The following is a 288,358-nucleotide window of genomic DNA, read 5'->3' as shown; positions in this document are numbered from 1 at the left end:
TTTGAGAAGAACGCTGTGTTGTTGCTCTTTTTCTGCTGATCAGAGACATAAGTGACAGTATAGCTGGGTCCTCAGGTAGTCCTATGTGCAGTTTTCTAAGAAACCACCAGAATAATTTCTAGAGTGGTTGTACCAGTTTATAATCCAACCAAGATTGGAGGAATGTTCCTCTGTCTCCACAACCTTGCTAGCATCTGCTGCCACCTGAGTTTTTTATCTTAACCTTTTTGAATGGTATGAGGTGAATCTTAGGATTGTTTTGATTTGCATTTCTCTGATGACTAAAAAGGTTGAGCATTTAAGGTACTTCTTAGCCATTCGATATTCCTCGGTTGAGAATTCTTTGTTTAGCTCTGTACCCCATTTTTTCTCTCTTACTGTAAGGAAAAGATGACGGGGCACCAATGAAAGGAAAAGTCACTGAAAGGAAGAGTCACAGGGCACCAATGTTGTGATAGGATAACGATCTGAGTCACGGCACCAATGTTAGGGGAAGGATAAAGAGAGTGGGGGGCATATGGTCCATGGAGGTGTGGTGAGGCCTGGGGGCAAGGGAGATGCCTCTGGGGGGGTCCATGTTGGGAATCCCTTCCCTGAGGGACCAGCCACACAATGGTATAGTACAGAATAGAGTTTATTCAGGTCATGAGAGAGTTAAGAGGGTGGCAGAGGCAGAGAGAGAAAGAGAGAGAGAGAAGTAGAGGAGTAGAGGCCGGCCATGAGCACCTGGGGAGAGAGGGGGGAAGGGAAGGGGAAGAGGAGGGGTAGGGAGAGGTAGGGGTGGGAGAGCAAGGCTGCAAGAGCACAAGGGCAGGAGAGGCCAAGAGAGACAGGAGGGGGCAAGCAGCCCCTTTTATAGTGTCAGGTCACTGGGGCAGAGCACACCTGGCTACTGCCAGGTAATTGAGGGGTGGAGTATACCTGGCTGTTGCTAGGTAACTGAGGAGTGGTGTTTACAGAATCCCAACACTTACAGCTTTATTTTAAAAAAAGAGGAATACATATACAGATTTTTAATGCATTTTGGCATAACAATATATGAATATTTTTGTTAGTACTTAATTCTTTTAGAGGTTTGATAGCATGCATTGAAATCCCACTAGTTACCATAATCATAAAGTACATGTAGGACATAACATAACATGGAAACTTTTTTTTTTGTGAGTATAGATTAAGCATAATGATCTTTGAATACCAAAAATTGCCACAAGGCTATATTCTTAGCTCTTAGATTATTAGTGATTTACATATTCTTTGATTCTCAAGGATCCAACTTCTTCAGTTCTTTGTATATATTGGACACTAAACTTCTGTCAGATGTAAGATTGGTACAGATCTTTTCCATATCTGTTGGTTGCTGCCTTGTCCTTTTGACAGTGTCCTTGGTCTTACAGAAGGTTTGCAATTTCATGAGGTCCCATTTGTCAATTCTTGATCTTAGAGCATAAGCCACTGGTGTTCTGTTTTGGGAAATTTCCCCTGTGCCTATGTGTTCTAAGCTCTTCCCCACTTTCTCTTCTATTAGTTTCAGTGTAGCTAGTTTTATCTAGAGGCCATTGATTTATATGAACTTGAGCTTTGTACAAGAAGATAAGAAAGACATGATTTGCATTCTTCTGCATGCTAACTGCCAGTTGAACCAACACTATTTGTGGAAGAGGCTGTCCTTTTCTAACTGAATGTTTTTAGCTCTGTTGTCAAAAATCAAGTGACCATAGGTATGTGGGTTCATTTCTGGATCTTCTATTCTACGCCATTAATCTACCTGCCTGTCTCTGTATCACTACCATGCAATTTTTATCATGATTGATCTGTAATACAGCTTGAGGTCAGGGAGGACAATTCCCCTGGACAATTTTTTATTGTTGAGAATAGTTTTTGCTGCACTGGGTTTTTTATTATTCCAAATGATTTGGCAAATTGTTCTTTCTATCTCTATGAAGAATACGAGTTGGAATTTTGATTGGATTACCTTGACTCTGTAGATTTCCTTAGGCAAGATGGCCATTTTTACTATGTTGATCCTTCCAATGCATGCGCATAGGAGATCTTTCCAATTTCTGGGGTCTTCTTCAATTTCCTTCTTCAGAGACTTAAAATTTTTGTCATACAGATCCTCCACTTGCTTGGTTAGGGTCACAACAAGGTATTTTATATTCTCTATGTCTATTGTAAAGGGTGTCCATTCTCTAATTTCTTAATCAGCCTGTTTATCCTTTGAGAAGAGGATGGCTACTGAATTGTTCAAGTTAATTTTATATCCAACCACTTTGGTGAAGTTGTTTATTAGCTATAAAATTTCTCTGGTGAAATTTTTAGGTTCACTTAAGTATACTATTATATCATGTGCAAATAGTAAAATTTTGACTTCTTCCTTCCAATTTGTATCTTTTATACCTCTTTTGCTGTTTGATTGCTATGGCTAGTACTTCTAGTATGATATTGAATAGTAGGGAGAAAGTGGGCAGCCTTGTACAGTCCCTGATTTTAGTTGGGATTGCTTCAAGTTTCTCACCATTTACTCAGATGTTGTCTATGAGTTTGCTGTGTATTGCTTTTACTATGTTAAAATATGAACCTTGAATTCCTGATTTTTCCAAGACTTATACAAGGAGTATTGAATTTTGTCACATGCTTTCTCAGCATCTAAAGAGAAGATCTTGTGATTTTTTTCTTTGAGTTTGTTTATACAGCTTTATATATTGTTTATATTAATGGATTTCCATATATTGAACCATCCTTGCATCTCTGCAATGAAGCCTACTTGATCATGGTGAATAATTGTTTTGATGTGTTCCTGGATTCTGTTTGCAAGAATTTTATTGAGTATTTTTGCATCAATGTTCATAAGGAAAATTGGTCTGAAGTTTTCTTTCTTTGTAGAGTGTTTGTTCGGTTTAGGAATACAAATAATTGTGGCTTTGAAGAATGAGTTGGATAGTATTCCCTCTACTTCTATTTTGTGAAATAATTGGGAGAGTATTGGTATTAGGTCTTCTATAAAGGTGTGATAGAATTTGCACTAAACCCATCAGGTCGTGGGCTTTTTTTTCTGGTTAGGAGGCTTTTGATAACTGTTTCTATTTCTTTAGGTCTTATGGGACTGTTTAGATGGTTTATCCTATCCTGATTTAACTTTGGTACCTCGTATCTTTCTAGAAAATTATCCATTTCCTCTAGATTTTCCAGTGTTGTGAAATATAGGCTTTTGTAGTAGGATCTCATGAATTTTTGAATTTTCTCAGTTTCTGTTTTTATGTCTCCCTTTTCTTTTCTGACTTTGTTAATTTGGATACTCTCTCTGTGTCCTCTAGTTATTCTGGATAAGGGTTTTTTAATCTTGTTTATTTTCTCAAAGAACCAGATACTGGTTTGGTTGCATAGTTCTAGTTATTTCTATTTGGTTGATTTCTGCTCCGAGTTTGATTATTTCCTGCCATCTACTACTCTTCCATGTATATCCTTTTTGTTCTAGAGTTTTCAGGTGTGCTGTCAAGTGGTTAGTGTATGCTCTCTCCAAGTCTTTTGGAGAAACTCAGAGCTATGAGTTTTCCTCTTGTCATACGGTTGTATTGTTCTTTGGTGTCTAGCTTTTTGAGTTCTTTGTATACCTTGGATATTAGGGATCTATCTGATGTGGGGTTGGTAAAGATCTTTTCCACTCTGTTGGCTGCAGTTTTTTTTTTTTTCTTGACAGTGTCCTTAGCCTTACTGAAACTTTACAATCTCACTAAGTCCCATTTGTCAATCCTTGACCTTAGAGCATGAGCCATTGGTGTTGTGTTCAGGAAATTTTCTCCTGTGCCTATGACTTCTAAGGTTTTCCCTACTTTCTCATCTAATAGTTTCAGTGTACCTGGTTGAATGTGGAGATCTTTGATCCACTTACACTTGAGCTTTGTACAAGGAGATAAGAAAGGGTCTACTTTCATTCTTCTGCATGCTGAGTGCCACTTGGAACAACACCATTTGTTGAATAGGCTCTCCTTTTTCCATTGAATATTCACAGCTCCTTGGTCAAAAATCAGGTGACCATATACATGAGGGCTCATTTCTGGATCTTCTATTCTATTCCATTGATCCACATGCCTATTTCTGTACCAGTACTATACAGTTTTCAGCACAATTGCCTTGTAATATAGCTTGCGGTCGAGGATGGTGATTCCCGCCAATGTTTTCTTGTTGTTGAGGATGAATTTCACTATTCTAAGTCTTTTGTTATTCCAGATGAAATTGTACATTGCTCTTTCCAACTCAATAAAGAATTGGGTTGGAATTTTGATGGGGATTGCATTGAATCTGAAGATTGCTTTTGGTAAGATGGTCATTTTTAATATGTTGATCCTTCCAATCCATGAGCATAGGAGATCTTTCTATTTTCTGTGATCTTCCCCAATTTCCTTTTTTAGAGGTTTGAAGTTCTTGTCATACAGGTCCTTCACTTGCTTAAAGTCACACCAAGGTATTTCATAGTTCTTGTGACTATTATGAAGGGTATCTTTTCCCTAATTTCTTTCTCCAAAAGTATGTTCTTTGAATATAAGAAGGTTACTGATTTGTTTGAGTGAACTTTGTATCCAGCCACTTTGCTGAATTTGTTTATCAGCTGTAGGAGTTCTCTGGTGGAATTTTTGGGGTCACTTAAGTACACTATCATGTCATCTGCTAAGAGTGATGTTTTTACCTTTTCCTTTCCGATTTGTATCCCCTTGATCTCCTTTTACTGTCTAATTGCTCCAGCCAGGACTTCCAGTACTATGTTGAATAGGTAGGGGGAGAGTGGGCAGCCTTGTTGAGTCCCTGATTTTAATGAGATTGCTTAAGTTTCCCACTGTTAAGTTTGATGTTGGCTGTTGGTTTGCTGTATATTGCTTTTATTATGTTTAAGTATGGGCCTTGGATTTCTGTTCTTTACAAGAGTTTTACCTGAAGGGGTGTTGAATTTTATCAAATGCTTTCTCACAAACTAGTGAGGTGACTTTGTGGTTTTTTTTTTCTTTGAGTTCCTTTACATGGTGGATTACATTGATGGATTTCCATATGTTAAGCCATCCCTGCATCCCAGGGATGAAGCCTACTTGCTCATGGTGAATGATTGTTTTGATGTGTTCTTGGATGCAGTTTGCAAGGATTTTGTTGAGTATTTTTGCATCAATGTTAATAAGTGAGATTGGTCTGAAGTTCTCTGTCCTTGTAGGGCCTCTGTGTGGTTCAGGAATGAGGGTTATTGTAGCATCAAAAAATGAGTTGGGTACTCTTCCATCTGAATCTATTTTGTGGAATAGTTTGGAAAGTATGGGCATTATGTTGTCAATAAATGTCTGATAAAATTCTGCACTAAACACATCTGGGCCTGGGTTTTTGGTTTTTTGGTTTTTTTTTTTTTTTTTTTTTTTTTTTTCCTTTTTGGTTGGGAGGCTTTTGATGACTGCCTCTATTTTTTTAGGTGTTATGGAATTATTTAGATGGTTTACCTGGTCATGATTTGACTTTAGTATCTTGTATCTGTCTAGAAATTCATCCATTTTCTCCAGATTTTCCAGCATTGTTGAGTATAGGCTTTTGTTGTAGGATCTGATGCTTTCTTCAATTTCCTCAGTTTCAGTTGTTATGTCTCCACTTTTCTTTCGGATTTTGTTAATTTGGACACTCTCTATTTGCCCTCAGTTAGTCTGGCTAAGGGTTTATCAATCTTGTTAGTTTTCTCAAAGAACCAGCTCTTGGTTTTGTTGATTCTTTCAATGGTTCTTTTTGTTTCTATTTGGTCTATTTCTGCCCTAACTTTGATTATTTCTTGCTGTCAACTCCTCTTGGGTATATCTGCTTCCTTTTGTTCTAGAGCTTTCAGCTGTGCTGTCAAGTTGCTGATGTATGCTCTCTCCAGTTTCTTTTTGGAAGCACTCAGAGCTATGAGTTTTCCTCTCAGTACTGCTTTCATTGCATTCCATAGGTTTGGGTATGTTGTGTTTTTGTTTTCATTGAATTATAAAAAACCTCTAACTCCTTTCTTTATTTCTTCTTTGACCCTGCTATCATTTAATAGATCATTGTTTAGTTTCCATGTGTATGTGGGCTTTTTGTTGTCTTTGTGGTTATTAAAGACCAGCCTTAGACCATGGTGATCTGAAAGGATCATGGGAGTATTACAATCTTCTTATATATATATTGAGGCTCATTTTGTGACTGATTATGTGGTCAGTTTTCAAGAAGGTGCCGTGAGGTGCTGAGAAGAAAGTGTATTCTTTTGTTTTAGGATGGTATGTTCTGTAGATATCTATTAATTCCAGCTGATTCATAACCTCTGCTAGTTTTACAGTGTCCTTGTTCAGTTTTTGTTTCTATGATTTGTCCATTGGTGAGAGTGAGATATTAAGGTCTCCCACTATTATTTTGTGTGGCACAATGTATTTTTGGGCTTTAGTAGGATTTTTTTTATGTTTATCAGTGCTTAGTATTTGGAGCATATATGTTAAGGATTGAGAGTTCCCTAGACAAATTTCCCCTCTAATGAGTAAAAAGTGTCCTTCCTTATCTTTTTTGATAACTTTTGGTTGAAAATCTACTTCATTTGATATTAGAATAGCCACTCCAGCTTGCTTCTTGGGGCCATTTGCTTGGAAGGTTTTTTTCTCAACCTTTTACTCTGAGAGAGTGTCTCTGTCTCTGAGATGAGTTTGCATTATGCAGCAAATTGCTTGGTTTTTGTTTATGTATCCAGTCTGATAGTCTATGTCTTTTTTTTTTTTTTTGAAACGACTTTATTTTACAAAACAAAGATAAATGTACAGATTTTAAACATTTTTTGCTTAAAATTATACATTTTTGTCAGTAATGTTTTTTTGGACATTAAAATAATTTTTACATAAAACCATGTGAATATATTTTTTTCGTCAGAACTTGATTTTTTTCAAGGACTTGACAGTATGCATTGAAAACCTAATAGTTACAATAAGCGTAAAGTACATGCAAAACAAAACGGAACATGGAAATAGTCAAAGTCTTCTTGTTTTGTAAATATATGTATTTTTTTTTTTGTTTTCTTTATTTCTTGGATTTCATACAGTCTGTGAGTTGTTTCTGGGGGACTGCAAGCCTCTGGGGTTAGCATCCCACTATCAGTGACTGCATATTATGTCTGTTCTTTTGAGACTGGGTTATCTCACTCAGGATGATATTCTCTAGATGCAGCCATTTACTTAAGAATTTGGTTAAGTCATTGTTTCTGGTGGCTGAGTAGTATTCCATTGTGTATATGTACCACAATTTTTGTATCCATTCATCTTCTGAAGGACATCTAGGTTCCTTCCAGCTTCTGGCTATTATAAATAGAGCCCCTATGAACATTGTGGTGCATATATCTTTGTTGTGTATTGAAGTGTCTCTGGGGTATATGCCCAGAAGTGAAATAGCTGGATCTTCAGGTAGTACTATATCCAATTTTCTGAGGTATCGCCAGACAGACTTCCAGAGTGGTTGTATTAGCTTGCAACCCCACCAACAGTGGAGAAGTGTTCCTCTTTCTCCGCAGCCTCTCCAGCATCTGCTGTCATCTGAGTTTTGGATCTTGGCCAATCTGACTGGTGTGAGGTGGAATCTCAGGGTTGTTTTGATTTGCATTTCCCTGATGGCTAAGGATGTCGAGCACTTCCTCAGATGTTTCTCTGTTATTCGGTGTTCCTCAACTGAGAACGTTTGTTTAGCTCTGTACCCCATTTTTTAATAGGGTTATTTGATTCTCTGGTGTCTAGCTTTTTGAGTTCCTTGTATACCTTAGATATTAGGCCTCTATCTGATGTGGTGTTGGTAAAGATCTTTTCCCATTCTGTTGGTTGCCATTTTGTTTTCTTGACAATGTCCTTAGTCTTACAGAAACTTTGCAATCTCATTAAGTCTCATTTGTTAATCTTTGACCTTAGAGCTTGAGCCATTGGTGTTTTGTTCAGGAAATTTTCTCCTGTAACTATGTGTTCTAAGGTTTTCCCTACTTTCTCATCTAATAGTTTCAGTGTATCTGGTTTAATGTGGAGGTCTTTGATCCACTTACACTTGAGCTTTGTACAAGGAGATAAGAACGGGTCTATTTTCATTCTTTTGCATGCTGAGTGCCAGTTGGAGCATCACCATTTGTTGAATAGGCTGTCCTTTTTCTATTGAATGTTTACTGCTCCTTTGTCAAAGATCAGGTGACCATATACATAAGGGCTCATTTCTGGATCTTCTATTCTATTCCATTGATCCACATGCCTATTTTTGTACCAGTACCATGCAGTTTTCAGCACGATTGCCTTGTAATATAGTTTGAGGTCAGGGATAGTGATTCCCGCAGATGTTTTTTTGTTGTTGAGGATGGATTTCGCTATTCTAGGTCTTTTGTTATTCCATATGAAATTGCACATTGATCTTTCCAATTCCATGAAGAACTGGGTTGGAATTTTGATGGGGATTGCATTGAATCTGTAGATTGCTTTGGTAGGATGGCCATTTTTAAGATGTTGATTTTTCCAATCCATTAGCATGGGAGATCTTTCCATTTTCTGAGATCCTCCTCAATTTCTTTCTTTAGAGTTTTGAAGTTCTTGTCATACAGGTCTTTCACTTGCTTAGTTAGAGTCACACCGAGGTATTTCATAGTTTTTGTAACAATTGTGAAGGGTACGTTTTCCCTAAATTCTTTATCCACATGTTTGTCCTTTGAGTACAGGAAGGCTACTGATTTGTTTGAGTTAATTTTGTATCCAGCCACTTTGCTGAACTTGTTTATCAGCTGTAGGAGTTCTCTGGTGGAATTTTTGGTCACTCAAGTACACTATCATGTCATCGGCAAAGAGTGATGTTTTTATCTCTTCCTTTCCGATTTGTATCCCCTTTATCTCCTTTTGCTGTCTAATTGCTCCAGCCTGGACTTCCAGTACTATGTTGAATAGGTAGGGGGAGAGTGGGCAGCCTTGTCGAGTCCCTGATTTTAGTGGGATTGCTTCAAGTTTCTCGCCATTAAGTTTGATGTTGGCTGTTGGTTTGCTGTATATAGCTTTTATTATGCTTAAGTATGGGCCATGGATTCCTGTTCTTTCCAGTACTTTTAACATGAAGGGGTGTTGGATTTTTTTGAATGCTTTCTCAGCATCTAGTGAGATGACCATGTGATTTTGGTCTTTGAGTTTGTTTATATGTTGGATTACATTGATGGATTTCCTTATGCTAAACCATCCCTGCATCCCAGGGATGAAGCCTACTTGGTCATGATGAATGATCGTTTTGATGTGTTCTTGGATTCAGTTTTCAAGGATTTTGTTGAGTATTTTTGCATCAATGTTCATAAGTGAGATTGGTCTGAAGTTCTCTTTCCTTGTAGAGTCTTTGTGTGGTTTAGGTACGAGGGTTATTGTAGCCTCAAAAAATGAGTTGGGTAATATTCCATCTGATTCTATCTTTTGGCATAGTTTGGCGAGTATTGGTGTTATATCCTCAATAAAAGTCTGATAAAATTCTGCACTGAACCTGTCTGGACCTGGGCTTTTTTGGGTGGAAGGCTTTTGATGACTTCTTCTATTTCTTAAGGTGTTATAGGGTTATTTAGATGGTTTACTTGGTCTTGGTTTAACTTTGGGACCTTGTATCTGTCTAGGAATTCATCCATTTCCTCCAGATTTTCCAATTTTGTGGAGTATAAGTTTTTGTAGTAGGATCTGATGATTTGTTGAATTTCCTAAGTTTCAGTTGTTATGTCCCCTCTTTCCTTTCTGATTTTGTTAATTTGGATACTCTCTCTTTGCCCTCTAGTTAGTCTGGCTAGGGGTTTATCAATCTTGTTGATTTTCTCAAAGAACCAACTTTTGGTTTTGTTGATGTTTTCAATGGTTCTTTTTGTTTCTATTTGGTCTATTTCTGCCCTAATTTTGATTATTTCTTGCCGTCTACTCTTTTTGGGTATATGTGCTTCCTTTTGTTCTAGGGCTTTTAGCTGTGCTGTCAGGTTGCTGATGTGAGCTCTCTCCAGTTTCTTCTTGGAAGCACTTAGGGCTATGAGTTTTCCTCTCAATACTGCTTTCATTGCATCCCATAGGTTTGGGTATGTTGTGTTTTTGTTTTCGTTGAATTCTAGAAAATCCTTAATTTCTTTCTTTATTTCTTCTTTGACCCTGCTATCCTTTAACAGAGCGTTTTTTAGTTTCCATGTGTATGTGGGCTTTTTGTTGTCTTTGTTGTTGTTAAAGACCAGCCTTAGATGATGGTGATCTGAGAGGATGCATGGGAGTATTTCAATCTTCTTATATCGATGGAGGCTCCTTTTGTGTCCAAATATGTGGTCAATTTTCGAGAAGATGCCATGGGGTGGTGAGAAGAAGGTGTATTCTTTTACTTTGGGATAGTATGTTCTGTATATATCTATTAATTCTAGTTGGTTCAAAGTCTCTGCTAGTTTTGCAGTGTCCTTGTTCAGTTTCTGTTTCCCTGATCTGTCCATTGGTAAGAGTGGGATATTAAAGTCTCCCACTATTATTGTGTTGGGTGAAATGTATTTTTTGAGCTTTAGTAGGGTTTCTTTTATGAATGTGGATGATTTTTTATTTGGATCATATAAGTTAAGGATTGAGAGTTACTCCTAACAGATTTCCCCAGTAATGAGTAAAAAGTGTCCTTCCTTATCTTATTTGATAACTTTTGGTTGGAAATTTACTTTATTCGATATTAGAATAGCCACTCCAGCTTGCTTCTTGGAGCTGTTTGCTTGGAAGATTTTTTCCCACCCTTTTACTCTGAGATAGTGTCTGTCTTTGTCTCTGAGATGAGTTTCCTGTATGCAGCAAAAGGCTGAATTTTGTTTATGTATCCAGTCTGATAGTCTGTGTCTCTTTATTGGGGAGTCGAGACCATTTATGTTAATAGATATCAAGGAATAGTTGTTTCTGTTTCCTGCCATTATTGCTTTTTTGGGTTGAGTTGTGTCTGTGTTTTTTTCTTCTTTTAGTTTTCTTGTTTAGGAGTTTTCTTGTTCTTACTAGGCTGTATTTTCCCTCATTGTATTGGATTTTACACCTATAATTCGTTGTAGTACTGGGATTGTGGTCAGATATTGTGTGAATTTTGATTTGTCTTAAAATATCTTCGTCTCTCCATCGATGGTGATTGATAGTTTTGCTGGGTATAGCAGCTTGGGCTGGCCCTTGTGCTCTCTTAAGGAGTGCATGATGTCTGTCCAGGCTCTTCTAGCTTTCATAGTCTCTGTTGAGAAATCGGGTGTGAGTCTGATTGGTCTTCCTTTATATGTTACTTGACCTTTTTCCCTTACTGCTTTTAGTATTCTTTCTTTACTTTGGGCGCTTGATGTTTTTACTATTATGTGTCGGGAGGTATTTCTTTTCTGGTCCAACCTATTTGGAGTTCTGAAGGCTTCTTTTATGCTCATGGTCATCTCATTCTTGAGGGTAGGGAAGTTTTCTTCTAGGATTTTGTTGAAGATATTTACTGTGCCCCTTTTTTGATACTCTTCTCCCTCTTCTATTCCTATTATCCTTAGGTTCGGTCTTCTCATTGTTTCTTGGATTTTCTGGACATTTTGGGTTTGGAGCTTTTTGTTTTTTGCATCTTCTCTGGCTGTTTTGTCTATGTTTGCAATGTTGTCTTCTGCCCCCGAGATTCTCTCTTCGATCTCTTGTAATCTATTGGAAATTCTTGATTCTGTGACTCCTGATTTCTTTTATTGGTGTTCTGACTCTAGGGTTATCTCTTTTAGTGTTTTCTTTATTGTGTCAATCTCTGTTTTAATTTCCCTTTTCCATTCCTTTATTTCTTTGGTTCTGTTTTCCTCTTGTTCTTTGAGTTCTTTGAGTGTTTTTCTTGTTTCTTCTTTAAAAGCTTCTGAATCTTTTTGCTTTTCCTCCCTTTCTTGTTTAAGTAACTCTATCAGCGTCTTGAGGCATAATTTCAGGTCTGTGTCTTCTTTTTCTGGAGTGTTTGGAGTTCCGATGTTTGCTGTTATGGGAGAGCTGGGCTCTGGTGTGGCTAGATTGTCTTGGTTCCCTTGGGATATACTCTTTCTCTTTCCTCCTGCCATTTTGTTGTCAGTGATATGTTCTTGCCTTTCCCTTGTATCTGGTCTGTGACCCTGGTTCTCCACTGGTTGAGGTGTCAGATGGGTGGAGCCCTGTTTTATGCCTCAGAGTCGTTGGGTGTGAGCAGAAGTTCCAACGTTCTGTTTCTGTTTGCTTGATCAGGCACGGCAGGGCAGGGCAAGGCAGCGGGTGCACTTTCCTTGTGTACTCCACAGAGATCTTTCTGCTCCCCTGCGGTCTAAGTCTCCCACTCACCAGTTGCTCAGCCTCTATGAGCCGCCGTTCCACCTGGCAGGTAGGCCAGGCTCCGCTCTGCGTCTGGAAGTCGCCTCCGGGTGGAAATAGAAGTTCTAATTTTCTGTTCCCAATCGCAGTTGCTCAGCCTCTATGAGCTGCCGTTCTGCCTGGCAGGTAGGCCAGGCTCCGCTCTGCGTCTGGAAGTTGCCTCCGGGTGGGAACAGAAGTTCTAATTTTTCGTTCCCAATCACTGGATCGGGCAGGGCAGGGCAAAGCAAGGTACGGTGTGCACTTTCCGTGTGCACTCCGCAGAGATCTCTCTGCTCCCCTGCAGTCTTGGTCTCCCACTCACCAGTTGCTCAGCCTCTATGAGCCGCCGTTCTGCCTGGCAGATAGGCCAGGCTCTGCTCTGCCAGTCTATGTCTTTTTATTGGGGAACTGAGACCATTTATGTTAACAAATATCAAGGAATAGTGGTTGCTGTTTCCTGCTATTTTTGCTTTTGGAGGTTGAATTGTGCCTGTATGCCTTTCTTCTTTTGGTTTTCTTGCTTAGGAGTCTTATTGTTTTTATTAGGATGTAGTTCCCCCCATTTTATTGGATTTTCTTCCTATAATTCATTGTAGTGTTGTGTTTGTTGTCAGATATTGTGTAAATTTAGTTTTGTCTTGGAATATCTTAGTCTTTCCATCTATGGTTGTTGAGAATTTTGCTGGGTATGGCAACTTTGGCTGGCACCTGTGCTCTCTTAGGGTGTGTATGATGTCTGTCCAGGCTCTTCTAGTTTTCATAGTCTCTGTTGAGAAATCGGGTGTGATTCTGATTGGTCTGCCTTTATATGTTACATGACTTTTTGCCCTTACTGCTTTTAGTATTCTTTCTTTTCTTCGGGCTCTTGGTGTTTTGACTATTATGTGTCGGGAGGTATTTCTTTTCTGGTCCAACCTATTTGGAGTTCTGAAGGCTTCTTTTATGCTTGTGGTTATCTCATTCTTAAGGGTAGGAAAGTTTTCTTCTATGATTTTGTTGAAGATATTTACTGTGCCTCTTAGTTGATATTCTTCGCCTTCTTCTATTCCTATTATCCTTAGGTTTGGTCTTCTCATTGTGTCCCGGATATCCTGGACATTTTGGGTTAGGGGCTTTTTGGTTTTTGCATCTTCTCTGACTGTTTTGTCTATGTTTTCAATGTTGTCTTCGGCCACTGAGATTCTCTCTTCCATCTCTTGTAGTCTATTGGAAATGCTTGCATCCTTGACTCCTGATTTCTTTTTTGGGTTTTCTACCTCTAGGGTTGTCTCTTTTAGTGTTTTCTTTATTGTGTCAATTTCTGTTTTAAATTCCTTCTTCTATTCCTTCGTCTCTTTGGTTTTGTTTTCCTCTAGTTCTTTGAGTTCTTTGAGTATTTTTCTTGTTTCCTCTTTAAAAGCTTCTAATTCTTTATGCTTTTCCTCCCAGTCTTCTTTAAGGATCTCTATCATCATCTTGAGGTATGATTTTAGGTCTGTGTCTTCTTTTTCTGGAGTTTTACTCCTTCTGCTGTTTGCTATAATGGGAGAGCTGGGTACTGGTGTTGCCAGGTTGTCTTGGTTTTCCTGGAGTACGTTCTTTCCCTTTCCTCTTGCCTTCTTATTGTCTGTGATTATAAGTGGTCTTGATGTCAGTGATTGATTCTTGTCTCTCCCTTATACCTGGTCTGTGTCCCTGTATCTCCTGATCCCTGGCTAGTCGGAACACCTTCTCAACTAGGCCCTGCTGTTCCTGGTGGCAGATTGTCTGAGTGCTGATCATTCTTATTCAAACCACCATGCACTGGGTCTAGCTGGTCCTTGGGAAGCTCTATGTTTTGAAGATCTTCCCTATCCATCCTTTGTCATCTGTCCTCTCACCTCTCAGCACCGGAGTTTTTCATCTATTATCTTTTGTAGTGGTGCTTCTGTGCACAAATATTGTATAAATTTGGTCCTGTCCTGGAATATCTTGCTTCTCCATCTATATTAACTGAGAGTTTTGCTGGAAATGATAGCTTGGGATGGCATTTGTGGTCTCTTATGGTCTTATGATGTCAGTCCAGGATCTTCTATCTTTCATAGCCTCTGTTGAAAATTCTGGTGTAATTCTAATCACTCTGCCTTTATACATTACCTGTCCTTTTTCCCTTAGTGCATTTAGTATTCTTTTTTTATTTAAACTTTTTTTTTTTTTGCTTTGAATAGATATAACTTTATTTTTGTTTACATGAATTTTTAACTATTGGCTGAATGCATAAAAATAGACTATACTGTTCAAAACATTCAGATAAGGAAACACCAATCAGCATCAAAATAGTTTCCCCCACCTGAATTTTGTGTATAAACACTATCTGTCTACTTGACAGATCGTGGTAAGCCTTTGTTTGTTGGCTTTGGTTTTTGTTTTGTATATCTGATTTTTTTTTCCATGTGAATATATTTTTTAGTCAGTACTTGATTTTTTTCAAGGGCTTGACAGTATGCATTGAAAACCTAATAGTTACAATAAGCGTAAAGTACATGCAAAACAAAATGCAACATGGAAATAGTCAAAGTCTTCTTGTTTTGTAAATATATATATATATATATATTTGTTTTCTTTATTTCTTGGACTTCATACAGTCTGTGAGTTGTTTCTGGGGCAGTGCAAGCCTGTGGGGTTAGCATCCCACTATCAGTGACTGCATATTATGTCTGTTCTTTTGGGACTGGGTTATCTCACTCAGGATGATATTCTCTAGATGCAGCCATTTTCTTAAGAATTTGGTTAAGTCATTGTTTCTGGTGGCTGAGTAGTATTCCATTGTGTAAATGTACCACAATTTTTGTATCCATTCATCTTCTGAAGGACATCTGGGTTCTTTCCAGCTTCTGGCTATTATAAATAGAGCTGCTATGAACATTGTGGTGCATATATCTTTGTTGTGTATTAAAGTGTCTCTGGGGTATATGCCCAGAAGTGGAATAGCTGGGTCTTCAGGTAGTACTATATCCAATTTTCTGAGGTATCAGCAGACTGATTTCCAGAGTGGTTGTATTAGTTTGCAACCCCACCAACAGTAAAGAAGTTTTCCTCTTTCTCCGCAACCTCGCCAGCATCTGCTGTCATCTGAGTTTTGGATCATGGCCAATCTGACTGGTGTGAGGTGGAATCTCAGGGTTGTTTTGATTTGCATTTCCCTGATGGCTAAGGATGTTGAGCACTTCCTCAGATGTTTCTCGGTCATTCGGTGTTTGGAATGTTTTGAATATTATGTGTTGGGAACAATTTCTTTTATGGTCCAATCTAGTTGGGGTTCTGTAGGCTTCTTGTATGTTTATGGTCATCACATTTTTTCGGCTAGGGTAGTTTTCTTCTATAATTTTGTTGAAGATATTTACTGGGCTTTTTAGTTGTGAGTTTTAGCTTTCTTCTACACCTATTATTCTCATGTTTGGTCTTTCCATTGTGTCCTGGATTTCCTGGATGTTTGGGGTTAGAAGCTTTTTGACTTCTGCATTCTCTCGGACTGTTGTGCCAATGATTTCCATGGTATCTTCTGCTTCTGAGATTCTCTCCTCTATCTTTTGTGTTCTGTTGGTGATGCTTGCATCTATTACTACCAATGTCATTCCTAGGTTTTCCAGCTTCAGGGTTGTCTCCTTTTGTGATTTCTTCACTGTTTCTATTTCTATTTTCAGTTCCTTCCCCTGTTTGTTGGTGCTTTCTTTTAGCTCTTTAAGTGACTTCTGTGTTTCCTTTTTAAGAGCTTCAACCTGGTTGCATGTGTTCTGTACTTCTTTTTTTGGTATTTGATCATTTTATTTTACTGCTTTTACTGTAAATAATGTTATTTATATGTTGAAAACTTAAAATCATTCCTCTGATTTTAATTTATGCTTTTAACATATGAATATGTTCACTTACAAATAAGTATGAGTGGTAATTTTAGTTATTATTAAAATAAAAGTACAAATTATAAAAAGTCAAAACACTTGAAATAGAATTTTCTATTTTTTGTAATCATTTTTTTTTTCTTATAAGGACAACATTTAATTGGGCCTGGCTTACAGGTTCAGAGGTTCAGTCAGTTCTCATCAAGGCAGAAACATAGCAGCATCCAGGCAGGCATGGTACAGGAAGAGTTGAGAGTTCTACACCTTCATCTGAAGGCTGCTAGCAAAATGTGGCTTCTAGGCGGCTAGGATGAAGGTCTTAAAGCCCACACCCACAGTGACACACCTACTCCAAAAGGGACACACCTTCAAATAGTGCCACTCCCTGTGTCTTAAACCATCTTGGTGGTCAAACAACAGGTTCCCCAGGGCCAGAGCAAGGATTGAAAGAAAAAAGAGACAGTCAAAATGACTTTGGCCAGTCTTGAGGCTAAAGGAAAACTTTCTTTATTTTGTCCTCTTTTAAACCACTTTAATTACATGCAGAAAGATAACATCAGTTCTGAGCCAGGGAACAAGCAAGTTAATAATCAAAAATCCTGTAAACATCTGTCTGGAGGCCAGGTGTGAAGATCAGGGACAAAAGGAGGTCCCAAGAGGCAAAGAGACTACCACATCTATATTTGCTGAACCTTCCCTGAGATTCAAATGCAAATGTACTGCCTTGGGCTTCTAAGTGTTCTGACCTGAGCCTACTAATCCTTTACAGTATCACATATATGTAATTTAAATATGATTGAATCCATATTTTTACACAATAAGATGTAAAATAAATTTAACTTTAACCACTGTTCTTTATCGGTATAGTAATACACAGCAGGAAAATGAGGCTTAAAATTGCATAGCTTCAGAATCACATAAAAGTCTCCTGTATATATTTCTAGCAATTAAAACAGTTGTTAAATTATATGGACTATCAGAGAGATCATATAAATTTGAACTAGAAAAAGAAAAAGTTACAAGATTTGACTGAGTTTTACAAAATTATACTACTATAAACTTGTCCCACAGTAGAATGAGGCGATCTCTGAAGTTACAAGGCAGTGAATTCAGAACTATAAAAAGGAAATATTACTTCACAATCTTTAGTTAACCTGTAGCTGCAGTTCCATAGGAGGCCATAAAATCAAATTTCATGGTTGGATTTAAAAGCTGGATAATTTTATAGCCATTTATGAGATCAGGGTTCAGGCCCATCACCCTCAGTATCTGGAACAGAATGATCATACGAGCAGACTGTAATGTAAGAAGTTAGGTGGTATGAGGGGTGGCCTTAGAAGTTAACTACTGGTTCCCTGTAGTTAAATGACAGCTGCCACTTACATCTCCTTGAATAAGACGTACATAAAAGCAATAATGAAGAATAGATGCCCCAGGAAGCTGCCTTTGCAAGTCTGAAGTTAATAACTCTGTAAAATCTTCCCATCAATTTCCAGACCTACATGCACAGAAAGCCTGCACCTCGACAGATCATTCATAGCTGTCACATGGTTGCAGAATTTGCATTTCCCAGCTAGTTCATCCTAAATGAGCTTCCAGTTCTAAGTAGGAGTTTCACTGTTCCCAGTGCCTTCCATTTTCCTCTGAAAGGTGCTTTAGCTTATTACATTTCCTACATGTATCACATCTTTAAAAATAATACCTTCTCTATAAAAATATTTAAATTACTTTAAAAAGATTGCCCTCCCATCTTTAATATTTATAAATTGTCATTGTTTATATCTGTTCCTTTGTTCTTTCTGCCTTTCTGTATAGATCTATTCTGTGATCATCTTGCTTAGAAGGACCATTTTAATTCAAGTTTGTTTATTAAGTGATTTGTGTTGTTTTCAGACAAAAAAATAACAATTTAAGCCACCATCCCCACACATGCATTTCCATCCAAACATTATGTCAGTTTCTATTACTTACACAATTGTGAATTTTATGTAAATGTACTTGTCTTTTCTTTTGCTCAGTTCCCTTTTAGAATGAAATATCTCATAAAGAGGAGCTATCACTAGAGTGGTTTACCATATCTCTTTCAATATCCATGATGTGCAGATTTCTTGGCACCCACCTGTGGCATAAAGAAGCAACTGAACAAATGTGGTCTAATGTTCATATGGGAGCATACTATCTTGAGTGATTACTAAGAGTTTCCTTCTGGCACACATGTTACCAACATTTTAAATATAATTTCGATTTTTATATATTCTCAAGCTAACAATTGTTTTCTTACCTTTGAATTTTGCAATTCTTTTTTTCAATTTTATTTATTAATATTATTACTGATTAATGTGTAAAATGGTGGATTTCATTATAATGTTTTCATATACATTTTTCATATGTATATAAATATATATGAATATGAATTATTTTATTTCTTAAGCATAATCTGGACCTCACTGGAACAGATAGGTGCTGAGATCAACTAAAAGTTAATATATCTAAACCAAAACACAGGTTATGGCTTCGTGGGAGAATGCTCTGTTGTCTTACGCAGGCCCCTAAATTCAATCCCCAGAACTATACATAAACACAAATTAAATTTAAGATGTATAATTCTTAAAAATCATAAAAGAAAGTTTGACTCTAAAAATGCTGTTCTTGGCCCAGTGTTCGTATAAAAGACAAATACTGCAATAAAAGTAACCGAGAGGCTGCTGCTACCCTTATTTCAAACAGTCTTCTGGTTGTTTCTGGGCAGGGTTGACTGAAGCACCAACAATATCACTTTGTTAACCTGCTTCTTCCACCTAGTGGCAAAAAGCAGTAAGAAAACAATGTCTTTCAGAAACACAATGAACAAATAGTTCTAGGTGTCATTTCAGAAAATACTGATACTTACCATTCAGCATCTAATGTGTAAACTATAAATACCAAACAATTGTGGCATATTGACAGTGGTCAGCTAGTGAAAACTGTCAGTTGCTTAAGATCATGCCAATACTTGCATGTTTTCACAAAGGCATTCGGTAAAGATATAAAGTTCTATATCACTCGTGATTAAATTAGGATAGAATTGTTTGTGAACTTATAGTCAACATTTTGGAACAAGTTGTTGGCTAACTTTAGAATTCCATGAATACTTTTGCAAAGTTCTTTGTTATGATTTCCATGCAATAGAGAACATGAATACCTAAAACAGAATAGTCTCATTTTCTTTTCTCTTAAGATGTTTTGCATTAATAGGCAGTAAAATATTTGATGACCTGAGGAGAGGAGTCAATGGTAGAGGAAGGCAAAGGTCAAACAGGAAGAGAACCAGCTGCTGTGCCTCTTAGAGCTATGACAAAGAACCTAATGAGACATCATTTTCAATGTGAATGGCATGATTTTGCACTCTCATTGCCACCAGCTCACCCCTAACATATGAGACTTGACTGTCCCTCTAACACATCGCATTTGCCCAGGACTAATATGATTGATGTTGCAAAGTTTAATATAGGCTATGCAGAAATAGTAATAACATTATCTCAGATGGCAAAATTAATCCTTTCCCTTGTTTCAGTAAACCAGTCAGAAATGTATAATGATATTATAAGGTAAAAGCTTTCATAATTTCTAAATATGCTAAGATTATACAGCAATGGCTGGCGAGAAGGCTCACTGGTTAAAATCACTGATTGCTCTTCAAGAGGTCCTGGGCTCAATTCCCAGCAACCACATGGTGGCTCACAATCATCTGTAATGGGATTTGATACCCTCTTTTGGTGTGTCTGCACAGAGCTGTGGTGTACTTGTCTAAAAATAAATAAATAAACCTTTTTAAATAAAGATAACACAACAAAATAAATATTCATAGCTATAGCAATTATACCTAGCATAGTATATTTAGTGACAAAATAATAGTGTGTGTTCTTTTCTTTGTTTCTTAATTTTCAAGGAGAGAAATAAATGATCTACCTAAACAGCTTAAGTTTAGTAGAAATGTGTTGGTTCCCCAACTTCAAAAAAAAATTGCTCTGAATTTGGTAATTGGGAGGCAAGCAAGTGGCCTGGTGGTATAACTGAGAGGTTATGCAAAGAAATTGGGATCCTTGGCAACTCATCCTAAAATACAAAGGCTTCAGTGCTTCTAATGTCCTGGCTTCCATTTTCTTTCTGTTCTCTCTTCTTCCTTCCTTCCTTCTTTTCAATATTTTTAATATATTTATTTACTATAAATCCTACCCATCTATTCCTCTCCCCTGACCTCCATCCCCACCCTCCTCCTTTTCACCTCAAAGGCATCAACATTCCTCAACACATAGAGTTACAGTAGGACTAGGTGCATTGTATCCTACTGAGGATAGAAAAGACAGCCAATTTAGGATAAAGGGATCCAAAGGCAGGAAACAGAGTCAAAGGCAGCCCCTAATCCTATTGCCATATGAAGACCAAATTATGCATCTGTTACATATGTGCAGAGGATTTAGATGAATACTCTGCATTCTTCCTGGTGGTCCAGTCTCTGTACTTATGGGCCCAAGTTAGTTGATTCTATAGTGTTTCTTGTGGTGTCTTCACCTCTCTGGATCGTTCAATCCTTCCTTCTCTTCAACAAGACCCCCCTCCTCTGCCTTCCACCTAATGTTTGGCTGTGGAGCTCTGCATCTATTTCCATCAGTTGCTGGATTAAGCCTGAAGATGACAGTTATGCTAGGTACCTGACTACCAGTATAGTAGACTATCATTAAAGGGTCAGTAGATCCTTCCAGTTTCTGCCTGTGCCAGAGGTAGCCTTGTGCCACAGCTCTCTGTACTCAGATCCTGCAGTGAGAGAGCTGGTCTCCAAGAAGTGCTGAAACACCTGAAAACACAGGTAAGCCACCATTTCTGCACTGAGGGACCTGCCCAGAGCCTTCGGGACACGGGAATAAAGGAGCAGTCTAGGACAAGATTTTTCTGATTTTTCTCTGCATCCTGAGCTGACTTTGTGACACAGATCTCTGTAGCCAGATCACCATGGAAGAGAGCTGGTCTCCAGGAGTACTAACACACAGGCTTACGAAAGAGCCAAGCCACTGTCAGAGACAGCAAGACCAGCCAACACCAGAAAGAAGCAGATGTCAAGAGGCAAGAGAAAGAACCTAAGCAAAAGAAATCAAGACCACTTGTCACAATCAGAATCAAGTTCCCTCATTACAGCAAGCCATGGATATCCCAACATACCAGAAAAGCAAGATTTTGGTGTAAAATTGCAACTCATGATGATGTTAGAGTACTTTAAGAAGGACATAACTCTTTTACATTTAAGAAGGACTTAAAGAAATACAGGTCAACACAGGTAAATAGGTAGAAGATTTTAAAGAGCAAACACAAAGATCCCTTGGAGAATTACAGACAATACAACCAAGCAGATGAAGAAATTGAACAAACCATCCAGGATCCAAAAATAAAAATAGAAACAATAAGGAAATAACAAAGGAAGACAACCCTGGAGACAGAAAACCCAGGAAAGAGATCATCAGGCATAGATACAAGCATCACCAACAGAAAACAAGAGATGAAAGAAAGAATCTCAGGGGCAGAAGACACCATAGCAAACATTGACACAACAGTCAAAGAAAATGCAAAATGCAAAAAGCTCCTAACCCAAAACATTCAGGAAATCTAGGACACAGTGTGAAGACCAAACATAAAGATAATAGGCATAGAAGAGAGCAAAGATTATCAACTTAAAAGGCCAGTAAATATCTTCAACAAAATTATAGAAGAAAATTTCTCTAACCTAAAGAAAGAGAAGCCCATAGGAATAAAAGAAGCCTACACAACTCCAAATAGATTGGAACAGAAAATCCTCCTGTAACATAATAGTCAAAACACCAAAACACAAAAGAAAGAAAGAATATTAAGAGCAGTAAGGGAAAGGTCAAGTAACATATAATGGCAGACCTATTAGAATCACACCAAACTTCTCAAGAGAGACTATGAAAGCTAGAAGATCCTGGGCAGATGTCATCTAGACCCTAAACAAACACAAATGTCAGCCAAGGGTACTATATCCAGCAAAATCTCAATTAATGTAGATGGAAAAACCAAGACATTCCATGACAAAACCAAATTTGCACAATATCTTTCCACAAATCTAGTCCTACAAAGGTTAATAGATGGAAAACTCCAACACAAGGAGAGAAACTATACCCTAGAAAAAGCAAGAAAGTAAACTTCTTTCAACTAACCCAAAAATGATAACCACACAAACATAAATCTACCTCTAACAACAAAAAATAACAGGAAACAAAAAATGTGGTCCTTATTATCTCTCAACATCAATAGAATCAATTCCCCAATAGAAAAACAACATAGACACATAGACTGGTTACATAAAGAGGTCCCAACATTTTGCCACATAGAGGAAAAACGCACCTCAGTGATAAAGACAGACTTTTCTTAATCTGGAAAACAATTTTCCAAGGAAATGGTCTCAAGAAACAAGCTGGAGTAGCCATTCTAATATAGAAAAAAAATAACTTTCAACCAAAATTTTTCATAAAAGATAAGGAAGAACACTTCTTGCTCATTAAAGGAAAACATCCACCAAGATAAAATCTCAATTCTGAGTATCTATGTTACAAATGCAAAGGCACCTACATTCATAAAAGAAACCTTACTAAAGCTCAAAGCACACATTGCACCTCACACAATAATAGTGGGAGACTTCAACACCCGACTCACATCAATGGACAGATCATGGAAACAAAAACTGAACAGAGACACAGAGAAACTAGCAGAATTTATGAACTAAATGGACCTAACAGACATCTACAGAACATTTCATCCTAAAAAAACAAAAAAAGAATATGCCTTATTCTCAGCATGTCATGATACCTTCTCCAAAATTGATCGTGTAATCGGTCACAAAACAGGGCTCAACAGATACAAGAAGATTGAAATAATCCCATTCATCCTATCAAATCACTGTGGACTAAGTCTGGTCTTTAATAACAACAAAGACAACAAAAAGCCCACATATATATGGAAGCTGAACAATGCTTTACTCAATGATAACCAGGTTAAGGAAGAATTAAAGAAATAAGTTAAAGACTTTTTAGAATTTAATGAAAATGAAGGTACAATATAACAAATTTATGGGACACAATAAAAGCAGTGCTAAGAGGAAAACTCATAGCTCTGAGTGCCTCCCAAAAGAAACTGGAGAGATCATATACAAGCAGCTTGACTACACATCTAAAAGCTCTAGAATAAAAAGAAGCAAATAGACCCAAAAGGAATAGATGGCAGGAAATAAGCCAAGTCAGGGCTGAATTCAACCAAGTAGAAACAAGAAGACCTATACAAAGAATTAACAAAACTAGAAGCTGGTTCTTTGAGAAAATCAACAAGATAGATAATCCCACAGCCAGACTAACCAGAGGGCACAGAGGGAGTATCCAAATTAGCAAAATCAAAAATGAAAAGGGAAACATAACAACAGAAACTGAGGAAATTCAAGAAATAATGAGATCCTACTTCAAAAGCCTATATTCAACAAAAGTGGGAAATATAAAGGAAATGGACAATATTCTAGACAGATAGCAGGTACCAAAGTTAAATCAGAATCAAAGTAACCATCTAAACAGTCTCATAACCCCTAAAGGTATAGAAGCAGTCATCAAAAGTCTCCCAGGACCAGATGGGCTTAGTGGAGAATTCTATCAGACCTTCATAGAAGTTCTAATACCAATACTTTCCAAACTATTTCACAAAATAGAAACAGAAGGAACACTACCCAATTTCTTCAATGAAGCCACAGTTATTCTTATACCAAAACCACACAAAGACCCAATAAAGAAGGAAAGTTTCAGACCAGTTTCTATTACAAACATCGATGTGCTCTCCACTGTCTATCACAGGAGAAGCCACCCAGGACTGTCAAGGTGCAGGTAGCAGTGCTGCCTGGAAATAGACACTTCCTGCCCAAGGCCAGACCTGGCCCAGTTTCATCAAGACAGCCACAGGTTGCTGAGTACCTGGAAAAGCCACAGCTCACGCCTGAGCCCAGAGGTGGGAGATGGTGGTTGGGAGAGGGAGCACCTTCATGGAGGCAATGGGAGGAGGAGGAGAGATGGAGTTGGGGAAAGAGGATAACATCTGAAATGTAAATGCAGAGAATATTCAATAAAAAAGAATATGTATGGCAAATATATATTAAATATTATGCTCAATGGGGAAAAACTAAAAGCATTTCCAGTAAAATCAGGAATGAAGAAGAGTGTCTATATCCTCTACTGTTATTCAATATAGTGCTTAAAGTAATAAAATTAATACAAATAGGAACAAAGTCATATTGTCTGTACTTGGATGATATGATTCTATATGTAAGGTCTCTAAAGACTCCACTAGTACAAATGATAAACACTTTAAGCAAAGTAGTAATATACAAAGTCAACACATAAAACAAATAGCTTTATTTTATACTGACATTTTACATCCCAAGAAAGAAACCAGAAAAAGACAGTCACACCCACAATAACTTTGGCAATGTAAACTCTTTAGGAATAAGCCAGAAGAAGCAAAAGTCCTTTCTTATAAAAGATTGAAGACACTGAAGAAATAAATAGAAGACACTAGTAGGCTCTTATGAATTGACAAATTTAATATTGAAAACATGGCAATACTGCAGAAAAATTCAATGCATTTCCAATTAATGTTCTAATGCCATTTTCCCAGAAGTAGAAAAATGCTCTGAAGTTAATAAGAAAGTACACAAGACTGAATAGTCAAAGCAATTTTGAGGAAGAGCACCAATGGTGGAGGTATCACAATGTTTAAGTAGTACTACAGTGTCATCATAGGAAAGCCAGAATGTTGCTGGCACAAAACAGACATGTAGACCAATCGAGTGGAGGAACCAGAAATAAACACACAGTTTTAGGCATCTGTTCTTTTTTTATAAGCATGCTAAAAACATTCATCAAGAGAAAAGACTTAGTGCTGTGAAAATTGGATGTCCACATGCAGAATAATGAGAGTAGGACACTATTTCTCATTCTATACAAAAATAAAGAATACCTAGGATACAAGCCACAGACCATAAGAAGTGTAACTATCAGAAAGGCTCAAGTGAAGATACTTCAATGCTACTTAGAAGAGGAAGTATCACATGAGGCAGGGGAGGGAGGAACCTGTGAGGGAAAGGAGAAGGAGAGGGAAAAGGGGAATAAGATCAGGTATTGAAGGCAGTAGGAGTGAAACACTAAGGGCCAAAAGAATGAAGGGAAATAAGCATCCTTGGGGGGAGTGGTAAGGGGACCCTCCAGAAAGCACCAGAGACATAGGAGGTGAGAGACACTCAGGATTCAATGGCAGTTATCTTAGCCAAAATATCCAACAGTGCTGGGAGGGAACTCAAAGAGTCCACCTTGAGTAAATAGACAGGGCCTCAAGTGGAAGAACAGGATGACTAACCTACAGTCAAAATTTCTAAACACAAGTACTCCTGTCTAAAAGAACTGCAGAGACAAAAATGAAGAAGAGACTGAAGGGAAAGTGGTCTAATGACTGGCCCACCTTGGGATTCATCTTATGGGGGAGGAGCCCTCACCAAGGACAGATACTATTACTGTTGCTATGATGTGCTTACAGACAGGAGCCTGGCATGGCTAACCTCTAAGAGACCCTACCAGAAAATGGCTGAGACAGACACAGATACTAACATTGGACTGAAGTCAGGGACCCATATGGTTGCTATAAACATAGTGGAGCATGTGTCATTGTTAGATGTTAAAACATCTTTTGAGTATATATCCAGGAGTGGTATAACTGGGTACTGAGGTAGCACTATGTCTAATTTTCTGAGGAACCTCCAGAGAGATTTCCAGAGTGATTGTACCAGTCTGCAATACCACCAACAATAGAGGAGTATTCCACTTTCTCGACATCCTAGCCAAGTCAATATCTGCTATCACCTGAGTTTTTGAACTTAACCATTCTGACTGGTGTGAAGCGAAATCTCAGGATTGTTTTGAATTGCATTTCCCTGATGACTAAGAATGTTGAACATTTCTTTAGGTGCTTCTCAGCCATTAGATATTCCTTAATTGAGAATTCTTTGTTTAGCTTTGTACCCCATTTTTAATAGAGTTATTTTATTCTCTTAAGTCTAACTTCTTGAGTGTATATACATATAATATATATATATATATATATATATATATATATATATATATATAAGTTTTTATATATATATAAAAGTTCTCTATCAAACTATTCCATAAAACAGCAACAGAAGAAACAAACTGTATGGTATTGGTACAGAGACATATAGGTAGATCAATGGAGCAGACTTATAGATCCGTCAACATACTCCACTATGGATTTCTGTACATTGAATCATCCCTGCATCCCTGGGATGAAGCATACTTAATCATGTTGAATGATAATTTTGATGTGTTCTTGGATTTAGTTTTTGGAAATTTTATTTGGTATCTTTGCATTGATGTTCATAAGGAAAATTGGTCTGAAGTTCTCTTTCTTGGTTAGATCTGTTTGGTTTAGGTATAAGGGTACTTGTGGCTTCAAAAAACATATTGGGTAGTGTTCCTTCTGTTTCTGTTTTATGGAATAGTTTGAGAAGTATTGATATTAGGTATTCTTTGAAGGTCTGACAGAATTCTGCACTTAACCCATCTGGTCCTGGGCTTTGTTTTGGTTGGGATGATTGCTTCTATTTTTTAGGAGATATATGACCGTTTAGATGGTTTATCTGATCCTGACTTAATTTTGTACCTGGTATCTGTCTAGAAACTGTCCTTTTTTCCAGTGTTGCTGAGTATAGGCTTTTGTAGTAGAATATTATTTTTTTAATTTCCTCAGCTTCTGTTGTGTCTCCCTTTTTATTTCTGATTTTCTTAATTTGGTTACTCCCTCTGTGCCCTCTGCTGAGTCTGGCTATGGATTTATCCATCTTGTTAATTTTCTCAAAGAACCAGCTCCTGGTTTTGTTGATGTTTTATATAGTTCTTTTTGTTTCTACTTGATTGATTTCAGCTCTGAGTTTGATTATTTCCTGCTGTCTACTCCTCTTGGGTGTATTTCATTCTCTTTCTTCTAGAGCTTTTGGGTGCGCTGTCAAGCTGTTAGTATATGCTCTTTCCAGTTTCTTTTTGGAGGTTGGTGATGCTTGCATCTACGACTCCTGATCTCTTTACTAGGTTTTCTATCTCCAGGTTTGCCTCTCTTTGTGATTTCTTTATTGTTTCTATATTTCGAGTCTCGATGATTTTGTTCAATTCTTTCACTTCTTTGTATTTTCCTGTATTTCTTTAAGGATTTTTTGTGTTTCCTCTAGAAAGACTTCCTCTTGTTTACCCATGTTCTTTATTTCTTTAAGAGAGTTATTTATGTACTTCTTAAAGTCCTCTATCATAATCATGATATGTGATTTTAAATCTAAATCTTGCTTTTCTAGTGCATTGAGTTATCCAGGACTTGCTGTAGTGGAAGAATTTGTTTCTGATAATGCCAAGTAGTCTTGGTTTCTGTTGCTTAGGTTGTGCTTGCCTCTTGCCATCAGGGTTATCTCTGGTGTTAGTTGGTGTTGATGTCTCTGACTGGAGCTTGTTCCTCCTGTGGACCTGTGATCTTAGGAGTGAGAGCACTCCTGGGAGACCAGCTCTCTCCAGGTAGGACTTGTATACTGAAAGTTGCACAGGGTGCAGATGGAGACTGGAAGGATCTTGTCCTGAGCTGTTCTGCGGTTCTTGTGCCCTGTGTGTGCCTAGCCTATCCCTCTTTGGACAATTATTGGAGCAAAGTGAGGTCTCACCTGTGGTATTAGGAGTGAGAGCACACCTGGGAGTGAGTTTGATTATTACTTGTGTACAGAGGGCTGCAGGACAGCCTCAACTCCAGGGCACAAATCTCTATGGTATCTTCTACACCTGGAATTTCTCTTCTCTCTCCTGTATTCTGTTGGTGATGGTGTAATTCCTAATCTCTTTCCTAGGTTTTCCACCTCAAGAGTTGCCTTTTTTATGATTTATTATTTGTTTTTTACTTTTAAATCCTGGATGGTTTTGTTCAATTTCTTCACCCATTTGTGCTCTCCTGTATTTCTTTAAGGATGTTATATTTCCTCTTTAAGGGCATCTTCCTGTTTAATGTGTTCTCCTGTGTTACTTTAAGGTAGTTATGTCCTCCTTAAGATTTTTCTATCATCTTCATGACATGGGATTTTACATCAGAATCTTGATTTTCAGGAATGTTAAAGTATGCAAAGCTTGCTGTATTGGGAAAACTGGATTCTGATGGTGCCAAATTGGCTTCTGTTGCATATGTTCTTTCACTTGCCTCTCACCATCTTAGGTGTTAACTGGCCTTGCTGTCTCTGACTGGAGCCTGTATCTCCTGTGAGCCTGGTTATGATGGACCTCCTGGAGTCAAGCTGTCTCTGTATGTGCAGTTTTCATGTTTTAGTTATAAGTCATGAAAAATTTATTTTCCAATGATTATATCCTTATGCTTCCTGAACTTTGCTTTTTCTTTCTCTGAATTTTGCAATTTTTCTGCTATAATTTTATCAAGTATACATTTTCTGTGGCTTTACTTAATAGTTTCTCTCCTTCTGTATCCATGATTCAAAAAGTTAGTCTTTTAATAATGTCCCACAAATCCTTTTTGTATTAGACACGCTTTCTTACTATTCTATGTTATTGTCTGAATGTTCTAATCTATATTGTCTTCAAACTCTGGTAATCTTCCATTTGATCCCTCTCCCAACCACTCTCTCCACCTCAGTACCTTGGCATTTCCCTACACTGGGGAGACAAGCCTTCACTGGACTAAAGGCCTTTTCTTCCATTGATGTCAGACAATGCTATCTTCTGCTACATAGGCAACTGAAATCATGGGTCTCTCCATGTGTGCTTCATTAGTTGGTGTTTTAATAAACCTATATTTGTGTAAAACTCCAACAATTAGAATTATTCAATTTGTCTGTCTAATAAGACATTTTATTGCACCAATTTTATTATATAGGATAAAAATAAAAAGGTTAGCAGTGTGTGTGTGTGTGTGAGTGTGTGTGTGTGTGTATGAATAAGATTACAGGCTCAGAAGCATGTAAATGATTAGCTTGCTGAAAGGTTCTATATTTTTCTGACCAAAAGCCAACAGCAGAGGTTTAAAAACTTACAGGATTATGTATCAGAGTGAGCCATCTCCCACTCTTGTGAAAAATTTTTGGTAGAAAATATAGTCATTGATTGAATGGAAAGGAAATTGAAGAATGCTAAATATGAAGAGAAGAAATTAACTCTGAATTCAAGCTTAGACTCACCAAAGAGAAAATAACGTTCACAAAAAGACCATACAAACATGGTTGGTAGCTTTATGCAAAACAACCAGCAACTAGAATCAACCCAAATGTTTATCAACTGGTGAATCAATGAGTCTATGTCAGTCCATGTCTAGACAACTTATTACTACTGAAAAACAAAAAGAAACAGATCACAATGGGAAATGAGAAATGTGGATCAGGATCTAATGCATTATACCAGCCAGTGGCTTCTAGGTACAAAAACTAGAATAGCATGTATAGTTTTAACCAAATAATATTCTATTACAATAAAATGACAAAACAATAAGAAAAAAGATAAATTAGCATTGCTCAGTGTCAAGGCATAGAATACTGACTTTGAACAAACACAAGAAATATTTTACAGTAGTCAATTTGTACATTAAAATGGGTGCATTTTTATTTATGCAACTTTACTTCAATTACCTTGAGTTTTAAAAGTAGGTTGTAGCATGTGATATGATAATACAAACCTGTAGTTCCAACATTTGGGAGACAGAGGCAGGAGAAATACTGTAATACTAAGAACAACTTGTTCTACACAGCAAGTTCTAGGTCAACTGGGAAAACATAGTTTCTCTGTGGCGTGCTCCTCAACCAGCGAGGAAAGACGACCACCACCAGAGGATTCTTCTCAGATCACGCTTTATTGTGGGAGCCTCTTGGTTGAAGGGGAGAGCAGGAAGTGAGGGGGCCTGAACTACCCTAGCTGTCCGCTTATATAGGGAGAAGCACATATGGGCTTGCCATGATTGGTTGTCACCAGTCTGCTGACACCAGAGGCCTCGGGATTGGCCGGAGATAGGTTATGTACTGCACATGAGCAGGGTGCAGCGCCTTAGCTGACAAGAGCATTACTATATATGGAGTTGTTTACCTCAAACCGTGAGGGAGCCAGCGCCATCTTGTAATGGCGCCCGCATTCAGCTCCCCACAGTTCCCCCTTCTGTTTTAACTTGAGCACAAGCAACATCGGACTTACTCCTGTACAAGTCCCCACCTCATGATGTGTGGACTGCTCAAAGGAGGCCATGTCCAAGGCGCCCCTTCTCCCGTGCAATGGGAACTAGCCCAGGGAGGTACAAAGGCTATGCCAAAGACCGGGTTTTACACGCGCCTTCCCCAGTGCAATGAGACAACGTGGTCTCATGGGGGTGCAAAGGCCGCATGTGCAACCTAACTTAAGTGCTCTTTAAGGCTGAGAGCCAAATTTGGGGTGAGGCACCATCCCCCAATGCAGCGAATGCCTGGGTAATAGCAACCTTATCTCGCTGATTTTGGACGCGCAGCCGGCACACCAACCATAGACAAAGTATGCAACGTCTCAGACAGCCAGCTATAAACAACCCCACCCCCACCTGTAGGGAGCCGTTTGTGCCACACCCAAACATGGCGCCAGCTTCTCGCCGAGAACTCAGCAAACAGAGCTGCTGCCCAGCCAAGAGACTTAATGCGCATGCGCCACATATGTCATAGCCCGCTCTCAGGGCATACTATTGAGTTACTGGAGGGTGCACCAATCAGGTAGCGACACGAGTCTCCTAGGCATATATAGCAGTGCATTTTCTCCCACACATAAGGAGGAAGATAGTGGAGAGATTGCGGGAGACCCCACGTGGAGGGATGGCGGAGAGATACCACGTGGAGAGAGACTCGGTAAAAGAGATTGCGGGAGATCCCTCGTGGACAGAGACTGGACAGAGAGATCGCACGTGGGGGACTGCGCGTGAGAGGTTGCCTAGACAGTAGAACCCGGTAGGGAGTCCCCGGCTCAGAGAGAAGTTTCCTGCTCAAGAAGTCCCCTGCTCAAAGTGCTATACAATAAAGGTTATCCGCAGAAGAATCTGTTTGTTTGTTGCACGCCTGTTCCTATCGGCTGGAAGCGTGGGCACGTGACAAGTGGTGCCGAAAATCCCGGGAGTGCCAAGGGGAGTTTTCAGGCCGCTGAACTAGATTCAGAACTGCAGAAGAATTAAAAGGTAAGTTCTGAGAGACATGTCACTCTTTAGTTTTTACGGGGTGCCAAAAGAACATGCCAAAAACTTAGGCATGTCTCTTCTTGGATTTTCTCCGGCAATAGAAGGAGTATTGCTTGCATTTGTGGTAACTGTTATAACATTACTGTTGTGGAAGTTATCTAGATGGAAAGTTAGCAGGCAGCACCTAGAGAGTGGGTCAGAAACAGAACATGATAAAGAAAGAGACAAAGGAGGTAGTCTCCGAGAGACATGTTCAAAACAAGTCAGAAACGGAGAGATGCCAGAAAGAATTAAAGGAGATAGTCTCCAAGAGACATGTTCAAAACAAGTCAGAATCGGAGAGATGGCGGCGGAACCGCTGAAAAAAGATAGGATTGCGTCCAGGGAAACAGAGTACAAGTTTCCCAGAGAGAATGCATTGTATCAGTTAAAGGAACAAAAGGCCGCAGAGCTGGCAGAAAAAGGATCACAAACTGAATTTCAATATGAGGAAATTTTAGAAAAACAAGAGACAAAAGAATGTGAGGCAGAGCGGTTTCAGCCCGGACAGAGGACTCCTGTAACACAACCGGAAGCTCTTAAAGCAGCCACCTCTGCTCTTCTGCTTTACCCAGAGAAGAAGTGCGAGTTCTTTTGTACTCCGGAGACACGCCATACCATCAGGCAAATGTTTCCCATGTTCGAGGATGATCACCCCGAACACAAGCAAGTTAAAGAGTTGGCAGAGTCAGTCCGAACTTATAGAATCACTGCCAATTATACAAAAAACCTGGATAGGCTAATGCCACCTGGATTGCTGGTCACTGGCCTATTTCCCAGCCAAAGGGTAATTTGTTTATTCCAGCCCAACCTAAGTGGTCACATTTTTGTATAAGAAAAAGAGATTCAGCCCTGCATCCTTAGACTGGCTGTCAATCTCGGAGAGTACATTGGGCAGTTAAGGGCCTCTTTACCTTTTCTTCTAATATAAATACTGTTTATAATAATACCTTAGAGAATTGATCTGGTTCAAAAACGAATGGATATATTGTGGCAGGTCGCCCAGCAGGGCTGCCAATAAAAGTTCTCAGGATTATGTGTGACCACTATTCAGTATAAAAATTTTACTAAAGCTGCAAATTATTCTAAACCATTATCTCAGTATCTTTTACATGTGTCCATTGATACTTGTTCAAGAGTTATTTTTGCTTCTCCTTTATCAGGAAAAAAGGCTTCTCATGTTATTACTCATTGTCTTAAAGCATGGAGTGCATGGGGCATTCCTAAAGTGTTAAAAACGGACAATGCTCCTGCATATACCTCAGCAAAATTCAAGCAATTTTGCCATCACATGGGAGTTTCACTTCTGACAGGATTGCCTTATAATCCTCAGGGTCAAGGCATCATTGAACGTGCTCATCGAACCCTAAAGGTTTATTTAAACAAACAAAAGGGGGGAATTGAAGAGGTACCCCCTATGCCTAAAATGGCCATTTCTACTATACTTCTTACTTTAAATTTTTTAAATTTGGATGCTCATGGCCATTCAGCTGCCGAGCGCCATGGACAATGTCCTGTGCCACCTAAAGAGTTAGTAACATGGAAAGATGTCCTCAGTGATAATTGGAAAGGCCCGGATCCTATCTTAATACGATCCAGGGGAGCTATTTGTGTTTTTCCACAGGAAGAAAAAAACCCCGATTTGGATCCCAGAATGTCTAACACGTCGAGTGATACCCGGTGTTTCCAAAACCAATTCCAGTGGAACTTAGTCTTCCCTAAGTTTTTCACCACCGATATCAACTTGGGTGGGGGTGGGACTCTTTGGAGCAATCCTTTGCTGCGGACTTGCATTGCTTCTCTGGCTGGTTTGTAAGCTCAAGGCCCAAACAAAAAGAGACAAGGTGGTTATTGCCCAAGCGCTTGTCGCTCTAGAACATAGAGCATCAGCCGATATCTGGTTGTCTATGCTTAAGCAGTAGGTCGCCGGCCAGACAGCTCTTGCACTCCTAGAACTTCGATTCATTGCACAGGATTAGAGTGTCTGGTTTGAGCAGCCCATGAGGGATGCCGAGCAAAGCATCGCACTGAGAGCCCCTTGTCGTGGGGTATCTCTGGGAGGTATGTCATTTTGCATGAGGGTTGCCTGCCCCAGTGTCCCTCCCTCAGAAAAACGGCAGAGTGACAGGTCAAGAGTACTACGGGCTACAAAAAGTCTAGCAGTTACTCCTGTACATGGTCTTTATACACCTTAATGACGATTTGACTTCTATCTCTGCCCTCCTAATATGGGTGTCCTACTTTGCTTAAAGAATAAAAGATAGGGGGAGATGTGGGGCGCTGCCTGCACATTCTCCATTACAAGATGGCGCTGACATCCGGCTGGAGTTAGCAGTAAACAAGTCATGTGCGCACATGCTGGGTAACTTTCCACTCCTTGAGCTCTGCCTCTCCCGTGGCATCATAGGGCCTAATGAGTTTCAACCAATCAGGGGGCTCCATGTCCAAGGCAAGGACAGATTCCTATGTAAGGGGATGGGCTAGATAGTTTGGGGTGATGACAGCCCTGCTCCTGATGCTTTGGAACCAGAGAGTCAGAGGAGAGGCGAGATGGGCGATTCTGTCGGTGTTTCCAAAACTGATGCCCTTTTGCCTTAATGCAAAACTATTTTCTTGTTTGTTTGTCACCATTGTAACCTTTGATGTACTGTACTTGCCCTTAGACACAGAGATAGTAGGGTTATGGGGATTAGAACTCTTGCCTTATCAAGTAATTTTGGCATGCTTTTGTGCAGAGAGACTGTGTTTCTGCTCTAGATGATGTGCAAACTCCGTACTCAACAATATCGTGACAAAGTGGTCATAGCACAAGCTCTTGCTGCACTTGAAATGGGCACCTCTCCCTCTGTTTGTCTTAAAGGTCCAACAAGAGCCTGATGATTGATCGGCCATGTTTTTATTTAAGAAAGTAGGGGGAGATGTAGGGAGCCGTTTGTGCCACACCCAAACATGGCGCTGGCTTCCCGCCGAGAACTCAGCAAACAGAGCTGCTGCCCAGCCAAGAGACTTAATGCGCATGCGCCACATACGTCATAGCCCGCTCTCAGGGCATACTATTGAGTTACTGGAGGGAGCACCAATCAGCGACACGAGTCTCCTAGGCATACATAGCAGTGCATTTTCTCCCCCAAGTAGGGAGGAAGATAGTGGAGAGATTGCGGGAGATCCCTCGTGGACAGAGACTGGACAGAGAGATCGCACGTGGGGGACTGCGCATGAGAGGTCGCCTAGACAGTAGAACCCGGTAGGGAGTCCCTGGCTCAGAGAGAAGTTTCCTGCTCAAGAAGTCCCCTGCTCAAAGTGCTGTACAATAAAGGTTATCCGCAGAAGAATCTGTTTGTTTGTTGCACACCTGTTCCTATCGACAGGAAGCGTGCACGCTTGACACCCACCCATTCTTTAAAGTAGGACACAGCAGAGGAGAGCCAAGAGGTAAGTCCCACAGCAAATCCAGGATCTACGTGAGTAGCATTGATGGCAGTCACTGCTCTTCTTAGTTCATCAAGGTTGGCATTGAAATTTTCGGACCAATTTCGGGCTTGGGGAACGCTGATAATATTCCCCATCTCAGGTCCTCTGCGGTCTTGATCGCCATTGCTGTCAGTGACAGGAGCAGCAGGGACATCTTCTACCGAGGTCGACTCATTCTTGACGGGGCACGTCAGCTGGGCTGGGACCCAATGAAGTGTTTCCTTTCCCTGGGGGACAACACAAACAGCTCCCCTGGATCTCGATCTAACCAGATCCGGTCCATACCATTTATTATCTAGCACATCTTTCCACATAACTAGCCTCTCCTCATCCGGTGGTCTCTCGGAGGCATGCCTGTCTGAGGCTGATTTTCCATCATCATTTAGATGCAAAAAATTAAGGGTAAAGAGTGCAAGAGAGACTCTTTCCCAGGGGGCAGCTCCCTCTGCTATACCCCCTTTTTGTTTTTGTAAACATTCTTTAAGATTTTTATTGGCCCTTTCAACAATGCCTTGGCCCTGAGGATTATAGGGCAATCCTGTCAGAAGTGAAACTCCCATGTGATGGCAAAATTGCTTGAATTTTGCCGAAGTATAGGCGGGACCATTATCTGTTTTTAACACTTTAGGTATGCCCCATGCACTCCACGCTTCAAGACAATGAGTAATAATATGCGAGGCCTTTTCTCGGGATAAAGGAGAAGCAAAAATGACTCTTGAACAGGTATCAATGGACACATGTAAAAGATACTGAGATAATGGTTTAGAATAATTTGCAGCTTTAGTAAAATTTTTATACTGAATAGTGGTCACACATAATCCTGAGAACTTCTATTGGCAGCCCAGCTGGATAACCTGCCACAATATATCTATCTGTTCTTGAACCAGATCAGTTCTCTAAGGTATTATTATATACAGTTCCTATATTAGGAGAGAAATTAAAGAGGCCATTAACTGCCCAACGTACTCCCCGAGATTGACAGCCAGTCTAAGGATGTAGGGCTGAATCTCTTCTTCTTGTACAAAAGGTGACCCCTTAGGTTGGGCTGGAATAAACAAATTACCCTTTGGCTGGGAAATAGGCCAGCACCTGACAATCCAGGTGGCATTAGCCTATCCAGGTTTTTTGTATAATTAGCAGTGACTCTATAAGCTCGAACTGACTTTGCCAACTCTTTAACTTGCTTATGTTCAAGGCGGTGATCATCCTCGAACAAGGGAAACATTTGCCTGAGGGCATGGTGTGTCTCCAGTGTACAAAAGAACTCGAACTTCCTCTCTGGATAAAGCGGAAGAGCAGAGACGGCGGCTGCTTTAAGAGCTTCTGGTTTTGCTACAGGAGTCATCTCTGCCTCACATTCCTCTGCCTCCTCTAAATCTTCCTCTTCTGCCAGCTCTAAAGCTTTTTGCTCTTTTAGCGGATACAAAGTATCCTCTCCGGGAAACTTGTACTTCATTTCCCGGGGCACAATCGTCTCTTCTCCCGGCGGTCTTTCCGACTTTAAATTCGCTCCGTTTCTGACTTGTTTTGAACATGCCTCTCAGAGCCTACCTCTTTTACTTTTTGCTCCTAGCGTGCTCCCTATTTCATTATGCTCCATTTCTGACCCGCCCTCTTGGTGCTGCGTGATAACTTTCTGTCTAACTTCCACAACAGTAATGTTACAATAGTTACCACAAATGCAAGCAATAACCATTCTACTTCCGGAGAAAATCCAAGAAGAGACATGCCTCTGTTTTTGGCATCCTCTTTTGGCATCTCGTAAAATCCAAAGAGGGACATGTCTCTCGGTGCTTACCTATTTACCTTTTCGCAGTTCTGAATCCACTTTCGCGGACTGAAGATTCTGCTTGGCGCCACTGGTGTTCAAAGCTTCCCGGGATTCCGGCACCACTTGTAGCGTGCCCCACTTCCCACTGGCAGGAATAGTTGTGCAACAACAGGATTCTTCCGCGAACAACCTTTATTGTACAACACTCTGAGCTGGGGACCCACGTGGAAGAAAAATGCACTGCTTATATATGTCCAGGAGACTCGTGCCAATACCTGATTGGTGCACCCTCCAGTAACTCATTAGCATGCCCCGAGAGCGGGCTGTGACGTCTGTGGCACATGCGCGCTATGTCTCTTGGGCTCTGTTTGCCAAGTCATCGGCGGGAAGCCGGAGCCATGTTTGGGTGCGGCACAAATGGCTCTCTACAGTTTCTCAAACAAAGAGGTGAACAAAAATATATCATAAAGCAGATTCTAGCTGCTGAGTAGAGAATATACTTGGAGGAACAAGTCAGTGCAAGGGAAGATGTAGATGAACTACAGATTACTGAAGTTATTCAGGGTTGCAATGATCTTGGAAGAATAGCAATTTATGCTAGGGTAGCCTTAAGGTGGGAGTGTTTTTAATAAATAATAAACAGTGAGTTTTTTAATAAATTCAAAAGTAAAGCAGCTAGGTTTGTCAATGGGATGAAGTAGGTGGAGTGAAATTTTTTTGGTTTGAGCTGCAGGAAAACTTATCCTTCACTAAACGAAGAAAACTTACAGTGGGCAAGGTATTGGAATTAAGCATTTGACATTGGACATATTAGACATAAATATGTGTTATTCATTTAATAACTTAGTGATAATATCCAAAAGTTTTATGTTCTGGCACATATGAGGGAGATTAAGATACATAACTGGGAATCATTAGTATATGCAATGTACATTCAAGTACAATATTTTCTGTCTGAGGTAACCACAACGTTTAATATAAAGTAAAAGTCTGAGGATTGAGTCTTAAGCAATCCCATTGTTAACAGTATATCAAGAGAAGGAACTAGCCAAGGAGATTTAGTAGTGGAATAGTGACATACCAAACACATATGAGGAAATGTTTATAGCACTATGCTGCCACAAGTCCAATGCAAATAACTATGGTCTGAATCTCTTTTAAAGAAAGTCTTTCCTTCTTCTAAGCTACTACATATAACATATATTTTGTCATAGAACCAGAGAATGAATAAATACAATAGAATGGTAATCCATTTTCTTCTTTCATGTGTAAATATCCCAGGAAGAAAAAACCAATCAAGACATCTTTATAAGTCAGATTGCTACAAATATCTTGGCAAATGAGCTAATATTTGCTATAGGAAACCCCTTATCTATAGGTTGCTTTCAGCAGAATATAATTTGTTGATTTAAGATAATTTATGATAAAAATATAATAGTTAATTTTTTGGTTTTAAATTAATTTTTAATTTTTTTAAAAGTTAAATATTTTAAAAATTGGTACAAATGTATTATGATTTTCAATATAAAAGTGGACATGTGAGAAAGAAGATTCCTCAGTGGGTAAAATTTAAATCATAAACCTGATGACCTGAGTACAGTTTACAGAATCCATATTACAGCATTCATTTTTTTTTCAACTTTAAACAGAGATACATATACAGATTATTAAAAGCACTTTAGTGTAAATATATATAAATATATTATTCATAGTACTGAATTTTTTAAAGGTTTGATAATACACACTGAAATCTTACTATTTACAATGATCATAAAATATATATGGAAAACAAAATGTAACATGGAAATAGTCAAAGTTTTGGTATGTAAATATTAAACATAATAATTTTTAACTACCAGAAATTGCCACAAGGCTATCTTCTTAGCTCTTGAGTTATTAATGGTTTAAGTCTAGGTGTATCCCACTCTGAGAGGGTGCTATACACTTACAATTTTTTTCCTAAAGACTGAGGCTTCCACTTTTTGTTGTTTTGTTTTGTTTTGCTTTGCTTTGCTTTTGGGGGCTTCATATTGTCTGTGAGTTGTTTTCATGGGTAGTCAGAACTTTCTGAGGATAGTATCCAATTATCAGTGACTGCATATTGTGTCTGTTCCTTTGTGACTGGGTTATCTCACTCAGGATGATATTCTCTAAATACATCCATTTTCCTAGGAATTTAATAAAGTCATTGTTTCGATGAGCTGAGTAGTACTCCATTATATAAATATACCACAATTTCTGTATCTATTCATTTACTGAAGGACATCTGGGTTCTTTCCAGCTTCTGGATATTATAAATAAGGCTGCTATGAACATGATGGAGCATGGGAAGCATGTGTCCTTATTGTATGTTGGAGCATCTCTGGGGTATATGCCCAGAAGTGGAATAACTGGATCTTCAGTAGTACTATGTCCAATTTTCTGAGGAACCGCCAGACTGATTTCCAGAGTGCTTGTACCAGTTTACAACCCCACCAGCAGTGGAGGAGTGTTCCTCTTTCTCTACATCCTTGCCAGCATGTGCTGTCATCTGAGTTTTTTATCTTAGCCATTCTGACTGATGTGAAGTGGAATCTCAGAGTTGTTTTGATTTGTATTTCCATGATGACTAGGGATGTCGAGCATTTTCTTAGGTGCTTCTCATCCATTCGATGTTCCTCAATTGAAAATTCTTTGTTTAGCTCTGTACCCCATTTTTAAATAGAATTGTTAGAGTCTCTGGAGTCTCACTTCTTGAATTCTTTGTATATATTGGATATTAGTTCTCTATCAGATGTGGGATTGGTAAAGATCTTTTCCCAATCTGTTGGCTGTCATTTTATTTTCTTAACAGTGTCCTTAGCCTTACAGAAACTTTGCAATCTCATTAAGTCTCATTTATTGATTCTTGATCTTAGAGCATAAGTCATTGGTGTTCTGTTCAGAAAAACTTCATTTGTGCCTATGTGTTCTAAGGTTTTCCCCACTTTCTCTTCTAATAGTTTCAGTGTAGCTGGTTTAATGTGGAGATCTTTGATCTGCTTGCACTTGAGCTTTGTACAAGGAGATAAAAAAGAATCTATTTTCATTCTTCTGTAGGCTGAGTGCCAGTTGAACCAACACCATTTGTTGAAGAGGCTGTCTTTTTTCCATTGAATATTTTTACCTCCTTTGTCAAAAATCAAGTGGCCATATGTGTGAGAGTTTATTTCTGGATCTTCTATTCTATTCCATTGATCTACCTGCCTATCTCTGTACCAGTACCATGCAGTTTTTAACACAATTGCCTTGTAATATAGCTTGAGGTCAGGGATGGTGATTCCCACAGAAGCTTTCTTGTTGTTGAGAATAGATTTCAATATTCTAGGTTTTTTGTTATTTCAGATGAATTTGCAAATTGCTCTTTCCAACTCTATGAAGAATTGGGTTGGAATTTTGATGGGGATTGCATTGAATCTGTAGATTGTTTTTGGTAAGATAGGCCATTTTGACAATGTTGATCCTTCCAATCCATGAGCATGGGAGATCTTTCCATCTTCTGAGATCTTCTTCAATTTCCTTCTTCAGAGATTTGAAGTTCTTATCATACAGGTCCTTCACTTGCTTAGTTAGAGTCACAACAAGGTTTTTTATATTGTTTGTAACTATTGTGAAGGGTATCTTTTCCCTAATTTCTTTCTCAGCATGTTTGTCCTTTGAGTAGAGGAAGGCTACTGATTTGTTTGAGTTAATTTTATATTCAGCCACTTTGCTGAACTTGTTTATCAGCTGTAAAAGTTCTCTGGTGGAATTTTTAGGGTCACTTAAGTATAGTGTCATGTCATCACATCACAGCATCCTATCTGGAGATGTGAAGTGGAAATAGAAAAACTGGCTAGATGCTCATACTCCATCTTTTAGAATCTTGATATTTGTCACAGCATATATGCATCCTTTCATATTTATACACACATACACACACACACAAGATTAAGTACATATGTGTACTGAGTAAAATACCTCTTTGGAACTGAGTTCTGTGGTTGAAAATGGATTAAATTATTGTCTTTATAAAGGATGTTGGTTAAGCCGACTCTTCACTCCATTTTAATTGGTTATAATAAATGAGACATTTTGGAATTTCATGAGTCACTGAGTAATAGTGAACTTTATCATTGAGTAATACTGAACTCTATGAGGGCAACCATAGATCATTGTTCTAATTAAGAAAACCACAGAGGGAGGTTTGATTCCCAACAACTCTCTTCTTAATCACTCATCTAGCTACCACATAATCTAGGTAGTTACTAAAAATATACAAGACTGCCTAGGTCCAAATAAGGTGGCTTCCTCTGGTTGCCTCAGGAGTACATATTATGAAGAAGACTATAGGGAGTGAAAAAGGCAAAGAAGGCCTCATGCTTCCTTGAATGGGAAAGTGCCTTCTTTACAAACTCTATCTCAGTGTCCAGGCACAGTATTTATAGTATAAAATCAGGGTAAATTCACTGTTAGCACAGAAATCTGTTTAAATTTTATGGCATGTTGCCATGGTCTAGTAAGTGAATCTCTTGACCTTAAAAAGCCCTCGAGAGAATTTAGAGCACTATTAACACTAACAAGCCAAGTGTATCCTTAGAAAGGGATCAAGAGAAGTTAAGGACTACGATAACAACCAAGGTTCATATATGTCTCAATATGCTATTCTTTTAGCTTTGGGTAATGAGTCATTTCTTCCCAAAGACCTGCAAACAAGTATAAAGCTCACAGATAACACTGCTATTTGAGTTTTTACAAAATCTTATTACTTCTAAAAAACAATCAGTTTGTGCTTTTTCACAAGGTCATTTGAAATCCTTGGGAGATAAAAAGCACTGGTACAGAAAGTCCCAACATGCCTTTGTGACCCAGTGGCTCATATGGCACTAGAGTGTATGCAGATTGAAAGGCTGAGGGAACAATCAAGTGGGACTTACCTAGCAAAGCTCTTAAACGTTTGGAATTTGAAAACTATCTAAATACTAAAAAGTCATTCTTTGCAGTCCATGAAAGATAGCTGATCCAATATTACTGGGAGTTGGTTAAACTGTCTCTACCATCACATCGACTGATTCTGAGAAATATGTCATTCTTACCTTGAATAATGTTAGAGGCATTAAGTAGGGACAGAGCAGATTAGCAAAGCCACCTGATAATGAGAGATGCTACATGGAGCAGTGAAGAAAGGTGCAGCATTGGGGGAATCATTTCTATAAAAGTTGGCTATACCACAGCTCCTCCATCTATGACTCAGGGAACATTTCTGAAGAAGAGACAGAAAGATTGTAAGAGCCAGAGTCCTATGAAAACTGCTATGAACCTGTCTTACCTAAAATGAGTTGTATAAACAAGACCAGAAAAATGCAATATTAATAGACCTGTTAATGTGGAACAGAGAAAATGTTTCTTCTACCTACTGTTGGGGAGTTGGAAGAGCTTAGGGTGTAATAAAGGTTGGAAGGGTGGTATGTATTGGAAACCGGTAGACAAAATATTGTCCCTATACTCAGGTTCATATTACAGCAGCATTTTTTTTCAGATAGACAAAATATTCAATAAATAAACAAGAGTCAAACTACCTTTCACTAACAGTAATGACTGTTAAATGGATAAATGCAAACTCAATGAAACCTTGACATATGTAAGTCTGACTGTCTGGTTTATTTTGCTCAAAGTAAGTTTCTGAGTTTTATCTAAGATGCTCCATGTTTCCACAGTCTTTTATTCTTTATTTTCTATTTCTAAAGGCATATTACCATTTGAATCTTAAATGTCCCCACAATGATGTATGTGTTGAATGAAGGATTGTTACCAGATATTTAGGGGGTGGGACCAGTGGAGGGCAGTAAAGCCACTGGGCACATCACCTTAAACTTTAGGGTTTTATGGAGCACTGAGAACTAGATACCTCCTCTCTGTGACATGCTGCCCACAATATTCTGACTCTTCACAAGCTCAAAGGCAATGCAATCAAGTGATCTTGGACTGAATCCTCTGAAACTGAACCAAAATAAACCTTCCTGTCCTTAGGCGACCTTTCATTTTGCCACAGTAATAGAAAGCTGACACATCCATTACCCCAATCATGTAAGTCTGCATTCTCTTGTGGATGGAAAATTGATTGTGTACAACTCTGATGTTCGGAATAAAAATTCTCCAAACATGATTTCTCTTGGATATATAGCAAATAATAAAGTGACTCGACAAGTGGCAAGATATATATTTGTTGGCAGCCTTACCAAACTAATATTCTTTCCTTTCTTCATATAGATTGTTCAAGAGTAATTACATTGTTCCTGAAATGCAACATGTTGATAGGAAACAATACTTAAATCAGCTCAGGCCATAGTTAAGCCTCTGACCATCCTAAACAAGAGGGCAGAAACATTTCACTCCAGTAATTCATATGCTTTTGAAATATAATGCCCAGAGCAGAAAGCACTGAAAGAAAAAGGCCCATACAGAAGGAGACATCAGCTTCAAGCAGCATTCCTGAGCCTTGAGGGACTACCCTGCAATAAATCCTAGACTTCTATTGTCCCTTGTTACCTAAGAAATGAACCTGTTTCAGGTAAAACATGTGTGTCAGGTGTTTTGTTTCAGCAGACTTAAACTAACAAACCAGTAATACACCCTGATTCTGCTTATGGTTCTATCAGTCAGCAACATTTTTAAAGCTTTAGCCTCTTTTCATTTTTGTTTTATGATAGCTTGTGGTTTTAGGTCATATTTCTTTGATAGTGACTGTGCTGGTTTAAATAAAAATGCCCTCCCCTCAAGGTTAACATATTTAAATGCCTAGGAAGTGGCGTTTATTTAATTTAAATGATTAGGAGGTATGGCTGGCCAGCATGGTTTTGGCTCATCTGTCTGTATTTCTTTCCTCACAGACAGAAATGTTGGGATTACAGATGTGTGCCACTGCAATCAATTTTTATTTTTAAAGTGTGTGTGTGTGTGTGTGTGTGTGTGTGTGTGTGTGTGTACAAGTGCCTGCAGAGGCAAACTGTCAGATCCCCAGAAGCTGGAGTCAAAAGTGGTTTTGAACTGTTCAATATGAGCACTGAGAATGAAACTTGAATGGGGTGTTCTGCAAGAACAGAAATACTCTTAACCACTAGACTATCTCACTAGTCTGTCCCTAGTCTTAAAAACCAATTTGTGTTCTGAGGATTGAATTCAGGTCAGCAGTCTTGTGCAACAAATACTTTTAAATGAGAAATCTCTCTCTGGTCCATCAAGTTTAATTTTGATGAAGTCCAATTTATCTTCTTGTAGTTGTATAGTGATTTCTGTGTACTGTTTTTGGGGAAAACAAGTCCATTCTGATCTATAAAGATTTTACTTTTTATCTCAATTGTCAAATTCACATTAATTCTTCAATATAATGTTTAAAGAGGAAACAAAGTTCATTTTCCCTATGCATTTGTGGTATATTATATTTGTTGAAATATCCTCTCCTTCAACTAGCTACCTGAATGTATATGTATATATGGGTGTGTGTGTATTAGAAATTGCATTTGACTAAGTAGAATAGAAACATTCATTCATTTTAGATTTTTGAGCAAATTAGGGAGTGTTTTCTCAGAACATGTCCAATGGTAGACAGTCTGGCTATGATATGCAATACTACTGTGCTTCCTCATTCTAACTAAGCCTACGCTCCCTCCGCTGACTCCATGGTGTCATACGTGCTGTGTAAATTCATAGGCAAGCATTTGAAGGGCAAAGCATAAAAAGTAGAGTTACCTTTTATGGAAACTTCCTTCTTTCAACATTTTTTCATCATTTTGGAAATTGAAATGAGGGTCTTGCACATACTAGCTGTACACTCCAACTGAGGTATACTCTTAGATTAAAACAACTTTCTTGAAGCCAAACCTAAGACCAAATACAGCCTCAGGTCACTTAATAGCATTGGCATCCTCTCAGAGACACATGTATATTTGATTTTTTGTCTCAGCTCATGTTCATAGTAAACATTTATGAAAATCTAGATAATGTCACTTGATGTGACCTATTAAGGCTATCACAAAATACCCTAAAAAGTGAGCTTCTTAATATTTTTGGTAGCATAATAAAAAATGCTATTTTACCATAAAAATGTAATCAGAAATATGCTTCAGGATGATAAAAGTACAGTGTATTAAATGCATAAACAAGTCACACATACTCACTGCCAAGCATTTTGTGCTGTGTACGATTCTATTATACTTTGATACTGCAGGTGCCAGCAGATGTGGAAAAAGAACAATCCTCCATTGTTGATAGGACTGTAAGCTGGTACAACCACTCTAACAGTCTGGCGGTTCCTCAGAAAATTGGACATATGAGGACACAGCTATACCACTCCTGGGCATATACCCAAAAGACATTCCAACATATAACAAGGACACATGCTCCACCAAGTTCACAGCAGCCTTATTTATAATAGCCAGAAGCTGGAAAGAACCCAGAGGTCCTTCAGCGGAGGAATAGATACAGAAACTGTGGTACATATACACAATGGAGTACTGCTCAGCTATTAAAAACAATGACTTCATGAGATTCCTAGGCAAATAGATGGAACTTGAAGCTATCATCCTGAGTGAGGGAACCCAGTCACAAAAGAACACTCATGGTATGTACTCACTTATAGGTGAATACTAGCCCAAAAAGCTTGGAATACCCAAGAAACAATCCACAGAACTTATGAAGCTCAAAGAGAAGAAAGGGCAGCAAGCGAATGCCTCAGTCTTTTTAAGAACTAAGAACAAAATTTTCATGGGAGGAAACAAGTGACAAATAGAGGAGCAGGGATTGGAAAAAAGATCACCCAGAGACTGTCTCACATGTGGATACACCACATATGCACCCAATCAACCCAAACACTATTGCTGATGCCAAGTAGTGCTTTCTGTCAAGAACCTGATCTGGATGCCTCCTCAGAGGCTCTGCCATAGCCATACTGACACAGAGGAGGATACTTGCAGCTAACCATCAGGCTGAACACGAGGACCCTAATGAAGAAGGTAGTGAAAGGACTGAAGAAGCTGAAAGGGTCTGAAACTCCATGGGAAGAGCAAAATGATCAACTAAGGAAACCTACCACAGCCCCTAGGGACTAAAACGCCAACCAATGAGTTCCCAAGGAGGGAGCCATGGCCCCATTTGCATATTCCATTTGCATATATATGCAGCAGAGGATAGCATTTTATGCCATTAATGGCAGGAGAGACCTTTAGTCCAGGGAAGGCTTGTTTTCCATTGTAGGGGAATGCCAATGTGCTGAGGTGGGAGAAGATGGTTTGGAGATGTAAAATCAAAGAATATCCAATTAAAAAAGAAAGATGTCTGGGGTTCTCAGGTAGAATGATAGAATGTCCATGTCGGTGTTTGCTATGGAGCAACTCTTACTTCCAGCAGTGCTAAACTCTTCTCTTCGTAAATTCCATCTACAAACCAAACAGACTCTGCACTGTGCTGTGCTGCCATCAGATGGGAACCTCGTCAAGGTTTAAGCAGTTTAGCATGTTATGGAACGTTGAGCATTTCAGAAAGGGTTGACAGCCGCATGACATAGTCATATAGCATCTGGATGCCTAACACTTTATGTTGTATGATATTGTTAAAAACTTTTGTTAAATATTTATTTACTTATTATATCTACATACACTGTGGCTGTGTTCAGACACACCAGAAGAGGACATCAGCTTTTATTACAGACGGTTATGAGCCACCATATGGTTGCTGGGATTTGAACTCAGGACCTCTGGAAGAGCAGTCGGTGCTCTTAACCACTGAGTCATCTCTCTAGCTCAAGACATTTTTAAACATCTATATGTCTAACACCTGTATTTTTCATGATATTTTTGTTTTGTTTTTGTACATAACCTTTACACATAAGAAGAATTTTATAAGATATGAATTTCTTTTAAGGATTTTCATATTCTGAATGCTAGAATTTAGAAAAATGTTTTGTTCTCATGTATTTTATTCTATACATTTCTTTTGACATTTGATGTTTCTAAACCATATGAAAAAACATCTTGAATTTTTTACTTTCCACATTAATATTACTTTGACAGTTTGAATTTTTAAAGGTGTAACAGCTTTTCTGAAATTTGCAGGTTGCTATAGGAATGCCTTTGATCATGTTAGAACACTAAAAAGAACACAATCTGTTAATGAAGAAAAAAGATTCAGCATAATACATTAAAATTATTCCAAGGTTTTTCTGAGCGAATGTATCTCAGTGACAGACACAATTTAAAAATGTTTAAGAGTAAAAGAACACTCCTCGTACTGAATGTATGGAGCTTCAAACAAAACACTCACAGGAGGTAATACAGGGACAAATAGAGGAGCAGGAATTGAAGAAAAGATCATTCAGAGACTGCCTTACCTGGGGATCCACGCCGTATGCAGCCACCAAACCAAGCACTATTGCTGATGCCAAGAAGTGCTTACTGGCAGGAGTCTGATATGGATGCCTCCTCAGAGGCTCAGCCAGAGCCATACTGATACAGATGAAGATACTTGCAGCTAATCATCAGACTGAACACAAGGACCCCAATGAATGAGCTAGAGAAAAGACTGAAGGAGCTGAAATGGTCTGCAACCCCATGGGATGAACAACATTATCAACCAACCAACCAACCCCTCTAGCTCCCAGGGATGAAAACACCAAGCAGCTCACATGGAGAGACCCATGGCCCCAGCTGCACATGTAGCAGAGGATGGCATTGTCTGGCATCAAAGGGAGAAGAGGCCTTTTGTCCAGTGAAGGCTCATTTTCCTAGTGTAGGGAAATGCCAAGGTCTTAGTTGGAGAGGGTGGTTGGGAGTGGTAGCACCTTTATGGAAGCAAGGGGATGGGGAGGGGGAATGAGAGTGGGAGAAAAAGGGGCAACATTTGAAATGTAAATATATATAATACCAAATAAATGGATAAATTAAATTAAAAAATACTTTGATACCACTGGTAGTACATTTGGTTTTTCATACAAACATCACCACAAACATATAATACATTGCGCCATCACAGTCTGGTGGCTGTGCCATCACTAGAAAAGATCACATTTCAGCTCAATTAGAACGTGATGGAAGCATCACCAGCAGTCTGCCACTGATCAAAATGTTATGCTACACACGACTCTTTACATCTCATCGACCCAAAACATTCCATGGTCATTTCTATCTGCAAAAGGAGCTGGAGAAATGCTGGTTTGTGTTTGCTTTGTTTTGGTTTTCTATTTTAGAGTGTGTAAATATAATTCCTAAGAAGATCCTCTAAAAATTTAATTTATGTTATTAAAGAAGAGGGAAGAGGCTGGAGAGATGAAAAAGTGGTTAAGAACACTTACTATTCTTGAAGAGAACTCAAGTTCAATTGTCAACACCCATGTCATTAGGCAGCTTATAACTATCCACACCTCCAGCTCTGGGGAGTTACAAAGGCATCTTCTTGCCTCCTGGTCTTCTGCATACATGTAAAGAACACACACACACACACACACACACACACACACCTTTTCTAAAAAGCAAAAGAAATAGAAAACTATACTGTTGAGTAGGCAAGAATGTGTCTGTTTAAGCAATAAACTACCTTCTGTGAGCTTGCTGGCCTCTGAACTAATGATGTTGAGAAGGACCAAGGATGATGCAGAAGTTCACATATCTACTGGAAGGCAAGCTTTGAAACACAACACAAAATTTGACACTTTTAGACCAGAAACTTTTATGTATTTCCATATTGATTTCCACAGTTGACAATACTAATAGATAGAGCTTTCGCCTCCTTAACCTCACCAACATTTGTTACTCTCTTGATGACAGCCGTTTTTACTAAGATAAAGATGAAAACTCAAAGCAGTTTTAATTATACAGAATAGTAAATTTTTCATTGGCAGATACATCCATGGACCAAAGATCCTCTGGACATCTTTTTACTCCCTACTCTCTTTTCGCCCTCTCTCCTATCTCCTCAATACTCTTCCACTTCTCTAATAGTCTCCTCTTTATATTCAGGTGTTTTGTTTTCTTTAACTTTCATTCAGGAGAAAAAAAATGTTTCAGAGACTGACTTACTTAACACAGTATTTAGTCCCATCCATTTTCCTGATGGAGTCATAATTTTGTTCTTTTTGCCATTTCTCCCCGTCTGTCTCATGTGCATGTGTATGTGTCCTTTATCCATTCATCAGTAGGCAGACACCCAGACTGATGCCATAGCTTGAATAATGTGATGAACACAGCTACGCTGATTCAGATTCCCTTGGGGGACGTACTCACATTGGTAGGGCTCTATTTTCAGTATATCTCCACACAGCTTTTTCCTTACCCTCACAGCATTTGTTCCTTTCTTCAGGATCGTTATTTTTACTGGGATGAAATGAAATCTCAGTGCAGTTTTAACTTGTATTATCCTAATACCTAAAGACACTAAGTTTTTAATAATCAAATACCTGCACACATTCTTGTGAGAACTATATAGATGATCTGTCCACTTATTGATTGCACTTTGCCCTGCCTTGCTGTGGTGTTGTTTTTCTGAGTTCTTTGAATATGCTGAATTTTAAGCCTCTGATGGAAGAGGAGCTAGCAAATATTTTTCTCCCCTGCTGTATAGTTTACCTCTTTACTTCATTAATTATCCACTTTCCTGTGCAGCTTTTTAATTTGATAAAATCCATTTTGTTGATTCTTTCATTTCCAGAGTCAATGGAGTTATATTCCTGAAGTCGCTGCCTGCATTTACATCTTGAAATATTTTCTTATGTCTTCTTTTGGTTTCAGTGTTTCTGATCTTACATTCAGGTCTCGGGCTGATTTATGTAGAGTGGGGGATGGGTACTTAACTCTAGTGTACCATATGAATATATTATTTTCCAGCATCAATGGTTGAGGAAACTTTTTATCATGAGAGTTTTTTTATTCCTTAGTCAAAATTTACGTTATCTATGGCTATGTAGGATAATTTTTGGACCCTCTGCTCTAGTTCATTGGTTTACTGCTTGTTTTGATACTGGTCCCATCTATTACTACAACTCTGTAGTGTAACTTGAAATCAAATATTGGAACTTCTTGTAATATTCTTGGTACTCAGGACATCTTTGCCTATTACAGGTCTTTTCTGCTTGCAAGCACATTTTAGGATACTGTTCTAGTTATGTGAAGAATGTCATTTAAATTTTGAAGGTGATCATAAAAACTTCTAAATAACTCAGTTTCTTATGCCCATTTCCCCAATCCTACATCTGCTGATCTAAGAACATGGAATGCCTTTTCATCTTCTAGTGTCTTCCTCAATTTCTTTCTCTAAAGTTCTGTAACCTTTACTGTAGAAGACTTTCACCACTTCAGCAAGATATGATGACTAATCTCACCTTCAGCTTAAGTGGAGTTAGAAAAACCTAGAAACTGTACTCATTATGTCTGTGTGAGTGTTTTCAAAAGGTTTGAGAATGGAAAGCAAACCCAGAATCAGGCCTGCGTCATCCCATGGGATGGGATCCAAGGCTGAATGGGAATGAGAAAGTGAGCTAAGCACACACCATTCATTCATCTCTGTTTTTTAACTGTAGATGCATGTGACCAACCACCTCACATTCCTATTGCCATGTTTTCCTCATTGTGATGGAGTGTATCCAACACTCTGAGCCAAAATAAAACCTTCCTTCACAAGCTTGCTTTTAATTACAATGAGAAAACTAATTAACACACAGGCTTGTTCCTAAATATTCTTTTTGCTGAGAATGGGATTGCTTTCCTGATTTCTCAGCAGGGTGGTTAGTGGGGTTTGGAAAATCTATTATTTTTGCACGTATTCTAACTGTGTTGTGTGCCACTTGGCTGAATTTGTTTGTCAGATCTAAAAGTCTTTTGGTATAAATAAACTCAAGTAGCTAAAGCTATCTGAATTGCAACGAGTGTTTTACTGGTCTTATTCTGAACATGTTCGATAAGCCTCTGAAATAGAGTTCATTTGCAGCTGTTGGAGGAACACTCTGCAGCTGTGTCTAGTTGTTCTGTGGTACAGTTTCACGCTTAGACTTCTTTTGTTCAGTTTTTGTCTGCATGATCTGCTTATGTGAGAGAGAGGTACTGATTTAATATATTAGAAACTATCTTCAACCAGGATTGTTTGATACTTTAAAAGTAAATGAAGGTTTCTGACATTTTTTTAGCAACATTAAAAAATATATAAATTATCTGTAAGTAAAATTATCAACTCCATTTTCCTTAATTTAAGACTATTTCTTATCTTCCTACACAGTAAAAATATCTAGTTAGAAAACTCTTCTATCTTGATGCCTTAGCAAATATAGATGGTCTCACCAACTAAAATAGAGTATTGTTTTGTACTGATTTCAAGGGTGGAGAGGATATTTAAGTAAGAATTACTTTATGTTAGAGTTTCTATTTCTTTGTTCACCACATACAATGTGCCACAGAGATACTACATTTCAGTGATCTCTGTTAAAATGTTTGTTGTTGAAATGTGTTTATGTATCTTCTTAGATTACCTTAAAAGATACAGAGGAGAAATGACTGACACTTTGGGTATACCCCTATACATCGGGTTTCTCGGTCAGCCACAGGTCTGATTCTGGCTGCTGCCATTCTTCTCCAAGCAGTGTGTTAAAACTGAAAGGCTTGAAATATTCTAGACGATGGCTAAAAGGAAAGAGAGGAAGAAATGGAACTGAACTATGCCTTTGTGAAACAGTGGTCCTATAAAGCTATTTATTTTCTCACACTGGTGGTCGTACAACATTCTATTTTAAGAAATAACAAATGCTAAGTGTAATTTTCTATGTACAGTTTTCTCACTGAAGCTATCAAATACTCAGTTCTGAAAACATTCATCCATATTTCAAAGCAGTCTCCTTCAGTTCTGCACAAAGTTCCCTCACAGCTCAAGGGAAAAATAAATATCAGCTCTCAAGGAATTCAGTAAAGTGTCTGCTAAGGAAACATGAGGACCTGAATTCAATCCGCACAGCACGCATAAAAATACCAGGGTACACAGTTGTAATCCCAGTACAGGGAACACCAAGACAGAATGAGACCCATCACTCCCTGGCCAGCCAGACTACTCTTGTTGGTAAGCTCCAAGCCAATGACAGTAATGAGATGGTCTATCCTGGTCAAAAGTTGAGGCTTATGAGGGAACATAAAGCTCTTATTACGTACTTTAATGAATGCCATCACTGAGTACTAAGTGTGACTGCTGCCATACCAAGAACTCAGTTCCCAAACTGTAGTTAGAACATACCTGCGCTTATTTTCTACTTACAAGTCAGGCTTCTGTCCTTGTTGCAGCTCATGCTGTGGCACAGGGTAAAGCGCTTCATAAACTCTTCTATCATTCGATCCATGGATTGCAAATGAGTTGAATCGTGTCACATTTGATGGGAAATAACTCCAAGGAAGATAAGCTTCACCTTCCCAGTGTGTCTCTCCTCTGGACACTTTGAATGATAACGCAAGCTCCTTCTGTTAGAGATACAAAAGGAAAGTTCAAACATATTATAGATGCACACGTAGCACATTAAATTATTTTTCATATGTGTATTTACTCACTTTCCAAATATTTCTTCTTCCAGAGAGTAAAAGAACTAAATGCTGTCCATGTCTGTTAAAATTAAGATTCCTCATGAGTGTCAGAGAAAAACATTGTCTTTTAACCTTCTATTCTATGTAGAATGTGTGTCTTTTAGGTACATTTCCAAACAACTAAAAGGTGCAATACAATACTGGGTAACTACAGGGAGAACAAGCATGTCACATTACTTAGAAATGGCGACTATGAAATCACCATTTCACAAACCGCTGCTGCCACCACACCGCTTCGTTGGCCATCGCCACTTGCCGTATTCTTAACCCACTGGCGATTTCACTGCCCTGTCTTTTCACAGTCTTTAGAGAGGGAATTATACAAAACAGTTCATTTGGTCAGAAAACACAACGCATGGAGAAAGGAACAGAGTGATAATCATAATACTTGCAGTTTAAATAAAACCAGCTGCAAAACTAAAGCAGCACAAGGGAAGCTAGAGGTCATTTCCAAATCTTGATCTGACAGCTTAACCAAAGGTTCTTTCTGTAAACAAAGCTTCCTTGGGGCTCAGCAGTAAGGGAGGAAATGTAAAATGCAGGTTGACCAAAGCTAGTCAACAAGGCACAGACTTTAAATTGTCACTAGTGTTTCCACACTGCCTTCCTTGAGCAGTCTGCCACTCCAGCCTTCTACCATTTCTTCAGACAAAGACAACACATCTCAAGAGGCATTCTAATGGGAATGAATAAGTGGGATTATCTGACTCAGTAAGAAGCAAAGGATTGTGTGTATTTGCATGAAGTAAATTTTCTGCCTCTGGAAGTCTATCAAACGTTTCTACCCAGATGGTCCTTTGTGAGCTTTTTGAGGAAGGATTTTCTCCAGTAAAGTACTCTAAGAAGACAAGTAATCCTTTCCATTTAACAATCCTCTGATTAATTTGATTGTTTTTATAGAGCTTTAGGAAGACAGTAGGGTGTGTAAAACTTCCTGCAAATTAAAACAGTGTTCTTACTGCTTTCCTAGCTGTTAATGAGCCAGTATAAGAATTGACTGCCTGAGGCAAAAAATGATTCTTGATTATTAACTATCCTGATGTATGTGAAATAAAACCACCCTGTGGATCTTAATTTTTAAAACTTTTATACACAATGGCTACCATGTAGTTTCTTAAGGAAAAACTTGTTTCTTTTTCTATGTATCCAATGTTAAGATTGTTACTTCATGAAAATAAACTGATATTACCTCATAAAAGAAAATGACAGAGGCCAGTGAAATGGCTTAGCAGGTAGAGAAGCTTGCTGCTAAGCCTTATATCCTAGGTTCAATTCCTTGAACCCACATGGTAGAAAGAGAGAATTTACTCCTGAAAATTGTCCTCCGATCTCCACATGTGAGCCACGGCACACATAAGCACACAAACATGAATAAGTGCTTTTGTAATATTAATAAAAACAAATAAAAAAGAAACCTATAGCTTAAACTTGGGAGTTTTGGCAAATCCAAGTTCTTTGCTCTTTTAGTCAAATTAGAAATGTTTGTCTTAGCTTTCTCAACAGTAAGGTGAGAGCAAATAGTTAAAATGTTCCTACTTTTCATGAATGTTTGTAAGAACTAATCATAATTTTAAATAAAATACTGTATCAGGATAGGTGAAAAATAACATTAAAACATATCTAATTCTGATTTTAAAAAGTAATTGCAGGTCTGGTGTGGTGAGCATCTTTAGTCTGAGCACTTAGGAGGCAGAGGTGGGTGATCTCTGTGTACTTTAGGCTAACCAAGGCTGCGTAGTGAGACCCTGTCACTCACATACACACACACACACACACACACACACACACACACAAAACCATAAAAAATTGTAAATAACTTCACTTTCCATGTTAGAGTTAGCATAAAACAAACAATTAATACCTAACAGATGGGAAAAGACATCTAAAGTTTCATATGGATTAACTGGGGCTCTCTTGTCAGTTTAAAAAGGAACAAAAGCTACTGGGAAACATTGAAGTGAGATCTAAAATAAATGACAGTCATATATAGAGAAGTCTCATGTACCAAAAGCATGCTACAATTCAGATAACAGGTGAGTCTAAGTTTCCTTTTTTACAACTACACAGGAAAAATGTTAGTCACTACATAAAGAAAGTTACCAAGTAAATACTGAATCTCAAAGAGATTCCAAGACAGCTGGGAATAATGGCTTACACCTTTAACCTCCATGAATTCCAAACTGGTCAGAGCTATAGAGTAAGACCTTGTCTCAAAAACAAACAAGAAGTTCAAGAGTAATATTTTTAATGTGAGTCCTGGAAACTTTAGGTGTGGTTTAGATTATATTCTTAGCATTTACTGAAAAAAAAGCATATTAAATGCTAAAAAAGTATGATAGCTAAATGAAAAAATAAATATAAAATTTTGAAATACATAAAGCTTAATCATTCAAGATCCTAGAAGAAACATTTCTGTGAGGTAGTAATTCATTGTATCTTTATGTCTCTTTTTCATTGAAAATAAATGTTTTCATACTATATATTCTGATCGCAGTTTCCTCTCTATCTCCTGCCATTTCCTCCCCATTCCTCACCCATCTAACTTCACACCCTCTTTCTCTTTTTTCAGAAAACAAACAGGCAAATAAAGACCTGGCTAATATAAACATGTGTGTACATACTCACACACACACATACACACACACTAGGAAAAAACATAAGAAATACAACATACACATTCAAACAAAAATAAAAACACAAACTTAGAAACCATAACATACAAACAAAAGGCTGGTAAGATTTTTGAAAAGCCAAAAGAGAAAATAATAAGTGAATGAATGAATGGATAAACAAACAAACAAAGAAATAAGCACATTAGTTATAAGTGCAATATATCGACGTACACTCCACAGATCCAAAGAAGCTCAACAGGAAGGAAGGCCCAAGCAAGGATGCTTGGATCTCACTGAGAAGGGGGAATAAAATAGACCTAGGAGGCAGATGGAGGAAGGGAACTGGGTGAGAGAGGGAATGGGAACAGGAATGAGGGGTTTAGTCAGGATCAGGTGTGGGAAGATACAGGCAAGGGGCCAGGGGGCCAGGAGAATGAATGGAAATCTATAGCTGCCTGGGGTAAGGGCCGTGGGGGAAGTCTCTAGAAAGTGTCAGAGATGGGGGAGGCAATAAATGTCAATTCAGGTGACCTTACATGAGATGTATAGCTATGGGGACATGGAACATGAAGAGGCCACCTCCTGTAGCCAGGCAGGGCTCCCAGTGGAGGAATCAACCCACCCACACAACTTTCGACCCAAAATAGGTCCTGTCTAAAAGAAATGCAGGGACAAAAATGGAGTCAAGACTGAGAGAATGGTTAACCAATAACTGACCAACTTGAGACCCATCCATGGGCAAATACCAATCCCTGACACTATTAATGATACTCTGTTATGCTTGCAGACGGGAGTCTAGCATAACTTATCCTTTGAGAAGCTACAGCCAGCAGCTGACTGAAACAGATGCAAAGACCCACAGCTTTTGGGACTTTTATAAAAGAGTTGGGGAAAGAATTGAAGACTTTGAAGATGATAGGAACTCCACAGGAAGACCGACACAGTAAACTAATCTGAACCTTTGGGGGTTCTCAAAGACTGAGCCACCAACGAAAGAATATACATGGGCTGGACTAAGGCCCTAGCACATACATATAGCAGACATGCAGCTCAGTCTCATGGTGGGTCCCCTAACAACTGGAGCAGGAGCTGTCCCTAAGGCTGTTGCCTGTCTGTGAAATCCATTCCCAAACTGGGCTGCCTTGTCTATAGTTCTCAGTGGGAGAAGATGCACCTAACCCTGGTGCGCCAGGGTGGTACCCAGGAGGTACCTCATCCTCACAGAGGAGAAGGGGATGGGGAACAGGGAAGGGACTCTGTGAGGGGAGAACTGAGAGGGGATAGCAGCAATCAGGATATAAAATGAATAAATTAATGAATAAAAAGCCCAAAAGAAAAAATAAGTAAAAATAAATAAATATCTACCAAAATACCACTGAATTTATTTTGTGTCAGCCATCTATTGCTGGGCATGGGCCTCACATTAAGTATGGTTTGTGTACCCAGTGTTGTTCCATTGAAGAAAACCATTTCTCCTTTGCAAGTAGTTATGAACTGGACATACTGATTTGGTTAGGGATGGGAGCTCTCCCTTTACTTCTAAATAGTTAATGTATTAATAGTGCAAATATAAAAAGTAATGATTTATTTATAATGATCTTTCACTTTGTAAAAAAGCCTTCATTACTACAAAATCATTTATACCAATAAATCAAAAATCACATCAATACAACACACTCAAACATGTAGGATATACATATATATAATATATATATACATACATATGTATATTCTAATCATAAATTCTAAATGTATACATTGTATAAAAAATTGTATTGCATTAAAATTTTGTATTAAAATTGATGCCAGTTAATATGACCTCTACTTAACTGAACTTAGTAAGCTTTACTACAATCATACAACTTATAACTAGAAAGCAAGTGTGTTTAAATCATGTAATAATGATTAAGAAAAACAAATGATACTTACGGACAAAGTTCGACTTCTAAATACTGCCTGGTTGTATCATTCAAGAAAAATGCTTCCACAACTTATGAAAACAGACAAGATATAGGAAATTTCATTTTGATTAAGCAGTAAATAATTTATTCTTTTTGAGTAAAAAGTGAATTGCTAAGTTTTGTAAACCATCAAACTGTCCCCCATTAGGAAATACATAGAGTCTAGAAGAAGAACATAGGATATAAATTAACCTCTATTTCTCACATAGAAGTCTGTCATGAGTTAAAAGGAAATATGAAGCCTAGTGATGGTGAGGCCATAGGAAAATCAACATTTCTGCACAGATGGACTCTGGGCCAGTCATCTTCATCTTGGAACTTATCCCAAGTACACAAATTAGAAAACTAGAAAAAGAAATTACATAGAATTCTGCCCAACAGAGTATGACTCAAAAAACTAGAAATAATGATGTAACCATCTATTTCTTCTTATATACAATTATCTCATGTACATAAAGAAATCACCTACTATTCACCAAAACTGATGAAGTTAAATAAGGCATACATTCTATGTAAAAGAACACTGTTGCAGTAAATATTAAAAAATTAAAAATGGTCTATCTCTGTATCGGCCCTGAGGTCTCACTCCTCAGGCCCGAACCTGATATGGAGCCTCGCGCACCTCTGGCGCCAGGTCCAAGCCGCCCTCATGGCCCAACTTGTCTGTGCAACTCCCTTCCCTGGCGGTTTTCTACTGCCTGTTCTCTGCCTCTGTCCCGGGTGTTTCTCTACCCCAAAATCCCCTATAAATACAACTCTGCAGCTTTTCATACAGGTTTATATATTCAACTCTTAATCCACAAACCTTCTACACAACAAGATTACACCAAATAGACCAAGATACAAACTGCCTTTCTATATGGGATATTAGACCTATAAAATCCTTCATGTTCATAGCTCTATAATTCCAATCAATATCACCTGGGTCTAGCTGATCCTTGGGAACCTCCATCTTGCCATGACCTCCACCCTCCATCCTCTGACCTCCTCAGACCTCTCAGCCCTCTCCACCTCCCTCGTCCTGCCCAATCACTGGCTTTTCTTTATTTTACTAATTAAAATGGGAAGGTTCAGTTGGAGTCATATGACTAGGCAGCCCTTTTTGGGGAAGTGGAATTGGCATTAAAATACAAACAGTTTCAGGACAATCTACAGAACACAATGGTGCTGTTAAAATCATAGACAGTAAAATATGTATTGGCATAACAAGACTTCCATATTTACAGGTTGTTCATAGAGCAGCAACTAAATATATGAGCCATGAACCAAATGTACATAGATTTAAATATGCATATGTATATCATGTGTGTGCCAGGGACTACCTGTCTATAACGTGAACACAACAAAATACAAAGAGTGGTGGGGCTCATGTGGTGCCCAGAAGATAAACTACTTGCCACCAAGCCTATGGCTAGCATGTCAAATGGCCTGTGTTAGAGCCCCAGAATCTACATGGTGGGAAGAGATAACTCATCCCCCAAGTTGTCCCCTCACCTCCACAAGCATGAAAATGTTTTTTCAAACTAATTTTTAAAAAGTGGTTATTTAAAATTGGTGGTCTTTTTATTATAATTTCAGGAAGGTTCTGAGCATTAGTAGCTTTAAAAATTAGTTAGTTGTGAATGTAGTGCATCTTTCTTATAAGTAATTACAACAGCATTAAAAATACAAAATGAAAATCCAAGTCTTTTTCTTTCTATTTCGCTCTAAAACTTGCCAGATCTTGTCTAGACTTCTACAAACAATTTTTAGAGATAAATATGAAATCATACTTGAGTATAATTTCTTTTTTGCAGTAAAGAAAACTTTTAGCTAAAGAGTAAATTAACATTTACATTTAGAGAGGTAGACAGTTCATTCTGGCCTTAAAGTGAAAAAAAAAAAAAAATAGACTTAGGAAAAAATAACTTGGAAGAAGGGCTCTGTATTAATCAAGCAAATAAAATTCTAAATATACGTGGTAAGAGATCTTGGGGAAAATTCTTAATTTCTATGTAATGTAGCATTTTATATCTACAGGAGTGGCATCACCAACAGTATCTCGGAAGGAATCCTGCAGCTTGATAAGGATGCAGTACAAGAGGGTAAGAGAACAAACCTGAAACCATTTCATTTCCTGCTACGTCCTCTGGCCTTAATTTGATAAGTGAGATTACCTGACAGCAGAAAGTAAATATTAAATCTCACACTGACAGTATTTCTCCAGTAAGTAGCATACTCCACAATTCCTACACAGGAGGCTCTTACGGTAAAGATGGCAATTTAAAGATTCTTAAAGGACAAAATGGGGAATATGAACTTTTTTTTATTGCAGTTGACATACATAAAGAAAGGAAATGTGGCAGCAACACAAACATCTGTATTTGGGCCTGCCATTTTTCTCTGCTCTGCTTGTATATTGGAGCCCCATGGGTAATGGGAGGAAAGTCAGAATGACAGATGGTTAGGCAAGATCAGTAACTGCGTCAGTTGTTCAGAAGCATATTACTTCCTAACAGCAAGATAAAATAATAGTTCTCTGAGAGGTTATTAGAAAAAGATTTATGTTTGTAATAAAATACAATACTTCTACTTACCTTCATAATTCCACAGTTCACTGAAAGGCTTTCCTGGTTCTCCAAGAGGGGCTGGAGGATCATTGAAAAATGGAGCACTGACCTCCATCTTCACTCCCTTGTCACATGGATTCAGCCCGACACGCACTGGCTCATGCCCCACTGGAAAACTATCCCAAGTGTATTCAATTTTAAAATCCATCTAAAAGAAAATTCAAACAAATTTGTTAACAACATATAACTGTTCCCTTTACGTAACAATGAAATGAAAACTGAAACAAGAAAGTACAAGATCCTAGGAGTCAAAAGGCTGTCGGTGCCATAGAAAATTATGAACTGTGAATTCTACTCCAAAATACAATTGGGGCCCAAAAGCTTCATGACTTTTAGTCCTGATGCAGCTGCTTCTTTGTGTATGAAAAATCACTGTAAATGTTATAACTAAGTCCACTGCAAAAATTGTAAATGTACTTAACTATATGAGTTTATGTTTTTTCACATTTAGCCAAGATTTAATCCTTCATGTAAAAAATAAACATATCCATATCATTAGTATACTACTTTGTTTTGTTTCTGACAGATGGTAATATAACATTACATGTACATACATATATAAATTCATTATTAGTAGGTGTTTTTCCATTTTTCTTAGCATTTATTAATTATACAAAATGATGGGCTCTCCTATGACACTGCACACATATATATAAAATACTCTGATCATCTTCATTCCTTATTGCTATATCATGTTCATATTCCCCCCAATGTCCCCCTCCTACTTTCTCACATATTGTCTCTATTGATTTCTTTTTCTTTAATAATTGACACATTCATGCATACATGTAAATATATAAATACGACTTGCTGAATGCATGTAGTGTTGTTCATATATTCATACACGTTTTAAGATCTGACTACTTGGTATTGGATAACCAACCAATATTAGGGGGCTCATAGTGTACAACTAAATCTCTTATCAACTCCCTTAGTCAATTTCTGAGGCTTGACTGACCTCAGTTTCAGTTTCTTTGCACGAAGGCTGATAAAATAGAGACGTCTAAATTACCCTTGGCCTTCCTCACCTGGAGTAACCTTCCCTACCATCCTCTATAATTGTTACACCGATTCACACAATTTATACTGCATTATATATAGAGAGAAATTTTCAGTCTGTGCAATATGGCTGGAATACAGACATGCCCTAGTATCTTTAATCCCTAACAATGTAGGTAAAACGTAGAAGAAAGTAGCCATGTTGGAAAGTGACACTTAATTGAAGGGCAGACAAAGTGACAAATCAAAGAAATACTTGACAGAATAAGCCAGAGATAGAATACACCCAACTCTCACAAGAACAGGAAAGAGAGGTGATTTAACAGACACACACACACACACACATACACACACACACACACACACACAGGGAGTGGGGAGAGGAGGCAGCTTTATGGGTCTGTTTTACAGAGACAGTTTGCAGGTGAAGACAAACTAAGCCAGAAAATGAGAAGGAACCAGAAGATTAGAACAGATTGCCAGAGTTAAATTTGAGGCCAAGCAGAACAATCCAATGAGAAGTTAAGAGAAGACAGTTTGAACCAATCAGCTTAGAGAAGAATTTTGTTCCAGAACAGCTAAGTTGAACCAGCCAGCCAGAGTTCAGAAAAAACTATAAATCAATATTATTCAGCAGTAAGCCTTTGAGATGATAATTACATCTGTTGAATAAAAGTTACTTTTATAGACACGTGGATTATCTCTCAGCCTAAGCTATAATGCTTGAACTAGGAGCTATTTATCTGTCAAGTGAATACCATTCTAATGTCTACAACTAAAATTCTGAGTGTATGGTTTTAAACAGAAGAGATTTGCTGTGTCAGTAGCTTCAGCGTCCTGTTTAAAGGTATGTATTAATACAATGATACATCTAAATCACAGCTTCTTCTAAGGCTTGGGGACATGAAGAAAGAAGGGAAGAAAGATCGCAGGAGCCAGAGATCATGGAGAACAGGGGCAAAATAGTTTGTTCTGGACATGACAGGATGGTTGTACTCTTTAATTCATAGTAGCTGTGTGCAGTCACATTTTAGCACAAAGGAGAAAGGGAGTCAAATGTCTCCAACCCCTAACTGATGAACAACTGACAGTTGATGGCTTCTGGGGAAAGGAGAGTTAGTTTTCTTTAGGGATGTGGCCCCTGATTCATCAACTTAGATCCAAAGAATGGTCCCTTATGGATGAATATATTAACAGTACAAACTGGGTGCAGTGATTATTTGGAAACAAACAAACAAATAAGACATGAAGCTAGGAGGAGCAAAGATTAAAGCAGGACTCTGGAAAGAGTTAGGGGAGAAGTATGACCAAAATCATTGTATGCATATATGAAATTCTGAAAGAATAAAAATATGCTATGTAGTATATATGCATATATACAAATGTTACATATTACATTATAGACATGCATATATTTATGCATGTGTATATATATGTGCGTATATATACATATATATACACACAATGTTATATATAAACATGTGAACAGACTTTAATGTATACATGTACATATGGAAATAGCTTCAAGTGTGGGTATAGTGTAACATTCAGAATCCTAAGTGATGAGGAAAGACAGTACAGACAAAGGACTCTAGTCGTGAAGAGGATGTAAACTAATTGCTTTTCTAGCCTTATCTCTGTCATAGGTTTATGGGGAGTGGGGGAGGGTTTTTTGCTTGTTTTATGGTGGAGAAGTACAGTGAAAGGGTAAAGCCCTGAATGAAGGCCTGTGGCTTCAGAGAGGCCACTCTGAGAGTACTGAAGGTCCTGCACAGCAATGCTGAGCGTTTGGGAGTATGTGACTGCTTGTTTGGGAGGCTCCCTTAAATCAGTTATGTGATTTTATTCGTGACCTCATTACAATAAAAATCATGAATGAATAGGGTGAAAATATTTTCAAGCCTTAGGCCTCGTAAACAGCACAGAGATGAAGCATCACAGTCAGAATTACTACACCACGGTGATCAGTATTCTATTACAGTTTTGCCAGCAGCTTTCTTAAAACAACATTGTTAACCTGTCGTCTTCACTTTCAGCTTACCTTCATCTTAACTTTAAGAAGAGGTAAAACTTGAATTGTTTTAATTTCTATGTAAGGAAAACAAAAGAGAGACACACTTCTGGAGCATTCGCTTGGGAAACCAAGTTTTTAAAAAATGTCAAAGAATTTTTCTCAATAAAATAATTTTTAAAGAAAATTTCCAAGTTCATTTACAAGAGAAACCCCCCCCCCCTTTTTTACAGTACATACTGCTTTTTAGTTTGCATGTGGCACTGCACCACACAATTCTAAAAGAAAAAGAGGAAGGAGGAAATAAAGTCAGAGGAACCTGCCAACTGGAGGTTGGACCATCAAATGTTTTCAGTCCAAGACAGAATTTAAAGAGAAGTTCAAAGGACATACCGAAAAACACAAACCTGGAAGCTCTTAGTTTGGTGCTAGCTGTGGTCTCTGGCCCAGGACTGAGCAGTGGTTCCCTCTTAGGCTTTGCCCAGTTGCTCCTGCATTCTATAGTGAGTGACCAGGAATTCTGAAACAGACAAACCTGATTTTTCAGTGAAAATTTTGAGAGGACACACAAAGGAACATCTGAAGGCTTTTAATCTCACCATTTGAATCCTGGGTTTTTATTTCTTTATTTAATTGTTTCAAGAAAGAAGGATAATTCTGTAACACAAACATTATAGAACCATTTGAAAATAAACTGTAAATCAGAGATTATAATAAAATATATAAAGTAGCCATTCGCTTATTGAAATGAGAGGCTAATTATAAACATTAAACATTAGGCATAATTTATGTCACGTGGTGGTTAAAGACTGTGACATTGAAACCATATTTTCTGGGCTCAAATCCTTGCTGTGATTAGCTAGCTTTCAAACTTGTTTACTTACATTACAACTATGTATATTCTGAAGGTTTGTTAGACAGGAGCTTAGCATGTTTAGTGCCAGTTTATTAAAATTGCTAGTGAAACTGGTCATTAGTTTTCAATGTATGAAACTTCAAGTGGTTTATGCTTATTTTGACCATGATCATATAAAAGCAAGCACTTTAAGTGTAAAACATAAAAGTTATTTTACTCCTCAGTTTAGATAAAACTATTGATAATTTTAATATAGAAGTCACACTTTGCTTTCTCCACACTAATATATTCTATCAATGCTGACTGCAAATATTAAGTTTCTGGCTACTTATTCAACGCCAGCTTCCAGCACAACAATGTAGGGTTCAGATGTAGGAAAGTCTCTTTGAGGTGAGCCAATAGAAAAAGTTCATCAGATCATATCCTATACTGAGGAACTGAAAAGGAAGTGGGATTTGCACTATCAGTGTCAGGCTTTTTGTTGTTAAGTTTATGGCCACTAAAAACCAGAGTTTGAATCTTCACTGATTCAAAACTAAATTCAACCTTGGTGTGCCTAGTACCAACACATACATACTGTTAACAGCAACTCCTCCTAGAGGAATAAGGCTAACATTGTTAATGCTGTTTTATGAGTACAGGATTATAAGATGTCTTAAACGGCTAAAAAGGAAGCCCAATTTCATCCAGGGCATACACACACCTTTTGTTTTGCTTTTGTGTGTGCATGTGGGGCAGCGGGTCTAACCTGTGCCTGTACTGGGGTTGAGGCAGAGTATCAGTGGGGTATCATTCTCAAACACTGGTCACCTTTTTTTTTTTTTAACCTTAGTAAAACCTTAGTTTATTTTCACCAGATATTTTTGAACAGGAAAAAAAAAGCTTATTAAGATGTCTGATCTTACTTGTTGAGACAATGACTCACTGGACTAATTTGTCTAGGCAGCTGGATAGGGAGCACCCCTTTCCCCTCATCCTGTCTGCTCCTCTCCAGCGCTAGTATTAAAGGCACATAGAGATCTAACTAGCTTTTTATGTGGGTGGTGGGAAATCCCAGGCAAGCAGTTCATAACCAAGCTATCTCAGGTCCAGGGCATATTTAGAGAAACTTTATTTCAATTCATAAAAATATAATCAATTAAAGGGGCTCTAAAGCTGGTGATAAACTTCAAGAGAGCATTTTTTTATTGCTAAAGTATTTTTCCCCAATTTTTGTATGCTTTATATTTTAAGCTTTACAGCTCAAATACTCATAACATTACTTCGTAAAATTGTGAATGGTAGTTTATGCCCTAGTACAAATTTTATTTTATTTTTGCAAAACTTTATCTTTCCTTAAGTACGAAGAAACATCTCTGAAATATCTGCTGGATTTGCTGGCTTTCCTGGCTCCTGACCAGGTGCCTTCTTGAAGCCACAGGATTAAATACTGGACAACAGCTCTCTTTTCTAAGCACAAGAGAGTCACCAGTTTCTGACCTAGAAGCGACAGCTCTAAACTGGGGGGGACTCGAGTCACCTCAGCCCGAGGACTCATATAGCCCGCACTGCACAGACGTCCACATACTCTTAGTGTCTGCGAAACCAAGACTCGGAGGGGGGCAATGAAAATCCCTATCTAGTGCCTACTCTTATCACAGTTTCCATTTTTCTTGCAATAATAAAATTAAATTTAAAATGCGCCACACTACCTCAGACAGACACTCGCTGCGCCACTGCGGAAGGCGCCAAGCAATCCACTCAGTCCCCAGCTCAGCCTCAGGGACCCGCCCACCGCCTTACAGGTAACCAATCACCTGTAGGGACCGGAGACAACGCGATGACGCATGCCGACGCACGCGTGATGACGGACATGGCGTCACCGTCTCCAAGGAACGGTCCGGGGCACCGCTTTCAAAGTCGCAGGGCGGGCCGAGTGGACTCCGTGGCCATCTGTGCTTCCGCGGTGTCCTGGCGTCTCCCCTCAGCCCAGCGGGGACGCCACCGCCGGGCCAGGCGCGCTTCAGGGTCGTCCTCCCGCGCGGTCTGACGGGTACTCGGCGCCCTCCGGCCGCGCGCCGCCCTGCGGCCCTTTCCGTCCGTCTGGGTCCGGCCGAGCGCGGAGCGGAGTCTGACGCGCGTCGCCTGGGTTCGGCCGAGCGGCGGGCCGGGCTGCGCCGCCGCGTGAGTGGGATGCTGATGCCTCCGCGCCAGGGCTGGCTGCCCCTGCGACCCCTTAGCTTTTTGTTTGCCCTCACAGCGGGAGGCTGCCTTTTTGTTTGCTTGTTTTAAAAATACCTTCTTCCCCGCTGCGAGGAATCGATAAACGTGATGAAAACTCCAAACTAAAATATCGAAATGGCCACAGAAATCGACTTACTGAGAGACCAAAGTAAGCGCGTCCTATTCCCCCGATAGAGAATTCGTCTGTAAGGTGCAGTGTCGCTGTCGTTGACCTACTAATGTGTTAGTGAATGCTGGTGGGGTCCCAGCGTGAAAATGTTAAAAACTTAAAGAGAAGTCCGTTGGCACAAAATGCTAGGTGATGTACGTGAGACTATCTATGTATGTACTTACGAAGCAGAGCCGCTGGTGATACTTGTAGAATATTCCTTAAGCGTGTATAGGAGTCACCTAGACACGAAATAGATTTGCTATGCGTCTCTTGTGCTTGAAGAAACTCGAGGGCTGATGGCCAGGAAGAGTTTCTAAGCCTGCAGCTTAGGACCTTCAGGCTCTCGTTAGTTTAAATGATATTTGTTGACCTACTGTTTTATTACGTGTCAGGTGCTATATATGTAGTCGATGTAAGGATGAGATTGAAATATTGTTCTCCAAGCCTGTAATTGGCGGAAGGACAGACATAAATACCAAAAATACACTGAAGCAGCAACAGCTGCTGACTCGTTTGCATCAGTTTTACCAAGTAGATGATGGAATTATTGAGTAAATATTGAAATGTATAGAATAGCATCAACTAACACGGTGCTAGACAAATGTTGACTAGCATGCAATTATTTAAACTATGGCCAGTGGAGATGTCATTTGGGCAGAAACTTGACCTGTCAATATGTGTTTACTGATAAGAAAGGTTTAGGTGTCCATATTATTTGCAACATTGAAGGAATTGGAAGTATGCTTTGTTTAAAAACAGCACAGTTGCCTCGAACGCTATGTTGAGGTTTGTGGAGGAGTACAGTAACATGATGTCTTAAGAAAACGAGTAGGAAGAGCCTCCCTCACTCCAGAGATGAGTAACTGGCCACAGTCTGAGTGATCTGCAAGAATGAGTTTTGCTTGGTGGAGAGATACCTGAATTTTAGATGAGTTTAAGAAGAATAAAGCAACCATGATTTTCAAATAAAAATTGAATCCCAAATATGAGCAAACCCAAGTAAGAGGATTGATTTTAACTGAAAACCGCATCTTAAGTCAGTAAGACAAGCAGAGAAGAGATTCCCAAACAGAAACAGCAACACCTCAAGGGTTGACCTTTGCCTACACAGGAAATGGGAGCATGGAATGTTAAGGTTTGTATGAAGAGATAGGAATGGGTGTTAGGGATCTGTGAGCTCTTTCTGTTACTAGACCTCGTATGCCAGTTAAAGATGGGGTTGTCCTGTTAGGCATAGCACCTACCTACTGCTGAAGTGAAGACTGTGTCCATCTTCCCATTTGCCTCTCATATTCTCTACACTGTCTTTCCAGGGCATGGTTTCCATGTTCTGAACCTGGATTCTTAGATCAAGATGGCCTTGAACTCTGCTCCCTCTGCCTCAAGAATGTTGGGATTAAAGGCATGTGCCAACACACCTAGCCTTTCTACATTGACTTGTGTAGATCTTAATTTCTTCTCACTGGCTCCGTTTGTTTTTCTTGTTTATTTTGTTTTGAGGCGACCTAGTCTTAGATTCTGTGTAGCCTGGGTTGGCATCAAACTAATAACACATAAAATAAAGTAAATCTTTAATATTTTCAAAAGCCCATAAGAATATGTCTATGTTTTCAGGGTACAGGAGGATTTTCTTCGTAGATTTGACTTTTATTAAAAGAAAGATAAGTTAATAAACTTGAGTAGTGCATGATACTACCAATGTCTCTAAAATTTACATAAGCAACTGGTTAATGCATTTGCATATTTATGTGTGTTTATTTATAACATAAGTCTAAAAACACAAATAAGCATCATAGCAAAGTGAAACATTTTTGTAATATATACAATTCAAGTCCAGAAATGAGAATGGCTAGAACTCAAAAAAATTATAATCCCTCCCTCTTTTCAAACATAGTGAAAGATAACCTGTTTAATTTTATACTTTAATTTAGTTTTTTCAGTATTTTAGTTTTAAAAAGTAAGATTTTAAAAAAGTAAGATCATGAACCATTTATTTCTCTGTGCTCCATCATTTATGATATTTTGAAAATTTATCCTTATCACATATAAATAGGATTAGTTCATTTTAATTCATTTAACTGATTAGTTCATCTTAATTGATAGGTTTTAATTAATCTCATATCTATTATTATGATGGATATCTGAGTTACTCCCAGATAGTGGGTCACTGTTACTTCTTTTGGTCATGGTTCTTGTGCTTGGCTAGTTGATTATAGTGCCAAGAATTGTGTTTACCTTTAGTCTTAAAGTTTGGTGATTTTTAAACTCTCATCAGCAATGTATAGGAAGGAGTTCAGCTTGTTCCACATACTCACCAGTTCTCTTGGTCGCAGCCTGAGTGCTTTTGGAGGCCAGAGAAAAAGGCTCAGGCTTTGAGCATTATTTTCTTACCTATCTTTCCTTTCTTCCTTCTTTCTTTTTGTCACTTGCTTTCCTTTTTCTTTTTTCTCTTTATCCTTTTCTTCCTTTCCTTCTCCTCCCCTCTTTTTCCCTTCCCTCCCTTCTTTTTTTCTCCTTCCTTTTTTCCTTCCTTCCTTGAAACTGATCCTCTGACTGGACTAGAACTTGCAGAATAGCCTAGGCTGATTGGCTAGGAAGCCCAGTGACCTCCCCACCCCCTCCACCTCTGCAATTCTGAAATTCCGAGGCTCTTTCACCACAGCCTGCTTTTCTTATGTGAACTCTGGGAATTAAATTCAAGTCTTCAAGCCTAAAAAGCATGAACTTTACCAACTAAGCCGTCTCCCTAGCCAGAGCCTATTTTCACCAGTCTTGAATATCAATTTATAATCATTTTAATTTATCATTTCCCTGATGTCTACTGAGCATGAACTTTCTGTTAATTGGTCTCGTAAGAATACTTTTTGTATACTGAACCATTTTTTTCTGTTTCTCAACTGATTGGAAGATTGTTTTAGATACACTATATCATTGACAATTATAGTTCTTAGAAATATTTGTCTATAGTTTGTGTTTTTACTTATTGGTTTTGTTTTGTTTGTATGAGCATAAGTTTTTAATTATGATGTCCATTTTGTTGGTATTTACTTTAAATATCGTTTAATTACTTTCATATTTGCTGTGATATAACACCGTGACCAAGGCAGCTTAGATAAGAAATGGGGTACAGGGGTTCATGGTTTCAGTAGGGAATGTGACAACAAGCAGGCATGGTGCTGGAGTAGTAGCTAAGAGTGTACTTTTTTATTCACAAGTAGGAGACACAGAGAGAGCCAACTGGGATTGACTCTGGCTTTTGAAACCTCAGAGCCCACCCCAGTGACACAACTCCAACTAGGCTGCACCTCCTAATCCTTCCCAAACAGTGAGCCTGTGGAGGCCATTCTCATTCAAATTATCACAAATGTTTCCTTCTCTTTTTGTTTTAATTTAAAAAGTCTTATTCTATCCTAAGGTGATTCTTTAATGCAAATAAAAAGATTACCTACCTACCCCAGTTCTAGAGAGCCCCTTGGATCATCAGTTATGTTGTGTAAGTGTGTATTTCTGAACTCTAAATACTTTTTAATTGGCAAATTTCCTTTAGTCCTAATATGGTTTGACTCTTAAATACTTCCCAAAGGCCATATGATAAAGGTTTGGTCTCTTTTAAATGATGCTTTTGGGAAGTGGAGGAAATTCCGAGAAATTGGGGTCTAATGGGAGGAAGTAGATGCCTCTGAATTTTGTTCCTATCCCTTGGCTCTTTCTCTCTGCTTCCTAACTACAACTGATTGCTTTTCTTTACCCCAATCCCTGCTAAGATATATAGTATTCTGTTTTACCACCCCCCCCCCCCCCCGTAATGATTGAGCCTAGCAAGCATGAGTCAAAATAATCTTTTCTCTGTCCAGGTATGTTTCTGGGCTTTTTATCATGAGAGTGGAACACTAACATTTTCTTTTTTCACTATCATGCTATGGAAATGAGAGCCTAAACACGTGCTGCTGTTTGGCAGAGCTAGCATGATCCTAGTGCTCTTTTTGTAAAATTGTCTTTGTTCCCATCCCATGTCCTTTCAGAATCATTCTTTTAATTTCTATAGCAGTATTTTTGAGTGCCGATTGGAATTTCATTAGATATGTAGACATTATGGGGAAAACTGACCTTAGGAGGCAGACCTCTTTGTTTTCTTTTCCCTTCTGTAGGTCTTGCATTTCTACTGCTTAATTTATCAAACACAAAAAAATTTTGAATAGGAATTTTATATTTCTTTTGTGAGATTTATTTTGATGATACTAGAAAGTACTATCTTTTGTTATTTAAAAATCTTGTGTTGTCAGTATATACAAATGTGATTAATTTTTGCATTTTGGCCTTGTAACTATTAAATTTACTTCCTGATTTTAAGAGTATGTGCTCTTTGGAGTAGTTAACAGGTATGTAGATGAGTTTGTTCTTTGAATCTTCATATCCCTTGTTTATTTAACTGCTTGCAGTGCCACATTAACTTGAGCTTCCACTAGAGTGTTGTTTAAATGTCATGAGAATGTGTTTTGTGTTAACAACAAGGAAAAGATTTCAACATCTTTCCTATTAGGTATGATGTTTACAGTGGTTTTCATTGCTGTTGTTTTGCTTTTTGTATTTATTATACTTATACCTTGAATCTTATCAAATGTTTGTTAAAATAAAATAGGAAATGGTTATACTTTTAATCCCCTTGTTTGTGAGTTTATTCATTAGGTTCACTTCCATTATTTCCTTCATGTAACTCTTTTGAGTTTTTATTGCTGTTCTTCTAACTTTTTGCAATAGATTTGATACTTCAAACTTTTTTTTTCTACCTAATTTGAAAATCCAAATTCCAAAATAATATAAAATCTGAAGCCTTTAAGTGCTGATGTGTTTATAGACTTTTATGGTAATTTGAATCTAGGATTTACAGATTTAAAGTACTCAACAGAAGTCTATACAATATTTAAAAGTATAAAAAAATTTCTAAATTTGAAGAACAAAGTCTATTTAAATTAATTCTGAATTAAAGTTATAAAACTTTTCTATTATTAAGTTATGACATATCACATTTAAACTATTATCCTGTTCAAAATGCTTACATATTTTGGTAATTTTTCCTGAGATCCAGTGGTAATATAAAAGCAAATTTTGTTTTTGTTTTTCAATTTTCGTATATCTCAAGTCTCTTCCTGTTGACTGCTTTCTGTTTTGGTTATTGACTCTAGTTAGTTTGGTTTTTTGTTTTATTTTTGTCTTGTTTATTTCTGAGAGTTGTTGAGCTTTGTTCTGTTCTTGTAAATCTTAAAAGAGTGAGTATTTGTTGGGTAATATCTTATGTATGTTTTATGTATGTTTTTCATTTTCTTTATTTTTTAATCTTCTTTAATTAAAAAAATGAGTGGTTGTCTTGCCAGCATGAATGTTTATTTATCAAATGCTAATGGAGACCAAAAGGGAGTGTCGGATTCCCTAAGAGGGGTAGTATTGTTGTGAGCTAAGGTGTGAGTGCTGCAATTAGCTAGTACTGTGTCTGCCAAGCCATTTCTCTAGCCTCTTAAAATTTTTCATTAGTATTTGTGTGTGTGTGTGTTCGTGCGCGCCCCCCCCCCTCCACTTGCATACATTAGATACATATAGAAGCCAGAGTTCAACATGAGGATGTGGTTCTGTCCTTCTACCTTGTTAGTTCTAGAGATTGAACACCTGTCAATCTCCTGGGCATGACAGGTACCTTTATATGCTGGGCCATCTTGCCTTCCCTGTTTGTGTTCTGGTGTGTATATAGATGTGGCATGTTAGTGAGAACTCTCAGTTTTACTCTGGACCATCTTTTTCATGGTTTCATGGCACTCCTGCTGAATTTAGATTCCATGTCCTAGAATTTGTCCTCAGTGTAGAATGGGTAATCTTTTCAGTCAACTTTAAGAATTCTAAAGCATTTGTGTACAGCTGAGTGTTGCCTCTAATTATAGCACCAAGAAAGCAAAGACAGTAAGATTCAAGTAAGTCAGGCCAGCCTGGGTTACATATGAGTTTTAGGTCAGCCCGAATGATGACCTGTCTTCAAAAAAGAAAGAAAAGAAGGGGGAAAGAAGGGAAGAATATGGTGTGTATCTTCCCAATTCTTTCATTGAAGAAGTGGAAACAAAAAGACAATGGAGAATGTTTCCACTTCTGCCTGATAATTCATATTTAGGAAGTAAGAAAGATTGTTGTAGCTATCCTGTGTTCATTCCATTTGGGAATCATTATTTAGCTTATGAATGTAACAAAACCTTATTTTACATTCTGAAATGATATGCTACTATTGGTGATTCATCTTATGAAAAGCAATCTTACATACAGATTAGAAATCTTTCATTGAGTATATCAAATAGTGGCTGCTGTTTTTCTAGTTTTACAAAATAGACTGTTACTCAAATTGGTTTTTGTTTGTTTGTTTCAGATGATAAACTAAATGATATTCTTAGGCAGCATCAAATTGGACATATTTACAGAGACCCAACTATGCAGGTATGTGAAATGATTAAGTATAAAAAACTAGATTGAAGTTTGATTGTAAATATATCTACATCCTTATGAATTATTGATTACAGTCAATACAAATCCTCAATGTAAATTCTACATAGAATTATTCACATTTGAAGTTACCTATAACCTTTGAAATTTTGCTTAAGGCTTTTTGATTCTTGTAAGGGAGAATTTGGTTTTGCTCTCTGGAAGTAAGCTGTTTGTCTATAGAAATTGCTTTAATATTTTTCTAACTTTGGAGCTAAAGTGATACATCTTAAAGTAGCTGAAATCCGAAGTGGGAATTCATTTAAGTTTTAAAACATACTAAAGTGATTTCTCAAGATGTGGCTACCTGTACAACTATTTCAGTTATATAATCATGGCATTATGACAAATGAATGCTTAAGTGTCCTTCATGTGTAAGGCCCTGAGTTTGACTCCAGTCTCCCCTATTAAAAAACCCACAAATTATGAATAAAACATAAACTAACACAAGTAATAATAATATATGTATTGTCGTTTAATGTTTTTTTACCCCCCTGGGGTACTTTTTGGGTTTTTGTTTTTGTCTTTGTTTTGCTTCAATTTTAGATTTTATCAACAAGGTATACATAGCTGGTAAATATCTTAAAGCATAGGTCTGAATGCTTGATTAAGCAGTAACAGCAACAAAAGACAGGTTTTTGAAGCTCCAGAGCTCTCTGGACATTGTAGCACATCTGCCAGAAGCTATAGCTGGCTTGCTCATGAAAGTGTGTTTTATCAGCAACACAGCAAAAGATGCAAGACCACTATCAGAGGTGTCTGTTATGCATTGTGGTTATAATTATTGTAAACTTCAGCAACAAACCACTCAGGGACACATCTTTCCTTACCATTATACTTGTTTTCATTCTTAGCAGGTGTAGGTTGTTTTCCAAATGTATGGTATTGGAACAAACACAGTAGAGGTAGATCAGTGGAATAGAATTGAAGACCCAGAAATGAACCCACACAACTATAGTCACTTGATCTTTGACAAAGGAGCTAAAACCATCCAGTGGAAAAAAGACAGCCTTTTCAACAAATGGTGCTGGTTCAACTGGAGGTCAGCATGTAGAAGAATGCACATCCATCCATTCTTATCTCTTTATATAAAGCTCAAGTCCAAGTAGATTAACGACATCCACATAAAGCCAGTTACACTGAATTTAATAGGAAAGAAAGTAGGGAAGAGCCTTGAACAAACATGTGGGCACAGGGAAGAATTTCCTGAACAGAACACCAGTGTCTTATGCTCTAAGATCAAGAATCAACAAATGGGACCTCATTAAATTTCAAAGCTTCTGTAATGCAAAGGACACTGACAGTAAGACAAAATAGCAACCAACAGATTGGAAAAAGATCTTTACCAATCCTGTATCTGATAGAGGAATATTATCCAGTATATCCAAAGAACTCGAGAATCAAATAATGCTATTACAAAATGGGGTACGGAGCTACACAGAGACTTCTCAAATGAGGAATATCGAATGGCTGAGAAGCACCTAAAGAAATTCTCAACATCCCTAGTCATCAGGGAAATGCAAATCAGAACAACCCTAAGATTCCATCTTACACTAGTCAGAATGGCTAAGATCAAAAAACTCAGGTGACAGCAGATGCTGGCAAGGATGTGGAGAAAGAATACTCCTCCATTGTTGGTGGTATAAGCTGGTACAACCACTCTGGAAATCACTCTGGAGGTTCCTCAGAAAATTGGACATAGTGCTACCTGAGGACCCAGCTTTACCACTCCTGGGCATGTACCCAAAAGATCCTCCAACATATAACAAGGACACATGTTCCACTATGCTCATAGCAGCCTTATTTATAATAGCCAGAAGCTGGAAAAAATCCAGAGGTCCTTCAACAGAGGAGTTGATACAGAAAATGTGGTATATTTACACAATGGAGTACTACTCAGCTATTAAAAACAATGACTTCATGAAATTTTTAGACAAATGGATGGAGCTAGAAAATACCATCTGAGTGAGATAACCAAGTCACAAAAGAACACACACGGTATGCAATTACCCAAGATACAATTCACAGACCACATGAAGCTCAAGTAGAAGAAGAACAACCAAACTGAGGACGCTTCAGTCCTTCTTAGAGGAATAAAATACCTACTGGAGACAAAATTTAGAGCTGAGACTGAAGGGAAAGGTCATCTAGAGACTGCCCCACCTGGGGATCTATCTCATAGAAATCACCAAACCCAAACAGTATTGCAGGTGTCAAGAAGTGCATTCTGAAAGGATCCTGATATAGCTGTATCATGAGAAGCTCTGCCAAAGCCTGACAAATACAGTGGCGAATGCTTGCAGTCACCATTTGGGTTGAGAACAGTGTCCCCAATGGAGGAGAGGACTGAAGGTGCTGAAGGGGTTTACAACCCCATAGGAAGAACAATATCAACCAACCAGAACTCCCAGGGACTAAACTACTAACTAAAGACCCATGGTTCCAGCTTCTTCTATAGCAGAGGATGACCTTATCAGGCATCAAAGGGAGGAGAGACCCTTGGTGTCCTGTGAAGGCTTGATGCCCCAGTGTGGGGGAATGCCAGGGAGGGGAGGCGAGAATGAGTGTGTGTGTAGATGGGGGAACACCCTAGTGGAGGCAGGGGAAGGGAAACCAGGAAAGGGGATAATAACATTTGAAATGTAAATAAAGAACGGTGAGATAATTAGGCCTCCTTCAGACAGTATACAACGTCTGAAATTCTGTTGTAATGGAAATGGGCTAATGCAACCATGCATTTTTGGTGGGAGTTTGTAATTGCTATAGCCATTCTGGAAAATCATTCAGTAACTTAAACAGAACCCATTCAGCTGATTTAGACTCAGCATTTTTCCTCCTGGATGTGCGCACGGGTGCTTGCACATGTGCACACACCACACACGCACACATACACACACATTTACTTTTATACCAGCTTTACTCATAATACAGAGACCTTTTGTATGAGAGTGGAGCTTAAACCTATAATCTAGCATTCAGAAAGTTGAGTTAGAGGCTTTGTGATTTTGGAAGCTGCCTCGGCTACAGAGTAAAGTGTGCCAAACATCCAAGGTATTCTACTGAAGGGAAAAAAGCCAACCCCAAGTGATTATATTTATGTCAACAGCCCTAAAATGAAAAAAAAATGTACATACATACAAATGCACAAACACAGACATACACATACATATATATGTCTATATCTGACTAGTGGTCGCCTAGACCTGATTATAAAGAAGCACAGTGGAAAGGTAGTGTGACTAAAGTACTGAATGATCCTGGGCTCGTGAAAGCTTTATGTTCATATTTGGTCTGTTGCTATCATAGTTATGACATGGTACTGCAGAAGGTCCTCATCTACAGTGGTTTGACAATTTTTCAGCTTTGTGATATGAAGGTGATGCTCATTCAGATCTTTTCTTGAGTGAATAATATATGGTAAGATGCTCTCCCATGGTGATGGGCAGCAGCAGTGAGCCCAGCCTCTCAACCAGCTATAAAGTCGTAAGTGTGAACATTCTCTGCAGGCTCTATGTTGCTGTGCCACCATGTTTCATAGGGCAGTGTGTTAAGTGCATTTTGAGTTTATATCATTCTCGACCTCAGATGAGACTGTCATCCATCTTAAGTTAAAGATTATCTGTATGTTACATTGTGTCTTAACAAAATGTTTGCACTGGGGAACATTGCCCAAAACTGCCTGACATTATTTTCTATAGTTTCATGTAGTTGTATAGTTTTCTCAAAAACAAAGAAACAAAAACCCAACAAGATTAATACTTCTTAAACCCCTTCATTAGAACTGAAGTAGCATTTAAAAGGAAATGTACTTCCCTATCTGTATGCATTTAATGTAGAAAATAAGGAGCAAGAAGAAATTAAGTTCAACAAAAGAAAGTAGAACTTAAGTAATGAACTGTCAATGTAAACATTAGGGAAAAATTACAAAAGTAAGAGGATTGATCAAAAAACAAAGTGCACAAGTCACTTTCAAGGAAGATAAAGGAAAAATGAATATCAATGTTTGAAGAAACTACTGAATTTTGTTTTTAGTGTGATCTCCTATCTACGACTTAATTTAGTCTTTTTATCCGAACATTTATTGTATTATGTGTGAATGTATGTAGGTAATGATCCAATGATTTGTATATGATGATTGTGTCACAGATTGCTCTTTAAACCTTATGGCCTTTGACCCTTCCTTATATCATGTCGACCAGACAGGAAAGTCAGCCTTGTACTGTTACTGTACTTATTGTAAGCATCCCTTGCGTCACCACAAATAATGATAATTAGTGTTAATAGAAGATTCTTCATAGTTTCTAGTTAGCCAACTTTTTATCATGCATGGTTAAGTTTACCAAAGGGATTTCAGTATTAGCTTTTTTCTTTCTTCCTTTTGGATTACATTTGATAGATTTTATAAAGTTATAAAAACTTTAATGACAATTTAAGCCAGTTTCTATTTTAACTAGACTGATGTAAGAAAATATTTTAATAGCGTGGTTTTTTGTAATTATATACATGTTTTTATATTTTTTCTTATAGAACAGCATGTCCAAAGGAGGCAGAGGTGACACACCAGTAAACTCAGTAAATGACCAAAGGTAAAATATTACTAAATAAATATTTTTCAATAATTTGATCATTGAAAGTTTCTTAGTTTATGAATGCTTATTGTATGGTCTGCTGTAATTAAACATAAATGACTTGCTATTGAGTTGATCAAAACATTGATGGAATTATAAGAGTGAATTATAATGAGAATGATCTTGCCTGTTCCCCAACATACTTGGTACTATCTGAGAGCATCTTTGATTTGTTACAAGGAAATTACATGGAAACTTTACTAGGTGGAAGCCAGAGAAGCAAATTGTTATCTTTCAGAGCTCAAGGCTTCTTTCCTGCTCCTTCCACATGATCAAGAAGTTTTCAGTCCAAAATATTACTTGTGTTAAGGGTTTTTAAAAAAGGGCAAGTACTGATTCTTATTAGACACAAATTTTCATTTTGAGATTTATTTTACTTGTTATATGCTTAAAGTAAATGGAACTGAATATTCAGTCTTTTAATTCTGTGCTTTCCTTTAGTTCTTTACCACCTCTCATTGCTGAGTATGAGAAACATCTGGAAGATCTAAACAGACAACTGACCTATTACCAGGTAAGAAGTCATAATCAACTTACCTTTTGTAAGGTTTTAGCATGAGAAGAAAATGTGAAAGTCTCACTCATCTGTAAATGTATATTTATAAACATTCGCTTCAGTTTTCTTTTAAATCCACTATTCTCTTGTTCTTGCTCTCTGGCAGAGGCATCCTGATGGCATTAGTAATTGTTCATATCTGTGTGCTCTGAGTCATCTGAGAGCCCTTCAAACCTGCTCTCATTCTTCCCACATGTGTCATTCATTACTTGCAGAATGGTTTTCCCGAATCTTTAGATGCTATTTCTGTTACATGCCTTTATATCTTATAGATAAGATATTATTATCCTACTTCCGATATACTATTGGGTCCTAGCAGATTTTATTTTGATTTCTAGTGGAAGTTTATTTTAAGAATAATGGAAATAAACGTAAGACACTGTCTATGTAGACAGATCATAGTCTCAGGGCTTCTGAATTAGGCTCATGAAAAACTAAAGCATACTATAAGGTTGTTACATGCTTAAACTAACCACGGTTTTAGAGTACAACCAATATTTATAATGTGTTTCTTTGACTTGAGATTTTTTTTATATTTCTTCCCAAATATCTTCCTGATACCAGGAGAACAATATAAATATTTCATTTTTAAAAAGATTTTTTACTTTTAAGATTGGCTTGCAGAGCAATGGGTTTCCCTATGGGGTTTCCCTATATGCCTTGTTTTTATTGATCCCTCCTAGCTCCACCCCTGTGGACTTGCACTTTTCCTTCACTCTGTTCCCAGCCGTACCCTTTGTCTTCCCCACTTTCAGCCTTCTCTGAAAGCTGCTGCTGCTGTTTTCTTTTGTCTGAATGTATAAAGAGTTGTAAGAACTAAATACTAAAACACAAAGCTGCTGGTCAATTAATGGACAGTTAACAGAAAAAAAAACAAAAAACAAAAACACAAACAAACCCAGCAGATAAATATTTAGAAGTATTTCTTAATCGGAATTTCTGTGTCTTGGGCTAAGTCTACCAGCTGACAAATACTGTTGTTAGAAATTGAATACACTAATGATTGTATTAGACCTAGATACCAAACCCTAGATCAGTTCCCTAACTGTAAAGAAAACATGGTTCATCCAGTGCAGTTGTGAGGAAGATAATGGCCCAGTATAAAAATAACCCCCTCCTGGTGATATGGGAGTGGCAGGCTCTAAGTCCATTGTCTTCTTCTTTTCTGAGACAAAGTTTTGGTTTGGTTTGGTTTGGTTTGGTTTGGTTTGGTTTGGTTTGGTTTGGTTTGGTTTTTGGTTCATTCCATTCTGTTTTTTGTAGCTCTGACTGTCTGGGAACTCTCTTTAGATCAGGCTGCCTCTGCCTCCAGAGTGCTGGGGTTAAAGTTTATGCCACCACCACCCAGCTATCTTTTCTCTTACTGCATAGACATAAACAGGCAACAGCTTTTGGGATAGTCCCCATTCTAGTTATTCTGGAACCACATGAAAAAGAAGCTACACATCTGTTACATATGTGAAGGGATGCCTAGGTCCAGCTTGTGTATATATATAATATACATATATATATTTAATATATATATATATATATATATATATAATAATAATAGTATTCCATTATGTAGGTGTACCACATTTTCTTTATTCTTCAGTTGAGGGACATCTAGGTTGCTTCTAAACTTCTGGCTATTACAAATGAAGCTGCTGTGGACAAATTGAGCAAGTGTTCTTGTGGGATGGTGGAGCATCTTTCTAGTGTATGCCCAGGAATGGTATAGCTGGGTCTTGAAGTAGAACTATTCCATTTTTGAAGAAAGCATCAAATTGATTTCCACAGTGGTTGTACAAGTTTGCACTCCCATCAGTAGTGAACAAGGGTTCCCCTTACTCACACATCCTCAACAACATGTGCTGTCTCTTGATTTTTGGATCTTAGCCTTTCTGATGGGTGTAAGATGGAACCTCAGAGTTGTTTTGATTTGCATTTCCCTGATGACTAAGGACTTTGAACATTTCTTAAGTGCTTCTTAACCATTCAGAATCCTCTGTTGAGAATTCTCTATTTGGTATAGACAATTCTCAATTTATTTCTCATTCTTCATGATGGGATTTTTTAGTCTTTGGCCATATAAGCGTAAGTCAACCACGAGAATTATCTTTTTTTCCCTTCTGATAGGCAATTAAACAGCAAAGTTTTTGTGTGTGTGTGAATGATGTAATCTTTAGTTTTAGGAGTAGCAAATGTAAAGTCTGCTGAATTTACTCTATGAATTGAATGATGGTATATTTTGTGTACTTCAGTTGTTATTCTAGAATACCTAGTTGCCTGGAAACTAAACTTTCCTTAAACCTCTTGTAGTCACTCTGATTCCTGTGTCTCTTTAATGAGCTATTTTGCTGAAGTGCTTGGATTCAGTTTCTCATTTGATGTTTTTACTACCTCTGGGTGACTACTGAATTAGTAATAGGAAGAAGCTACACGTAGGAAACCCAAGAGTCTTTTCTAATAGTAATTGTTGCATTTGTTTGAGAGGAGAGAAAGAAGATGTTGATATCTACTTCTAAGAATAATCTCTTCATACTCACAGGCATATAATTAATAAAGAGCACGAATTTTTAAGAATTTCAGATGTACCTGAGTATAGTGTCCTGTGACTTTAGTCACAGCATTCAGGAGGGAGATTTCTGTAAGTTAGAGGCCAGCCTGAGCTACATAGAGAGTTTCAAGACAGCCAGGGTAATATAGAGACTTTCTCTCATAAAAACACCAACCAAAAAAAAATCTAACGCATTTAAAAAATTACTTGATTTTAGTGGGATTGCTCACCGTTTAGTTTGATGTTGGTTACTGGTTTGATGTATATAGCTTTTACTATGTGTAAGTATGAGCCTGGAGTTCCTGACCATTCTAAGACTTAACATGAAGGGGTCTTGAATTTTGGCAGATGCTTTCTCAGCATCTAGAAAGATAATCAAGTGTTTGTTTGTTTGGTTTTTTGAGTTTGTTTATATAATGGATGACATGAATGGGTTTTTGTATATTGAGCCATTCTTGCATCCCTGGTGTGAAGCCCACATGATCATGGTGAATGATCATTTTGATGTTTTCTTGGATTCCATTTGCAAGAATTTTATTGAGTATCTTTGCATCAATGTTCATGAGGAAAATTGGTCTGAAATTCTCTTTCTTTGTGGAGTCTTTGTGTGGTTTAGGAATTAGCATATTTGTAGCTTCAAATAATGAGTTGAGTAGTATTGCCTCTATTTCTATTTTGTGGAATAGTTTGGAGAGTATCGGTATTAGGTATTCTATGAAGGCCTGATAAAATTCTGCACTAAACCCATGAGGGTGTGGGCTTTTTATGTTTGGGAGGCATTTAATGACTGCTTCTGTTTCTTTAGGGGTTATGGGGCTGTTTAGATGGTTTATGTGATCCTGATTTAACTTTGGTACCTAGTATCTGTCTAGAAAATTGTCCATTTCCTCTAGATTTTCCCATCAGAGAAATGCAAATCAAAACAACCCACCTCACACCAGTCAGAATGACTAAGATCAAAAACTCAGGTGACAGCAGATGCTGGCAAGGCTGTGGAGAAATAGGAACACTTGTCTACTGTTGGTGGGGTTGAAAAATGGTACAACCACTCTGGAAATCAGTCTGGCGGTTTCTCAGAAAATTGGACATAGTACTAGCTGAAGACCAAGTTATTCCACTTCTGGGCATATGCCCAAAAGAAACTCCAACATCTAACAAGGACACATGGTCAACCATGTTCATAGCAGCCAGAAACTGGAAAGAACCCAACAGAGGACTGGATACAGAAATCATGGTACATATATACACAATGGAATACTACTCAACTATTAAAAACAATGAGTTCATGAAATTCCTAGGCAAATGGATGGAACTTGAAGCTATCATCCTGAGTTAGGTAACCTAGTCGCAAAGGAAAACTCATGGTATATACTCACTTACAAACAGATACTAGCCCGAAAAGCTCAGAATACCCAAGAAACCATACACAGAACTTATGAAGCCCAAAGAGAAGAAACTCCAGAAAGTAGATGCCTCAGTCTTTCTAAGAAGGAAGAACAAAACATTCATGGGAGGAAACAAAGGGACAAATAGGGTTGGAGAAAAGATCATCCAGAGACTGTCTCACCTGGGGATCCACGCCGTATGCAGCCACTAAACCCAAGTACTATTGCTGATGCCAAGTAGTGCTTACTGACAGGAACAAGATATGGATGTCTACTCAGAGACTCTGCCAGAGTCATACTGACACAGAGGAGGATGCTTGCAGCTAACCACCAGACAACACAAGGACCCCAATGAAGGAGCTAGAGAAAGGACTGAAGAAGCTGAAAGGGTCTGAAACCCCATGGGAAGAACAACATTATCAACTAACAAAACCCACCACAGCTCCCAGGGACTTAAACACCAAGCAATGAGTTCACATGGAGAGACCCATGGTCCCAGGTACATATGCAGCAGAGGATAGCATTTTCTGACATCAATGGGAGAAGAGGCCTTTGGTTCAATGAAGGCTCATTTTCCCAGTGTAGGGGATTATCAAGGTGCTGAGGTGAGAGAGGGTGGTTGGGAGAGGGAGCACCTTTATGGAGGCAATGGGAGAGGGAGGGGGATGGAATTGTGGGAAAGGGTTAACATTTGAAATGTAAATGCAGAGACTATCCAATAAAAAAATATTACAGGCATGACCAAGAAGTAGAATACTTTCAAAGCAGTAAAAACATGCTGTAATTCTGTGTATAAAGATTTCTTCTCACACCGCACAAAAGGAAAAAAAGATAGTAGGGAAATTTTGATGATATAAGAACTACTTTGCCAGTCTTTTTCTTCCAAATCTTAAATATTTTCAAGTATTTTATAGTAAAGTTCTTAATGTGACTTATATAGTACACATGTATTTCATATAATCATTTAAAACAAAGATAGTTTTCAAATGCAAGTGTTTTTATAAATACAGTTAGTAACCAATTTCCTAGTAGTAAATTTATTCGTTTTAGTTTGACTGAAATTCTGGCTAGCAGGAACCTGGGAAAAATTCAGTTTTGATGCTGATTTCATATTAAAAGGTGGTTAATGATTTCTTAGGCCAAGCTGATCTGAGTAGGAGAGACTTGGAGAGCTGCCTGTTCACACTTCTGCCAGTTCTGCTCCAGGCTTGGCTCTTCTCATTACCCTAGAGTGCACAGTGAAGACTGCTGCGAGGGTTTGAGCCCAGTGCACCTTTGTTGAGAAGCTGCTTTTCCATGACTGCCTTTTGCTGCCTGCACACCCTTTTGCTCTTATTAAAACTGACTCTTTATGGTGTCATTTTGCTCCTACTGACATTCCCTTTTCCTTTGAAAGGCTAATAATCTCTTTATTACCTTAGAAAGTCAGTGAAACTTTCCTCCATTCTCTTTCTAGCATGAATTATAATCCTCCTTGTCTTCTAGGTAGTGGGTTTTTAAGTCATCTGGCCTGCTAAGAACTACTTAGCAGTAGATAGCATGTCAGTGACCATGTCTGTTTACCATAGCAACCTTGTTTAGAACAGAGTTGATCAGGAGGGTGGTGAAGTAAAGAGTGAATGACTGCTGAAGAAGTCCTGCATTCCCTTTTCTACCATTCCCATCTTTCCTCTTGAAGGAGGAAGGAATATCCGTACAGATATGAGCTTCCCCCGAATACATGGATTAGTTAAGATAGATTTTCAAGGGATAGCAATCAGATGGGGTTTTGCTTTTATTTGTTTGTTTGTTCAAGACAGGGTTTCTCTGTGTAATGGGGCTGACTGTCCTGGAACTCCCTGTGTAGGCTGGCCTCAAATTCACAGAGATCTACCTGCCTCTGCTTCTGGACTGCTGGGATTAAAGGTATGCACTACCTCACTGAGCTCAACTGATTCTTTTATCATACTGATGTGTATCTTTTGTTTTCCTGGATATATATTTTTTCAATTTTCTGAATTATTGCATAATTTTTTTAATTTTATAATCTATTCAAAAGGAATGTTTATCAAGCTTGGTACATTGTATGTGATATGGCTTGTTAAAAGAAATGAATAAATTTTATCTTTAAATATCAAAAAGTCTGCTTGCATATGAAATGAGTTCTAAGTGGAGATCTAATTGTCTGGAGAATGTATTACTATACCATGTTTTATTATTCTTGTAGAAACACATGGGTGAGATGAAACTACAACTTGAAACTGTCATCACAGAAAATGAAAGGTAAATCAATCACATGTTTATATACATATGAATATAAACTTGCTGAGTTCATTTAGTCTTGCGTTTATATTTTTAGGGCTGACAACATGATATTGGTTAACCATTAATTTTTGGCTCTTTCAGCAATCCTTAATTGCCTTTAGTTCTTCCTCTAAGGATGAAGCCTTCTGAGATTTCCCCTGTTCACATAGTCATGTCAACTGGCCTTGTTATCCAGATCCTTGTTTAGGCTGCCATGTTGTTGATACTTCATGAGTGTAGCTACCCTGTAGTATCTAGAATACACTGTGTCTCAGCAGACATCCTGGTCCTTTGGCTCTTATAATCTTTCTGCTTCCTCTTCTTTTGTGTTCTTCCCTTAGTCTCAGATATAGGAGTGGTGTTATAGAATGTGACTGGGCACCTCATAGTCACTTTTCTGTATTTTGACCACTTGTAGCTTTCTATAGTAGTCCCTATCTGCTTCAAAAAAAAAAAAAAGTGTATTTGATGAGAGCCGAGAGCTACATTTAACTATGGGTATAAGGGTAAATATTTAGGATGAGTTAGAAATTATACTGGTTTAATTTGTGGTAGTAATGGGTTCTCCTTTATGTTTCATGGCTTTACCAGCCCTCTAGATAATTGGCTAGGTCTGAATTTCCTCCCAATGTGCACATCAGAAGTCAGTTAGACAGCTGTGGTTACTCACAAGATAGAAGTGCCTCTGTTTCATCTGTAGGGATGTGTTATGCTGACCTTTGCTGCATTTTATAAGTACCACAGCTGGATTGGAGTAGTGATTTTAACCCTTGGCAGCTTACACCTTCTAGTACTATAAGCATTAGTCCTCAGGGAGACTTCCAGGTTATTTGTAGCTCTATTTCTTCATGTCTTGTGTGTCCAAAATGTATATTGTTTTCATTGATAGAGATTTAACTTCAAATTCTAGGAAGTAAACTAAAAGTCAAGGCCTGTTTTGTTGGGATAGGGTGTCCTTTAGACCAGGGACTCAAAATGAGGATGATGTTTGATTATCAGGGTTTTCTTGGATAGACTGTGACAAAGAAGCATCATTTCATGGGCCAACTGTAAAAAATAAAGTCATATCTTGAAATAGGGGATATAAGTACCATTAAATATTATCAAGCAGTAGAATAGTATATAAGTATGTAGCAGGAAACATGCTGATTAAATACAAACTTGCCAACCCTGATCCATTTACCCATGAGTTCCTTCTAGTTCCCATCCTCATCCCCTCTACCATAAGGAAAAGCTGTGTTGAATTCTGCTTAATGTCATATTGTTAGGTTTGCATTTTTAAAACTATAAAAATTGTATCATCCAGTATTCTAGAACTTACCTCTTTTCAGTTTCCTGTATTGTATGAAGATTTCCAGAGATGAAATAGCCAGGTTTTAGGATTGTAATTTAATATCAACTCAATTTAAAAACTTGGCTGACACCTAGTTTACATTTTCACCAGTAAAAATTTTAATTCATATTGATCTATATTTTTCCATCAATAACTTTAATCAAACTTCCTAAATACTATCATTGTTGCTGTTAAGTCATTTCTCATTATGATCTTAATTTACATTTTATGAATACTGTTATGTTTGGCCATTTTTTATCTGCTTTTCTTATGAAATGCTTACTTACCTTATTACCCAAGTTTTTATTGTTCTTACTAAAATATATCTATCTCTTTTAAGTGCCTCCTGCCAAAATTTTAATCTGTTCTATACCATCTTTGAGGACTTCTTGGAAATACAGTTTTAGACTTTCAAGTACTGTATAGATAAATGTGAAATATAAATAAGAGTGCCAATTGGCCATTGCTACATTAGATAATAGGCATTGCAAATGTCCATTTCCAGGCTGAGATATGCTTACTGAAAGAATGTTCTGTTTTCTTCTTAAAATTTCAAGGTAGTTGTACTGGCTGGTTTTGTGTCAACTTGACACAAGCTGGAGTTATCACAGAGAAAGGAGCCTCAGTTGAGGAAATGCCTCCATGAGATCCAGCTGTAAGGCATTTTCTCAACTAGTGATCAAGAGGGAGGGTCCATCCCATGGTGGTGCCATCCCTGGGCTGGTAGACCTGGGTTCTATAAGAAAGCAGGTTGAGCAAGCCAGGGGAAGCAAGCCAGTATGTAACATCCCTCCATGGCCTCTGCATGAGCTCCTGCTTCCTGACCTGCTTGAGTTCCAGTCCTGACTTCTTCTGGTGATCAACAGCGACATGGAAGTGTAAGCTGAATAAACCCTCTCCTCCCCAATTTGCTTCTTGGTCATGATGTTTGGTGCAGAAATAGAAACCCTGACTAAGACAATAGTGCAATATCTCAAGCTTTTCCTTTGGTTACTTTATTTTGCATATCTACTAGTATGTCTTTTCTCAGCACGTTAGAATTTTAAAACTTGATCATCAAGAATATATAAATTGTATTCTGGTATTCTGTCCTGAGTTCCCAAAATTAGACATTAAGAAACATAAAACTGTAGAAATGTGATCTTGTTTAGACATTAAGAAACATAAAACTATAAAAATTTGATCTTGTTGACTTGTAACTAAACCAAAAATGGGGGGGATTTTGAATATTAAATTCATCCAATGCATGGACTTTTATTAAATTTTGACCTTTTTTTTGTTTCTATTCTTCTATATTATAATTTCTGTTTTATTGTTACATTCTTTTAATGTACTTGTATTTTATGAATATATGTTGTTCCAGTTTGTTTTCTATTGCTGTGATAAACAGCAACTTGGAGAGGAAAGAGTTTAACTTAGAACTCGCAGTTCATCATTAGGAGAAGCAGGGCAAGAACTCAAGCGGTCAGGAACTAAAGTGCTGCTTACTGACTTGTTTCTCATGGCTTTCTCAGTCTATGTTCTTAAACATCCTTGGACCACCTACACAGTGTGATGCTTCCCACAATGGGCTGCCTCACAGGGCTGCTTAAAGACCAGTCTTCTTACAAACCTGTCTGATTGGAGGCACTTTCTCAGTTGAGATTCTTTCTTCCCAGATGACCTTAGCTTGTATCAGGTTGACTAAATAAATAAATAATAAAAAAATTAAAAATTAGCCGGTATATGTAGCATTCATATGGAATTATATTTTAGCTTGAATTATATTAGCATTTTTCTCTTTAAAAATATTTTTATTAATTATTCTTTTTGATTTATGAACCTTCGTATTCTATGGGTTTTTACTAAAGTGTACAACTCAGTAAAGTTTAAAATTAGAGTTAGATTTTTTCATTCATTGTGTTTTTTAAATCTATGTGGATTTTTTAGCGTTAATGTTCTTTCCCAAAATAATTATTATTAAAAAGACTTTTAATATCCCAGTAGAGACTATTATAGTAATTTTTCAATCATACACTTATGTTGGGCTTAATTTTTAATGTACTGGGAAAACAAGGTATTTTATGGAGTAAAGATGATAACCATTTAGTTGTTTCATATATGTGTTTACAACATTCTTCCTTTTATGTACAGGTATCTTGAAGCTAGTCTTAAGATCTTGACTTATTTCAAAGTAATGTGAGGTGCAAGTATGGGGTTTGTTTGGTTGGGTTTTTTTTTTTTTTATGGTTTTGGGATTTTGTTTAATTTGCTTTTGCTATAAAAAGTGTCCGATGCTGAATAAATATGCTTACTTGACTCTCACACTTCTGGAGTTCCAGGAAAATGCTATTAACATCATTCAGCTTCTGGTCAGGGCCTCATGCTGCTGTATCATGATGGAAAAATGCAAAGTAGAAGGGGATACGTGGAGAAGGGACTTGTGTGCCAGCATACTTCTCAACATGCACTCTCATGCCTGTTAATCACAAGGCCTGGTTCCTTCTCAAGATATCTTACTGCACATAGTCAGTCACCTCCAATAGACCCTACCCCCTCACATTTCAACATATTTGACAGAAGCCAAATCCAAACTACAGCAGCTGTTGGATTTCATGATCTAGAAAAGTAGAAAAAAATTGGACTCTTGGTTTATTAAAGGCACTTTTGTAAATGCTACAAGGTTTTAAAGTGAGCTCTGCCAGTTATGCACTTTTAGTTATATGTCTTGTTAATAATTGCAAAATCAACATAATTTATAAATTACAGAAAAAAATATTCTAAGAAAAGTACACATGAGTAGCTTGGGTTATACAGTTGTGTACAGTGCAATAGTATTGGATTTTGGAAACATTTTAACATATTTGTGTAGGAATGCATAATATCTAGGAACTGATTATAAATAATAAAAAACATTTTATAAAAGAGATACTAAAGTTACTTACCAAACTTCATGGCCCTCCCTCCCATCAAGAGCAATTTGTGCTGCCCAAAGATTCTTGGATGTTTTCAGTGGAGCTTGGTTGACTTACAAGGGGATACACACTTAATTGTTTTAGCCATGAGCTCAGATTTCAGAGACTCAGCAAGATCCAAAGAAAGAAATGTAGTAAAACCTTTGCTTCTCAAAGGACATTATTGAGTTACAAACAGAAATCTGGAACCATGTATCTTCTGAGTTAATAGTAAGTGAAGCAGTAAAATAGTCATTTATAGTTAATCTTCATTCCCAACTTGATAGGATTTAGAATGACCTGAAGACAGGTGTCCTAAGGGCTTGAAAAGGAGGGCTTTTCCAGAAAGGTCTAACTGAGGAGGGACAGCACTGAATGTGATCCGCACCAGCCCATGAGTTCTGGACTGAATAAAGAGGGAACGTTAGAAAGCCAGATGAATGCTGACATTCCCATTCCTCTGCTCTCTCTGATCTCAGAGTCGAACACATAGCCTACCTATATTTACACTGACATGGAACCATCTGCTCCATGAGTTTTCCCGTGTGATATGTTCTGAACCAAAAAGAAACTATTCCTTCATGAGTCCCTTATCAGGTATTTGGATACCATAACTATAAAAGTAAATATTCACAAATATTTGAGTGCCTATGAAGTGTTGGGCATTTCCAAGTACTCCTTCTCACCCAGCAAAATTCCTTCTTCTTCCCCAGTAGTCACCCTTATTTTTATGCCTTGCATATTTCTTGAAAGTCTAAATCCCACATTAAAAAAAAAAAAACCTTCAGTATTTAAAATCTCAGGGTCTATCCATTTTGTTTCTTTTAGTTGAATACAATTCACTGTATATGTGTCATCTGCTGGCATCCAGGTTGCTTCCACAACTTGGTTATTGTGAATATTGCCACAGTACACATGGATATGCAGCTGTATCCACTGTATGCTAAGATCCTATGAAAGTGTATTTCTAGGAGTGGTAGGACTGGATCATGTGATAGTTTCATTTTTAACTTTATAGGGACTGCACTAAGGTACAGTCTTAGCATCTTTGCCAACATTTAAAAACGAAACCAAATAGAATTCTAAACTAAAAAGGTGCAATGGTAAAGATGAGAAATAGTGAATGAGAGAGAGAATTAGCAATGTTCAACTAGATTGAAAAGACAAGGAAAATAAATTTAAAGAGATATGTACAATTAACTCTTGAACAAAATGTACTTGAACTGTATGAGGCCATTTATAAAAAGGGTTTTTGTTTGTTTGTTTGTTTGTTTTTTATTTTTGAGGTTTCTAATAGTTTGAAGTAATTGATAATTGCATAACATAGAAATATCAGAAAAATTAAGAAAAAAGTATATCTTAAGTTCATATGTATAGTACATCACATATATGTAAAAGTCTATCTTTGATAAGTTTTTATTATTTAATATGATGAAACATCTGAATTTTACCTTTCTGAAATTTTTAAATCTCTGTAGAATAAACTGAACTCTGCCTGAATGATCACTAGTTTGATATGTTAGAAAATATTCATACTTTTACTCATACAGTGTTTAATGACTATTCCTTCTATTTTTTTAATCTACTAAGATGATTTCATATAAGAAATATATGTGACTTATGTTGATTTAATTAACCCCCAAAAATTACTTATTAAAATGAGTGTAACGTTAACTGCTTATTGCAAAGGTTACACAGTAAATTAAAAGATGCTGTTGAAAAGCAATTGGAAGCCCTTCCCTTTGGCACAGGGATAGGAAATGACATCTGTGCTGATGATGAAACCGTGAGGAACCTTCAAGAACAGTTGCAACTAGCCAATCAAGTAAGTGGCATATTTTTTTACTTATTAAATTTAAAGTCTTTAGAAATGTGTTAATCTTTTTAATTTTTAATATTTGATATTACAGTTACATAATTTCTTCCTTTTCTTCTTACCTCGCCCACTCCAAACCCTCTAATATACCCTCCTTGCTCTTTCAAATTCATGACCTTTGTTTTCATCAATTGCTCTTATATGCACATTTGTATAAACAGACAGCAAGCTAGAGGTGGGGCAAAGATATAAACCTTCAATTCCTGCCAGCAGTGTTGACTTCCTCTGACAGAGGCCCCTCTCCTTCCTTTAACCTCCCTAAACAGCACCACCAACTGTGCCCACAGGGGACATTTATCATGCCAGTAACACTATAGAGAAAACCTTTTGTTTTGTTGTTTTCTATACTTAATCAAAACTTGCTAAGGAACCCTAGACTACTTTCTGTTTGTTTGGATCCAGTGTGTTAAATTAGCATTTTTTAGCCTTTTGGTTTCAAGACTCCATGCAGACCACTCTGTCTTCTTTTAATATCCTAAAGTACACTTTTGTGGCTTATATCTATCAATATTTAGTGTACTGTAAATTAACAAGCTTTATTTTTTGAATAGTACTATAAGCACACTTTCTACCAGTCCTCAGAACAGAAATGACAAACCATATACTTTAGAAAATTCTATTGTGAAAGATGAGAACACATAAGTAAATGTCTTTCTCCTGTGAACATAGTTTTGACCTCAAGATCTTCTGGAAGTCTTTAACCCTCAGATCTCTTACTATACTTTTGTGGAGCTCTATTAAAAAGTTAATGGATTAATTACAAGGTAAATGATGAATTAATAAAAATCTTACTACAAAATGCCAAGTGAAACTGTGTTAAAAACAGTACATATGTGATTATAATTTTGCTAAAAGAAAAGCTTAAAAATTTGTATCCCAGAAGCAACTTATAAAAAATTTAAAGATGTGAACAGTCAACATTTATGAAAATGATTAAATCCAAGTTAGTAATGTTTATTAGAAGAGGTAATACTAAAAAAAAAAAAAGAAGAAGAAGAAGAAGAGATAATACTAAAGTTATAGTTATTTATTGCTTGTGTTTCCCATATTTTCTTAGTTTTCTACAATAAGCATTTAACTTTTTACAATCAGAACAATCATATTGTATGTCACAGAAGGACTTTTCTCTTAGAAATGTCAAGGCTTAATTTACACTTTTTTGTAAAACAAATAGAGTGGTTTTTAATATGCATTGCTGATAACATTAATTTAACTACTAACTCTTAAGTAAAAGGAAATTTTCAAAATAAGAAAGTTACTACTAAAATTTTTAAATCATGATTATTATATTACAGTCATATCACACATAACAACCTGTCAATGACTGTATATGCAATGTTATTCCTTAAGAGTACATCATCCAGTGATGATTGTGGTCATTATAGTTTGTGTTAAGTGCATCTTTTGTAGTCCATAATAGTTAACTTCCCTGATAGTGCATTTCCTGAAGGTATGCTTATGTTAAACTACGCATGACTACCATTTTTACATACATTTTAGATTTACTTCATAACTTTACAAGTACCCATTTATAAAATACTATTATTTATACTATCAGTAAATAGCTTGCTGATACTTTAAGAAACTATCAGGTTTTTGTTGTTGTTTGATAGGAGAAAACTTGGGCTCTGGACCTCTGGCAGACTGCTTCTCAGGAGTTAGAAAGTATTCAGAAACTCTACCAGGAACATATGACTGAAGCGCAGATTCATGTATTTGAAAACCGAAAGCAAAAAGTAAGCCTAGCTTTCATGATTTTCTTATATATTTGTCGGAAATTGTATCATGACAAAAGTGTTTTGGAAAGAAATTCCTAAGTCTTTCATGTTTTTTAATGTTAACAATAAATATATCTCAGGATCTTTTAAACAGGTAAGTATTCAAAGAACTGTTTTGGTGCATGTTGTATTTTGAATGCGACTGGAATTAAAAGGTGTGTTAGTTTGGTGAAGAAGTATAAAATTGTATTTTATAAACTGACCGTTGGTATTTTAATTGCTTAATTTTCTACCTGTTTTGAAACAAAACAAAATTTGTTATTTGAATTTCAGTGGTTGGAGAAACTTGATAACACTGTCAAATAGCAGTGTTCACACAACTAAATATGACCTGTTACTAAATTGGATGTTCACTATGTTGACAATAAATTAACTATAATTTTATCATAGGAAGAAGTCTTATTAGTTATTGAAGACTTCTTTCTGTTAGAGCAAAATGTTTCTGCATTGGTCATCTAGCTTTTGATTTATACCTCAGTTAACAAACTGTCTTATAAAGACCTCCTGTCCCATTGAGAAGTCTTCCTTCATTGCTGTTCTGTGGGTTCTTTTACTGCTATGTACATTTGCATACTGTGGACTTGAGAATTATCTGTTAAAATAAGTGGGTTATCATAACTCTCATTTGTTAATTCTTCAAGTTTGTGAATACTCTTAATATCATAGTGAATTTCTGACTGTGTAATCCTAATGATACTTACATGATATTCTAGTTTACAGTATTTTTTTAATCCATGCTGTGGTTTGAGATAACATATATAATTTTATCTATAAAACTTTTGTCTTCTGGGATCTAGTAGAAACCACTTTTAATAAAAGTTAATTCTTCAAGGTTGTTTCCTAATTCAGGTCAACACTAAGGCCGTAAATTTATTTTGTTGTTTTCATATATATCCATTCTCCTACTATGGTAGATTTCTGCATCATTTGATTTTTTTTTCAATGACTTTACAAATAGTACTTCGTCTCTATTTTCCTGGTGGCCTATTAATCCTTTGTTATCTTCCATGTTAACAACCTGTTCCAACTTTATGTTATCAGTGCAGGTAGTGTTTAATAGGACTGTATGACCTGAAGAAATTATTTTAAACTTGTGAAACATGGGGGTTTTTTACAAAGCTGCACAGTTACCACAGTGGCTTCTTTGCACAGTTGATCTTACCCATTTTGGATAAGCTGAGTATGTAGTTTCTAGTGTTGTGCTCATACTCTTTGAGCTTCAGTTACTTAATCATTTACATTTTTCTTATTTCTCTACTAATTTATACAATAGAAGAAATAATGCGAGGGTCATACAAATTTAGGTGTATGACATTAGACTTGATTTTAGTTTTATTTAAAGAATGGGCTACAGGCTAAACACTATGGACTTGCTCTATTTTCCTATTAGGATCAGCTGAACAATTTTCAACAACTAACCAAGAAACTCCATGTTGCTAATGAGAACATAGAAATGGTAAGTGGAAATAAACATTTTACCTACTTTTTATAAATTAGAAACTGTAACTATATTTATTCATTCCTTTTTACATCAGAGTAACAAAACATGTATGAATTAAGCCATAGAAACAATATTTTTTCTGATTTCCTTACATATTCAGTAACTGCACATACTTCTTTAAACTGAACAAGACCCTTTAAAGATCTAGCCAATGTGTATTTGAATTATATCCTAATCTGAAAACTGTCTTAGGGTATTTAGTGAGGTCTCTTAGGAGTAAAGTGATCAGACCTTCAGCTCCTTAAAAGTAATACACACAGCTAATCTTTAGTGTTTCTTTCCACACAGCCAGAAATGTGGTAAGAATAACAGAGCTCTGTGTTGAATGAATGAATTGATTTGTTTTAATGAACTACATTTGTAACTTAACTGTCTGTATATGGGATTAATATGTGTAATGTGTATATATGTAAATTTTTCTACATTTTTAAAAACAAATAGTATTCAGCCTCCCAGTTCTACTTACTGTCTTTTAATTATTTTGTTTTATTTTGTTTTCCTTATCTCCTTGGAATTTTATTTTTACTCATTGTTGAGTAATAGAATTATATGGAATTAAAATAGAATTAAATAGAATTATAGCACTCTGGGTGATCCCTCCCTTTGCTTTTCATTCTTCCCTAGTTACTCTGCTAATTCTTGCTAATACCTAAACAATGTCTGTGCTTAAGAGTAGAGTTATGTCATCAAAAGTAAGTTATCCCATTTTATTGCACTGTCTTATTACTCATGTAATGTTGACCACTTATGCTAACATATAGAATCTCATTTTTGTTTGTTATTTTTGAGACATTAGTCCCATACTATAGCCTAGGCTATCTGGGATTTACCCAAGCTGGTTTCCATCTCCTGAGAGTCCTCTTGCCTAACTTTCCCTAGTACTGGGATTGTACACATTAGCTACCAAACCAGGTTAACATTTGGAATTTCTCATCATAGATTTGTTTTTATTATTATTATTATTATTATTATTATTATTATTATTATTATTATTATTTACAGTATACTTCTGATGAGTCTTAATACTCCAAGATAAAAGGATTGCTGGGTTCAGTAATTAAAGGCTTTTAATTTAATAATATAGTTCTATGTGGAAGCTAGTACTTTAACCTAGTGTCACAAGTATTTATCATTTTTCTGAGTATATCTCCCAGAACTGTAGGAATTATATAATCCTTTGGTATTTCTGCTGTAGATAGCTTATTGTATCAATGACCCCTAAACATTTTTCAAAAAAGCCATAGGAAACTCGTATTGAGTTTCACAAGGGGTATATTAAACCATGGTGGCTTCTTTCATTCCGGCGATCATGAAGCAATGGCCAAGGCAGACAGATCTCTTTGAGTTAAGGAGCATGCTTCTGAGACTCTGTCTTTAAAAAGAAAAAGAATTTGGATGCTCTCACTTTGCCCTCTAGTCTGGCTAAAGGTTTATCAATCTTGTTGATTTTTTCAAAGAACCAGTTTTTAGTTTTGTTGATTCTTTGTATAGTTCTTTTTGTCTCTATTTGGTTGATTTCTGCTCTGAGTTTGATTATTTCCTGCCTTCTACTCCTCTTGGGTGTGTCTGCCTTTGGTTCTAGGACTTTCAGCTGGGCTGTCAAGCTGCTAGTGTATGCTCTCTCCACTTTCTTTTTGGAGGCACTCAGAGCTATGAGTTTTCCTCTCAGTACTGCTTTCATTGCATCCCATAACTTTAGGTATGTAGTGGTGTCATTTTTGTTTAATTCTAAAAACTCCTTGATTTCTTTATTTCTTTCTTTGACCATGTTATCATTGAGCAGAGCATTGTTCATCTTTCATTTGTATGTGGGCTTTTTGTTGTCTTTGTTGTTATTAAAGACAAACCTTAGTCCATGGTGATCTGATAGGATGCATGCGAGTATTTTGATCTTGTATCTGTTGAGGCCTGTTTTATGACCGACTATATGGTCAATTTTGGAGAAGGTACCGTGAGGTGCTGAGAAGAAAGTATATTCTTTTGTTTTAGGATGAAATGTCCTTTAGATGTCTGTTAATTCCAATTGGTTCATAACGTCTGCTAGTTTCGCTGTGTCTCTGTTCAGTTTCTGTCTTCATAGTCTGTCCATTGATGAGAGTGGGTGTTGAAGTCTCCCACTATTATTGTGTGTGGTGTAATATGTGCTTTGAACTTTAGTGGAATTTCTCTTTTAAATGTGCCTGTCCTTGTTTTCGGAGCATAGATGTTCAAGGTTGAAAGTCCATCTTGATAGATTTTTCCTGTGATGAGTAAAAAGCATCTTTCCTTATCATTTTTGATAACTTTTGGTTGAAAACCTATTTTATTTGATATTAGAATAGCTACTTGTTTCCTGAGCCCATTTGTTTAGAAGGTTTTTTCCCTAGCCTCTTACTCTGAGGTAGTATCTGTCTTTGTCTCTGAGATGAGTTTCCTGTATGAAGCAAAATGCTGGATCCTGTTTACATATCTGGTCTGATAGTCTATGTTTTTTTATTGGGAAATTGAATCCATTGATATTAAGAGAAATTATGGAATAGTGATTTTTGTTTCCTGTTACTTTTGTTGCTAGAAGTAGACTTATGTTTGTGTGCTTTTCTTCTTTTGGTTTCCTTGCATGATTATTTTTTTGCTTTTCCTTGGGTGTAATTTTCATCCTTGTGTTGGATTTTTCCATTTATTGTCCTTTGTAGGGCAGGATTTGTGGACAGATATTGTGTAAATTTGGTTTTGCTAACCATCGGTCTGAACTAGGGGATTCCAATGAGGTTGCTAAAGAAAGGACCTAAGAAGCTGAAAGGGGTTGCAATCTCCTGGGAAGATACCAACATTATCAGTCAGCCAAGCCACCCTCCAAAATTCCCATGAAGTTAAACACCAACCTTTATGCACACATTGAGAGACCTATTAATCTAGTTGTATATGTAGCTAAAGATAGCAGTGTCTGGCATCAATGTAAGAAGAGGCTTTTGGTCCAGAGAGGGCATGTTTTCCCAATGTAGGGGAATGCCAAGGCAATGGGGTGGAGAGGGGATCAGAAGGGAGTGCACCTTTGTGAAGGCAAATGAATGGGGGCAAATGAATGGGGGAGAGGGGATTGGAGTGAAGTGGGGTAGGGTAAAGGGATAACATTTCAAATATAAATACAGAGTGTCTAATTTTTAAAAAAAAGTCTGAAAGGGTAATATACCAAAACTATTAAAATTGGTCTCTTGGCATGGTGTAATATAATATCAGGCAGTTTGACTAATTGCTAATCTGATTGTAATATATCTACAATGAAAAGATACCACTGCTTTTACAAAACTCTATTGATAAACATTTTTAAAAGCCAAAAAAAGAAAGAAAAAAAGACAAATGCATATTCTCAGGCCAGAACTAGAATTTTCTTAATGTAAGTAGTGGATACCAAGCAACTACTAAGCTACAGAACTCATGAAACAATCTTGTGTAAATCAAAGAGCATTCAGAGCTTAGTTGCAGGAGCCAATCTGAGTGAAGATCAAAACGAAAGGGAATTTGCCCGTAAAAGACAAGCAATTCCCATTTTAAAAGGTCTGTTACTAGGCTACAGATACACAGTGAAATAATGAGTATAGGATAAACTCTATTTTAGTAAGGCTTGGGGAAGGTGTGAGAGTAGACAGAACCCTTCTCCCGACATACACTACAACTGAACAGTTTCTTCATCTAAGGGGTAGATGATTTTACCACACTTGGTAAAGCCAGTGGGTTGTACTAAAAGCCTAGTGCAGCACCAAAGGATCCTAAGATCAAAAATAAGAGTAGCTCCCAGCTTCCTCCAAAAGAAGTAAGAGATTAGTGTGTACATCTAGAGCCTCAACTTTTCTGAAGGGGTCTCAAAAGATTGACTTCTGTCTTCTTTGTCTTGGAATTCTCACAGTTCCTAGACAGTTTAGACACTGCAGAGAATGGTGCTGTGGTACTGCTTAGACTAACAGATGTCATTGACCCTGTCCATCTCTTATTCCTTACTGGCTAATGAGTTCAGCTTTTGGCTGCCTCCTGCAGGAAAAAAATAAATCTTTGCATCCAGTACTCTATCCTCTTAGGGTTATCTTGAAACATGTCAGTCTTGTTGGTCTTTGTGCTCTGTCCAGCACGGTGTAGCTGCTGGGGCAGGGGGTGGAGGAGATGAGGAATTCATAGCGTAGACTGATACAGGCCACAGTGCCTTGCCCCTCATTTATCACAGAACAAGTACACAAAGATATTTCTGCCACTGTCTCTAGGAGGAGGAAAATAATATGGAATACCTCCTGACCCTGTGACCAGCTAATAAAAGGTCCTCTTTTATATAATACATCAGTCTTTGAAGACCAGGAGAGTTCCAATTTTTCTTCATGCCTAGAAACCAAAGCAATCACCCAAAACAGTGAAAAAAAACAAAGATGTTTCAAAAGATCCACATGAATCCCCTAAATAAAGGAGATGGGAGATGGATGGATGGATGGATGGATGGATGGATGGATGGATGAATTAATGGATAGTTGGTCAGGCAGATAGACTGTCTATTGATAGAGAACATGACAAAATATAAAAGTATCTTAAGATGTTCTTTGAAGTCAATGAAAACAACTCATGAAATATGGACTTATATTTAACAATAATGGAAACCACACACACCAAAAAAAAAAAAAACCTACAAAATCAGCTAACCTTAGAGACTGAACAGTCCACTAAGGGAGCATGCATGGATTGTCCTAGACCCTCTACATATATGTAATGGTTGTATAACTTGATCTTCACATGGGTTTCCTCTAACAACTGGAGCAGGGGCAATCTGACTCTATTACCTGATGTTGGGAACCTGTTTTCCTATGAGACTGCCTCCTCTAGCCTCAATAGGAGAAGATGAGCCTAGTCTTACTGTAATTTGGCATGCTGGAGCTAGTTGATATCCATGGCAGGACTCACTTTTTCTAAAGAGAAAAAGGAATGGCTGAGATAGGGAGGTGGAGGAGAAGAACTGGGAGGAGAGGAGGGAGGGGAAACTGCATCCAGGATGTAAAGTAAGTTAATAACTTAATTTTTAGACAAAGAAATAATGGAACTAAATTATACCATAAACTAGCCAGACAAATGACTGGAGGAATCTAGATCAAATGAAAAAGTGAAAGAATTCAAGGAAGGGGAATTAAACTCTTAGTAAATCAAAAAAAGACAGAATTGGGAATTGAAGATGTTTTGGAATTAATTCCTAATAGTAGTTTGAGATAATTTTAAAAAATCATTACCATCATTTTTAGTAACTAACAAAATAGAAGGATTTTAAGGTCAAAAGAAGGAGCTGAGATTTAAAACAAACAACAAAACAGAGATGTATAAAACAAGTTCACTGGAGCAGAAAATTTCCCAAATCTACAAAAAAGATGGCACTTCAAGATAGGAACCATTAAGAACTCCAAATAGGGCCAGAAAAGAATGTCTCCATGTCACAGTATAGTTAAATGCCAAGCATAGAGAACAAAAACAAAATGGTGAAAGCCATAAGTGAAATCTCTAGTTGCGTCTAAAGACAAACTCATTAGAATTACAGCAGACCTCTCCTCTCAAGAGAGTCTAGGAGCCAAGGACGCACGGTGTGATATATTTCAGTCTCTTAGAGTACATGACTGCCAGCCAAGATTATCATATCCAACAGAGTGATTTAAATCAATGCAGAGATGATGATCTTCCAAGATGAACACAACCAAAAGCAACATGCCAACTAAGCTAGCACTAGGGAATATATTTAAAAGATTCCAAGGCAGAATGGAGGAAAAGAGAACTATGAGACCTAAGGATAATTCTAATGAGGAAAGATTAACAAATAAGAATTAGGAACAAGTCTGGCATGCTCAACTCGGAAAACCTAATAGACCTCTAGGATTAACAACAGTAAAAACTCATATGTGTAGAGCAGACTTCAAAACAAAACTAATCTGAAAATGTAGAAGTTCCTATTTATTAATAAAGGGAACAATTTGTAAAGAAAATGTAACTGTCATTTATATATATGCAACAAATGTTGCGTACTGTCTTCTAAACAAATATCGCTGATATAAATGGATGTAATAATAGTGAGGAATGTCATTACCTGACTCAATATCAGTAAATAAGTCATCCAGATGAAAAAATTCACACAAACTTCAGCATGAAATTTATAGGGGGCTATTGCTGCTAAGGTCAAAGTCTGATGTTGCCTGAAAGCCCTGAGCTCAGTGGAAAATAGTGGACTCCCGTTGTCAATAGCTTCCTCTTCTCAACCTGGGGGATCCCAGCCTCCACAACCCATACCTGGGGGATGTCATATAGCCTTAGTTATGATTACAGGTTTAGCTTATTTTCTCTGGACAAGAAGCCTCTCAGCTGGCACTTGAGATTCCTGGAATGCTTCCCTGTGGTACTGAGGCATCTATCTCAGTACCTTAACATTCTGCTAATGACCTTTGCCCATCCTGGATATTCCAACCCCTCTTCCCCCAAAACTGTTCAATCATTGATTCACCCAAGTAAGGTTCATCTTGGTATATCATTATTACTGTTTGTGCTCCTTTGTTCTTATGGACCAGTAGTAGCAAGGACCCCAGGGAGAAGGGAGACCCATAGAGGGCCAGTAGACTTAACAGACACCCCCTAGCCAGATGAAAAGCTACAAGTGATTGAAAGCTACTTAGCGAAAAATTTATGTTCACCAGACATGAACACCCTAAATGATTATCCATTCACAAGTGATTATTCCTAAAAGAATATACATGTAAGCAACAGTAAATATACTCAGTAGGTTGCATTTATATATTCACACACGAAGCATATATGACAATAATAAAGAATAAGAATTGAAAGGGATATAAACAGTAAAATGTGGGAGGGGTGAAGAGGAGAAAGAAATGATATTTTTTATTTTAAAGGGGCTTACAGAGATGTAAAAGAATAAAGGGGAAAATGGACAAAGATGATAATGGAAGAGGTAAATCTGAGCACATCTGTACATATTCATGTTGTAATGCAGCCTGTTATTTTATACCATTAGCATGTTATAATGAAAATAAAATAAAGCACAAAATACAAATAAGCTGAGCACAGATGAATATTCCTGCAAGCAGAGTCAGAAGGATAGAAAGGATGGGCTGTATATAATAAGACTGCCAACATTTTAAACTACTGTAAAGTAAATTGGGCCAGAAAGACGACTGTGGATACAAGGTGCTGCCAAGACTGAAGCCCTGAGTTTAATCCCTGAAATCCATAGCTAGAAGGAGAGAACTGATTCCCACAAGTCAGCTTTTGACTTTAATGTACTGTGGCATGTGTCTTTTTCTGATAAATACAGAATTTTGAAGGTTTTAAAATTAACCAGCTAGTTTATCAATGTTTCTGGAACTTAATCTCAGTAATAGACACAAGTTTTGTCCCACTCATAAATAAATGTCGGGTAGATTTGAAGCAGAATCCAGGGGAGTAAAGCTTCCTTCATGAAGACCCAAGGTTACATTTGCCCTCAGAGATGTAGTCAGCATCAAGACTCTTATCTTATTTTTATTCTGCTTGTTCTTTTTTACTTATATGCTTTATGTTGTTAAAAATACAGTTTCTAAGTATTCTAATAAATGTTTTGATTTGTTCTATGACAGACTAACCACCACTTCCTGAAAACAGTAACTGAACAAAACATGGAGATTGAGAAACTTCGAAACCAACTTAGGTATTATCAGACATGAGTTTTGTTTTGCCTTGTTTTTTACTAATTGCATTCATTCAGGGAGATTTACTATTATGCCATAGATTTTTTTTATTATTTTTTTCTTTCTCCCCTTTATTAAACCTTTGCCAGAAACACTGCGTATATGACATTAGTCATGAGCTCATTCAATGAGGAGGTAACTCTCATGTGTTTGTGGATGGATAGCAGAAAACTCACTCCCTGGAAAAGGGTTCTACTGTTTAACTCTCACTGGACTTCTTCCTAAGAGAAGGGGGCTCCAAAATCTGTTCTTTTTCTTGCGTATAGCTACCAAGATGTACCAATGGGGCAGTGGGGACCTGAGATTGGGAAGAGAAAGATGCACCTAGGACAGATAGCCATTGACCTCCTATCCTACTTTACTTTCTGTTTCTGACTAAAAGCAACGTGGGAAAGGATGAGTTTATGTTAAATGCTTACCCTTCCATGGTGCTTTCGATCACTGAGGCAGGAATTATTGCAGAGACCATGGAGGAATGCTGCTTACTGGCTTGCTGTCTCTGAATTGTTTGGGTACCTTTCTTTTACAACCAGGATCACTGCCTACAGTGGACTGAACCCTCTCACATCAATGATCAAACAAGAAATTCCCCACAGACTTGCCTAAGGCCAATCTGATGGAAGCAACTAGATATTTTCTCTTACCAGATAACTCTTAACTTGTATCAAAGTTAATTTAAAAAAACAAAAACAAAACCAGTGAGGACATTTATAATCCATGGGGTATTATATACCTATTAAGAGGAATAAGGGAATAATAGCTACCTAAAACTTTAAGGTGGGATTGGGGATGGAGGAATGGCTTTGCTAGGAATAAAACCCAGGGCCTTGCAAGTACTAGCAGGTCCTCTGCCACTGAGCTACACACTCAGCCTTAACAATATGTAAAATAAACAAATTTTAAAATAAGTAATTTTGTAATATCTAAATTTTTCTAATTTGTCATAATATAAATTCAAAATATTCACTTGTAATTATCAAAGACTTTTAAATGAGCAAAACAAGATGAATCCGTGAGCAATTAGGAACAGCCTCAAAAAATTTAAATTGACAGGGACTGGGGGGTTACTCAGTGGATAAGATCTGCAAGCATTAGACCTAAAGTCAGATCCCTAGCAGAGATATAAAAGGCTAAGCATGTCTGTGTATGACTGTAGGCCGGGCACTGAAGAGGGCAGGAGAGAACTGTCAGGGAATCAGACAGAGAGCAATAGAGGAAAGACTTAATGTTCTTCTCTGGCCTCTACACGTGTGCGTGAGTTAGGGTTGGAGATAAATACACCTGTATGCACACTTGTGCCAGCACACACATCGTACTTAAAACAAGTAAGTAAAATTGAAGAGAGAGACATTTGCAGTGACAGAATGAGAAATCTCAGCAAAGAAATACAAAATTCTAAAGCAAAACAGAACATTGAGAACTACCATGCCAGAGAACATTTTTCTACATCCTTATATTTTAGATTAATGTAATTTGGAATAAATGTTCAGAGAGAGAGAGATAGAAGGTGTATGACAGAAAGAGGCCAAAAGAGTTATGGTAATCTAGTTGTTCCCTCATAAAATAATATTTTTTTACTTTACCATTTACCAAGATAATTGTGTAGGTTTTAAAAAACTTACTGTTATTTATAAGGGTGAGTTTAATCAAATGAAACAAGATAAAATGTATTTATGGAAGTGTTATGTGTCAGAATTAACATTATAAGTCAGTGGAGCCATCATATTTGGAATACTTTCTATCTGTAAGAAAGATTTATAGGGCTTTTCCTTTCCAAATTTATTTTTACACTAGTTTATGGGTTTAATATCTAAATTGAGAAGCAAAGCTTCACAGAAGTATTTTAATAAAATAATCTAAAGATTTTGCTAGGAAAATACTAGTTTTTATACTTAAATTCATTTTAACTGGTCTATTAAAACATGAGTATTATGTATTCATGGAATGATGCTTCCTGTTTTAAGTCATATACACATTGTATATGAGAAAATAGTTCTTATTCAGCATTTTAAAATATAAGCCAAAATAGAAAAGATTGATAAGTAAGAGCCAAAGATAATTGGACAAGACTTGGAAAAAACATTTCAAAGATCACAGCATGCTGGAAAATGAAAACTAAGCAATGTGACAGAGCAGTTACAGACTTGAGTGGTTTTGGGTTCTGTTTTGTTTGTTTAGTTTTCCAATTTTGGCATATTTACATATATACAAAGTTTTGACTTAGAAGTGGAATCAACTCTAAAAGCAAAATTAATTTATTTTATATGTCTTACACCTAGAGCCTGAAAGTAATTTAATACAATGTTTTTAGTTTGCAAACATTTTTACTGTAGGCTACCATATGAGGTCAGGTATAAATTTTCCCACATGTTGCATTGTCCTGGTGTTGGAAGTGTTATATCTCTAGGTTCAGGATTCTTAGCCTATATTAATTTACACTCAAAAATTGATGCCAGAATTATAAAATGGAAGCTTGACATAAAGATAACCACCTGTAAACCTAGCACTTAAGTAGATAGATTGTAATTTTGCGGCTGCCTGTGTAAACTCTTGTCTCAAAAAAGTTATCTTCCTCTCTCTCCCTTCCTCCCTCCCTCTCTTTGTGTGTTTGTAAACATACATATTTATGTGTATAGGTTGAAAGTAGAATATAATAGTGTCTAAAAGAGGATAATAAAGATTCACATTGGTCAACAGTTTTTAAATAATAGTCTGTATTCACTATAGACATTTTAGCTATGGTGAGATATATCCATATTTACTATGTATAGTAGAAATACTAAGTATATATTATATATATTTGTTTCTAAAATAAAAACATTTCTCAAAGTTACATTTCCTAATTTAGTCATTGATTCTGTGGATATGGCTATTTGTAAAATTTAGAAGCTGCAGGCAGCCTACTTGTTCTTCACCAAGGGAACAGCATGTAAAACGTGGCAATTACTTGTGTGGAAAACAAGGTATCAACAACAAGCATTCATGTATTTCATATAAAATTATACTTAAATGTCAAAAAAGATCTAAAAAATACTGTTTACATTAAACAGATACAGAGTTTTAGCATAAAAATAGGCAATAATAACGTATCTTGGTTTAACTTGAACTTAGAAAACAAAGAGAAGAGGGGCCACCAAACAATACTGAAAGCTTTGTCATGACAGTTGAAAACAATGAGCCACCTAACATTGTTTCACTCTTAATTCAAGGCCCAGAAAAAAAAACTATAAGAAAAAACAATCTCTGTAGCTTAGTAATGTGACTTTGAATGCAGAGATAGATCTTGGAGAAAGATGAGGAAGGAAATTGGTTCATAAGGACCTGCAGTCATATAATGAGAAATAAATTCATATGGAAGATCCATGTTGAGAGGGAAATTGAAGAACTTGGGGCTAGAGGTCAAGGTAAACTATAAAAAGTTGATCTGGCAGACAGCATAATAACAGGCATTTGATTCAACTTTCCAATGTTTAAGCTTCATGGAAGCAAAGGCTTGAGCTGTCTCACCCACCCAGGGTTTTCCAATAGACTCAAGCAAGAGCCAAGTTGGAACTCACATCTTTTCATTGCTAACCTCACTGAGCTGCTAAGCCTGGCTGGCTGACAGCATTCACAGCCATAAAGAATCAAGAGTGAGAGTTGACTGGAAAAGAAAGGACAGTGAGTGGGTATGTTGATTTTTGACATCTGTGAGCAAGCTTCCTCTGGTTTTGGGCTGTTGGTGTAAGACTGTGACTTGAGAGAAAATGAGCTGCAAATGGTAGTGCTGGTTGTGGTTTCCTAAAACCTAAAGGGTCTTGAGTGTTGTGCTGTCTATAAGCAATTTTGGCATAATATTTACCAACGGTATTCTATAGCTCAACATTAAGCAGTTCAGAGTTGTATACATAAAACTATGCCTGCTTTTCCTGCCACAGATTTGAAGGAACATAAGGATAAGCAGATGCTTCATTGAGGGAAAGGGTATTGCTTTCAAGTGTGACAGATTCTGAGTGATGGGCATATTGACATTACTAAAATTCAGTTTTTAGATGCACTATATTGCCATGCCAAGAAAAAGAAAAGTAGAAAATCTTTAAAGACATTTATGCTTACACTGAAACACAGTTTCATTTTTTGTCTGATAATATGATTTCAAAAGCTAAAATCATGTGAACATACAATTATCGCTTCTTTTGTTTTTGTGTTTGACAGTTGTGGAAAAACCCTGCCACAGCACAAGAGACTGTTTTCTGTCAGCTTCACTCCCCTGGCCCTCCTTAATGATGTCATGTGTACAGTGCTCCACGTGCTACTGGCTGTTTTTCAAAAACACTGCTTCCTTCTCTTTGCCTTTTGATCAGTATTCTGTCTCAGAAAATCTGTGCTCTCGCTACACTTGCTTTCTCTAGGGAGGTATTTCCCTATATTACACCAGATTTTTACTCTTTTATCCTTGCAGATACACTTTGCACTCACTCATTTAATTGAAATTTTATGTTGTTTCTCTGTGGGTGGTTTTGTTTGTTTGTTTGTTTGTCTGTTGCGATTACAGAGAGGTATTTAGTTAACAGAACAATTATCTTTGTATAAGCTGCATCAGAGACAACTGAAGATGAAAAAAAAAAAAAAACTGAAAGAAAACCAAAAGAAAAAAAGAAAACAAACAACAACAACAAAAAATAACCAAACTCCTGTCCCCATATATAACTAATGTGTGCTGTGCACCAACAAGAACCTGCTTTAAGTTTCCATGCCAATTGACAACCCCAAGACTGCACCAGGCAAGGTTAGTGGCTACTGAAAATACCACCAGGACAGGGCTCTCTAAAGACACATTTGGTAGTGTGTTAACTATACAAAAAAAAAAGACACTGTACAGTTTAAAAACAAATCTTACACAGCCTTACATTTCAGTTTTTTCCTTTGAAAGGAGTGAGTTGTGTATGGGGTGGGGGATAAATGCTTTGTAGACAAGAAAAAACTACACTAGAACCAACTTATTCATCATCCTCTTCATCCTCCTCTTCCTCTTCCTTTTCTTGCTCTTTTCAGCCTTGACCACCCCGTTTTTGGCTGCATCAGGTTTTCCTTTCGCTCTGTAGGCAGCAATATCCTTCTCGTATTTCTCCTTCAGCTTGGCGGCCTTCTTCTCATAGGGCTGCTTGTCATCCGCGGCAGTGTTGTTCCACATCTCCCCTAGTTTCTTTGCGACATCAGCAACGGACAAGCCAGGATGCTCGGTCGCCTTTGATTTTTGGCAGTACTCAGAACAGGACAAGAAGGCCAAAGGAGGCCTCTTGGGTGCATTGGGGTCCTTGAACTTCTTTTTGGTCTCCCCTTTTTTGGGGGAGTGGGGATGTAGGTTTTCATTTCTCTTTCATAACAAGCCTTGTCAGCCTTTGCCATATCTTCAAATTTCTCCTTTACTTTAGCAGACGTGGTCTTCCGCCTCTCTGAGCACTTCTTGTGGAACTCTGAGTTGACAAAAGCATCTGGGTGCTTCTTCTTGTATTCCTCCCAAAGGATGCATATGAGGACATTTTACCTCTCAGCTTCTTAGGATCTCCTTTGCCCATGTTTAGTTGATTTTCCTCCTCGAGGCACAGAATCGTCCAGTGCCAGCGGACTCTTGCTTGCCCTGGCGCTGTCTCTGTGGAGCTCAATGGACTGCAATGGCTGAGAGCGGGAGCCAGACGCAGCCTCCTCACTCTCTCCACTCTGTAACATCACTCCAGACAACACGCCCTCTGTGGCTGTTTTTATTTCATTATACTTGCTTATAATACATATTCCCCTCAGTGACCTCAAATTCTTCATCTTGGATATGTCTGAAAGAAAAGGAGCCAAGCATGGTTGCACACACCTTTAATTCCAGTACTAGGGAGACAGAGACAGGAAGAGCTTTCTGAGTTTTCCATCAGATGGACTATATAGTGAATTTCAACAGTGCCTTTTATCTTAAAAATATATGTTGCCATTTGTGTGTATGCTTTAGGAATGATAGGTTTTATCTGTGGTAGGGTACTTATTTGACATCTGAAAAGCCTTGAGTTTATTAATCTGCTCTAAAGACAGCCTGAAGCACTGGTCTATGGGTTCATATTAACTTCTCAAACTTAACAAAAATAATTGAGAAAATTGAAGCTAGCAATGGTCTGAGGTCAGGTCATGGAATACTTGATATCAATCTGCACAGCCACTAACATGAAATGATATTAAATTTTGTTTTTGAAAAACTATTTTAAGGAAATGATGAAAAAGCAAAAGGAGATGAGAATTAAAATAATTTTAAAGTAATTTTCTTCAAAATAATTTTAAATGGTTGTAGCTTTGACTTGGTAGTTTGTTCAATGTCCTACATTTGGTCTCCAAATAATTATATATGCATGTGTGTGTGTGTGTGTATGTGTGTGTGTGTGTGTGTGTGTGTGTGTGTGTGTGTGTGTGTATGTATTCCAATTAACTTTAGTCATTCATTAGCATGCATTGATACTATCAAGATGTATCAATGTGTAACTTGCTAATCAATATTGACTGAGAATTTTGATCTGAGTGTGTAATTCAGTGGTAGGGTACTTATTTGACACTTGGAAAACCTGAGTTTATCAATCCTTTGTACGCACACCTAAAACTTATGTAGATTTACCAAATAACATGGTCCCTGAAGCCGATAAAAGTCCTTGGTGATTACGGGTGACAGGACACAACCCGTTCACATTGTTTGACCACCTCATCCTTCTCTTCCATAATTCCTGTGATTAGGATAACATTCCGTTTTTTGTAACCCAGAGTTCTGTAGGATGTCTCCATCCAAGTGGCTCAGAGGTACAGTGGGCTCTGAGCTGAGCTTATTGTCCCGTCTGCCAAACCTTTAATCTGTTTATAAATGGTGTCATCCAGTTCCTGATTCAGAAAAGCAGGAAGGAGGCAACATTCTTTGATCTGCTTCCCAACAATACATTTAAAATGTGCCACTTTCCTATCATGTATTGTTTGTTTGTTTCTGTTTCTTTTTATTATTGTTATTTTATTTATTAACGTTCCAAATGTCACCCACCTTCCCAATCTACCCTCTCAGAGTTCTTCACCCCATTCCCCCTACCCCTTGCCTCTGACATGCTGCTCTCTGCCTTCCAGGCTCCCACCCCACATCCCCCAGTCCCTGAGCATCAAGTCTCTACAGGATTAAGCACATCCTCTCCCACTGAGGCCAGACAAGGCAGCCCTCTGCTACATATGTGCTGGCCCACGACCAGCCCCTTTATGCTCTCTGGTTGGTGGCCTAGTCTCTGGGAGCTCTTAGGGGTCTGGGTTACTTGACACTGTTGGTCTTCCTATGGGGTTGCTATCCCCTTCAGCTCTAATCCTTCCCCTAATTCAACCTTAGGTGTCCCTGACCTCAGTTCAATGGTTAGCTCTAAGTACCTGCATCTGTCTCAGTCAGCTGCTGGTAGAGCCTCTCAGAGGACAGGCTCCTGTCTGCAGACACAGCATAGCCTCAGTAATAGTGTCAGGGTTTGGTGTCCACCCATGGGATGGGTCCCGTTGGGCCAATCACTGGACAGCCTTTCCTTCAGTCTCTGCTTCATTTGTGTCCTACATTTCTTTTAGACAGGAACAGTTTGGGGGCAAAAATTTTGTAGGTGATTTGGTAACCCCATCCCTCCACTGGAGGTTCTGTACATTCATTGGCGGTGGTCTCATCAGGTTCCATCTTCCCACTGTTGGACATTTTGGATAATGTCATTTCCACTGAGTCCTGGGAGTCTCTCACATTCTGGGTCTTGGGGTCTTTAGGTTTCCCAGGCTCCCTGCACCTGGCAGCAGCTTCTCTCTTGTCTTCCCCTCCAGACCTGACCCTGCCCTCTTTCCCCTCACCCCCCCTTCTACCACCCTATCCCTCCTTCCCTCTGCCTTCTGTAATTACTTTGTTCCCTCTTCTGAGACTGAAACATCCTCACTTGGGCCTTCCTTCTTGTTAAACTTCTTAAGGTCTGTGTGTTGTATTGGACTTTTTAGTTATCAGTAAATACATACCAACATGTTCTTTGTCTTTGCCGTTGCTGAGCCTTTCCCACGTAAGCCCCTGCTGAAACCCGCCCTGGCTTTCTTTTCACACCCCATTTCTTTTTTTTTTGTTTGTTTGTTTTTTTCTTAAAATAGCTTTTCAAAATTAACGTCTGATTATGCTGCTTCATGTCAGTGACTGCCAAGAATGACCTGACACCGGGCCAGTCCTCACTGCAGCTTTCTGAACTCTTTTGATTTTTTTTGAACAAGCCACGTTGTCTAAGATTTCTTCTTTTAAAAAGTGTCCTCCCAATTTTAAAAGCTCAGCTCAAGTGTCACATTTTAATTAATCTTTTCTAAGTCATTTTTTTTATTTCTTCCCTTTCAAACCTAATGTCTTCTATAGTACAACTGTAGGCTGAATGCTGGTCTGCTGTGATATTTTAACAGTTTATTATATGTAACTGTGTACATTTACAACATCCCCTCACTAGCCTGGAAGGTCCACAAAAGATGGTAAGAAAATATTTTCAGTGATTAACTTACATTAAACTATACTCACGCCCTTGCCCTTCAGTCTTTCAAGGCCCAGCTGCTTTCTTAGCCTCATTATTCAGAAAACCTTTGTATAAAACTCTTTATTCAGCTACTTGGGCTTGGGTGACGACTTAGTAGTGTGACTTCCAAGTGAGTGCACCTGGTCAATCATTTTGATATATTTGTCAGAAGCCATTTTGTGTTTTTTAGTGTAGATCAGCCTGTAGATTAGATTGTATCAGTAGATGGTTTCATTGAAGAACATAAGAGCTAATGTTATACAAGTGCAGTTCTTGATCTTATGCTATCATGTTGAAAGCAATAGATAAATTATGTAAATTGAAGTTTATGTATATTCATTGTGTTCAATTCTAGTCATTTTTACAACCACATAGCTTTTTCTCTAAAAGTATGTGTGCCAGTAACTTTTATATATAGCACTTATTTTTAAAATGTACTTTTGCCAGGTAATAGTTTTATTTTAACTGAGATAACAGATTTTTCTCAGATGTTTCATGTTTTCATTTGAATAATATTGTGTCTTCTATTATAAAAAAGCTGTGGCAGTTTGGATTCATGGTATCTCTCGGGATCTCTCCCATGAGAGAAGTGGCCTTGAGCAGATGTGCTTAGTCATAGGATTGCCAGACAGCTCCGCATGTGTCAGTAGCTAGCTTTCTGAGGGGAGAAATAAAAATGGGAGTAATATGAGGATAGGGCTTTCTTGTCATTCTTTTCTCTTCACAGTGTTTAACCTTTATGTTATTTAAGGGCTGATTGTAATTATATGCTATTGTTAAATGTTTTTTCTCTTACTCTTTGAAAAACAAAGAATATTTGATTTTACTTGTAGAGTGCATGGGTCATGAATGGACTCTTGAGATCCTGAACAGACATCATACAGACCCTAAGAGAACACAAAAGTCAGCCCAGGCTACTATACCCAGCAAAACTCTCAATCACCATAGATGGAGAGACCAAGATATTCCAGCTTCCGTCATCTTCTTTATTTTCCCATCTGACATACTAAAATAGATATTTCTCAAGTGTCTTTCTATCCTTTTTACTCAATTCCCCCTCTTTTCTTAAGTCTGCCCTACCTAAGTTCATTAATATCAGTGTTTCCCCAGTATGTACATTTAGCATTGATCTGCTTTGTTGACCTCAAAACTTGAATTGCTAAGTCATTAGTTTATTTGGTTTGTTATTGTTGTTTTTGTCTTACTCTATCTCCCCAAGTTGGTGTTGAGCTCATTAGATAGTCCAGGCTGGCCTCAAACTTACCTTTCAGTCTCAGCATCTTGTGTGCTAGAATTAAATACAAGTACCACCTTACCTAGCTAAACTTGTAATTTTCAATAACAGATACTCTGCTTCTGAAAAACTTATTTTAGGAGGCTAAGGAGATTGTATAGCCTGTAAAGTATTTCAATGCAAGTAAGAGAACAACTGAGTTATATCCCTGGGATCCTCATGAAACGCCTCGGCATGGTCCTGTATGCTCATGATACCAATGCTAGGAAGAAGAGACAGGTGGATCCGAGGCACCCTGGCCAGCCAGTCCAACATAATCAGAAAGGTCCAAAACTTGTAGTAGCTTTAAAGAAATAGGATGTTATGTCTGATTGTATGCATATATGTCTTGTGTGTATGTTGAGGCTTCTAGAAATTACTGCTGGAGGATTGTCCACACATAATCAATGAATGAGTAAAGCATGAAGACATAGTTGTCCTAAGAGATGGTGTTTTCATCTTCTCTCCTTTGCACCCCCTTTATTGTGCTCTTGTCTTCAAATTCCACAAGGGAGAAGTCAGTTAGTATTGATTGTAATGCAGTGTGGTCTGTTAATGTACAAGGAGTTATGTCTTATAAGGATTGTGGTTTAGGATCTTATATAAGCAAAACTAGTGCAGACTTGACAAGAGAAAACTTTTAATTTGGTAAATGTTGAAAAATTAGGAAAAGAGGAAGAGACTTGTACAATAAGATGGGAAAACCCAGAGTGTGCTGCTCAAGGAAGCATATGATTTGTATGTTCCCTGTTAAACCTGCAACAGAGTACATGGGAGGACCAGGCAAGAGATGAGGCCTTGGTGTTGACTGGTACTGACCTTTTTTATATAGAGCCATATAGGATTGTATTCAAAAGTAATGAAAATAAAACTTGATTTCATTTTGGCTGGGAAATACAGAAATTTTAAGCCCGAAGCTGGGTCTGGTGGCACCTGCCTAATAATCTCAACACTTAGAGGTAGGGAGCTGAAGCAGGAAGATTATTCCAGGTCAGCTTGAGGTCTTTGAAACTTGTCTTTGAAAACAAAAAGGGCTTGGAAGAATCAGTTCTTAGAAGTGAGAATGGTGCTAAAGGTTGGGCCTTAAAAACAGCGAGGAATAAACACTTCACAGACAGTTTAGAAGTTGACTGTTTAAAATCAGATCAAGAGGAGGAAGGTTCTATTATTAAGAGAAGTTCTGTTCTCCGGGCAGGTGAGGTGATAGCACTGGGCTCTGGGCACTCCCAGCAGATGCTCTCAGTCCGCACTTGAGTAGAGCTCACCACGCACCTTAATGTACTTTACCTTTACTTGTTCAGCAGCCCATGAAACAAATAGTAAAAGCAGCATTATGCCAAACTTTTTCTTAATGATAATCAAATATTTCTTCATTAAATACATAGGATTGTTATAATTGCTTCATTAAATGCATAGGATTATCTAAAGTATTTTCTACCCCTCTAAAATTACCTGTATTTTTCATTTGCTTTTACGTGTATCAATCTTATTAGTAATAAGGAAATCATTCCAAATTAACCTTGGGATAAACTTTTAATTACAAAACATTAGTAATTATTAAATTTAGATTTTGAACTTTTTATTCTTTATGGTCTCTAACAACATGTGAATTTTCTTCTTCAGGCAAGCTAAGTTAGATCTGAGGGTTGCAGTAACAAAAGTGGAAGAGTTAACGAAAGTGACTGAAGGTCTTCAGGAGGAGATGCTGAAGAAGGTACAGTGTTGGAAATGCCTTAGTGAAGACTGTTTTCATTGATGTTAGCATAGTGAATTAAAACATGGGGAGAGGGGAGGGCAGAAGTGGGATGGGGGCTGGTGGAGGGGTAACTGGGCAGTGGGATGTCATATGAGATGTAAAGGAATGGAATGATTAATAAAAATAGTGCACATTACAATCAACTTTTGTTTAACATGGTCTATAAAAGTGGGAAATAGACATCTAATGCCATATGTTGTATTGATTATTGGAGGTTTATTGTCATAATAGGCTGACTCTGTAAGTTTGGGGGACATTTAGAAAGGTATTGAGTAGGTGTCAGAGTTTAGGTTTAGATGGATATAATTATTAAAAATTGTAATTCTGATGGTGACTGTATAGGTGAATATCTGAACCTTATTTCCTGATTCCTTAAAATTTGATTATAGGTTTCCAGTACTAATAGAGAAGAATAGAGAGGTGTAAGAACTCTCTCACACGTAATCATCTTCAGGCCTGGAAAACATCCTAAAATAGGAACTAAAGAAAGAATTTCTAGGTTTTGGATTTCTTACCAGGTGGTTCTTCCAGTCAACAACCATACCTATTGCTTCAAAAAAAAAAAAAAAAAAAAAAAAAAAAAAATTATAATAGCTTCAGTGCTCAAGACCAAAGTTAGGCATACAAAGAAACCTTGAACATTTAAAAGAACACACTGGCAACAAGAGGACCAGGAAAGAAAAAAGAAACCCCTCTTCTCAGTTTAAACTTTTACTAAACATACTATGTGTGGTGGCCAAAGTGTAAGCAAATGAGCAGTTGAGAACAGACTGAAACTTTAGAGAGATCTACTCTAGTGAAAGCTACAGACAATTAACTAAATATGAGTTTGCTAATTTTTGTGATCAAGAACATCCTAGAAATATGTGCAAATTGAGCCTCAGAAATTGTCTTACTATTTAAATTATAAGAGAACAAACTTCAGAGTTAGAAATTACAGAGAACAGATTTCTAGCAACAAGGAAATCGCCAAGAAAGTAAACCCTACCATCTGGAATGACCCTCAGATTGTGTATTTTGGAGACACTCCATAGGATCTGCCTCTGTAAAACTCAGAAGTGGAAATCTGAACAAAACACTAACAGATATTAGCTGCTGTATACTGTGGAACAAATTTCAGAGATCACATATAAGCAAGATTACCTCCCACTTGAATTACACCTACACCGTAGTCCACAATACCAGAGTAACTATTTTGTTAACAGTAACAATTTTTCAACCAAAAATTACCAGCCAAGAAAGTATGGTCTGTGCTTGAATGGCAAGAATTCAGGGAAATTGATCAGAGACTATCAATAAAAGCTATCTCTCAGTGTACCTGGTTGTTTGATGTAAAAGACATAGCATTCAGAATTGGCTGTTAAATTTATATTTAAGCTGGGTTTGAAGTCACAGGTTAGTAGTTGGTGATGTGTTGCTTACCTAGCATGAGTATCATGGTTTTTCTTTTCAGCATGATGGGATTTAAAATTGCCATGGAAACAACATTTTGGATGTTGGGGGGAATTTCTAGGTTAGGTTAGTAGAGGTGAGAAGACACACTGTAAATGTGGGCAGAATTATTTCATGGGCTGAATTCCTGCAATTTAAAAAAATAAGGAAAAGGTAAGCTAAGCACCAGAATTTATTTCTCTCTGCTTCCTGACTGAGGATGAAATATGACCAATTATTTCATGCCCTTGCTTCAGTATCTTCCCTACTATGAGACTTAGAACCTCAAATTATAGCTGAAATAAGCCCTTCCTTCCTTCCTTCGTTTCTTCTTTCCTTCCTTCCTTTGTTTCTTCTTTCCTTCCTTTCTACATTCATTCATTCATTCATCCTTTCTTAAATTGCTTTTTTCAGCTGTTTTTGTAAGAGCACAAAGAGTAATTAATACTAGATTGGCTTTACCAAGCACTACCAAAAATAACAAAAAACAAAAACAACAGAAAAACCAAACAAACAAAACGATTCAGCCAGTATAGCAATGCACACCCATAACCCCAAAACTTGGGAAATAAAGGCAGGAAGATGTAGCATTCAGGATCATCCTTGGCTACATAGTGAGTTTAAGACCAGACTATAGTACTAAATAAAACCCTTTTTCGAAAAAGAATGCTCAAGGAGTTGTTTTCTTTTTTTTTTTTTTAATTTTTTAAAATAAAATCAGAATGAAGGAAAAGGTAGAGAATTTTGATCAAGCAAACTAGAAAGCAATTTTAAAATAAAAATTCTAGAGCTTTTTACAGTAACTGAGAGTAAGTTCACTAGATAAATTCAAAATTAGATTGGTAAAGTTAGGATAAGCAAGGTGGTGGGGTAGAGAAGAGTAGGAACTTTCTTGTCCAAGAGCCTGGTTCAAATATGTAAGTGTTTTGTGGGGTTGTAAGAACCAGTCCAACACAAGTGCAATTAGAATTCCAGAAAAAAGGAAGGGGAGGGTAGAAAATACCTAAAGCTGAAGGATAAACAGACAGAAGCACCTTTGTGGAAGGAATCATGGTGACACTGACAGACAGTGTGGAGCAAAACAAATGACCTGGAGAGAACAGCGGCTGAGGTCTCAACCGGAAACTGTGAAGTAGAAAGCATAGGAAACAGCTCTCAACAGGCTCCATGTCCAGTGAAACTGAATTCCAAAAATGAAAACGAAACATTCAAAATAAACAAAATTTGTTGTCAGAAGACTTAAGAAAATTCTGAAGGGAAGTCTATTTATTGTTTGGTTGGTTTGGTTTCTTGAGGTTTCATTTCATTTCTAGAATGGCCTGGAGCTTACGCTGTCTTCAGACTACTCACAGTGTGTCTCACTGGTGTCTGAGCTGATATTCAGTCTAGAAACTCCAAAGGCCATGGTTACAAATGTGTATACCACAATGCCTGCTACTTTTATTTCCCCCTGACAGAAGTTTATTAAGCCAAAGATAATGGTACTAGGTACCAAATCAGATATAGGAAACAAGCAAACAAAAACAAATAGTAAATCCAAAAGAGTATTATCTATAACTACTGCTGGAAACCTTAATTTTAAAAGATTCTGTTAGGCCAGGCAGGGTAGAGTGCACCTGTAATCCCAACACTTGGGAAACAAGCAGGAGGATGGCCCAAAACTGAGGGCCTGCCTGGTCTACACAGCGAGTTCCAGACTAACCAGGGCTACATAGGAAGACCATGTCAGAGGAAAAAATAATAATTAAAAAAAAGAAAAAGAAAAAAAACTTTTTTAAAGATACTATTAAAACCAGTGTAGAAATATCATTAAAAGATGCTTATTATAAAGGAAAACAAGCAAGGATGGGCAAGAAGCTTTCCTAGAAAGATGTAATAAACTTGTTGATATAATTCAAAGCATTACTCTGTCAGAGAAATGCCCTCTCTTATTTTGATAGCTAATGAGAAGTAGCAAAGAGAGTAACAATTGAGTGGCCATGTAGAAACCTTTTCCTTACTGTCCTGGGAGTCCAATGGAAATATGGTGAGATATTGCCGGAAGTCTATTTGCAGTCATTCTTTTGATTATCTGATATGACATTGGTGATGAAGTTTGCCCCTTAACCCTTTGTAGTATAGATATTTACTTCCAAAATATATTATCTTTAAACTTACATATAAGAATTCCATAACCTAACTTTGTAGTTTTTCTGTGTTTTTCATGCTGTAAATGGTGTTTGTGCACTACATTCTCAGATGCTTCAAGTAAGCTTCATGATTTTTATTTTCTAGGAAGAAGATATTATGTCTGCACAAGGAAAAGAGGAAGCATCGGATAGACGTGTACAGCAGTTACAGTCTAGTATAAAACAGTTAGAGTCAAGGTAATGCTTCTGTGTCTGTGGTTTACATATGTGCAACACAGTAGAGTTTCAGTTATATTTATTGGAATACATATCTTATACATGTTAAATCAAAACTATAGCCACAGGCTTAAAGTCTGAACATGAATTTACAATTGAATTGTTATACTTTGAACATATGTTCAAAATCATTAGCTGGGCATGGGGGCACAGCGCCTTTAATCCTAGCACTCAGGAAAGTAGGGACAAGAGGATCTTAGTTTCAGGGTAGTCTAGTGTACTTAATGAGTCCCAGGATAGCCAGGGCTATAAAGGGACTCTGTCTTTAAAAAGGGGGGGAAAGGAAAAAAAAAAATATATATATATATAATGCATGTAGAGTCTAGACACTTAAGTAGAGTACATTGATTCGTGTCACAATTTTGAAAGTTGGACCAAATTTAATATAGTGCTTTTTTTTTCTAAAGAAATCAATGCTTGTTTACCATAATATTTGTGTTAATATAGGAACCATATAGCCCCCATCTATAAAGCCTGGCTCTGAGTCTGAACATTAACCCACATTAAGGGAAAATAAATATAATGTATAAATGAACAGATAAAGGGGTGGGGGAGAGAATGAATGTGTGTTTGTGTTTTGGCCAAACCTAGGAGAAATCTCAATCTGTCTCTGCCTTACCTAACAGTACTACAACTTAAACAAAACATAAAATTAATTCCAGAAGATGTGCATATATAAATTTATGCTATGGGTGCCAGTAAATATGATAAGCTTTTCTCCTGTCACCAGGGGCCTGGGTTTATGAGGAGTGGAATGCTTTGTCTCTCAATAAGGTATTCATTATGATTATATATATATATATTCCTCTATAATACTATAGCACAAAAACACCTTTATTTTCAGTCCTCTTGTTTTACGCATATAGATTTTTAAGTCTTTATAGTTATTCTTAGAAACAGAAAGCCCTTCTTTCTAAATTTTCTAAAATTTGTTAAAAAATTTTAAGTCATAGCATCTAAAGAAATTAGTAACTTCCCCAAATCCTCCATAATTCTACATTTTAATAAATAATTCAGTTAAAGTCTAAATAACCATTGAAAAGAAAAGACAATGAAAATGTCAGCTTTTAATTCTTCAGTAATGTTCTTGGGCCACAAATTCTGAAGAAGGATTATGTCTTGGAGCTGAATGCTGTAGATTATTCCTGCCTCTTATGGCCAGAATGCCAGGAAAACCCTGTAGGCTGCAGATTGATCCTTAACTTTATTGTTCCCTAGAAGTCAAGCTGCTAGTACCAGTCTTTCCTGTATTCTTGGGAATTCTAATCTTTAATTGCCCTTCCCATCCATTTTTCAATTTTCTCATCCAAATTCAATCAATTTTCTAATCTCTCCCTCATGACTATTATAAAATGATGTAATATTTTTAATAATACCATTCACCTTTTGTGGGAAACTTTTTCATTATTTATTTTCTTTACGCCCTGATTATAGCTCCTCCCTCCTGTCCTCTGAGTCCCACCTTCACAAGCCTCTCCCCCATTACTCTCTCCTGTTCTCCTTAGAGAAGAGGAAGCCCCCCCCCCCAACTCCCATGTGTGCCAACACACCCTGGCATATTAAATCATAACAAGATTAAGCATTTCCTGTCCCATTGAGACCAGTCAAGGCAGCTGAAGGGGATCCAAAGACAGACAACAGAGTCAGAGACAGCCCCCTGTTCCAGTTGTTAGGGGACTCACATGAAGACCAAGCTGCACATCTGCTGCAAATTTATAGAGGGCCTACATCCAGCCCATGTATGCTGGTTGGTAATTTAATCTCTGAGAGCCCCCATGGCCCCAGGTTAGTTGATACTTCTTGTGCTGACCATGACCACTTCAGCTCCCTCATTCCTTCCTCTGACTTCCACAAGATTCACCAAACTCCACCTACATCTATTTTCATCTACTGTTGGATGAAGCCTCTCAGAAGACAGTAATGCTAGGGCCCTGTCTGTAGGCATAGCAGAGCATCATTAATTGTCAGGGGTTGGCTCTCTCCCATTAGGTAGATCTCAAGTTGGGCCAGTCATTGGATGGATGGGCCTTTCTCAGTCTCTGCTCCATCTCAATTCCTGTACATTTTGTAAACAGAACAATTTTTGGGTTGAAGTTTTTGTGGGTGGGTTGTTATCCTCATTCTTCCACTGGGAGTCCCACCTGGCTACATGAGAGGTGGCCAATTAAGTCTCCATATCGTCAGCTGGTAGTTTCATCTAAGGTCACTCCGATAGACTCCCAGGAGCCATCCAGTCCCAGGCTTCAGCTTATCCCAGAAATGCCCCCCCCCAACAACCCACTGATTTCCATTCTCTCTCCCATCCCTATCTGCCCCAATACATACACACCTGATTCCTCCCTCCATCCACCTCCAATATCTAATTTATCCTTCTTCAAGTTAGAGACAAGCATCCTGTCTTGGGCCCTCCTTATTACTTAGTTTCTTCAGATCTGTGGATAGTAGTATGATTATCCTATAATTTGTAGCTAATGTCCACTATGAAGGAGTATATACATGTTTGCCTTTCTGGGTCTGGGATACCCCATTCAGTGTGGTATTATCTGGTTCCATCCGTTTGCCTGAAATTTTCATGATGTCTTTGTTTTTAATAGCTGAGTAATATTCCATGGTATAAATGTATCATATTTTCTTTATCCATTCTTCAGTTGAAGGACATCTGGGTTGTTTCCAATTTCTGGCTATTACAAATAAAGCTGCTATGAACATAGATGGCCAAAAGTCTTTGTGGGATGGTGGAGCATCTTTCTGGTATATGCCCAGGAGTGGTATTGCTGGGCCTTGAAGTAGAATTATTGCCAGTTTTCTGAAAATACACCAAATTGGTTCCCACAGTGGTTGTACAAGTTTGTGCTCCCACCAGTAGTGAACAAGGGTTCCCCTTGCTCCACATCCTCAACAGCATGTGCTATCTCTTGAGTTTTTGATCTTAGCCTTTCTGATGGGTGTAAGATAGAGCCTCAGAGTTGTTTTGATTTGCATTTCTGTAATGACTAAGGACTTTCTTTAGGTGCTTCTTAGCCATTCCTCTGTTGAGAATTCTCTAGTTAGTGTTGTACTTCATTTTTTAATTGGGTTATTTGGGTTGTTGGTGTCTAATTTCTTGAGTTCTTAATCAATTTTGGATATTAGCCTCTGTCAAATATAGGGTTGGTGAAGATCCATTCCCAATCTGCAGGCTGTCATTTTGTCCTGTTGACGGTGACCTTGGCCTTACAGAAGCTTAGCAGTTTCATAAGGTCCCATTTATCAGTTGTTGATCTTAGAGCTGGAGCCATTGGTGTTCTGTTCAGGAAATTGTCTACTGTGCCTATGCTTTCAAGGGTATTTCCATTTTCTCTTCTATGAGATTAAGTGTATCAGGTTTTAGGTTGAAGTTCTTGATCCACTTGGATTTGAGTTTTGTGTAGGATGATAGATAAGGATCTATTCACATTCTTCTACACATAAACATCTAATTAGACCAACACCATTTGTTAAAGATGCTTTCTCATTATCCATTGTATGATTTTGATTTGTCATAAGTCTAATGTCCATACAGGTTTATTTATGGGTCTTTGTTTCTATTCCGCTGATTAATATGTCTATTTTTGTGCGAATATTATGCAGTTTTTATTACTATTACTCTGTAGGACAGTTTGAAATCAGGGAAGGTAATAACTCCAAAAGTTGTTTTGTTGTACAAGATTGTTTTATCTATCCTAGATTTTTTTGTTTTTCCATATGAAGTTGAGACGTGCTCTTTTAAGGTCTGTGAAGAATTAATTGTGTTGGAATTTTTATGAGAGTTGCATTAAATCTATAGATTGATTTTGGTAAGATGGCCAGTTTTCTTATGTCAATCCTAATAATTCATGAGCATGGAATATGTTTCTGTCTTTTGATATCTTCCATAATATCTTTCCTTAGAGACTTGAAGTTCTCAGGTGCTTCCTTATCACAGTAGGCAGAGGCAGGATATCAGTCTCATAACCTGAAGGTTCTGAGACTTTTTTTGATACTTTGAGACTCTCCAATGTTTAGGAGTATCTAGTATTTCGGGCACCAACCACTGAATTCTTGCTGTTCCTCTTACCATTGTATCCACCAAAAGGTCTCCACGGATCTCAAATATCCCTTTTATTGTAGACTTTTGAACTATAGAACGAAGGTATATTAAAATCGTTCTCTTGGTGCTCTTTTTCATAATCCTTTTTCTTTGTGCCATTTGAGCAACATAGCTTGAAAATTATATTGTAAACCTTTATTTAAGTAGAGAGAGCACATCTATTTGTCTAGACTGGAAACTAGGAAGGAATTTTTAACATAATACCAGTGCTGAAATGATACCTTATTTTAGATGTCAGCTAAGTATTCTTGGGTTAGTGACATATCCTGCTACTTAAATAACTGAGCTGTTAAATCATGGCTGATGAATATTTTAATACATTAATGATATATACTAATATTTCTGATATTTCATATTTATATGTGTAGGTACATCTGCATGTATGCACATATTTGTGACGGTCAGAGGTCAACATCAGGTGTCTTCCTCAGTTCTTTTCTACCTTAGTTTTTGAGACAGTCTCCCATAGAACCTGGAGCTCCCTTATGTGTGGCCTGGATGGCTAACAGTCTCCAAGGATCCCCTGTCATCTTCATAGCAACAGATCCCAAGAGCACACTGGCACAGCTGGCTCTTTTGTGTAGGTACTGTGAATCAAACACAGGTCCTCAAGATTGTGTAGAAACAACTTTTACTGATAGAGCCATCTTACCAGCCCCTGATAGCTTGTATTTTTACCATAACATTCCTTTAAAGGCTTTTATTGGTCATGTTAAAAAATGGTGATATGTATTTTTTCTCCAAGTACTTTAATGATTTTATTTACTTATAAAAATGATTAAATTATATATTTAATAAAATTTTATTATTAACATATTCATGCTAATAAAATTGACAGTAATATGTCTGCCCATCTTAACTTTCACATGCATGTTTTATCGTAAGAATTTTGCCATTTAAGATTTAGAATAGCTAAAATGGGCAGAAGAAAATGGTTATGATCCCTAATGGGATCAGTAGATGATATATGAGAAAGAAAAAAAGAAGTGGTAAGCAGCTTTATCTTTGATGGTTGCGGTTTAGGTGGCCTTGGGAGGTATGTATAAGGTATGTTTGGAACTCTTATTACTATGCCTGCTGAGCAGGGATAATGCTGAGAGATTTATGATAACATTGAAATAAGTACGGGAAATGCTACATAGAATTTTCTCTAAATTATTTGAAGGAAAACTTTGTATCGTGGTTTTTATGCTTTCCATGTGTGTTTGTTTACTGCTTTTCTGCTTGGTGCCCACAGAGGAGGATCCCCTGGGGCTAGGGTTTAAGAGCAGCAGTACCCTTAACCCCTAGGCCATCTCTATTATCCTGAAGTAAAAAATATAACACTCTTTCTAAAGCAACTTATATGTCCACAGGTGAAACCATTTATTCAACATGCATTAAATACTTACTGAATACTCATAGAAAAAAGAATGTGCTGTCTTTAAGAGCAGTGGTGTGAAAGTGATCTGGACATACAATGTAGGTTTGTTTCAAGGATGGAGGGGTGACTAAGCTGCAGTTGAGAGCTCTTGTTTCTTTTTCAGAGGATCCAAATCTAGCCCCAGCATCCCATTGAACAGCTCAGAACTACCTAGAACTCCAGTTCCAGGGAAGTCAGTGTCCGCCTCTAGCTGCTGTAGTCACATAACCACACAAAGATAACATGTATAGTCCTCTAATGTAAAAGAAAATACAATCTTAATTTTTTCATTTAAGGTTTGGTTGGGTACTTTAAGCACTCTCTAATGCTCTGAAAGACCAGAAGCGCCAAATTTAAGAAATTATTCAGGCTTTGTAGTCATGAGTATGTTCATAATGGGGAGTCCTTTTATTAAAATTAAGAAGCATGAGGAATGGGTCTTATGTGAGATGCCAGAAAATTCTTAGCCTATGCAAGTACAGTAAATCACAACTCTCATATCAAGAGGAGTAAGAGTGTGTTGATTCTGAACTAAACATGAGTGGCCATTCAGGCTACTCCAGGTAACATCTTCCAAACCAGAAATGATTACATACATTTTTGTAGTCATAAAACAAGAGAAAAGAATAAAAGATAGCATTTTGTGAATGTGGTGATGAGAGCCCTGGGCAGGTGGGGAGGTGACTGCCCTGGGTTTTAGGTGCTGTCTGATGATATCCTGGGATGTTTGGTTGGTAGAGAAAACAAATTCTGCTTCAGGAAACCAGATGCATATCCCTTTTAGGAAGAGGTGTACAGCAAACACTACAGGCACTGAGAAAGCAGAATTCATGAGTTCAAGGCCAGGCTTAGATACATAACAGACCCTGTCCAAAAAATAACTTCAGCTACTAAGGTACAGAATATAAAGCACATTGATTAGTTTTGGAAACAGCCATCTTTTTCATATATGAGGAAATTATTTCCTGCCTTTACTTTTCCCTGGAGCAGCATAACCATTCTTAGTTTCAGAATCAAATTTCTTTTTATTTTAAAGCAGAAAAGGTAAGAACAATGAAGTTGAATTAAACGTATATGTTTAAGAGAGAAAATAAAATTTTCCTTTAATTTTTTTTTTTGAGAAATACCTTTTTTCAATTATCTTTGAAGTTCTGAGATGCCTTTTAAAATATATTCTAATAGCCTTGTCTTAACTTGCTGTCTCACTACAAACATTATTCTGGAATATTGTGTTCTGTTCAGATCTCTAATGTTTCTTTGAAGAGCTTGAAAATTGTCATTAATAACTTATAAAAGAATACTCACAGCCTATGGATTTGCATTGTACTTATAGCTGAAATCAAACATATGATTGTGATCTGTTAAGCACAGAAATCCTCTAAGACTGGACATACCAACAGATTTATGCTGCTCTCAGCCTTGGTCGAGGAGCTGCGTATTCCAGGAGGCAGTGATTACTGCAGAGACTCCTAACTCTTCTAAGTCCTGAGAATAAGCAATTAGTTGGTAATGCTCGGCAGTGAGTAGGACAAGTATATAAACATCCTACTCAACCCTCCTCCCAAGCTCAGAGAACATCACAGAAAAGGACAGTAGCCTAGCATAACAGTCAGCAGTGAGGCTTCAACCAGCAACTGATGCAAACAGATGCAGAGACCCATAGCCGAACCTTAGGCAGAGCCCTGGGAATCCTGCTGAAGAGGAGAAAGGATTGTGAGAGCCAGGGGGGTCGGGTTCACAGAGACTGAAATGACATCAAGAGCCTGCTTCAAGCTAACCTAGGCTCTCAGTTATAGTTATGTTATAGTTGTGTGGCTTGGTGTTTTTGTGGGATTCCTAAGAGGCACAGAAGCTGTTTCTGACACTTTTGTCCTCCTGTTGGGTTGTCGTGTCCAGCCTTTATATCACCATGTTTGGTTAATACCCCTGAGAGGCGTGCCCTTTTTTGCAGGGAAATGGAGGAATAGCATTCAATGTCTGCTAAGAGAGATTTACTTTTCTTTTAGGAGAGGCCATTGGTACGTTTACCACACCCAAGTAAATGATCCTACACACATTCCATACAGGAAGCACTAATTGTATTTATTTGGGGGAAAAATAGATATGAAGTTAGGCAGTAGATGGAAAGCATGTTGAGAGAGGAGAGAGAGAGCTGGAGAAAGGCAGTGGGGATACATATGGCCAGGGTACATTGTATACACCTATAAAATTTTCACAAAATTATAAAGACACAAAAACCCATAGGGATCAAAGTCAAAATGTCTCAGTTCTGCTGCTGTTTTTATTATCTTAAAACAAAGCTGACCAGGGTGCGGTTTTATTTGAAATAGCCATTGTAAAATCCACTTTTTTATAAATATAGCAAGGTTTAAATGAGAAATACATGTAAAAATAACAGCATAATACCATCATATAGTGATATTTATTAAACTTCATGTGTCCTTCCTTCCCTTTAAAAATGTATAAATCTCATATTGTGGTTATTAATTTCTAGATTGTGTATAGCAATTCAAGAAGCCAGTGTACTAAAAACAGGGAAAACACAATTGGAAAAGCAGATCAAAGAACTACAAGCAAAGTGCAGTGAATCAGAAAATGAGAAATATGAGGCTATTTCAAGAGCCAGAGATAGCATGCAGCTCTTAGAAGAAGCTAACCTTAAACAGAATCAGGTAAGAAAACAGAAACATGTTATAAAACAGTAAGATCCCCACATGCCCCACACCTAACAGTAAATACATCAGCAGCTACTGAATAAATGCATGGAAACAAATGACACTTCCCATTATCCAAGAATTATGCTGCATTTTGAATGGTAAGAGTAATATCATAAAATATGCTAACATGCCAGTCACTTTTCAAAAATAGTATTTAAGTTAGCAGACTTGTTTTTTGTTTGTTTGTTTTTGTTTTTTAATTGTGGAGGGTGTTGGCTATTTTATTTATTTACATTTCAAATATTGTTCCTGGTCTCCAGCCCCTCCTACTGCAAATCCTCCATCCCATCTTTCCTCCCCTTTCCCCTTGCCTCTAAGAGGGTGGTCCCCCAAACACCCACCCACTACTACCTCCCAGCTCTAGCATCCCCCTATACTGGGGAATTAGGCGTCCATAGCACCAAGGGCCTCCCCTCCCATTGATGCCAGATAAGGCCGTCCTCTGCTACATATGTAGCTGGAGCTATGGACCCATCTATGTATACTATTTGGTTGGTGGTTTAGCCCCTGGGAGCTCTGGGGGTCCAGTTAGTAAATATTGTTGTTCTTCCAGTGGGATTGCAAATCCCTTCAGCTCCTTCAGTCCTTCCCCTAGCTCTTCCATTGGGGTCCCTGGGCTCAATCTGATGGTTAGCTGTGAGTATCTATATCTGTATTAGGTGCTGGCAGATCCACGGCCCTCGGTATCAGATTTGTTATGTCCCCATACCCTGAGTCACTATTCTTCGTCCTCTATGCTATCATAGTGTTTTCCTAGAGTGTACTCAGTGAGGTGATTCCTAGACATGTGTCTTTCATTTTTACCTGTACAATCCCCTCATCAAGCAGAAGCTTAATGGGCAGAGTTAAAGGTAGCTCAGAAGACTAGATGGATTTCTCAACTCATCTTTTTTTTCAACCCCTTAACCTTTGTGCTTTCTGTACTGTCCTGGGCCATGCTGTCTTGAACTGTTAACCTTTGAATGGTTATAATCTATGAAAGACAGAGATTAGGTTTTTTTTTTTTTATTGTTACAACCCTTTTTTTATAGAATTCACTATAGCATTAACATATATATCAGAATTTATATAATATATAATATGTACAGAATATTATAGTAGGAAATGCATGGGTATAAAGGAAATGCTTTATTTAGGTTTTTCAAGAGAGATACTAAAAATGCAAAAGGTGTACATTGGATTTTACATACCTAGAACAAAGCTTGGCGAGGTGCCGTATGCCTGCAGTCCCAGCAGCCAGAAGTGAAGCAGGAGGATGATGAAGTTAATACCAGTGGGCTCTACAGTAAGACCCTGATTCAAAAATAAGAAGGAAACTATCTCTTCAAAAACCAAACTTTGAAATTGCTGAAGAGTTTATGCCTCTCACTTAGTGACTTAAATTCGGTCTCTCTACTCTTGGGACAGTTAAAATGTATACAGTAGGTCTTGGGATATAGCTCATTGACAGAATATTTGTGTAGCATATGGGAACCCTTGCTTTTAACATTAGTACCACCAAAAGTAAACTATATTCTACCCATAATACACATAGATAGTGGCTTGTGTGGAGACTTTAAAAAAAAAGTTCAAAATGGCCATGGAACTTTCAGTTGTGGAGATAAGAAAAGTGGTAGGAACCAGCTGAAAAAACTGGAAAGATTTAATTAGGAAAAGGTGGTCAGAGCTGGGGAAATTCTTTATCATTCATGACTTATGCAAGGTCCTCCAGTGGAGGCATTTCAGAAACCTAGAATGGAACACTGCTGTCAAAGAGTACGTTACCTCCCTAGTGAAATTATGTATGACGTGCTCTGATTATCTTCTGAAGATTCTGCTTGAAGAGAAGCAAAAAGAGGCTGACAGAGAAAAAATGAAGAAAACAATTTCTCAGCTTATACAAGATGCTGCCATCAAAGCAAGGAAAGAAGTAAGGAGTTTAATTATATGTAAAATGCAAAATTTAAAATTAAAATTTTGTGTGTGCATTCACAAGGACTATATATGACACTATTAATTTAAGAGTTAAAAACTGTAATGTTTCTTTCATTAAAATTAAAGTGCTATGGGTATAGTGTAATGTACTACATAGTCTTTGGCTCATAAACAGTGGGTTATTTTCTTACCTATATTTTCTATGCTCAGTATAAATTTTCTTCTCAGTGAACTACAATTTCAAGTGATTTTTTTTTATAATTTAAAAACACAAAGTTGACATATTTGCTTTTTTCAAACATCTAAGTAGTAGTTTTCACTTTTACAAAGCCATTGCAAATATATCTTAGAAATATGCTTTAGTCATGCCATATAAGGTCATTTTGGATAAGAACAAGCTATGTGTGATGGCAGTTATCTAATGACATTATTCTAACGCTGAAACAGCTGTGGCATCTTACTTTTACGGTACCTTTTCAGGCTGAAGCATATTTGTGTAGACAAATACCATGTGTGCATCTTACTGTGTGCATTACCATGCTGTACAGCTTTCTAGCCTGTGAGCCCTGTACCTCCCAGGTTTGTGTACCTAGACTGTTAATATTCACGATGACCACAGTACCTAATGTTTCTCAGAGAAGACCCTGTTGTTACACGAGCACTATAAATATTTACCTTTTTATTTCTGATTATTGAGTATAGCTGAAAATATTTTCCTTGAAAATATCCATGCTGTCTTATTTCCCTATTATTACAATTGACAATTGCTCTAAGTCTTTATTTTATTGGCTAGTAGATATAATGAACAAATTTTAATATATATCTGTCCTAGTTACACAATTGAACAAACATGTGTTTGCTTTTTTAAGTATGAAAATAACTTATTTCTCACATATTTTAATTTTTAAAAGTAAAATATTGGCCATTTTTAGCCTTATATGTTTGGTAAGTAGAAAAATAGTTTCCAGTTAGTTGGTATTTCATTCACAACTATCCTTATTATTCAAAAAATTATAAAAGAAAATATTTGTGTAAAAAATCTTTATAGAAAACCAAACTGGGTGTAGTGACACGCACATATTCTCAACACTGGGGTGGCTGACATAGGTCTTTGTATTCTTGACCAGTCTGAACCACATGGCAAGAAACTAGAGCAAGAGAAGAAAGGAGGGAGGTGTCGCGCGCCCCAGGTCCCGCCGGCAGGAATAGGCGTGCAACAACAGGATTCTTCTGCGAACAACCTTTATTGTACAATCTCTGAGCAGGGATCCCCCTTTGAGCAGGGGACTTCTCCACGTGGGAGAGAAAATGTATTGCTTATATATGCCCAGGAGACTTGTGTCACTCCCTGATTGGTGCACTCTCCAGTAGCTCATTAGTGTGTGGTGCATGTGCTCTAAGTCTCTTGGCTGGGCAACAGCTCTGTTTGCTGAGTTCTCGGCGGGAAGCTGGCGCCATGTTTGGGTGCAGCACAAAGGGCTCCCTACAGGGAGGGAGAAGCACAGAGGGGCAGGATACTGAGGGAGATACAGAGATTTTAGTCTCTTGTGAATTTCAGAGCCCTGCCCAGTGAAAATTTCCTAGTCTCACATTTTGTTTCATCAGATCCTAACACTTAAAATTAGATCACTGATGTTAATACTTGAGAAGTTTCCTTTTAGAAAGACTCTACCAGCATTACAAAAATACTCTAAAATTTATTATATTGCCATAAAACTTCATATTAGTTATGTTTTTGTTAGACACTGGAAGAAAACGGTTTAGGAATTCTGTAGGGAGACCGATAAGTACAACTGGACTTTTAAGAACCAAATTTTTTTATAGTACCTGAGACATTCATGGCTTACTTTCCCTATCCATTGCTGTATAAGTCAGCTTTTTGTTGCTATAACAAAAATAAAAGAGAATTAACCTAGAAAATAGGTTTATTTGGGCTTCTGGTTTCAGTGGCTCTAGTCTGTGGTTAGTTCGCTAGTCCCATTGTCAGGTTCTCAGAAAGACAGTATATCATAACAGGACACATGATGGAGTCAAACTGCTCATCACATAGCCAAGCTAGAAGATTGGAGAGAAGGTGGCTGACGTCCCCATGACCCCTTCAAGTGCATCACCACATGAGCTGAAGATTTACCAGTAGACCCCATTGTTTAAAGGTTCTACTAATGTGCCTTGCTGGACACCAACCCCTTACCTGGAAATTATAGCATGTAATCTCATCTGTAATAGAGATAATAACATGGAGTTGTAAGAATGAGTGACACACAGAAGCATTCTGAACAGAATTAATGCACATAATCCTCAACAAATGTTATGCTCATACTATTACTGACCTGCAAGCAAAATAGATTGATCTGTATGGTCCTAATTCCCCATTTATCTGAAATGTCGATATAAATTATAGTGCAAAGAAAAGGCCATGTACACTGTTTGGTGGGTCTTCAAAAAGATAACTCATATTAATTAACCAAATAAAGTATACAAGCAGGCATATTGAATGTATTCTAAAGAAAGTTGCCTTATATTACTAAGATAGGTCATTTCATACAAGAATGTTTCAAAGGCTGTTAGATCATAAAAGTTTCCTGTTAGTCTACTGTCCTCATAAATAATCCTCTTGGTCCTTCAAAAGTAACCCGAGTGGCTGTTGGGAAGAATGATTGCTGTGTGCAAGCTGATGAAGTATAACTAATCCTCCAAAATGCTCTGTGCACACCAGTTGCTCTGTTTCTGAAAGGCTCAATCTTTGTTCAAACCTTTCCTTGAGCACTCACTTACTCCACAGTGGTGTCTAGTGTGCATTGTAAGAAGATCCTACACAGGGCTTCCGAGGTCATTCATTGCATACTCAATATCTGATTTTGTTTTTCTCCTTGTTCTCTGACATCTTTTTGCAGCACTGAGGGACTCTGCAGACATTGCCTTCCACATTCTTCCTCTCACAGGTCAAAGTGATATTTGTGGAGCCTGTGTGACATGCACAGCAGGTGGAGTGTCTAGCACCTAGGAGAACCTAGCTGTCTCCCATCCATCCAGACACCCAGTAAATAGACTGAGATTTAAACTGGACTGTCCTCAAAATTTTTAGATTAGAAAAATATTTTTTCATTAAAAATTATTTTGTTATCTAAAATAATTATTAGATTATTTATGAAAGAAAATGGTAAAAATTTATGGTTTTCTGCTTTCGTTTCTAGTAATAGTAAAATGTTAGTTGAAAGAATCCATGATAAACAAAAGCTCTGTTTTTACAGTGTAAAAGGATTCTGAGACCAAACTGTTTAATAGTTTCTGTCTTTTTGTATGTATCATCCAGTTTTCTCCTCAATTCTCATGGCCAATTCTTTATGTTTACAATATTGAAGATTCTGAAGCTTATATAAACTAAGCCAATGCTACAGGCACAGTACTGTGGTCTTGTCTGATCTGGTCTGGTCTGGCCCAGTCCATATGACTAGCTTTGAGCTCAATATATAGTCCAGGCAGAATGAACAAAATCTCCCTGCGTCAGCCACATATGTGCCAGCTAATTACACACAGCTTATGACTAATTCTTAGATATTTCATATATTGTATGCTTTTTTATCTTTTATGCCATGAAAGTTATGTTTCTTTTTAAAATAAACCATCCTAAGTTTTTGTCAGTAATCATTTTTTATTCTTTTCCTAAATTATTTCTGAATTCATAGGTTGAAAGTACAAAAAAACAGTATGAAGTACTGATTTTGCAATTAAAGGAAGAACTCTCAGCCCTTCAGATGGTATGTTACAAGACCTTGTTAGTATTTTCCTCCAAATAGAACTTGTTTTAGTATGTTACTGGGAATCCCTTTGGTCCACATATATTGTTAAACCATAACCTATGTTAGGTTCTAGGAAACAAAGTAAATAATAATATTTAAATACCTCTGAAAGGCATTTCTGTTGCTTTGGTAAAACACTGACAGAAAACCAACTTGAGAAGAAAGAGATCTATTTTAGTTTATAAGTTGTGTCTATTATACAGGGCAGGATCCCAAGGCAGGAACCTAGAAGCAGGAAATGAAGGCAGACACCATGGAAAGATGCTGTTTGGCTTTTTAAGAAGACTTGCTCAGCCTGCTTTCACATACAACCTAGGACCACGTGTCCCAGGGTGCCAGCACCTACAGCTTGCTGGTCTCAAGACAGTTCTCCCATAGACATACCCACAGGACAGTCTGATGGAGGCAGCTTCTCCTTCCAAGTCTCTTTCCAGATGACTCTAGTTGGTGTCAAGTTGACAAAGACTAACCAGCACAGATATGTATTAAAGTCACATGAGTGGTATTAGGAACCTAGCAGAAGTCACAAATTTAGCATCATGAAATTACCTTTCAGCAGGTAGAGAGAGAGAGAGAGGAGGATTTTGAATTCAAGTTTGAGAACAGCCTGAGCTATGTAATGAAACTATGACAAACATTCCTTCCCCCTGAAAAACAAAAACCTTCTATAGATAAGTACCTTATCATGTATATGAACTTGTATAGGACATACATTAAATTTGTGTTTGCTATAAATTAGAATTCTATTTTAGCAAAAAGTAAATCTTATCTGATTTGTATTGGTTAAAAATAATTAAGTTTAGGCCATAATTTAAAACCTTACTTTAAATTTTGGACACCAAGGTAGGCCTTTTACATAATTGTAAAAATTTGAGTATTACTAGTGGTATGTTGTCTACAAAGTAGGTTCACCAAAGCATGACTCATAATTAATAAAACTATACTTATTCTCAAATAAATAGAGGAATAATTGTGAAGAACTCACTAGCTGATTCTTTTTGTTTTAGTATATTGGCAAAATAATCATGTTGATTAGTTGATGTACTTGTTAAATTACTAAGTAAAACGTTCAACACACGAAGTTTCTTAAGCGTAAATGTTTCGGTTGTTATGCTCATGCTAATACATTTCCCTGGTTGTTTGTTACTTTACAAAGAAATCTTAACTTAGAATTTATGCACCTTTTATGTCAAATGTTTCCTTTGGGATGCTGTGACAGTGTCTGGTTCATCTTGCAAAGTATTTGGTAATAGTATATGAAAAGAGAACTTGTAACATCAAAAATTCTCATTTTTCCCCCCCACAGTACCATAACCTCTGCTTCTTTATGAATTTCTTAGTATCGTATAGCCAAAGGCAATTTCTATATTCCTGGGGTAGGTCAGCCACTTTTTGAAATTGACAGTTACAGTGGCCTTACTTAACTCTGTTAGGTAACTGTAATATTTTTATGAACTCTTTTACTTTTCCATTTTTCCTCATCTTAGTGTTTCACCAGATACATTTATTTACCTTATGGCTTGGCTTTACAGGACTGTGATGAAAAGCAAGGTCAAATCGATCGAGCCATTAGAGGGAAAAGAGCTGTGGAAGAAGAACTGGAGAAGGTAAGAACACATAGCTGCCTGAAGGCACCTGCTGCCTGCTCTGTTCACGCTGGCCTTGTACGTACGCTCTGGCCAGTGCTGACTCACTAAAGTCATTGAAATACTCATTTCACCTGCTCCTTAGAATACCCTTTTTTAACTTAGTACTTCAAGATCTTTTTTGAAGTGTCTATTTACTGTTCTATCCTCACCTCATCCCAAGAGTGGCTTTTCATTTTGTTTTCTTTTGTAACTTCATGCTAACTTACTAAAGTTAGAAATGGGCATAATAGGTATAGACAACAAAAAAAAAATCATGATATGCTATGAATTTTATTTTTATTATGTATGTGTTTGTATATATAAATGTATGCAGGTGCCTATGTATGCATAGAGGCCAGAGGTGGACATTGGGTATCTTCCTCAGTCTTTCTCTGCCTTATTTTTTTAGAATCTCCATGAAACTGTAACTCACCAACTCAGCTAGATAGTTGGCCAACAACCCCAGAAATACAGGAGGCTCTGTCACCCCAGAACTGGTATTATAGGCACACGCCTCCACACCCGGCTTTTATGTGAATGACCATCCAACAAGCAGTTTACTGACTGAGTTATTTCTCTGTCCCAGATTTTTACCTTTTAAGAAGATGATAATTAGGGGTCTGGGAAGATCAGTGGTTAAGAACACTGTCTCCCAGAGTCCTGGGTTCAGTTCCCATCACCCACATGGAGGCTCACAAGCACCTATAGCTCCATTTTCTGGGGATCCAGTGCTCTTGTTCTGGCCTCTGTAGGCACTAGGCACTTACAGCTACACAGTCCTACCTGCAGGCAAAACACTCATACACATAAGGTCAAATATTTTAAAAGAATACAATTATTAGGTAAAATACTTAACCCAATGATATTTGAAGTAAAAACCTTAAAATTAGTTTCCTGCATGCTTTTTCATTAGCAGTAATGTTTTAAAATGCCTTGGGAAAGAAAGGGCAACCAAATATTAGCACTTATCATGTTTAAAGGCTAAGTAATTCTAAAGTTAAAGATATCAAGCAATGAAGTTGGAACTTGCCTTTGAAAGGTGAACTCCATGGTATTCAAAGTATATGACATATCCATGTTTTCAAAAATAATAACAAATTCAGGTAGTAAAGCAGCAATTTACAAACAGTATAGGATATGGCTTCATTTGTGGGAAAAGCATAGGCACTTCTGTTTCAAGGTAGACATTTTTTGACTGTTATACTCCTAAAGGTTGATCCTTCCAGATTTTCTTCATAACATGTTAAGTAATACTTCTACTATACATAAGGCTTTGGGATGAATTTTTAATTGCGTGAATTTTTTAATATTACATGACATAGTTAAAAAACAGGTTGTTTTATTGGTGCAATGTAAAACTTAAAAAGCACAGCAACTAGTTCTCCACTAACTACACAGCAGCAAGCCAAGACCATAGCATTGTAGGGCTGCAGTGATGCTCAGTGTGCCAACAAGGGGTGCTGACACAGTCTAGTCTACCTCTGTGGGAAGAGCAGCACCGTCTTCACTGGGACAGCACAGGAGACTGGGGAGGGCAGTTGGATGGACAGTTTGTCTGAAAATGTGATGTGGACCTCAGGACCTGCTAGGTAGTTAACCCTCTGCTGTAAGAGGAAACCCAGTCATGAACTGACTCCAATACAACTCCCCCTGAGAACGGAAGCTTCAATTTCAGCCATGCTGTTGCACAGGTAATCCAAAGCAAAGTTCTAGAACTTTCAGATCTACTAGTTAAACTACAACACACACCGTTACTTTTAAGTATTTCAGTTGAGAATTATCTTGAATATTCCCAAAATAATTGCTAGCAGGCTTTTTCCCTTTTATGTTGGGCCTTGAACACACGTAACAAGGGCTCTGCTACTGAGCTGCAGATCTACCCTACGACCAGGTGTCTGTAAATTGACATTTAAAGCCTTTTTTAAAAACCTCAGCAGCTGTTTTATGTTTCTGTACTAGTTGAATAACTTTACAGTGAGCATGAATGATTTCATATTTTTCAGCTGTCAGTTCATAGCATTTTATTTTGTAAATGAATCAATCATAAATGTCTTACAGTAGCTTACAGTAAGAAGATATGAACACACACTTAGGACTATTTCTCTGCATTGTTTTTATTGAGATAATTTTCTATAAAGTAATGCTTATGAGCCTTTTCCTCAGATTTACCGTGAAGGCAAACAGGATGAAGGTGATTATAGAAAATTGGAAGAAATGCACCAAAGATGTCTTGCTGCAGAGCGTTCAAAAGATGATCTTCAACTAAGACTCAAGAGTGCAGAAAATAGAATAAAACAACTTGAAATGAAGTAAGTTTTCTTTTGGGTTTCCTATGATAACATTTTAAGAATTCACATGGGTTCTGGTGAATTATTTACCTTTTTATAGAAGTATAAAAACAACCAAATACGTTTTTTTCATAATACCTGTTTTTATTAAGTTTTAAGTTGGCATACAAAGTAATGCATTTAGTGATAGCATTTTCATACTCATAAGTCATAGTGCTATCTTATAATTTGTTCCCTTTCCACGCGGCTCTCCTCCATGTCCCCTGTCTACCCTATGATTGTTCACCTTATCACCCACTAAGTAGTATACATTTCTGCTTTCATGTTATAGGTAAGCTGTTACCCACTCTGATACTCACTCCTCCCCAAGGCATTCTCCTAGCACCCTCAGAATTCCATTTCCAACATACACACAAACACACACAACTCAACCAACCAACCATATCAGCACATAGGAATAATTGTCTTTCTGGGTCTGGCTTGCTTGTTGGCACAATGATTACCATTTGAATCAATTCCTTTACATGTTCATTCTGCAGATGCTTTTTAATGTGTGGTTTCTTATATCAATTTATAGTATTATTTTCTAAGCTAGTACTGTATTTTTCAGATAGTCTTTGCTGTCCCTATATCTTGAGATATTTTCTGTCTGTTCTCCCTGACAATTTTAGACATTGAAGTCTTCGGTTCACTTCCAATTAATTTTTGTACGAGGTGGAAGGGATCTAGTCTCCTCCTACTACACGTGACTATCCAGCTTTCCCAGCACCGTTTTGTTTTTCTCTAAAGTATGTTTTTGAAACTTTTGTCACGAAACAGGTGACTTGAGGAGCATGGGTTTATTTCTGAGTCCTCTGTTTTTCTTATCTACCTGTCTATTTTTGTGTGACTTACATACTGTTTTTGTTTTGTGGCTCTACAATATAATAGGAAATAAGTTACTGTGATACTTCAAGCATTGTTCTTTGGTTTAGGATTACTTTAGCTATTCAGCATCTTCTATACTAACGTGACAGATTCTTTTCTTTAGTTCTGTGAAGAATGCCAGTAGAATTTTTATGGGAATTGCCTTTAATGTGTAGGTGACTTAAAAGTAATTCAAACAGTTTTACTATATTAGTTCTGTGAGCATGAAAATATTTTTCTGTCTTTTAGTATCTTCAATTTCTGCAGAGTTTTAAATTTCTCCATCGTAGAGGTCTTTGGTTTCCTTGCTTAGGTATATTATTACTAAAGGGCTTTTTTAATTTTTATTTTTTATTTGTTATTATTATTACATTCTAGCATTGCTAGAATGAGATCGCATATCTATAAATAGAAATAACTTGGCTCTTTCCTTTTTTCCATTTTATTTCTCTCTTGTGTTATTGCTCTAATTAAGGCTACAGTCACTGCATTGAGTAGGAGTGGAGAGAGCTGACACCTTGTCTCATTCCTGTTTTCAAGGAACTTCCTTAAGCCTTTTTCCATTTACTATAATGTGGCCATTTTACCATAGGCAGTATTCATTATGTTGAAGTATAAGCTTTGAATTCCTGCTTTCTTTTAGGGTTTTATCATCAAGTAATGTTGAACTTTGTTAAAGGCCTTTTCTGCATCTATTGAGATGATTACATTATTTGTTTTCAAAACTGAGTTCAACTCTTTGTAGTGTTGAGTAAAATATTCTGTAGATACTTATTTAGCGTAGTTGATCTCTGATATCATATAATTGATATGTCTTTCTCTGTTTTTGTCCTGGTGACCTGTCTGTTGATCATCATGTAATAGTAAAGTCACCTGTTTTTATGCTGTAACCACTCTGTGCTTTTATATCCAGTAGTTTTATAAAACTAGGTAAGCCAGTGTTCTGAGCGTGTGTCTGGAATTATCATGTCCTCCTGATGGATCACTGTCCTAATGTGATAATATGAAGCGACGTTCTTCATTTTATGACTAAATTTAATTTGACATGGACTTTGTCTTTGAATTTATTGGCATTTATTAAGCTACATAGTTGATAGAAAAGGTCTTTCTACTATTCTTGACATGCATGCAGTTTTTCCATGAGTATAAACAGATGTCAGCATTTTAAGACATATTTATCTTGTGTCTTAGTTACTGTTCTATTACTGTGAAGGAACACTATGACCAAGACAACTTATAAAAGAAAACATTTAATTGGGGGCTTTCCTATAGTTTCAGATGATTAGTTCATGATTGCCATCATGAGTCACGTGGTATCGGGCACACAGGCATGGCAATGGAGCAGTAGATGAGAACTTAAATCCTGATTGATTGGCAGGAAGCAGAGAGAGAGCTAACTAGGCCTGGAGAGCTTTTGAAACCTCAAAGCATACCCCCATGACACACTTCCTAATTCTTCCCAAATAGTTCTTCTAACTAAGGACTAAGCATTCAAATATGTGAGCCTATAAGGCCATTTTTATTCAAACCACCACATTATGTAATGATGCTTCTTTTCTTTGTGAGTTCTTAAAAATTGTGGAATGAAAATGTAGCTAAGAACTTCCCACATTGCTTACTTCAATGCTAATTCTGTTCAGTGTGAACTCATTTTTATTGTATGTTTTCACATGCTGTATATGGGTTGGGAGCAATGGGTGAAAAGCTTTCTCTTGTTTTTAACATGTAAAAGCAGCTCTTTACAATTTTAAATGTTCCATAAGGGATAAGGGCTGGTCTATGTTTGTTCTAGTGGACTTCGCCCTAGCATCAGTTCTTTGGCTTTGTTGAACAAATGGGAAATGGCTTCGAAGCTCTCCACTTTGCTGTGCTTCTCGCCAGGATCACTTCTTACATGTTCCCCAGCATGTGGGGCGGCAGTGAGAGCTTTCCATACCGTCCACACACACGGGAGGTTCTCCAGTTTGTCTTGTCATGTATCCTCAGGGTACACTTGATAAATCGCTGTGCTCTTCGTTCAGCAGGTCCCAGGAGTGTGCATTCTCTTGTCCTATTCTAGTTCCAGGAATACTAGGTTTGTTATTTCTCAAGTCTCCAATACTCTCTAGTGGTCCCTCTTTGAGGGACTGGGCTGGACTTGACTTAACCTTAACTTTGAGACAATCAGCTGTTGTGTTTTTCTGTGGTTCTCCTTTAAGTAGAAATTTGCTTGCTATCAGCATCATATTGTTCTCTCGATATAACAGTTCTCAGTGTTAGGAAACTCTGAAATATTTTGCATTGGTTTTTCCAAATAAATAACAACAGGTTACCTTGTTCATCCATATTTAAAATTGGTAAATTAAACACATTTGCATGGCATTGCATGCATTTTTGAAACCACGTTAGTAAAATGAGGGCTTTGGATATATTTAGTGTGTTCTCAATCCCCAGCACCATGAAAAGAAATGACTCAGAATAAAGAAAACAGAAGTCTGTATCGTAAAGTGTGCACAGCTTTATCCTTTGTGTTCTGTTTCATTGTTTAAACAAAAACAGTTCCTCAGAAGAGATATCACGTTCCCATGAAATGATCCAGAAACTTCAAACTGTATTGGAGTCTGAGAGGGAGAACTGTGGATTTGTCAGCGAGCAAAGGCTGAAGCTTCAGCAAGAAAATGAACAACTACAGAAGGAGACTGAGGATTTGAGAAAAATTGCTCTGGAGGCCCAAAAAAAAGCAAAATTAATGGTATTTTCAGAATCAGTTAAATGTGTTCTTAGGAAAATCAAGATCTAGATAATATTTATTAGAATCTTAGTAAAACATTTTTGGGCTGTGTGAGTGTGTGTGTGTGTGTGTGTGTTTGTGTGTGTGTGTGTGTGTGTGTTCATCCATTCATTAGTACAAACACCTAGACTGATGCCATAGCTGGACAGTGTGATGAACACAGCATTCAGGCATCTCTGTATTATGCTGGTTGGGGAGGAGGGTCTGCCTTCTTCTCATCAGATAGCATGAAATCTTAAATTCAAAGTCCTACGTAGTGGAACATGATTGTCTTTTCTATCTACATACTTTTTTTTTAATGTTCTTTGCCAGCCATACAACAAACTGATCTTCCTGCCAAAGCAATGCAAGCAACACTAGCAGAACTGTAGTTTAGACAGCTCTACATTCTGCCATACTTTTACTTCCGTTACCTTCTCAGACTGAGACTTCTTCAAAGAGAATGTTGCAGCAGCTTGCTCTGAGAGCCCCTCCTACTTAGTCTAAAAGCAGCAGCAAGAAGAATGCAAGGGACAAAGTCTCATCTGAGAAAGGTCCTTACCTTTTATATTCTTTTCCCTTTCTTCTGCAATAACCCCTTTAAGGCACTTTAGAGGAACATGTTATTCCATCAGCTTCTCATCTCTCCATCCCACCGTATTTCTAGAGAGTGGCACTGGCTTCTGCTGGACAAGTTCCAGGCTCTCCGTGAGGATGTAAAGCAGCAGCACTGCTGGCTCACTTTGCTTATTCCTGATTCAAAGAATCACGTCATGGTCTGATATCATTTCTGTCAACACATAATTATTGATTATACTAATGCTGGAATCCAGGGCTGTAAGCATTCATAAGAATTCTGAATTCATAGGAAATCTGAGATGACAAATAGTAATGTGTCTTACAAGGGTATTTTACTTTGTGAAATATAGAAAACATGGAAAAGAACTATATTGCCAAATAGCAATACAAAGCTATAGTTACAAAACAGAATTATCAACATCAGAATAATCATATATTTATAAATAGCAGAAAATAAAACTCAGAAATAAATTTCATCTTGATGATGACCTAATTTTGTAGCAGAAACACACTGGTTAAAGAGGAAAGAAATTATCTTAATAATTTTAATACTAGATCAGTTAAATCCATGTTTAAAAAACAAATCTTGACTTCTTTCATCACACCATATATACAAAGCAATTTGTGCTGCCTTGACTTAAAAATAAAATACATGAGCTAAAGAGATGGCTCATATATTTTATGAGTGGTTAAAAGTGTGTACTCCTATTACAGAATACTTGAACTCAGTTCCCAGCACTCAGAACCACCTATAATCCAGCTGCAGGAAGTCAGACTCCCTCTTCTAGACTCTGAGGTCACTTACACTTACATGCACTTACACACATGTACACAAAAGTGAAATTTAAAAATGACTTTTTAAAAAATGAATTACAATCTGGATTTACAGGAGAAAATCTTCATGTTAAACAGAAACCTAATTTTCCATAGTATGGATGATGATGATGATGATGATGATGATGATGATGATGAAGATGGATGAGTGCTCTGCTGCATACACACACACACACACACACATACACACACATACACACATATACACACACACACATACACACACACACATACACACACACACATACACACATACACACACACACATACACACACACACATACACACACACACATACACACATACACACACATACACACACACACACATACACACATATACACACACATACACACACATACACACATATACACACACATACACACACACACACATACACACACACACATACACACACACACATACACACACATACACACATATACACACACACACATACACACACACACATACACACACACACATACACACACACACATACACACACACACATACACACATACACACACACACACACATACACACACACACACATACACACACATACACACATATACACACACACACATACACACACACACACATACACACATACACACACACACATACACACACATACACACACACACACACACACACACACACACGCCAGAAGGGGGCATCAAATGCCCTTATTGATGGTTGTGACCCACAATGTGGTTGATGGGAATTGAACTCAGCCCAATTTCTTTTAAAAAAAAATAAATAAGATTTCCCTTTCAGTGGTCAAAAGCATCGTTAACAAGCAGAGTTGCAGCTCAGTGCTAGGATGCTTGTCTAGATTCAGAAGATTTAGGTGCCCTATCCCAATACCACAAAACTAATTAATTAAAAATGTATATAAAAGTTTTTACCAATGAATAATTAAGCTTGGGAATACATAGTAAATCAGATGTTTTATTTTGTATATTCCAAAACTTTTCTCAATTTAGTACTTTTGAGGAAAAGTAAATTAAAATTAGAATGAGCTAATGCTACACAACTTCCAAAACTGACTGACATTCAAAACTGGCGAAATCAAGGACTTGGGATTTGAATACAATACTAATAGTAATCTAAAGTAAAACAATTATTTAGCAAAACCTTAGAAAACGGTGTAAACATGCATACTACGTCGAGTAACCCTACTTGTATACCCCACAGATACAAGTTTTATGATCAAAATAAATATGTATAGGAATTATTATAGAACTTTTAGCCAAAATATTGACAACAATTTAAATGGTCATCAACATCTGATTATATGAGTTCATGTAGTAGAATAAACACAGCAGTATAAAATGGGGTATATTTATAAGCAGTGCTGAGCTTGATGCATCCCAAAGACATAAGGCTAAAAAGCCAGACATATAGAAGCCTTATAATCTATTATCCCACTATCTAAAAGTGAAGGATAGGTACAATTGCTCACAAGAATATGATCAGAGGAGTAGCTATTGTTTAGGTAAGTGAATACTGAAGGCAGGGCACCTGAGGATTCTTTTTGAGTTACCTAAATCTGGGTATCCGTTTGTTATGTTTGTACACAGCAAAAATTGAACTTTGGACTTAAAACTTCCACACAGAGGAAAGCAGAAGGATGATGGGTTCGAGGCTAGCCTGACTGCAGGAACAAACCGTATAGTCCAGGTGGTGGTCAGGGTTATTGTATAGCAGGACCCTAACTAAAAAACAAGAAGAAAGGTAGAACTTACACCCTTCTAGGTGAGCAGCCTCAACCAGTGGGTCACGACCCACACAGGGATTTTGAATATCAGATATTTATGTGACAGTTCGTAACTAGCAAGATTACAGTTACAAAGTAGCAGTGGAATAATTTTATGGTTGTGGGCCACCACATAAAGACCTGTATTAAAAAGGGTCACAGCATTAGAAAGTGTTGCAGTAAATATTAAAAGATTCTTAACCTTTTATCCATGTGCTTTGCTCTAACTTGCTCACCTTACGTGGCCATCTCTATAAACTCTGGCACAGTTCACTCTACCATCTCTGCTGCTTCTGTCCGGGGTGGGTACAACTGCCCCTGCATGTTCCTTTCCTCCACCGCCCGGTGCAAACATGACTCCACAGCCCGGTAACTTATCAAACGGGTTATATATTAAAGTTTTAATCCACAAATTCTCTACACAACAAGCTTATATCCAATGAACAAAGATATAGACTGCCTTTCTATATGAGATAAATAGACCCATAGAAACACTTAGAAATAATAACAACAACCTCATCAAGCTAGAGATGCACTGAGAGAGACATACACATCTGCCTCCATCTTCACTCCTCCTGGACTTCTCACCCTCTCAATCTGCCTATTGCCTCCTCTTCTGCTCCTAGACCTTTCCCCACCTATCTCCTGTCCAATCATATGTCATCTTAACATAAACCTACAAGAAAGGCTGAGAATCACTGTTCTAGGTGAAGACAAACTTTGATAGACAAGAGGTGTGCGAGATACAGACAAAGTTGCTTTGAAAACTGGAAGATGAAGGCAGGAGTACATTTTAAAGTTAGGTATGTGCTTTTAAAAGGTTCCCACACTAAATGTTTTCATGTTTTAAAGTCTACTCTCATATTATAAAATTTATTCCACTTGGAAACTATGAGTAGGCAATATGGCTAAGTATTTAATAGCTAAGATAAAGCTTTCTTACAAAACAAAAAATGGAGAAAGTTAACAGTAGTAAATTTAACTACATAAAATATTTAAAACTACTTTTAATTTTAAAACAGTATCTAAAGAGTTCACAAAGATAGGAAAAATAAAACTGATAACCATGATTTAACTGCTGAGTCACAATAACAGTAACTATGCAGATAATCTTATAGATAGCACAATATTATGATCTAAACTTGAGTCATAAGTAACCAAAGTATTTTAAGATTAATAATTGAGCATTTTAATAACAAGTCAGAAACTGCCATGCACTTATATTTTTGTCCAAAGTTTACATCCCGAGCTTAAGTAGACATGCAGGAATCCTTTCCATGTTGTAATTGCTGCTTTAGAATTCAGGAGTCAAACAGTTGTATAAAAAATATTTCTGAGCTATCGATGGCAGGATTTAACACTGGTCTCACAGTTTTATTTTTCACAGTTTCACAGTATGTCTTTAGTTTTTATTGTCTATCTAGGGAGGGTGAAGATTGAGAGGACTTACTACCCTACCCTTTGTTTAATCATTTTTAACATTCGGGATTGATCTGTTTTGGAAATCAAAATGGTGATTTTTTTTTTAAGCGGATTAACCCAATACATCCCACTGAATCTGTTAAAACAAAAGGAAAAACATTGGTGATGAAGAGATAGTGCATCTTAGCTAATTTGTTGTAATTCTGTCTTATAGAAAACCATGCTTTCAAAAATTGACTGTTTTATTGCTGGTTCTTTGACCTCATACTCTTAGAGAAGAGTATGATCTCCAGTGGATAAACTGAAAGCAGCCAAAAATAAAGCCACTGAGATACTGATGGTCATTTGACTGCACATAATTACATAAAGTGCTTTAACCCTAAGACAATTGTATTATTTTCAATTCCAGATTTCTATGTGGTTGATTCCTTTCCTTCTGTCAATCAAAGTTTTTTGCTTGTCAATACTCACTAAGTGTCTACTTTTTGTTTTTAGTGGAATAGGTCCAGTAATCCTACTTACTGTTTCTGTGGGTATTCCACTGCAGATGAGAGTTACAAAGTGATAAAGGAGGGATATTATTTACTCTCTTTTCCTGCCAATCATTCTGAACATTGCTGCAAGCGGGGATCCAATCATGGGCCTTTGCCTTCCGACATCACCACAGATGTACCGTTTATACTTGATGTTATATGACCTAAACAATTCTAAATACCTAATTTAAATAGATTTCATAAAGTACTCAAAGCCGAACTAGCCATCTCTCTTTCTAATGGCATAGCTTTTAAATACCGTACAATAGGTGTTCTTTACAGTTATCTCTTTAGTATAGTAAAGAAGTCAGCTCACCTTACAGCCTTTCTCACTTACTCTTTAGTAAAGAAGTCAGCTCACCTTACAGATTTTTTATCAATAATCACAGAACAAGGGAAAGTATTCTACTTCCAATCTGTTTGTACAAAAAGATGGTTCATTATTATATACAGGAATGCTTTACATCATTGGAACTGAAATCCTTCCTCGACTCCAGCTGTTTAGGGGATTCTAACTGAATTTGTTTTTATGATTATTCTGCATTACAATAATATAGATTCCTAGAATTATAATGCTGCCAATTTTACATGAGGTTCTTAAAGTAATTATTTCTGAAATATGACATTGTGTATTAATATATCCAAATTGACAAAACTCTGTCTTTTATTTTATCTTATAGCACTATGGAAAACAATTTAAAAAGTCTCCCCCCCCCTCGTGTGTGTGTGTGTGTGTGTGTGTGTGTGTGTGTACATGATGATTTTAGTAAAACTCTACCAGTTACCAAAACCATGAATACTTCATGTGGATTCTGGCAAAAAGAAAGAGTAGCCTGTTATCCTGCAGACTTTTCTTACTGGCATTTTATGATGAGAAAGTGTTACAAATTAACACTGTATGGCAATTAGGTTTTCACTAAATCATACATTGATTATGTGTTCATTTTTGGTGGAGACAAATTGTAAGTTTAACCCCTTACTGGATGAGTCACTCAGGTTTCTAGGTCTCATAAGCACAATGAATTACTCCCTTTGCATATGACACTGGCTGACATAACTCCTGGAACACTGTAGGAAAAGTGACTGTTCCTTTTGCTCCTTAGGTCAGTACAATGGAGCATCAGTTCTCAATAAAGGAGCATGGGTTTGAAGTTCAGCTGAGAGAGATGGAGGACAGTAATAGGAACTCCATTGTTGAATTGAGGCATCTTTTGGCAGCTCAACAAAAGACAGCCAATCGGTGGAAAGAAGAAACCAAGAAATTGACTGAGAGTGCAGAAATGAGGATCAGCAATCTAAAGTAGGTCCACTGTCAGCAGTTGCTTGGTAATTTTTCTTTTACAGACCAGCAATACAAAGTAAGTCCACTATTATTATTTAACAATTGATGCTTTATAGAAGAAATGGTTTAAACCTATAGTCTGATGTTCTGCTGTATTTATTTTTACTGTATGATCATGAGGCGTGGATGACAGCTCACTCAGTGAAGTACTGGCAAACACAGAGATCTGAATTTGATCCCCAAAACCTACATTAAAAAAAAATGTTATGTTGAAATATGGTTGTAACACCAGATAAAATGGCCTACTTCCTAATCAGTGACATATTCTGTTTTAAAAACAAAAAATGTAGGTAACACTCACTGTTGTGCACACATACATATACAAACATGTACATATACACACATCAACATCAAGACTGTAAGTCTGGATGTTATATTTTATTCAAAAAATAATTACTAAAGTACTATCAAATGCACTATCAAAGCATGAGGACACGGAGACGGCTCAGTGGCCAAAGCAAAGAACCAGATTCAGATCCCCAGCATTCAAATAAAAGCAAAGTATTGTGCTGTACACCAGCAAGGAGGAGAGGAACATTCTAGGGCTTGCTCTCCAGAAAGCCTAGCTAAATCAACAAATTCCAGCTTCACTGAGACATGCAGAGTAATTGAGGAAGACATGAGATGTTGACCTCTGGCCTCTGCATGGACACAAACCTACAAACAGAAGGATACATGTATTTACTACATACATACACACCAAAAAGAAAGAAAATTTGGCATTATAAATAATGTTTTTATTACTTTAGTGAGTATTTCACATGATATTGTACTTTGGGGAGGACACAAAAGTATAGACTCTTACATGTAATATTTAGATTGCATTTGGATTAAGACAGAAGCGTTTATTCTCTGACCCTTTAAGAAAATTGTACTGACCAGTGACATAGCTCAGCAAGGAAAGGTGCTTGTGTAGAAGCCCAGCAACCTGAGTTCCATCCCCCTAAGCCCACATAGAGGCGGGAGGGGAGAACTGACCCCAAAAGTAAGTGAGCTGCAGCAGAACAGCCAAGCTAGAAACTATACCACTCTGTAAGTAGAAAAGACAGCTTATTGAGGGACAAACTGTCAGACTGCCTCAAAGAGAGCAACAGCAGCTCGGTGGGAAGGGCCTTGTCAGCTGTGGTGTTGGTGTTGTTGTTGGGTTTGATGTGTGTGTGTGTACACGTGTGTGTGTGTGTGTGTGTGTGTGTGTGTGTGTGTGTGTGTGTGTGTGTGCGTGCGCGCGCGTGCGCGTGTGCACGCACATGAGCACAGTTTAATTTATAGCATCAGAAGGCAGTAATGTGGCCAGAACAGCCTAGGAGTTAGGATGGGGTTATTAACCTGATACTGTTCAGATTAGTTGGGAACTAGATGCACTTTGACCAAAGTAGTTGACCATTGAGAGCAGAAAAGGGAAGTAATGATTTTCCTGACAGACAGAAACATGCCTTGTGGGATTCCTCAGGAATGCTGAGATTAGGCTTTTGCTTACCTAACAGGAATCCTGTTTACCTATAAGAATTTGGTCTGGCCATCTTGCCTAAGGCAGTTTACAAATTCAATGCAATCCCATCAAAATTTCAACTCAATTCTTCATAGAGTTAGAAAGAGCAATTTGCGAGTTTATTTGGAATAATAAAAATACCAGTATAGCAAAAGACATTCTCAACAGTAAAAAAACTTCTTGGGGAATCACCATCCCTGACCTCAAGCTGTATTACAGATCAATTGTGGTAAAAACTGCCTGGTATTGGTACAGAGACAGGCAGGTAGACCAATGGAATAGCATCGAAGACCCAAAAATGAATCCACACACCTATGGTCACTTGATCTTTGATAAAGGAGCAAAAAACATTGAATGGAAAGAGGACATCCTTTTCAACAAATTGTGCTGGTTCAACTGGCAGTCAGCATGCAGAAGAATGCAAATCGATCCTTTTCTTATCTCCCTGTACAAAGCTCAAGTTCAAGTGAATCAAAGACCTCACATAAAATCAGGTACACTGAAACTAATAGAACAGAAAGTGGGGAAGAGCTTGGAACACATATGCACAGGGAGAAACTTCCTGAACAGAATGCCAATGGCTTATGCTCTAATATCAAAAATCGACAAATGGAGCCTCATGAAATTACAAAGCTTCTGTAAGGCCAAGAACACTGTCAAAAGGACAAAACAGCAACGAACAGATTGGAAAAAAACTTTACTAATCCTACATCTGATAGAGGGCTATTATCCAGTATATACAAAGAACTCAAGAAGTTTGACTCCAGAGAATCAAATAATCCTATTTTAAAATGGGGTACAGAGCTAAACAAAGAATTCTCAACTGAGGAATATCAAATGGCTGAGAAGCATCTAAAGAAATGCTCAACATCCCTAGTCATCAGGGAAATGCAAATCAAAACAACCCTGAGATTTCACCTCACACCAATCAGAATGGCTAAGATCAAAAACTGAGGTGACAGCAGATGCTGGCAAGGATGTGGAGAAAGAGGAACACTCCTTCGCTGTTGGTGAGGTTGTAAGCTGGTACAACCACTCTGGAAATCAATCTGGCAGTGCCTCAGAAAATTGGACATAGAATTACCTGAGGACCCAGCTCTACCACTCCTGGGCATGTACCCAAAAGTATCTCCAACATCTAACAAGGGCACATGTTATCAATGTTCATAGCAGCCTTATTTATAATAGCCAGAAGTTGGAAAGAACCCAGATGTCCTTCAACAGAGGACTGGATACAGAAATTTTGGTACATATATGTATGGAGTGCTACTCAGCTATTAAAAACGAGTTCATGAAATTCCTAGGCAAATGGATAGAACTTGAAGCTATCATCCTGAGTGATATAAACTGGTCACAAAAGAGCACTCATGGTATGCACTTATAAGCTGATACTAGCCAAAAAAAATAAAAAAAAGCTCAGAATACCCAAGAAACCATCCACAGAACTTATGAAACTCAAAAAGAAGGAAGACCAGAATGTGGATGCCTCAGTTTTTCTTAAAAGGGAGAACCAAACGGGAGGAAATACAAAGTCAAATAGAGGAGCAGGGATTGAAGAAAAGATCTACAGAGACTGCCTCACCTGGAGAACCACCCCATAAGCAGCCACTAAACCCAAGCATAATTGCTGATGCAAAGAAGTGTTTAATGGCAGGAACCAGATATGGATGTCTCCTTAGAGGCTGTGCCAGAGTCATGTAGATACAGATGAGGATGCTTGAAGCTAACCATCAGACTGAACACGGGGACCCCAGTGAAAGAGCTAGAGAAAGGACTGAAAGAGCTGAAAGGTTTGCAACCTCATTGGAAGAACATCATCATCATCAGCCAAGGCACTGAGGTGGAGAGGGTGATTGGGAGAGGGAGCACATTCATGGAAATAAGTTGAGGGGGAAGAGGGAGGGGAGTGGGAGAAAAGGTATAACATTTGAAATGTAAATACAGAGAATATCCAATAAAATTGAAGAAAAGAAAAAGAATTTGGTCTGGGTAGGTACTGGGCCATCATCTCAGGACATTGAGAGAACCTGCTTTGTGACCTAGCATTATAAAGTTGGCCTCTAACCTACACACACTGTCTCTCTCTCTCTCTCTCTCTCTCTCTCTCTCTCTCTCTCTCTCTCTCTCTCTCTCTCTCACACACACACACACACACACACACACACAGAGAGAGAGAGAGAGAGAGAGAGAGAGAGAGAGAGAGAGAAAAGGGGAGGGAGGGAGAGAGAGAAGAGGTAATTTTTAAAGAGTGTGTTTTTTTTATTTTTTTATTCCTGCTCAGAAAGAGCTTATGATTATTACAATGATGTGGGTTACTAGGAAGTTTCAAGATAAAAATGTTTAGTTTCTGTCCACTGAAAGGTTTGGTAGATGTTATGAAATGGACTGTAGCCAACCTAAAATTGTTCTAAAAAGAGTGAAGTTTGCTTTAAAAACAGACCATAAAGGATTGAGTGCAAAAGAGAAAGAGACCCATTCTGTAGTAACCCAACGAGAAGAAGCAAGCGGGTGCAAGACGAGTAAGGTTTTGATTGGTTTGTTGGTTGATTATTTAGATTTGAGTTAATTATTCTGTTTTGGTGTAGAGGGTAGTGTATGAATGTTACTGTGGTGGGACAGAAGATGGTAACATATGCCTGTGTGTGCCTCTGGATCTTTCTCAATCTTGTTTCACCTTATTTTTGAGACAAGGTCTGTTCACTTAACCTAGAGCTGTTTCAGCCAAACTGGTAGGCCAGAGAGCTTCAGTAATTCCTGTGTCTGCCTGCTTTGGGTTTATACATTCACAATCACACCTATCTCTTTAAAGGTGCAAATATCCAAATTCAGATCCTCATGCTGCACATGTAAGGTATGCACCTTCCCACTAAGCCATCTTTCCAACCCCAGGAATAAGTTTTAAAGGTTGGAAAACAACTAAATTTTGCTTTAGGCCTTGTTGAGTATAAGCTTTTCAGTAAACACTGAAATCAGGCTGTTAACTTGTTAACTATGCTTACAAGAGGGATATCAGAGGAAGTGTTGCAACAGAACCGATAAAGGTGCGAGTCATTGATATACACTTTATAATTAAAGTTATAAAATAAAAATATTGTGAGTGATAAATACATTTGTGTCTATCACAATGTCTGAATTTTTAACAGTAAATTTACAAGCATTTTTAGTTTCATTGACTACAGCTTATCAAATAATTCCCATTTCCTTTGGCAGCTGTCTGTTGACAATTACAAGTTAGTTTATTGCAATCTCCACTACTAATATTAACTCTCAGATTACACACTAGACTTCATACTGTGTGTGTATGTGTATACAGAGATTACAGATGATTATAAAAGGATTAAATAGGCCATAGAACTCAAAGACCTAGCTGAAGGCAGAGAGCTGGTACACGTGCAGAAAGATCCACAGCAGGTGTTAGTAAGATATTAGCCCGATTGGGGAGCTGCTGGGGAACTAGAGCCTCAGGATTGCAGGGTCAAGCAGAGTTATAGAGAGAACCTTCTAGGTAAGATTGGTCCAGATAGATAAGTGAACACATGGATAAATAGAAAGACAGAAATTCAAATGGGTTTCATTGAGCATTAGGTCTGAGACAGTTAGTTCTCTGCCTGTGAATCCTGTGACACACACACCTGTACACTTGTAAGCATGAGTGCTGAAATGGCAGACCATGAGAACGTTTCATCAAGCAGCTTCATGTTTAGTGTCCTTTTAAGTACAGGTGAAGTCTTTGGACTCATTGTTGGTCTGGTACATTTTGATAAGTTATCAGCCCTGGGTTTTTGACATGGTTTCAATGCACCCCCTGTACCATATGTTACCAGTTTGCTTTGATAAGTTTGTGGGAGATGTCCTTTTTTTATTTATATGCCTTATAAGGCATGTAAGGGACATGGATTCAGGTGTGGCTCATCTTTTTCCTTAGAGAAAACCTCTAGGGCCCCAAGTCAATGATAGGATGTCTCTACTACACCCCTTTGTCTGAATAACAACAAAAACACCTCCCATGACAAAACTAGAATCTCTGTGTTCCTTTTGTCTGTCGATCCAGATCCAGATGTAGAGCTCCCAGCTACTTCTCCAGCACTATGTCTGCCTGAATGCCACCATACTCCCCACAATGGTAATAATGGCCTAACCTCCAAAGCTGTGAGCAAGCCCTGATTAAATGCTTATAAGAGTTGCCATGGTCATAGTGTCTCTTTGCTGCAATAGAGCACTAACATAGACAACAGGATTTCCAAATATGACAGGACTACTGTGCTAATGAAGTCACAGAAGCTGTGGTTGCCTACATAAGATCAAGCCAGTCAACAACCCAAATGGGGGGAGGATAGCCTCATTACCCTGCTTTCCTAAGTGAAAAGCTATTAACAGTTGATGGCTGCTGGGAAAAGAAGAGACCACACTCCAGTGGACATTCCCACTCCTGTGCATATATGGAGAGGAAAAATTTGAACTCACTGTTGTGTTGATTTTCAAAATTAAAAAGAGAAAATGGAGTTGAGAAGTAGGATTGAAGAAGTTGGATTTGGTCAAAAACACTGTATGCAGATATGAAATTCACAAGCAGTAAAAAAAAATTTTTTTGGTTATTTTATTAGCGTACATTTCAAATGTTATCCCCTTCCCAGTTTCCCCTCCACAATCTATCCCATCCACCCTCTTATCCTGCTTCTGTGAGGGTGATCCCACACGCAACCACCTACTCCCAACTCACCACCCTAGCATTCCCCTACACTGGGGCATCCAGCCTCTATAGGACCAAGGGCTTTCCCTCCCATTGATGCCATTGATGTTATATATGCAACTGAAGCCATGGGTTTCTTCATGTGTATCCATTGCTTGTTTAGTCCATAGGGGCATCTCTTTGGTTGATATTGTTGTTCTTCCTATAGAGTTACAAGCTCCTTCAGTCTTTCCCCTAACTCCTCCACTGGGGTTCCCATGCTCAGTCCAGTGGTTGTCTGTGAGCATCCACATCTGCATTGGTCAGGATCTGGCAGTGCCTCTCAGGGAACAACTACAGCAGGTTCCTGTCAGTAAGCACTTCTTAGCATCAGCAGTAGTATCTGGGTAGAGTCTCATGTGGAAAGGATCCCCAGGTAGAGCAGTCTCTGGATGGCCTTTCCTTCAGTCTCTACTCCAAGCTTTGTCTCCATATTTCTGCCTGAGAATATTTTCGTTCCCACTTTTTAGAAAGACTAAAGGAACCACACTTTGGTCATCCTTCTTGAGCTTCATGTGGTCTGTGAATTATATCTTGAGTAATTAGAGCTTTTGGGCTAATATCCATTTATCAGTGTATACCAGGGTGTGTTTTTGTGACTGGATTACCTCACTCAGGATGATATTTTCTAGATCCATCCATTTGCCTAAGAATTTCATGTTTTTAAGAGCTGAGTAGTACTCCATTGTGTAAATATACCATAATTTCTATATCCATTTCTCTGTTGAAGGACATCTGGATTCTTTCCAGCTCCTGGCTATTATAAATATGGCTGCTATAAACATAGTGGAGCATGTGTCCTTGTTTTATGTTAAAGCATCTTTTGGGCATATGCCCAGGAGTGGAATAGTTGAGTCTTCAGATAGTACTATGTCCAATTTTCTGAGGAACCGCCAGACTGATTTCCAGAGTGGTTGTACCAGCTTACAACCCCACCAACGGTGGAGGAGTGTTCCTCTCTCTCCATATCCTGGCCAGCATCTGCTGTAATCTGAGTTTTTGATCTTAGCCATTCTGACTGGTGTGAGGTGGAATCTCAGGGTTGTTTTGATTTGCATTTCCCTGAGGACTAGGGATGTTGAACATTTCTTTAGGTACTTCTCAGCCATTTGGTATTTCCCAGTTGAGAATTATTTGTTTATCTCTGTACCCCATTTTTTAATAGGGCTATTTGATTCTCTGGAGTCTAACTTCTTGAGTTCTTTGTATATGTTAGATATTAGCCCTCTATCGGATGTAGGATTGGTAAAGATCTTTTCCCAATCTGTTGGTTGCCCTTTTACCCTAATGACAGTGTCCTTTGCCTTACAAAAGTTTTGCAATCTTATGAGGTCCCATTTGCTGATTCTTGATCTTAGAGCATAAGCCATTGGTGTTCTGTTCAGGCAATTTTCCCCAGTGCGCATGTGTTCAAGACTCTTCCCCACTTTCTCTTCTATTAGTTTGTGTGTATCTGGTTTTATGTGGAGATCCTTGATCCATTTAGACTTGAACTTTGTACAATGTGATAAGTATGGATGGATTTGCATTCTTCATGCTGACTACCAATTGAACCAGCACAATTTGTTGAAAATGCTATCTTTTTTCCACTGGATAGTTTTAGCTCTTTTAGCAAAGATCAAGTGACCATAGGTGTGTGGGTACATCTCTGAGTCTTCAATTCTATTCTATTGGTCTACCTGCCTGTCTCTGTACCAATACCATACAGTTTATGCCTATTGCTTTATAATACAGCTTGAGGTCAGGGGTGGAGATTCTCACAGAAGTTTTTTTGTTTGGCTGGTTAAAAGATTTATTTATTTTATGGACATGAGATATGAGTACATTGTTGCTGTCTTCAGACACACCAGAAGAGGGCACCAGGTCTCACTACAGATGGTTAGGAGCCACCGTGTGGTTGCTGGGAATTGAACTCAGGACCTTTGGAAGAGCAGTGGTGCTCTTAACTGCTGAGCCATCTCTTTAACCCACAGAAGTTCTTTTATTGTTGACAATAGTTTTCACTATCCTGGGTCTTTTGGTTTTGTTGTTGTTGTTAATGCCAAATGAATTTGCAAATTGCTCTTTCTAACTCTATAAAGACTGTGAGTTTGAATTTTAATGGGGATTGCATTGAATCTGTAGATTGCCTTTGGCAAGATGGCCATTTTTACTATATTAATCCGGCCAATCTATGAGCATTGAAGAGCTTTTCATCTTCTGAGATCTTCAATTTCTTTCTTCAGAGACTTGAAGTTCTTATAATACAGATTTTTTTCACTTGCTTGGTTAGGGTCACACAAAGGTATTTTATATTATTTGGGACTATTGTGAAGGGTGTCAATTCCCTAATTTCTTTCTCAGCCTGTTTATCCTTTGAGTAAAGGAAGGCTACTGATTTGTTTGAGTTAATTTATATTCAGCCACATTGCTGAAGTTGTTTATCAGCTGTAGGAGTTCTCTGGTGGAATTTTTGAGGTCACTTAAGTATACTTTCATATCATCTGCAATTAGTGATATTTTGACTTCTTCCTTTCCAATTTCTATCCCTTTGACCTCCTTTTGTTGTTTAATTGCTCTGTCTAATACTTACTATGTTGAATAGATATGGAGAGAGTGGGCAGCCTGTCTGGTCCCTGATTTTAGTGGGATTGCTTCAAGTTTCTCTCCATTTCATTTGACCTGTTTTCTGCCTGGAAGCCTGGAAGCGTACCTGCATTCTGCCCTGGTGATCTTTGCACTACCTGTGTGACCATACTGGGACCTTCCCCCAGACCCCTATGAGTTTGTTTTTCTCAGTAAATCTATAGAACCTATTTTTATCGAAAGTGTCACATATACTTTACAAAGAATTTCAATGTAGTCATGTCCAGTCTTTATTTAGCTTGCTCTCTTCTTCAAGAGACTTTATATATGCTTTATTGTACACATGGGATTGAATAATCACCAGAAAAGCTTTTACCAAATTGTTCTGTACTTAAATATGCTTAAAAGAAACCACTCAGGGTCAGACTCTCAAAGTTTGAACCAACACCAGTTGCTCAGTCATGCTGATCCAAATTGCCTTCTTTGCCATGGATCATCACTCAGCCGCCTGTAGATCACAGAGACGCCTGCACTCTTGTATGACTGTGTTACATCTATCCTCAGCCTAAGACTTGAAACTAGCTTGGCCCAGTACAGTGCATGCTTGTATGTTCAAATTAAAAAGATGATGCCAGACATTGACACACATCCTTAATCTCAGCACTCAGGTGACAGAGCACACAGATCTCTGCAAGCTTGTGGCCACCATGTTCTCTATAATTGAGTTTCAGGCCAGCCAAGGTACATATTAAAAGCCTGCCTCAGAGGAGGAGGAAGAGCAGAAGGAGGAGTCAGTAGCAATTCTGTGCATCAGATAACTTAGGCTTAAAAGCATAAGACATGGTGTTGAAAAAATATACCTCAAACAAACAGACACAAATACAGTCTACTGTGTCAACTGGAATATTTAATATTTGCAAGATTTGAACTCCAATGTGAAATACTGTACGTGGGCCTTGGTTTGTGTTTTCTGAAACAGAATCTCACTCTACCCAGGATGATCTTGAACTCAAGGTGGTGCTTTTGCCTGAGCCTTTTGAGTGCTAATATTGCTAGCATGCTTGGCTCTGTGTATAAGCCTTAAGGTTAAATTCTGTAGAAGCACAGTAGCTTATGAGTTTATGACAGGTCCTGTGTTTAATAAGACATTATTTCCGTACCTCATTACATCTCAAATAAAATCAGTGAGACTTTTACATTTTAAAATTATTTTTATTTGCCTTTTTGTAGTAAAACAACAAAATATATACATATAATATATACATGAATTTACCATATGATAAATTGCAATTATTAAAATGAGATCTGTTTATTTCTCTGATTGTCTGTTTTTAAGCCAAAGTTCCTTTTTGTGGTTTCAGGCTAGCCTCAGATTTGCCTTAGCCTCTAATATTTAGCATTATAAACATCTATCACCATACCCAGCATGATAATATTTTTTTATTCATTTGTACTTGTGTCTGCCTGTCTGTATATACACCATATGTGTACAGTGCCCACAGGGACAGAAAGGGCATCAGAACTTTTGGAACTGGCGTTAGATGTGAGCAGCTTTATGTGGAGGCTGGGAACCTAACCCAGGTCTCTTTGCAAGAATATCAAGTACTCTTAGTTGCTGAGCTATTTCCCAGCCCAAGATACAATTTTTGTTCTTGTCGTTGGTTTTTTTTTTTTTTTTTTTTTTTTTAGGTTTTTTTTCTTTGGTTGGTTAATTGGGTTTTGGTTGGGGGGGGGGTGTTGTTTGTTTGTTTTAAGGCATAGTGTCCCAGCATAGCCCCAGCTAGCCTGAATTTCACGTGTAGACTAGGCTGGCCTCAAGGGCATGTATATCTGCTTGCCTCTGCCTCCTGAGAGCTGAGATTAAAGGTGTGTGCCACCAAACCTGGCTGGGATATAATTTTTAATTGTAACAGATACACATCATTTAAGTTTACCTTCTGAACCATTTTCACTGGCTTCAGTAGTGGTAAGTATATCCACAGTGTAACTACCCTAGAATATGTATACATTTTATATATCTGTTACTTTTCTATTGCTGTGACAAACACCATGACCAAAGCAATGCATAATAGAATGCATTTAATTTGGGCTTACAGTTTCAGAAAATTAAGGTTCTTAATGGCAGAGTAAACACATGGCAGCAGGAATAGGTGAGAGCTCACATCATGATCTGTAAGTAAGAAGCTATGAGGGAGAACACTGGGAATGGTATGTGTTTATAAACCTCACAGTTTACTGCCAGTGGCACACCTCCTCCTAATCCTTTTCAAATAGTTCCTCGAATGAGCCTATAGGGACCATTCTCATTCAAACTACCAGATTTTATGAAGAAATTACTACATTATTTGCTATTTAAAAAATTGTATTGTTCAAAACATAAACATGTCTCACTAATCAGTTTTATATTGTTTTATTCTATTTTTAAGTATATAAAATATATTTACATATATTTCCAAACTTTCTTTTTTCATTTTGTTTTGATCAGTTCTCATCTCCCTGTCCCTTCTTGGTTAACAGGAGTGAGCTGAGCCGACAGAAGCTTCATACCCAGGAGCTACTTTCTCAGCTGGAAATGGCAAATGAAAAGGTAGCTGAGGTAAGAGAATGACTCCCCGTCGTCCCCGATTGTCATCCCCTCACCCCATCATGTACACACTGGAGCATTTTTTGGGGGGGGAGCCAATGAGATTTTATTGGGGGTACTAACAGGAATAAGGATGAGCAGTGACTCACGGGCATGACTCAAAGCAGCCTATCACTGAAATGCCCACTCCAACATGGTGACAACACAGGAAGCTGCATCCCTGGAGGTCTCTGCACAACCTGCAGGTAGCTGGATATGTCTGAAAACTGCTCTGTGCACTGGTTATAGCTTCTATAACCTGGGAATAGGCTCTTGCCTTAGTCAGTGTTCTATTGCTTTGAGGAGATACCATGACCACAGCAACTCTTACAAAGCAAAACATTTCATTGGGGGCTGGCTTCCAGTTCAGAGGTTTAGTCCATTGTCATCATGGTAGCATGCAGGCAGACATGGTGCTGGAGAAGTAGCTGTCATACTGGAGCATTTTAACAGCAACAATCTACATTAAGTCTCTTACTTGGAAATAGCCACATGGAATCATATATAGCCCAAGAGTACATACTTAATGTATTTAGTGTGAATAAAAGCTTTGAAAATCATGGATTCATCTTTTGTATATGCTAAAAAGTAGAATTCATACTTTGGTTTTAATAGTATAATTTGTACACTGTTTTAGAGACTGTGTTTTAGGGCTCTCTTTTTTTCATGAGAATCTAAGATTGTTTTATTTACCTAATTCCTCTTAATTTGTTTTACTCCATAACAAAAGGCACATCAAGAATATTTTCGTCTATTAGAGTACAGAAAAATAGTATTAAGATAGGTATACCTTAGACTCATATGCAAAGAAAGAGTTATTACTCTTTTTCCCTATGGCTTTATAAAAGCAAACCGTTTCTAGGCTTAAGGCTCCTAGAGCTCTAAATCCTCATTTATGTGAATTAGCTTCAGATATGTGGGGTAGAATCCTATCTTTACTGTCATCCAAAAGAGATATAGTGAGATTACCACTCTTGAACATTGTGACATTGCTGGTATGAGACACTTAGAAAATAGTTAAAGATTTTATATTAAAATATTCCATATAATTTTCACTACAATGGAGTTAAGAATATTTGCTCAAAAGGAAGCAAAAAGATCAGATTTACTCAGTCTGCATTTTATCTTAACCATTATGGAACTATATAGAAAGTTATATATTATATAGTCTGTTTATAGTTATTGCAGATAACAGGATCTCTCCCCAAGTTTTCTCTAGCATATGATGTGCCTCTTAAAATTTAAAACTTAAATTTAATACTTGAACAACTTGTCAGTTTGTTAAACTGATACTAGGTCTCTTCATAGGTTTAATTTTGCTTTTGGACACTATTAATTAAACAACCTAGTACTATTATTTTAGTGTTATGTTATTAGGCATGACATTCACTATAATCCCTTTTTGATAGGGCACAAAGAACTATCTTGTTCTTCATAGAAAAGTTATTTTCATATTTCAGTTATTCCTGTTTGGCCTTATATTCTCTGAAATCAGTTAAATGCCAGAAAGCATATATAATAATTTTATTTGTACAAAAACAATTTTTTCAGATGCACTGTGCCAAGCAGATAAGTGAGGAAAAAGAACATATTTTCACTTGACAAATTGTTCTTAACTTGTTTAGGTGACAGTATGTAATGATGGCTTGGTGTCATATTGTAGCCCTACTATGTCATGGTATTACAAACAAGGCTGAGTAAAATAAAATTGTGTCTTTATGGTTCCAGAGGCAAGAATGTGTGTACAGTGTTAGCTTCACAAATACAGGGGGTTAAAACTGCAGCATCTTTGGGTGAATATATTTCAATAATTGGCAATGTCTAATAACCCTGTTGACCCTAATAGCTTCTGCAGCATGCAGATGCCCTGGGGAGTGCACAGAAACCCTCCACTGAGCTGTGGTCCTAAGGCCCAGTACTTTCATTCTAGGACCTGAAGCATTACAAGGTCAACAAACCAGAAACGCAGCCTTGTTTGCATTTGCAACTCAGTTTGTCAAATTGAGTCTTTGATATCAGCGGAGGAAATAACTTAGGATAACGGTTCTCAGCCTTCCTAATGTCACAAACCTTTAATACAGAGACCCCCAACCTGGAAATTATTTTTGGTGCTGCTTTATAACTGTAATTTTGCTACTTTTATGAATCATGATGTAAATATCTGATATTTAGGGTATTTGATATACAGTCCTTGTGAAAGGGTCATTTAGCACCTGCCAAAGGGATTGTGACTCACAGGCTGAGAACCACTAACTTAGGAAAAAGTAAAATCAACATTGTGATTTATGCCTGTAATTGGAAACTATATCCAAATATATCCAAAATATAATTGGGAAATGTAAATGTGGAGATAGCAGTATCCTTATTTTGCAAGTAGTAAATGATGTCCAGATTTTTCCTTGGCTAATCCATAAAATATGTCTATAACATATTTGGATTTGAATTTGTTTTGTATTTCCCCTTAAAAGAATGAGAAGTTAATTCTGGAACATGAAGAAAAAGCCAACAGACTTCAAAGGCGTCTGAGTCAGGCAGAAGAGAGAGCTGCTTCAGCATCCCAGCAGGTAGGAGGCATCCTTACTGTCCAGAGCTGACAGTTTGCCAGTCAACTGATCGCCAGTCAGTTGACCTGCATAAAATTAATCTCTGTAGTACTTGAAGTTTAAAAAGTAAAGCTGAAAAATAAACATTAGTATCTTCTAGCTACACCTGTATCTAAGCTACCGTGTATCTCTGGTATGAACTAAAAAGCTTGATGTCATACTAGCAAGATTTAAAGTGTTTGATAACTGTTTGACTAGAAGGGAAATTGGACAGAGCAGATACAGAGCATCACTACCTGCACAAAAGTTCCTGCCACATAACACATAACATTCTGTCCAGAATCAGGAAGACTCTCATGTCTGCATTTGAGAGTATCTTTCTGACATTTCAAACTGTATTTTTATTTTAGAAACAGGATATTCTGGTATAAGTTACCTTTATTGAATATACATTTGTATATAAACAAATAAATCCAAAATATAATTTTAAAAAACGTAGCCATTGAGCAGTAATTTAGAAAGGGTAGTAGATTAGTGAAATGTTAAAGTAAGTAGTTATTTCTCATATTATACATGCAATTTACATTTATGTGTATATGTATTTCTAAGTTAGGAGCAATAGCTCCTCCTTTTAGGAAAGAAAAAAGACTAGCTCAGTAATCATTTGGGCAATTTGGATAGATGGGTGGATGGATGGGTGGGTGGGTGGGTGGGTGGACGGATGGACGGATGGAAGGAATGATGACAACAAAGTAAATTAAGTCAAAAATGGTGTTAATTAACATTAGGTGTAAATGTACTGTTACCATCAAAGAACATTATTCTTAGCCACTGAAAACATGGTTGTTGCCATTTAGTAGCAAGTAGTAGTTGTTGTTGTTGTTGATGATGTTGTTGTTGTTGGGTTTTGTCTTTGTTTTGAGACAGGGTCTCTATGTAGCCTGAGCTCCCCTGGAACTATGTCACCTAGGCTGACCTGGAATTCATTAGCCTGTCTCTCTATCCTAAGTGTTGGGATTAAACCTGACTTTCCCTCTAATTTTAAAAGATTAAAAAATCCATACAAATACTCAGCATAAAAAGATGAATAAAATGGTGTTCAGATATATGGAAAGTGTTGTAGATATTAAGAGAAATAGAGTAAATCTAATATGCAGTTATTTCTGAAGCAGATAATCTAAGCTTAAAGGAAAGTAGACTCGGACTTTTCAACTGCTAAGAGCTGTGCTTACCTGATTGGGTACACACGTTCACTTAAAATACATACATGTACAAATACCTCACAGCTGCAGGTAGCAAAGGTGGTAGCTCTTTCCTATAGTTTGGGGACTTAATCTAGACTACATAGTGAGATCCTGTCTCAATAAATAAACAGACAACTGAAGATGAGATTGTATCTGAAGAGAGAACTAGGGTGAAGGCCAGCTTGGGGAAGGAAACCTGCCTTATGCTGTGTATTTTGTATTTTTCAATCTTTTTATCATATGTACATATAATTAACTGCAGTTAATATCCAAGCATTACTTTCCCGTTAGACTTATCTTCCTTAAAATCTGTAACGATCTGGTTCAGAGCTCTGCTTTATATTTGCCCAGACTGAATTTGTGTTTGAGACACTTTGCTGATTAACTTTAGTCGATTTTTTTTTTTTTACCATCTGTGGAATATAGGAATTCAGAGTGTATCAACTATAGACTGTCACATTTGTCATGCATTTCTCTAATGTGATGTAGACACTTCAAGAGTAAAACAGAATGATCACACATAAAGGACCTTTCAAGGCCCTTTCCCTCAGATTACTTGATAACTGTTGCTTACGATCCATCACACTGTGCTTTGTCTTAGTCCAATACTCTCCACAGAGAAACTACTTACTGATCGTTTATTTTGTTTGCAGCTCAGTGTGATTACAGTGCAGAGGAGAAGAGCAGCTTCCATGGTGGATCTGGAAAATATTTAAATATTCACAGTTCACTGACAGAACTGTAGAACTGGGAAAGCTGTTGTACCACAATGCATTGACATGGAGAAGCCTGCCGAGAATGGGGAGCGCTTGTGTCATTTGCATAAGCATTTTCCATTCTGTTTTGAGGGTTATTGGAAAACAGAACAGTGACAGCTTCCTGTAAGTAAAAAACTATAATCTTATATTTGAGATTCAGTGGAGAATAAAGCCAGCTGAGAAGAACTCACTGCCTTCATCAATGTGTCTATTTTTAATTTTCTTTTTTTCCCTCCTTGGAAGAACATAATATTTTTAAGAGCCTTAATAAAATCTCTAGAATTTAATATTTCAGGTTCTAAGATTTGGAGATTTAATGTCTCATTTTACTCCTAATTCACTTTTATAGTTCTTAAGATTCTATTTTACTATGAACTCATAAATGTAATAAATTATGTATTTTGTAAAATTATGTTGTCATGTATTTGAATGCATAATTGTAATGAATCATTTTTAACTACATAATTTTAAGAATTTGTAGACCTTGACAGCATTTAAGCATTTAAGAAGAGGAGTTTATTCTTTTCTTTTTCTTCAAAGTTTACTAATCAGAAATCTTAAATTCTAAGGCTGCATAGCTTTGAGCTGTAGTCCTGCAATGTTTCATAGATTCATATACTTTTTCAGTTTTGAGCTTCCTGCACACTGGTATAGCAGACATCCGAGGAATCAGTTAGAAGGCTTTAACAGTTTTCCAAATTAGTCGAAGGTAATAATAAAATACCCCTGTGTATGGATTCACCCCCAAAGCTTAGGAATGGTACCAACAAACTGACATACTCGCAGGGATCTTTGTCAAGGAGCTGAGAGTTGAAGTCATAAAATGTAGGTTTGCCTTAGAGTCTTACATGATCTGGCTAGCTGCTTCAGGCTTGTCCCACACCACTCTTTCCCTTTCTTCTTTTGCTCTAAACTTAATTTTGTGGGTACAGCATCCTTTCTCCTATCAACAAAGTCTGCACATGTATTTGCATTTCTATGAGACCTTCAGATTTCGTATCTTAGGGAAGGGATCTCTAACTTGAGGCAAGGTGAACTAACTCTCTTGTTACTATTAGTGTTTTAATGGTGCTTTTAGTGTCTCATTACACTTGTCAGTAGCTGTATTTTTTTTTTAACTTTTGGCAGTTCCTTGATACAAAGTAACATTTACTCTTATTCACTACTATTACCTTAGCACCCTGCTAAGTGCCTGGCATGTTGAGGGTCAAGTTAACTGTCCATAAACTAAGCTTTTAAGAGCAGGACCATACAGAAAGGCCCCATTTGTTAGATGAGGACTCCTTTGCATCTAATAATAACCTCTTCAGGTATCTCTTCCTGAATACTCCTAATGTTGTCCAAGGGAAGGATAAGCTATAGAGTGTGTCACTCTGGCCTCTGGATTTGTTAATTTGTAATGTGAAAATGCTGGTGGACTTTAACATTTATGTTTTGGTCAGTTCTAACGTCAGTTACGAAGACAGTATCATTTTTGTGAACTGTGTTTCAGGTAATAGAGAGAATAAATAGGAAAGAAAAAAGAAATTTCCTAAATCTAACATTGAAGCCAACACAGGTAGTTCATTTTATTTATCCATGCATCTTTTATTATGTCTCCCTGAAAGGAAGGAAGTGTGATTACCAGATATGCAAATTGGAGCAGTCAGTAGCCTCCAGATTCTTTTTTTCCGTGTGAGAACTCTACCCACATACAGGAGAAAATTAGCAGCAGATTAGCCATTTATTTATTCAGCAAATACTATTTCCTAGCTACACTGTCTTTTTAAAACAACTCAAACAAATCATCATAAAAATTATTTAAATTTTGGGTCATAGCACATTTGAGCATTTTTTTAAAAAAATAACAAAATTCAAGGCTCAGCAATTATGAGCACTTGCTGCTCTTTTAAAGACCCAGGTCAATTCCCAGAACCCACATAGAGCAGCTCACACCTACCTAAACTCCCAACTCCAGGAGACCCAAATCCCTTTTCTAGCCTCTCTGGGCACTTGCTTTCATACACATATAACAATACAAGGACACAAATACAATTTAAAATAAAATAAATTCTTCTTTAAAATAATAAATTTAAATGATATAAATGCAGAACTCACATACAAAATCCTCAGTGAGCAAAGCAACAAATTTAGCTCTACACTGTTGTTCACGTCTGTAATTCCGGTACTGAGGATGTGAAGCAGAAGGATGCAAGACCAACCTGGCCACATCATGCGTTCCAGCTCAGCCTGAGCTACAGAGTGAGCCCTGCATGGAACAAGAATTAAAAATAACAAAGAAAATGGTATTTGGGGAAGTAAACCAATAAAATAATTTATCAAGACTAATTCTGTTTAGGGCTTTGGAGATGGAGCCACAGTTAGGAGCACTGGCTGCCATTTTGGAAGATCTGGGATTTGGACGCCAGCAACCACATGGCAGCTGCAAACCAACTTCAACTCCATTTCCAGAGGATCTGACACCCTCTTCTGATTCCATGTGGTACACACGTGTGGTGCAAAGGCATACATGCAGGCAAAACATACACACATAAAACTAAGTATAAATAAATAAAATTAACTGTTTAGTTTCCCTAACCATGTATATATGGCTTTACAGACAGAAATGTTGATTGTGTCTTCTACTAATCATTAAATTATTCTAGCATTTATGGTAATATTAATGTTGTCATTTAGATGAAGAAGAAAAATAACTATGTACATACCCTGAAAAAGAAAGACATTTTGAAAGTATTATTTTTTACAATGCTGTTACATTTTAGCCCAAGCATTTATCATAAACGTTGGCAGTGGGCTGGGGATGTTACTTGTTGGTAGTGCACTCGCCTATGTGTGCAAGAACCTGGTTTCAATCTCTAGCACACCAAAAGCAAAGATCTCTAGATACTGCACATTCCTACAGGTACTGGTGTGCACTATGACCCTGTTACCTCGCTACCCACTGTCCCCTTACTTGATAACAAGTCAGAGCCCTTCAGTATGGCTGCTCAGTATGTTTCCAGCCAGCTCCCTGGTGCTACTTGTATCTTACCCTAAGAACAGCAAGAAAGGCCCAACTTTTTGCCTTACAAATAAATATTCACTAGCCATGTTTCCCATATCTAATCTAATCTAAGAAGAAAACAGCTAGTCTTCTTAGGAATTCAGTATAGCACCATAGTAATCATGATTCATTCCTTTAGTGTGTATTGAACTATTTAATTGCTTTAATAAAGCATCATCGACATTTCATTCAATATTTTCACTTGAAGGAAAAGGGTGTCGGAAGAACACAGTGTGATGTGTAAGACAACTGTTAGCGCTTGGGTCTGTGAAAACATTGGCACTAACTCAGCAATAGTCTTTGCCTGGGATGGAGCTCCTGTCAGCATGTGGGCGCCCCACTAGACTAGGTAACGGCCTTCTCTATGTAGGTTGCAGGTCTAAATTCTTCATCAAAAATATAGGTCTCTGGTCCAAAGTCCATCACATTCCTCAAAAGAAACCACCATGGTTGGTCTGGTTCTTCAAATAGCCCATTTGCCTGGTATGACTTACTGTTAGTTTACTTCTCTGTTGTTTTGATAAAATACCATAACCAGGAGCAACTTGAGGAAGATTTCTTTGGTGTACAGTGCCAGAAAGCTAGAGTTCAAAATGGCAGGGGCAGGATGGGATGGTGTGGTATGTGGCTGATCATATCTTCATCTTCACACAAGATGTAGAGTGCAAGTAGGAAGTGAAACAAGACTATGAACCCCCAAAGCCCGTCCCACTGACAGCTTCCCCTTCCTCCAATAAGGCTACACCTTCTAAAGGTTCCTAAGCTCCCAAACCGTGCTACCTGTTGGGCACCAAGTGAGCCTGTGGAAGACATTTCTCTTTAACCCACACTCACCTATGCCTGTGACTTGTATAGATTTGCTCTTTTAATGATATCTAGTGCCCTGTTCATATTTTTTACTGCTTGATATTTCATGCTCGGGATATATTGATTAATACCTTCTCGTAAAACCCTCACAGTGCGTCTTCCACTTGGCTATTGAGGAAACTTCCCATTCAGTTTTTTATTTAGTATCTTGTGGTTTTTGTTTCTGGAATTTCATTTTGATTTTTCTTCACAGTTGTATCTTTTTACTAAATTATTCTTTTGTATCCTGTATTGGACTTCTTTTGTTCAGCGGCTATTTATTCTTTGAATTTATTTGGGAGTTTGTTTTGTGTCCTCAGTCTTGCTGAACACTTTTGAAGATGATTCTTTTGTATTCTCTTGAGATTTCATCTAACTCACTCTCATTGGAATCCATTACTGTGGAATTAGTCATTTTCAGAAGAATCATGCTGCCCTGGTTTTTCATGTTTCTTATGCTCTGCCTTGGTATTTGGCGTTTGGCATATCTGGGTCTTGGGTTGGATTTTGTTCATTTGGAGTATTTTCAGTGCTCGAATGGTTATGGCACTGTTGCTACTAGCGTTTCTCTACGTAAGCCTAGGAGTATAATTCAGTAACCAAACGCTCAGCTATGCTCAGCATACTAGGCTTACAAGCTGTTCTCCAAGAACTGTCAGAACCAATAGAAATACAGCACAGCCAACAAAAATCACGGAATTCGGTAATTGGAGAAGGGTAAAGGAGCAAAGGTAGCAGAGTCTGCTCACATACCTGTTCACGCAGGGCAGGAACGGAACAGGAGAGACATGCATGGCTAGAACTGCACAGAAAAAGTAGAAAAGCAAGATCCTCAGTGAAGGAGGGAGAGCAGCAGCTCCTGGAGGGAAGGGAGAAGGAAACTGGGTGGAGTCATGTAAAACAGTCTCTACAAAGGCTGAGGCAGGAGGCCTCCAACTCCAGCCTCTGTATCTGTGACTGTGTTATGGAGAGCTTACCAAAAACAAAAGGCAAATGAAAATAGGACAGGAAAAGGCTAATCCAGTGCCTTAATTAGATTATTACTAGGGAGAAGATAGTTTATTTTGCTCACATTTCCATATAACATCTTTATCTTAAGCAGCCAGGGTAGGAATCTGGAGACAGGAGCAAGACCATGGAGGAGAACTGCTTATTGGCTTCTCCTGGCTCGCCCTGCTTTCTTTAGAGCACCCAAGACCAGCAACCCAGAAATGGCACCACCCACAGAGGGTTTGGCTCTTTCACATCAATCACTAATTAAGAAAATACCCTACAGGCTTGCCTTCCCACAGTCCACTCTTATGGAGATATTATGTCAGTTAAGGTTTCTTCCTCTCAGATGATTGTAACTTGTGTCAAGTTGACATAAAACTAGCTCACACATCCATTGAATTTAAATTAGATACTAAGGGAAGGACAGAGGTGAAGCAGAGAGTGCTGGGTGCAGGTTCCAGGTCTGTATGTCATCTCTCAAGTACAGGAGCCAAACCCATTCCATGCTGACCATGTGTTCTACAGGAAGTCTGAGTAGTCCAGTGACCTTTGCCCCCCCGTGTCTGTCTCTCACACTCAGCAGGGCTATTTTTCTGACTGGTTTCTTGCCACTACTCAGAAAAGACAGACTTTGCCTTCCCTCCCAATATATCCGAAATGCAATGTGGGTTTACTATGGCACTGAAAGCTGTGTCATTAGCTGACGTCCAAGGCTTCTGTATTGCTCACTGTAGAAGAGCATTCCTCAGTGAAATCTGAGCCCTCCTGAGTGCACACTCAACTCTTATATTTTCCAGTTTCCCCCTTCTCTGCTACTGAAAGTAGTGTTTTTCTATTGTCATCTACCTCACAGGGTGGCTGCTCTCCTGGACCTTCCATCTCTGTGCATGTTGCTCATCAGCTCTCTCAGAGTCTGGGTATCATGTCTGCCTGCCCTTTCTGACTTAAGCACTAATTCAAAAGCCCTTCATTAGTGCCTTGAAAACCTCGAGTGACATTATACCTAGTAGATATAAAGTCTGTTTCTAGCAGATGTAAAGTCATATTTGGTCATATTTTCAAACCTAGAAAACTAGTGTCCAAATCCTAAAAATCAGTCAAGTAGTGGAAAATCCTACGTTTCTAAACAAAAGACAGAACAACCCAAACGCTGAAGCTGGAGCAGAGCCACAGCTGAGGAGGGAAAGAACAGAGTCTGCCTTTGAGGATACTATGTGGGGAAACTGAAGAAAAGATGTGCTTCTTATAAAGCGATTGTTTTACATTAGAAGTGACCCTGAAGTGAGAGCCACCAGCCAAACGAGGAGGTAAAATATGCAGTGGTGCCAGTTGGTAGCTGCACCAGGACAGCTGCACACAGCTAGGCCATTACACTGGCTGGCAGCCCTCTGTGAACATCAGTGCCATTCATTTCCCTTCGCTTTGCCCCTTGACCTGGCATTACTTTTGTTTCTTTCTGCCCCAGCTCTGTCGTGTTGGGATCACAGGCACTCACCACCATACCCCGCAGCATTGTTCATCCGTTTTACAAAAATTACTAATGGCTAGTTTTGTTATGCTTAATATCACCAAAAGAGTTGGGAGATGTTTAATTACTTCTGTTTAAAGTGTCAAAACACTAGTCTTAACACCCGGCATTATTGTGAAGAAACTAATTTTAAACAGTTTTATCTTCCAAACATTGTTGAATTGTCCAGAATTACTCTTTGCATTCTTAACAGCAGCATTATCTTCCCTAATCATATGTGCATGTTTTACTGTAGGTATATATGTTACATGAAAGTATATAACTAAATTCCACTCTTTCTAGCAAAAGGCAGAACATAATCCGTAGCAGACTGGACTTTTGTCATTTTATGCTCATAACATAATGTGCTAAGTCAAAACAATTGATTTTACTATGTATGATTTAATGAAATGAAGTTCTCATGTATATAGAACTGTATGTTCTTAACATTTGAACTGCTTTTTGTGAACTGCTTTCATGTTGAGATCAGCAGAGGCTAAAGACTCAAGACTCTCAGACTAGCTGGGAATGGTTTCCAGATCACCACACAGATGGTGAGCCTCAGTTTCCTCACTGGCAAGAAGAGAACACTGCCTGCCTAGAGACAAATCGGCATACTTAATACAGACTAGTGCTTGCCCCTTAGTGAGCCCAGTCTAATTACCAAGTCTGGAGGCTCCTCTGAAGGCTACAGAATGATAGAATCTGCCATTTGGAAGTTGTCACTGTGGAGATAGCATTGGCAAGGTTATAGCTAATTAGAGGAAGCAGGAGTTCATTTCAGCACAGCTTGAGTCAAGGAAACAAGACTAGGCTGTTGCAACAATCTAGCAAGAAATGAAGAAACTAGTGATGATGGAACCACATGAAATGGGAATTGTTGGGTACTACAGTAGAAACCCTGACAGTGAGCCATTGAAGAAAGCACTCACAAAGGATGTCCTGGGTGTCACTGCCTAAAGAGAAAAACTGAATATCCAAACCTCAAGCATCCATACAACCTGTGAGTTATTCTCTCTTGAGAAAGCAGTCCACTCAGAAAAGAGCTGGGCTGCATGGAGAGCAGCAGTAACTAAGAGGAGACAGGAGAGCAGATTAGATTGACTTTATCTTTTTCAGAGAGGGCTCTCAAGACAGCATAGATAAGGCTGCAATGTCTAATGCAGTTCTCAGCCTTAAAGAGAAACTAAAGATTTCAGTGTTGCAATTAGTGGCAGTTTGTTGCATCTGGCTAATGTTTCAAAGGTGGAACTATTTTCTCCTTGATTTGGGTGGAAACATGAATTCAAATCCCTGGTGCCACATTTCCCATCACAGATGATAGAATTGCCAACACCAGACCCTTCCTTTGGCTCCTGGGGACTTAATTTCCCTAGGGAGCTATTGTGATTATTCAACTTGAAGACCTTAAAGAAGAATCAGTTATTTCTCTCTGGAGCCTTATGAGAGCATGCAACACAAATAGTCACTAAGGAGGACAAGGAGAAATAAACAAGGGTGGAGACAACTACTGGGTAATTCATGTTTAAAACGTCTATTACAAATTATAAATTTGAATTGTAATGATATACCACCACTGCCTCTAATCATAATCTACATGGATGGGTATACTGTATCAGGCTTTCTGCTCCCAACATGAGGGTGCATTTGACTGCTGACAGTCTAAGACTGTTTCCCACTGCAAATATTCAAAACTAAAAAATTAGAACAAGGCCCAGTTCCGTCAAGTCCCAGTGCTGTGATCTTAGAAATCTCTTTTTATGGGATGTAGGTCAGTTCCTCTTATTTGACCTACTGTTCCAGTGTTCTGTGCTCAAAGGCATTTAATGAAACCAGTCTGAAAAAATTGTTAAGCATTTATATATATAAATATATAACCTTCAGGAATAACATGAGCTTCGATTCATCCTGGGCCCTGGGCCTTCCCAATAGTACAGTCGTATGTATGTGGCTTACCACAGTTCATTCTGTGAAACGCTTCAAAATACTGCAACTGCAGCTAAGACAACAGGTATGTTTTTGCAGCAGCCGAGATGGAAATCAGGGTCTTGTACATGCTGGATAAATGATCTCCTCTGGTCACTCAGTTATGTTTTTTAGGGGTGTCAATTTGAAGATTTTTGAGACAGCACCTAGTGATTCTATTTGAACTTCCCAAAATTACAGGATTACAAGCATATGATGGGCAAGGTGGCATAAATCTCTTCAAAAATTGAGAAAACTGGCTTATGAGGTTTAGTGATTTGGCTAAGGTGATATGAATAATAAAGGTTCAGCCTTTAAACCCTAACATCTATGCTACTTCAACAATGAAGTGTTCAGACCCAAATTATATTCTGGAAAGAGCCAAAGGTGGCATGGGAAGAAGAGGAGGTAGTAGGAAATGGGCAGCGTGCAGGGAAATAGTTCAGTTACGCTGCCCAGTGAGTGTTTCTCCAGTGTAGGTATGTCCCTGTACAGTTCTCATTCTCAGTCTAATTATGAGACAACAAAGCCACTGTTTAAGGACCCTGAACTTAGTACCTTAACCAAAAGGCAGATTTCAACAGACACTTAAAAATGTATTGCAAAATGTACAGCATTTATTCACATACAGACAAAAAGGCACAAATTCTACTAAATAGTTCAACAAAAAAATACAGCTGTTTTCAACTAGTTTTATAAATACTTTCAAAAAGGGGTAGAAATAAATACAGGATTGGGCCATGTAATATAAAATAGTCATCTCTACATAGACTTTGTTTAACTTCTGATTTTAACTCTTCATGCACCTTTTTTTTTTCAATTTTAGTTGAATGGACACCAAGCTAGGCACATAGTGAAAAATTCTCTGTACAAGGTTACAAATGTAATGACAAGTCTGTCCATTTTAAAATAATTAAAGATTTGTACACAACACATAAAACCCTTCATTTAAATTTTGTTTATAACCTAACAAATGACATTCCAGGCAACTTTACAAAGGTTCGACTAGCCTACATTTTGACATAATACATTGATCATAATCAAAGATATTTCTTGGTCAGGATGCACAAGGAAGATTCAAAAGAACAAACAAACTAACAAAAAAGCTCAATACTAATTGAATGCAAGTGGATAGGTGGGCTGTTGCTGCTGGTGGCTGCCTCCTACAGAGTTCCCAGCTTGACATGAAACTAACTTACAAAGCTATCATTACACTGTCAGAAACCGTGCTCTATACCATTTGCATTTCAAAGCAGTAATTAAATGTGTGGGGTTTTTTTTTTTTTTTTTTTTTTTTTGTTTAGTTTTTGTGGGGGAAATTTTTTAGTTTTTTTTTTTATTGTTTGTTTTTTCATTTTGTTTTGTTTTTGGTTAAGCTTAACTTGGAACATTTGAAAGCTTTTCAACCTAAATGTGGGGGAAAACAGGTAAGGCATTATTTTTGCACAAAACTAGCATTTCTAATAGTGCAAATGAATCTGGTGCCTCCTAAAATGGTGAGAGGCCATATATTCACTAGATTAATTTAGGGTTTCTTTCTATGGCTTCACAGATTATTCCTCTATAAATTCTATTCTCACTCAGAACTGTTGCTGTAATCAAAAGATAACTAGATTAAGAGTCCAGCCTTTTCCTGTAGCCAGCAAAAGGTTTTTTGCTCATATGCAAAACATCTCATTTTTAAATTAGGCTACAAGCAAAAAGGTACAACTTTAATACCAGTAGCAACAAGCTGATCTGGACAGCAGTCTCAAAGGAGCTCCATAGCTCAAAAAATAGTCAATCTAAAACCTGGGTCATCCTTTCCCCTCCCCTGAATTAGCTACTAAAATGTACTTGAGAAGTTAAGACTTTAGTTTGAAAATGTCGTACATACAATGAGATGCATCAGATCTGTCATTTGATCATCTGATAAAACTTGCATAGCAAGATGGAATTCAGTAACCCTTTTCTGTTGTTGACAATCATCTGGAAGACTTGAAAGCTTCTACAAACTCAAAGCATTGCTCATTATCGAATGTCCCTGCCACATGGAAACAGATGTATAAATGAATCAGGAATCTGAACATTGATATTAATAAACTAAGGGTAATTTAGGGGAAAGTGGGCTTATTCCAAATGCCCTTAATTCAAAATCTCATTGCTACTGAAACTTCTCTTAAATTTGATTGACAACTACATTGAATTCCAAAAAAAACAGGACTTTAACACTACCCACCTGTCTGAGTACATAAGCACTGTGAGGAGTGCGAAACAGAGCATTATACTCAAATTTAATGCTAGATTTATTATTGCTGATAACTACTAATTATTGCCATTTGCAATTCGAAAGTCCAAGTTACAAAGCAGAGTTTAGAACTCCAACTCCAGAGACCTGTTCAAGGATACACTTTGACTTCTATCCTGTATAACCTTGATGCAACTTATTGCCTTTCTATGTTTTAAAATATAACCTGTTTTGCTTTTTTTTTTTTTTTTTTTTTCCTTTTGCTTAAGGAATCCACTCATGGTGGAAGCCTGGATTTCCCAAATATGCACTAGTGGTTGACTCTGCAGAATGAGAGTCAACAGAGTCTGAAGTTCATCACTTGAACTTGAATAACCACTACTGTATTGGAAGCCAGATGGCCAAGTACTGGCAGTAGCCAGGGGAATCCCGTTTGGGTCCAAAGGCCAGCAGTTAGAAAAGAGGAAGGTCAAGTGGACTAGTAACCTCGGTCTCAGCTGCCCTCTCCCACAGAACTTTCCTGACAACTTCTTCTCTACCTGTCCTATGTCCACAGCCCACTCAGGGCCTCAGGACCTGGCTACACAGGCCCTAAATGTCACTGCAGCAGCTCTGCCCTCCAGCCTTCCAGCAATGCCTTTGTGTAAACTCTTCCCCTGGATGCCACATGTGCAAGATCCCAGTGTTGCTGAAGTTTCTGAGCCTCAGCTACTCAACCACACAGCCTGGGAGCCAAATGCTGTCAGCATTTACCATTCCTAGAAAATAAGCTTTGTGGGCTATAAATGGTTACATGAGGGCTTCTATAAATAGGACTTACTCACTGCACAGAATTCTGATTCTGTTAAGAGTATTCAAGTTTGTGCTTTGGGGAAAATGTAGAGGGCAGTAATACATGGTGCTATTCAAGCCTGGCCCTCTGTAAAGTTAACTTCATCTTTTTTTTTCTTTTTTCTTTTTTTTTTTTTTTTTTTTTAGTGTTTAGTTCAGGTTCTAATCTTAGTGTCTTATGGTTACAATCTATTCTTCTGTTTCCTCAACAAGTTGCAAATAACACAATGATTTATAAATGACTCTAGAAAAAAATTCAATCTGAATTGCAAGGAAATCTGTTTGTGTAGCTCAGAAACAATGGGTTTTTGCTTGCCCCCATTATCAGAGCTCTCCTCAGCACATGGCAAGAAGCCAAATGCTTCCACACCGCCTGTCTCATCAAGAGGCCAAGATGCTTCTCCTGATGATGTCTGTCCTCCTGCTGATGGTGCTGCTGGCATGGATACATTTCTTCTCTGCTGCTTCGCTCTCTGAGTCACTCAGTTCCCCATCAGGGGCATACCCATCATTCTCACTATCAGATTTTAACCTGGTCTTTGCTCTCTCCTTGGCTGGAACTCGGCTAATACCCAGATGGGAGCAGTCTGAGTGCTGGTGGCAGGCCCCATCGTTGGCTTCTCCTTGCTGCTGCCGCTCCCCCTTCTTTGGAATCCGGAATCCTCCCCAGCTCTTCACTGGGCTGGCAGGTGTTGTAGGCACTTTGACTAGGGAGCCATTGCACTTGGACACAGTCTCCTTCCTGGTACCAGGTGCAGACTGCCCTACTCCAGGGGAGGTGGCAGCTCTTGTGTTGTCCAGATGCCTCTGGGATGTGTCTGTGGACCTGAGAGGCTTGTGACTCTGTTTAGAAGATTTGTCCTTTAAGTCTCCTTTAATGAGATCACAATGAAAACGATTGTCTCTTCTTTTCCCATGGTCTGGGGTCACCACACCATTTCTCTGTTGTGCTGATGCTATGAGACGTGCTTCTGTAGAAGTCTTTTCACAGCTCTGAAAGCTTTCTGGAGCCCCCTGCCCCTCCTTTTTACCACACACACCTGGCTGCTTTAGCGGGGTCTTGCCCTCAGTCCCAGAACTATTCTTCAATGAACCTCGCTTATGGGACTTTTTCAGTGAATGAACCAAGGAAGTACCCATTTGTTTCCTGAAGAATGAAGAATGCCACTTCAAGTCCTCTAACTTGGGAACACTGGGGCTCACAGAAGGACTTTTGAACAAAAGCATATTCTCCAGTGAGGAGCAGGAAGAAGGCACACCTAGAAACAGAAAACCACAGGAAAAATTGTATAAGCAAATCCAAATTAATAAGTTCTAGGCTGGAAACATCATTATACAAACTTCCTACCCAAGCAAGAGTCAAAGACATGACCTGCTTCAGGAATCAGCTTCCAATCTTTGTAGTCAGTAATACCAGACATTTTTACCCAAAACCACTAAAATACAGTTCTTTTATGAAACTTTGGGGAATCAATTAAAAATCTGTCCAATGGCGGCCACTCCCTATACTCAGCAGCAGCTGTACCATCGCCAACCACTGTCCATCACTTTCCTCTCGAGACTAAGTAGAGCTTCTAAGTTTCCTTCTCCAAAGGACCACTGAGGACAAATACATGTAAATGTAAAAACTGAATAAAGGTAAGTGTTCACAATAATTCTAGACATGTAATATGAAAAAAAAGTTCATTCACTGAAAATTTATGGGGTTCAATGTGTCATCCAAGTTGTTAAATCAGTCTCTTATGCAAATCAAAACAAGTTTCATAGCTTAGCCTAGTAAAAGCTTATATTTTATGAATTTATGAATATCAAGTCTCATCTAATTAGAAACTGACAGTTCCTGTTATTTTAATTATTTTTTTATTTAATGTATAGGGTGTTTTGCCTGCATGTATGACTGTAGTACATGAGGTACAGTGCCTGTGGAAGCCAGAAGAGGGATCAGATCCTCTATTATAATAGTGTTATGAGCTGCTATGGGTGTTGGGAATCAAAGAGCCTCTGGAATACTCACACAGCCAAATACTCTTAACCACTCTCCAGCCTAGCACACCTTGTCTATTCCACATCTGTCATGTATGTTAGTCACACCCACCAAGTGTTTTATACTCACTAATAAACTTTATAACCCTGGTCTGAAAACTGCTGGTAAATTCATAAGGACCATGGTTCTATAAGAGTCTCAAAGACCAACTACACAAAAGCAGTTTTGTCCACTCTAAAGATGTGAAGTTCAGTTCCATTGTGTCCTACAGGAACCCTCATAAGATCTTACAACCCACAAGACCTTAACAGCAACACACTCGAGGTCCTTTTTACAAGCTGTTCATCTGAAAATGCCTGCTTTCTCAGAAAACAATCACTGGAGTCGATCTTTATGTCATGTGAAGTGCATTTTTTAATGTTTTTGTGGAAATACCCAAAGCAAACAAAGATGAAGTTCTATCTGCCAAGTAGCTCAAAAATATCTAATAATAGACCTCCCATAAATTTCCACTGAAGATGCTCTCAGTCCACAGAATGACCCTACTAGTTCATAGAATCACAACAGTTTGAGCCATGAACTCTAAAGGACACATGTAAAGTCATGGGCATGTCCCTTGAAAGTGTGTTTAAAATCAGAAGACTAAACATCACAGTTCAGAAATGAGAAAGAAAGAAAAGCCACCCTTGGGAGCTTCAGCTGCGTTTCTACCACCCCACAGAATGAAATCTTTTCAACTGGTTGTAATTTCTGTTCATCTCAAAATGAAGGGAAGATTTGTTTCTCTTTTCTGAATTTGTTTTTGTTTTTTTAAAACAAGGTCTCATTCTGTAGCCTAGGGTGACTTAGAACTTGTAACTTAGTCCAGCTGACTGAAATTTTGGCACTCCTCCTACTTCAGCCCCCAGAATGCTTAGAATACAGGCATAAGCCACCATGCTCACCAGCAGCAGGACTTCTGGATGAGTCCACATTACAATTCTATAACCCAAAATACATCCTAACCTTGTGAAGAGAATCTCACTCAGCCATGATGCAATCATCTGCCTGGGATACCCATTTAAAAAAAAAAATTACAAGTCCTCCTGTATGGATCAATCGTTGACTCCTTAGCAAAGTACAAAAAGCTTCAACTGGCAGAACTCTGTCCGTATACTACATCAACCATCACAGACACCACCAGCATCCAACAGAAGAATGAACAGAGAGACAAAGAATATAAACTTCATTATCTTTAACCAATGACGCTACTTGGAAAACTGAAGTTTTTAAGTTCCAGATAATAAGACACTTGGTTCCTCTGAAAAATAATTTCAGCAAGAACACATCTAAGTTCTTACTGGAAGTGTGAGGCACTTGAAGAGTTTTACTGAGCCCACCCCCACCCCCAGTCTTTTTAGTGTGCTCCGCTAACCAGGTTATCTCTACCATTTTTGCATGCCATAATTATCTAGAGAAAAAGATCCACAAAGATCAGAAAGGGAAGAGCGAATGAACTATGACTCCACACAAGCAAGTGCCAAGAGTGTGCAGCTGGAACTTCAAAGCCACTCATCCTTCTCCACCGCTCCCTGACTTCTCCCAGGACCAACTTCCTCCATGAAATCTTACCCCTTCTACTTTCTGGGGCCTATTATCACGAAACATTGGTGCTAAACACACATTTTAGAGGTCATAATTCTACACCAGACTATGAATCCTATGAATTCATAGGAAGATCTTATGAATCCCAGAGTAAAACACTGTCCAACATTAATAACTGACACTCTCCAGAGTAGAGGAGGCTTATTCCCATATTTATCTTCCTTTTGGGCTGGCTAGAACAATGTAAATAGAAGATAATTAATAATAGATGCACAGCGCACTCAGAATTCCATCTGATCCATACCTTCAGAAGTCCACCATGAATGTTAGAAAATGAGTGGATGTGGTAAGTAGCCTTAACGTGTATTTACAATGTTTGGTTGATCCAAAAGTTAAGAGCATGAATTCACACCTTGTAGCTATGGCCATGTTTATCAAGAGCTCTGAGATATGCTACAATTTGTTTTCATTTCAATATCCTGATACTTACAAGAGGTAGCCTGAGATTAACATTCCCACTTTACATGAAATTGGAGAGAGAAAGTAAGGTCTATGACTGCTTCCTACTTGGTCATTAGGGAGCTACTACAGGTCCCAAAGTCTATTTGATGCCAAATTCCATTCCTTCCCTCTAATAAAATGCCTTTAATGTTTAAAGATGTTCCCTGAATATAAACAGCTGTGCTACTGAAAACTTTCTACAGGACTGATTGAAAGAACAACTGTTTTCCCTCAACAGTAGTGTCAAGGCGACAAACCCCTGCCCTACATTGTGCCCTTCTAGGGCTTTATGCATACCTGAAACTTTTTCTTGCTCCATGAGCTTAGTGCAAAGATTGAAAATCTGTTCCTGGACTTTGCACACAGACCGTTTAATCTTTTCCCTGCGGGTCACCATGTAAGTGAGGTTCCGAACCTAGAATGTAGAGAATAAAGATTCTAAGTGAGCAATACAGTAACGATACTTCAGTGCTTTCATTTCTCCTTTACCTGAGACATGCTGGCCCTACTAGGGCCTTGACAGACATTTGAAATCAAAACATGCTTTAAGCAGTTTACCCTACCACTAGGATTCTGCTTGTTTACTCCCTCAGGTCTGCAGTAGCCAAAAAGTGACACCAGGGGAGTGGCAGAGATAGGGAGAGGCCCATTACTCCCTACCAGTCTGCAGTGTAGAGGCCCCGCTGTCTAATCAGGGCTCACTGCCTTGTGCCACAGAGCTCCGCTTACCATCCAACAGTATCTTCCCAGAAATTTTATTGTCAATGGTTTGAGCAGTTATGAAGCAACCTCCCTGCACGCTTGTATCAAGCATCTTCAAGTCAATGGCATAAGAGGAACCCCTGCATAGTCCTCTGGAAGATCAAATGAGCTGCTTGGTCCACTGGGCACAACTTTGCAAATAGCCAGCCCTAATAGCATATTCCAGTGAGGGGTGCAAATGCCTGGGAACTGTCCCAGCATCCCCAGCAAATCTTTGGAGTTATGGATCATCAGTTTAGAAATGCTACTAACCTCATTCTCATTCCAGTTCATCTGTAACAAAAGACCAAGTGCAGAGATTCCCCCACTCGATCTGTACTAAGACATCTTTAAATCATATAAACATCTATTAGTTTGTGGTCAGTACTCTAGGCTTCCAGAGTCAATCAATATTCCCTTCTCTTAAAGGTACCAGTCATCACTATATACAAAATTAAAGACCTAAGGCACTAAACACCACTGGTCCTTGGTCCTAGATTGCATGGACAGAAAAGGTGCAGCCCACCACTGAACAGTTAAACCTTTCTTCAAGAAGATGCCCATAAAACCTCAACCACCTCAGTGGCAGTAGCATAAGTAGAAAATGACTACATGCTCCCCACTGGCTATCATCAATGGCATGCTAAAAATACATCCTTCTTTTGAGCAGTCTTTCTTGTATGCTACTGTTAAGTGCAAGTTCTAAGGTCACCAGCTGCTTTTCTGGCATAAGCCATGGAGTTTTGCACACTGGCTAGTGCAGATTATCCCCTCTCAGTCTTCAGACCTTTCTCCACCCTCACAATCCCAGCTGTGCTCAAGGCTGGAACCTCTGAGGACATGGGCCATGAAGGGAAACACTACCAGGCTTTGCTGACCCTAATGATTCACTATCAGGGTCTTCCTGTCTCTATTTCTGCATTAATCATTTATTAATACTACTAGAATTGGCTTTGATTAGTAATAGATTTAAAAGAAAATCACAATCCTTAAACTCTGAGTTAAACATAGTGTCATTGGGTCTGCCTAACAGCCACAATCCCAGGCAAGGAAGTAGGTTTAAAGAAACCCTAACCAACTTGGAGCTGGATGTAACTAACAGAATTTTCTCTTTGATAAGTATTCCACCCAGATGAGATAATGGATGGAAACTCAGAAACAAAGAAAGATCAGACCTAAAGCCTCATCACAAATTCAAACCTTTGATAGCACACGTAGGCCAGTTTCCCAGGAAGAATCTGATTTTTGAAAACATGAAATAGGCATTACAGTTTATGCTCACATTCAACTCAGGTGAGAAGATACCTCAACCTTGACCATGAAAATAAACAGGGAAGGCAGGGAATCTCAACTTTGGTGGCTTCTATGCCAGGAAAGGCTTTACCATAGCCCCTTAGTAGGGGGGAGGGGGAAAATAAACTTTCCATTGACCTAAGCAAAAAGACCATAATTTCCAGTTGTGATCTGTAAGGCCTAATTGCTCCAGCTCTGGCTGACCACTGTAGAGCTGAATACCCCAAAGTAAACAAAACAAAACAAAAAAGGAATTCTTGGCAGAAATCTAGACATGGTCGCTGCCCAGAGAGCTTGAGCACTCAACCAAATTCCCCAATTCAACCAGCAGTAGACACCAAACCTAACATGCCTTGTCCTGACACCAGGCTAAATCCAAGTCTACTTTCCCCTTACAGCAAGTTGACGAACAGAAATAATGATGATCCCCACTCCAGTTTGCACTTTTAAAGTTTGCAGAATGTTACTGTTGCATCCTGAGAACAACCAGCAGAACAGGAAGAGCTGCAGTGGGTTTTCTGAACCCTAGCACCCTGCCACACTAAAGCCTCACATGCGTTTTTGTTCAGGGGAGAGCTGAGGTCTCACTGAGTTTTCAAAAGGTTCTGTTCCACTGAGTGACAAATGCATAGGACTGTCCCCCGGCACTTTCGGAGCCTTTCCATACAACTACAGGGAATGCAGAAGGACGCCTTTATCCAAGCCAGTACTCCAGTGAGGTAGCAAGGAATCCCAGAGTGAGATGACAGCCTCCGGAACCTGAAGTGCCACTCACCATCACCAACCATCTCCTTTTAGAGCCTGATGTCTACTCCTATCATGTAGCTTTCTAGTCCAGAACTGGTACCCAGGTGTGCAAGGCCTGGAAGGTGTTAATTTGCCAGAAAGAGCAATTAACAATCACTGAGTCACCTGCACTCGTGAGGAGTGCTACTCACTTGTTCAGGAATGACCACATGCCTCCACTCCAGTCACCTGTACCTACTGGTTCCAGTGCCTATCATGTGCCCGTATTTCATAAAAACAGGCAGATCTCTAACTTATTGAGAAAACAAGTTAATCGTAACTTTGAATCTTTTCTTTTGTAATTCCTGCCCTGATAAGCCCTCGGTCTGATACACTTGTTTATAATTGCAAAGCACTATACAACTCTCCAGGGCCTGGCATAGACCAGCTTTCAGACAGCACTCATGACAGAGGAGGAAAACATAACTTGTCATTATAAATAAACCCATTTAAAACTGACTCTGAATACATTAAAACTTTAGACTTTTTAATAATAAATGTTAAGTGATGCCACCCACACACACACAGGCACTCGTGCACACAAATCCTGACTTATTCCCTTATGCATCGTCGGCATTATTCTACTTATAAGCAAAATGACGACTCCAAAAAAGTTTAGAATTTAATTATAAGTATATGTTAGTCCCAGTAACTTAAATACAGAAAAAGAGTTAATACACCACAAGCATTTTCTACACTTTTATTCTGTGGTGATTGTGAAACAAACACAGTCAAAACATGAGTCTTCTCGCCTTCCCTCCCAAGGACTATCTGACTCCATGCACCCAATTACAGCAGTTGTTGGGTTAGGATAGTGGCTTCTCACCATAATACTCATTTATTTACCCTGAATGCCTTTCTCCTCAGTTGCACATCACAAGTGCATGTGGTTCTTTGAACTGACCACCAGGGGGCGTGTGAGAGCCTCACCAACCTGCTCCCACCTCCCCTTAGCCTAACACCCACCACCTTACAGAGACTCCTAACATGGTCTAGAAGGGACACATCACAAGGAGCCAGCGTTAGACGATGCACTAAAAGGGCCTCTAATGAGCACTTAGAAATACTCGCATGACTACACCATCTCTAACAAGGTGGTACAAAAGCCTCTGTGAAAACCGATCCTTTTGGCCAAGTACATTTGCACTCTCCTTGCCCACACTCTCATTTCAAATCATCGATGAGTCAGATTCTGTTGCCAAGCAGGTGATGAAGCACTCCTCTCTAATAAGTGAGGGGCTTGAGGGAGATGTGCATTAGCCATTTCAGGCCACATGGGTGCCTTTCGGCACAGGCTGCTTCAGGCCAGACAACTTGCATAGTATCTCCTCCACACTAATGAATTTAATAGGTAGCTAGCAGTCAGGGGAGTAGGTGTGGAAGGTGCTGAAGACACATTCCCAATTAGCAAGCCTTGGTCAAAAACCACCTACGGGAGTTGGAGACCCTGGGGAGGACAGTCCACTCCTAATTATTCCTGCAGCAGGAAAGAAGGTCCAGACTGGGACTCCAGAGGTAATGGAGAGTGGGGGAGGCACCAAGCAGCAAACAGCTGAGGGGAATGTCAGCAGCTGAGACTCCAGGCAGCCATCAGCCACTTAATCAGCAACCCAGGAGTGTGATGAACTCGTGTGTGTATGTGTATGTGTATGTAGTGTACTGAGATTGCTAAGGGCTCCACAGACAGACCCAATGCCCTGTGCACTAGGGATCACACCCACAGGCAGACATAACCCGTAGAGGGAAGCACGCACACACAAGCGCATACTATACTATATGTACACAACCTCTGTGATGACTTAGCACCTCACTGCCAAGGCTGTCTTCTGTAATAGGTGTGTGTTAAGTCCATGCACACACATCAGCACCCAGAGCCTGTGCTGCTCTACAACAGAGCTGGGAATGCCCCTGTGAATTAGCCTAGAAGCAAAGATGAGCCAATGGGAGGCAGTGCTTAGCTCTCTCTAATGAGCCCTTCCCCGGCACCTAGGAAATGTCTCCCCAGGTTGAACAAGGAATTTCCTTACTGCTGTCCTATCCCCCATAATTCAGATACACCCCAGTTCTCAAAACAATTGCTGAGCCAAGCCCTTGGTCATGTTCCTGGTGCTCAGTTCCCTCCAGCTCTACAAGGAAAAGGGAATGGGGGATGAAGGTACACCCCATCTGATCTTGCAGAACAGCAAAGATTAATGGGAGAGATAATCACACACTGGCAGCCTTGCACACTGCAGTGAGTTTACCAGCCCGTAAATATGTTCAACCAACACGACCTCATGCTGTAGTGTGTACAAGGATCTGAGAGTAATGACTGGCTATCATCTCAAGGCAAGTACCCGCCTCTTTACATCTTCTTCTCTAAGTCATTATAAGGTGTCAGTGTCAATCATTACCCTCTCCAGGTCCTGCCGCAGGTGCGTGAACAGCTGCAGCCTCCTAAACAAGACATCCTGCTCCCGCTTGGCTAGATTGTCCTCTTCGTCTTTCTTTGGGGTGATGAGGGGCTTGTTGAAGTTGATCTTCCTCTTCAACTTCCAGTACTGGTACAGAAAATCCACCACTTCCTCAGGCAGTCGCAGGGTCCGGGCCACATCCAGCAGGTTGACAAAGGTGTAGAACTCATCCTCCAGCTGCTGCAGCTTCTGCTTGCGAACACTCACCCGGTGGGCCTCCTCTTGTTTCTGCTCCAGATTACCAAAGGGCTCCATAGGGCTCTGGGGAGAACACTTGGGGTCCCCATTCTCCTGGGCTGCTCCTTCACCCTGGCTCTCCTCAGGTTTCCTGTGTGAGCTGTGCTTTGGGCAGTAGGACTTGAATTTGACTTCATCATTCTCTGCCAATATGGTCTTCATCTCCAGGCCACGGTCAAAAGCACAAGTCACATGGAAGGCTGTCCGGCAGTTCTTTACAGAGCACTGCAAAGAATACATGGAGACAGTTACAGAGCAGTGGCAAAAAGAGCCCCCACTGCTGGCCACCCTATATGACAAAGGAACATTCACTGAGACAGAAAAGCTTGACAAAGATGAACAAGTCTGAAGGGAAGTAAGGCCAGGGATATCAGGGAACAATGCAGGGTAAAGCTTTCAGAGCCCAAACTATAACTTGCTTGAAACAGTCACAGCACAGAACTCTCAAAGCCGGGGCAGGGAAGGCTGTACAACTGGCTCCTGCAGGGTAAGGTAACACTCTCCAACATCGTGAGCTCTACATACAAAGTAATTTAGTTCTCAAAGACTTGAACTCAGTTTTATAAAATATGTGAACAGCAATCTCCTCAATACACACGTTCCTGATCAGCTTAAAAAGACTGTGAATCCTCAGTGCAACCCCCAAACTGGAAAAGGTCCCAACTCAGGTATGTAAATACAAGCAGACTTCCTGGAAGTAGCATCCAGGGATCACACCAGAGGAAGGTAGAATGAGCTAAGAACCCAGTTCAGGAAGGATGGAGAAAGGTCTCCCTGCTGGTCCAGAATCACCACTGCATCAGAGGATCACTTCCTGTGGGCCCCAGGGAAGTCAACACACAGGCCAGGCCTCATCAAGATGCACTGAACACCTTGCTCACTCCCCGACTGCACAGGGCTACAATTTAGTGCCTTTGATCCAGACACAAGCCTCTGGCCAGCAGGAGCAAAGTGATTAACTTCTCCCGTCTGATCTCACTGAGCAAATCCCTAGAAAGAGGTACCTCTTGGAGGCTGAAGCCAGTCCCTTAAAAGCAACTGTATTGTGTGAGGCCAAAGGATCCCTGGGGCATGCCAGGGCTTCACAGACAACCAAGGAGCTTGTGCTCCAGGCCAGCTGAAAGCTTAATTAAAATTCATTCAACAGACGCTGCCATCACATAACCACAGAGAGTAGATACTGGAGTTGGGTTTCCTCACTCTTCACTTGATCATTTAAGATACAACTCAGAGTTAGCCACAATTTAATCCTTTGCTATAAAACTTGAGCCCTTCATCACCCCAAATTCCAATCACCTAAAGTATATTCACATGATTAATCTGTACCTTTATAAATAACCTCAATTACAAGAAACATGTGAAATCAGCTCTGGTGGCAGAACACACGCAGACACACCTGAACACTATCATGAAGACACACGGCTTTCTCCCCAGCAGCAGGAAGCCAAGCGGGAAGTAAATGGGAGCAGATGACTGAAGCGCAATCTGTGCCTGCCTCCAACTTCACCTCACCCAGGCCTGCTAACCGTACAGAGAAACTGCAGAGAGTGTTTATGCAGGACTTTGAAAAGATGCCAAATGGCCTTCCTCTGGGCTTTCCTATTCGGGTTGACTCAGCAAACAGATGTTACAGAGACATAAACCAGTCTTCCCAGCTGCAGACATTTCAGAGAGGAATTCTTTTAATAAAAATCAATCTATTTTGTGAAGATATGAAAAGTCATCTGCCTTCCTTGGCCCGTTCTTGAAATTTATACTCTGGAAGAGGTCAACAGCAACAGGAATGTCCTTATGGTGTCTCTCCATTTGCATCCCATGAAACATCAATTAAGGAGCAGGGTTGATGTGCTCAGAGCAGCTAACACAGGCAGTTACTGTGTGTGGACTGCACACATACCAGACACTCAAACCCTTTTTGACCTCTCCCCATTTCTTTTGCCCAAATTCATAATTCATTTTAGTTTTCAACAGATTCTGCTAACAATAACAACAACAAAAATCTCAACTTTAAGAGCCCCAAGGCCAACTCTCAGCTGCCCAGTGCCTGCCATGATATTTTCATTAATGTTTTAGATGCCTGAACAGCAACAGAAACAGTAATGGTGAAAAGTAAAACCACTTTGGGCTTGTTAGGAAAATGAGAAGAGCCCACCTTTAAATGCCAGCACTAGGGAGGCAGAGGAGGGTGTGTCTCTGAGTTCCATGATAGCCAGTTAAAGAGAAACCTTCCTTGTCTTCAAAAACCAAAAGGGGAGGAAAGGAAAAAAGGGGAGGGGAGGGGAAGGGAGAGGAGGGGAGGGGGAAGGGAGGGGAGGGGAAGGGAGAGACTATAACACCAGTCACTGGCATCGGCACCTTACTCAAGGAATCCCTGCTCAACCAAAATATAGCATATTCCATTCCACCAAATGAATTCTGTTTAAAGCTAGGACCACACTTGTCAAGTCATGCCTGTGCCTGTTGTATTCTCTACATTGAAAGAAGCTGTCCAATATTGTTTCTGCCCACCAGACTTCAACAAAAACCTGACTAAGAATTTGGGGCCTACTGAGGTCCATGCCAGTCTGAACTGACCTTCATTCAACACAGCATTCTAGGCCTCAAATCATAACAGACCAGATATCAACGTGAGTCCCAGAAATGAAACAAACAACACACAGACACCATTTTCCCATTAATTCGGCCTACCTCGTGACTTTCTACACTTACCTGTACCTGAACATGCAAATGCAATCAGCTTTTTACGTGCTTGATGGTTCACTAGAGCAGCAGTATGTGCGAGCTCTCTCCAGAGAGAGCCTAACTCTTCCTCCCAGTGGAAAAGCATCAACCTGCCCAACACCCCAGAGGACTTTTGGCCTGTGTGTGGCTATAGTGGAAGACTAGACAACTCAAGTGCCACAGCCAAGAGTATGTAAGACTCGGGCTCTTAACAGGAATGTCTGCTTGTGGAAAGAAGAGGACTCTACTAGGCTTAAGCCAGACAAATTGAAACTGCCTCCAAACCCAGACCAATTTCCAGACAACCTTCCCTCTCCTAACCGTCCGATGCTGTTTACAGCCCTTGCACATCCTGCTCCCTACCACAGTGGAGGAGAACAAAGCCACCTTTACTGAGCCATTGTTACCTGTATGCAGGCCCCAAACTTCTCATTGCAGAGGCTGCACACAAGCGCCCACCGACTGCTGGGAATGTGAGAGACCTTCGTGATGGGCTCCATCTTCTCAGGGCTGCCAATGCTTACCTAAAGATCCAAAATAGCCACGACACAGTTAATGAGAACGTAACACAGACCAGAGGATAGCCCCAGGGCCCAGAGATCAGCCTCCACTGGTACCAGCTTGCCAGTGTATAAAAACTTGTCTCCAAGTTTTCACTTCTTTCAGGTATCTGATAGCATAGACATCTATCTTACTGTAACACAGCATATCAAGACTCTAGATTAACAAGAATTCGTCAGGACAAAAAAAAATCCCATTATAAAGATGTTTAAATAATAAATAGAATGAGCAAAGAAATAAACTATATTTAATAATATTGCATCAGAACATATAACTATATTAAAAGTAAAAATCTAGCAAGATAAATATGTAACATTGAACTGCAAACTGGTTAATACTAAACCAAAAGGTCCAGTGAAACTTCCTTGTAAATCATACCCAAGCAATTTTCCTCTGGAGGAAAAAAGTGCAGCAAATCACACACCAAAAATATTGAAATTTGAATGACAAATGATATTCTCATTACAAGCCATGCAAATTGAATTAGTTAAGGTCTGGAAGTGAAAATAAATTAGAGCAGACCTGAAATTAACAAGGTTGAGGCTAAGTAAGGATTTAAATAGACGCACAGAAGTGTGACCTAGGGCACTGTGGTGCTGCACATGTAGTTTGCCAAACACAAACTGGAAGGGATGGCGAATGACTACCCTCAGGACAGAGCCGTGGAGGAGCCAGGCCTGGTCCTGTGAGTGCTGTCAACTATGAGGGTTTGCAGAAATGAAAAGGTGGGGTGATTTGTGGACACCACCAACTGTAGCCCAGGCCACTGCTGCCTCCAGGAAGCCCCTCCACAGACCCACACTGCTCAGGATCAGCTTGGGGACAGATGTGTAGGACCCAGCAGCTCTACTGCTGCCTGTGAGTGACTCCCAACCACCTGTCAACTCCAGCTGAAAACCAGGACCGTCTCAACTAAGGTGCTATCAGAAAGCAGGCTTACCTCAGGGATCCACAGGGCACAGCTGACATGGACCCACTTGGTTCCGCTGCGGGTAGGCTTCATAGCTCCACCTTTCTTGGGACACAGCAAACATTTTGGCTGAACTCCCAGGGCACAGGTACGGCACAGCCAGCTGCCTTCTGGAACCTTGAGGATTCCATAGCAAGCCTGTAAGACCACAATATATCAACCAGGGAAGGAAAAAAAAAGATGTTTCCTATTTGATCTTTGTCTGTTTACTTTATTATTTGTTTATTTATTCGTGTGTAGGGGTGTCTTGCTTCTATATATGCCTGTGCCAGGTATATGCAGCCACAGAGGTCAAATCGGGTTCTGGATGCCCTGGAACTAGAATTATAGCCGGCTGTCAATGGGGCCCTAGAAATTAAGCCTTTTTTTTCTTGAAGAGCCATCAGTGCTTAGTGTGAGGCATCTCCCAACCCCTATTTATAAACTGAAAAACAATCTATAAGGATTTTTATAGAACCACAAAGTACACATGCCTATATCCACCTAACTGCGATCCTAACCCCTAAGAAAATACTGGCGTATTTTCCCCAAGCACCCATGTGCGTGAGCTCCAAAGACACACTACATGTTTATTCAGCACAGGCAGTCCCGAGAACGTAAGAGAAAATTCTAAAATAACAAGTGTTGATGTGGTGCAGAAGAGACCCATCCACATCAAGTTTCCAACCACTAAGCAGCAGATGCTCCAAGCTGGCTGCAAGGCTTCAAGAGGGTCCACCAGACCTCTCTTAACCTCCATGATGGGCGTGACACAGATCTAAGGTGCAAACAAGCACCAAAGACATCAGACTGGCAAGGTGATAAAGGCTGGGCAACCAACTGAGGAGCTTTGTTGCTCAAGCTGGACACATTCCACCCACTGGGGTCCAACAGCGTCCACGTGAACACACAGCCACAGAAAAACAAGACACTTCAAAATGAAAATTTGGTTTCTTTCGCTGATGTTTAAAACAAAGCCTGTTTTGCACAAGTTGGCAAAATTACACAAGACAGCACAAACTGCAGAAATTAAGGCTTTTACAACTGAAGTCATTATGCTGGTTTAAAGAAAGAAAAGGCAAATGTTTCAACAAGGGGAGTAAATAAACAAACCCACAGTGGTACCAGGAGCCCTTTAAAACCCAGACGGTTCACAACTTTATCCTTAAATGAACTGGAAGTCAGGAAGTCACAGGAACCTGGCTCTATTTCTACAGCCACCATGAAATCTGAAAACCTGGGACACAAGAAGGAAAGCACAGGATAAAGCAGAACACAGCAAAGAAATAGTAACACCATAGCCCTGAGAATGCTGCAAGGCCACCAAGAGCCACTGTCAACAGTCTACCGGCAAAGCCATGTTCGTACCAGATCTAAACAGTACCTACCAGGAAGGCTTCAAACACCAAAGCATTCCAGAGTTGGTTTTGAAGCGAGAATCTCATTTACTGAAAAGACACATCTACCCTAATAAAATATGCCTCAAAAATGAACCATGAAGACTCTCACCAAAAGTAAAATGAACGTGAATTGTCAAGAGCAGAAGCAGAAGCCAACTCTGCCACCTGCATGCTAAGGCGTTGGCATGCAGCCTGATGGCAGCTTACACATTTCTGAAGCACAGAGCACAACTGGATTTCAAGCAGAATCTTGTAGCAGAGCAAATGTCAGAAGACTACAGGGGTCACTGGGTAAATGAGAGGCAGCACCAACAATGGCAGTGCCGTCACACACACCAGCACAGGGCCTCCAAGGCAAGATACCCTCTGGACCACAAAGTCCACATACAAAATGGACTACAGCAAGACATTATGGCCTGTCTCCAGATTCCCTGTGCAGATGAGCTGAGACAGGGCCGCAGCTGGGGAAGTCTTAGCGTTGTACAAAGCCCTAGAGGCAAATTATAGAGAAAAGGATAATCCAGATCTCCAGAGTATGACAGTGAACATGTGTGATCTCAGCACTCAAGAGGCAGAGGCAGGAGGATTATCTATTATCTCAGTTGGAGGCTATTCTGCTCAGTACACTGAGTTACAGGCCAGCCAGAGATGTTTCAAAGAACAATAATAAAACACAAAGCTCAGGTCACCCAAGCAACTTTTCACTTTTTCTCTGTTTTCTTAAAACTCAGTTTCACTGATAACCTCACAGAAAACTACTTCAGGGCAGCTCTCTAAATCACAAAAGTACACGGTACCCATGTCCTCACACACACACACACACACACACACACACACACACACACACACACACACACAGAGAGAGAGAGAGAGAGAAATAATAATAATAATATTAATCTCTTAAGCTACATAAGCAATATGAGGCCCCTGTATCTGTGCGTAAGCTTTCTAAATTACCCAGTAATAATAAGCATGTACTAAGCTCTACTGCCACCTTGAAATAATGCTCAAGAATGGGAGTATTTGGAGTTAAATGGCTCAGCAGCTGTAGAGCACCCAGGTTCAGTTCCCAGCATAGGCAGTGTCTTACAAGCATCTATTAGCTGCAGTTCTGGCGGAGATCCCCTGATGTGCTTTTCTGACTTCTAGGTACCAGTCATCCATGTAGTGCAGACATGCACACACACAAAATATTCTTACACATAAAATTAAACAAACTCTAAGATGAGAAGTCAAAGGGGTGCCTGACTTCCAAGTTAATATCTAAGCTTACATGTGAATATATTAATGCTATGGATTATCCTACATCCCCACCACCTGAAAACAGGACCTTAAACAGTCTCTGACATGCGACTGTTTGGACCACACTGAGTAGGCAGGCACCTAATCCAACAGGACCAGAACTGTTTAAGATAGCCCTATTTAGTCAGACACACAGGGAAGACAGCATGGGGACTAATGGTAGCTACAAGACAGGTTCAGCCCAGAACCGCACACAGCTTCACTCAGGACTGCGTTGCCCCACTTACCTGGTGCACACAGATGTTACACTTGTCACAGAACACCATCTCATTGCCGTCCTCGCCGTCAGGTGACTGGCAGACATCACAGACAACATCCTCATCATATTCAATCCCCAAGCCCTCTTCGGTCTCTATGGCATGGTTCATATTGTCATAGCATTGCTGTTCAAACTCCTCCATGACCCTTTCCATGGTGTACTCATCCAGCTGAGGCAATCCTGAAAGAAAGAGCACAGATCTCACCTGAGGAAGTACACAGTATTATAAGGAGGTAAGAAGTGCTGTGAGGAAACAACACTGGTGTGTTTAAACTCCCAAATAAAACATATATAGGTAACTGAGTGCCAGAAACATGTCCACTATTTGACTCTGAAGCCAGTCCCCGGATAAAACCTCCATCCCTCATGGAAGACACAAAGAGAGAAGCAAACTCAGAACAATTTCAGTGGCATCCTAGGATATCAAACACACCACTGTTAAACGTGCCTTCCCACTGTTGCACACACTAATCTGACTTAGAAAGCCAGGACCACATATTATGCTGTTCAGGTTTTGTTTTGCTTGTTTTGCTTTTAACTTTTCTTTCTTGCTGCTTAAAACAGTTACCCAAAGCAGATTTCACAGCAAACATCCTCATGTTCTCAACTGACTTATCCCTCCCCACTTTAAATTCACCCAACTGAAGTGCATAGTTAATTAGATCCATGAAAGGCAAATACAAGGAACTGTCTGGAGCAAAGAAGTCAGTTCACTGTAAGTTAAATAAAATGCAACACACTTCTTTCTACAAGAGCCAGCAAATAACTTGAGAGAGCAAGCAGACAGCTCAGTGGCCAAGAGTAGGTACATCAAAGGACCTGAGCTCGATTCCCAGTACCGCATCAGGACGCTTAAAACTGCTTGCCTGTGACTGCAGATCCAGATCTAAAACCCTCTCTGACCTCCCCCTGCACCTGCACATACCCAAAAAGAAAGAATATCATCAAAGTGGTTAATGTGGCCTGAGTAATGCTGAGGAAAGAGCCATTTTCTTCATTTGCAGATGTTCTCCAAACTGCCTATGAGAGCACTTGTACAGAAAGGGCACTAAGGAAACTCATGGAGCTCATGCCTGTAATACATGAAGTCTATAAGACAATGAATTTCAAACCAGTGTGAACCATACTATAAGACCTGAAGGGGGGGTGGGGAAGGGGGAAAAATATAATTCGAGCCTATAACTTATACACGTTATTATAAAAACCACATTTTCAAGTTTTTAAGATTATTTTGGAGATGAGCTGGAAAGGTGGCCCAGCAGTTACAAACACTTGCTGCTCTTTTAGAGAACCAGAGTTACTTCACAGCACAATGTAGGACAGTTCACAACCTCCTGAACTCCAATTCCAGAGAATCCAGCACTCTCTTCTGAACTCCATAATCACCAATCTGCACTCACAACTGTCCTGCACTCAAAGCTGTCCTGCTCTCACAGCTGTCCTGCACTCACAGCTGTCCTGATCTCACAGCTGTCCTGCACTCACAGCTGTCCTGCTCTCACAACTGTCCTGCACTCACAGCTGTCCTGCTCTCACAGCTGTCCTGCACTCACAGCTGTCCTGCTCTCACAGCTGTCCTGCACTCACAGCTGTCCTGCACTCACAGCTGTCCTGCACTCACAGCTGTCCTGTACTCACAGCTGTCCTGTACTCACAGCTGTCCTGATCTCACAGCTGTCCTGATCTCACAGCTGTCCTGCTCTCACAACTGTCCTGATCTCACAGCTGTCCTGCACTCACAGCTGTCCTGCTCTCACAGCTGTCCTGCATCACAGCTGTCCTGATCTCACAGCTGTCCTGCACTCACAGAAAAAGGTCAACAGCAGCTAGGAGTGTTCAACTTGTGTCAAATGACATGATTTATTCTGCCATATTAGTGTATCTTAACTAATGCCCCAGACAAGTGAATTCTTGGTATTTAAACCACTGCTCTACCAGTCTTTTGGCTGGATCTTTGGACAAGATCCTTAACTGGACACCTACAACTTACCAAATGTTTCACAGTCTTCTGAGTGGTTTTATAAAGAAAGTATAAAGCATTTGGGCCAGCTCAAAAGACAAAATTGAATCTTCCACAATGGCATAATACACCATTCAGTTACAGGAAATTCCCCAAAGCCTTTTAAAGAGATTCTAAAACAACCCCTGGCTTGCTACTGTTCTGACCACTAATAAATACTTAAAGCAGAAAACAAGAGCAAGAAAATCTACTTTGCCAACACATCTCACTAAGTAACAAGTAGAAAATACCAATGTTCCCAGCTCAGTCATGGTCAGTCCCAATCAACTGGCTGGTGAGTTCAGAAAAAGCTGCTATCAGAGGCCAGGCTGAAGAAGGCTCCATGGGAACACAAACTTTAAACAGCCCTTGCCCTTCCAACCTTTGAAGCCACACACATGACTTGTCACAATATGTCCAAGCCATCACGCTTCCTGACCTTGCTTCTACCACCCAAATATCTTTCATACTGAGTCCAGGGACACTGAAGGCAATCCTTTATAACAACCCTGGGGAAGGAAGGCTGGAACATTAGAGGACCATTCCAGCCTCCACACCATGAAATGCAGGTTACTGAGGTATGAAGGTCCAACCAGGAGAGAAAGTATCCAAGTTTGGGCTCTCAGCCAAGGTTACATCTCACTCAAAGAAAGCCAGGAAAGAGTTAAAGAGGTAAAAACAAGAGGGTTTGGGGCTGACTTTATAAGGCTCACTCCGAGAAACAGCTGGCTAGTTGTTTTGGTTTTTGTTTTTTTTTTTTTTTTAAAGTGGAACTTTGGCATCACGGCAGTAAAGCGGAGCAGGGCACTGATTTCCCTGGGCTGCAATCCTGTATGGTAAGTAAGGGTGGACGAAGACAGGGACAGGAATCCATGTCACTGCAGCCAAAGTGAGGCAGGCTTCCACCCCTCAACCTACCACTGTTCTAGGAGCCCCAAGTGGACTCTGTGTCTCATCACGAGTGCCAGCGCCATACAATCTGGTCTCTGGGACTGAGGTGACAGAAGGAACTGTGACTGAGTGAGCTTTAACCCCTCACAGGACTCTGTATGAGTCACTACGCACTAAGCAGCTCTCTTCCATGTGAGTCAATGAAATAACACAACGTCTCACCCATCTCCTTAAATTCTTCATTGGCTACTTCCAGCCAGGCAGCATCCATATCATTGAGGTCATAACGACAGACACTGTCTGCCAGTGTCCGGATATCAACATAGCCCAACTGTGGGGGCTCAGAGCCTGATGACGAGATGTACTTCTTGGGCCTGATGAACATGACAGATTTCTCTTCAGACACAACCCTGGTGAATAAGAAAACAAGTAGCCAGATCACCCTTTCTGCCTTGTACAACAAATTGTCAGAGATCAAGAGCAACTTCCTCTTCCAACCCTCATACCCAGACCATTCCTATGTTCATATAGTGTAAGGGCTTAAAAACCAAATGTCAACAATACCCCAGCTAGAAATCGTTAAAGCACCCAGATGGAAGCAGATGCTGCGGTCTTCCAAAGCCTCCCTAGCTCACACCCTACCATGTCTCCAACACAGCCTGCCCCAAAACTAAAAACCAAAACAACAAAAGACAAGTATTTCAACAGTTAGTTTTTAAATTCCTTTCCATTACTGGAGCTTGCTCATTCCCCCTGGATGTTGTCAGAACAGGAAAGAACTTGCTAAGCGCGGAGTTCTCAGGAATAGAGATGGCAGGGACAGCCACAAGCCGGATGCGCACACCACAAGGGACACCTCTGAATTCTCACCTTCCAAAAAGATTGAGCGAGAACACTGAGCTGTTGCCATTCCTAAGTATTCTAAGGGCCAGAGCCCATGATCCACACTCATGTGACTGCAGACAATTTCTCTACCACCACTCTCTCCCCTACAGCCTGTGAGCACAGAGAATTCCACCTCCCCATAGCCAGACTAGGGACAGCATAAAAGGAGCAAACCAGCCCATTAGAGGCTCTGTGGTCATAGTCCTTCTGCATCTGTTCTCAACCACATGCATCCACACCAACAGGATGCCCACTTTATAGGTTTCATCACCCTGGAATTTACGGGAGGAACTTACTGTGTGACAGAGATGGGCAAACTGAAGGGGTTTATTTCTCCTACGTGAGCAAGAACAGGTGTCAAGTGAGAAGCTCCAGTCATCTATCAAGTCATTTTCATCCTGACTTGGCACTACTACACAGGCTTCCTAGACTGTCAAGCCTGCTGGTACTGGTCAAACGGGACCATACATACCTTGAGCCCTGCTTCACACCAGGACCATCATCTGAAGGAGGTGACTTATGCCGGTCTAGCCACAGTATACTATCATTTGAACAGAGATCCCAAAATGATGGTAATCAAACCCATCAAGTGTCTAAGGAGACATGGAGTTAAGGACCCAGGAGTCAATGTCATCCATACTTGTCCATGAAGAGAGGCCATTTCACACACAGCAAGAGCCAACAGATCCTGGGGCAGTAAAGCCCAGATGCTGGCAGAGAGCACCCCATGCTCTCAAAGGACATACACAAAAGTGGAAAAAAAGGTTCCGATTTGACACAGCCTGTCCCAAAGGAACATCTAGGCCATGCTGGGAGAGAGGTGCACAGTAGGAGATTAAGAGGAAGCACCAGCATATGGAAAAGGCCTGTCCAGAGCTCAAATTCCTCGTCTGACACCATCCAACTGTCAGTCTCCTCCGTCCCTGTCATCTCCTAAACTACAGTCAGCCACTGCAGGAAGCACCAAGGCCACCATGACTCCCACTCTGAGAAGTTACACAGACTGCAGAGAGAAACAGCCAGTAACAACAGACTTCGCCCAGTCAGTCACTCCCAAAAACATCCTGGGCCTTCCATTCTCCAGTAAAAAGAGAGCAGCACCCCCTGCGATAATGTGCTAAGTTCAGAGGCCACTGCCCTCTGACTCACGGCCCTACATTTCTACATTTTTGCCTCTTATGAGGCCTCATGTTACTGCAGTGCGAACTCCAGAACTGTCCCTTCTATGCCTGCAGGGAGGTGAGTAGAGAAGCTTGTGTCTCCTCAGCGTGCCTACCTGGCCACAGGCTGCGGGATGGTCCCTGGGCTCACAGGCACCTGGACCCCTTTCTCCCACTCCTGTCTCCAGGGATCGGCCAGCACGTAGTACTCATCCGGGTTCAGCTGGTGGGAGTCGTGCAACTTCATGGCAGTGATCAGGTCGGTCCTAAACACCTGGGAAGAAGAGAAAGGGACAGTGGCATTTGCATTCGTTTCAGAGCACTGGCAGCTGCAAGGTCACCATGGCGCTGCCCGTAACAAGGACAGGGTATCAACACAAGTCTGCCCTGTTACAGAAACCCTTCACCTGACACTCCTTTGCCCTCACCCAGGACTGCTGTTGCTCCAGCTCCCTCAGCCAACACAAGCAGAGGGCGCAGTGCAGTGACTACATCAACGTAACTGCTCCCCTCTCCAAGACCTCTCAATTCACCAAGGGCTGCTCAACACAGGCTCTTGGAAATTCTTCAGGGAATGACAAGCCACTCAGGAGTGCTCTCTTTGGAGCCCATGTTTAAAAACAAAACTTTATTAGTCAATTAACCTCAAGGCAAAATCTAGAGCTACCCGATAGAGGTCACTATCTTCTAAACTAACTGCTGAGAGAAGCAGCCATCTCCTGAGGTGCAAGTATGTAGGGCAGGCGGAGAGTGAGAGCAAGACCTACGGTGGCTAATCCCAGGCAAAAATGCAGGCCTGCAAACATCTAGGGGGAAAACAGTCGGCCACTGTGCTGCCACAACTTCGACCCTGGACACAGTTTCTGTAGAAAGGTAGAACCCTGTCCTCACTGCCATCAAGACTCATCTCATGTCCACCTTCCAAGCAAGTACGCTAACTCATCACAAACCGCAAAAAAGCAAACAGCAGGGAAGGCAGCGCCCGCCTGGGCTCCCCTGTGGACTCATGGGCCCCTGGCATCCAAACCAACAAGGTTGGCTGACTGTACAGCGCACCTGTCTGGCAGCCAAGGCTACACAGCTGCTTCCCTGTCCAGCCTTCTCCTCAGCCCACTTACATCTGAGGATGTGTGTGCAAGGAAGCCCTGAGATAGATCGAGAACATTATGAGCCTGAATCTATATGCTGTGCCCAGTATACACAGCCACAAGGATACACTCCCTTATTTAGGACAGGATGCTCTTTCTTGTGCAGTTAAGCACGGGTGCACTGTACACCGGATAGCTTTTCAGGCTGCTCTCTTTAATAAACTTTGTCTTATTTCGTATAGGGTAGGGCCTGGATTAAAAAGGCCACTTCTCTGGCTGTCATTTTCAATCCTTGACATGTGCCAGGATACCACTCTCAACTTCTACAGTCCCATTAAGCAAGTCTGACTATGTACCTTCTGCAAAAATCTTACCATGAGCCGAAAGAGGGCCTGGTTAAAGTCAAAGCTATGAGTCCACACCAAGCAAATCAGGTAAAACAGAGCCCAGCTAAGCTATACAACAAAAACAAGCAAGTTTGCCAAAGAAAGGAAATCAGACTGAGGAAGAAGATGAGAAAAGGCTCCAGACCTGGGAGAGGCTCTGGCCCAAAGCTCAGGTGCCGGAGTAGACACCAAGGGCAGGGGTGATGGCAACCCGAGTGCATTACATACAACGCAGTTTGCACTCAGAAGATTTGACACAGACCAGGCAAGGACAGGGTGTGATGCCTGCTGCTCAGAGGGCTCCAATCCCACTCGCAGGCTGAAATAACCGCAGCACAGTATGGATAGAGAAAGGTGTAGTAGCAGTTACAGAGCCAACTTGGGACTTAACAGGAGAATTAAATACAGGAACAGAGATGTCCCAATGCCATAAACAATAAAAGTACGTACTGTAGCTCAAATAGACACAAAACCAGTGGCATTGGCCACAGCAGCCGACTGTGAGTGCTTTCTAGAACCAATCTCTATTGCCTTCTGGCAGGGGATGTTACTCCATCACCAAGAAACTCCCCCGCTTCTGGACAAAGCACTCTCCAGTTACTCAAGGAAGTATGGGAAGGGATTCTGAGAAACACCTGTCGCTGTGTGGCCATCACACCATAAGCCAACTGAGGTCATCCCACAAACAGTGCAATGCCAAAGAACTTTTCCCACAGCATTTCCTGAGAACCCCGGCAGGCTGATACACCTGGGTCTGAATGCTCAGAGCCTAGTGATGGCCGCAGAGAATGCAGGTCTCAGGACAACAGGGGCCCCTAGCCAACCGAGGCCAGCAGGAAGATGCCTCTAAAAACAATTTTAGCAGGGAAATGAACAGCGAAATGTAGGGCATCAGGGAAACATAAAATGTGAAAACAAATTGGGAAAGATGGGGAAAGCCTTAAGCATAATCCCCAAAACGAAACTCCCAGAATCACATTGGGTTGTTGCCAAATAAGCCACAAATTCATGGCTAAAACTAACTTGAGGCTGGCAGTGACTTGGCAGCAGCTGAACCCGCTCATGTCCTGGCCAGAGGAAAACTTGTTGGGAGCCAGCGAAGATGGAAGAGGAGGAAAGGAAAAAAAGAATACAATTAATAATAATGCTAACATTCACTGCGCATGATAAGACATACGTGCCACATGCTTTGCATGTATGAGATTAAGTGTATTAATTACCCCACTTACTCCTGCTACAAGGCACACATCACTTCTCACCATCTTGCTGTATAAAGTGAGGCACTTGCCCAGACCTACACAGCATGAGGCAGGAATGTGGGCAGCAGGTTGGCATGCACACTTACGTGCAACACACATGATCAAGGCAAGCAAGCATTCAGAAATACCTCAGAAGGCTTTCGATCTTCATTTCTAGAAGAGGTACCACTCCTCCCGTGCTGGGATCGAGAATGCTGAGACCATGTCGTTGACAAGCCTGAGGAAACAAACATTCAAACAGGAACCATTAAAAACAAAAAGCACAGGGTCACTGTTTCAGCGGCGATGTGCTGCTAAGTTGCACAAGCATGAGGACCCAAGTTCAGGTCGCCAGCACCCAAGTAAAGAGTTGGCATGGTGGAGTATGCACGTGGATCCAGCCAGCCAGCTAGCTGCGTATGACTCAGAGGGTTGTGAAAGGCCTTGTCTCAAAAAGTAGAGCAGAAGACAAAGGGGAAGAGATTCTATTATCAACCTCTCATCTACACACACTCACAGACTTCACACATATCAAAAAAAAAAAGTGCAGGTCACCGAGGTATCAGGTGCTCGCCTACAATAAACCTCCACCAACAACCTGCAATGCCATCAACCTGGCTCTCACAGGGTCCCTCCTTCCAGTTATTTTCCAAACAGGCCTAAGGTGATCACTAGGCTCCAGCGTACAGGGTGCTCTGCCTCGTCAACAGTGAGCAAAGAGAGCCCTACAGCATTCTCCAGGGCTCCAGGCCATGGCCAAAACATTAAAAAAAAAAAAAAAAGTTGCCTCCACAAGGCATAGAAAAGACAGAAACCTCCACAGAGCTTTAACCTCACCTACACTACACCTGTCTTCCAAAGTGCCCCAATCCCTCTGGTGGCTTCTCACCAGAAAACCCAAAATCATAAGTGTCTCCAGGCCTAAAACTTCTCTACAACACTCAGAGCCCTACCTGTCTGCAGTACCCTTCAAGCCACACTGCCTTTCTTCCTGGGGCCCTTATTCTTGGGGTTTCTCCATCCCCAAGCAGTTCCAAAGTAGCTCAGACTCTAACCAGAACCCAGGGAGCCTACAAGAGCTGTACTCTTAGACTAAGCTCTTAGACTAAGTTCACTGCAGACCTGTATCTCATTGGTGGTAGACATCAATTTCTGAGTCATTCTAAAATCTGCCAACTCTGCAGCATAAAAACCAAGCCCCATGCTCTGCTTGCACATGCTCACTTCCGCCTGTTCCAGCCCCTGAGATGAGTCCCATGGCCTTTTCTACCAGAGGTCAGAAACCCACAAGTCATTCAGACTCTCCTCCTTCCTGCTCAAGACATGGCCAGTCAATAACCAAAAGTTCTAAGCCTCAATCAATAGCCTCCAATCCCTCAAAACCCTAGCTCCTCTTCCTATCCCATCCTGCCGCCACCCCCTCCTATGTGGTGTGGCCCACTACACTGGCCTCTGCTTTTTGGACACACAACTGCAGCCAAATAGGAAATGGCACTCCCAACCACCTTCACTTTTCTAACTTCCTGTCTGTTACTACAGCGCCTGGGCACTGAACCTTTTCACATCTCAGAAACTGACAAAATCCCAAGATGTTAAAAACAAAAGCCCAAGAGAGCCACCTTTAACAGTGAAACCACCCGTCACTCAAACCCTTACTGGGCCAGAATCAGCAGACAGACACATCAACAAAGTTAAGACCTGCACATACACCTCTCATCCAATTCCCAACCCCACAGCTACAGAGATTGTGAGAGGGCTCTAAGAAGGTCTTGCGCTACCCTTGAATACTAGTTCTGAGGCCCAGTACTAGATCATCTGGCTGCCATCACTTCTGTAGAATGAGACTCCTTATAAGTGATTTGTGGCATTCCTGGTACTATTTCAGAAGATGCTCCGGATTCAGCATGAAGTGGGACTGGAGTGTAGCCTAGTGCACAGTGCTTGCCTAGCAATCTCTAGGCCCTAGGTTCCGGTGCCAACTCCAAGCAACAATGGTACTTAGAACTGAAAATGCATGGGAATACCAAGAAAACACACACACACACACACACACACACACACAGAGGAAATAGTGTGAGTGCACTGGATGGGGCTGGTCATCACTGAGAAGAAAGTGGCTGGGTGAAGTCCTGCACAGGCTTCCTATACCTTCCGACCCACAGCCCTGATATGGAAATATAAAATGGGCATAAAAACAAAACATTTACTGGCTATAAACCAAAGAAAAGGAGGCCATGAATGTGAAAGATGGGAGCACAGGTACAGTGCGAAGATCTGAAGGAAGAAAAATATAAGTGATGATATAAAAATATAAGGATAAAATAAAATAAAAATAATATACCCAGAAACAACCTAAAAATCCACCACCAGACTGTAAAGGGATAAATAAAACATGACACATCCCTTCAGTGAAACACTAGCCAGCAATAAAAAAGGAACACATTATAAATAGATGGGCAGGAAACACGTGCTTTGTATAACATAGATAAATACTGAAATAAATACACTCAGTGAATGAATGCAAAGAACCAGAGCAGGCAAAGGTGCATTGCACTGATGCAAAGTCGAGGATGAAGACTGATCTATATGGACAGCTGATCAGTGGCTGCCTGGGGCAAAGTTGGCGGGACCTGTTATTTTAATTTTGATGACATAATACATGCAACATGGCTAAACCTCTCAAAGCATACACTTAAACATGTGCAGCTTGCTGTACATAAATTATCCATTATGAAACTATAAGGAAGCTATTACCTCTAAGAAGAGCCATTCACAATATGAAAACCTCCAGTCCCCTTCCACTGGTGAGACACAGAAATCCTAGACTAGATGGGGACCCCAGTGAACAAGCAGAACAGGAAGCCATGAGATCTCCCTGCAACAGGGAGTCACTACGCCACAGAGAACACGTAGGCATGAGAGGTTCAGAATTCTTAACAGTTCAACCCAGTCAGTGCACACACACAGAAAATTCTCAGTAAGCAGAATTCTGAATCATGGATATGCTTTTCGACTTAAAAAATGTCATTTAAGAGAGTCACTGGGTGTTACTCTAAGGAAAACCATCAGAGCACACCCAGAGCTGAAGATGGTGGGCACAGGAACACATTCTGGATTTACTTCGCACAAAGATGCTTCTGAGCTCCCAGAAAATGAGGCACCGCTCCACTCCGTAGCAGTGTGGGCCACTGCTCTCTTGTGGAATGTTTGTCCATCCACAACACATTCTGAAAGTCTAAAGGGCTCATGCCACTACCTGGCTAGTAGTACAGCAGCGCCCCACCCCTGTGCCATCCTCTCCAGGCTGGGAGAGCATCATTAGATGCTCCTACAATACTCCCAGCTTAGTACGCTGATGTTCCTCTGCTATCCTGGCAACAAGGGAGACTAAAGTAAGAGGAGCCAAAGCTAGAGGCCAGCATGGGTGTGATGTAGCAAGATCCAGTCCCAAAAAACCTAATAACAGGAATAGTAAGTATTTACATTCCTCACTAACTAAATCACAGCATAAAATACTTTTTAGCAGGCTTGTCCAATGGGAAATGAGAGACTCAGCGTCTATAAGTAACTCATGCTATAGCGAAGCCTGGGACGGTGATGTGAAGCCAGTCTTCCACTCTGCTCTGGGTCCAGGCTACAGACAGCTGAAGGCAAACTGTACCATCAGGCGCCACACCCATCACCGCAGCACTTGGGAGGCGGAGTCAGGAGCTCAAGATCATCCTCCACTACTCAACAGTTTGGGGTTAGCCTGGGCAACGATACAGTAAGTATGCTAACTTTTGTTTCCTTCTCTTCTTGCCTTCAGCAGAGAAGTGATCTTGGCAATAACCACTAAAATGATGGTCACTTACGAGTATGTTACCTAAAGCTAAGTCCCCTCTATTGACAAATCTGATCTAAAATTTCTTATGTATGCAATACTCAAGTTAGAACAGTTTTGTTAAACTATCTCGAACACTAAGAAGAATAAGGGGAAAGGGTTTTTGTCTGTTTTTAACTTCCATTTAGGACAGAACATTTAGGACTAGCACAGTCACAACAGAAGCCCCACCTATGAAAGCACCAAGCCTCTCCCCGATACCCCAGAGGTGACTCTCCATGTATGAGCACAACTCGCTTCTGGCCTTAGAACTAAAACCACTTATACATGACCAGCAATGCTGAATGCCACGGACCAGTATCACAGCGTCAGGATGCAGACATTGCCCTGGGCAAATAAAGTAATACCACATAAATCCCCAACTGAGATTACACAAAGAGCACCTGATCAACCTGTGGTGTTCGCTGGGAAGGACCCTCCTCAGCTCTTGCAGCCTTACTCTTTCTTGCTGCCTTACTGGACCAAGTCACTCCTACCAAGCATATGGTTTAACGGAATTCCTTAAATAGTATTTAGCTTTTCTTACTTTTATAGGGAAAGTATGTAAGGCTATAGATCAGAGCTATAATCAGCCTCAGACAACCAATAATATTTCTGCCACAAAAGGAACATTTTATTCCAATTTGTTTCTGCAGATAAAATGAAACCTTTGGAAATAATAAAACTAGCTGGTGAACCATCTTCCCACCTTTCCAGACTCCCAAGGACTAAGAAGCCTGGGTGGAAGGAAGTGGGAACTTAAGGGCTTGCCTCTCCCAAACACACCTAGGCACAGGGTCTAACTTCAGAGTTTGGCCAGGCTACCCAGTCCCCAGAACCTAACAATTACAGACACTGCCTACACACACCCTGCCGGTCTTTTACCCAACTGCAGGCATGGAGTGGCTGGAGAAAGACCAACAGTGCCTACAGCAGATGAGGGCTGGCACCTGCCACAGAACAGGCCCATCCCTCCCCAACTGTAAATACTACACTCTTGCTCCCCTGGGCCAGGCCAGAAAACAAAGCAATGGGCTGCAGACTCAGAAGCCAGTGGCAGCAGCTATTCCTGTGGCCCCATGCTGACATCTGCAGCTGCCTCTCCTCCACCTGGACATGCTGCCAAAATCCCATCAGGCCTGCAGGCAGGAGAGGCTGGGAGGTGACTGCACAGTCCCAGCCCTGGTTTTAAACAAGACTCAGGACATACATACATTGGGACCACCTCCCAAAGTCCATACAGGGGAGAAGAGTCCATGCAGACATACTTCCACTGGCATGCAGTAAGAGCTACTTGCTCTTCACCATCAACTCTCGCCATAATTATCAAGTCACTAAGCCTGAGCAGTCAGACATAAAGGCCCACTATCCACCATATGTTCTATACTGAACCGACTACACGGCGAAACTACAGATGAGCGTCTGGCAACTGTCAGTCCTATCCCCCACAACTACCATCAGTCCTGCACACAGCCAAGAGCTCGCTGTATATGGTGCCACTCAAGCTCAACCTTCCAGATGGACAGACAGAACATAATAGGAGAAAAGAAATGGCCCCTCAGAGACTGTGTGTGTGTGTGTGTGTGTGTGTGTGTGTGTGTGTGATTATATATATATATATATAGATAGATAGATAGATAGATAGATAGAGAGAGAGAGAGAGAGAGAGAGAGAGAGAGAGAGAAAGAGACTGAACTTGTGCCTTCACACAAGAACGTGTGCAGGCACCTGCCACATGTGTGGAGGTCAGAGGACAATTTACAGGAATGGGTTCTCCGTTGGGATCTAGTGATGGAACCCAGGTTTCTAGCTTTGGCAACAAAAACCTCAATACACTCTGCCTGTGCTGGACACGCTGTGGGAGCTTTCCAAACTTAAAAAAAAAAAAAAAAACTTCAGAAAAAATTCGTGCAGAAGTAAACAGAAACACTTTCACAGGTGTCACTGACAGTCAAAGAGAAAATGACAAACTCTGGTCAGAGAAGTAAAAGGCAGGAGTGGTGAAGACCAGGTTGAGTGCCTCACACACAACTTGGGTGTCCCAAGCTCTACTAGGTGACTCTGCCCGCCTGCATGTATAGTGGGAACCTCAGCAGTCCCCCAGAAAGTAAGAGAAAACCCTCCTCTGGAGAAAACTTCCTGCCTTCCCTGACTCCAACTTCCCCCTTCACAGCTCCTTTGCCTGACACAGATGTCAACTCTCCAGCTTCTCAAACAGCTGTCAGATCTGGCCATAGCTCACTTCCACATGTCCCTCCCCTATCAGTTCTATACTCACTGCTCCATCCCTTCCCACAGCAACAGCCACAATTCTGCCAGACAGCCCAAATCTACACAGCAGTTTCCGATTTGTGGCTGACCTCGATTCCTGGAGGGGGGGCATATCCATGCTTGTGCTGACCACCTGAGGTGTCTGTCAGGCATTCAAACAACCCTGCCTACCCAAAACTTTTTATCCCTGGGACCTGCCCCAAAAGCTGCCTCTGACCTGGGTCTATCCAGACCACCTCTTTCGAGTTCCTACGTACCGTTTCTACAGCATACCAAAAGAGCTGTAAAACATTCACATCAGAGCGGTTCTTCATGTCTGAGGCAACGTGCCTAGAAAGCAGGCCAGTGCCTTTCCCATCCAGAGTTGAACGTGCAGTGTCAAACCTAAGTTAATGGGCTGCAGTGCAGACACTGAGCGAGGTACAAAATTCCCCTCTGCCGTCTGAAGGGAGCGTTTCTCTCGGCAGTCAGTTAGCTCAACAGACACTGTGTGACATTTATTTTGACTGCCAGGAAGCCAATGAACTCCTGGTTCTCAGCTACACTGTGAAAATCTGAGGTTGCCAGAGAGCTGAGCTGCAGACAGTGACAGTATTAAACTCCATCCCGTGAAAGCAGGAAAGGGCAGGGACGCATGTGCCATCTATGAAGAACCTGGACTTGGTACCCTCACATTACGCTAGGCAGTCCTCCATCTGCCCTCAGAGCCCCGGGCAGGCTGAGCTAGTTAATCATTACCTGGCTTTGATTAAGTTCCCTCTTCATAGAGAGCAATGTGAGGTACCATAAATGCTGTTTAATGAAAACAGACACACCAGTGGCTCTTGGAACTGAATTCTTCTCCCTGGATAACACACAGGAAGCCTGTAGGCCTGCCTGCAGTCAACCTTACTGGGAGAGATCTGCTTACAACCCTGCAGTATCACACTCATGTGTGTTTCTCCAGGCCTTGCCTTTCTCTGACCTGCTTGATATGCAAAAGGCCTTGGCTATTTAAAGCATTATATTAAAAAATCATGTTTTTACACTGACCCAAGCCCTGGTAGGCTCCAAGAACAACAAAGCAGGACTTACTGCCATTGTCGTCAGAATCCTCACTGCTGCTGGGAAGGCGACCTCGTTTCATGATCTCCCCGGGAGACAGCAGGCAGCCTGCAAAGCAATGAGACAGCACTTAACCCAAGATGGTAACATGCGATCATCAACTTGTGCTTCAGATGGCAGCCAGGATGCTGCAAACAAAAGCAAACACAGGGCCTCAAGTAGCATTTGAATTGCAAACAGTGAAAAGACCAAAGGCACATAATTAGCTGAAATCATTAACAGACCAGGTTAAGAGTCAGTGGGGGCAGGGAGGGTAAACTCATATGTGGGCAGGTCTCCCAGAGGTGCCACCCTTCCCTCCCCAGTTCCCAGATGTCACTAGCAACTACTCCAGGAGTCTCTTCAGCCCTGGCAGCCAGCACTACAGAAAACAATCCTCAGCAGTGAGCACTGCTCTCTCAGACAGACCCATGCTCTGTGCATGTTGGGGGGCAGAAACAGGGCTGTGCCTACTGCTGTGTTTACAATACCGCACTGGCAGGATTAGGCTTCCTTGCCAAGTCCTGCTAAAATGAGCCCCAAATTTTGCCAAAATGAGCTACGCAACAAGCTGTGGTTCTAGAAAGAACCAGTGGGGTGATGGGAAGACACCCATTTTCATCTGCTAGCCCTACCCCTCAGTGTACGCAGCTGGAGCTAGAAGGAGCTACAGGCTCCAGGAATTCCAATCCAGACCCATTGCTTTGCTCCTTACAGTGACCTGTGTAAGGTCACACTGGACATGGAACCTCCACTCCGTGTTACCCAAATCCTTTCCAGACAAGTATGAATTAATTAATAAGAAATCAGGTGGCACAAGAAGCCCAATCTACCTGGCCAGGTACCTCCAGGTACCTCCAGCACCTGTTAAGTAAAACACTGCCTTCAAGAAAGGAGAGCAGTGGGCGGAGACTGCAGTTACTGAACTTGTACTGATCTATCAACAGTTTTCCAACAAATCAAAAAAGCTTTTCTGAACTAAAATTATTGATTGCCTTGACATCTGTGTGGCCACATTCTTACTGCCAGATCAATGACTCCCAAAGAGGGAGCTTTTCAAGCCAGCTGAACAGCAACCCTACACACACACACACACACACACACACACACACACTCACACACAGTGTGAGAGAGAGGGAGAGGGGGAGGGAGAGGGGGAGAGAGAGGGAGGGAGGGAGGGAGGGAGGGAGGGGGAGAGAGAGGGGAGGGGGGGAGAGGGAGAGAGGGGGAGGGGGAGAGGGGGAGAGAGAGAGGGGGAGAGAGAGCGAGCAAGCCCTCCTTGCTGGGAATCACCACAAATGTAATGAAGTTTGTTTCCAGTGAATTCGAAGCACAGGGGAGCAGTGTGAAGAGCCACTGCATTAGAGCAGGGTAGTAATTAAAAACCCAAAATTCCACTCTGAGCAGACCTGTAAAGGGGAAGTCAAAAGAAGCAGAAAACACCAGACTACAGGGGAGCAAAATATGCCACTTGGGCCTAAGGTTTATGTTGAGTTGCCTTCCCCCTGCCTGATCAACAACTGCAAGGCGTAAGTTTACCTTTTGTGAAGAAGGCAGTTTCCACTAAGGTGCGGCACAACAGCTCTCACTCATACCCAATTACCATTAATCTCCCTACATACTTCAAGGTCCTTTTCCCACAACTTGTCCCCCTCAAACCCAAGCCCCCCTTGGCTGTAGTCCTTTTGCAATGTATATTGCCCTTTTGAAAGAAGCACTGTGGGTGAGGCTGAGCTCTGGTACTGGACCAGAGCGTTACATGAACCCACTGTGGGCTGCTCACTATCATCTGTCTCTGACTCCAGCCTCTGTGGGCACCTATATTCCCATGCTCGTACCCACAGACACATAACTAAAAATAAATAATTTAAAAATAAAATAGTTTATTTTCTCATATCTAATGCCTTTGGGGCTGTTCTTCAATCTTTTAACATGACACAAACCACACACACACACACACACACACATACACATACATACAACGTTTATATGCCTCTGTTCCTGTAACTTCTGTTGTCAACAATTCACAGGCTAGCCCATCAGGACCCCAAATGGGTATTTTAGAGCCACAGGACTGGATAGTATGTTTCCCCTTTTGGAACAGACCCTTATGATTCATTCAGAGATTCAGACTCCTGAACTTTAGTGTGATGTTTTTTATGTTCCTCCAGAGAAACTTACCCAAATCAAAAGTCTGTGGGCTTTTTTGTTTACCAACTGATTTTCTAAAATCAGTTGAAGGGGACTGTAGGGGATAGCTTAGTTGGTAAAGTGCTTATAGCCCAAGTGTGAGAACCCAATTTCCACACCCACAACCCACATAAAAGGCAGGGTTCCCAGCACTGCAGGCAGATACTGAAAGACCCATGCATGGGGCTTCCTGGAAAGCTAACCAGCCTATCCTAATCTCAAAAAAGCAAAACAACTCCTAAGGCACTAATGCACAGCCACACATACCAGTAAAGCCACCTTCAGAAAGACACAGTCTGTGGGGTAGTTTCATTCACAGAATGGGCAACCACAGTACTACGATATCTCACCTGTAACATGGGACACTTGGCAATCTACCTGAGCACTCGTGCACATCATGTCCACGGCTGACACACACACCCATGACCACCTTCCACTTGTACTGACTGTCTTCCCTGCCATCTGTGTGCTAGAAGCACCAACTGCTGACAGCTATACTCTTTTCTCCAACCTTCTAAAACCACCCCTGCTCCCCAGGGGTATAGAGGGAGGAAACACCTCTCGCTCCTCACAACTGTGTCAGCTCTCTGAAGCCTGAGATAGTTTTTTATATTTCGAAAGTCACCACCTTAAGGTGGAATTCCTAAAAAGTAACGGTGCAATGCCCAGCCTGAGGTTCACCGCCTCCCAAGCAGACAAACTGTGTGCGATGAGAGTCCGGGGAGACCCTTGTTTGCTTGCTAAACAAGGTAGCAGGAGTGACTCCATCTTCACAGACTCAACCTAGGCTTACCTAAACATGCCAAGAACTTGGAATCCCTGCCCACCAAAATGCCCTCATCCCAGATTTCAACTTAAAAAAAAAAAAAAAAAAACTCTAGCTAGACTTACTTATGTTCCAAAATTCAAGGAAAAGCACAAGTAAAATTAATTATTTTCCTCCTGCTGAATCCACTCGTATTCACCCTGAAGACCCTGTGTAATGGAGCTGAAAACAGTGTGCTCTGCCTGTGGTGGGGTTAATGTTCGGCAAAATTCCCTCCTCTATGCCTCTAATGTACTTAAACCTTGACATCAGAATGATTCATCTCACCCAGGACTACTTACTGTATCAGAAAAATCAAAGCCTGTGTTACTATCTTTAACACACACAATGGAGGCTGTATGTTGCAAGCCTCTGTCCACTAAAAGCCAGCAGAAGAGCCTCTGCGTCACTATCCCTGATATCTGGAGCACTGGCTGGCTGCTACCTACAGGAATAGTAAGGAGCTAAGTGATAATCAATTGAAAGGACTCCTCACAATACTCCAGAGAAAGCAGGAAGATGCCTAAGAGCATGAGAGAAATACCTGAAGAGGTGGGGCCTGGCTCTGAGGAGCTTCCGGCCTACAGAATGAAGACTGGAAAACAAGAGAAAGCCAGCACCTCTGGCGCTCAACAGTGGTGAACACTGACAGGTCTGTGTGAACCCAGAGGGCTGAAGGAATCAAGGTGAGGGGACCAGAGGAAGAGCACCTCTGCATATGACTCAGACATCATCTCCACACTCCAGACAAAGTGGTTTCCTTTTTCTTTTCTGTTCTGTTCTGTTCTTTTCTTCATTTAGTGTGTCTGCATATATGATGATGCACCACATACATGCCTGGTGCCTGAGATCATGAAAGATCATTAGATCCCCTGGAACTGGAGTTAGAGATGGTTGAGTCACTAGGAGCTGGAATTCAAGCCTGGGTCCTCTGTAAGAACAGCCTTAACCCTTAACCATTGATCCCTATCAACAGCTCCTAGGCATCCTTTCTTATATGTGATTGCCAAAGCTTACTGATTGACACTGTGTAACTCTGTCAAGTCCCCCCATTTCCCTATGGGTTTGGTCTTCAACCACAATCATGGTTTGAATTCATCACTGAAACAAGAAAGCATGCCTGGGCCTAAGTATGGAGGGGTGGAGCATACTGGGAGATGCTCACAGCACAGCCCTCGGGACTAGACGAATGCTTCTCTTTCCAGGGTGGACACACAGATGTGAATTTGGCCAGTTTGGCTCACTCGCCGTGTTAGGAAGCCTTTCACCAGATGTGGCCTTCTCATTCTTGGGACTTTCCAGCCTCCAAAGCCATGAGCCAAATAAAGGTCTATTGTCCTGAACTTATCCATCGTCAGTTACTCTACTGTAGCAACAGAAAACACACTAAACCAGCCACGTCCAACTAGACATCCTTGTCACAGCCAACTACAGGAATTAAACCATCCCTGAGATTTGCTCAAGGAGACCCATGAATTCCCCTCTCCAGTCTATACTTTGAATACCAAAGTGCAAACTGCCCAGAACCCTTCCCAGCTTTACCCAAGCCTCCATCCTAGAAAACTTCCAGACAACACCTTGGATGGGCCAGGCCTCTTGCCAGTTCTCTGCCTGTGCCAAGGGTGCTCTGCTGCCCTCCCGAGGGCTAAAAGTTCAGACACAGATATCCCCCTGCACTCTGACTCCATGCAGCTAACTGGGTACCACCTACTTCAAAACTTTCCTCTTGCTAAGTTGCTGTTCAAGATGATCATTTAACAGTTAATGAGCAGGACATGGTGGCCCATGTATGTAAACCCAGCACAGCAGGCAGGTGCAGGATTCCAAGTTTAAAGTCAGTCTAGGCTTAAGAAGATCTCTCAAAAACGCACACATGGGGCCATCAAGATGGTTTAAAAGGTGAAGGTGGTTGTCACCAAGTATTAATCTGAGTTTGATGCCCAGAACCTACACAGTGGAAGGTAAGAACTGGGATCTACACGTGCAGGCACTACACATATGCACATGCAGGGACACATGCATGCACATGCTTGCATATCCACATCTGTAATTTTTAAAAGTTTAAAAATAACAATAATGGAAAAGAAAAGACATTACGGCAGACTTCTTCAAAGGAGATGGCAGCACTCTGAAGTGAGCAAGCAAGTCTTGCAGTGAGGAAAGGTGAAATTGAGGCAAGCCCAACTCACATCCCAGCTGAGGATCAAGGCACGATGGGGTGAAGTTCCTTAGCTCAACCGACTAGGTAAGATTTGTGTAGAAGCCCAGCCAGGAGTTAGTGCTTGGACACCTTTTACTGACTGAGCAGGACTCTCCATTTTTATTTAATATGTGTGATGCTTTGCCCACCGCTGCTGCCAGAAAGGGGAGTGAGATCCCCTTGGAACTGGAGTTACCCAAGCAGTCATGTGCATCTGGGAATTAAACCTGTGTCCTCTGGAAGACTAAGCACTGAGCCATCCCCTCCATCTATCCATCTGTTAGCACCAAGACATCTGCACAGCTGTGGTGGGAGCTCAGGACACCACTCACTGGGGGTGGCAAGCAATTCAATCTGTTGCCTGAGCTAAAGAACAGATAGCACACAGGGTAACATGTCACACTGTGGCCTTTCCATACTTGGGTCCTTATACTTGGTGTTTATTTGCCCCTCTCCCACATGCCCCCTTCTTACTGGTCTTCTTCCTCCAGACAGTCCCCACTTCTGCTTTCATGTCTTATGTGTTCCATTAGCCTTTGGCTCCCCTATTCCAAGATTCCTTCCTTTAACAAGGCTGATAATGACAGTAGGAAGGCCCAAACCACTTTGAGGTCCAAGAACAGCCTGATAAGCCCTGTCTTATGCAGCATTCTGGTTCCCTGCAGTGTGCCCCTGAAGATTACAATTTCTGCAGAATAGTGACTTTTTTATAATGCTACCAAACCTGACCTAAATGAATCCAACATACAGAAGCCCAGAGTCCACATGCTGTGAGAAACATGACAGCTAGAAAAGTACTAGGTAGTAGGCTCATCGTGTGGAGCACTAGGAAGTCAGTCCTTCCTAGAGAGTCAAGGAGAGGTAGCTGGCCAATGACCCCAACTGGACCATTAAGCGGCCATCTGGCATCTCTGTTCACTGCAAGGTGAGATACACCAACCCAGCTGTCAGCTGTAGTGGGAGCTCAGGATGCCACTCCTTCAGGGTGGCATGCACACTCAATCTGTAGCACAAGCTACAAACACTCTAACTACACATCGATGCCACGAAAACCTCACCAAGTAGAAAGCTACAATGCAAGCAAGCTGTAGACAGTTGCCTTCCTGGATGGGGTAACCAGAGAAGCTGTGTGGTTAGCAAGGTCCCTCAAATCCTTCAAACCTTAGTTTCCTTTGCCTGAAACTGAGGAAGCTGCCAAGCAGTGAAAGGAAAGAGCCGGCAGATGACTGCCTTGCCCTAAAATAGCTCCCAAACTAGAGTCACTGAGTTCAGTGGCCCCAGGGTCAGAGAAGAAATCTTACCGAAGATTAAGAAGGGAGAGTATTCAACACTATTCCTGGGAAAAGGGACTCACAGGAAGAGACAAATCAGCCAGGACTGGACCAAGCAGGGACCATTTATCAGGTCATAAACTCTACAGCTCTAATAAGGATCACACCCCAGTGATTTTACTATCTTATGGCTCATATGCAAAAAGGCTGCCTTTTTCCTCAAGTGTCAATTTTACGCACTTATGTCTCCATTGTTATTTATGTCACTGGCAAGAAGTTCCAGAAGGTACTCAATTAAAACCTCCACACACTTCCTTAGCCAGTTATCACCCAGTTCAGCACGATGTATACAGAAACTGCCTCCTGGACAAATGGCCGAGTCCCTGCACATGACCACAGCCGGTGTTTGCAGGCTTGCTCGCCTTACTCACTGGGCAGGTATCTCTGTGCCCTTTAACTGGAGCACCATCTGTTATGCTACGGTGAAACTTACTGGTGTCCTTCCATGCTCTGTCAGTGAATTGCACTCTCCCAAGGCACGTGCTGTCAAACACCAGGTGACCTTACACAAGGCTGAAATCACATCAGCTACTGTGCTGTTTGCCTGTTCACACATTTCAGTATTACTCGATGATTGACTTGCAGGTTGCAATAGTGAGCCCCTAAAAACTTCGTGCCCCCCCACCAGGCCATCTTCTGTTCTGAAGACTGTACAGCTTTCTAAGCAACCAGATGCACACAGTAAAACCTGCCCGTCTGTCCCTAGATTAATGTGAAAGAAACCAAGTGTTATCTTAACTTTTAAGGCAATGGCGCATAAAATTACCAAAACTAATCCATATGCTCGAGTCTAGTACAGTGACAACAGCTTACACATTTCCCATTTTAACTAAAATGAGAAACCATAATACATCTAAGCCAAACCTAACCCAAAAACAATCAGAAAGTTAAATAGATCCCAGTTAACCTTCCAGGCACTGCAGTCTAGATATTTCAACCAAAATAAATGAGCTTTTTTAAAATGCATGTCATATACCAAACTTTAAAGAAAATGCTGCCCAAGCTACTATAGGGCCTTGCTATAGAGCTGATGTCAGCAACAAGTGTGTCCTCCAAAAGAGAAAAACCCTGAAAATTGAGCGAATACCATTGTTGGGATTCTGTAAACCCCACCCCACAGTTACCTGGCAACAGCCAGGTATGCTCCACCCTAGTTACCTGACACTATAAAGGGAGCTGCCTGTCCCCTCCTCTCTCTTGCTCTCTTGCTCTCTTGCTCTCTACCCCCTCAGTCACTCCTCTCTCCACCCCCCCACATGCTCATGGCCTGCCTCTCCTCTACTCCTCTCTCCTCTCTCTCTACCCCCTTAACTCCCCTCCCCATGCCCCGAATAAACTCTACTCTGTACTATGTGACTGCTCCCTCAGGAGGAAGGGATTCCCAACACGGGTCTTATCTCACTGGACCTCCATGGAGCATACCCCCCCACCCCTTTATCTGTTTCCTACCATTGGTGCTGAAACTCAGGACATCTCTTTTCTCACCCACTCTACTTTCTAATGGTGCAAACATTAACACCGCCCTGTAACTGTGAGCACCAACTTGTGTAGATTCTTTACCAATTAATTAGTCTGAACTCAGATTTTAAAAGCCAAGAAAACCAGCTGGGAGAATCTTAAGGAATTTATAAACAAAGGCTCCTGAACAAATCACAAGGTGCTCTCACTTGCCAATTTATAAATGATCCAATCACTGCTTACGCCTAACACAATCCTTTAAGCCCCCTAGGTCTATGACTGAGCACTTAATTAAGAGTCAGAACTGAAGCAGGCCAAGAGAGGAGGATGAAACAGGATGGAAGTTTAAAGCCAGCCTGGACTACATAAGGAATTCCAGGTTAGGTTATACAGCAAAATCCTAGATTGAGGGTCGGGAGAACCTGAATAAGGCAGCTATGAGAGGCACTGTGGTCACCGATGCCTTAGTGCCATGATAGATTTTAACTTCATTTAACGTGAAAGTAAATAAATTCACTCCCAAAAAAATAACATCAGTAGTCACCCTGACCTCGATCTTGATCTTCCCAGCCCTATTTCCCTCTACAGGGAATCCCTTCCTGTAAGACAGGTTAACATATGGAAGGATAAGCCAGCATAGACTTAAAGCAAAGCAGGCAAGCTATAGGTGTAAAAATTCCAACAAAAACTACACAAAAGGGAGGAGGACAAGGGACACCCACAATTTCTCATACTCAAAGGGAAAATCTAAAGAACAAAAAATGGTCATGGTGGTTCTAAGAAAGTGGGGGACGGTGACCCATTGTATTCTAGACAGAGAGTACCAAGAACTTTTATATTTCTTGAAGCCCTTTACCATAAATGTATGCCATGCTCCTATTCCCCTGCTTCAAAAACCTGACGTTTCTTCTCACCAGAACTGAACGAGCCAACCGTGAGCAGAAGCTAGCACCATATGGCAAGCAGCACCAATGAGGTACAGGTGCACACGCGCACACCTGCACACAGACGCACGCACAAGCGCACCCACTCCTCAGACAGGGCAGTACACAGACTTATCCCAAAAAAGTGCCTGATAGAAAGGCACGGAAAAAAACCTTATTTACCAAGGCATTCAGAAGTTACCAGTCCGTCTGCCTTGAGGTTTCTGAACCAGATTCTAACACACAGGTCATACTGGGAGATCATCAAAGAATGACATTTTAGGGAAAGACGAAAAGAACCAAAGTAAAGATGAGAAAGAAAGGGTTACAAACCCACTATTGTACCCTTAAGAACTTTTAAGTGCTCACACAGATATTCTCACTGGTTATATACAAAGCAGCCTTTGCAGAAGCCTGGCTCAAACAGCTAATGATAATTACGCAGTACAGACTGACATGTACTGCTTCTGAGGAGCTTTTTATCTTGATCAGAGCCAACTGTGAGAGGCGATTGGCTACCACTAAAAGTGTTGTCACCAAAAGCACTCTGCAGCACCATCCTGGTGGCAGCAAGAGAAACATCCTCCCAGTGTGTGTCCAAAGACCCTGACAGCGAGCTTAGCAAGCACTGCACTTCACATCACAAGTTCCACGTGAGAACAAACACTTCATCACAATTGCACACCACACAGAGATGGCTGTAGAAACATCAGATGGTCTGAAAACCTAGCAGAAGGTCTGCAAAGCACAAGGCTGAAGCGGATGCCTCTGACAAGAGAACATGGCTACAGGAAAGTTTCCCCAAAGGAACCGTAAATCAAGAACTGCAGTGCTGAACCAGACTCCAGAGATAAAAGAATGGATGCACTCTCCCAACTTTAAAGAGAGCACACACATGCCTGCAGAGGGCCAGCAGCACAGGAAGAATACAGAGGACTAAGGCAAAACCACAAGCTAAACCAAAAGTCCCTTGCCAGGTGGTAAGCACACCTCCTCCTGGGCCCTGGACCATGGTCTTCCCAGATTCCTAGAGGACTAATGGAGAACTCTCTAGAAGACTGATCAGCAAGCAGACACGTAGCCTGAAATCCAAACAGCAATCTGTCAAATGAAGCATGGCTCCTGGCAAGCTAACATAAAGGTGGTTGCCACTGCCACCCACCCAGTGGAACACACAAAGGCAAAGCTGAAAGAGCACATTCAAAGTCCCATAGCCCAGTCTACCACAGGCACCCAGCCCTCAGAGCAGCAGGCAGGAAGTGATTGACAGGACACATGCACTCTCTCAGAGTACTTGCTGCTCACTCCAGACCTCTTATCCACACAGGTGACTATGTAGGCACATGGGGACATAGGAGCCGAAAACCACAACTCTGAGAACACCGCGATCCGTGTGATCCATGTGATGGATCGCAGTGTTACTCCAGTCTGATATGACACAATAAAGTCAATTAAGGTTAAATAGATGATTGATTGACAGAAGACAGAGGAAGAAAGGACCGCCCTCAGACTAATCAACTCTCTATATTTAATCTTCTTTTTTTTTTTTTTTTTTTTTGAGACAGTCTCATGTATTCCAGAATGGCCAGCAATGCCCTAGAGAACTTCAGATGACCTTGAACTTCTAATGCCCCTGCCTCCACCTCCTGAATGTTGAGATCACAGGCACGTACCATCTTGCCTAGTTTCACAAGGTGCTAGGGACCAAACTCAGAGCTTTTGTGGATGTTAGGTAAAGGTCACACTGTCTTGAGGTAAGGCAAGAGGTCAACAGCCTGTCCGCAAGAGCCTGGATTATGGACTATTTTCAGATTATCTGAAACAGTGGAGGAGAAATGATCCACCATTCACATCGCGCTGTCCATGTGGTGCTCTCCTGTAGTGGCTCCATAGGTAAAATGGCCCATGTGACCCCAGAACCCAGAATACTGACTTCCCTGCCTCTCCATGGAAGCTCCTACTGGCCCTTCAATAAACAGGCTGGAGAGCATATATCTATAAATATGGCGTGTGTCTGGCTAATGGAATCAATTACCAGATTCCGAGTAAGGACCGTAATGCTCACAGAGTCAAGGATCAAGCATGCTCACTCCTTCAGAAGTGCTGGACTATAGCAGGCGGAAAAACAAGAGAACGTAGTGAGAGGCTGAGGCAGGGGAGAAATCCATAATGCTGTGAATCTCACTCAAAGGCAACCCTGCAGGCTGCTGCTTTGAACCAGTAGACCCTCTGTAATAAAAGCCGCCAAACTGTGTATCTGATTTTCCAGCTAATAACTGAAAAGCAAGCACCCCAGACAGCAATTTAACAATATAAGACAAACGATGGGGGAGAGACCTACAAAGTCACCAATACACACAACACTTAAAGAAATTCTGAATTCCAAAGGAGCATACAAAAGTCTGTACTTCCTACCCTTCTGGGGAACTCCAGCAGCCACAAGTCCCAAGCCAAGGCTTGGAGGGAGAGCCTTGCGTAACTGAGAAAATTTAAACTCTGAGAGTACTACGTGCTGAACAGACAGAAACCAGGCACTTGAGCCTCAAGAAGCTAAGTTGGCTATATTTCTTGCCCATTTTCCCTGTAGTGGGAAGAAAATAAAAGCTGCCAAATGTACTCCTCAGCTTGAACCCTCCTCACCTAAACAGGCGCTGTAAATAACTGTCCAGAAACTGTCTTAGTTAAGGAAACTTCCAGGGCAAGAGAACCTGATGCTTGGTGGTGTTTCCAATTATTCCAATTACAGCATTCAACAAGAACACACTACGGCTTGCATTTCCTCGGAAAATAGCCCAAAAGAACCTACACTTTTAAAACAAACTAAAGGACAGGTTGGAGATGGTAGGACAGGTGCTTAATAAGTGTGGGACTCTAGGCTCCACCCCCAGCACCTAAACTAGGAAAGTAATCTAAGAACGAACTGACTTCAGCAATCTCAATCACCTCACTATGACTTTCCTTGCAGAGACTAAGCAAGAAGGTTGGAGTGATGGGAAGCGTGGATACAGCTCAGAGGTGGAACAACTACTTAGAACACAAGATGCCTAGAGCGCTTCTCTTAACAATGCCGAAAAACCAAGACTGGTCTCTAAACATCTACTAGACAGATGCACAGCACTTACACTGGTCTAGTGTTAATAAAGGGATTAGAAAAATAAAAATGTGCAGCCCCTCTCCTAGAATCAAGCCGGTCATTCCAAGTCTAGTATTCTTATTTGTTGCACAGGTGAGTTAAAAACTCCTCCAGAAACCACTCAAGTCTTGGACTAGAAAAAAAATCATTTGCTAGTGTCTAGCACAGACCCTGCTAAACTTGACTGTCACAGTGCAGAGTAAGGGCCTCTAGGGTCAAGCCTGCATTTAGAAGGCAGAGTAACTCAACAACTGACCCCACCCCTGCAAAAATACACAAAAATGAAAATATACACCTTCATCACAGACCTAAGTTCATGCAGAAAAATGTGAGCAAGAGGGAAAAAATGGCATTCCCCGGCCAAGCAGGAGCTGAATGGCCAATGACAAAGCAGAATAGGCAGGTCATCTGGAAAAGAGAGACACTCTGGTGAGGACCAGGGAAAGAGGGGCTTCGCCATAAACATTTGCCATGAGTTGGTTGACAAGGGGAGTTGCCGATGGAGTAGGAGCAGCCATGGTAAGACTAAGTTGGCAAGTACCGGGTATTGTGGCTGAGAAGTAGGCATCCACAGATCAGTTAGACTAGGTAAGCATCTACCTAGCTACAGTGCAAGCAACTGTTTAGTATATGTAAGTATATATGAGGTCCCTCTGTCTTTATTTGGGAGCTAGAACAGGCTTAGAAAAGCCAGAATGCATTTTGCTAGAGTACTCATTCTAGTTTGTATACTTCTCTGTTGAGCATAGAGCCACACAGTACTGGGGAAAACACTGTTCCACTGGGGCAGGTCACCCAGCCCAAAACTCTTAAGAGCAGAAGCAAAACATGCTGCAAGATCCTGGAAAGAGAATAAACTTAAAATATAAAACTTCCAGGGAAACAAACTATTATTACTAAACCACTTTGCTAATTAATGTTGTGACGAGGTCAATGTGTTTTATAAATGAAGAACTCCAGGCACTCTCAAGTGTCATGGAGGGAATCAGGGAGTAAGTATACAATATGTTGTGCGGTGCCAACCTCCTAAGGGAGAACCTGACAAAGATGTTTAAGATGCTCAGTGTCAAACCAAAGCTCTCAATGCCATTTCAAACCAGGAGCAAGACACATTGCCTGCAATGTCCCAGGAACCTTCAGAGACTACCCAATCTATATATAATAAACCTGTAGAAAACTGGCTTAAGTACTCTTGACATCCCACTGACAAATAATGGGTAACAAGTACTTTTAATACTAAATCAAAGGATGAGCAAGAGAAGGGGGGGCGTGCGTGCGACAGTTGTAGACTCCCTCCTCACTCCCAGCCTGTCAAGGATGCAATCCCCATCCGAGACCTTTGCACAGGCTATCCCCGCCACCTCAAAGCTGAAACTTAAGACAGCTCTTTCCTCGGGTGATCTGAACATGCATACGCCAGATAACCATGCTTCCTTGAAGTACTTGTCAAACATCTCCAAATCTAAGATTCCCAAATTACAATGAAGATGTCTGACTTGAGAATCTTAACTCAATTAACTTCATGGCCATAGGTTTGTCTGCTCACTCTCAGGCTCTTTGTCAAAATGTCAGGTCACATTCAATGAATGGTCCTTCAAGGGCCAGTGGTTTCAAAAAAGCTGGCCTTGTGATTAGGGCTAAATGGGGAAAACAAATATGCCTTGGTAATCAATGAGACAGTTTACCAGGCTAGCGGACAGGGAAAGCTCCTCCCAGGCTTGCGTGCTGAGCCTTATTTGGATTCATGCACACACACACACACACACAACACTTGGGTAAAACATCTGTATTTTTTTAACATGTAACACTACTGTCTAATAACTTCCTGATCCAAGGGATAGCCTACCACCTGTGGGGCATCCCCATGGTTCACTGTATCCTCCTCCAAGCCTCTGGGCTAGGCAAGCTTTGTTTCTAAATGACGACTCGGTTTGTCAGTTACCACTTGGGATGACTCTCTCTGTCTATGCAGCAACCTTGTTAACTACAAAGTATTTTTTTCATAGAGTGCAAAGCTTCAAGTGGTGGAGGGAGACAGGCTAGCCCTGCCCCCTTTGGGGGCTATGCTGGGAACTGAATCCAGAGCTTCAGGCAGTGTAGGGAAGCGGCTCCATCATCCTTAGCTACAGCCCTGCCCCTGCTTTTCCTGACAGTTGAAATCCCTGCTGCGCCAACTTGGGGCTCTAAAGAAGAACAAAACTCAAGTCTACTACACACCCTGAGAACAACCATGCACTCCGACAAGGACATACTGACTGGGGGAAACCTGGGACATCAGCAGGAAACTGATCTAGAAGAAATTCAAGGTCAAATACATTCACAAAAATATGCAAACTTTAGGAAGGGCATAGAACACCGAACATTCAAAACTGTTGTTTTAAATTGACTGTACTTGATAAGAGAATGCTGAACTCTGGGGCAGAGATAAATTCATATGCAGGCAACTAAGCTAAAACTACTGTATGGGTGGGTCTGTATTTTCAAGAGGCCACTTACGTCATTTAAGATAGGTCTGAATCTAAGGTGTGTATAAACCTCTACTTGCTTCTAAGCATAGTATGCCCCCCAATCCAAGTGTTTTAGTTTTCTGTGACAATACCCTTGGTCAACCATAGACCTAAAATGCTAAATATAATAAAGATTTTTAAAAATGTAAAAAAGTTACAGTAAACAGAACTAGAATCCTTGTAAGAAAGACTAAAATTTCTGAATTGCACAGAGCAGGTCACCTCTGAAGATTTGATCGACTGCTACCTACAAGAATCTCCAACGGGAACTGAGTTAAGGCCAATGAACCCTTCCTTTCTCCAGGTAGTCCATTCTATGCACTTAACTAGTATGGTCTAACCACCGATGAATCACTTTCAGGAAAATTATTCTGTCTGAAAACGAGTTCATTAGCTTTGAAAGAAGGCACTAGGTTCCTCCTCCACCGCAGGTACTCTAAAAAGGAGAAGTCCACCTAAGGGAGCCCTTTGAGGAAGAACCCCACAAACTTTTCTGGGGGTCCTCTTCCACTTTCCTAAAAGCGGAGCTCCGTGGCCAAACCTAAACATTTGACAAAAGGAAATTTTAAGTTTCCCACAGGCCCGGGTCAACAAAGGACGGAAGACCTTCGACACCACGTTTCTAGAAAGCAAGACACCTAAAAAGCTGCTTTAAATGGGCCTCCTAGAGATGACGAGCTCTAACCGGTTTCGAAGGCACATTTAAATCGCCCGCTTTTTTGTTGTTGTTTGCTCACAGCAATTCACCAGCTCAGAGTGTGGCCGCCCCCGCGCGCCCAGAAGGGGGAGCCCGGGTGTGAAGCCGGAGCCAGAAGCGGGGATGCGGAGCCGGGAAAGCCGTGGGCCGCAGGGGCAGTCAGAATGAGGGTGTTGGGCGTAGGGGGGACACGGAGCCAGGAAATAAGAAGTCGGAATGGGACGCCCTTGACCCAGAATTGAGGGGTCCGAAGTGAGGGGGAGGCCCGCAGAGGGAAGCTCTAGGGGTAGGAAAGTGGGAGAAACGTGGGGGGATGGGGAAAAAAGGGACCTCCGATAAAAGGGGTGCAGGGCCCGAATCCGTGCTGGGGAAGACCAGGTCGGGTGGGGAAACAGGCTACAGACCCGGGGTGGGGCCGTGGATCGCGGGCATCCCGGCCGCCCTCCCGCCCGCCAGGCGCAGGGCCCGGCTCGGCGCGGCGCCGCCCCCTCGCGCTCCCGCTCCTCCCGAGGCGACAGGAACAACAGCGCGGGAGGAGGGGAAAGTAACTCCGGCCCCGGTGCGGGGATGACACCGCCTCCCCGCGGCGCAGCCGGCCCCGCGCCCGCGCCGCCGCCCTCGGCGTTTGAAAGTGGCCACCCCCCGCCGCCGCTCCCGCCCGCCGCCACCAGCTGCACCAATCCGCTCGGCCCCAGTTGCAAATCAAACGCTCCCTCGCGTCCGCACGCCACTTGCGCCGCTGCAAACGGCTACGCCGTCCCTCCCCGGCCTCCCCGTGGGCCCGGAGAGCAGCAGAGCGGCGGTGGAGCAACGCGGCGGGCTCGGCTCGCGCTCCCGCCCCCAGACAGTTCTGGAAACTGTGGATCACCTCTGTCACAGGAAGCCATCCGGCGCGCAGGGCGGCGCGCAAGCAACAAACAAACGCCTGCGGCCGCCGCGACGCGGGAACAGGGACGGCGACGGGCGGCGGCCACCCCGCGCCGCGGGCTTTGTGCGGGACTCCGGCGTGGGGACGGGGCCGGGCCACCCCCACGCGGACGAGGAGCGCCTGGGACCGTTAGGCGACGCGCGGGCAGCGACAAGGAGCCGCCTTGGGGCCGCCGCCCGGCCCCGTCTCTGCGCCTGCCGCCTCTCGCCTGCACGGGAGGGCGGGCTGCAAAAGTTGGCCCCGGGGCCAACCAGCACCTGCCCACGTGCCGCGTAGGCTAATGCCCGGGCGTACCCAGTCCCTTCCCCCGCCGCCCGCGAGCGCCAGGTCACCTATTACCGGTGGGAGGGGAACCCGGCTGCTATTTAAACGCCCGCGGAAGTTGAGGCACCCCCACCGGCGGTGCTGTGCACCTGCCTCCCGCCGCCGCGCTCCGCCACTTTGAGCAGCAGCGGCGTCCTCAGCCCCGCCTCCTGCCCGAAGGCGGGCGGGAGGGGGGTTGGGGGGGAGCGGGTAGGAGGTGGAAGGTATCGAATTTCTCCAGCAAATGGGACCGTTCTGAAAGGATTCGGTTCTCCGGTCAACATTCCACATTCCATCCCTCTCCCGCATTTGCAAGCCTATGCCGAGCCGACCCGGAAAGCCTACTGGCTACCGAACAACAGCACCCAACTCGCAAATACACTCACAGGCACCAGACACGTGCACGGGAAGATTTTGCAACTTGCAGTCCCGGGGTGTACACCGCATGTGCATGTGCTCATAGGGGAACCGGGAGACCCAAGGACCCCACCCCCCACAATTTGCAGATGGTGCCAAAGGTTGCAATCTACAGTCCGTTTTAAGTTCATGATTAATGGGCACTTTGCTCTACCGATGAAGTCCTTCCCAATTTTATCGATAAAGTCTTTTACACTTTACAAGCAGTCTCGCTGAAGTAAAAGGTCTCATCCACTGGAAACCCATTCTAGAAAAATCTAATTGCCAAGCTGTCCCTTCATCCCCTTCTCACTGCCCTTGAATTGATGCAATGAATATTTTGGACATGTGGTGACGCGGTGACAAGAACCAGGGCTGCGGCCACTTCACACAGATGTACCCCCTCACACCTATGTTTGGAAAAACATACCCTCACAGCCTCCTTACACACACACACACACACACACACACACACACACACACACACTGTCAAATACTCTGGAAGCATATATGTACGCGAACCTGCGCTCTGCCACTGCCATCTGTCTACTAAGTTGCTACTATGCTTTCCACTTTCATGCAGCCTAAGGCACTTGGGCTTTTTTTTAATGTATAAACTAAACTGGGTTTCTGCGGCTGAAAACGTTGGATGGATCACCTGAAAACCTCATGTTCTTCGTACATTTAAAAGGAAAAGCTCTAAGCCTTCGCCCTCCTCCGATTGAAAATAATAATCGGAATAGAACTTACTGATCCGACACCGATCAATTCTCGGGCTCCGCGGCCATCCTGGCCTCGTCGCCGGCCCCCACCCGGCGATGCCCAAGTTGCTGGTGGGATAGTGCCGCGGCGCGGGCGGCCGCCTCCTCCCTCCGCGCTACAGATCCACAGCCCAATCTTTTGGCGCCATATTAATGACGTACTATATTATTTCCACTAGGCAGCGACCTTCGGCATTACATTACTCCCGAGAACTCCCGAGCGAAGCAACAAAACCATCAAATATGGCTGAGCCTCTCGGCTCGTCCTGCAGCCGCCGCGGCCGCGGCCTGAGACGCGCACCCCGACCCGCGCGCCCCCGCGCCCCCGCCCCCGCGTACCTGCTGCGCACGGGCTGGGCCTCCGCGGGCTGCGCGCCGCGCCACATGGGTCCGGGCCACCGAGGCCGCGCGGGGAGCCGAGCGGGCCCCTGCTGTCGCCCGCGCGCTCGGCCGGCCCGGCGCGCCCAGGCCCTCCCGGTAGGGCGTGCGGCTGGCGGCGGAGGAAGAGCGGGGACGCAGACTCATTTCTGGGTCACTGCTGCCACAGGGGGGAGCACTTTAATCCCCAGCCAAAAGAAGAGGGTGGGGACGGTGGGGCGGGGAGCCGCTGGTAGGGGCTCACTCCCTTAATTAACTCTTGGGGTTCTGACTGCAGCCAGAGGGGCTCTCCCCCTGCACCCACCTCGGGAGCCCGCAAACCCTCAAGGTGTCTCCTAGGAGGAAGAGGGTTTATGAAATCACCTCCTCAAAAACTGCTGTCTCAGTTCCAACTCCGGGCGACATGCAGAAATGCATTTCTTGCAAATTAGCTTTAAATCAGGTTGATTAAAAACGTGTATATTAAAGCGTATAGTTTGGGAGAAATGTTTTTGTTTTTAGGCTGAATAAAAAAATAGTTGTTTTTGTAGTAACAGTTTTGAAGGAGTTGCGAATTCTAATGACAGTTTTAAGCACAAATAATCCAACTCAGGGAGGGGGAAAACTAGCTTTACCTAAATTTGTATTGAACTCATTGCAAATTAGCATTAACCCACTAAAAGACTGCCTCCTTCTGTAACTGCCACTACCTTTATGTTTCAGAGCATTCTAGTTGGAACTGGACATTTTTCTCCTTCCAAATAGGACTGGGACTAATACTAAAACTCGAACTTTAGACTAGTGTGAAAGCAATCGTGTTTATGCATATGTGTAAAAAATGAGTGACTTGGTTTTTCACATACTAAAAACTAACTTTTATATGGAGAACAGTTATTTTCATGGAGTCCCCAAGGAAATTCATGTATTTCACATTCAACATCCCAAGGGGGAAAATACACACTAAAACTCCCATTTAGAAAATAAAAACAATGATTATATTACAAAATCAGATACTGAACGCAAAAGACAAGATTATGCACTGGGATCATAATTTTGTATAAAACATGTTTTGATTCACAGACATCTATCTAGAACATCAGTCTGATAAATGGGAGAATAAACCTAACTGTGCCTTTCAATTATTTTTCAGGAAACAAAGCAAGGCAGCAGAAATCCTAAATGTATGCATGTGCTCTTTCTCCCTCTCCCATTTCCTTAATAAGGAGCATAAAGACTCCCTGGCAGGATCTCTACTGAGACACTGTCAAATGATGACTGGAACCCTTGCTAGTTCCGTGTGGTTTACTTATAACACACACACACACACACACACACACACCCCAGAGGAGAGGGAGAGATTTGAGAGACAGTTATACAGAGAGATAGAGACAGGACAGACAGACAGAGGATGGGGAGGCAAGAGTAGAAAGCCTCCATAACCATGCAGAGTCTGGATTGGGCCTGGTTCTACTCTGTAGCCCGCTTGTGCAGTCGAGCAGGGTTGGAACTATGCCCCTCTTTTTTTTTTTTCTGAGTAACAGAGTGATGCTAAGCTTGACCCTTAAAACTAGAGAGTTCTATGAGGAATGAGATAAGCTGGGCCTGGTTGTGGAGGCCTGTCTTCACAGCTACTCTAGAAGGCAGAGGCAGAAGGTTATCAAATTCAAGACCTGTCTGGCCTTTAGGGCGAGTTCAAGGCCAGACTGGGCAATGTAATGAGACTCTGTCTCAAAATAAAAAAGAGGACTCCGGAAATAGTTCATTGAGGGAGTACAGAGGCCGGGAGGAAGGGAGGGAGAGGGAGGGAAGGGGAGAAGGGAGGGGGAGGGAGGGAGAAACCAGAGAACCCAATGGGAATACAAGTGCAGGCTTTCAAAAGAAATGTGTCTGACCCCACTGCCATCTTGTTCATGTCTCTCTGTGACAAACTGATTGCACCCATTGTAACTTCCATTCCTTCTAGCTTAAATAAATTTGTACTTTTTAAAACCCTCTGGGGGCCTGGAGAGATGGCCCAACATTGCAAGCATTTGTTCTTGCTGAAGACTGAGGTTCCCATCAGCCACATCTGGTTCAGAACCATCTGGAACTTTAGCTCCACAGAATCCAAAATCATTGCCTGACCTCCACTGATATTAGGTTCATAAATGCCAGAAAAACCCTCACCATCATTCACATAAGATAAATCCAAGAATATGTTTAAAAATAAAATGAAACCACCGTTTTGCATGCTTCTTTGTGTTCCTGACTAGTCTGTTGCCTAAAACATCCAGCAAAAAAAAGCAAAGTATATTAAATAAATTAGTAGAGAATCAGAGAAATGTAAAATGCTGCATACTCCCCACAATACAGAGGCTATGACTGGAGCATCTTCTCAATAACGATGCAGATTAAGAGTATTGGTTAATAGGTCCTCTACATATAAGGAGTGGCTGTGTAGCTCAGTGTTCCTGTGGGACTCCTTGAAGTGGGAGCAAGGGACTGTGTCTTTCCGGCTTGTGGAACCCTTCTCCTATAGGGTCGCCTTATTCAGCCTTGATAGGGTTTGTGCCTGGACTTAATGTAGTTTGTTATGCCATGTTTGGTTAAGATCCCTGGGAGGCCTACTCTTTTCTGAAGAGAAGGAGAGGAAGAGTTAATCCAAGGGAGGAAGCAGAGGAGAGGGACTGGGAAGAGAGGAGGGAGGAGAAACTGCAGTTGGGATAGAATATATGAAGAATAATTGTTTTTTTTTAAAGAAAAATATTGGTCAGGGGCTGGAGGTTGTAGCTAGAGAGTGTTTGCCTAGCAAGCAGCAAGCCCAGGATTTGATCCCCAAGAGCACACAAAGAAAGAAAGAAAGAAAGAAAGAAAGAAAGAAAGAAAGAAAGAAAGAAAGAAAGAAAGAAAGAAAGAAAGAAAGAAAGGAAGGAAGGAAGACAGGAAGAAAGAAAGAAAAAGAAAGAAAGAAAGAAAGACAGGAAGAAAGGAAGAAAGGAAAAAAGAAGGGAGAGAGGGGGGAGAGACAAAGGAGGGAAGGAGGGAGGGAAAGAGGGAGGGAAGGAGGGAGGGAAGGAGGGAGGGAAGGAGGGAGGAAGGGAGGGAGGGAGAAAAGGAAAGTGTGCTGGTAGACATCTTCAGACCCAGAATTTGGGAGAGAGGGGCAGAAGGATGAGGATTTTGAGACTAGCCCGGGATACTCAACTGAGGGTGTTTCTAATGCTATGACTAGTCCTGGCCTACAAGTAGGAAGATTCTCCCTCCCTGCCCAGCTACTCTAGGACTCAGGACTAAACTTTTCAAACCCTGTTTTCTCCCTGCGATTATAGGAAAGATGATATTGAAGAGTCTCTTCCCTCATTAACAGTTGATGATTTATTTTGAGCTAGGGTCTCACTAAGTAGCCCTGGCTGACCTGAAACTCAGAGATCCACCTGTCTCTGCTTCCCCAGTCATGGGATTAAAAGTATGCTCCACCACACCCACGTAATTTACCTGCCATTCAGGAACTTACAGAAGTGCCAGCTCTTTGAAGAAATGGGGTACAACTGGAATCCACCAGGAACAGGTACGAAGCATTTTACCGTTCATGACCAGAGTTGGCATTTCTCAAAGTAATAGACATCTTTTGCCACCATCCCACAAATGAAGCTTTCCTAACACCAATTCCTTTCTGATCTGGGAGAGCCACTGCCATGATTTGCCCCTCAGCAACACAGGCAGCACAGCCGAGAAGTGTGTAAGTGTGAAACTGAAAACGAGGAAAATGAAACTTATTCCTCTCTGCCCTTGCCAAATCATCCAGATCACTATTTCCTAGTCTCTGGAACATTCTGTTATTTCCCGCTGTGTTATCAGAGATGGAAGGGTGTTCAAGAAAATTGCTGCAAAGTAGTGAAGGTAGAAACCCCAAGATGTTCCTCCTTCCTAGAAGATTCCTGTCCATGTGGTCACTGCAGTGCCGTATCCCCCTTTGTATTCAGCTCTGGTCATAGTCCGACCATGTTCTTCCATATTAATAGATTTTTAACAAAATAAAAACTTGGCTATTTGTATTTGTGGTGTAGAAACCATACCTAATTAATCCTCTGTACACTCAGAGTCATGCTGTTTGTGCGTTTCTCTTCACATAAAGAACTGAAAAGCCTTGGCAAGAGGATAAATTGTTCCTATTTCAGAATGATACAGCTTGGTGGCAGAGCTTGTGCCTGGCACTCACGAGGCCCTGGGTTCAGTTTCTCATACTACCAAGAGGAAAGCACTGCTTGTATTTGAAATGAAAAGAATCCTATACATTCTTCCTTCAGGGAGATGGAAGAGAAAAGTATGACTGGCAACCCTCTTGCCAGTTGGTTGGTTGGTATGTATATAAGTATGTATGTATGTATGTATGTATGTATGTATGTACGGTGACAGATTTTTTTTCCACGATGTTAGTCTTAGAATGGTTGAAGTCTATCAGTTATTTGGGTTTTTTTTTTTTTTTGTTTTAAATTTAAATTTGATTTGTATCCTAAATAAATTGTAGTATCAAAGGAATTTTTAAGAATCATGCACACTGTATGTTTGCCAAGGACCGCGTGGTTAACCTGTTTGGATTATATCACATGGAGGAGGGTTATATTTCACAGCAGGATGAGTGTATAGAATTCTTATCAAGAACCATCTTTAGTTGCTGCCTAATACCTAAGGGGAGAGATGGCAGCCTAAGAGACTGGACTAGAGTTCCCTAGCTGGCCTAGAAGATGAGGTCACTATTCCTGAATAGCCTATGACCCCTTCACATAGGTGGTGACAGTTTTCAACTCATGGAATGACTAATAACTCCAACACCCACCCAGAACATTTATGTCAGTATTAGTACCAACTACAGTTTCTTCTCGCGCTCCCACAGGATTCTTCTCTGTTGTCTTTTGCTAAATCCGTTGTGGTTTTAGTTGCTTTACTTCTGCTGTGCTTCAGAGTTTATGTGTCAAAGAGAAATAAGTCTGAAATGGGAGATGTGAGTGACTTAATCTAGCCAGGCGGAAATGTCCAAGACTGAGAAGGTTCAAAGTAAGAAAAGCATCTATTATCTATAAATATCACAGGACTTTGAAACTTCAGAAACATGAAAGAAATAAGCATTCAGTCATAGACATAACTTTTGTAAACACTGCCCACATTTCTGTTTTCCCTGCCATTTTCCTGAAACTGGAATGAAGCCAAATATTACATCTCATAGTCATGCTTTTCGCCTAAGTATTCATCTCTGTTTGGATTTTCTTCATGCGGTGTGTTTTATCTTCGGGCCTTGGCCACCACTGTTCATCTTTCTCTACTGGATGCTTCACACTCGCTGACCCTCATAAGCTTGTAAAAATGCCTGGCATTTCTGTCATCAAGCTCAACTATCTGCCTATTTGTTAACTACCTTTAAGACTTTCAGAACCTTTGTGTCCCACCACACTTTTCTTTTCATTGGAGGACCAACTCTAGCCTTCGATCCAGCCTTTTCCAAATACTAGACAAGTCATAGTTAAAAAGACAATTTCTAACCAAACCCAGGGGCAACAGCACTGAGGGCTCGCTAGAAACCATTCCTGTTGGACCCACTCATTCCTGAGGATTTAGAAAAATCCAATGACCTATATGGTCAAAAACCTTTCGGTAATTCTAACCCAGCGGTGGTTCAAAAATCACTTTGTGAAACCAAGCACGGTAGTGTACACCAGTGATTCTAGCCCCTGAGAGGTTGAGGCACGAGGATCTTGAGCTGGGAGCCAGACTGAGCCACACAGAAAAGAACCGCTTATGTAGTTACTGTCCCCTCCCCTCACACTTGTGAGTGCTTTCTCAACCGGTTGGTCTACTCCCAGAGGAAAATGGCGGTCTCATAATCATTCACCAGCCCCAACCTTACTCGTGATAGAACCTGGGGCTTTGCCTACCTTAAACAAGCAAGCATTCCACCTCCGGACTACATCATCGGCTCTGTTTTTACATTTAGTTTTGAAACAGGGTCTCAGTAAGTCCATGCGGGTCTAGGCTGAATTTACAACCGTGCCTCGGAAGCTGAGATTATAGAACTATACAATACTCAGGCAGATATTAATCCTTCCTGAACCCTGGGTGAAGGATGAAAGGCTGACCAGGCAAGGGTGGGGTCGGAAAAAGGCTGACCAGGCAGGGATGGGGTTGGAAGCGCCCGTTAGTTACCAGGTTAGAGCTGATGGAGGGCTGGTGTGGAAGCGGGTCAGAGTTGTGAGACAGCAGGCAAACTAGCCTAGAAAAAGGCGTGGCCAGCTGTTCCAACCCAACCAGTTCCTCTAGGCCCCTGGAGGGGACAGTGGGAGGCCCCAGACACTGAGGGATCATGGGTCACTGCAAGAGTGCACACTGGGAAAAGTAGAGGATATCAGGGCCCAAGCAGAGAGACCGCCCCTCCTCCCACGAGCCAAGATGCCATGAGGCCTCCTGGCCCTTATGAGTAGTCACCCACAAGATCTCTACCAGAGAGCTCCATTTTCTCCTTTTCTTCACATTATACCCCAGTGATCTGAGCCCACTTCATTAGCTAGTAAGAAAGACAATACAGGTTTCTTTTTTTCCTGAAGAGCTGGGAGATAAAGAAAACCTATAAAGGTAGCTCGCTCTACCCGCTTTTTTGAATATTAGTGTAGCAAAAGGTCCCAAGTCTTAGTATGACAGTACCCAACGGTCCCATAATTCACTCACTTTTTCTGGGACGGTATGTATGTGCGTGTGTGTCTGAGAGAGAGAAGCAGGAAGTGGGGGGAGAGAAGAGGGAGCGAGGGGGGAGGGAACGAGGAGGGGGGAGGGAATGAGAAGGTGTGGGGAGGAAATGAGGAGGGGGAAGGGAGCAAGGGGGAGGGAGGAGGGGAAGGAACGAGAAGGTGTGGGGAGGAAATGAGGAGGGGGAGGGAGCAAGGGGGAGCGAGGAGGGAGAAGGAATGAGAAGGTGTGGGGAGGAAATGAGGAGGGGGGAGGGAGCAAGGATGGGGGGGAGAGAAAGAGTGCGCTAACAAACAAGCGCCATCTTGGTGGGGAGACGCCCTGAACATCCGGAGTGTTTGAAAGATAGTGACTTCTAAGATAACGGCAAATAAGACAGGTCTTACAAGCCTCCATTCTTCTACAGAAAGGTTCCACATGACATCAACCTAGACCGCTAAACATCCAAGATACACAGATAATATATAGTACGAGGGGAACGGTATTAGATGGGAGAGCTGGGCGGCAGATCCTGGGTTCAGAGTTACGGCAGAGATTAACAGGCTGTGGTAGTAGATGGATGAGCTAGCTCAAAAGATTAAGAATATGGGGTCTAGACACAGCAGAATAAGCTGCAGAGCTCTAGGTTTTTCCTGACAACTCTTTTGGAATAATTAATTCCAAGATGGCTGAATCTGGACTGGAAGCAGAGCTGGAGTGTCGTGGGGCGGGCGATAGAGCTAAGTTGGTAGAGTACTTGCCTAAGGGGCCCAAAACCCACCGCATGGCACAGGTCGGTACCCTAAATTCATGCCTGCATTCCCGGTGCATCAAAGACCCAATTCATCTCAACTTCAATGGTTTTTCCTCCAGCTTGGGCTACCAGAGACCTGGTCTCAAAATGGTGGCAGCGAAGGGCAGAGGAGAGAAAGGAAAGAGCGGGAAGGATATCACAGACCCGTGCCGCCTGGTCTACGCTCACTGGTTCCAGAATAGTATCCCCTACTTCAATAATCCCGGAATCCTCTCTCGTTTCCTAACCAACCACCCCTTCTCCCCAAGACCCATCTCAAAGGCGTACCACCTACCTCAGCACTTAGAGCAAAGAGAGCCCCGAGTTTCCTCAGAGAGAAGAGACAAGAACGTCCTCTGCCTTCTAGAACCCAAAAGGCAGAAGATCTTCCCAGCAGGCTCTTTGGTCTCGCGTCCACGTCACGGTGGGAGGGGCTAACCTTTCCACAGAGCCCAGCACCCACCCGCCCACCCCCGGGCTCTGACGCCCCTCCCAGCCTGCCTTCTCGGTCACCCGCCCCGGCATGGCGACGACTCCGTCCCGAGACACTGGAGTACAATAAGGAGCAGAACAGCAAAGTCCTCCTCCATTATGCGTCTACCCACACTTTTTGAAAGACCAGTGGGTCAGCCACAGAGAGAAAGACACACAAAAAGAGAATCAGCCATAGACAGATGAGACGGAGCTCAGTTAGGATGACTACCGGTACGACAGAATACGATGACCATAAAAACAAGTTGGTCAGGGCAGGGATTATTTGTCTTACACGTCCATGTTGCTGTGTCATCAGAGGAAGTCAGGACCGGAACTCAAACAGGGCCCTAGCAGATGCCGAGGCCATGGGGAGGTACTACTTACTGACTTGCTTCCCCTAGCTCGTTCAGCCTGCCTTGTAGACCGAGCCCACCACCCGCAAATAGGTGGGCCCGCATTCACTGATCACTAGCTGAGAAAATGCCTCATAGCGGATTTCATGGCGGCATTTCCTCAACTGAAGCGCCTTCTTCTCTGATCATTCCAGCCTGTGTTAAGTTGGCACACAACTAGCCAGTACAACATTCTTCTACGTAAAAGCTGGGACAGTCTCTTATCCTTAGATTGTTGGACCTCGGCAAATTTGACACTGTTGTCCATTCATGCCCATTCCTATCGTTTTAGATTTAATTTTGTTGTCTATAATATGCAGTTCTTAGATATTATTTTTTATTATTTACTTATTTATTCGGAGGTCAGAGGACAACGTTGGCTCTTTCCTTTACCATGTGGGTCCTGACTTGGCAGAAAGTGCGTTTATCGGTTGAACCATCTAACTGGTTCGTCCCCTCTTTCCTGAAATGTTGTCACCTGGCTTCCACAGCAGGGACATCCTTCTGTTTTCTTTCCTACCTCTCCCTGCCGACTCTCTGCCCAAGTGTCACACATGACAAGAGGCTTTTTGGAAAGAATCTAAAAGAAGGGGTGATTTTAGTTGAGATATTTTATAAGAAAAAAAAAGTTTGGCTGACAAGGTTTATAATGAACACAAGAAAGATAAAGATAGAAAACATCTGGTTGAAGATTATTAAGCTAGTCAGTCAGCCAGGCAGGTAACCCTCGCCTCCCAGAAGGAGATCTCGGTCTTATTAAATGCTGTCAGAAAACTGTTCACACTCTTTACCAAGAATGCTAATCGCTTCCCAGAAGGAGTTGTAAATTACAACACATAAAAACCACCCTGTCCCAAACCAAGTTTGAGACCATTTTCTTTCTGATCCTCATAAACGTTCGTTTCCTTTAGGATTCTATCCTAAGTCATTTCCCATTATTAGTGAGATCTCCCAGGATCGTATGTAACCTCCGATTCATTGTTTTGTAATCTTTAAGGTGCTTTTTAAAGGTCTATCTGTAGTGTAGCTCTTGTTGCTCTAAAACTCACTATGTAGGCCAGGCTGGCCTTGAACTCACAGGCATCTGCCTGCCCTGTCTTCTGAGCACCCAGACTAAAGGCTTCGACCCTACATTCGGTTTGTGTCTTTAGCAGATTCTTAACACACCATCAAGCTCGGGTTCCCCGGAACAGGGTTAATATTCCTCCTACTTTGTGACTCTTCCTCTCTTCTCCTCTCAGTTGGTAATACTACCATCTGAAGATTTGAGGCAGGAACAAAGGGCATGGGTGCATGGGGGAGGGAGGAGGAATAAACTCTTTCCCTTGGAAGCCAGTTGAAGACTCTTGTGGGAGCAGAGAAACTGCTGACCTGACCGAGGCCGTTGGGCTGGTTCAGTTCCGTCCTGGGACCACCCCTGCACGATAGCTCACCTTACACCATGGAGAGAGATAAATTCGATACTTAGCCCTTTAATAAGGCACACTTTGCTTCTAAGCATCAGTACCCCAGCCACATAAGGGTCATGTCTGGCCAGTGTTCTGAATTATTCGAATTATTCAGAAAAACATAACTTCTTTCTATCTCTTAGCATACTTTAATATTCCGGGTTTACCCCCGCCTCACTCCCCACCCCCCACCACCACATTTAGAGTTCCTGACTCTAACTCTTGCCTTCTCACCATGGGGCTGCTCATCAACCATGTGTCTGGCCTCTATGACACCTTCAATGACACAGCTTTTTGTCCCTCTCTCCTCCCCCTCCTCCATCCTTCTCCAGACAGCTGCTGAGGTTTACAGCGTGCATGGCCTGGGTTTTTTGTTTTTTTTTTTTTTTAAACACTAATAAAATGATCCTTGAGATTCTGTTTGAGCCCATTCTTAAATTCTTTTATGAATAAGACAAAGAAGCACAGAAGACCAGGATTTGCCTCCATAAGTCTCGCAGGCTGGAACTGAGAATTCCAACACAATGAGCAGCATTTGCTGAAGGCCTTTCTCTGTCCCAGCCATGAATCTGCAGTTTCCAGGACTCTTACCAGAAGCTCCACCCACAGTCAAGCCGACATGTCCTCATCCTCTTGTGCAACCCTGACTTTCGGTCAGGGTTCTGGTTTTCTCCTATCTGACTGTAATCCTACCCCAGACCCCACTGGAGCCGCTGTATAATCGCAAGTATCGGCAAAGGAAGTAAAGACATGGGAGAAGTCGAAATCTGCTGAACAATGAAATTCAGAAAACCCAAACCTATCCGTAATCACCCCTGAAACACTTAATCAGGGGATCCACACTCAGATCTCCAGTGTGCCTTACTTTCAGTTTTAAATAATTCTAAGTATGCTGTATGTTGGTTTGTCTTCAAATTCTATGTGTACTTTAACAGAGCATGAAGTTATGCTTGAGTAGAGGTCTCTCAAAAAGAACTCCATCCTGCCTGGCCAACCTTACATACCTTTAATCTCAGGGTTTAGGAGGCAATTTTTTAAAAGAGAATTCTACATTTTTTTCTTTTTTTAAGATTTATTTATCTTATTTATATGAGTACACTGTAGCCGTCTTTAGATATGCCAGAAGAGAGCATCAGATCCCATTACAGATGGTTGTGAGCCACCATGTGGATGCTGGGAATTGAACTCAGGACCTCTGGAAGTGCAGTCAGTGTTTGTAACTGCTGAGCCATCTTTCCAGCCCTAGGAGGCAAAGTTAAGTGAGTGTAACTTTGAGGCCAGCTGGATCTACAAAGTGGTTCCAGACTAGAAGGGGCTACACAGTTGAAATCCTGTTTCAAAATCAAAGCAAAACAAAACAAAACCTCCATAAGTCCCTTGGGCTGGAAAGACGGCTCAGTGATGAAGAACAGCTGTTGCTCCTGGGTTCTGTTCCTAGTACCCAGATGATGGCTCACAACCATCTATAACTCCAGTTTGTGGGATCCAATGCCCTCTACCCTCCACGAGTACTCTATGCATATGGTGCACATGCATACATGCAGGCAAACACTCATACACATAAAAACAAATACATCTTATGTAGTTAAAATAAAAAAAAAGCCTCTGTCTCTGCCACTGATAAACATATGGGCCAACATGTCAACACTGATGACTTTTTCTAGCACCTCCTCCTCTACACCAAAGCTGGACCTACCATTCAGTCACACTCAAGCGGGGCTTCCTCCCTCTGTCTGTACATAAGGCTGTCACCTTAGCTGCCTGGTTGCCCTTACTCAATCCTCCACTCAGAGATCAGCATGCTCTTTCCAGAGCAAACTCCACTCAGTTTTATCAGCATCAGAAATGGTATTACATAGAAAACAATTGGCATTTGCTTCGCCTAATTACATTTATGGTTTTTGCTGTTTGCTTATTCTCAGACACAGTCTTACTCGGGGACTGGAGGGAAGGTGTTCCCAACTTGCAACCAGTCTGGAAGGCAGAGCAACACAGGGGTTCTGACACCACACCAGCTTTCCTTGAACTGGTGACCTTAAATACAAAGAGTCCAAAGACCCTGACAAAGTCTATGGGGCTTTGTGTTTCTCTTGCGTTGTCTTGCTCACTCTTCACTCAGACGCTGCCCCTGTTTAAAGTCTTCTCCCATTTCTTCAGTCCCATTGCTTCAGAGGCTCTGCGAACTCTCATACCTGAGACTGGGTATTCTTCTATCTTTACAGCCTTTCCTTGTCAGCATAACTTACCCCAATATAATGTAACGGCAAAACATCAGGTCATTCTTCCCAACCTCACTTTCTCTAGGCCTCCCTGGGTCTCAGCTTTATTTCTCGGTTCTCATTTTTTTTCCATGCTTGTGGTGTTTGTGAAGCCCCCATTAGACTGTATATTCAAAGACAACCAAGGCTACACAGAGAAACCCTATCTAGAAACAAAGACAGAGGAAGAGGGAGAGAGAGGAAGGGAAAAAAAGGAAAAGAAAACAACTAAACAACAACAACAAAAAAAAGATCTGAGGTATACATTATGCCACATATAAACATAAAGAATAAGCCCATACTGCTTTGAGAAAACAGATGGAATTAGAGACCCCATCTTATCTATGGCCCTACAACAGGAGGCATAGCTGAGAACTACCACCAGGAGTCTTTGGGGTCCCTCCACTAAAATAAGAATGGATGCTTGTCTTTGCCAGAGAAAAGAATTGGAGGACTAACCATCAGGAAGCAGTTGGAGTTTTTTTGTTTTTTTTGTTTTTTGAAGACATTTTAACACAGGTCTTAACACTTACCAGGAATGTGTGAGCTTCCCAAAGGACAGTCACATGTGTCATCACAAGGACCTCTGCTGGACTTTGGAAGTCTCTGACATTCAGTAGGTTTCTAAGGGACCGCCCCTCTGCTAACTCCATGGATCACCCGATGGCTCCTAAGGTGCTTCAGGTGGAATTACAATCTGGGAAGATAAAACCAGAAGCCACCAGGGTTGCACAATCGAGCTAGGACATGTCCTTCGACTATAAAGGGCTTTCTGTTAAGATGCTTAGAAAATTGTAGGTTTTCAGGGAGAAACGCCCCAAACAAATACTATTTGTGTTAGAATTCTTATTCTCAGCTGGCTAGAGGTTTCAACTAGATTTGGGGGTGAGCGACTCCCTTTCTCATGTCTCTGTAGAAACCCCATCTTTCTGACCTGCCTTAGTTTTGATCAAAATAAGCCAGAACCAGAAAGACAAATATTTCATGGTTTTTCTTATTATGCAAAAGCATAGGTTTAAAAGGAACAACAACATAAAAGTATAAGGTGAATGATCTGAGCACACGGGGAAGCTGGGAGCTGTAACACAAGAAGGTGAGTGTGATCAAAACATGCTTTTTACACAAACAGATGTCATGAGACACCCATTAGTTTGGTATGACAATCACGTGCTTCTAAAAGGAGACAATTTTTAAGTCTCTAACCTGACAGAAGTAAAAGATTGTTCTGAAAATCACACTTGAAAACAGAAAGGCCACAGCAGCCGAGTTTCTACTTGTCATTCTAACACAGATAATCAAAGTGACACACGAAGAAATCAAATAATTAGAGGAAGAAAAAGACTCGGTTTTGCTACCCTAGTGCATGTCTGTAACCCCAGTATCTAAGAGGCTGAGGCAGGAGGCCAGCCTGGCAAACGTGAGAAAACGGGGAAAGTCAACAAACAACAAAAACTCACAGTTTAGTATTCATTTTAATTTTCACCTTCTTTTGACATTTGTTTTTCTTTTGTCCTGTGTGTGGGTGACAGGTAGTGGGTGTGACAGGCTTGCCTGTGAAGGTCAGAGGACAGCTTGTGGGAGTAGAATCTCTCCTCCCACCATGTAGAAGTCTCAGGGATCGAACCCAGTTAGACCTGGCTCCATGCATTTTGACCACCAAGCCATCTAGTCAGCCCTCATTCCTGTTTCTCAGTCAAAATACTAAATGCCGTGTCCTAGAGAAGCCACGACTGGGAAGAAAGTCACCAAAAATCCTGTTACCGAAAGACTGTTGTTACCATTGCCAATCAAAGATTATTACCGAAATCACCACCCCAGCATACTTTTCCTGTCGTGTGTGTTTAGGTAGATAGCTTCATGTGCAGACGCTTATTTAAACAAATGAAGTCATATTGTAATTCTGTTTTAACAACTTAATTTATCCACTGGTTGGGCTTCTAAGTTATTTTGCCTATTTATAGAGAAATGTCTTTGCAGTCATATAATCAATGAACCAATTTTGTTGAAAACCATATTGACAGTATAACATTCCACCATATACATGGAATTTGTCTTATGTTTACAAATGAGTAATATTTCTAACACGCATTTTTTTTCTTTCAAATATTTTACCAGTTTTAGCATGTCCTGAAAAAAAGTAGGGGGGAGAAGTGTTTTCTGTTCAGTTGGTTTTTAGTTTGGGGGTTTTGGAGCTTTGGCTGTTTGCTTGTTTGTTTGTTTGTTTGTTTGTTTACTGATGGGAAGAGCTTCCCAAATGCTAAGCAAACGCTGGACTGCTAAGCTTCATTCCCTGGCCTTGTGTCTAATGTTTTACAAGATTTATTTTACCAAATTGCTATTTACAAAACATGTTGAAGAAATGAGACAAGTCAGCTAGTAAAGGTGTCTGCCAGCCAAGTCTGAGGTCAATCCCCAAGACCCAGACAGTGGAGGGGGGTTGCGGGGGGGGCTGTGTGTGAGATGCCTCACTTTCTTCTGACCTCCAAACACACATGCACCATCACAAATCCTAATAAATCGCCAACGAGACCAATGTATAAAAACTTTAATTGCTCAGTAGACCCCAGTATCGGTATGTTAGAAACCTGTGGAGTTTTTCAGAGCATAGAGCTGCGTGTGAGGAGAGCTGAGCACAGTATGCCCACAGGAGACTCGAGGTCACTTAGTGAGCAATGGGAGCGATAAAAGCCGTGACACAAGTGTGAAGTAAGGATCCTGACGTTAACTGGTCTCATTGAATCTGTACCAAAAGGTAAAGAAGAGAAGAGGAAAGCCAGAGAGTTGGGTCAGTGGGTAGAAGCACTTGTTGCAAAGGACTCACATGGAGGAAGCTCACCCCTCCTCGGGCATCAGCCACTCATGTGATGCCCAGATGTGCGTTCAAAACACTCAACCACAAACTAAATAAGTCCAAAATTTAAGAAGAGAGAAAGAACACTGTGGAGAAAGGGAGAACCTGGGGATGTTTGCATGGGCAACCAGGAGAAGAGCATTCATGGTTATTATTGCTTTCTACCCACCTGCCAAACCGAGCGCTAAGCAATCCACACACTGCTATGTTTACCTCTTGGGGATAACCTGTGAGGTGTTATTATTTTCATAAAAATGTCTATGATGTGAAGATGCAAGTTTCAGAGGGATCATAAAGTGACAAGCTATAAGGATCACAAAGCTATTTTGATGTGGCACCAGGTTTGATCCAGGACAACCTGGCTCCAGAGGCCATGTTCTTGAGGACATCTCTCTGCTGACTCACTGCCTAGTCAGTCACACACTCATCAGGAACTGAGCGCACAACTTGATATCAGTGGCTTGACTCACAGCAGCTCTGTGCAAAAGAATGTAAGGGCAGAAAGAACTCCACAGGCTGTGACTTGTGAAGCAGGACTTAATGGCTAGTTAAAATCTGTGGCAATGAACTTGTAAGCAGAGTGTAAAGACATAAGACTCTTGAGGATAAAATGGAATTTCTTCAGGCCCGTACACTAGGCAAGAAGTTCCTAAAGTCCATATCGCAAACACAACCTTTCGGCTTTGTTTTGTTTTCTGGTGTTTGTTTCTTTGTGTAGCCTTGGCTGTCCTGAAACTCACTGTGTAAATCAGACTTGCCTCCAATGCAGAGATCCACCTGCCTCTGCCTTTACTGTGCTGAGGTTAAAGGGGTGTGCCACAGTCCTTAAGGGGAGATTGTTAATGTATTGGATCTCTCAAAACTAAAAGGCTTCTGAAAAACAAAAGAATAAGAACATAAACTAAATATGGCTTGTCACATTTGTGAGCCATGAATCCAACAATACAATCCTGTGTAGTGTATGTAGAGAACACCAGGCAGATGACAGCTCAGTTACTACAGTGCTTTCTGAGTGTGCTTGAGGCCCTGCTTATGACGATGTGTGCCTGTTTCCCAGCACTTGGAGGTTTCCACGGGAAGGTCAGAAGTTCAAGGTCAGTCTTTGCTCCATAATGAGGGAGGCCTATAGGAAACCACTTATATAACAGATAGATAGATAGTTAGATAGATAGATGAATAGACAGATAGATGATAGATAGATAGATAGATAGATAGATAGATAGATGATAGATAGATAGATAGATAGATAGACAGACATGTATATAGTGGTAATAGATGTATATTAATATACCTGAATAATTAAAACAAACTAAGTAGAAAACTAAGAAAAAGCACATCCCATGGGGACTATATACCTGGCAAGCAAGCACAGAGAAGGATGCTCCACATCTTTAGTCACCAAGCAACAGTGAGATGTCACCACAAAATAGCTAAGATGAAAAGGTGACAGCATCAAAGCCTGCCAAGGGCTTCTCAAAGTGGCGACTGTAAGTTTATGCTCCGGGTCAGGTTTGAAGATAGGCCTTCTTTTGCAGATGGCCATGTTCTGTAGCGCTTCCCACCAAGATGGAAACAGTTCAGCCTACGGGGAAGTTTACTAAGACAAGTCAACAACTCCAAAGAACTTCACCAAGTCCTTGGAATTCACTAACTGTCTCCTTCCTGATTGTAGTGAGAATGGAAAAATGTCCTTCTTCTGAAAACTGCTGTGCAGCTTCCTAAGAAGATAAAGCAGGCCAGAAAGATGACATGGGGGGGGGGGGCACTTGCCACCAAGCCCAATAACCAGAGTTCAGTCCCTAAGACTTCCATGGTGGAATTCCAGAACCCTATCCTTGCAATCCGACCATTACCTACAGCTTATCAAACCTGCATTCTCCACCCCCATACTAATTAAATGAAAAGTAACAATATTTTAAAAAGTAAGATACAATAAAACCAAGCAAACAGGGCCTAGGACATCCTCTAGTAGGTAGATAAAGGTTTAATGGATTTCAAGGACTTCCTGAAGGTATTTTTAGTTGTTTACTTCCTGTTTAGCATTCTCACAGCCTTGGTTTTACCCTCCAGTACCGCAAACAAACAAACACAATACACAAACATACAAGTACCATATGGCCCACCAATTACACTTCCACATTTACCCCAAAGACACACAAACTAACATCCCTATAAACGCCAATAGCAAATGTTTTCGCAGCTTTATTTGTAATAGACCCAAACTAGAGGCAGCCCAGATGTCCTTCAGCGAACGAATAGTAAAACAAACGAGTACACCACAACACGGATATCACTCTGCAGTAAGCAGAAACAACCTGCTCCTGTGCTGGTGTGAGTCTCCAGGGACGCGTGCTGAGGGGAAAGGGGGCCGAAGGTTTCATAGCGCATGCGCGCACTATGCGCCACTGTTGACATGATAAAATTACAGACAAGGAAGAGAGACCAGTGATTGCCAAGAGATAACATGGAAGTCTAGGCTGGAGAGAAGGGAGTGCAGCTCTGTGAGAGCAACACGAGAGACCTTGTAATGACCAGGTGTCCATCAATCTTGCCTGCATCCGTGGCAGTACCCCAGCTGCCATGCTGTGGTTTGGAAAGATAGTAGTGTGTGGGGCGGGGTGGCGGGGAGGGACTAGATGGAGGGTAAACGGGATCTTTTTGTTCAAACTGCTCGTGAGGCTACAGTTCCGTCAACGTTAGAAGTTCGGTGAGATACAAATACACTAAGATATTCCTAGGAAATAGCTTAAGAGGTAAAAGAATGATCCCACGCCAGTCAACAGAGCCAGGCAAGTGAAGGATTCACACGGTCATAGGCTGTGTTAAGGTGGCAAACGGAGGTGCATGTGGGGGAGCTGAAAAATGTGGGGAAACACAAGAGCCCTTTACCTTCTCTGTCACTGGAGTCTGGTCTCTTCACAGCTGACCAAAAGGAAGCTTTCTGTGGTAGAAACCACCAGGGATTTTCTGAGGGCAACAGGAAGCTGGGCTAAATTTTACTTAATGGGATTTCTCCAGCCCAGCCCTAGTGACCCCACCCAGGAAGCCCTCCCAGGTTCCCAGAATCCCATTCTGCCTGCCGGCCTCCCTAGGCAGAGCGAAGCACTCCAGTATGTCCCTGCCCAACATCCCATTGCGGGGCAAGCCTACCAGGTCACGCTGCAACATTTATCTTAGTTTAAAATACATGAGAGGGACGCTGTTGGCAAGGATCCAGGGGTAATGAATTCTATGTTCTAGAAAAACAGAGAAAAAGAACTATTTTCAACTTAAAAGTAAAGGCAGGCAGGCAACCAGCCGAGGGAAGCCCTCTGGGGGCAGGGATTGGGGAAGCAGGCTGGTTAGTTAACTTCCAGATCGCAAAGGTGGGCAGATTCCAATGAAGCAAAAAAGGCCCTTTTTGATTTAAGAGACTGAGTTGCCATTGAAGGCCAAGGATACCAAAAATGTTACTAAAGGCCGGGTTCAAGTGAGGATTCTGCAATCCAAGCTTTGGGACGCTAACAACTAAAGCTGGAGGGTAAGAAGCAGGCGGGGTGTGTATTTCCCCAGCCACATATTATAATACCAAGTGTCCACTGCATCCGCAAATTGGAATTGCTTTTTTTTTTTTTGCACCATGAGAAGCAAGGGTTGATGCTTTTTGAATGTCTATGTCTAAGAAAAGACATATATTTTCCTGGATAAAATAAGAAACCACATTTAGACATTAAAACTAGGGAATTTGTAACAGTTTAGTAACAACCTAGATCACTTTGGTAACAAAGGACAAGGACTAGCATAGCCAAACAAAATTCAAAGATAACGATAATAACAACTGTAATAATATCTGCTTTATTTGATTGCCCTCTTACACCTCTCTTGTCTCCCTAAACTATTAACCTCGAATCAGCAGAAAGAAACAGGAGCAAAATCAAGGTCCAAGGTCCTGACCAGGCACAGTGATCTACACCTCTAATCTCAGCACCGAGAGGCTGGATGAGGGTGGCCCAGACCCAGGGGCTAATCATTCGAAAGCCAAGGAGAAACGCCCAGAGGGAAAGGCAGAAAGTAACTCAGCTACAGAAAATACCAATAGCCAGAAGCTAGCATCCTTCCAGCTTTCTGGGGGGTTAGGGCTGTGTTGACACCTTGCTTTTGGACTGAAATAATTAATTTATATTAGTTCTGTTGTTTCTGAGTCAAGTCCCCTGTAGGCCAGACTGGCCTCAAAATCACTGTGTGGCCAAAGATAACATTGAACTCCTGATCTTCACTTCCTGAGTGCTGGGACCACAGGCAAGTTTTCACAACCTTGGCTAAATTTATATTGTTTCAGACTCCAAGTGGATGATAGAGTTTAGTTCATAGTTGATCAAGAGGCCCTGTGTCTGCCTGTGTGTCTATACCTGTGTGTGTGTTGTCACCCGCTACATCCACCCTGGACGCAGGGCTTCCTGATTATTAGGCAAGCAGTCACAGCTGAACAAAATCTGCAGTCTTCCCCACCCTTTTCTTTTATACCCTTCATTTTTTCATTTTGAAGCATGGCTCACTAAGTTGTTCAGACTGGCCTTGAACCCTAGCTGTAGCCCAGGCAGACCTACCATTTGTGATGCTTCTTTCTCAGCCCCCTAAGTAGCTGGGATTATAAGGACTGGCTTGGTTAGAAGATTTGAATGGTAAAAACAGCAACAACAACACCTCAATTACGCTTAAGGAAAAAGAGAAATGATGTTAAAGCTCCTACCCTATTTTAGAGGGTCCAGAATCAGTAGCCACCAGGACTCACTCCCTGTGACACTCTCCTCTTTGCCTCTGCTTCATTACTTTCTTTTCCTCCCCCACACCCTCTTTTATCCTCTATTTCTGAAGATCAAAGCCATCAAGAGATTTGGACTTTACCTTTGACAACCATAGAGAAACTGACTGCCTTCTCCCATTTGCGGTTCCAAGAAGTACCAAGGGAGGAGCAGTGGGCTTCTGGGTGAGAATTCTACTAGTATGCACTGGTCAGCAGGTGAGAGCCTGTTACCCTTCTGAAACCACGAGCTGGAAGGGAGAAGGGAAAGAAACCACTCACCCCTTAAAAACACAATTCATCACACATAAAGTTAGTTTCAGTGCATATATAGAAACACATATACTGATTCACCTTGGACCCCCTGTATGCAGCTCCTCCCACTCCTCCAACATAGGATAGATCCAAACCATAGCTTGCCAAATGACACAAAATAGAACAGCCCTCTTTGGCCACCATCCCTAGGACATAGATCTTAGTGCCCAGGGGAAAAATGTCACTCCCAGAATTCCAGTTGTTTAAGACCAGAATAAAGGGCCTAGACCACTGTGGTGAATCATGAAGACTGAGTGTGAGCCCTTTGCCCACACTGCAGAGGAAATGCTAAGAAATCAAAGGCTAGTGACTGAGTAGACACTTCAGACTTTGGAAAGAAACATTAAAGAGAAATAAAAATTCCATAAACAGCTAGGCCCACTATTAGGAAACAAACCAAACGTGTTGGTCAGTTGAAAGTTACAGGGCTTAGGTCTTTTGCCATGGGTGGGGTTCTAGAAAAATAATTACTGCCCTAGAACACACCGGGGACCACTGAGGTTGGAGGTTGCAGCTGTACATCAGTGCTAGTATTAGATGGGGCTGAAGATGGAATAGGCTCCCTGGAGGCATCCCAAGTGGGAAGTTACGATGGATTCTAAAATCTATGTTATTAAAGAGTATCCGGGCTGGGAAGTGGGCAGATGCTGGGTTTCTCACCTCAAATCAAAATCACTCCTTGCTCCAGCCATCACAGACTTTTGAGACACTATCTGCATCAGGAAAGCAGCACGACCTCTTGACAGAGGACACGGAAACAGAGGTCAAAGGGATTCAAGAACGTTCCTGCCACAGCCCAGCTGTTTATAGTGTGAGGCTCTGCACCCACCACTAACCAGTGACTGGGCATATTTTTGTCATAAGTGACTGGTCATATTACTGCAGTGCATGAACAGACACATCTTTATCATAAAGGACTCTGTAGACTTTTACTGTGCTTGCTGAATGTAGCCACAACTAGTCCTGTAGGTCAGTTAGGACTCCCCCTGACAATCAAATGACAACAGAAAAGGACCATTATGCCATATGATTGTAAGCTGGTATTGAGGCAAGTGTCTTACTTATCACTTAAAAGGGACACCCTGCTGGTGAAAGGGTAGGACCCCAGATAGCCAGGCAAGGAAGTGACTCCCTGCTTCCCTTCCCCACTCCCTTGGCCTTGGCCTTGAGGAGGTCAGGAGAAGCTTACTGGGTTCAGGCCTAGAACATCAGTGAAATCTCTCCTCCCTTCATAACAGGGTCCTATGTAGCTCAAGGTGTCATGATCAATCATCCCGCCTTCACTCCTGGTGACAGCTTGGACTACAGTGCCAGGCATCCAACCCAGGGCCACATGCATGGCAGGCCATCACTCTACCACCTGAGCTACAGCCTCAGGTGACTTTTGTATATTGAAAAAAAAAAAATTTGTGGGGTGGGTGGAGTGGGGACATCTTCATGAGACAGGGGAGCGGGGAGGAGGTATAGGATGTGGAACAGTTGGAGGGTGGACGGAGAGGGGAATAAAACCTTGAGTGTAAAAATAAAATTGAATTAAATTTTAAAAATATCCAAATAAAAATAAAACAACTAAATTTTCATGCTCCAAACTTTAAAAAAAAAAAAAAAAAAAACTATTTGTAAAAGTTAGAAGGCTCAGTGGGTAAAGGTGCTTGCTGCTAAGTCTTACGAACTGAGTTCGATCCCCAGGACCACAGAGTGAAAAGAGAATCAACTCCCTGAAGTTGTCGTTTTACTTCCACTAGAACACTGTAGTACGCACCCTTTCCCCATATAAATACATGTAATTAAAAACAACTTAAAAAAACATGATTCAAAAGTTACTTGGGCTTTTTTTCCCAGTGGTTGGTGGTTTCTAAAACATTTATTGTATATGTTTAAAATGTATTTTTATTCATGTGGATGTGTGTGAATGAATGCCATCTGCGCACGGGGTGCCCACAAAAGCCAGGAGAAGGTCTCCGAGCCCCCAGAGCTGGATTTGCATGTGGTTTTGAGCTTTATGTGAATGCTGAAGATCAACCTCCAAAGCTCCGAAAAAGCCCAGGCAAGTGCTCTTATCCCGAGGGTCTCTACAGCCGGTTACTCAGTTTTCAAAAGGGTTTCTTAACTTTCCAAAACCAAAACCCTAGAGAATTGTTTCTGTTACTTTATAAATTAAACATATATTTTATAGATGTGGCTAAATTTAAACAATCATTTGAAGAGGACGTCTGATTGATGTTTGGTCACATTTACAAATTCCCTTAATTAGCCTACTTTAAATATTTTAGCTGCATTTATAAATTTAATATATTCAATTTATTTTGTTGAGTACTTCAGTTACGTGACTAACAAATCTCTGAGTACTTACGTGATTCATATATAGCCAATAAATTAATCTTATAAATATGCTAATCTTCCATTCTTAGACATGCCTAATATTGCATTTACATTTTGAAATAGTTCCACTTAAAATCACAAATGTAAATCAATTACTTAGATTATACATTTTAAATAAGGGCTGAATGTCTAACACACTTCAAGAGGCCACATTTTTTTTCAATATTACAGATATTTAAATCACTATACAGATTTCTTTACAGAAAAATACTAATACAATGTGTGTGATTTACTTAAATATTTATATTCATCATAAACCTTCCCAGTGCTAAAAAAAAAATGTTACTGCTTTTTTGAAGTTTGTTTTTCAAGTTATTTTCATCTAATTTTCCAAACTACTTGAATTGTTCATTAAATCTGCAGCCACAGACATGTGAGGTATTTTGCTCATGACAACTATTGCCCGCACAGGTCTTTTTCTCCGGTTCTCTCTCCTCCCCTGCCCTCCCCTCCCTTCCACTGCAGTCCTCCCCTCCTTTTGAGACAGGATTTCTTTATGTTGAGGCTGACCTCAAGCTTGTAAACCTCTACCTATCTCCCCCTCTTCCTCTCTCCCTCTCTCCTTCCCCCCTCTCTCCCTACCTCCTTCTCTCCTTCCTTCCCTTCTTCTCCCTCTCTAACAGTGTCTTGCGTATCCTGGTTGGCCTTGAACTCAGTAAGTAGTGAAGGATAATTCGGAACTGCTAATTATCTTGTGTCATCTCGTGAGGATGTGTTGGGATTACAGGTATGTGCCACCAAACCCAGCTGTCAGGTGCTGTGGGTGGAAACCAGGGCTTCATGCCTGCTAGGCAAGTTCTCTCCCAGCTGAGTCGTACACCAACTCCCTCAAACTCTTTGCTTTTGTTTTTACTCACCAGATATGAAAATGCCTGGACTTCTATGCTGTAGTGTTTGAAGAGCCTGTCCAAGCAGCGGAAGGTCAACATAGCAATGGACGAGGCTATAAAGGCCATGGTTAGCATCGAAGTCTGTCAGATCATCTAGTGTGCCGCCCCTCTGCCTTCTACTCGTACTCTGTGGCAAACATAAAACAGACAGAACTCATAGCCAGCTTCTGCAAAGATTCCCAGTGATCCTCACCACCCAGCCGTCCTGCGTAGACAACTGGATATTGTGGAGGTGGCCGTGAATTCTGAAGTCGAGTCATAAATGACACTGGTGCTTATGCCTTGCAGTCTTAGGTCATTTGCTCCGGTGGAAGCTAACACAGCCTCGTGCTGTGGTCTGCGAGGGTCTGACTACTCCGACCCACAGCCAGCTTGTTCTAGACTTGCCAATCCAGGAAGCAGATTCGCGAGGGTCTGACTACTCCGACCCACAGCCGGCTTATTCGAGACTTGCCAATGCAGAAAGCAGATTCGCCAGCTCCAAGTAAACCTTCAGATAACACAGTCCCAGCCCACATTTCAACAGTGGTCTCAGGAGACACACTGATTCCAAACTAACCAACTTTATTTCCTTCTTCCCTCACAGGCATCCTAAACAGTATAGTTCTCCCAAGTTCTTTATCTAGAAAAACCCTGTTGTACATTTGGGATACATTTATCACATAGCAATAAATAGCTGACGAATGGTCACATAGGGTTGGCCAGAGGCTCAGAGGGCTCATGCTATTGGCACCAAGCCCGAAAGCCTGTGTTTGATCCCTAAGGACCACGTGGTATAAGGAGAATAGAGAATTACAAGCTGTTTCTGACCTCAAACATATAACAAGGCTTGAAGTGAGGCACACTGACCTCCACACACACCAAGGCACAGGGTGGGGGAGGGGAAGAGGACACATATATCTCAGCATAGGGCGGGGAAGGGACGCACAGAAATAATGTACGTCCCTAAATCTAAATTGTATTATATAATTTTCAAGGCCAATTGGCTCCTATAAACCTTCGCTCACAGGCTAACACCATTTGCTTGATTAAACTGTTGCTGGGGGCTTGGGTGCCAGCCCACGCTTGCGATTCCAGCACTTGCAAAGTGGCAGCCAGAAGACTGTGGGTTTAAGGCTAGTCAGGGTGGGCAGCATAGCAAGACCCTCTCTCTTTAAAAAGGAATCAAAACTCTGACTTCATCCCCAAATCCCAAAAGTCTTCTTTTGTGGCTGGCTTGGTTTGAGTCACGGTCTGTGGAGTCATAGACCCATTTGGCTTTGAACTTTAGCGTGAAACTATATATATATATTACTCTCTATTTTTTTAAAAAATAATTAAAAAAAGAATTTGTCCTTTATTCACCTTTTCTCTTCCCGAGTACACAAGTCTCTTGGCACATGTGTGGAGGTCGGAAACCAGTCTTCAGACGTGAATTCCCTACTTCCACCACGTGGGACCTGGAGATGAAACGCACGCACAGCAGGTTCCAGCTTCACCTGGATGACCTTCTCATTCTTGCTATTAATATTTCCCACAATTCCACAGAGACACAAAATTATATTGAATCGGGCGGTATCTGAGAAACCTAATGTTGACTCTGCTACTGGCTCCTCTCATTACAGCAACTACCACTTGATCAGGTTAAGGCTTTGTATTTTGTTTTATTTTATTTCATGCATTTTGGTGTTTTACCTGTGTGTGTATCCACGTACCTCTTGTGTGCCCACAGAGGCCAGAGGAGGTTGTAGGATCCCCTGGTACTTGAGCCACAGATGACTGTGAGTCTCCACATGGGTGCTGGGTACCAAATTTGGGTCTTCTGGAAGAGCACTTAGGGGCTTTTAACTGCTGAGCCGTCTCTTCAGCTCCAAGGCTTTATATCTGAGTGATATAAATCTACTTCTATCATGTCCGTAAGTCCAGCTGCTGTCACGGCCTTCTACATGGTAAATGAGAGCTCTGGATCCCCTTGGACTGGAGCCAGACCTTTCCAGTAATCTACAGTGCTGTGAATGACAGTGTCGTCCATTATTAGGTTGCCTGTGCCACAGAACGTAAGAGACATTCCTTTTCAGGAAAGTTTTATTACACTTAGTCTATTTACTTTGTGTGTGCTGCTGGCACACCACAGCACTTGAGTAGAGGCCAGAGAACACCTTTAGGAGTCAGTTCTCTCCTTCCAATATGTGGGTCCCAGAGGTCAAACTCGGGTCATTCAGGGTTGGTGGCAAATGAATTTACCGGCTGAGCCATCAGGCCGGCCTCCCAACCCCCATTTTTTTTTTCCTTTTTGAAAATAGAAAGTCTTATTCAGCCCAGATACAACTTTGCCTTGAAACTGAGGATGCCCTTGAACTTCCGATCTGTTTGCCTCCCCCGAAATTCTGGGATTACAGACAGGTATGTGCCGCCACACCTAGAGTATGTGGTGGTACCAAGGTTGAGCCCAGGGCTCTGTGTATCTGAGGCCAAGCCTCTGTAACTAAGCCCCAGGCTGAGGATCATCTCAGTCATTCTACATCCCCATCAGTGCCTGTAGATGCTCTCTCCAGAGCACATCCATCATCCAGGACTGTCCCTTCATCCCTCTCCTCACGGCTCTAGTTCAGAGCTCCAGGTCTATGGTCTCCCTACTGAAGTACTCGTGTGAATGAAATGGTTGTAAAGGTCACATAAGGTCTTTGGGGGCAACATGGTTCATTTCTTTTAGGTAGCTATCTACAATGCTATCACGAGATTCACTGATAAATACCTAATTTTATAAGAAATTGCCAAATGATTTTCTAAAAAAATTGTCATTTCATTTTGTGTTCTTGTTTTTTGTTTTGTTTTGTTTCTGAGTCGAGTTTACTCTGTGTAACAGCCAGCCCTGGCTGTCCTGGAACTCACTTTGTAGGCTGGCCTTAGAATACAAAGAGATCCACCTACCTCTGCCTCCTGTATACTGGAATTAAAGGCATAAGCCACCACACCCTGCCCAATGGTCATTTCTTATTTTGTCCCCTCAAGCAATTTATGATGGCTCCAACACTTTCCTATTTTTTCTAGCTCTTGGTATTGTTTTTGTGTTTTGTTCCATTCTAAATATGTGTGTGTGCATGTGTATGTGTGTGAGTGTATTGTGGTGTATGTGTATTTTGGTATGTGTGTATTGTGGTGTGTGTGTGTATGTGTGTGTGTGTGTGTGTGTGTGTGTGTGTGTATTGTGATGTATCTAACTTGGAGTTCTAATGGCTATTTACAGTGATAAATTAAGATGCAAAACATTTCTGTCCCCTCCCCTCCACCCAAAAAAACCCTAGTTATTTATCCTCTGCTACTCTGTTGTTTTCAGTTACTTATCAACTTGGCAGAATCTAGAATCACCTGGGAGATGGACTTCTCAGGAACGGAACCCTGTGGGAGAGAGTCTCCATTAAAGTCACTGATGTGGCCCCAGTCCTTGTCGAGGGATCCTGAGCTACATAAATGGAGAAAGAGAACTGAGCAAGAGCAGCCATCTATCACTCTTTCTGCTTCCTGTGTGGGAATGCAATGTGACCATGCAGCTTCCTGCCCCCGCCTGCTCTCAACTCACGTCTTTTCCACCATGATGAAGTGTAGCCCCTGGAACCCTCCTCCCTTACGTTGATTCTGACAGTGTTTTATCCCAGCAACAGCAAAAAATAAAATAAAAAATAAAAATGAAGATAAGCCTTTCAGTCACCCCCTATGACTAGAGGCAGTCACTTCTGGGAGACCCATATTTCTGGTCTTCTTTTTCTGTTCCCTTTTTCTTTGCCTCCCTCCTTTTCTTCCCTTCCTCCCTCTGTTGCCTGTGCCTTTCTTGTTGTTGTAATGCAGCAGTCTGCAAGTTCTAGGATTACCATTGTGAGCCACCAAGCTCCAAGGCCTGCCAGCCTCCCCTGTTCTCAACATCATAGTTTTGGGATGCATTCACGTTATTGCACATGTCACGGGTTCTTGGCTTGTGCTGTGGGTAATACTTGTTGCATGGGTAAGATGTGCTTACTTATTTGCCCTTTTTTTTGGGGGGGGCTGTTTTCATTTCATTCTTTCTTTTTGAGACACGGTCTTAATATGTAGCTTTGGCTGGCTTAACGCTCACTGGGTGGACCAAGCTGGCCTCACATTTGTGGCTATTGTCACGTGTCAGCCTCCCAAGGGCTGAGATCACAGGCATGCACAGTGAGTTATTCACCTTTGCTACTGGGCTGTTACTAAAATTCCATTCCTTCCTTTCATCCGACAGAAGTGAAGTTATGTCTGGTAAGTGTGTACCAAACCTGAAGAGCTGAGCTTGATCATCAGATCTCACATAGTAGAAGGAGAGAATCAACTGTGAAAGTTGTTCACTGACCTCATACTGTGTCGAGTGTATGTGTGTGTGTCCATCTGTCTGTCTGTGTCAATTAAGCACACATAAACACACAAAATGAATGAGAAAAACAATCTTTCCTTAAGAGGAGGAACAAAGAAACAATGGCTTGCTTCTCCTCTGCCTTTTGGTTTTCTTTTTTTTTTTTAACCTTTTCATACAGTTTTTGAACCATATGGATTTTGAACCCAGGCCTTCAGGTTGCCAGCAACCACTGAGCTACATTCCTTCTCTCTGCTTCTTACCACCTGATCTGCACAGGGCAGCCAGAGGATCTTTAAAGTGAATTAATTACTCAAGTCTCACCTTTCTTCCACTTAATAACAGTTTATGGCTCCTCTTCCTGACTACTAGGGTGAGTAAAACCCAGACCTCAGTAAGTCTCAACTTGGCTACACAGGAGACTCCTCGGGGAACCTTTGATCAAGTGAGTTGAACTCTCTGGATGAGGTCTATGTGCTTCTGCAGCTCCCTGGGAGACGCTCATAGGCCATGGCGTGTGACCTGGCCCCTGGCTCTCCCGCTTTATCACCACACCTCAGCTCCTCCTCCCAGTCCTCTGAACACAGCGACTCTATCCCACATCAGGGCTCACACTCATATTTCTTCTCTTTGCAATGTTCTTTAGATCTTAGTGTGACTGGCTCTTTCTTGTGATTCAGGCTCAGCTGTCATGTGTTCAGAGGGGCTTTCTTTTTGCCCACCTGGTCAAAAAGAGCCATCCAGTCCCACAGTAGCTTGTCACTTGTTCAAACACTCCATGCCACACATGCTTCCACTGTTGCTTTGTTCATTTTTTTTTTTTTTTTATCCCCTAGGTGTTTCTCTCCAGTGAGAGCATGGAATTTGTCTGCTTGCTCACCAGGCCATCTCTAGCATTCATAAGCATGCCTGCCACACAGCAAGGCCTTAATCAATGTTTGCTGGCAGATGTGTGTTTGGATGTGATGTGTGTTCCCCAGCAGGAAAGCAGCAATCCATAAAGGTTTTTCTAACTCACTTCCCCTGTGTAAGACAGTTAATTTTCTGGAAAATGGAGACTCTAGCTTTAGGAGATGAAACCCAAGTAATAGAGCTCATTAGATCTTAAAAGGAGGGACATTGCTTTAGTTCTCAGATTAATGGGGATTTTGTCATTGCTGTTTGATTGTTTGTTTTGATAGACAGGGCTCCCTGTAGCGCACGCTGGCCTTGAACTTGCTATGTAACTGAGGAAGCTCTTGCTCTTCTGATCCTCCTGCCTAAACCTTTAGAACACTAGAATTACCAGGGTATGCCACAATATCAGCCCGATTGGCACCAGGGATTAAACTCAGAGCTTTGCATGTGCTCAAGCACTGTACATCGAACCACACGCTGCCTCCTGGTCTCTAATTTCTTATCTTTGGTTCAAGCTTAAAGCTGAGAGCACTGGACATAGTTGTTGAGTATAATTTTTAACAATGAATGGCAATGACTGGCTTGTAGGAGACGGAAGGAATGGGAACCCCAGTGCCCCGTTCTCCTCTATCTGTACTTTTTCTTCATACGCAAGCAATGTGTTAAAGCAACACTTAGAAGAAGTTTAAGAAGAAAGAGAACAACGAGACAGAGAGGAAGACAGAAAGGAAATGGAAGAATTAGAAGCACTCTAAATACCAGAGACTAGGTGTGTAGTAGGTGTGTAGGATTCACTTGCTCATCATGACCTTATATGGAATATGTATAATGATTTTTATTTTACTGGTAGACTGCCTGAAATGAAAAGAGAAAACTTACTTTTCTTCTAAATGCTCCTATCACTTGCCTGCTATAATTTATAAGAGAGGACAAAACACACAAAGCCTCATAGCCTCATCAGCATATAGATGGCATTACCAACAAAAAAGGCCATCTAATCAAAGAAGAACTGACCAATGATCTGCATCGATCTTGCCAGACCAGTCCACTGGCCTAAAGCCAATGGTCCGACCAAGCACACTGGTGTGGGGTGGGGGAGAAAATCCTGCAGTCAGCTGCAAACGCAGACAAGAAGAAACTGGTTTGGCCGGAATGTGTGTAAATACAGTCTTGTGGGTTTAGGCGACTTCTTGGACACTGTGAGACAACAGAGGCTGAAAGTGTGACAGACATGTGGTCCTCTTCCATGGTGGCCCTTAAGGAATTCGGCTTTTCTGAAATTCTCAGGGCCGTTGTAAATGTTCTCTTCTGCCTTCATTTCTATTCCATCTGGTTATCTTTCATCCCCGGAGCAGATTGTTGCTAACACTAAAACTAATAAGTTAACAGCCTGAATTTATTAAGTGTCCGTACTAGCTAAAATATTTACCGTATCTCATCTGTCCCCATAATAATACTAATGAAATAGAAGTCATTGATTCCCCTGCTTGGTAAATGAGAAAGCTAAGGTTTAGAAACATCCAGGCAACTTCCTTCTACCTCAGTAGAGTCAGGCCACTGTCCCGGTCACTTTTTGTCCTGCTTTGTGGACTTCAGAGCTTCTTCTGCCTCCCCTCAGTGTGGCTCAGCATTTTGTGCTCAGGTGTCAACAGGAAACCTGGGGCAGCTTCTACACTGTGAAGCCTAGAGCTGCTATTGAAGGCTGCTTGCTCCTTAGCACCAGCCTCCCTACTTTCTTCCTTTTGAGAAGCAACCTCTCTTAGCTTCAGTGCAGGCTGGACACTGGCCCAAGCCTGGCACCCCGGAGCCAAACAGGATGCTCCTCATCTTCCACGAATAGCTTAAGTGTTGGGAGAGAGTCAGCTGAGGATTGCTGCGGAGGGATCATTTGGCTTCTTCCTTTTCTTTTTCTTTTTCTGACACAGGGTCTCAAGTATCTCAGACAGGCCTTCAACTGGCTTTGTAGCCAAGATGACCTTGGATTTCTGTTCCTCCTGCCTCTGCTTCCCAAGTGCTGAGATTATAGGCATGTACCACCACACATAATTTACTGGTACTAGGAACAGGAGCTAGGACTTCATGCATGGTAGGTGAGCAATCTCTCAATGGAGCTACAGCTCCAGTTTCTATTAATTAATTAGTTAGTTAATTGATTAATTAATAATTAATTAAAAGTTCACCTCTCTTTTATCTTATCTATGTGTCTTTGTGTAATGTTAGAATAGATGACTCTCTTAAAGCATTTAATAATTTTCAAGTGTCTGAGGGTTTCTGAAACCAAAATGTTTAAGAACTACTGCTTCGCCCATACCAGCCTCTCCCAAAACCATGGATGTTAGGGCAGTTTCCTAAAAGGAGTTTTCTATGGTTTGTGTTGTTACTGGAAGCACTGGGGAGTCGCCTTGATGGTTGCTGTGTGATACTGGGGAAATTCGGATCTTAGTCTCAGTAAAGAATTCTAAACTGGACTCAAATGGACAATTTTATTAGAGTTTGCCCACAGCAGGCAAGACATAAATCTCAACAGCTTCTGGAGGAGGAAAATGAAGAGAAGTGGGGAAGCTGGCAAGGAGGTCAGCCACGTGGTGGGGAGAGGAATATTGGAGAAAGAGTGTTAGGCTTAGTTAAAACGGAGAGGGAATGAAAAGGGAAAGTTAGAAAAGAGGTCCTGCCATCCTGAGGGGTCACCTTGCTATCCTGGCAGTGGTCTTGCCATTCTCAGGGTGGTTCTGATATCCTGGAGGTAGTCCTGCCTTCCTGGGGGTAGTCACTGGTCTCCACCAAGTCCAGAGATTTTATCTTTTGACTGACCCTTGTCCCTTCCTCCTCACAATCCAACCCAAGTGGGCACAGGAGGCTGCCTCTGACCCTCAGTGGAATTTACCTTGGCCTTTTGTGTGCTTCCAAAGCCCCACTTATCACCGCGGTTATCTGAAAGTACAGTGTCTACTTGTTTATTCAGTGTCCTCACTGGACAATGAGCTCTTTGAGGACTGGAGTGGCATCCTTTTGCCTTTGTCTTGCTTGGGGCCAGCATTGGATGTGACTCCAGCACTTGGAGCTTCAGCCTGTTGAGAAAGTGTTCCCTGGAGACATTGATCAATTAAGTACTCTGAGATGATTTGCTGCTGGGATGGGCCCCCTGTTTGGAGGCATTTACTTCTGCCTGGATGGACCCTGAGAAAGGACTTTATTTACCCTCTTACCACCTTCTGTCACTGGTTTAAGCAGAAGGTTGCTTAAACCTTTCTTCTGTTTTCTGGAGTCTCAATCCCTTCCTTTACTTGGAGCTGCAATCCTGGAGTTAAAGCCTGTTGTTTTCTTCTCAGCTCTGGGATTAATTTTACACGTTGCCTTCTAAGAGAGGTCAACATCAGCTACATATGTTTTGTCCTTTGTGTGTTTTGTTTGTTTGTTTTGAGACAGAGTCTCTCTACATAGCTCTGGCAGTCCTGGAAGTCACTATGTAGACAAATTACAGAGATCCACCTGCTTTTAAGTGCCACATCACACTAAGCAGAAGCCATGTGTTTTTGTACCCTTTCTTTCATTTTGGATAAAGAAAATAGGTGAAAAGGTATAGCTGTATTTTAGGAACCCGTGCCTTGCATTTAGAGATGACCAATAATATTGTGCCTTATACTGTCTTTGACAGTCCTTAGTCTGAGCATGTCTTAAGATGTCTTCAGATAGAGGGATGATTAATAGTGAGTGTCATGGTTTAGACTCACATAGGCTACAAACTTCCAGAGAGGCATAACTGGGTAGGTGGGGAGGGATGGCTACCTGGAGCATGGGTGGCACCATCCTTGGGCTGAGGTCCAAGACTGAATGGAAAGCTGAGTGGCAGTCATTTCTCCCCGGCTGCAGATGCAATGTGACCAGCTGAATGCTCTTTCTATCATGTTTTCCCTACCATGATGCATTGTGGTTTTTCTTCAACCATATGCCAAAGGAACCTTCCTTCTTTGAGTTGTTTTTGTCAGAACGACAAGAAGAGCAATACATACAGAGACGAGGAAGGCGGTGAGCAGTAAGAGGAACAACCATATGCAAAATTTACCCCAACATCTCAGCCATCACTGCATTACCCCAAAAAGACAAGAAAACGTTGGGCTGGAGAGCTAGTCTTCAGCTGCTAATGGTTAGGCTCCTAGCCAAAAAGAGGTAACTATCTGTCTACCTCTCACAGCTATTTACCAACAGACTGTCCCCATGGATTTCCGTGTTCTAAATTTTCCGACAAATAGATTCATGCTGTCATGCGCTGTTCTGTACAGTTCAGACAGTAATCGATGGTAGACATGCATTCAGTTTTGAATGAGTGAACTTAGTAAGTATAGCACACGGGTGACGTAGATTTCCGGTTCGGTGGCCAGACATGCGCACACGGCTGTAGCGAGGGCTCGGGGGCCATTTTGGTGCTGTGGCCGGACGCTGTGGCCCGACATCTCAACCCTCCAGAGTGTCATGAGGTCGGTTAATTACGTGCAGTGCGTGGCGCTGGACTTCAGCGGGAGTCTCTTCCCCGCACGCCATCTGCCTCGGAGACGTCGATAACAACATGGTGAGTGCATGCGCACTTCAAACGACTGCGTTTGGGCAGGGCAAGATGTGGGGAAAGTGGCTTGTGAAGAGCTTCTGGAGTCAACATGGCGTGTGGAGGAGAAAATTTTGATTAACAGTATCGATCCTTGAGATCATCACCGCCGGCGGCTTAGTTGGGCCGGAGCCTCTAGTAAAGTTATTTTTCGTTTTAGCTTAAAAAAAAAAGTATAGCACACAAAAGTATAAGAAAAAAGTAAGCGTAGATAGATAGCATCAAGTCGGAAGTTTGCGATCATCTAGCAGAAACAGACTGGGGACGCCCTGAAACTGGCATGCTAGGCTGGGCTGATCCTCTCCTATGACCCCCCCCAAACAACTATTGGGCATGTTTATAGTATTAGGCATAGATTGCCTCCTGTAAAACAGTTATTAAATCTATTTGAGCAATTGGTAAAACTTCTTAACTTTCCTGCTACTATTGTACCAGTAGGCACATCTTGTCTGGAAGGTTGCAATTAATGTGTTGTGTCTTTAGCAACAAGATGTTACCATGAACGAGAGCATCCCTTATAGCTTCATGGATTTGAAAACTTGGTCCCCAATTAGTGGTGCTGTTCGGGAAGATTTAGGGAGTGTGGCCTTGCTGGAGGAAGTACGAAACTTGAGGCATGCTTTTATAATTTAAAGACTAGTGGAACTTCCAATTTTCTTCCCATGCTTCGTGCTTAGGTCTCAAGGTTTGAGCTCTCAGCTTGCTGTTCCAGCCACCTGCCTTAGGCCTCCACCATGGTGGTGATGAACTCTTACTTCTCTGGAACCATAAGCCCAAATAAGCCCTTCTTTAAGTTGCTTTGGTCTTTTTTTTTTTTTTTTTAAATCACAGGAATAAAAAAAAAAAAAAAAAGGTAACGCAGCAACTAAAAGCAATGGCTTCAACCTGTATTGTTTTGGGAACCTCTGGAGCTGTTCTGACTAATCATTCATAGGGCAGGATTCTACCCTTCCCACTGACGTTTTCATGTAATACTCTGTGTTGTCTGGGGGTAGCACTATGCACGCACCTGTGTTCAGACTCCATTTTAAAAGTGTGTGTCTGTGTGCACGTGCATGTGGATGCCAGTGGGTCCTCTGGAGCTGTATCTGCCCAGCGCACATGCTGGGAAACAAACTGGGAGCCAACCCTGGAAGAGCCGCAAGTGCTCATAACTGCTCAGCCATCTGTGCAACCCCCCAATTTTTTTTTTAAATTACATACATATTTTTAAAAAATTAAAACACATTTGGTTTTGGGGAGGTATGTTCATGTGGAGGTCAGGGACAACTTTAAGAAGTTAATTCTCTCTTCACATCTTTGTGTGGGCTCTAGGGATCCACTCAGCTCATTGTATTTTCTTGGTAATTGGTTGCTTCATCGTTTTTGAACCTCTTCACTGGCCCTGATGATTTTTTTCATAAGTGTGCACATGTGTGCATAAAGGCGAGCACACGTACTATTATTGTATGCGTGGATATGGAAACCAGAAGTCAGTGTCCATGTTTTTGCTTACTGTTCTGATCATTTATTTTTGAAGCAAGAATTACAAGGATCCTTCTGTTTCAACAGTCCAGAACTGGGGTTGCAGATGTGTGTCACCATACCTGGCTTTAAGAGCACCTTGGATCTCTCATAGATGGAGCTACAGGCAATTGTGAAGCTATTTCTTGTGGCTGCTGGGGCCTGAACTGGTTCTTTAAAAGAGTGGTAAGTCTCTTAATGTGGGTGCTAGAGGTTGGAACTCGGGTTTCCTTGTCTGGCAACCAGCTATAAGCATCTGCCTAGCCCCATAGACAATATTTCAACTTGTCATAGAAAGGATTCATCTCTTCAGAATTCACATGGGCAGTGATTTGAGATTGCCTTTTTGAGTCAACTTTGTGTTAATACCAAGACAGCTCAAATAGTGCATTTTCTGATAAGACACCCATGCTGAGGAAATACCAAGTTGGCACTTTGAACACACTAGAAACTTCATCTAGACCTTTGCTCTTAAGCCCAAATGCTTCTTGGGTACTCTGAGGATAGCCATCAGCTCCTTGTGAAAGAACATGAGAATGGTTTGTTTTCTTGTGAGGAGACGTGCCTCACGGCTAGTAGTTTTGAATTCTGCTAAAATTTGCTTCAAATATGTAGATCAAAGTATAATTCTGATCAAAACAGTTTTATTTGTCAAAATTCACCACTGAAACTTTTTTTTTGAAACGGTACATATTATTTCCTTAGCATCTGCTTTCATTTTCTTTTATACAAATGAATTCAAATTGAATTTCTAAAAATTCTTAGACATGGGCCATGGATTTAGGTCACTTGGTAAAGTGCTTGCTTAACATGTGCAGGACTTGATTTTGATCCTCAGCACATCATACTTCAGGCACTCTGATACATGACACATGGAATCAGAAGGTAGAGGTAGGAGGGTCGAAGTTCAATGTCACCTGTAGCTACCTAGTGAGTTTGAGGCTTGGTTTGGCTGCAAGAGTCCCTATCTTAAGGTAGAAAATAAATAAATAAGAAAATAAATTTTAAACACGTATTTTAAACATGAATCTTGTTATTGCATTTACCAGACACTGCCTGACATGGTCAGTAATATTTGTCAACTGTTTCTCTTTCTCCACTCGATCTACAGTGCCTCAATGTGATCATCATTTCTTACGTGATTTTGTTTTCCCCACTATTTCTTCACATCTTCAACATGGGAGATATCTATTAAACATGTGTTTGGTTGTTTAAATGTACCAGTAACTTGAACATTCACTTCTTTGGTCAGGAACTAGAATCCTCCTAGTGAGACAGTTAAGGAGAGGTATAGCAAAGAGAAAATCTCCAGAAAAAAAGTATGAGGCATAGAACATGACATATAAACCCATAGCCAGTGATTCAAGGCCCTGAGGACCCTACAACTTCAGGTCTGTGTGTCTCCATTCTTGAGCAATTGACTTTCTTTCTTTCTTTCTTTCTTTCTTTCTTTCTCTCTCTCTCTCTCTCTCTCTCTCTCTCTCTCTCTTTCTTTCTTTCTTCCTTTCTTCTTTTTATTCTTTATTATATCTTTATTCTCTTGGAATCTTAGTTTGCATTTGGTTTTGATTTGCTATATGGACCTTCTCATGTATTTTATACCAGTTCATTTTCATGTCATAATTTCTAATTCCAAGGAGGTCACCTGACAGAGTGACTCAGAGCAAATGGTTATGAGTTGGAAGGAAGTAGTGTTGCTAATTAGATTTCTTAGCTCGAGCCTGGACAAACCACACCAAACCAACACAGTTCTACGTGGAGAGGTTGTAATGGAACAACAGGACAGGGGTCAAGTAAGGAGAGAGAGAGAGAAAGAGAGAGAGAGAGAGAGAGAGAGAGAGAGAGAGAGAGAGAGAGAGAGAGAGAAGGGGAGGGGGAATTCAGTCTTTTATGGAGCTAGTGATATCATTTACTCCCAGATGGAGGTGGCTTCTGAACCCGTGTATCCTGGGAATGCTTGGCTGTTTCTATGGCAATGGATGTGCCACCTCCCTGTCACCTGTGGATAGTGCCATCACTGGGGGTAGAAGCTGTTCTAATGCCAACAAGTAGGATGTACTGAGAAATCACACAGCACAGGAGCTGCAGGTGGCCTGGGCTATGTGAGAATAAACTGGGCAAAAACTGTTACAACAGATACATTTACTATAGTCTGTTTACTTCACCTTAGAGTTTGGGCATATATGCAAAAGCTGGACACTAGAGACAGCTAGGCAGTAGCTTTGTCCTTGACTAGGAATTGTTAAATATGATAGTTAATATTGTCAGCCTGACAGGTCTAGAATTACCTGGGAGATAGGCCAGTAGGGGTTTATCTTGATTGCTTGAGGTGGTGTCTTAGCCCTCTATTGCTGTAAGAAGACACCCTGACTATGACAACTCTTTTAAAATGAAGCATTTAATTCAAAGGCTTAGTCCATTTTCATCATAGTTGGGAGCATGGCTACATGGAGACAGTCATAGAGAAGTAGCTGAGAGCACCACAGCCAAATCCACAGGCAGCAGGAACTGGAACTGGCGTGGGCCTCCAAAACCCCAAAGCCTGCTCCTAGTGACAGACTTCCTTCAATAAGGCCACACCCACTTCAGCTAGACACCACCTTGTAATCTCTCTCAAGTAGTGCCACTCCCTGATGACCAGGCACTCAAATACATAAGCCTATGGGGACCATTCCTATTCCACTGAGGGTGGTGCCATTCCCTAGCTGGGAGCCTGGCCTGTGTAAATGGAGAAAGGAGCTGAGCAGCATTCAGAGTTCATTGCTTTCTGGCTCCTGAGTGTGGGTGTGCTGTGACTGCTGCTTCAATCTCCCACTGCCTTGACTTCCCCACCGTGGTGGGCAGTACCCTTGAGCTGTGAGTCATAATAAACCCTTTCTCCTTTAAGTTACTTCTGTCTGAATGTTTATCACAGCAACAGGAAAATAAATGAGGACAGCCTAGTAAAGTCTTTTTTTGTTTTTTGAAAATATTATTTGATATTCTGATTTTGTTTTTGTTTTGTTCTTTACTTTATGTGCATGTTCTCTGACAACCTGAGGGATTCAGTTCTCTCCTTCCACCATGTGGATTGTGGAGGTTGAACTCAGCTCATCAATCGCCTTTATTCACTAAGCTATCTCATGGGCCTTTGTGCTTTGTCCAAGGGCATTTGTGTGGTCTTTACATGAAGAGTAGATGACAGAGGCATTCAGTGGCCACAACTTAAACTTTTTCACTATTTTGTTTCTTTTCAGAAATTTACAAACTCCTTTACTCTGTCACCTACTTCCTTCCAATAGCAAACACTCATGACCATCCACCATGTCCTAAACATAGCTCTAAGTACTGCAGATGTAATGGTCCAGATATTGGACCAATGTGGTTCTTGTCCCAAGAGCTGCTCTAGGTAGGAAAATACTTGTAAGTATCTCTACTAAGAAACAAAACGATGTTTTACATCACTGATGAAGCATGCAAAACACATAGGTTACCAGTAACTATGACCAGCCAAGGAGGGAAAGGCTGCCATACAAGGACAACTTGGGAAGATACTACCATGGAGTTTGTAGGAAGTGAGGTCGGGAGATAATAAAGGCTGGATCATGTATGACCTCACAAAAAGGCCATTGAAGATTTACTTACAGGAACTCAGGGATTTTTGTTGTTCCTGTTGTTTCTCTCTTTGGTGGCATGGGTCATGGGAAATTTCTACTGAGAGGTTCTTGTTCAGGTGCTGACATATAACTCAATTGGTAGAGTGCTTAGCTGGCATGCATGAGATAGTGGGTGAGTTTGACCTAGCACCTCAGGAACTGAGTGTGGGGCACATGTCTAAAATCATAGCGCTTCGGAGATGGAGGCAGGAGGATCAAAATTCAAAAGTCCACCTTAGCTACATATGTTGATGTCTGGGTGATGTGAGGCCCTACCTGGAAAGAAGAAAGGAAAAAGTTATCACAGTCATACTGAGTGTGTTAGCACCATGGGGGCAGAGAAAGTGGAGAAAATACAGTAAAGAGAGGAGTGGTGGCCTGGGAGAGGGGGGTAAATGAAGACAAGCAGCCTGACTGAAGACTTTATGTTGGAACAGCTGAGTGGGCTGAGTGGGCGTGGGGTCCTGCCTCTCATCTTAAGGATCATTGATATCGGAGTCACTGCCCAGACTTGAAAATTCATCGTATGCAACTGGAGCCGCATCCAATAGAGAAGAAGAGATGATCTGTCTAAGTATTGGATTTTCATTTTTTTAAAAACCATTTTATTACGTTCATTTATTTATTTAGTGTGTATATGTGCATGTGGGTGTATGCAAATGTGTGTATGTTTGTCGGGGATAGACTGAAAGAGTTGCTTCTCTTTTTCTGCCATGTCGACCCCAATGATCACACGTAGGCCATCAGGCTTGGCAGAGAGGTCTTTTCCTACTGGGTCATCTGTTACTCAGATGACTTTTATTTCCCCAAGATAGTTTTTCTGTGTCACCCTGGCTGTCCTGGAACTTGCTGTATAGACCAGCCTGGTCTTGATCTCAGAGATTTTGTGTGTTTCTGCTTCCCAGTGCTGGGATTAAAGGCATGAGACACCACTTCCCAGCTAGAACTTTCTTAGCTTTTATTAGAATAATACTTAAAAATTTTAAGAGTTATTTGAACATAAAGCATGTGTTTGGCAAATTGCCACCCCCCCCACACAGGATTTTTGTTGGTTTTTTGTTTTGTTTTATACCTGTCTGCAGTGATAGCTGCATGTGCTTCCCGACAGTGGAGTGACAAGTATGCTGAAATTTTATGGCTCTGGGTGTCCCTCTTAGAGATTCAGTGGGAAGGCCTGCACTGGAAACCCATTGAGTAGGACACACCCAGGCCTCCTCTTTTCTCCAGGATGTGTGCAAGATGAGACCCAGCATCAGTCTCCTGGTGGTGGAGATGTGATCTGAAGCATTCAAATAGGAAATGAATGCTCAGAGGAAGCTTCAGATTTCTTTCTGCTTAAAGAAGCTGAATTGCAGAAGCTATCTCTGTCCTGTTAATCACCAGGTCCGCAGTGAAACCAGCCAACTTCAGAGAGAGAAGTTGAAAGAGGTGACTAATGGCTGTGTCCTTATCTCAGTCCCTCTGAGCCTGCGCTCCCCAGACACTTGGAGTTGCCCTAGTCACTTCAAACGCTCCTTCAGTCCCACCTGTGAACTCAGCTTAAGGGGGTGTGGCTTGGGCTCTGTTGTGCAGACTTATTGAAACTTCCAGTATCCAGCCCAGGGTTGACGGAGATTTGTAAGCGTACTGGTTCTCCACAAATGTCAGAATTGATGGTGGTAGCAGGACCTGGACTCCCTGGGAGATCTTGATTATTTCAGTTTAAATTGACCCTGACTATACAGAGATCTTTTCCGAGGCTAGTTCTTCTACGTCAGACGATCTCTTTCACTGAGTCCGACAGTATTTATCTAAGAACTAGGCTTTTCCCACTCCCTTATTGTTTCAACATTCAGATTTGCTGATCAAATGCCTAAGACTTCGTTTTGATTCTACTTTGTACTTACTTTACCTTGTCTTTCAGAGACTCTTGGCTGCGTTACCCCTGACTCTAACCAAGTGTTACTTTCTCCGCAACATTCCCTCGGAGCTTCTTCTAACAGCTCTCACCTCCAGTGATGTCCACTCACTTTTCCCTCCATCTGAGCTGCGCAATTCCACCAGGCCTTTTGCTCCTATTCAGTAAGGTGCTTTGGAGGTAATGCAGTCTTTTGGGAAAAATAAACAAAGGAAATGCACCCGGTTGATGTCAATGGACTTGTTTAACTATTTAAGGCCACGTCTCCAAGTGTAAGTGTGTGGCGGTGTATTTCATGAAGTAGTGCTTATAATCCATTGAGCTTTCCGAATAGCCCTCTTGCCTATTAAGCTTGCATTGAGAAGTGGGTTTAATTTGCCAGAGTAGTTTTTTTGTGATAATTACAGGACTTGCAGATTAGCTTGAGTGACTTGGCAAGGTTCTGTAGCTAATAAAAACGCACAGGAAAAAAATTGTAGCATTCAATCGCTTCAAGGTTCTTCACGAGAGAAACATTAAACAAACCTGATAGGCCAGTTTCCAGTCTGTGAAACACATTAATACGTACTTAGGGAAAGATACCTTTGCAAGTGACTCATGGCCCAGTAGTCCCAGAATTAAAGGCATAGTTCTACTCAGAGACTTGGAACTTAAATCACAAGAACAGATAAATGTCATTAACTAGAAGGTATGTAGTATATATATTTTTAATTTGATTATTTTGCCAGATAGGCTACTTAGCTGCTTGCTTCGTGAAATATGTATATAGAGCACTGCAGGGGTACACTGAATTTTGGAGCATGTTGCCATAACCTTCATGAGCTTATGTTTATTTATTTTAATTAATCTGTCTACTATCTATCTATCTATCTATCTATCTATCTATCTATCTATCTATCTATCTATCTATCTATCTATCTATCTAGAATTTCATATAGCCCAGACTGGCCTCAGGTTTCTTACTTGTTGTGGCCAGCTTTGAACTCCTCCTTATCACGATCCGAGTGATGTAATTGCAGGTGAGCAGAACCACGCCCAATCAGAGCATCTCTTAAGTATCTACTGAGTGTCAGAACCCAGGCAAGATGGAACTCCGCAGATAATCCTCTCCCAGTGATTTTGCTCAAAGACCTCATAACTTGAGAGTTGTTGTTGTATCTTAGATGCCATTGGAACTGTGCATACCTCCACCTTGGGGTTCTCTTCAAATTACATGCTGCCATTGCACTACCTAACCAAATCACTAATCCATCTTGCCTTATGCTTTGGCAAACCCAACTGCTCTCAGCATTTACTTAGGGCACCTCACAACTGCCCACAAAACTCTAACTAGGTCAGTAGTTCTCGACCTTCCTAGTACTGCAGCCCTTTAATATGGTTCCTTGTGTTGTGCTGACTCCCAACCATGTAATTTTGCTTCTTTTATGAATTGCATTGTAAGTATGTGTACTTTCTAATGGTCACAGAAAACCCCCGTGAGAACGTCTTTCAACCCCAAGGGGCTGTGACCCACAGGTTGAGGAACCATTGACCTAGGGCTATCAGATTTCTTTTTCTGGCCTCCTCTATGTGCATCTTCAAGTCACATTCACAGAAAGTAGCCCTACGTAAAATGCATCTTTTTTAAAAAGGACTAAGACTTACCACTAAAAAGCAAATTGTTTTCACTAAACTCATAAAAAGAATACTTTTAGATTAACAGACATGTTTAGCAGTAGAATGGGGTCCCATACCTTCTCAGCTTTCCCCTAGCTCTACATGTCACTGACATGCCAACATGAGATGTAAAAATTATTAAGCCAGTACTGGTGCATCATTAACACCTAAAGTCCACATTTCCTTAAATATTACTATCTTTTCCTTTTCTTGCAAATGTTTTTTCTCCAGTTCAGGATATAACTAGTTGTCTTGAGCTGCCACAATCTTCTTAGCTCTTCTTGGCTATGACTGTCACTCAGAATCCCTCCTGCATTCAAAGATGTTGACATTTTTTTTTTTTCTGTTTTCCATGTGTTTATTTACTTGGAGCACAGTGTGTTCAAGGCAGTCAGAGAGTACAGCTTCCAAGGGGAGTCAGTTCTCCCACTATGTAGGTCCCAGGGATTGAACTCAAGGCAGCAAGAGGCATCTACCTATTGAACCATTTTACAAGCTAGACATTGAAACTTTGAGGAACATTGGCTGAGACACCACTCTGGGGATGGAACTGCACAGTCTTAGGTGTGGGAAGGCTAGAGCTAGTTATGGGGGTCCCCGGAACTGGTTCCAGTGTCCTGGCCCTGCAATGAGGCCATGGGGTTCTCGGACTGCTGAACATCCAGGCACTGCTGGAAGGCTGGGGAGAGCAGAGAATAAAATGGTGGGGGGTGGTGGGCTGGGGACAGCGTCTAGCCCAGGGCCAGTTAACAAGGTGAGCTCCTGTTTGTCCCAGCGGGGATGACTGTCCTTAGCTTGACTGTGGCAGGCAGGCTTGGTTATGGCTAGGAGCACAGAGAATTCTCCTACAGATTAGGCTGTGGCTCTGTAAGCAAAGACCTTCTTCATGGCTCCCCACAGAGGATCTTGAGGGAAAGAGACAGTCCATGGTTCTAAACAGTTTATTGTCATGGCAAAAATTGGATGTGTAAAACCATACCCCACTTCTCAGGATGGACATGAAATTAAATACCTTTTGCAGGGAGGCATGTCTGTGAGAGGAAGCTCATTGGCTAAGCCCTTTGGGCCTCTAGGTACCCAATTAGCATGAAGAACTCAGTCTTGAGTCTACATGACCACCGGACATGCTTCTTTTATGTGAGAAGCATGGCACAAGTTCCAAGTCAGAAGTCTGGGAGTCACCTAAGCTTCAGGTGTGTGCCCACCGAATTTCTGGGTCTTGATCTGCTCTACCTTACCAAACCTTGTAGCATGGTTTTACGTCCCACAATCATCTATCTATGTATCTATCTATCTATGTATCTATGTATGTATGTATGTATGTATGTATGTATGTATGTATGTATCTATCTATCTATCTATCTGTCTGTCTATCTATCTATCTATCTATCTATCTGTCTATCTATCATCTATCATCTATCACCTATCTGTCTGTCTATCTATCTATCTATCTATATCTACCTACCTACCTACCTATCTGTCTATCTAGAAGTGAAGTTTTACTGTTGTGCTGAGAGACTTTCACTCATGATCTTAGATGATTCTCCTGCTTCAGCCTCCTAAGCATCTGGGACTGTGGCCATGTGCTATTGCAGTTGTCTACAGTGCCGTGTACGTTAAGTTATATCCTGTTACCATGACAGCAGGTACTGCTTTTTGCCTGGCCATGATTCTTTATCCCAAATTCTATACTGTATTATTTTTTGGTTGTTTCATTTGATTTTTTTTCAGTGCTGGGAACCAAACCCAAGCTCTCAAGTTAGCACTGAGCTAATATGATGAACCCAGCCTCCTGGGATGGCTAATGACTAACACTAGCTGATATGCACATGGGCTATTGAAGAATATAAATTAGAGGCAAGGGTGGGTGTACACAATGAGCTCTGTTTTAAAGGAAGGGAGGGAGGGAGGAGGGAGGGAGGGAGAAAGGGAAGGAGGGAAAGAGGAAGGGAGGAAGGACGACTTAAAAGGAAAGACTTTGTTAAAACAGGGTGGGGTTAAACTCAAGCAGTGTCACTGCAAAGCTCTGGTTTTACCCATGTTAAGTAGAGAGATTTTAGCTGGAGGTTCGTATGGTACATAAGAGAAACTGAGGCACAGGGAGGTATAATGGTTTTCTAAGTTTCTAAGCCTACCTGGGTAGTCCGGGCCTCCAGGCTATTGGTTCAGCTTCTAATGCACAGTGGGGGTGCCTTTCCATTCTATGGCAAAAGGCCCAGGACTGCAGGAGTGGGGGAGGGGATTGTGCTTCACGGATGGGTGGAGAGTTGCTATAAATTATTTGTCCTGTCTGTTAGTTTATTAACTTATTCCATCATTTGTTTATGTGAACACATGGATATTTACATGTTGAATCAAAAACCCATAAAACTTTTTGCCTAAATTACTTCTACATTGGCTATGAGCCTTCCTCAGGCCCCCACGTTTTCCTGTGGCACCTTCTTCCTACCTCCTCGCCCATTAAAATCAGTGATTTTAGGTTTGTGTGCTTTTGATTTTGACTTTAAAGTCCCCCTTTTATTATTTCTAAGCAGTGCACTCTCATACAATCTGGGCTGGACTATGTAGTTGAGCATAACCTTGAACTTTTGATCCTACTGGCTCTACCTCCTAAATGCCAAAGCATGGACCAACATGGTTTCCTTCATCGAGGAGACTGAATTCAGGGATCATGCTAGGCCCATGCTTTCTCAACTGAGCCACATCCAAACATGACCCCTTACCAGTTGATCAGTCTCTACCACTGAGCTCCAGGCATAGAAGAGTTTTGTTTATTTTATGTTTCAGGTGCCTGAGTCTAGTTTGTTAAATCTTGTGATGAAGGGGCTAGTTAATTTTGACTCATTCAAAGATATGAGCTATTTCTGATATCTGCCTCTCACCCTTAGCCAGCGCTTGGGTATAGAAGATGAGGTAATGCTATTTCTCAGTTCTGAGTACAGCATCTTCATTGGTCTGTGCAATCACCTGCTTTTATTTATGTATTCCCTCTTTCCAGTACTCCATTTGGATGTCTTTCTCCCTGCCTCCAGAATCACTGCATGTACCATCGCAATACTATTTTGCTTCTATGTATTCTTAACTTCATGTGTGGTGTGTGTGTGTATGTGTGTGGTGTATATATGAATGTGTGTACATCCATGCATTCAAAGGCCAAAGGCTGGCACTGGGTATCTTCCTCTTCAACTCTCCACTTTGTTTTTTCCCACATTGTTTTTGAGACAGGATCCGTAACTGCACCTGCAGCTCACTAATTTGGTTAGAATGGTTGGTCAATGAGTTCCAAGAATCCTCTTGTCTCTGCTGGGCTTACCGAATACGTGGGTGTTGAGGGCTGAACTCAGGTCCCTATGCCTCGAAAGCACGAGAACCTGAGACATGTACAAACTGAGCTGTCTCCCCAGCTGCTGTATGTGCAAAATAGATGTTGGTTTAGGCGTAGCTTTTTTTAACTGAAACGATGGTGTATTATACCACTCACTCGTTTTACTCAAGTACACATTTAGCACCCGTACGTGTGACTGAGTGTGCAATGGTGCATGACCTCTGCCCGTGGACTGGTGCTCTGTGTGTCACCTATTCACTATCAGATGGTCCCCATCTGCCCACGATGGTGATGATGAATAACCCCAAAAGAGAACACCCTGTGTATTGATGCAGTGGCTCTGGGTAAGAGCGTCTTTGAGATGCATATCCAGGAACAGAACTGCTGGATCCCAGAATATCTTTCTACTTAATTTAACTAAACAGAGACAGATTGCTTTCCCAGAATACACCACTCTGCCTTCCACCAGCACACATCACCACCAACACTTGGCATTAACCAGCTAATTTCTTCCAGGCTACTTGGTATATACTGATGCTTGGTTATTTTTATTTTAATTTCTTTAGGGCTACTCCTCAAGTTCTCTGATTTGTATCTTCATAAGTTGCCTATTTTAGTCTGTGTCCAGATTTTTCTTTAAAGTTTCTGTCATTTGTCAATTTGCCAGGGCTCTGTAAATTCGATAGTCATCTCTAGATATAGCCTTCACTATCCAGTTTTCTCCCCAATTGTATTAGATAATCAAATGCCTTGCTATTTATGTTTTGGAATCTTTTAGAACATTTTTTTAAAAAGTAGGTACGTCTTCCTCCTTTTAGTAAAAGTACATTCCTTTCTATACAATGTGATCTAAATACAGTTCTTCCCTCTACTCTTTCCAGTTCCTTCTCCCATCTGGGACACACCCCTTTCCAACTCTCATTAACAAGAAACCACCTTCTGAGAGACAACAACACAAAATAAATTAGAGTCAGATAAAGCAAATACCATCGCGTCACAGTTGGACAAGCCCAGCTGACAGAGATGAAAGATCCCCAAGAACAGGAACAAGAAGTAGTGGCCCAACTCATGCACACATTCAGGAGTCCCATGAGAGCACTAAGCTGGAAAATAAGAACACACAGAGGACCTGCAGACCCGGGCAGGCCATGTGATTGCTGCCTCAGTTTCTATGAGTTCACATGACCTTTGCTCAATTGTTATATATAGTTAATTAGTTATTCTTATGTTTTACTGTAATGATGGTGGCATCATGTTTATATAGAAATGTATGTAGATATTTTAAGAGATATTGCAATACAGGATATAAGATTACATCAAAGCTAGAAGAAAAAAAGAAAGAAAAACAATTTGGTGTGTGAGGAGAAAAGGCATTTGAATTAGAATTTTGTGAACTTAAAAATTTATGTGGTAACTACATGGAAGTCCATTAGTCACATCTTCATACTTTTGAACACATCTGAAACCAATTTCCCCTCTCCTTCCTTCCTTCTTTCCTTCCTTCTTTTCTTCCTTTCTTCCTCTCTCCCTTCCTTCCTCCCTCCCTCCCTTTCTTCCTTCCTCCCTTCCTTTGTTTCTTTCTTCCTTCCTTCTCTGGACAGAGTCTCCTGTATCCCAGGCTAGCCTAGAACTTTCTGTGAATTTGAGGATAACCTTTGAGCTTGTGACCCTCCCTCTCACACACACTCACACCTCCTGTGTACTGGCATTCCAAGCCTGCACCACCACACTTTCTTTTGTTAGGCATGTGGTAGATCAGTGCTCTACCAACTGAACTGAACTACATCCCCAGCCTCATATCCGAAAACTTTTAATATTTAAAAATTAAAATCACATTCTTTCTTTATGCCACAGTTTTCCTAGTTTTTTTTAAAGATTTTTGAGATCTTTTTTATTTGAGGATAATCTTAATGCTATTAAATTCACAATTATGCTAGCTATATTTTCTTTTATTAAGTTTATAATTGTATTTTTTCCATTCTGGGGTGTAGGCAGAGGTCTAAATATATTTTTCTTCACCTATTGATTTCCCAAACCATTTGCTACATTTTCTTTTCTTTTTTTGTTTTGTGAAGCCACAAACTTAACAACAGGGACCTACTTAGATGGGTGCTGTGCTGTGTTTCAAGTGCTATGCAGAAACAATCTGTAGGAGGAGAAGGTGGTCTCTTGGCAATTGTGAGGTGAAAATCCAGGGCAGGAGCAGATTGTGTCTGGGTCCTCACAAAGGGTCATTTCTCACCAAGAACCTTGTGACCAAAGAGGCTTTCTTCTGATTTCCTGTTCAACTGTTGTGATCTGACTCAGAAGGTTCCCACCCTGGAAGTCCTTGCAACTCAAAAGCCTCACCTTGGGGGCTGAACATTAATAAAGAAATTCTGGCTGCTTTAGGCTGTTGTATTTTTTAAAATTTGTTCCTGTGTCGACCAACCCAGGCAAGGAGAGCAGATGCTTTTAACCAATGAAGCCATCTGTCCAGCCCGTATTATTAAGTCTTCACATACTTATTAATACCCCTTTGCTCTTATTTTTAAAAATCCGGTTAGCTGTTCATGTATCTTCTTCTTATAAAATTTAGATATATTTATCAGGTTTTTAATGAAATCCAGCTGCCTATATGATTAGATTTATACTGAGCACATAGATACAATTAGAAGGAACAGACAGATGTATAACCACTTTGTGGCTCTTTTCCTAACATACTGACTTAATAAAGGAATAAACCTGTGGTTCTTCTTTCAGAATCTGGCCAATCCATGTTATTTATCTGACTGTTAACGAGCTAGAATGTAATTGAATTGTAAAAGTGAATAGAACTGGTTTCCAAATACTAAGTGGGTGGCAAGAAAATCAGAAGTCACAGTCATAAAAAGGCATTTATTAAACTCATAATTATGCATGTTGCTATGTTAGATCCTATATCAAAGGGGGCGGGGAGTGGCTCAGTGTGTGTATCTCATCATCGAGAAGCTTCCACTGAGACAGATGAGCATGTATAAGATTTACCACTAATTAGGGAGTGGAATGTGTTGCTAGCTTACAGAAGTGCAAAGTAAATGCCTATTAGGGGTGAGAGGCATGAGTGCTAGAAAGGCGGTGGTCACCAAGGCAGAGGAGTCTTCAAAGATCTCATCATTTGTTTGTACTTGAAAAAAATAAGCTCAAGAGAATACAAAATCAATTGTCATTTGTGTTAGAAAGGATGCAGGGGACCCCGAGAGTATACTTTTTCCTGTGTGTATGTAACCTATGCCCAGAGGAAGATTGCAGGGAACTTGGTTGGTTTGTTTGCAGGAGCAAGAAGTAATTGTTTAGAATGGGAACAAAAAGGGGAGAAAGCCTTCTTATTATGTAGGCTCACATTTTTAAAAAAACAGAATCATGTAAATTGGCCAGATTTTTTTTTAAATGAAGCTTTCAAATTTGATGAGTATATAAGAAAAAAGAATCTGAGTATAGAGGCACACACCTGCAGTCCTCTGGAGGCAGAGGTAGGAGGACCATGACGTTAGGGTGAATTTTGGAGCAGTCAGAGTTACACGGCCAACTTTAATTCTCTATTCCTCAGATACCTTGCCACCTCCAGATAAATGGGAAAAAGGAATAAGTACATGAAATGAAACAGAAAAAATTCTGGATACTTATAATACAGAATAATACTAGGCCTGTGGGCATACAAGTGAGTGTTCTGCACTGTAAGTTGCTAGTGCACTGCTGTGGTACAGACCCCCCAGGTCACCCATAGTATCAGGCAGAGACTGAAGAGGAGCCTCAGACAGTCTATGTCTTGGAGAACTTGGCGCATAAGGACTAATTAATCATGAGATAGGGTCCCTGCCGACTCCTTCACAGCCCATGCCACAAGGCATGCCGGGAGAGCATGCAGGAGCAACTTTTTCCTCTGCTCTGAAACGGATACAGGACGTTTAATGATGGAGGTTTGGATTGTGACACATAAGAACTGATAATCACTCACCTGTCCCAGAAGATTCATCGCTCCTCATTAAAGGATTTTAGACAATTTATTGTTCCTAGCAGCAGAGAGCTGGCTTCACTACAGGCTCAGCAGGTTTATACTGACCTGGACTCCAGGGTCAGCTCCTGCTGGAAACCGAACACTGCCAGTAAGCCTTTGAGTGACTGGTGATTCCTTACTTGGTTTATGCCTCTCCGTGATACACTGGCCACCAGCCCAGGTGAATCTGCCCGGTCAGATCCCTAATCCCCGTCCATCCTGATAGTTCCCTGCACTACGTGCATCCTGGGACACTCACGTGACGGCTCTCCAGTTCTGCACTGAAATTCTTCTAAGTTAAATTTTGCATATTGATTTCTAGACTCACTTAATTCCAGTACATATGATCTGATTGGGGGGGGGGTGGTTAGAGGTTACCGAGACAAGAAGATTGTGATTAGTTCAGAACTGGTGGATTATGTAGAGTTCCAGGACGATCCGTGTTGCAGTGTGAGACCCAGAGAGGGCTGAGGCTATACCTCACATGTGAGCTGGAATGCTTACCTAGTATGCATCGTGACCCAAGAGTCAGCTCCTAGCACTAAGCAGAGCCCAACATAGTGGTGTGTGTCTGCAATCCCAGCAGTGAGGTAGAGACAGGGAGATCAGAAATTCAAGGTCATTCTTAGTTACACAACAAGCTCAAAACCAGCCTGTACTGTTTAAAGCCTTACGTTATAACAGACAGACAGGCAGACAGACTGTAAGTAAATAAGCAAAAACTTTAATGTTTATAATTTCTCACGTGAATTCATTTTCTCTGAAGACTATGATGTAGCAATTTTCTTATATGCCTTGCTGCTATGGTTTTAAAAATTATGACTGTTGAGTAGCCTTCATTATAACTTTATTGGTATCATAAACTAAACAAAAATTCAGCCATAAGGATGTATTAGTCATTATATATACTAGTGGAAGCTAGTACTTTAACAATAAGCTTGAAGGGCTGAGGACTTTCTTTTGTTGTCAGGGCTGCCTCTTTCTGGTTCCCCCCTGTTCACAAGCTAAAGATGCTGGGTAGAAATCTTGAGATGTGATTGTGGTTGGACAAAATTTTTCTAGGTTTACAATATCATCAATCTCATCTTTTTCTTTCTGCAATAATGGAGAATCAAACTGTTGGGTGTGGTGGGAAACTCCTGTATTTCTAGCATTTGGGAAGCTGAAATAGGAGGCTCTCAGGTTTAAGGGCAACCTATGTCATTCAGAGCGAGACACTGACTACTAATAAACTCGGTTGGGATGGCCTTCCCTGACATTTGCAGCCCTGTATTTTCAATGTTAATTACTGAGAAGAGAGCTAAGTGCTGGCAGGATGTTGGCATTGTTATTTCTATGGCCCATCACCAGTTTTCTGTAGGCAAATGCTTGTCTTTCCCTACCTGCCAAAAAGATGATTCTCTGAAGTTATCATATCAAAAAGCAGGCTGCTTTTCTTTTAAAAAGTAAAAGTTATTTTGTAAAGCTTCAAATGCAATAGCAATTGATATAATAATAATAATAATAATAATAATAATAAACAACGCATAGCCATCAAATACCAGAGGATAAAAAAGGACAACCTACAGCTGGTGAAATGGCTTGGAGTTTGTGGCCAAGCCTGATGACCTAAGTGTGAGCCCATGCACACACACACACACACACACACACACACACACACACACAGCCATGCACTTGCATGTACATGCACAAACATATACATAAATAAATAAAAGATTTTATTTTCAAAAAGCAAGCAAACCAAAAAAAAAAAAAAAAAAAAAAAAAAAAAACTCCAATAAAACCATGAACAGACAAAACATCATTCGAATCCCTGAACATCAGGTTTTGGCTGCATGGCCACCAAAAACAAACAGACAGAAAACAAGCAGAAAAACGAAAATAAAAACAAAAACCTGCCTCTCCGATTTTTTGTTTTCTCACTTGGAAAAATGGACTTGAAATGGAACTTGCCCCCATTTTGTGACAAAACATGGGGGGAGGTTAGAATCGTTTTAATGCAGTAACTTTAGCTACACAAGTACCTATTTCTACCCAATTAAATACTTTGGAAGTCATATATCTGCAATATTTGAGATATTACTGTCTCTCTCCCTCTCTCCTCTTTTTTTCTCTCTCTCCTTCCTACCCCCTTCATCCACACTCCCTCTTTAGAAGTGTTCTAGCTCTCCATTTGCAGCAGCTCTGCAGAACCCCTCAGAAAATGTTAGCTCTAACTGTACCTAAGCTAGGTTTTAGCAGGTGACACAGGTCATTTCCAGTCTTGTCCTATTCCTTGCTCTGATTTCTTTCTTCTCATCTTTAAGCAGATGCTCAAACAGATGATAACAGAATCAAGTTGGGAAGGAAGAGGCAAGTGGTTCTGCAGAGCCCTGACAGCTTTTCCTAGCAGGATGATGAAAGATCCTAGTAACAGCTCCTTGAAGCTAAAGAGAGACACGAACCTCACCCAGGAAAACAGTTGGCTGGGAGACACAGTGTGACCTCACTTCGAGGGCTTCTTCGTCTCCTCTCACGGAGGTTGCTTGCACCAGAGAGGTTAGAACCTAGCCTCAGCAGAAACGGAGAGACCAGACCGTGATCCGTAGAGAGGCTATTATTCTTAAGAAGGAGGTTTGACAAAAAGGTAGGAGGAACAGGCATGGAGACAGAAAGGAGAGAGCTTCGTATCCAGGGAGAACCGTGGGAGTTAATGTTAGGCTTAGTGGGTGGCAGTTAGCAGGGTTAAGCATTGAAAAATGAGAAATAAAGGGCAGGGATCTGGGGAGAAAGCTGGGCTCAGCAAAGTGCTTGGAAGCCCGGGGACCTAAGTTCAATCCCCAGATCCCATATAATGAAAAGCAGGATGTGGTAGCAACTGTGGAGGCAGACAGGCAGACCCTTGGGGGCTCAGGCAGCCAGCCTAGTCTTCATGACCAGGAAGAGGCCTCCTTTCCAAAAAAAAGTGTTCGGCACCTGAAGATCACTGGAGGTTGTCTTTTGTTTTCTGTATGTGTGTGTGTGTATGTGTGTGTGTGCGCGTGTGCATGCATGTGCATGTGTCGAGCACGCATACACATCATTCGTACATGTGCTCGAATGCACACTCGCACACACACACACACACACACACACACACACACACACACACACACACTCCACTAAAGGGCAAGGAAAACTATCAGAGAACAAATGAGACAACTAAAAACTTAGAATTCACAAAGTCGGAAAGAGAAAGGAATTTTTTCTTTCTCTGTGATTCCTACATCTTCTGAAACAGTGACAAGCCAGGGTCATCTTGCTGACCTTTCTTCTCCGCCCTGTTTCCACCTTTTCTGACACTTATTTTCATTCAACTAGGCTACAAGTCACTCTCATAGGCCTTGCCAGATTGTATTTCACAAGTCTGTGAAAGACTGGTTTCTCCTGGAATGGAGTCCTAAGGCTGCCCTGTAGGCTATACTGCATTTCTCTGTCTCCACACAGCCACAGCCACAGTAGGCAAGTCACAACTCAGCTCCCAGGTTGGAGTTAAGGGCTCAGATTACTTCCTCATGTGGCCCAGTTGGCCCATGCCTTCTTCTGTGGCAGCAAACTAAATTGCTAACCTAGCCAGCTGTCAAAACTGCCCAGTCAAAAGTTGTCCCAACTCCCAATATAACTCAGGCTCCTTGAGAGGCACACCTCAGGCAAGACAAACTCCCCAGCTTCTCAGGGGCGAGCCAAGGTCATCCTCTCACCAAAGGCTCTTAGTGGAGGCTACATTTGAGTAGTCTGCACAAACTTACTGGGATAAGAAAGCTTTCACATTCGAACAGACTACAGTGCACCCCTTTCCCTTGTTTGCCCTCCCAGACTCCTGCTATGTCCCGTTTCTCTCAAGTTCTCTGTGTCCCCTCTCCCTTTGATTTTGAGCCTACAATATTTTCTTTCTTCTTTTTATGTATTAAAATGATTACGAATTTTAAAAACATGTATAATTGTTTTAAAAGTGTGAATTTCCCAATGAGTCTGGGTGGTTTTTGTTTTTTGTTTTCTTCTATATCTCTGTGTATTACGTTTGGTTATTTGAAGAAATCTTAGCTGGTATGTTGCTTCACTATTCGGCATTATGGTGAAAGGATAAGGCCTCCTCTTAAAAGACATAATTACCATAACCTCTTACCTAAAACTTTAGTCTCCTGCTCTTCTCTGTGCTGGAGACAGAATTCAGGGCCTTGCATATTCAGGGCACGTGCTCTGCCACTGACCTAGAGCCTCAGTGCAAAAATGTCATTGCTTTAAACATGCTTTTTACTTGTTTCATTTTATTATGAGTGTGACTATTATGTGTGTGGGGGTGCATGTGCCATGTGTGTGCTGGTGTGTGTGACATGGTATGTGTGGGCACAGGTGCTATGGTGTGTGGGGGAGTGCATGTGCCCTGGTATGTGTGCTGGTGTGTGTTGGGGGACTCATTTGCCATGGTGTGTATGGGCACATGTGCCATGGTGTGTGAGCACGTGGAGGTGAGAAGACTACCTTATGGAGTCAGTTTTCAGCCTTGTATTGTTGGGCGACAGCTGCCGTTTTCTGCTGAATCATCTCACTGGCCCACTCTTGAACTTTTCCATACCTTCTAGCGTGTGTCTTGCTCCAGCTGTCTGTTTTGCTTCTTTACAGTTTCCCCATCTCTAAATTAGAGTCACACAGTTGATTGACAGTTCTCTCAACTTTCCTGCCCTATCTTCTCATGGCCACAGCTCTGGGTCTCCTTTTGTGTGTATGCAAAGGCATGTGTGCACAAGTGTGCGGGTCCATGTGCAAGCCAGAGGCCAGTGTCAGTGTCCTACTATTTTCCTCACTTTTTGGAGATGACTGTGTTTTTCACTAACCAGCATCTCAATGATCCCTCTAGTACTGTTGGCTCGTGAGCCTCAGGGATGGCCCTGCCACTGTTCTCGGGGTAGAGATTACAAATGTTACCACAAGCATCTTTCACATGGGGCTGGGGATCTACCTTAGGTCCCCAAACTTACCCACTAAGCTACCCTCCAGCCTCTTTTGCTTTATCTCCCAATACTTTTAAATTTAAATTTTTTTTCCTACCGAGCTTCACTCAGTCTAGATTTTATTGATTCAACCCTTATAGTGGTTTAAAATATTATTTTAGGTTTATTTTATTTCATATGTATGAGTGCTTTACCTGGATGTATGTTTGTACATCATGTTCATGTCTGTTGCCTACAGAGGTCAGATACTGTGGAACTGGAGTTATTAATAGTTGTAAGCTACCATGTAGGTGCTGACTGAGAACCGAACCTGGGTCCTCTGCAAAATCAACAAGCGTTCTTAACGCCTGAGCCACCTCTCTACTCTGACTTTTCTTTTAAAGAACGCATTCTATAAGAGATAAAGTACTCAACCCTAAACAAGATAATTTTATTAACCCCTCTCCGTAGCAAGGCTTAGGATGGGGGTACAGAAAGGGGGTAAGAACCAGAGGAGGGAGACATGCTATGAAATGCTGTCTTCTGGACACCGCGTGTGGCTGCACTCGTGAGCCTGTGCCATCTCTAGTTACCTGCTTGTGATGGTTTGTATATGCTCTGCCCAGTGAGTGGCACTATTAGAAGATGTGACCCTGTTGCAGTAGGTGTGGCCTTATTGGAATAGATTTGTCTCTGTGGGTTTGAGCTTTAAGGCCTTCATTCTAGATGCTTGGATTCCACTAGCAGCTTTCAGACTAAGATGTGGAACTCTCAGCTCTGTCAGGATGACATCATACTCCGACCTCGATGACAATGGACTGAACCCCTGAACATGTAAGCCAGCCCCAATTAAATGTTGCCTTATAAGACTTGCCTTGGTCGTGGTGTCTGTTCACAGCAGTAAAACCTAACGAAGACACTGCTCAAACCTATATGAGATCAAGTCAATCAAAATTCTGGTGTAGGTAGGAAAGATGCTCTCCAGGCTCCCTCCCTAACTGAGGGAGGCAGTAGAGTCATTCCTTTTGAGGTTGTGGCCCACTGGTAGGTTTCCCATGGTTCAGAGGATGGCCCCATAGCCATGTACATAAGGGCAGCACTAATTGCACCAAGAAGAGGAGAAGAAATAAAGTTGGGAGATGATGTGTTGGGAAGTATGTGGAGTGAGTTACGGGGGAGGGATGGAACATGGTCATGATTATATTTTATTGTATATTCGCACAACATTTTCAAGAATAAAGAGAAATTATTTTAAAGAAGAAAAGATATTCTACTGTTCTAGTATCTCCTGTGAAATAGTAGTTGGATCTTAGGCCCTCACCAAACTGTTGTTGCCAAGGTGACTTCCAGGGTAATGTTGCACACCTTGTGAGGGGGCACGTGCCATTCATTCACCGATTTCTCCTGTGATATTATCAGATGCCAGCAGTCACAACTTACAGTCAGTAGTTAATTAATTTCTAAGTATCTATTTTCTAAAAATTATTACTTCATTAGCTGGAGTACTTTTAGGCATACTGACATGTGATTCCTGCGGAAGGCCAGTGTAAATTCTTAATTCTTTCTATTAACTGTACTTTAAATTAGCCAGTTTTCCTGACATGGGTTGAAGATGATGCATAATCATGTATGTCTGCTTTTGTGGCTGTAGAACTCTCATTACAGACTAAGGAACTCAGCATGAATGGTGTTTATTACACATGAGCAGTGGAGCAAATGAACGGAGACACGGTCGCATTGATCCTCTATGTGGACAGATGTGTCAATCCCAGGACACTTGGTAGCACTGGGAACTCAACACATTTGTCGAGCACTTTACCACTGAGCCACAGACACAGTCACAGCCCTTTTTTCTCTTTCTATTTTGAAAGAGAGTCTAAGGCTGGCCTTGAATTCATTCTATAGCAAGGCAGATCTTGAAGTTATAATCTTTCCTCAGCTGCTCTAGGAATGCCACCAGCCCCAGCGGATGCAAATCTTCTTCTGTCATTCTTATTGTCCCATCTGTCTTGTCCATAAACCAACATTCTAACCCTGGTGGCCAGGTGGGTTCTGTTATGTGTTTTAGAAACTGCTGTCCATCTGGAGTGCTCACAGTGTCTGAGCACAGGGACATGGTCCCCACAGCCCCTCCTGCCAGCACTGGGCCCACCTTACATAATCTGACACTTAGTCCCCAGATCTAATTTATTTCAACTCATTGATGATCCATTTACTTCAAAAGTCAAAGAAGCTCTTTGTTCTGGAAACAGAAGAGACTCAAGCAAAATTTGGCCAGTGTTTCCCTCACCCTGAAGCCATGTTTAATTTGTAGGTGAATAAATTTGATTTTTAACAGGTTCAGTTTCTGTCTGAGTGACTACAACTTGTTAGCAATCTCATCTGAGAAAGAGACACTTACAGATAGCTTTCAAGTTTTAGTCTTACTGTGGACCCTACAAGAAGATGGGCTGGGCAGCTTAAGTGAAATGGTTATTAATGGAAAAATCTCAAGAGCTAGAGTCAGAAGCTTCACAAATGCTCAGGTCTCCACACGAGTAATATGAGCTCGTTTATTAAGAGAGTCTTGCTAGCCAGCTTTCTAGCATGGTCGGGTTTTTTTTTTTTTTTTTTTTTTTTTGTTGTTGTTGTTTTGTTTTGTTTTTTTTTGTTTTTGTAAAGTTGTTTACAGAGATTATTCCATGATTTTTTAAAACTGTGACGAAACAGAAATTCCTATTGTAAACCACAACACAGTAGGACTGTTTAGGTGACTGGCAAATAGCACAGCCTCAAGTGTTGCATCAAATAAAGCTTGGTTTTGCTATTTTTTTTAAGTGACTATTCATTACTGTCATTATCAAGGTTGGTTGGACACCTAACTGAGAGAAAATGGTCTTGGTTACCGAGGTAGTATAAAGCAGTACCTGAAAGAATGGTTTTATCCCTTTAAACTAAAATACCAGCTAATGGGATGCCACATTCAGCTGACATGTGAACTCTCAGCCAATGGGATGACAAACACAGCTGATATGATAAATTCTCAGCCAACGGGAAGACACACAGCTGATGTAGTCATGTGAACTCTGATTTTGGAGTGCTAAAGTTTCTTAAATGAGGAAAATTTTAATCTAACCATACAAAGGGGCTGGAACGGATGACAAAAGGCACAAGCTAAAAAAAAAAAAAAAAAAAAACTGGAAAGTCTTTTGATATAATACGACATATTCACAAGGTGCATGAAGTACAGCGTAGACTGAAGGGAGCTAGAGATTGACCATCTTGCTCTGTTTTATTGAAATACTGTAAGAGCATATCAGTCTGCTCATCTCCCTGGTGGTGACATTCTTTGATCAAGTTACTAACTCTATGGCTGGGCAGGGGGATAAGGAGATGAAGAGGATGAGAAATCCTCAGTCCAATTAAATGGCACCTTGGTAAACCTCAATTTGACAATTTATACACACACCTACATGCAAGCACAAACACACTCCACCGCCCTGGGTTTTTAGCGAGGACAGGATTGTGCATAGCTTCAGAGAAAGCCTGTATCACAAAGACTTCATTATTTTACAAATTATGCACCGAAGGACATTTACTAGTGCACTGAGGGCTATTATAATAAATAATTAAAACCCAACTATTCTCCTCTGAATAAATGTATAAAGTACATTGGGTTCAGAGCACTGAGCTTTCCCAACCTCCTGCTTTGTGCCCTGGGAATGCAAAACCCCACCCAGCCCATTAAAATCATGCTCCTGCTTCTCCCATGGAACCTTTATGAAGAACTTTGGATGAGGTACAAGCACTTAGGGTGCTGCCGTCCTTTCTTCTAATTGCTCTTTTTCTCCTCTAGTAATTATTTATAAGAAAATGAAAATGTTTATAGACATCTTTTAGTGAATGACTCATGATTTCATTTTACACAAATACTTTGATACATAGTTCAAAAGCCTGCGTGTTAAACAACCTGGCATTTCTCAAACATCCCTGCCTATTGTGGAAGCCATTGTTGTTGAGAGGTTTCCTTCTAGAGCCTTCCAAAGAATGCAAAACAAAGAGCCATCTTCAATGTGACTACGAGGGCATTTTGTTAATGTCCTTCAACATAGTATCTAGTCGATGGGATCAAACTCAGAGCTTTGGTGGTGATAAACAAGCCCCGTACCACTGAGATAAACCCCTTGTCCTGGGTACCACTCTCTCAGCATTCTACATCACATGTCTAGTAATTTTATTGTCTGCCTTCCCTGTGAGTTCTAGGGAAACCACAGCTGCCTTGAGTATGAAGAACTTCTTGAGAATTCCAGAGTCAAGACACACCCTAGGTGTTCTATTGACTTCCAGGCTTGACTCTCTGTGGATGGATTTTAGGGCTTCCAGCATCCTTGAGGTCTCTAGAATGCATTCTCAGAACTGAACTTAATTCAAAGGTAGCTTAGAGAGAACCTAACCAAAAGTGTGATTCTGGGAATTGTTAAACAGAATCAGACCCCTCTCCCATGTCTGCTCCAGTTTCTTGCTTGTGGGAATCTGCTGAAGAGCCCAGGCTGTCAGTTGCACAGCTGGGCAACTGAGGATTGGGTGAGCAATTTCGAGCAACTGCCAGATCCAGGGGAGGTATGCTGCTCCAGGATCCCAGCAAAAGTCATGACAGAGAAACAGCCTCCTGATGGTTAGAGCAATAAGTAAATATTGGGGAAGGCGTGTGTTAGCCGCCTTCCTCGGTGCTGTCTGGATCCCTGACAAAGACAACTCAGTGAGAGAAGGGTTCGCTTTGGCTTATTTGATGGTCAGTTTTGGTGCCAGCTTGCCACAAATTACAATGACCTGATTAGTGAGCCCTACCTGAAGAAGGGTCCTGATTACCTTGATTGATGTGGGAAGGCACACCACAATTGTGGACACCTGGCAGCACAGATAAAAAGAAGGGTGGCACATATGTAGCAGATGTGCAGCTTAGTCTTCATGTGTGTCCCGAATAACTGGAGTTGGGGCTGTCCCTAAAGCTGTTGCCTGTCTATGGGATATGTTCTTCTAGCTGGGCTGCTTTGTATAGCCCAGTGGGAGAGGATGTGCTTAGCCTCATAGAAACTTGATACTTGATGTATGGGGGTGGGGGATAGACAGGAGGCCCCCACCCTCTCAGAGGAGAAGGGGAGCGGGACTACCATGGCTGCTGAGGCACCCAGGCTTGAAGATCAAGAAAACTGCCAGATTCTCGGCTCTCAGGCAGGATTTGCTATTGTTATTATTTTACATCCGATTTAATGAATTCACACACATACTCATGTATGTATGTATGTATGTCCCATTGGCTTTGTTCCTCTAGAGAACACAATTTAAATATAGTCTACCCATCACATGGGAAGTTATGGCTGGAAGAGCCCCTGTAGTGAGGTGGTAGGGTGCTGAGGCAGCTGGTCACACTGTATCCATAGTCAGAAAGGATGAATGTGGATGCTTCCTTCCCTTTCTCCTTTTGTATTCAGTCCAGGACTTTAGTTCATGTTTCACATTCACACTTATGGTGGTGGCTTTTTGAACATTAATTAACCCAACCTAAAACTACCTACAGATATCTTCTTAGTTGGGATTTTCCAGCTGTGAACAGACACCATGACCACAGCAAATATTATAAAAACAATATCTAATTAGGGTTGGCTTGCAGATTCAGAGGTTCAGTCCAGTATCACCCAGGCAGGCATGGTACAGGAGGAGCTGGGAGTTCTACAACTTCATCTGAAGGCTGCTAGTGGAAGGCCGACTTCCAGGCAGCTAGGGTAAGGGTCTTAAGCCCACGCCCACAGTGACTCACCTACTCCAACAAGACCACACATTTTAATACTACCACTCCCTGAGCTGAGCATATATAAACCACCACAGACACTCCTAGGAGTGTGTGTTCCTGATGATTCTAAATCCTACCAATAACAGCAATCAAGATTAATTACCATAGGCTGAAATTGCTTTTTAAAATTAATTTACTTTGATGTGTATGGGTAAATTTTTTTACTTGTATGTTATCTGTATATTTTGTATGTTGTCTGTGTATGTGTTTGTGTAGTGCTGAGGGAATCGGTTCCTCTGGAACTGGACTTACAGGTGTGAGGTGCCATGTGGGTGCTGGGAAGGAACCTGAGTCCTCTGGAAGAGCAGCCAGTGCTCTTACCTGCTGAATTCTCCCACCAGCCTCTGTAGCTGCTTCTCAGGTTGTACAAAAATCACTGTCACCAGACAGAGTTGAACCACACAAGGCACAAGCTTTCAGCTGCTCCAGACTTTGAACTTTGTCCTTCATTTCTCCTGAGTGATCCCTTATCCTGGGCATGGGTCTTGCCCTTCTACCCCAAGTGCATCTCCTGCCACCAGTACGAAAGCACTGGACAGTTTGAAGCTTCAAACCCATGTGACAATCTATTCTGGTCTGGATCTCTGTCCATTCTTTCTGCTCTAACACAGAGTTCTAGAAAATATGCAGTTCTGTAGAGATGTGGGTACCAGAAAATGGAGCAACCTGGCTCATTTAAAAGGTAACAATTAAGACGATTGCCCTGTATCTTTTATAAGATGTTCTGTGATCTATCCCAGTGTGGGATTTTACAGCAAAAGGAGCCCAAGCATAGAAACGAGGCTTTCAGAACACATAACTAGAAGCCCAAGTACAGGCGTGAGGAAATTCTAGATGTACTGACAAGCCTTCCTACTATACAAGCTGAACAACCCACTTCCCCTGCACTGTCATATTTTTTCCCTCCCTCCCCTGCCCCTCTCTTCCTCCCTCCTCTCCTCCTCCTTCCCCTCCTTCTTCCTGTACTCCTCCTCCCTCCACTCCTCCTTCCTCTCCTCCTCCCTCCCTGTTTCCTCCCTCCCCTCCTTCCTCCCTTCCTCCTAGCATGCCTCTTTTCCTCCTCTTCCTCCCTTCTCCCCTGCTTCTGTTCATTCTTTTACCCCATCCTTGTCCCCCTTCTCTTTCTCCTAGTAGACTCTCACTGTCAGCCCAAGGTGAAAGTGGTAATCCTCCTGCTTCTACCTCCTGAGTATTGGTATTACAGATGTGGTCTATTATACCCAGCTCTGAACTTTCTTTTAATTTTTAGTATTATTTTTATGTGAGTGTATTTTTGTGCGCATGTATGACTGGCATTCAGAGGGCAACCCTCAGGGTTTTGTTCTCTTCTAATACCCTGTAGGTCTCAGGGTTCAAGTTCAAGTCTAAACCCTGTAAGCCAGATGTTTTCTGTTTTGCTAATCTCATGCCCTCTTTTAGAATACTTCTCAGTCCTAGCTAGAGAGCCGTCATCAAATGCTGGTGCTCCTGTTTTTAGAAGAAATCTGTTTGCAACTCTGAGGGTAAGGCCCGGAAGTCTGTGAAACTAAGTGAAGTGTTAGACACTATGTCATTCTCAGGCATAAAACCCCAGCAAGCTCAGTGCTAGTATCAGCTGAATGTTGGACCTTGTAGTGATTTGAATGTGCTTGGCCCAGGGAGTGGCACTATTAGGAGGTGTGGCCTTGTTGGAGGAAGTGTGTCACTGTTGGGGTGGGCTTTGAAGCTCCACTGAATTTGAATTCGGAAGAGATAATCTGCTCCTGGCTTCCTTTGAATGAAGATGTGGAACTCCTGCCACACTTCCTGCCATGATGATAATGGGCAGAACCTCTGAACCTGTAAAAGCCAGCCCCAATTAAACGTTGTCTCTTACAAGAGTTAGCTAGGTCATGGTGTCTCTTCACAGAAATAGAAACCCTAACTGAGATGAACCTCATAAAATGCTAAAAGGTTAAAGGAAATGAAGGAAATGTTAGAACATAAATTTGGAGCAAGGAGCAAAATATCTTGAAAAAAGAAAGATTCAAGTGTGATATGAATACTTCTTCCCAGAGCTGTGTGAAGCAGGTTTCATAGTGTCGCATGGTTTTTAGAATGGGAATAGTCAACCTTCAATTCATTTGTAACTCTTAATCAGAGACCAGAGTATGATGTGTTTTTGTGAGTATTTCAGGTGTATCCAGAAGAGAGATATCAGGAAATGGTTTTATTTTTAAAATCTTCCTGCTTATAATTCTACGGTATTCTGCTCTACAAGGAAGGAGGGAAGAAGGCAGCTGAAGGGCAGGTTTAGAAGACAGGACAGTGTGGCCAGAGGTGAAGTGCTGACTGTAAGCCCCAGTGAAAATCAAGGAACATCAGCATAAACATCCTCGTGATGGGCAGGGCTGGATCTCCCAGTATTTAAAGTCATAAAATACCGACACTGCATCTGCATCCTGGGTCAGCGCACAGCACTAAGATTTGTCCTTAGGTCAACTTGTCGTTTCTGTTTTCTTCCCCACATTTTTAGTAATATGAATCTGAGGCCAGTTAGCCCCAACCCCCAAGGGAAGCCACAAGCCACAATCCAAATAGTTCTGAAAGGAGACAGATGCTTGCTCAATTCAACCAGGGTACCGCCAGCTGAGCAAGCCAGGCCTCTCCAGGGGCAGGGAGTATCTTTTCTGAGTGGTCTGTATTTCAGTTACTCCCTGTCTAAAAGTGACTTTATTCCTGAGAGATAAGTACTAGGCCATGCCTGGCTTTGTTCATTTGGTGACCAAGACACCAGATCTCGGGAGATGTGTTGACTTAACTCTCTCTGCCTTGCACCTGAGGAACCGGAATCCCAAGAAACCACACTCAAGCCGTGAGGCCTGCTGGTTTCTACACAGGACTGACAGGGAAAATGAAGACCAAACCCAAAATGTAGAGCCTGTTGGTTGAAGAGGAGAGAGAGAGAGAAATGTTAGGAACACTGAAAGTTGCTCCTGTCCTTTTCGGTCTCCTCAACATTTCTCAGTGATTTTCATTTGCACCCAGACACATGAGGACAGCGTAGGACATTAAAGAGTGACAGACTCTCTTCTAATGAAACTTTAGTCAGGATCCTGTGCACCCTCATCTCAATGAAGTTCCAGCCAGGTCTGTTTATGCTGGACCCAGGGATGCCTGTTTGCAGAAAGAGCCCTGCTAAGTCAGCAGGCACCCTGTTAAGTTAATTCAACAAAAAGTACCCCTTCCCTTGGTGGTTCATCTAAATAGCCTCATCCACTGATCCCATGATGTTGATCACTGTCTGTGGACCCCTCTTGCTCCTGTTGTATTCAGGATTGAGCCCCAACTGCAGAGCACTGATATTTCAGTGTGTACAACCGCCTCAGGTTATACAGTGTTGGAGATTAAACTAAGGGCCTCAAGTACACTGGGCAAGCACCCTACCAATTGAGCTACACCCTCATCCATATTTGAGACTCTTGATGTCCCCGGAAGTCATCCAGAGTAAGGTCTTATCATGGTTAAGTATCAGAGTAATTTCCCATGGCCACAGTTATGATGTAGTTATATGGGTAAGATGAAATTCATCCCTGGGCTCTGGATTTTTTCCCCTGTATTCAAGTGTGTGCTTTTGATGAGTCTGGCTGTACCCATGACTGTCTTCCTGTGATCCCTTTGGTGAGTCAACCTCCTGAGCTGGTGAGGCAGATCATCATGGTGTGCATTGTGGGGACAAATTTTGAATCCTAAGGTGCTGAGCACACTTTCTGTGGTTGTATCTCTTGGGCCAGAAATCCTGTCTAGCTGTTTTTAGCAGGGACTCACTCCTGGAAATGCTGGGCAGCCTCTAAGTTCTGTTTGATCTTGTTTTCTCCCACGCCCCCTCCCCTTGGGGGTGGAGTGGAAGTAGCAAAGGAGCCAGAAGCGGAGGGAGGGGGCAGCAGCAGAGGAGGGGGCAGCAGCAGAGGAGGGGCAGCAGCAGAGGAGGGGCAGCATCAGAGGAGGGGGCAGCAGCAGAGGAGGGGGCAGCAGAGGAGGGGCAGCAGCAGAGGAAGGGCGCAGCAGAGGAGGGGACAGCAGCAGAGGAGGGGCAGCAGCAGAGGAGGGGCAACAGAGGAGGGGCAGCAGCAGAGGAGGGGCAGCAGAGGAGGGGGCAGCAGCAGAGGAGGGGCAGCAGCAGAGGAGGGGCAGCAGAGGAGGGGCAGCAGAAGAGGGGGCAGCAGCAGAGGAGGGGCAGCAGAGGAGGGGCAGCAGAGGAGGGGCAGCAGCAGAGGAGGGGCAGCAGCAGAGGAGGGGCAGCAGCAGAGGAGGGAGCAGCAGAGGAGGAGGAGCAGCAGCAGAGGAGGGGGCAGCAGCAAAGGAGGGGGCAGCAGCAGAGGAGGGGCAGCAGCAGAGGAGGGGCAGCATCCCAGGCAGACTGTTCTTAAACTACTGCTCTTTCCCTGTTCTATTATTGCTGCACAAACTCTACCTGTCTGTCTTTATTTTCTTCCTTCTACCTTCCTCCCTACTTCCTACTCCCTGCTCCCCCCCCTTCTCCTTCCTTTGCTTTTCTTCAGTAGTACCTCCCTGCCTCTCTCCCTCTCTTTCCCCGCCCCCCTTCTGTCTCATGTAGCCCCAGGCGGCCTCAAACTTGCTGTGTACTAGAAGATAACCTTTAAACTCTTGATTCTCCTGCCTCTGCCTCCTGAATCTGGGATTAGAGGCTTGTGAACCATGCCCAGTTTGTACTGGGAACAGAGCACAGAGCATCTCACAGTACAAGCAAACATCCTACATCTGGGAAACAGCTGCAGCTCTCTGCTGCCTTCCTTGTGGTATGCTTCTACTATGTATAACCTGGAACTTAGACTCTCCCCAAATGGCTACTCGTCACTTCGTCCAGCTCCTAGTCTTTGTGTCACTGTCTGTCCTGTTCTTATCAACCCCCCCCCCAGCACCCCCACTACCCCTCCACCTCCTTGAGTCCTGTGACTCATCCCTTCAAGCCCCTCAGCTTTTAAAACCAGCCTTCTTTTTCTATCCCAGATCTTCAGTTTAAAACAGAGGGTATGGCTTTAAGCCCTGCCCCCAGTGGGGTTCTCAAGGGACTTAGAGACCCTTGTAAACCTCTATCTAAAGCTGCAAAGGAAAAGGACACTGTGTTATCTCAGATGAGCTTTGGGGACAAGCAAACAGCTACTTGATCTTCCTTAGCCTTTGCCTGAACTGTAAGCCACAACGCCTTTGTAAGACCGAAAGAGAAGAGCGTCCAAAAGCTCCTTCCACAAACACTTATAAAAAGCTTGAACCATCTACTGTGTACTCAACCTTAACATGTCCCATTTGCCAAAAACATAATTCAGATAAAAATATAAACTGGAGCAGAGAAGAGTGCCAACTATTTTTTATAAACCAAGTCGTTGGGTATTGTTGTATTTAACTGATTCATGGCTGAATTTTAGAGCAAAGCTCTGTGAGGCCTCTGTTCACATGTCTTTGAATGTCTACCTATGTACATATGTGTAATGTACACATATTTTTATACCTCTAGGTAGTATTATCACATTAATTTCTAAAATATGACATTTTAGATGTTCTAATCAAACTTACAAATAAATAAATGCTTATAAAGATTGAAAATGATCACAGCTTATAGAAATACAGAAACTAATGTAAGGGCCCATTATTTACCAAAGAATGACACCTGGACTCAAATAGTAGGCAAACTCAAAGAGTGTTTTATTCTGCAGAGGTCCAGCATGCTGGGGTCTCCCATTACCAAGACAGAGAAACACCCAAGTGAGCTCGAAGGCCTGATTTAAAGCACATTAGGGGATTCTGAGGTAGGTGACCTTTATCCTCCATCTGGAAACTAAATGTTGCTGGGGACGTCTATAAACTGCTGCTGACCCATTCATTGTCCCCGCTTCAGGCCCAGACTTGTCTGGACTTGCCCAGTTCTTGGAAAACGATATTTAGGTCTTGTCTCCTAAACTGCCGATTTGAAGCCTGTCATGGAGTCTGCTCAGCCTTCTCACTTACAACATGGGTTTTTAAGTTTTAAGGAAAATCTTTGCTGAGCCTAGTTTGTCATTATTAGTTTAAAAGGTGTGAGCCTGCCTTCTACTTTTAGGTTCAAACCATGATGTAAGCTCTTCTTGTCCCTGTGGAGGTTGCTGAGGATGCAAAGGACTCTCTATCGGGTGTTTAGATATCTAAGTAGGAAGTTTAATTACGTGCACAGGTAACGATGTAGAAAAGATAGATTGCAATACTTCTTCATACATGGCAACCATGCCAGTAAGAAAACTCTCAAGTATTGGCTTATTTAGGTCTCTGTGTTGAGTATATTGATACATGTGATAAAGGCAATTAACATATAGCATCATCAGATGGCATGAGATAATGATTAATCAAGGTCCATGAGATGACTTCTGGAAGTTTCCAAAATCTCTGTTGGTAACTTGTAGCTTCAGATTTATACTAAGTAATAGACGTTCACTAAATAGGTAGGGGATTTGTAAGTATTATTTATGAAAATGTAATTATTTATGAAACAAAAGTCTTCCTACACATCCCAGGCCAACTGTAAACCTAATATGTAGATTAGATTGGCCTTGAACTTTTAGTAATCCTCCTGCCTCTTCTTAGTGCTGGGATTATGGACATGTGCTATCATGCCAGTTTGAAACACTTCTTACTAAGTATAAGAACATATATATGCTTTGTGTTTAGTCTTCTGAGACAGAGTCTTATAACCCAGGCTGGCCTTAAACTCACTGCACAGCCAAAAGTAGCTTTGAACTTCTGATCCTCCAGCCTCCACCTCTTAAATGCTCGGATTGCAAGTATGAGCCACCATGCTGGCTTCTTATTTTTACAGGGCACCGGGAGAATACTTTTAGTTGGCTATGTGAACAAGCATATTCCTTTGCCACATCAGAAAGCTGTACCGTGAAAAGCATGTACCTGTAGACATCCGCAGGCGGTACATGGTCCTGCAGTCCACTAGCCGGCACAGAGCACTGCTCTGTAGCATGAGACTCACAACTTCCATAGCTTTGTGTTTTACTGTGAAAGATTATAATCAACACATATAAATTAAAAAAACTAGAAATAATAGATGTGAAGAGAAATAACATCACAGGAAAATCATTCAGAGAATGTAGAATTTGTTTTTGTTAAAGAGGCAAGAGAATAATTTTCCTAAATCGAAGTGGCTGGTTTTCGCACAAGAGGAAAGAGAAAGCGTAGAACACAGCCTGGATG

At 40.7% G+C, this 288,358-nt stretch overlaps 3 protein-coding genes across 4 annotated transcripts; 1 reads left to right on the top strand and 2 right to left on the bottom strand.

Annotated features, from left to right (window-relative positions):
* Positions 1–48,542: 48,542 nt before the first annotated feature.
* LOC308430236 (UPF0462 protein C4orf33 homolog) lies at positions 48,543–65,155 on the bottom strand. The gene is made up of 7 exons (XM_080929382.1): positions 65,097–65,155; positions 62,957–63,069; positions 59,507–59,687; positions 56,899–56,959; positions 52,325–52,376; positions 52,038–52,237; positions 48,543–51,415 (listed from the first exon to the last, which is right to left on the bottom strand). The coding sequence occupies exons 3-7, from the start codon at positions 59,685–59,687 to the stop codon at positions 51,310–51,312; spliced, it is 600 nt and encodes a 199-aa protein (XP_080785508.1). The 5' UTR covers positions 62,957–63,069; positions 65,097–65,155; the 3' UTR covers positions 48,543–51,309.
* A 163-nt stretch (positions 65,156–65,318) lies between these two features.
* On the top strand, positions 65,319–160,345 carry SCLT1 (sodium channel and clathrin linker 1). The gene is made up of 21 exons (XM_080929207.1): positions 65,319–65,776; positions 72,183–72,250; positions 76,823–76,881; positions 77,365–77,437; positions 83,610–83,665; positions 89,642–89,777; positions 91,442–91,564; positions 92,997–93,062; positions 100,724–100,794; positions 112,280–112,370; positions 116,118–116,209; positions 124,253–124,430; positions 126,286–126,384; positions 130,076–130,147; positions 131,722–131,796; positions 133,981–134,126; positions 137,550–137,742; positions 143,997–144,193; positions 155,536–155,614; positions 158,110–158,205; positions 160,082–160,345. The coding sequence occupies exons 1-21, from the start codon at positions 65,743–65,745 to the stop codon at positions 160,142–160,144; spliced, it is 2,067 nt and encodes a 688-aa protein (XP_080785333.1). The 5' UTR covers positions 65,319–65,742; the 3' UTR covers positions 160,145–160,345.
* An 8,790-nt stretch (positions 160,346–169,135) lies between these two features.
* On the bottom strand, positions 169,136–221,329 carry JADE1 (jade family PHD finger 1). Of its 2 annotated transcripts, none has more exons than XM_080929309.1 (11): positions 221,204–221,329; positions 203,224–203,301; positions 196,166–196,254; positions 193,421–193,578; positions 191,482–191,669; positions 188,338–188,549; positions 185,400–185,567; positions 184,306–184,422; positions 180,881–181,402; positions 175,965–176,082; positions 169,136–172,857 (listed from the first exon to the last, which is right to left on the bottom strand). In XM_080929309.1, the coding sequence occupies exons 2-11, from the start codon at positions 203,273–203,275 to the stop codon at positions 171,980–171,982; spliced, it is 2,502 nt and encodes an 833-aa protein (XP_080785435.1). In that variant the 5' UTR covers positions 203,276–203,301; positions 221,204–221,329; the 3' UTR covers positions 169,136–171,979. The 2 variants fall into 2 exon arrangements, with proteins under 2 accessions (XP_080785435.1, XP_080785436.1); XM_080929310.1 differs by lacking the exon at positions 221,204–221,329 and adding an exon at positions 220,854–220,947.
* Between the last annotated feature and the right edge of the window lie 67,029 nt (positions 221,330–288,358).

Source organism: Micromys minutus (assembly GCF_963924665.1).
Source record: "Micromys minutus genome assembly, chromosome: 15".
Classification (NCBI taxonomy): domain Eukaryota; kingdom Metazoa; phylum Chordata; class Mammalia; order Rodentia; family Muridae; genus Micromys; species Micromys minutus.
Note: the sequence above shows the minus strand (reverse complement) of the source record. Positions and strands in the feature narration are given on the sequence as shown.

Bases quoted from the DNA above. Each gene is read 5' to 3' on its own strand.
- LOC308430236 (XM_080929382.1), bottom strand. From the start codon at position 59,687: ATGGATTTTAAAATTGAATACACTTGGGATAGTTTTCCAGTGGGGCAT. The intron at 52,377-56,898 runs GTAAGTATCATT...TAATTTTAACAG, and splicing joins TTAGAAGTCGAACTTTGTCC to ACATGGACAGCATTTAGTTC. The intron at 52,238-52,324 runs GTGAGTAAATAC...TATCTCTAACAG, and splicing joins GAAGAAGAAATATTTGGAAA to AAGGAGCTTGCGTTATCATT.
- SCLT1 (XM_080929207.1), top strand. From the start codon at position 65,743: ATGGCCACAGAAATCGACTTACTGAGAGACCAAA. The intron at 91,565-92,996 runs GTAAGCCTAGCT...TTTTCCTATTAG, and splicing joins TTGAAAACCGAAAGCAAAAA to GATCAGCTGAACAATTTTCA. The intron at 144,194-155,535 runs GTAGGTCCACTG...CTTGGTTAACAG, and splicing joins ATGAGGATCAGCAATCTAAA to GAGTGAGCTGAGCCGACAGA.
- JADE1 (XM_080929309.1), bottom strand. From the start codon at position 203,275: ATGAAACGAGGTCGCCTTCCCAGCAGCAGTGAGGATTCTGACGACAAT. The intron at 193,579-196,165 runs GTATTTCTGAAT...TCTTCTTCCCAG, and splicing joins AAGATCGAAAGCCTTCTGAG to GTGTTTAGGACCGACCTGAT. The intron at 184,423-185,399 runs GTAAGCCTGCTT...TTGGATCTTTAG, and splicing joins GTGCCCTGTGGATCCCTGAG to GTAAGCATTGGCAGCCCTGA.